Source organism: Camelina sativa, chromosome 4 (assembly GCF_030686135.1).
Source record: "Camelina sativa cultivar CO46 ecotype springtype chromosome 4, ASM3068613v1".
Lineage (NCBI taxonomy): Eukaryota > Viridiplantae > Streptophyta > Magnoliopsida > Brassicales > Brassicaceae > Camelina > Camelina sativa.
The window spans coordinates 19,211,877-19,478,196 of NC_141883.1; the positions used below are offsets into that span (position 1 = coordinate 19,211,877).

Consider the following 266,320-nt stretch of genomic DNA (forward strand, 5'->3'; position numbering starts at 1 on the left):
TGCATAGGTTTGGTCATTTATATATATGTACATTGTTGGCAGATGACACAATAAGATGCAGGGTTGTGAATTTCTACGAGGTTTTTTATAACCTGTTTGTTTGTGGATGATTTAATGGAAACCAATTTTTTTCATGCATTGGAGAGGGTAAAGATGATGTTAATTCCGGTGGTGGCTTGGGAACTTGCAGACAACTTTTGAAGATGTCTTTGTAAAGGTTGCCCAAACTTCTTAACTAACAACGTTTTCAATGTCTTCTCTTGATCAATCTCAATCTTTTCTACGTCTTATGTCAAGTTCAAAGTCATAAATTATATTTCATAGTCTCTAGGGCCTCTAGCCACTTATATGCTCTTAATACGAAGGAGGCATGCATATACACAACCGGACTAAGAAAATTTGTCAACTAGTTTTATTATGATTATGATTAAGAGAAAACAACTCTTTTTTAATCAAATTATTAAATTCATCTTGTCGTTTTTTTGGTATTTGACGTGACACTTCCAAGATTCTCAATTAATTTATATTACTCACCTGCGTTTTTGCTGTCTAAATGATTTCGTTATTAAAAATTACAGTAATACGACAAAATTTCATCACTTCAAAGATATGGCATATAAAAATAGTATATACGTATATATGTATATATATAGTGACTAATCCATAAATCAAGAAATGCATTATAAATTTTAAACAAAATTTGTGACTGATGCAATAATTTTATTTTAATATATGTGAATGTGGAATAGTTTACCAAATTTATTATCACTAGTTCGATTAGACAATTTTTGAGTTGATTGATTATCACTTTCTAAGATTTTCAACTCAAAAGTTGCCTGATAATAAATTTGTTAAACTATTCCACACTCACAATAGTTCTAAACTTCTAACAACAATATTTTATACCAAACTATTATTACTAAATTTGTTATTTCTAACAACAATAGTTCTTTTTCGAAAGAAAAAAAAAAACAAGAATAGTTATATCTTACGCATCAGCATCATTTATTTTCGTAAATAGTTAATACGAACTTCTAAAAAGGGGAACTCATCATGATCATGATAGTCTTCATTTTAGACGTAATATATTCCACGAATAATAACGAGTCTCTTCATCTTATCCCATTGTTATCGCTTTCTTAACTCTCATTTGTCCCTATTCCTATGCTTGGTCTATTCTTCCTTTATCGATCAAAATAAAATTTACTCTGTCAAATCTTTTTTTTTTTCTTTATGAAAAATAAGGAGACAAACGTTGAGAAAACCTATACGATTGCAGGAGTTAAGTTCAAAAACTTTTGGTATAAAATATACAAAACAAAACCTTCATCAACGATTTAGGGGCATAAGAGCATCTCTAATTGTTTTATATTTTTTCCTTTATAATAAAGATCTTTTATAATAAAGGTGAATTTTACTCCAATCCACCTCTATTTTTACCTTTAAAATAGAGATTACTATTTTTTTTTACAAAGAGTTCTTCTATTTTAGAGATGAGAATAGAGGTGGGTTGGAGTAAAACTCACCTCTATTATAAAGATCTCTATTATAGAGAAAAAAATATGAAAAATCATTAGAGATGGTCTAAGCATAAGCTGCATAACTCTCTTGTGAGTTATGTCTAAATGGTAATTTATAATTAAGTAAGTGGTTAAAATTTTCAAGAATGGTTTGGAAATTAAAACTTACTCTGGTCGCCAAAAACTACAAATTCATTTAGGATATACTTTTCAAACCAGAGAATTAGTACAAATCAAAATTCTAGAAATTTACCATTCATGCAAGTGGTCCGTGGTAGGCATTTATGAATACCGGACTTTGTTCGTGCCCACAACGAGCACGCACACGTACCAAAACTCAATAAAGAAACGTAAAAACGAAAGAAAAATTCAAAAAGAGAGAAAATTTGTATATACTAAAATAGAATAAATTTATTCGTGATAAAATAAAGAAATAAATAGAAGTATTCAAAGTCTATACAGTGAGACGAGCACGCACACATACATCTTAAAATTATTTTTCTACAAAATAATATAGAACAATTAAAAACACTAAAAATGGTTTAAATTTTTGTATATTTGTAAGAAACAAATATAAATATTATGGAACAATTGTTTTTTAAATGTCTAAATATAAAATAATTCAAGACTAATTTTTTTTTTTTGTCAACTAAAATATCTTCTAAACAAATCTAAATTACAAAGAAGATTAAAAAAAAAAATCAAAGTTTTGGGATAATAGTCTCATCTCTCTCATCCACACTAATATAAATAGGATACACACACATTACAAAAAGAAAAATCCAAAATTATCTCTCTTTCTTTTTTCCATTTCTCTCTCTCTCTCTCTCTCTCATCACTCAATAGTAGATCTTGATTGATCTGAAAAAATGGTGAAGAAGACATCGTCGTCATTACACGTTCCGAGTGTATCTGTTTTGATGGTGTTGTTATGTTGTTGTGTTGATTACAGTCTCTGTGAAAAGAAGATCAAAACCTATAAGCTCACCAGAGGAAACTTTAGTGTTACCTTCACTAACTATGGTGCTGTCATGACCTCTCTTCTCCTCCCTGACAGACATGGTCACTCTCTCTCTCTCTCTCTTTCTTCCTCTCTCCCTCTCTGTCTCTTCTGATTTTTTTCTCTGTTTTAAATCTGATACTTCTTATGATGATTCACAGGAAAGCAAGATGATGTTGTTCTTGGATTTGATAGTCTTGATAGTTACAAGGTAATTACTTTTTCCTGATCTTTTAGTTGTTATCGCAGTTTTAGTTGTTATCACATTTTTGGTCAAAACTTTGGGTTTTAGATAGAACCTAAATGTTCGGCTCAAAAAGCATTGTCACGTTATTCGATATCCTCCACTTATACAATTAATCCAAAACCAATGACTCGCAACCCACGTTGATATTTAGGCGTTACTGTTAGAAATAACAAATTTAGTAATAATAATTTCCTCGGTTTTGGATATTTTACTGTACAGAATGATACAACTTATTTTGGAGCAATAGTGGGAAGAGTGGCTAATAGAATAGGAGGTGCTCAGTTCAAGTTAAATGGTCAATTGTACAAAACCAGTCCCAACGACGGCTATAACACTCTCCATGGTATTTATTACTTTTATCTTAATTTGATCTCACTCACTACTCCTTTGTTGGAAATTTCATTTATATTTAAAAAATGCTATCACTAATCAACTTTTTACAAAAATCAGGTGGTACAAAGGGATTCAGTGATGTGATTTGGTCAGTCCAAAGCTACGTTCCCACTAGCCACATTACTTTCAAATACGACAGCTTCGACGGTGAAGAAGGTAAAAAAAAAACCAAAAACTAACATCATTGTCATCCTTATTCTAAAATCTAACCCATAAAATTACTCTCTCCAATTTACCAACTAACCCATATAACGAATTGAAATGTAATTTTAATTTTTGGTTATTTTTTAAAGGTTTCCCCGGAAACGTGACGGTGAAAGTGACGTACATGATCGGTAAAAACATACTCGGAGTTAAAATGGAAGCAAAACCACTAAACAAACCAACACCAATCAACTTAGCCCTCCACACATACTGGAACCTCCGTAGCCACAACTCCGGCGACATCCTCTCCCACAAAATCCAACTCCTCGCCGATAAAATCACTCCCGTCGACGACACACTCATCCCAACCGGAGAAATCACATCCATAGCCGGAACACCTTACGATTTCCTCGAGCCACGCGAGATCGGGAGCCGGATCCACGAGCTACCCGGCGGTTACGACATCAACTACATCATCGACGGACCGATCGGGAAACATCTGAGGAAAACGGCGGTTGTGACGGAGGATGTCACAGGGAGGAAGATGGAGCTGTGGACGAACCAGCCTGGCGTACAGTTCTACACGAGTAACATGTTGAAACGCGTCGTCGGAAAAGGTAAAGCGGTTTATGGGAAATACGGAGGTTTGTGTTTGGAGACTCAAGGCTTCCCAGATTCCGTCAATCACAAGAATTTTCCGACGCAGATTGTGAACCCCGGCGAGACTTATTTGCATGTTATGCTTTTCAGATTCACCGCTCATTAATCGGGTCGGGTCAGATCGATTTGGGTCGGGTTTTTAGGGTTCTAATTTTCACGATTAATAATAATAAATTTGGGGCTCGATTTTATTATGCTTCTTTAATCTCTTGTAGATGAAATAATTCGACAAGTTCGTGGTAATGAAATAATTCGACTTTTGCAGCCAATTATTTCATTTTTTTTTTCTTAAATGATTCAATTCCCAAATTGTTAAATTAAAAGATTATTTTTCACAAGAAAGTACCAAATTTTTTAGGAGTGAGTTCAGACAGAAACATAAAACGGTTTCAGGTTCTTTTTTTAAAATGGACTAAGGAGCAGAGTTGGAGGTGGGAGGTTTCTTGAACTCGATCTTGTCCACTTTAACCTCTCCATCGATTAGCTCATAGACGTAAACCACAGCTCGGAAACCATCGATGTCCATAAGGACAAAGCTTGGGTTAACGTCTTGGTTTATGCTGCTGTAAGCTCCGGTTGCAGATCCCGGGTTGATCACCACTCCTCCTTCGTGTTTGTAGGCTGTGAACTGGTGGGTATGACCTGTTACAAGTATGTCAACGCCGAGCTGTCTCTGAAGCATGGCGAGTGAGTCTAGATCACCCCATGGGATCACCTGTACGTACAGCAAAATAGAGAAGCTCTTTTCATACCACTGCAAATAAGGTTTAAAGTTCAACAAACCCATTGCTTCCTAAAAAACATGGAAGAACCAGAGAACCAAATTCTATGATGACAAGACGTTGGTAAATAGAAAAACGAACCTAAACGAGGCATCTCTTTCACAGTTTAACTTAAGTCTACAACATTGACATGATAAATCAACAGTGCTTAAACTGACTTTCCCATTTACTACTATCTAAAAACACATTCTTTATCATGAATTGAATAGGTAAGTGTAGATTAGAGGCATCTAGACAAAAGCAATGTATCACTGTTTGTCCATATGACAATGTAAAGACTAGAGAGAAAAACTATTTGATGTGACAGTCAGAGCCTGATTACATTATCATGCATGTAGCAATAGGCGAGCAAAAACTGAAACTCACTGGATAAGGACACAAACCAACAAAGCAATGAAGTAAAGGCAAGCAAAATTAAGTTTTAAAATCGATATTTTAATAAACAGATGGTGTATAATACAACTACGGATTATTCATATGCTGCGAAAATGCTAATATGTCTAACTCGTAATGCTCACAATGAAATGGGGAAGAGAAGAAAAACTGAACCTGGTGGCCATGGCACAGACCCAGCTTGAATTGCCCGATAGTCAAGGTTTTGTTCTCAGGGTATCGTGCATCTTCGTCAAACTCCCCTCGAACTATATGCAAATCAGGACAGATAGTCTTCAAGTAGTCATGGATTTCCTAAAACGGTCATAATATGTTAAGCCTCCTACCACAAACATGACCAAGAAAAGACTTCACAGCATACGAACAAATCAGGTCTGCAACTTCTCTAAGATGGGTTATCAACTAAACGCCTCACAAACTTCTTAACACATCTTCCAACTAAACGAACATAACTGGATTATCATAAACGACTAATCGATGCTGAGCTAATCAATTCACAATTCCATTGAACAAGCAAATCTAAAACTAACACTGATCCAACCAAAACTGTAAGCCTCAAACTACCATGTATGAATTAAAATCTCACACTACCTAGTAAGAATGTAGTTCGAAACAATACACAAACAAGATAGACTTGTAGGATTCAGAGCGGAAATAGACTCTAATCAAAATTTATAAGATCAAAATTAAACATGATAGAGATGTAAAGATTAAAAATTTGAGAAAACCCTACTTTGATGCAGAGATTGCCAGTGCAGATGATGTGTTGAATCTTCCCAGGGACAAGCATTGATTTGAACTTAGGAGGTAGATCAGCTGCTCTATGGGGTACATGGAGATCCCCCAATGCCAATACCAGCACCATTTCTAACTTCCACTAGAAATTATAAACCTTCAAACAAGTTTGCAGAAAAACAAAAATCAATATTTGTCACTTTTAACACTAACGCGTAAAGAATCTGGGTAGAGAAGCAGATCAAATACCAAAAGTCAATGAGATCAAACGATATAAAAAAAAAAAAAAAAAAGGTGGAATTTATCATGATTTTCAACAAACTGATTTTCAACAGTGCTTACAATATAATTACTAAACCAACGTTTCAGTTGACTACAACTGTTAATTCTTTTATTCCACTAAAATCGAACCTAAATTAGATTTAGTGCAAAGGAAAGCAAAGCCAAGCCAACAAAAAAAGGTATGGTTTTGACACAATTAAGACAAAACCCAGATGTGGTTTAACACATATACTTCACCACTAGCTGCGTTGAAGAGACTTAAAGGCTTGATGATTGATTCTTACCACAGAAGAAATACAAAGGTAGATGATTTGTCCCCCCCAAAGGCCCAAAGTTATAAGCGGCAACTAAAGAAGATCGAGCTTTTACCAGATCAGGGGCTCAAATATATATCGAATAAGATTCGTGATTGAAGACAATTTTTGTGTTATGTTCGTCAGGGGGATCTCAGCGATCGCCCATGGAAAAGAAGATCCTTTATTTCTTCTTTTCTCTCTGATGATCGCTCCTTATTAGAGTTTAGACTGCGTTTTTATTTTTTGTTTTTTTTTTCTCAGCAAAAGAAACATAAACTACACGACGCCGTATGATACCCGGTTTTATCACATCCGTAGGCGAATTTGTAGAACCAAACCAAACCCACATTTAAACCGGACATGGAAAGTGTTTAGAACAAATCCCAGTAAGTTAAAAGTTTTGTATAATGATCATGGTGGTTGATTCGGACATAAAATTTGACACCACCATGGAATTATACATGATCATATGAAAATAACAACAATTTATAAGGAAGAAAAGTTATACCAATAAAACGAGAAGTTGAAGGGCGGATGATGTTATTATGAAGTAACCTACAGTAGTTGTTTTGTTTGGTGAGAAATTAGTAACCTAGCTGTTTAATATATAGAGATGGAATATTTATAATCCTTTACTTTCTGGGATTATAGTAATTTATAACATTTCTATAAAAGGTAAATTATTAAAAACAGGTAATAATAATATTTGTTCTTTTAGTTTTTGTAATTTACTAGGTTGGACCGCGCTACGCCGCGGCATTGAATTTTTATTTATTTTTATTATATTGTTTTTTCTATTTTTTTGGATTTCACAATTTAATATATGTTATTTAAAATCAAGTTTCATAATTTTTTGATAATTTCAATGGTAATTTTTATTATCATATGATACTTGAATTTTTGATTTCATAAAATCAGTTTTGGATATATTTTAAAATTTAATTTCAAACACTTAGTTCTTGATTTGTTTCTCACTCACAAACCTTTTAGAATATTAACATAGATTACTGTTTGCTACATTGTAAATGTTTTTGATGGATCTTAGTCTTTTAAGCTTAGCACTTCAACCTTTGTCTCATCTCACATAATTTATCTCTTACAGTATATTATACTTGTTCTTGTCTTTTAGTCTATTTATTTTTTCTGTTAATATTAATTGTAGACTTAAATAAACAATTACACAAAATTATTCAAAAATTGTAGACTTAAATAAAGAATTACAATTATTTAAAAAAATTAATAAACATACTCATTTACATATATGGGCCTAAACTAAAATAGTAGCCCAATGGCTTTTCACCTTCATTGACCAAGTTACGTTTATTCTCCTTTGGGTCTTCGTGTTCGTCTTCTTCTTCCTCTACGACCACACCACCAATTCATCTGGTCATGCTTCCTCTTTGTTCTTCATCATCATAGCATCTTTCACTTCTAGTTTTCCTTTATCTTTTGCAATGAATCAACTTCCAACACTCCCTCTTGATTCATTTGCTTAATCCCCGAAATCCAATTCAGGAATTTGATCCCAAGGCTTCTTCTTCTCCTTTGTGATTCACCTCTTCAACGTATGAATATGTTTCATGACATTGTCACAGCTTAGTGGTGAGTAATTTTGCTCCCTCATGAATCGATTCTCCTTAAACTGTTCTTTTTTTTTTGGTTTGTGAACTGTCTCTCTCACGTTTTCTTCTTTAGTTGTCTGTGCAACCTCGTTCTGGTCCCTCTGTGGTGAACTTGAAACGAATATATTTCCATCTCTTGTTAGTTTCATATCATAATATCAAAATAATCCACATAAGAAAACTATGGAAGTATACAACAGAAACAGAGTAAACTACCAACCTTGCAATAGTTTCCTTCTTCAACAAAGTTAGTTACTTTTTATTAGATGATAATACAGGGCAATTTTCTACACAAACCTCTGAGTATACACTAAAGAAACAATCAGCGGAGAGAAAGGGAGGGATCATATTGCATCAAAACTAAATGTCACAAGACATAGACACAAAGAGAGGGAGGGAGAGAGATCGGCCAACCTGGAATTCAACAAACTGATATTTAACAAAACTTAATTTTCCAGCCCCCACATCTCCAAGTAATACCTGAAGCACTTAAACCAAGTTAATCACCTAAACAAAAACAAAAAATAACAAAACAGACTTGTCTTCCGCTATAGGTGTTAACAAAGAGATCTTAAGTATCCACAGTTAAATACCATAATCATTCCACGAGAGTGTTTTAATATCCAGATAGTTCATATTGCTTCAGATAATCAAATCATTATAAAAGTATCAAAACCACCTCTTTATTGTTTTCTTATCCAGAGCACAAGTTTACATCTTTGACACATAACAATCATAACACTAACAAATTTGTTTGGATATTACAATTTTCTGGATTTAGAACATACCTCAAGCTGATTGTCAAAGATTAAGGACAAGGACACCTTGAAACTTTTCAAATGCTTGAGTTTCAGTTTTCGATCAGACAAATCAACTCGGTCCAGTGAATGCTATGAAGCTTGATGCAATGTATTCACAACCTCCGCAGCTTCTTATTGTTTTATAATAAGATATGTGATAAGATATATGGTTTAAAGCTAAAGAATCAAATCAAAACTAAACAATATGTGACCCATCTCTAAGCTTATCACTGTGACGGGATCGCATTTCGCATGATGGAGACATCGAGATTTGAGGGAAACATTAAGATACGACCTATTGCTAATATTGTGAGTCACCAAATATTGTGCTTAGCTCTATTAATTGTTTTAATTTGATTGGATATTCATTTTAACTTATGTGTTAGTCTCTCCTTCAATATAAAAGCTGAGGTGTCATGCTCTAGTGAGAAACATCAAAGTTTTATTGTATTGATTGTATAGTTTTCTCTTAAAATAATTTGTTATTATATTTTTAAAGATTAGTAATTAATTATATAATTTTCTTATAGAAATATATATTTTAAAAATGAATATTAGAAAAATCCTATCAGATTAAATTTATCAGTTTTAAAAGAAGAGTAATAATAATACTTTTCCCCTTAGGGGTTAGTAAGTAATTGTATAGTTTCCTTCTTACAATATATATGTCTTTTTCACAAAAGAAAAATTATATGTTTTTCTTTCAGAATTAGTGATTAGTTGTATAATTTCCTTAGGGTTATCATACAATTCTTTTTAAGATTCGTAAATATATTTTTTTAAGTGTTTAACTCTTCTATGAATATACTATTACATAGAATGATAGAATTATGTTTAGGATTAGTAATTAACTGTGCAATTATCCTTCATTTCTTTAGAAGACATTAAGTTTTCTTTCATAGTATTTAATTTCCAACTGAAAAATAACCTACATGCAGTAGTAAACAGTTGCATACACTGTAGATCACTTTTCTCAAATCGTTCTAACGATAAAGTTGGGGAACAAAGAACACAAACAGTGATCTAATATGGGGGATTGACATGGTTACCACAATTTGTCTAGAAAAATCAGTCTTAAAATCGACTACAGAAGCAGAGTCGACAAGGCGCTGATATGCTAAGCCTCTAAAATGAACAGAGAGTGATGAAGTCTCCGTAAAGCGACCTTCCAATCATCCAGAGGCGGACCAGCTTCCTCATCTTTATACATATCAAATGAGATATCCGTATAAACACCAGATCCATTCCACGAATTTGTGACTCTAAACATAAATTATAGGAACTCTTTTTTGGTATAAACAATAATGTCTAAAGATTCAGTTGACAATTTCTATCCCCTATATAATAAAATGGAAGTACAAGACATTTTTTTATAGACTATATAATAGATATATTTATGATTTTTTGGTTATAAACTTGTGACATAGGTATATATCATAATATACGGATTAGTCTGATTTTTGGTAAGTAAGGATAGTATGGATTTAGTTAATTATAGTAACATATAAATCAATTATAGGTAACATTTAAAAGATAAGAAAATCTCTCAACCTCATTAAAACATAAATATGTGATTCTTCTTTCACATTTATTATATTTTATATTTTAATTATTTTAATTTTTTTATCTAATATATTTAGTTAATAAAATTTATGATTTTTTCTGTATATGATGTAATTTGAATTTTTTTAAACAGACATATATTGCTCAACTGATGAATAAAAAAAATATACAAAATGCCCTACATCACCTAAGAAAATTAGGCAAAGATTCAAAATCATATTAATAAAAAAGAGACCAAAATGATTCTGAATATGAATGAGCAGAAACCTTGATTTATCAGGCATTGAAACTAAAAATTTTATGCATTTTATTATGGTTCTTTAATTTAAAGAATTTCAACTTTTAATAACTTTAAAAATTCAAATCTATAACTTTTTAAAAATTTTAAAGATTATTAATATTTCAATTATTAAAACATTTATCTTTTTATAAAATGTTTAAGATATGAATAATATTTAAACTTTATAAGAAGTTCAAATATTATAATTATTTCAATTTCTAAAATAATAAAATTTATTCAAACATTTTAAATTTTAATAATATATACGAATTAAAATATCACATGACGGGTTATATGGCAGGACATGTTTGAGTTGATATTAATAGAAAATTAAAATATCATTAATTCAATGCTATACGGATAAAATATCATCTCATTATTTTGTGAACTTTTTATTAAAACATTTAATTTTTATAACTGTTTATGATTATTAAAAAAATATATTGTATTTTAAACTGCAGTGTACCGCAAGTCAAAATCTAGATCTATTAAAATACATCTTACAAAATAGATGTTATTTTCATAAGTTATATTCAACATATGATTTCATGGCATAGTGTTTGAACAAAAAAAAATTAAAACAAATAAAACAATCATATATATAACACTTTAAATAAAAATTACAAAATAAATAAAATAAATGTTAATCCGTACTCTAACACGGGTCCAATTCTAGTTATTATTATTATTTTTGCTACAAACTTGTTTTTAATTCTGCACGTGATTTTAAAAAAACATTATGTACACCACTTGCCTTAGATTCATTCTGTCAAAGACTTGCCATATTTGGCCTACAAAATAGCTATAATTAAGCCTATAAGGTTTTATTGTAACTTGCTTCTTATTTCGTTATATTAAAAATAAAGAGAAAACTCGATTTGTGGTGGCCATGATCGATCTTTCTAATTGTTAGATATGTTGTGTCAAATATACTAGCTCACACCAAAAACACTAATACAAAATTATCAGGAAAGTTTCAAGTTATAGATAATATTTTCCCACTATCGGCAAGAAAAAAAAAAATATATATATATATATGTATATATACAATTTCCCCCTAGCCCTAGGTTGTCAACATGAAACAAGACGATCAAAATATGGCATGAAACATGAAACAGATGAAACATTTCATTTGTAGCATATTTCTTTGGCCGTAATTTTACAGCAACATGCTATATTTTATTATAAGATTCTATTATGTAAGAAGTATTTTTTTTTTTAAAAAGTTGTATCTTCATTTTATATCATTTTCTTACTAAAATAGATTTTTGAGGTTTGAAGTTGTCTAACACCATTTCGGTGTTTGAGGTTTGAAGTTCACAATCCGCATAGAATCAAGGTCAATCTCTTACGTTACATATTGTAAATCCAAAATCTGGAACACTCAAAAGAATGGCAATCTGTCCAACATATATATCTTCGAAGAGTATGTCTTGTTGGCAATGGCAGCTATTTTGTCGGTCAAGTCTCTTGATTTGAACATGTTATTATTAACATATAGATGTGCCTTGTTTATTGCTCAAACTGATATGAGAGAGACAAATTATAATCAATCGTTATAGGCACAAAACCCAAGGCGCCGCTCCTTCAACGAAATGGTTTGTTTCTTCTGGCGATGCTTCTCCGTTAATCTCCTCTCCTAACTCGTGTTTGCTAAGGTATGTTCTCTCTTTGGTGGATCTCCTTTACCGTTTTCCGGCGAGGTTTTTCACAGGAGATAATTTCCTTGATTCTGTAGACTTCGAGCCATTCTCGTCACTTACGGATGTCTTCGGTCGCCTTCCTCGTCCTGAGGCCCCCTCGTGCACCACCGCTGACGCCACCGGAACCACCAGACCCACCGGACCCTCAGATCTATTTTTCCTTTGGTGAATCTCTTGTCCAGCCGCTGAATCTCACTTCCTTCAGAGCAAGTGACTCGCTCAACATCCTTCTCTCCTCCGCCATACCTAGCTTCTGCCGCCGGCGAAGCCCCTTCTCCTTCCTAACTAAAGAAGTTATGGTTTCAGCAAGGACTTCCTAACTAAAGAAGTTTGCTTTACTGGATGCTCTTGGTTTATTGCTTCTTTGGCTGAACTTCATCTTATCTTCCCGAAACTCCCCCTTGTTTGGATGCTCGTGACTCGTCGGTATTGCAAGGTTCCTCCTCCTGGCTGATGGTCCCCTCTACCTATGTCGTAGAGTTTGTAACCCTTAAGGTTATTATGGATGCGATCTATCAAGAAACTGTTGAGATTGTACTTGTTTGTTGGTCTCTTATGTTCTCTTCTTATGATTTGTATCTTGTCTATCCCTTGTTTTACTATCTTTTGATGGTGTTTTCTGGCATTTGTTGCCTTCATTTCCTTTGCTTTGGATGTACTTTCTCCTCTATTAGAGGTTGAGACTCTTTAATTTTAATGATAATGAAATGTTTGCCCAAAAAAAAAAAAAAAATCAATCGTTATATACCGTGTGGTCCGTGGAAAGGAGGTCCAAGATGGTCTCCACGTCCAAATCTCTATTTAATTTCTTTGCTTTGTGAATCGTGATTGCTTTCTTCTTCGGGTATTGGTTTCTCTATTCCCCCTTGTGTTTAAATGATTTCTCTCAGAGACGACGACAAACTAAAGCTTATACATCATTTTTTTTTCATTAATATTATAGTCAACACAATGGAACCATGAGAAGAAAAAAATCTCTAATTCAATACCTTTTCTTATCTAACGGGGTAGAGAACTTGTAAACACGCCTTGAACTGTCCATCACCTGATCATGATGCTGCGCATGAATCAATTCAATTTGTTTATATTCGTCAACGACAATTTACTTATATCTTACAATCATTCTGACTTACTAAACACAAATTGCACATAATCTATAGAGTTTTATATTTCCTCCCCCTCCGTAATCCTTATTTTGTTTTGTCCACTACAAGATTTATTCAATGGTCTACAATTTTATTGTGGAAACTAAAAACTGTCAATGTCATCTAGAAATGTAACGACACAGATGGTCATTATCCAATTTTCAAATTTGTTTAATCAAGCCACACAAAAAAAAAAAATACTGTTTAGATAGAATAGTTATGACATCAGTTATTGAAATTATTATCGAAAATCATAAAATAATTTTGATTTTGTAGATAATTAGTAGTAGTATTGTATAAAAGAAATCCGAATATCCTACAATTATTTTTGTACGACAAAAAATCCAATCATTATCAATTTATCGTAATCATTAAATTATGTTTTATTAGTAAGATAAAAAAAAACGAGTAATTAAGAGTCTGGTTAGTAGTATCAACGAGAGAATCTTTTGGACTCGATCAAAAACCTCAGAACGTTGAAGTCAAAAATCTCTTACATAACTTCTCAGATTTCGTTTAGTTTCGTTGTTTCTTTCGCTTCTTCAAGTTCTGTCTCTATCCCCAAAATGGGCGAGACCGGTAGACACAAATGGTTCTCTTTTCACCACCACCGTTCAGCCTCCGCCACGTCTATGCCTCAGCAAACCAACAACCCCGGCGAAACCCCAACGGAGTTCCTCTGTCCCATCACCGGGTTTTTAATGTCGGATCCCGTAGTCGTCGCTTCGGGTCAAACCTTCGAGCGTGTCTCCGTCCAAGTTTGCCGTAACCTCGGGTTTGCTCCGAAGCTTCACGACGGTACTCAACCCGATTTATCAACCGTAATCCCAAACCTCGCCATGAGATCAACGATTCTCAGCTACTGCGATAGAAACAAAATGGACCACCCTCGTCCTCCTGATTACGCTTACGTCGAAGGTGTTGTTCGTACCCGTATGGATACCGTTTCGGGTTCGGGTCCGGGTCATCGGATCTCTAAATCGGAAATTTTACCACCGCTGGCTGAGAATTCGAATTCCAATTCGGATTATGATTCTGTGATGGGAGCGATTCGATCTCGTTCAAGAAAAGCAATTCTCTTCCATTTCACCAAACCCGACCCATTAATCACTCGACGACCCGGAATCCTACCTCGTTCTCTTCATCGGATTACTCAACGTTTCCTCCGATGTCACCGGAAGAAGAAGAGATCTACAACAAACTAAGCAGTGTAGACACAATCGATCACGAGCAAGGTCTGATTCAGCTAAGGAAGACGACGAGATCAAACGAGAGCACGAGAATCTCGCTATGTACTGATCGGATCCTCTCGTTACTCCGATCTTTGATAGTTTCACGGTACAACGTCGTGCAGACGAACGCCGCCGCGTCGTTGGTCAACCTCTCGTTGGAGAAACCTAACAAATTGAAAATCGTACGGTCAGGATTCGTTCCTCTCCTGATCGATGTTTTGAAATCGGGATCGACTGAGGCGCAAGAGCATGTGATCGGAGCTTTGTTTAGTTTAGCTGTTGAGGAAGAGAACAAGATGGTGATCGGAGTTCTCGGTGCGGTTGAGCCGCTTCTTCACGCGCTTCGATCGTCGGAGAGTGAGAGAGCGCGTCAAGACGCGGCGCTCGCGCTTTATCATCTGTCGTTGATTCCTAATAACCGGAATAGGTTGGTTAAAGCCGGTGCGGTGCCGGTTATGTTGTCTATGATTAGAACCGGTGAATCTGCGAGTAGGATACTTTTGTTACTATGTAACGTAGCAGCTTGCCCGGAAGGGAAAGGAGCTATGCTTGACGGGAATGCGGTGGCGATATTGGTTGGGAAACTGCGAGAAAGTGGTGGTGGAGGAGCTGAGGCAGAGGTGGCGGCGGCGCGTGAGAATTGCGTGGGGGCTTTGTTGACGTTGAGTGTTGGGAATATGAGGTTTTTAGAGGATTGGCGAGTGAGGCGGGTTTGGAGGAGGTTTTGACGGAGATTGTGGAGAGCGAGAGCGGAAGCGGGAGGTTGAAGGAGAAGGCGGGGAAGATTCTGCAGACAATGAGAGGCGGAGATAGGGAGTTTGGTGAAGGTGCGGAGGCGCGTGAGTGGAACAAGATGTTGGAAGCGAGTGGGCTAAGCCGGTCTCAGTTTCAACAAGGAGGGCAAAAAGGGGGTTTTGCTTACTCCTCTCAATTTTAGCTCTATTCAATTATTTTATTTTATTTTCTTGTTGGTAAAAAAAGTAAAAACAATTTCTCAAAGTTTTTTTGTTTTTGTTTTTTTTAACTCTTTGTAATGTTTTTTTCTTTTCCTAGTGACCATAATTTTTGGGAGTGAATTTGTATTTTTAGTCTTCTTTGACTTGTCTTTTCTAATGAAACGACAAAAAAAGTTACAATGTTCGTTAAGGGTTTGTATTAGAGTTGCTCGTGTTTCATGTGTGACTTGTGTACGTGGTCCTTGACAAACAAAAAGTCGTCTCAAGAAGGGGTGTGTAATGTCAATTATGTGTATCATTATCATCTCGAATGTATATCTGTAACAAAAAGAAGTGACTCTCTCAAAAATAAGTAAATATTGATATATCAAAACTTCAGTTTTTTTTCCCGGTATGGAATAAAATATGTAGAATGTAAGATTTGGAACGAAGATTTAGTTGTTGGTCATATAATTTATATGGTCTAGTTGTCTACCGTCTACGTAGGTTACAAGTTAGACAAGTTAGAATATAATCTACAAGTCATTCTCCCTGAAGTCATGTGATCCAGTCACCAACATGCGCGATTCGTCATGCGAACACGTCATACCGACATAAACCATACATTCCCTATAATATTTATATGATTACGAGAATAGCTGAGCCTGTGATGCATTCTAATCTACGCCTAAATGCTAAATGGATAAAATTGGAAAGAAAAACAAATGTTATAAAAATTGGAAACCATGGTTCACGATGTACAAGTTTCTATCGAGTAATTTTGAATGATTAACTTAAACCATTCATGTATTAAAAAAAATCTTTGCATTCACATTGTGTAACACGTTATTGATCATCGCTATCATTGATATGGAGATGTGTATACATAATGTACTAAGAGCAAGAGCATTGGTGTGGAATAATTTTTGGTCTCTTAAATTTAATAATAATATTTTGAAAGTTTTTTATTTTTAGTATGAGCATTGGTGTCTATTTGTATTTGGTCCTCCGAATAAAATAATAATATTTTGAAATTTAAACATTAATTTAAAATTGAAAAACAAAAACATACAATTAGGAAATTAATAACAGAAAACATAAAAACATCAAAACAAAAACAAACATTTTATTCAACTCATAGAAATTTTAAAATCAATCTTCATTATCTGGAAGATGTCCAAAGTTAGTCCAAATATGCTCAATCAAATCTTGTTTTAGTTGGTCATGGGCTTGTTTATCATGAATTCTTGTTTGACGAGTAATCGTACTGCTGATATTTGAACCCACACCCAGCGGCACCAACGGTATATGTTTGATCCACATGTTCTCCGTGTTGAAATTCAGAAACAATGTTTCGGTAACTGTATGTATGTCGTTCATCTTCGAAAATCATATTATGGAGTATTATGCATGATCTTATTACATTTGCCATTCTGTTTTTATCCCATAAACGAGACAGATTTTTAATAATGGCGAATCTAGCTTGCAAAACTCCAAAGGCACACTCAACATCTTTCCGCACAGCTTCTTGTTTTTTACAAAAGAGAGATTTTTTCATACCTTGTGGAAGTCGGATAGATTGAATAAAAGTGGCCAATTTGGATAAATACCATCAGTGAGATAGTACGCCAAATTGTACTCCCTTCCGTTTACAACGAAGTTGACTTCCGGAGCTTGACCGGTTATTATGTCATCAAAAACATTAGATCGATCAAGAATATTAAGATCGTTCATAGTACCTGGAGCTCCAAAAAAGGCATGCCATATCCAGAGGTCATACGAAGCTACCGCTTCCAACACGATTGTAGGTTTTCCGGTTGATCGTGAATACATGCCTTCCCAAGCCGTGGGACAATTATTCCACCCCCAATGCATACAGTCAATGCTCCCAATCATCCCGGGAAATCCACGCTGTTCATTCTGATAGAGTAGTCTTTCTAGGTCCTCTGGTGTAGGACGTCTTAGGTATTCATCTCAAAACACTTGGATGATGCCGGCGGTAAACTCGTGCAAACATTTCCGAGCTGTTGAAGCACTAATTCTTACATACTCGTCAACACTGTCAGACGAACTACCATATGCCAATTGACGAATTGTTGCAGTACATTTTTGTATAGGTGATAGACTAGCCCGTCCGGTTGCATCCTGGGTTTGGCGGAAATACTCGATTTCGGTAGAGAGACGTTGAACAATACGCATGAACAAAGGCTTGTGCATGCGAAACCGTCGCCGGAATAGATTTTCTGGATATGTTGGAGTGTCACTGAAATAATCATTCCAAAGATTATTGTGACCTTCTTCCCGGTTTCTCTCGATAAAAATCCTTTCGTTTGGCTCATTTGGTTCCGGGATATTATGTGAGACATCATAAATATTTTGTAAATAAGCATCAAAATTATCACCATCATCTCCTTGGTAGTGATAATGATCATCATCTCCTTGGTAATGATAATGGTTTGAAGATGATCCCATTTCAAATAAAAAAAAAAAGACAAAGGAAGAGACAAGGAGATATTGAAGAGAAAGGAAGAAATAACTTGTGAATGTTTTGTTGCTTTGATATTGTTTGGTGTGAATGTTTTGTTGGTTTGATAGGGTCGCATATATATAATGGAAGACTAGTGATAACCCGTGATAACAAAACAACACTGATCCGTGATAGTAAAACAACAAGTATCCGTGACAGATAAACAACAAGTATCCGTGATAGTAAAACAACAAGTATCCGTGATAACAAAACAACAAGTATCATTACAAAACAGAAAATTAGATTACACCAAATAAACATCCGAGTCATTACATTACATGAGCACTTTAACTAAATGTCTCCAATCTGATTTAAGTATACATGAACAAGATACCTAGAACACTTGCGAAAATAACCATTACACCAACAATCAGCCAATTAGTTACATTTCTAAACCTATTTTCATTCTCTAACATAACCATCTTCTGTATGTCACCAGCATCTGTTCACCACCATTCCTAGCATGAGGAGTGTCACCATAGTACCGGCTAATCCTTGTCCAGAAGCTTCGTACCTTTTGTTGATTTGCAACAATGGCATCCTTTGAAGTGTTGAGCCATGTGGAGATCAAGACTTCATCATCAGCAGGAGCCCATTTCTTTCTCTCCTTTCGCTCCAATGGTGTTTCTTGAGAAAGAGTTGGCGCCTCAGAAGGTTGGGAGCTGTGCGGAGGCATTTGTGAGCTGCTCTGTCCAGAAGGTGGATAACTTTCCCAACGAAAGTTTTCAACATTAATCCCACCTTCTTCTTGACTGTTAAGCAGATTTAAGTAAGAAGAAGACTGATATAATGGATTCGTAGAATCCATATGAAGAGAAGGGATTATAGAATGAGTAGAGAAGAGAATGGATTAGATAAGAGAATGAGTAGAGAATGAGTAGAGAAGAGAATGGATAAGCGAGTAGAACTGAAAGAGATTTATAGTGGAAGAAGAAGGTTAAAAGGGGTTATGATAGAAAGAAGATGGTTGGGGTTTAGTAGGTTAAAAGGTAACTTGCAATAAGTAACAAAACATAATGACCTAACAACCAATGTCTAATCACAATTTATGACAAGTACACTTCACAAATGCATTCAATTTATGTGACTAAACAAGAAACTATGAACAAACCAGCTAGTTCGTATACATTACACAACAAGCATTAGCCGGAGAATCTGAGCTTTTATGACTTACTACCAAAGTAGTTTACAACTAAATCAAATATCACACAATAATCGATTGAAACAAGCTATACACAGAGACTAATCCGGTAGTTTACAACTACTTTTGTTGAGTTAAAACCAGAGAGTAGTTTACAACTAAATCAAATATCACACAATAATCGATTGAAACAAGCTATACACAGAGACTAATCCGATATTTTACAACTACTTTTGTTGAGTTAAAACCAGAGAGTAGTTTACAACTAAATCAAATGTCACACAATAATCGATTGAAACAAGCTATACACAGAGACTAATTCGATAACTACTTTTGTTGAGTTCAAAACAGACAATAAACTATAGCTAAATCAAATATCACACAATAATCGATTGAAACAAGCTAAACACAGAGACTAATTCGATAACCCTATACATCAGTGACCATAATAATCAGAGACTAATCGATAACCCTATATCGATAACTCTATTTCGATAATCGATAACCCTATTTCGATAACCCTATTTCGATAATAATCGATAACCCTATTTCGATAAACAGCGATAATCAGTGAACCTATAATCAGCGATATCTCAAATTGGATGAAAAAAAATACCTTATTTCGGACGATTGAACCGCCAGACAAGCTTCGGGAGAGACAGAAGATCGTCGCGGCTTGAAATCTATGATGGTCGTCTCGTCTCGGCTTCGGAAGACACAAAACTTCGGGAGTGAAGATCGGGCCAGCTTCCGGAGAGAAAATTGGCTACGGGAATTTGTCGAGAACTTCCGGTGAGAAGATCGGCTCGCTTTCGAAAGACACAGAAGATCGGCTCGCCGTCAAGATAGAAGAGAGAAGTCGCGAAGTTTCTCTCAAAAAATTGTTTTGTGTTTACCCTAGACAAATTCTTCTTCCAATCAGAAACAACCACGTGGCCAAGTCGACGGACGAAAAACGTCCCCTTTGAAGATATGTTTCTTCGTTAATGGACCATTTTTCATTTATTTTAAAACAAAACTCTTGGGGGACGGCCCATGGGACACCGATGCACATGGTCTAAGAGAACCAAAGATCACAACTAAACTGTACATGATATGGATAATTTATATTTGACTTGCACCGATGCACATGGTCTAAGAGAACCAAAGATCACAACTAAACTGTACAGGATATGGATAATTTATATTTGACTTGCGGTCTTCTTATTATGAGGAAACCTTTTGGTTCATGCTAAGAAATATTATTGTATTTTGTTTGTTTGCAAGTTGCAACCTTTCTATATATCTCTAGCTCTCTGTCTCCAGCCCAAAAAAAAAAAACACTTAAGATAATCGATTGCATTTGTTTATGTTGTTTCTAGTAGTCTTCGGAAATCAAACCAAAATATTCTCGATAACTATAGATCATAAACTCTAGAACGTTTGACAAAAAAAAAAACTCTAGAACTAAAAGACCGGAACCAAATGTAATCAAAACGAACTTGAGAAGAAACTAAATGTGTATAAAAGGTTTCTTTATTCATTCACGGGCACAGCCCTTATATACATACATGAGAATAAATCCTAAGTACTTTATATATATTTGCACAAGGACATCTACACAATATAGAAATAACACATTAGATCCCTCAATAATCCCCCTTAAGTTGGAGTATGATGGTCACAAATACCCAATTTTCCATTAAAACCATCAAACTCTTTTGCGACCAAGAGCTTTAGTAAATATATGAGCCAGTTGTTCTCGAGTCGAAACATACTACGGAACAATCACTCCACGAACAATTTCGTCGCGAATGAAATGACAATCAGTCTCAATATGCTTTGTTTCATGAAAAACTGGATTCTGACTAATATCGCAGACTGATTATCACAATGCAACGGAATCGGATATGCACAATCAACACCAAGCGCAGTAAGTAACTCACGTAACCAAAGAAGTTCACAAACCGTTTCAGCCATTGCCCGATATTCGGCCAGCCGATGAGCGAGAGACAACATCTTGTTTCCGTGTTTGCCAAGAAACAGGGGAACCACCAAGCTGAATGATCCAAGCCGTGAGCGATCGACGAGAAAGAGGATAGCCAGCATAATCCGAGTCACACCAAGCTGTAATACGCAAATCAGTACCAGCCCGAAAAAAGACACCTTGACCAGGATTGTTCTTGAGATAGCGAACCACTCGCAATGCAGCTTCCCAATGATCTTCCTTTTGAGCATGCATAAACTGAGAAAGTAGATGAATAGCATAAGAAAGATCTGGGCGAGTGACACTGAGATAAATAAGTCGTCCAACCAACCGACGGTAGCGAAACGGATCAAGAAGACACGCACCACCAGCCGAGGCCAAGTGATGATCTTGTTCAAGAGGATGAGAAACAGGTTTAGCACCAAGGAGACCGGAATCAGAATTAATGTCATAATTCTGTTGGCACAAATACATCCCCGTCGAGTTTCGAGCGACTTCAATACCCAAGAAGTACTTAGAAATACCAAGATCCTTCATCCGAAAACATGTACTCAAATAATGCTTGAACTCCTCAATTAGCTGCCGAGAGCTACCAGTGAAAATAAGATCATCAACATACACAAGAACATGTAAACGGATGTCCGTATCAGCAAAAGTAAACAAAGAGTAATCCTTCACACATTGTTGAAAACCATATTCTTTCAAAGTGCTAGAGAGTTTAGCAAACCAACACCGAGGAGCCTGACGGAGACCTTAAAGAGATTTATGTAAACGACACACCTTGTTATTATCATCAGTACGGAAACCCGGAGGGAACCGAATGTATACTTCATCGTCTAAATCCCCATGCAAGAAGGAATTATGGACGTCCATTTGATGAACCTCCCAACCCCGAGAGACATCCACCTCAAGAAATGAACGAACTGTGGTCATTTTGCACACATGTGCAAATGTCTCCGTGTAATCCAAACCCTCCGTTTGGTTATTCCCAAGGACAACCAAACGTGCTTTATATCGCTCAAGTGTCCCATCCGCCCGATACTTCAATGTAAACACCCACTTACAGCCCAAGTACCACTCTCTTCCAAGCATCAATCTCCACTAGAGCCGCGTTCCGCCAATTCTCATCAAGAAAAGCTTTCGTATACGTTTTTGGAATAACAACAACGGTAATGGCAGCGAGAAAAGCTCTATGATGCTCCAAAAACTGAGAACAATCAACATATGAATCAATCAGATACCAACTAGAATCAGTAAAATCACCATCGGAGTCAGCAGTAACTGTGTTGATCACGTAATCTTGGAGTTTAGCAGGAGCAAATTTTTGTCGACAACCTCTCTCCATGGGTATCTCTTCAGCAGACGAAGCCTGCTCCAAAGTCTCCGCGACCGGAGAAGATGGTAAAATAGAGGAGGTAAAGGAAGTTGGAGAAACAGCAGAAACCGGGGATCGTACGAGATCAGTCTCAGAGGGAGAGACATGTGGTTCCATTTCTGGAGTAGCCGGAGTAGATATAGCCGGAGAAGAAACGAGATCAGCCAGAGTAGGAACATGACAAATCGGAGGAGAGACATGTGGTTCCATTCCCGGTTCAGGACCAACAACATTCGAAGAAGAAGGATAGGATGATCGAACCGTTGGTAACAACGGGAAAAACTCATCAAACAATCTTCATCCGGAGGTTGCGAAGGAGTAGAAATGGGTGATGACAAACGCGGTGATGGTGACGAAGATGTAACTACGAATGGAAATTCAGTCTCCATAAAAATCACATCACGAGAAACAGAAATCACACCAGTGTCGAGATTATAGACTTTCCAACCCTTTTTCCTGAAAGGGTAACAAAGGAATATCGATTTATTGCCCCTTGAAGCAAGTTTATCGTCGTCCCAATGTTGATCATGAACGTAGCATAGACATCCAAAAACTCGTAAATGAGCCATCGGTGGCGGTCTGTCATATAAAATTTCGCATGGAGTCTTTCCATTAAGAACTGTCGTAGGTGTGCGGTTTATCAAGTATCCCGCAGTAAGAGCACAAAAACTCCAAAATTCCACCAGGAGATTAGCCTGAAACTGTAAAGCCCGCACAACATTGAATATATGTCGATGCTTACGCTCCACGCGTCCATTCTGTTGGGGTGTACCAACACAAGATATCTCATGAATGATTCCTTGTTCCCGAAAGAAACTAACGAGACTCAAAAATTCAGCCCCATTATCACTTATAATCTTCTTTCAAATTGACATTCAATAAGAGAAATAAAATCACGAAGTGTAGATGCAGTAGGAGATTTTGACGGTGACAAATAAATCCACACAGTGCGGGAGTAATCATCGACTATAGTGAGGAAAAATCTAGATCCGCAAATAGCTATAGTCCGATACGGACCCCATAAATCGCAATGAACCAATTCAAAAACCATAGTAGTTTTATTAATACTTAAAGGAAACGGGTCTCGTGTTTGTTTAGCACGAATACAAACGTCACAAGACTTGAAATCAGAATCACTCCTACTAGTATTATCAAAAAACTTTAACATCTCCATAGTTGTAGAAGAGGGGTGACCCAAACGACGATGCCACATATCCAAAGGCTGCGAGTCCAAAGTATGTGTCATAGCCGCAACCTCCACACCACGGAAAAAATAAAGACCATTGAATTGCTCACCGGCTCCAATATCTGGAAGATACAACCCCTATCTCTAGTTAATTGAGAAACGAAGATAAGGATACATTGCAACCCATTAAAAAAAACACTTTAGACAGCTGAAGATGTGATCCAAGAGATATTGTTCCATATTTGTTTGCCGTAGTAAAACGTCCATCAGGAAGTTTAATAAAAGCCGAAGCCATATCACAAATATCAACAAGAAAATCAATGCTCCATGTCATGTGGCTCGAAGCATCGGTATCAATAACCCATGATTCAATAAAAATCTTACCCGAGAGATGATCACACTTGCTAGAGTTCCGCTCATTCAACATCTTCTTCAATGCTTCCCAGAGGATCGGTTAAGCCACTAACGCCGATCCTATCAGCTTTGGTAATGGTGAAGTTAGCATAAAAACCGGTGGTTGTGTCACAACGTGGTTAGCATGTGCCGTTTCTTGGCGTTTAGAGGAACTAGAACCAAATGAAGCACCGCAAAGGTCGCCATTCGTCCCACTAGAGGAAATCGACGGCTGAGAGACAGGGACCTTTGAATGAGGCCTATCTCCCCACCACCATGGATATCCAATCTTACGAAAACAATTATCAGCAAGATGACCAGTCCTACCACAACTCGTACACACTGCAGTCAGATCACGCAAAGCCGTTTGAGGTCGAGGACGAGAGGATGTTTGGACCACAAAACTAACGCCTTCATTACGTTCTACCATACACCGACTCGCCTTCTTCAACTCCTCATCTTGAGTAACCACCTGATACGCCTCATCCAAGGATGGCAAAAGATCCCGAGAGAGCAACGATGACTTCACCGCACCAAAGATACTTTCATCAAGCCCCATTAAAAACTGATGAAGTTTTTTTTTTTTTTTTTTTTTTGGTCAAAACTGATGAATTTTATCTTCTTCCTTTTCTTTGGCAATTTCTTCCACCGTTTTTGCTTTCTGGTAATCGGCAAGACTTGTCCAAAGCTTCGTAAGTTTCCCATAGTAAGCTTCCACTGCTGTTCCCTTTTGGAGACAATTGGCAAGCTCCATCTTAAGTCGTTGAACCCGTTGCCCATTCTTCACCGAGAAACGCTTTTGTATATGCGTCCATAGGTCATATGCTACTTCATGGTGAGAAAGAGAACTGCTCAGATCTGGAGCCACCGTTAGTTTAATCCACGAGACGACCATAGCATTATTCGCCCACCAATCTTCAATATCATCAGAATCATCAGCCGGTTTAGGGATTGAACCATCCGCAAAACCAAACTTCTTTCTTGCCCGTAAAGCAAGTCGTATGTTCAGTGCCCACTCGTCATAGTTCGAACCTCGCAACTGTGGTTGAGAGATAACTGAGCCTGGATTATCTCCCGAAGAGAGACCATACGGATTTATCCGTCGTCGTGTGGGTTCAGCCCGTGTTGGTCGTTCCTTAGTAACAGAAGAAACCTCTTCTCTGCTAGACATGTTGTTGAGCTAGAAAGTATTTCGACAAGAATAGATCGATGATACTAATATCAAACAAAAGAGATGAGAAAACAAAACGCAAGAAAAGAGGTAGAGAAACCAAAGAGGATCGTATAACCTAAAAATTAGGTTTGCTCCATGAGAAGAAACTAAATATGTATAAAAGGTTTCTTGTTTTATTCATTCACGGGCACATCCCTTATATACATACATGAGAATAAACCCTAAGTACTTTACATATATTTGCACAAGGACATCTACACAATATAGAAATAACACATTAGATCCCTCAATAGAACCGACCCAAATATCGGAATGAACCGGAATCTAATAAATATGCATGATATTTTAGAAAACCGGAAGTAATTTTTAAAGTAAACCGATCCAGTTAGAGGAAACGCCTAAACCAATACGACGCTTGTGGGTTAAATTAAGCGCAGAAGAAAAGAACAGAGTAAACCGATACGAATTTTACACCGGCCGGTAAATTTTTTCTTCGAGATGAGCAAAGCCCAGAAGAGGAAACGCCTAAACCAAGACGACGGCGAATCAAAAACCCCGGCCAATAAATCCACCGTCGACGGCGACAATCCTTACCCCACACTTCTCAGACCTACCTCTAAAGAATGTCGAGACGTGAGAGATGCTTTGTTGTCTCTCCATGGGTTCCCCCCTGAGTTCGCCAGTTACCGCCGTAAGAGACTCCGATCACTCTCCGCCGTAGATGATCACGATACACAATGTACGGTGAAAACTGAGCCATCGGATGAAGCGGAGGAAGAGAGCGTGCTTGATGGTCTGGTAAAAATTCTTCTCTCCCAGAATACTACTGAGAGCAATTCCCAAAGAGCTTTCGCTTCTCTCAAAGCTGCGTTCCCGAAATGGGAAGATGTAAGTTCTCTTAACTGAAGGTTTTGGGAATTCAAAGTTATTGGTTAGTGAAGTTTTGTGATGTTGTGATGTTGATATAGTTATGAGTTTAGGCTAAGCTCTAATCTTGGATCAATGCATATACATAGACAGCATAGTTTAATCACTCTTCTTTTTATGTTTCCCTTGTTCATTTAAAGCATGTTACTGGGAAATTTGGGGAATCAGTGAGTTTAATTCTCCTTAAGATTTTGGTTAAAAGTTTTGAGAAAATGTATATTGACATTGTTGGTAAAGATATGTGTTGATCTTGATACTTCTTTTTGCCTCCATTGTAGGTTTTGGCTGCTGAGTCAAAATCAATTGAGAATGCTATACGCTGTGGGGGATTGGCCCCTAAAAAGGCTGTGTGTATCAAGAACATATTGAGCCGTTTGCAGAAAGAAAAAGGCGTATTGTGCTTGGAGTATCTTCGCAGTTTATCAGTAGATGAAGTGAAAACTGAGCTCTCTCAGTTTAAAGGAGTAGGACCTAAAACGGTGAAAGCTCCTCTCTCTTTTTTGACTTGATAGAAACAATTTTGAGAATCTTCTTATGCTGACACCTAACTCTTGGTGTCAAACTGTCAATGTAACAAATAACAATGAAGATGAATTTTCAAAATGAAGGTGTATTTTGATGATTGACAGGTCTCTTGTGTTCTGATGTTCAATCTCCAGCACAATGATTTCCCAGTAGACACCCATGTGAGTGTTTCTCGTAATTCTTGGTGTTTGGTATTGTGTTTTTTTTCTTTGTTTAAGCGGATAGATAATGAGATACAAAACCGACTGAAACCAGGTGTTTGAGATCGCAAAGGCGTTAGGTTGGGTCCCGAAAACAGCAGACAGGAACAAAACCTACGTTCATCTCAACCGCATGATCCCGGATGAGCTCAAGTTTGATCTGAACTGTCTGTTATATACACATGGTAAGCTCTGCAGCCATTGCAAGAAGAATGTTGCTAAGCCAAAAGCAAAAGCTAAAGCTAAAATGGCATCTCCTAGTCCTGATGATTGCCCTCTTGTGGGTTTCACTGATTTAGTCTAGATAACCAGACTTGAACTCGTTTGTTTCAGTTTGCTTCGGTGTTATGACTTTCTTAGTTTTGTGGTATATACGACACACTCGAGCGCATTAGTTTTGCATCAAATAGCAGATTCGTGACATTATAAGGAAAGAAGTCTACAAGAATTGTATATACAATATAACTTTGGGGTCAAAATGAAAATTATTCTTAAACATGGGGTAAAAGTAAAAAACGCAAAATTACAAATTTAAGTCTTATATTATTTATTTACTAGGAGCTTCTTCATCCGTCTTTGTTAATTTTGGTACCCAATCGTCTTCGTACTGCTGAAATCTTTGCTCCTCATCGGAAATGGCGTTTCTACTCAACAACACTTTGATTTCATCTCATCTCCGATCTTCTTCGCAGGTTTTGTTTTTTTTGAATCGAATCTGATTAACGGATATGGTGTTCAATTCTTTTGATTTACGACGGGATCTTTTTTTTTGCAGAAGACGGATGGTGCTTTGGCTCAATCCCGTCGCGGATTCCATGTGGAGCTAGGAGCTCGCGAGAAAGCTGTAAGTATCTTTACATTTATCTCTGTTCTGAGGTTAGGGATCACGGAATCGATTTTGGTCAGATTAAATTGTTTAGAAAAGGAGCAATGATTCATTTTGAAGTTTGGTTTTGGAAGGATCTTTGTATGTCAAATTGGTAACTGAAGAAGGTAGTGTAATTGTTCTGTAATAGTCTCGGTGTGCAAGCGTGAAATCTGAAATTAGTGAGTCAAAGAGGGATAGGGCTCCTGTAACATTTGTTTTCTTGATTGTTTCAGTGAGATTCCTGTTTTTGTTTCATGGTTGTATTTGTTCAGCTCTTGGCTGAGGATGCCTCTTTGAGGAGATTCAAGTCGCATAAGAAAGGAGTGCACAGATTGAAGAGGGTTGGAGATGTGCTCACAGTTGTCGTTATTGCCGGTATGGAATACTATTTTCATTATGAGATTTACTGTTTTTTTTTTCTGCTATATATGCAGTTGGAAATATCCTTGGTTTGCTGAGGATGCCCTTGTGCTTCCCATCATATTTTCATATCTAGTAGTGGACGGAATAGTATGTAATATAGTAGCTGGGATTTGCATGGTGTGGATGGGACAGTCAGCCAATGGAATCTCCTTTGAATTAATGTTATTGCATTCTCAAGTGTGTGTAGCTCATATAGTTAGGGGTTGATGTCGGTGACATAGTACTGTGTGTTGTTGAGTTGAATAGCGTTTTGATGTGTGCTTGTTTCAGGATGCTGCTATGAGATCTTTGCAAGAGCAGTGATGAGAAAGGAAGCTCAGGCTGCTGCTGGAGGAAGCTCATGAGTTTTTTTTATCTCCCTTTTTTAACAATCTCATAAATTTATCTTGTTACCCTTGTTTTGGCTCTTGAAATAAGTGAAGAAACGAAAAGGATTTCGTGATCGTCCTATGGAGAAACCTTGTATTTGTTTTCCAGAAACCCAAATCGCTTTACATGAATCATAAAAGTCGGACTTGAGTGTATCACGTGAGCTCATAGATTATTGCAATCCAAATTGAACTTCTCTTGATGCTGTAACAGTACTGAAGCATTCTCTCTGCTCTTCTCTTGTATTGTAGAGGCATGCATGATTGATGGTTCATTCTTCACAGTATTGTATTGTAGAGTTTAACCGATCGTTGCTTCTGAGACTCTAAAGTAGAATTTTTGACACAGGGTTGAAAGTTATAGTTTTGTTCAATCCTTCTTCCTCCAGGTTCATGTTCTGCTGTCATCAAGCCAGTTTCTGGATTCGCAGTTTCTATATTACCTTAACAATTTATCAGTAGTTTAGTGGAAATATTGTACGAAAAGTTGGTTCAATTTATGTTATGGAACTTTTGGAATCACATTACAAATTCAGCGATGGTATTAACCAAAAAAATCCATTTATTTAATTGCTCCTATAATCGAAACAAAGATATAGTAATTGTATGAAAAGAAACAACACGCACAGCAAAGGTTCAAGGAAGCATCTGCTGTTTGAAAGATAGATAGCAACTGACTTTGGATCATTCGGGTTGTTCTTCAGATTGCTCTAACTCCAGCTTCTGCAAGGAAAAGAAAGAAGAAAGTGTTAGTAAGATACACAAAATGGATTTAGCTTTGTACAAGACATTAACTGGGGTGAAAATTACAAGTCCAGAAGGGCAAACACAATGTCATAAAGTAAGTATACAGCGAGAAGGCGAGAAGAAAAGAAAGGTCTAAGGGGTAAAAATAATTGAATACACCACATCGCATCTACCAGTTGAGTTCTATTAAGATTTGACAGGAACATCGAATTTCTCATAAACAGTTCTAAAATCTTGAGAAAACAAAATAAACAACCATGAAATTTTTCATTTTGATACTATTGTAGGTAATTTACATTGCCCATGAAACTGAATAAGGTGAATGAATATTAGCCATGGCAACAATATTAGCAACCTAATAAAAAAACACATTATTGCTCTGGATCCAAGACACAGACAAGAGGATGTGAAGGCTTTGTTGATTGGCTGGAGTTTTCAGCCTTGACTTTCAGAGGCTTCACTCTCAGTCTCAGGTATAGGTCTACTGTGTACCGATCCTATGATTGAAGATGTCATGGTCGGTAAGAGAGCACTGAGTGACAACTAATAGGGTAATGGTTGAGAATCTCTCACTAATCAAGTCACTATGGGTTGTTTTATCATGAACCTACCTCAATCATCTTCATATCTCTTACAATTCCTCACATAAAAGGCCCTTTCTATCACCTAGAACACATATCTAATATCAAAAATGGGAACAGATCTTGCTACTAGAAAGATAAAGACATCATTAGCATTAGCACAGCTGATCCATTGAGTATCTAAACCAGTAATCTCGATATCATCATTTCCAGTCTGGAAATTCCAGAGAACCCAGAGCATGTAATTCACATAGTCTATGATTAGAAATTTCCTTATTTATATAACTAAGAAGTAAGAATCTGAAGAGAGATATCATCGTTGTTGTTCATCAAACAAAAACCCTAATAACTGGTTGGTTAGCTAGCTAGCAACAATATAGAATCTGTCTTAAACCCTAAATTTGGGACTCAGCTTCAACATCAATCCAGTATCGTTCAACAAGAATCTTTCTACAAATGTTCGAATCATATTCATACTGCCGAAAAATTCACAATCATTTAACAAAAGAAGCGAAAATACAGGAAACGCGGATCCCTTCAAATTGAACAAGTGAAGGGCGAGAGAAGAAAAACATACAGATTGAGCGTTGTGCCAAGAGAGACCACGATAGACATTAAAGGAGAAAGTTCCGGTGAGGTATATGGTGGCGAGCCCTAGCCCCGCCGTGAATGCCTTGAACGACCAATCTCCAGCTCTAGTCACTATCCCCATTTATCTCTCTCTCTACTCTTACTTTTCTTTTTTTTTCCAGCTCCACCGCAGTACCGTACCGGAGATTTATTATGGTTCGATACTTCGATGCATATAATAAATATGTGTACCGGTTCAATCCAAAATTATTGATTTCTTTATATTGGTTGGTTTGGATGCGGTTTATTTTGTTCCTAGTGTACTACTATTACCTACCTAACCGGTTTAAACAAAGTATAATGTCAATCCCGTAGCGGATCAATTCCAACGAGCCTTTTAAACCACTGTAGTACTTTTTGTAGTCGACTCTATAGCTCCTCTTCAATAAACGCTGGTCACTTTTTAAATCACCGACATAATGGTTCAAATTATACTACCAGTTTACCTTTAATTTAGAATACAAGTTTGTTGTATCAACATCATCTAATTCCTAATCAATGAAGAATGAATCAACCAACAAATACACATCGTTATGAATCTTATGATTGAGAAAGTGAGTAATATATTTAGAATTTTTTTTCCTTGTTTATATATTTAATAATTTCTTTTTTTTTTCTTGTTTAGAATGTCAAATCAGATCATGGTACGCCATAGACAACACACGATTACTAAAAAGCGTTTAAATATAAAAGATTGATCATAAATTTTAAAATTATGGTTAAATTTTTCATTATTAAATTCTTATAATTTTTTTGATTAAGTTAAATTCATATGAATTTCTTTGTTAATTAAAATTTTACATGAATTTTTCTAACGAGTTTTCTTTACATCAGCAAATTTTTTGCTATTGTAAAATTATCATATAAACATTTCTCTAGCCAATTTACATGAAGCTTTGCAGGATTCAAAAATACATCATTTATGAATATTGGATTGATGTGCTTTGAAAGATGTGAGAATCTTCAAAATATATCGTGGTGCATCTGCGATTGGCCTCTGTAAATTCATTGTATAAGACATATGTAGAATAATATTATAACAAAATACGAAATAATGGTTGTGTATAACATTAATAACGAGTGTGGTATATATCATGATGCTGCAAAAAAAATAAGTCTTAGATTTGTTTGCGTTTACTAGTCAATATATTTTGAACATCAAATCAAATATTTTTTAATTGTGTTTTATGACTTAATTATCACTGTAATTTTAAATTTTTAGCTGCGTAAAATAAAAAAGATCACGAAAATAAATAAAATCAAGATCAATAGACATAATTAAAATTGTCCAACTGAAAAATGTGATTTTCTATTTTTTGTTTCAAAACGTTGAGCGGTGTATTTAATCCAGTATTTTAAATGATTTGAGTTTTACTAAATTGTTATATGATTTATTGTAATCAAATCACACAAAAAACCATGAGTTTTAGATTTTTATATTTTTAACTAAGAAAATTCTCACAAATCGTATAAATCACTAATTTAATAACACTGGATGTCATTAGATTTTTTTGAAAAATTCATTATTGAATAACATATGGTTTATAAATTTTACATAAATTATTCAAAATTCTATAATCAATACAATATGTTGTTTTTGGCCTAGAGAGAAAATTGAAAGATTGGTACTATAAAATTTGATAACCAAGGGAGAAAGTCTTAGCAAAATATATTTCGAGTATTAATTAAGCTTTGTTATGTACACATTTTACACTTGAGAAAGGAACCCAACTCCGTTCTCACTCGATCAACCTACTAATATTTTGGGAAAATTCTAACAATAAGTGAATCTTGAGCTTAAATTTGATGAGGAATGTTAAAGTTGTTGATCAGAACGTATTATCCTCCCACTGATCTATGCTTGATAAAAAAACTTATCATACTATATTATTATCTTATCACTTTATAAAATCAAGAATCAGTTTTAGAAAATGAAAAGAAAAGAAACTCATTATCGTTCCAAGTTTTAAATATGAAGCTGCTCATTCTCAAAGACAAGTGAGAATAATAAAATAGTAGAAATGGGGAAGTGAGAATTAAAAGAAAGAAAGAGAAAGAGAGCTTACAGCTATGTTATCTCCTATGGAGAAAGAATGAGGGTAGTGAAGATATAAGCCGTTGATGAGGTCTTTGATAAAACCGGTTGCAATAAACGCTGTAGTCAAAATCCCTCCAACTCCGATGAATTTACCAAAATTTTCAACGCTAACAGTAACACCAAGAATCTCGGCATTGAGAACGGCAACTAGAGCAAAAGTTGTCAAGGATATGATCTTGTCCTGTGACACCTCATCATCAGATCTCATCACGTTGAGAAGCTTGATGTAGTACAATTTTGTAACACTCATCACATCACCCGAATTATGTTGTAAAGAGAGGGAACCAGTGTGAGTGATATGGAGGCCGTCACCATGTTGAGTAAGATTTGCAAGATCGGAGGAGATGTGGTGCGTTGATCCACCATAGTTAGCTTTGTCGTGTAAATGTGTTTTGTAACACCTCATCAACAAGATAGTCGGCTTAGAGAATGTTTAACCCAACAAAATTACAACCATCTTAAGAGGACAAAGCTAACTGATCTCGTGATTAAGTATGTGAGTGAAAGTGTGGTTAACGAATCCAACTTTTTGTTATGTAAGTTTGTCCGTAAAACAACACAAATTTCCACGTCGTCTACAAGATCAAAGCATATGCTACTCAATATGTAATGATGTAATATTCAAAACAATGGTTTGACGAGACCAAGGAGGTCAGCAATGAAGCATATTATTAGATATATATTATGGGCGTAGTATGTTGGGCCTTTAGGATGTTATTTACATCAATGATGGTTTGTGTAAACCCAAGATAAACATGTATAAATATGGTGGTCACCTAAATAAATATGATCAAGTCAGTTTAATACCTAATTCTACATGGTATCAGAGATAGAAAAGTTCTAAAATTTTTGTTTTGATCTATAGTTTTGATTGAGAAAGTGAGCTATATATTTAGAATTTTTTTTTCCTTGTTTATATATTTAATAATTTTTTTTTTCTTGTTTAGAATGTCAAATAAGATCATGGTACACCATAGACAACACACAATTACTAAAAAGCGTTTAAGTATAAAAGATTAATCATAAATTTTAAAATTATGGTTGAATTTTTCATTCTTAATTCTTATGATTTTTTTGGTTATTTAAATTCATATGAATTTCTTTGTTAATTATAATCTTACATGAATTTTTCAAAGGAGTTTTCTTTACATCCGAATTTTTTTTGTTATTGTAAAATTATCATATAAACATTTCTCTAGCCAATTTACATGACGCTTTGCTGGATTCAAAAACACATCATTTATGAATATTGGATTGATGTCCTTTGAAGGATGTGAGAATCCCAAAATATATCGTGGTGCATCTGCGATTGGCTTATGTAAATTCATTGTATAAGACATATGTAGAATACTGTTATTACGAAATATGAAATAATGGTTGTGTATAACATTAATAACGAGTGGGGTATATCATGATGCTGCAAGAAAAATAAGTCTTAGATGGCTTTGTTTGCGTTTACTAGTCAATATATTATGAACATCAAATCAAATATTTTTTAATTGTGTTCTTTTTATGACTTAATTATCACTGTAGTTTTTAATTTTTAGCTGCGTAAAATAGAAAAGATTACGAAAATAAATAAAATCAAGATCAATAGACATAATTAAAATTGTCCAACTGAAAAAATGTGATTTTCTGTTTTTTTTTTTAAATGTTGAGCGGTGTATTTAATCCAATATTTTAAATGATTTGAGTTTTACTAAATTATTATATGATTTTAGGAAAGTTGATATGATTTATTGTAATCAAATCACACAAAAATCTTTGAGTTTTAGATTTTTATATTTTTAACTAAGAAAATTCTCACAAATCCTATAAATCACTAATTTAATAACACTGGATGTCAATAGATTTTGTATCATACTAAGAAGATTTGGCGAACTATTTAGCAAGGTGTTTCCAACTACTACTTTTAAGAAGGTACTTCATCATATTGGATATGATCATCTCGAAGATTTTAAGTGATGTACTCGTGAAGGGGAGTAAAAGCGCACTGCACTCTTTTTCTCTAAACCATGGTTTTTCCTGGTGAGATTTTAACGAAGCTGCTACATCTCACATGCGCATTGAAAACTATACTTTTATAATGATCCTTATCTAAAGGGGAGTCTTATGAATGATTTAACGGATGTCTATTACTTTATACCAAGATATATAAAGTAATAGACATTACCCTAAACCTATTACTTTATACCAAGATGTATCTCTATATATACTCTATTACATTATCTATGGAATAAGACAAGTTTTCCCTACAAATCTATTACTTTAACAAGAAACTCATTATCTACGTCAACAACATTATTTGAGGTGTGAACTAAACAAGGTTTAAATAAGATAACCAAACTAAAAACGCAGCCGTCTTGGCTTCTCTTAAAACTACTAATCACTACGTTTGGTTCATAGGTATTGACTTTTAAAAATCCTTTTGTTGGGTGTGTGTTTTTAGGTGCAAAGGATAATAAAGACATTATCAAAGACATGATGAGTCTGTCACAGTGATTGAGTATTACAAAGGACAATAAAAAGTTGTTAATGATGAAACATATGCAGAGAGTATCTCTGGTGCATTAAACTAAATCTTTACTTCTGAGTTCTGATGATAACAGTCAGGCTTCGTCTCTATTTCCTAGTCGTACTATCTGCTAATTTATAGACACAAGACACAACCCTCAAGAAGATCAATCACGCAGTTCGTTCGAAGTTTCCATCAATCCTCATATCGAGCCAGTCCGGTTGAGACCCTAGGGCTTTGTCAGCTTCTTGTTGATCGAACAATGTTCGATGAACCTCAATCGGCAGAGTATTAAGCTGTAAAATACAACATCAATAGCTCATGCAAAAGTCAGTGGCGCTTTTTGATCCCAAAGATCAAGTAAGTTTGTAAGAGAACCAAACTACTATATATGGACCACGGAACTGTATTGACAACAGAGTATAAAGATTGATATTTTCCAGCAAATTTAGTATTGGTGATGAAACCTTATGATCAACTATTACTAAGTACTGTAATTTTAGTAGCATCGTCAGAATTTCTAAAGAAAGGAGTTTGGGGCTTACATCTCCAGAAGGGAACATTCCTACTTCCGGACCACTGCCCACATCTGAATTAACGATTTCTAGCTTCATCGATAGAAACTGCATCCAAATTCAATATTATAGCCTAATAATCATATTATAATAGGTGCAGCATTTAGAAGAAATATATAAAGTACACAGAAATGGCTGCCATACCTCAACTTGCCGTTGCAACGACTGAATATAATTGATAATCTCATCAAGCACAAGAGCTTTTCCTATGATCTGAATCATAGAAGCATTCTTATAAATATTTCAGAAGGTGTTATAAGCATTTTGTAACAGTGGCTTCAATGGTAAAACAGCGGGTGCAGTGAGTATGAAGCAATTGTATTTTCGTGTACAGGAGCAAGACAAAAGACTTATTAGCAAGGTACCTTATTACATCCTGGAATCAAATCCTGAAGAAACTTCATCCTCTCGCTGATCTTTTCTCTTCTAGCCTGTGGAATAAAAAACCATGCGGTAGATGAACAATTTACAGATGAAAGGTTGAACATAACACTGATATGAGTAACAAAAAGAACAAGCCAATCCGCGTAACTGTAACAAACCCCTTTCAAAACATACCCGCTCTGCCAGACTGTGCCGGTCAGTAGCTTGTCCTCGTCTTGCTCTCACGTGAATATAACCCTTTGGCGGACTCTTTTCTTCGGTTCCTTTGCTTCAACAACCTGAGCTTGTTTCACCTTCAGCTCTCAAACCATTCTCAGTTTCTTCTTCAGATCCACAAACTTTCATTTTCTTCTTCCTCGAATCTTTCTGCTCAAAGATACATACATATACAACAACCATTGAGTTCAAAATCATCATAACATCATAAACTAATCACTCGTAGTCACAGAGCAACAACAATTAAGATGAGCATATGGAATCAAGTAGTTATATTTATATACAGACCAATTAAAGTTATCAACTTTACTATAAACTAATCCTAGATCCCAAGCTAACACTGTGAAATTGAGAACCAGCTTAAGCCAAGAAATGAAAATGTAAACAAAAGCTCACCAATCGAGTAACGCTGGTCAAAGGTCGTCTCTTTCTTCGTCCTCCGGTTAGCTCCGTCACCGTAGACTCCTCAGCCGCCGATATGTAACTGTTACCGGAATACCCGAATAATTCGCTTCGACTAGTGAAGTCTTGACCCGGATTGAGCGGTAATTGGATACCATAGTTCACTGAAAATGGCCAAATCTCAGAGAAGGATGACTCGTTTACTACCGGAGGATCCATTAGGAGCTCCGGATCCGACATCGGAGTACTAGTACCTTGGGAATACGGAGAAGCTTAGCGTTACCGTTTGGGGTTTTGGATAAATCAATCAGTCACTTTATCCAAAAAAAATCTCACAGAGGACCTTCTAACAGGACAACGTGCCGTTTTGGTAATCCGTGACTCTCTTTGAGAAGGACGACGTGCCGTTTTTCGTTTAACTTTGACTGGACTCTTCTTCTTCTGTCTAGTGAATGTTTTGTTTTCTTCTTCAGGTGAAAAAAAACACACTAAAGACATGATTTTGAGTGTGCGAAATGGCGGCACGATCCAACGGTTTTGTACAGCTTCGATTTCATTACTGGAGAACCGTATCTCGAATCAGGTGGTGGTCACATTTGATTCCAAGTCTCACCTTCGAAGTCTCGTCAATGCCGGGAATTTACGAGATGCTCGCCAACTGTTTGATAAAATGCCACACAGAGATGTTGTGTCATGGACAGCCATCATTAAAGGATACGTGACTGCAAACGACTCTGACGAAGCACTGGTTTTGTTCTCCTCTATGCGTCGTGTTGTTGATCCTGCCGTCGTCTCACCTGATACCTCTGTGCTAAGTGTTGCACTCAAGGCTTGTGGTCAAAGTTCCAACATTGGGTATGGTGAATCTTTACATGCTTACGCGGTGAAGACTTGGCTTCTCAGCTCTGTATTCGTGGGAAGTTCTTTGGTTGAGATGTACAAGAGAATTGGGAAGATGGACAAGAGTTGCAGAGTTTTTAGTGAGATGCCTTTTAGAAACGCTGTTACGTGGACAACAATCATAACGGGTTTGGTTCTCGCTGGTCGTTACAAGGAAGGGCTGATGTACTTTTCGAATATGATGAGACTGAATGAACCATCTGATACTTTTACATTTGCTAGTGCCTTGAAGGCTTGTGCTGGTTTACGTCAAGTTAAATATGGTAAGGAGATTCATACTCATGTGGTAGTGAGAGGCTTTGATGATACTCTCTGTGTGGCTAACTCGCTTGCTACTATGTATACTAAATGTGGGGAAATGCAGGACGGACTTTGTTTGTTTGGAAATATGAGTGACAAGGATGTTTTTTCGTGGACAAGCCTTATTGTAGCTTACAATCAAATGGGTCAAGAAGAAAAAGCTGTGGAGACGTTTATAAATATGAGAAATTCTCGAGTACCTCCTAATGAACAAACTTTTGCGTCGATTTTTTCTGCGTGTGCGAGTCTTTCTAGACTTGTGTGGGGCGAGCAGCTCCACTGTAATGTATTCTCACTAGGTCTAGGTGATTCTTTGTCAGTGAGTAACTCGTTGATGAAGATGTATTCAACATGTGGGAAGTTAGATTCTGCTTCTGTTTTGTTTCAAGGAATGAGATGCAGGGACATTATTTCGTGGAGCACGATTATTGGAGGATACTCTCAAGCCGGTTTTGGAGAAGAATCTTTTAAGTATTTCTCATGGATGAGACAAGCGGGGACAAAACCAACGGATTTTGCTCTTGCTAGTTTGTTGAGTGTTTCAGGAAACATGACAGTTCTTGAGGGAGGCAGACAAGTTCACGTGCTTGCTCTTTATCTTGGTCTAGAACAGAACCCCACGGTTCGTAGTAGTCTGATTAATATGTACTCGAAATGCGGAAGTATCAAAGAAGCTTCAAAAATATTCGAAGAAACAGATAGAGATGATATTGTTTCTTTGACAGCTATGATCAATGGATATGCAGAACATGGAAAGAGCAAAGAAGCTATTGATCTGTTTGAGAAGAGCCTAAAGGTTGGTTTTAGACCTGACTCTGTAACTTTCATCAGCGTTCTCACCGCCTGCACTCATTCGGGACAGCTTGACCTTGGTTTTCACTATTTCAACTTGATGCAAGAGAAGTATAATATGGGACCAGCCAAGGAACATTATGGTTGTATGGTTGATCTGTTATGTAGAGCAGGAAGGCTAAGCGATGCAGAGAAGATGACCAATGACATGCCATGGAAGAAGGACGATGTAGTCTGGACCACACTTCTCATTGCGTGTAGGGCCAAAGGAGACACTGAACGTGGGAGAAGGGCGGCCGAGAGGATTCTAGAGCTGGATCCTACTTCTGCAACTGCACTTGTAACACTAGCCAATATATATTCAGGTACAGGGAACTTGGAAGAAGCTGCAAACGTAAGGAAAGATATGAAATCTAAAGGCGTGATCAAGGAGCCGGGATGGTCATCAATTAAGATTCAGGATCGCGATTCAGCGTTTGTATCTGGCGATCGGCTCCATCCTCAAAATGAAGCTATATACAATACCTTGGAATTAGTAGTATATGGTGCAATAAAAAGAGCTTTTGGGATTTATTCATATACGTGAAAAAACAACAATGACCCTTTGAGAAACGGTGATTCTTCCTGATTATATTAGTTTGCACTTTGCAGTAATAATATTATTAAGATATGGATGAGTCTGATTTATACATCAATCAATATGAACACGTTACAGCTATGAAAACCAAAAAAAGACAGAGGAGGAGCTGCTAATTCCATGGACTCTGAAGCCGTGATTCTCTGAAAACAGAAGTGCCACCAGAACCAGCTGGTGAAGGAGATGAAGCAATGTAGTTTGTTCCAGATGCAGAGACAGTGACTGCAGCACCATGTTGAGAAGGAGCCACTCGTGGACTCCATCGAGAAGTATGTGGAACCTGAGAAACAATAAGAACAGCCAATCATCATCATATACATATATGAATGCAAAACCAGAGATTGAGCAAGAAGAAAAGAGAGCCTAGGTTTTATTTTGGATCCAACGATTCTAAGTAATTTGTTTATATTGTTGTATAAGATGAAGGAGAATTGAATATATACCATATTGTGCTGTGAAAAGGCTGCTGCTCTTCTGAGAGGAGATTCAGATGACGAAGAAGCACCACAAAGTCGTTGCACAGTACGAATTTGAGCACTATTATGATTCGCTGCATCATCAGTTTCTCCACCTTCCATGTGAGTACCAGCATTACCTCCCGAGTCATTAGAGACATCCACATGGAGTGGAAGAGCAGGACGAGTCGCTGCTGTCGTTCCTTGCTGTTGCATGTAGCTGCGTCTTTTCAATTCTTCCTCAGCATTTAATATCTGCGTATCCGTTAAGTAATTTGACATGTATTATTACATCGATATTGGTACATAGAGCTGAAGCACTTTTATATAGAGAGAAGAGCAGACACTGGGACTGACCTGCTTAAGCACTTGGACTAGATTGTGTTTCTTTGCATTCAACACTTGTAACCTGTCCTCCACTTCTTTCCGTTTAATCTCTATTTCGGTTGGTACTTTTTCGATTGTTTCAATTGCCTGTTTCGCAAGGAGATAATGCAGTCACGAAACGCAAAACATTAAAGCTATTAGACTTTTTTTGATTGATGGCAATTTGAGATACAGGAAAACAAAACAACTTCACAGATTAATAACAACTACGACCCATATTGGTAACTCTCTTGCGGCTAATTGTTTCATCTATAAGACTTGTTACGTGACAACAACATCCATCAATGCAACTTAAGCTACTTGAGGACACACGTCAAAGCTTGTAACAATGGCGGCTTCGCTTCAACAGTGGCTACTCTACAATTCAACAAATCCGCCACTAATACTGATAAATTCACCTAAACTGATCTAGTTTTCCCAATATTCCTATCTACTTCACCTAGCTCTCCACAAATCTCTCAACGAAGATGATATGTTCAGCTTCAAATCACCTAAGTTATACTCAAATTCCATAGTAGGATCATAAAGAAGTTGAAAATATCAAAGAAACCTAAACATACCTCGACCTTCTCGTTGGCTGCATCTTCCTGTGGCACATTATCAGCTTCCTTCGATTCCTTCACTCCTGCGGGAAGACCTCCGCCGTCTGTTCTAGCTCCTTCAAAACCTCTGTCGTTTTCGTCTTCCCTAACCTGATTCCCACAAACCTCCTCTCTCTTCACCTCAACTAGCTTCTGCTTCCCAGAAGAACCGTTCTCTTCAGATGGAAGAATCGGATCCTCCTGATCGGTAACCAATTCAGTCTTGACGGTAAGGTTGGCGTTAGGGTTGGAATCAACGGGGAGACGAGAAAGGGCTCGTTTACGGCGATGAAGGAGAGATTTGAAATCCTTTCTCGAGAGATTATGGTCCGGCATCCTCCACTCGCGTTTTACGTCGGGAACTTTGTGAAGGTTGCCTCTGTACATTGAAATCGCCACCATCGTCTTCTTCGGGGTTTCCGTTCGTCGGATTCGCCGTTTCGTTCTGTTTCCATGGTCATATGACGATGGGGTTTCGGCTTGCATGACGTTTTGCTCTGAGAGGTGAGAAACGTGCGTCGTTTTTTTTAAAGTAAACTTTATTAAGTAAAACACAAACTACGAAATTAGACCGCTGAAAGCCCCAAACTAAGCCCATTACTATTCAAAAAACAAAAGAAAGCCTAGAGTCAAGAGGAGATGAAAACACTATTTTTCCTCAATTATTAAATAAAAAAAAAATATGGCTACCGTTTTCAAAATAATGCCGTTGAGAAAGAGAAATCCAACAATCTTTAAATTTTGAAAAAACATTAAAAATAAAAATACACTGAATAAACAAACTTGTTCATCATCATCTCTTCAAATCAGTTCACTGTGAAATTGATTTGAATCCGTTCTTAATTTATGATTTATGTGGATAATTCGAGAAAAAACAAGTAAGCAATGAGGAACTCGAAGCTATCAAAACCAAACAAGTCTGAAAATTTAGTAATGTTCGTTTCTCTCAGCAAGAAGAGATGGGTTCAGATACTAATGGTGGTTGGGCTACTACTGTACATACTTCTAGTCACCACGCTCGAAATCCCCGTCGTCTACAGAAACGGGTTCAATGCCTTATCACAGGATCGGTTAACCCGACCCGAGAAGCTCCGTAGCGAGTGGGATTTGCAAGAGAGGTCAGCTCCGGGTCGTCCCATCAGGAGATTAATCTACCGAGAAACAGAATCGGAAGCGCCTGCTCGAGCTCTGGTTAGCTCAGAACTGAGAAGAACGGTACGGATTACATCCGGGTTGAAGTTTGACCCGGAAACATTCGACCCGAGTAGTAAAGATGAGTCCTTTGAGCTCCATGAATCGGCCAAGGTAGCTTGGGAAGTTGGTGGGAAGCTGTGGGAAGAGCTTGAATCTGGGAAAACCTTAAACACTTTGAAAGAGGAGGAGAGGAAGAAGGTTAAGAACCATGGCTCGAGTTCTTGCCCGCTCTCGGTTTCGTTATCCGGGTCGGATCTTTTGGCTCGTGGGAACCTCATTGAGCTTCCTTGTGGGTTAGCATTGGGATCACACATCACAGTGGTGGCGAAGCCACGCGCTGCTCACTCAGAGATGGACCCGAAGATAACAATGTTGAACGGAGAAGATGAAGCTGTGAAGGTTTCACAGTTTATGTTGGAGCTGCAGGGGTTGAAGGCAGTGGAAGGGGAAGATCCACCTCGGATTCTTCACTTCAATCCTAGGCTTAAAGGTGATTGGAGTGGTAAGCCTGTGATTGAGCAGAACACTTGTTATAGGATGCAGTGGAGCTCGGCTCAAAGATGTGAAGGTTGGAGATCTAGTGATGATGAAGAAGCAGGTGAGTTCAATGTACTGTCTTACTTTATTAGTAGTTAGTGTTGCTTGAGTTTTAGACAAACGACCAAAGAATGACCTTTGTTTCACAGTTGATGGTCAGGTTAAGTGCGAGAAGTGGGTTCAAGAAGATTTTATTTCTTCTAAAGAAGAGACTAACACGGCAACATGGTGGTTGAGTCGTTTTATTCGCCGGAGTAAGAAAGTAACAATAGAATGGCCATTTCCATTCACTGAGGACAAGCTCTTCGTGCTTACACTAACTGCTGGATTGGAGGGTTATCACGTTAGTGTTGATGGGAGGCATGTCACATCCTTCCCTTACCGAACTGTAAGTGATGCTTCCTTCAGAACACTCTTTGAATTGCTTTTGGAACAGTAATAAAAGATCAGAAAATGATATTTGTTTGTGTGTGCTTTTGACTATATGAAGGTTTTTACACTTGCGGATGCTACTGGTCTAACTGTTACTGGGGATATAGATGTTGACTCTGTTTTTGCTGGCAATCTCCCAACCTCGCACCCTAATTTTGCTCCTCAGAGGTATCTTGAGCTCTCAAGCAACTGGCAGGCCCCATCAATACATGATGAAGAAGTTGAGTTGTTCATTGGTGTTCTTTCTGCGGGTAATCATTTTGCTGAGCGGATGGCCGTGAGAAAGTCTTGGATGCAGCATAAACTCATCAGATCTTCCAAAGTAGTGGCTCGGTTCTTTGTGGCATTGGTATGTTTAGCATAGTTGCAGTGAGGTTCTATGAGGCTAGTCGTTTTAGATCTTCTTGATCAGGATTGGAATCAATAAATTTTTCAAACAAATTGATGCTGAGTGTTTGGTATAAACGTAGCACTCGAGGAAGTCAGTCAATGTGGAGCTAAAGAAGGAAGCTGAATTCTTTGGGGACATAGTTATAGTACCTTACATGGACAGCTATGACCTGGTTGTTCAGAAAACTGTTGCAATCTGCGAGTACGGGGTGAGGTTTTTATTCTAAGAATCAACGAGTCAACAAATTTGGTGTCACTTCTTCAGTGATTCATGGATAAAACCACTTACTCAACATTTTGGTTTGCAGGCTTATCAGTTGGCTGCCAAACACATTATGAAGTGTGACGATGACACATTTGTCCGCATAGATGCGGTTCTCAGTGAAGCGAAGAAAACACCTACGGATAGAAGCTTGTACATTGGCAACATCAATTATTATCACAAGCCTCTTCGCCAAGGGAAATGGGCTGTTTCATATGAGGTAATATTTGAAGAACAAGAAAAGTGATAAATTTGGTATTTTGCTTCTTTGTTCCAGAGATGTAAAAATCTCAAACTCGTACTAAATTTATTCAACGAGTTCTACAGGAATGGCCAGAGGAAGATTATCCTCCTTATGCCAATGGTCCTGGCTACATACTGTCAAGAGATATCTCCCGCTTCATCGTAAAGGAGTTTGAGCACAAACTAAGAGTAACCAATCATCTTTGTTTTAAAAAGAGTATTAGAGACAATTTATAACTATGTGATGTGTAATATACATCATTTTCATTCTGCTTTAGTTATTCAAAATGGAAGACGTGAGCATGGGAATGTGGGTGGAACAGTTCAACAACAGCGTGAAGTCTGTGGATTATGTGCACAGCTTAAAATTCTGCCAGTTTGGTTGCATAGAGAATTACTTAACAGCGCATTACCAATCGCCTAGACAGATGATCTGTCTGTGGGAGAAATTGGTCTTGACGGGCAAACCTCATTGCTGCAACTTGAGATGACACAACAGTGCGTTGTTTTGTTCTGTTTATATCGTTTGGTCGTGAGAAAAAGAAATAATTTTTTAATGAGAAAAGTTTTTGTTGCATAAAAGATGAGCGCCCGCGGTATATGTGTAGTCTAAACCTTTTAGCAGCTCAATGAATCCTTGAATCATTCATTCACATTCATTTTTCCCCCTTGATCTTGATCATATGATGCTATTTTGATTACACTTTAACCAAATTCATACTGAAGGTACCTCTATATGGTCTCAAAATGTCAACCCAACCAAATATTCTCAAAATGTTTTAGCTTTTACTTCAAAACTATCTTTTAAGAGGCAAGCTGTTTAGAGTTGCTGTATATATCAGGAGAGGCAAACTCTTGAGAGTTGGTGAAATGAATACAAAAGGTCAAGAAGATAAACAATCTTCACTTCTCCTGTGGAATCTACAATCCTTGAGGTCGTCTAGTTTCATTTTTAACTACTGAAATGTTTTAATAATCTGATCCATAAAGAAATTGCTTCATCTCCTTATGCAGTCTTATAGTTTCTATTCTAGCTATCAAGTGCTCCTAGAGCTTTCATATCCTCCAAGAAAGCGGAATAAGACTGGTCGATGCTCTGTGGCTTTGACGGTGCTGATGTGTTGGTGGCCGACGCTGGCTTTACCGGGGCAGCATAAGTTGTAATAGTCCTTGGTGTAAATCCCAGGGTGCTCACTGTCGAAGTGTTTGGCTTTGGTTTGGTTGTAGCTACTGACTCTCTTTTGACCCGAACTGATGCAGGGACCTGAATATCAGAAAACAAATCAGAATCCAAATGAATGTACAGATAAATGGGCCATATAGTTAGTTATGCACTATTTATTATTGTAAATCATGTCCACTCACCATGGATGTAAGCTCAGGTGTGTGCTGAGCAAGTGGTCTCTTGACAACCGTAGGAGCAGCAGCTTTTACATAAGATGGTTTTTGTGGCACATATGGCCTACTCATTGCATGTCCATCTTGAAAATTAGGTGGTGGTCCTCGAGGAAGTGGCGGTCTCATCATAGGAGGTGGTCGAGCATAAGGCAGCCTTGGGACTCCTAGATGACCCAACATTCCATGAGGAGCGGGTCCAGGAAGGGGGCGCATATCTGGAGGCAGCGGTGGAAAGTGTAATATCCCTGGATGCAGAAGATCAGGCTGTAAATTAGAGAGTAAAGCTGGTTGGTGCTGTTGAGGTAAGAGTGGTGGTGTAACCATTGTTGAGAAGTTAGCATCTTGAAGATTGCTACTAGTAGTATCAGAATTTAATGGACCACCATCAGATCCATTGCTTACAGGTTTCGGGGGAAGCCCAGGCGGAGGAGGAGGGATAAAAGTCACAGTAGAGACCTGCACGATGGGAACACAAAATGAATCTCGGTTTAACCTTTCTCTGATATGTAACTTCCATTAGACATTTTTGATTATTGACAACCTAATGCAGAATTTTAACAATCCACAAACTTGCTTTGTCCTAACTTATAAAAAAAATCTTTCCTCAAAATTTATGAAAGCTATCAGTCACACATTAGGATTGGTATATACTCTAGAATGAGTTTCAGTGCAAAATTACCTTATGGTCGCTGAAGGTTTGATCTGATGAGGGAAGGATATTGCTATCAGTTTCACTTCCACTAAGGCCAGGTGGAGGTAGTTGGGAAGATTGAGGAAGGGGAGGAGGTGGCGGAAGAGGAGGACGAACCGAAACCCGCTCATTTGGTGGGGGACCAGGGGGCGGTGGTGGAAAAGCAAGTCCAGTAGTTGGGACAGGAGGGTTTGGAGGCAATGGAGGTGGAGGTGGAGGTGGAATAGGCAAAGTAGAGCCTGGGCTACTGCCATCTATTAGGAGAGGTGGAGGCGGGGGAGAAGTCATTACAGCATCTTCTAACTCAATATTTGAAAATGATGCAGCACCGATAGAGGAAACACCATCTATGGGGATTCCAGGTCCTGCAACATCAACAAATCTTTTTAAGAGAGAGAAGGTAGGAAACAATACTATTTTTTTGTATGGGTAAAGAGAGGCATTTAACAAAAGAAAAAGAGTACCTGTTGAGGATTTATACATGGGTGGCTTTCCAGGGGGAGGGGCACCAGTCGGGTTCAATGTAGGATGATAATAAACAGAATCCTGTCATCATACAATAGTAGTAAGGTAAGGGAAATCTAAAAGCAGGAAAGAGAAACAAAGACGAAGAGAAGCTAAGTAAGTACTTGTGGTGTTAGGTTCCTTGATCTTGCATCCTCCTCGCCAGTTCTTCGTTGTTGGGGTAGGTGGCTATATAGAAACACAAGAAACAAGATATAAATCATAGGAAGCCAAGGGCATCATCTCATAATAACTTTGAATATTGATAGAGAACTAAAGAACTCAAAAAGTTCACCTAAACATAACAGAAGTTGTAGGCTTCCCCTGCTCCTTCATTTTATCCTCATGTTCCTAGAGAAAAAAAAAACACAAAAAAAGAAAGAAGAATAAGACGACATTAAATTCCAACAATGTACTCATCCTAATAAGAAACCAAAAGGATTCTGTTTATACCTTCCTCTTCTTCACAACCATCTGCAATGTATCTTCAAGTTGTCTCTTTTTATGTTTTCTTGCTTTGTCCAACGCACCTTCAGCCTCTACACCAAATCAATTAGAACCTCTGTGTCAGTAACTTATAAGCTGATTGACATTGCAAAAACTATAGGATGATGATGATGATGATGATGACTTACTTGACATATCGAGTTTCCTGATCTGTTCCTTGATTTGTTCAGGATCCTTCTTCAAAATTCCCACCTCTCTTACTTTATATCTCACTAACTTGTTCTGCATTAGCAACAACAAAAGTATAATTAACCCACACAGCTAATAGGACATCCCTGCAATTTCTTTGTTCAAAAGACCAACAACTGCTATTGAATCTACCCAAAAAAACAAGAGCTCGAGAAGCTCATAACAACCTAAACTAAAACCATTCAGCAATTCGATTTTACAAATAAGCATCCCTAATAGAATTGTTCAAAAAATAAAAAAATCAAAAACCCTAATTACTTACACGGAATAGTTCTTTCTGTCGTTGCTCTTTGCGGAAGACATCGGTAGGGTTCATCGCCTTCCCTCCTTTCGTCTTCTTCTTCATCTTTGCTTTTTTTTTCCCATTTCCAATTCCAATCCCAAAAAGAATTTGTAACATTTACTTCCCTTGATCGCACAATTGATGAACTTGATTTGATTCCCTACTATATATGTGCTTTTAAGTGTTTTAATAACAGATACAAATGGGCTATAATTTAATGAAAAAAGCCCATACTTGGCCCATTAAGTCATTTGGACTAAGCACGTGCGGAATAACAACACTGTAAGCTATTTTCATAGGAGAAGTAAAACTGCCGGCGGCGGATGAGAGACGCGGAGATGCTACGCCGCCGCCGCCGATCTGCAACTCTCGTTTCGGTGGTTGAATGTATTGATTCGTGTTGAGATTCTTCAGTTAATGTGATATATAAGCTATTTTGCTGAATGTGTGAAGAGATTATTAGATTAGTGTGACCTGTAGAAGGTTTCACTTAGTTATAAAAGCTAACGACTGGTTTAAATGTGTGGTTTTGTGAGAATTAGAGAGATGGGTTTTGTCTTTGTTGACGGTGGTGCTGTTAATGATACGAGTTGAATAAGAAAGCTTAAAGAAAGGAACATTGTTTGCCTTGCTTGATAAGACCTCAAGTATATAATCAGAAGACTGTTCGATATAATCAGAACACTGCAACTCTCGTTTTGGTGGTTGAATGTATTGATTCGTGTTGAGATTCTCCAGTTAGTGTGTTAGGAGATTAGATTAGTGTGATCTGTAGATGAAGCAGAAGATTTCACTTACATATGGAGCTAACGACTTGTTTAAATGTGTGGTTTTTGTGAGAATTAGTGAGAGGGTTTTGTCTTTGTTGATGGTGGATCATGGTGGTGTTAATGATACAAGTCGAATGAGAAAACCCTTTTGGCTTACTAATACTTTTGGTTTCTCTGTTGAGTGCTCCCATCTTCTTTTTAGTTTGTAACTCTTGGTTTCATCAGCATTGTAAAACTCTTTGATGCCTATGTTCTACAGAGTATTTGCTTCCTACCAGCCACTGATGCACGCAATCAATTCTGAGACATTCGATGTAGTTACCAATTCAACGCAGCCACGGTGGGATCCTATATTCGCTCTGTGAAGTTGGTTGGTTACTTGTATCTATTTATGATAAGAAAGCTTCGAGAAAGGAACATTGTTTGCCTTGCTTTTGGTTGGTTGATAAGACCTCAAGTATATAATCAGAAGATTGTTTGATATTAGATGATGTATATACACTCAGTCAGGTGTATAACCATCTGCACGGTTATCACATTAGTGTTGATGGGATGGGAGGCATGTCACATCTTTCCCTTTCCGAACTGTAAGTGATACCTTCCTTCAGAACACTCTTTAAATTGCTTTTGGAGCAGTACTAAAGATCAGAAAGTGATATTTGTTTTTGTGTGCTTTTGGCCATTTGAAGGGTTAATGCACTTGGGGATGCTACTGGTATAACTGTTACTTGGGATGTAGATGTTGACTCTGTTTTTGCTGGCTCTCTCCCAACCTCGCACCCTAATTTTGCTCCTCAGAGATATCTTGAGCTCTCAAGCAATTGGCAGGCCCCATCAATACCTGATGAAGAAGTTGAGTTATTCACTGGTATTCTTTCTGCGAGTAATCATTTTGTTGAGCGGATGGCCGTGAGGAAGTCTTGGATGCAACACAAACTCTTCAAATCTTCCAAAGTAGTGGCTCGGTTCTTTGTGGCAGTGGTAAGTTTAGCATAGTTGCAGTGAGGTTGGTTCTTTAAGGCTAGTCGTTTTAGGTCTTCTTGATTAGGGTTGGAATCAGTAACAACATTTAAACAAATTGATGCTGAATGTTTGTATAGCACTTGAGGAAGTCAGTCAATGTGAACAAATTGGTCTTGACAGGCAAACCTCATTGCTGCAACTTGAGATGACACAACAGTGCCTTGTTTTGTTCTGTTTAAATATCGCTTAGTTGTGAGAAAAAGAAATAGATTTCCAATGACAACAGGTTTTGTTGCATAAAAAATGAGCGCCTTTAATGTATATGTGTAGTCTAAACCTTTTAGCAGCTCAATGGATCCTTGTTGAATATCCTTCATTCAAATTTCATGTTCTATTGTGATTCTGCTCACACTTTAACCAAAATTCAAAATCCTCTATATGGTCTCAAAAATGTTATACAACCAAACCAAATATTTTAAAGACATCAAAACAATTTAATTAACATTTTTTTTTCTATTATTATTTTTAATGTAAAGACATCTCCCTCTAAAGATGAGGGAGGGAGATGGTCTAAGTAACTTTCCCTATATATACACTCCCACAAAAGCTTTGTAGTTTTTTCTTAAAATCTTTCCTTTCGTTAATTTATATTTATTGGTGGCTAAAAATGGCAACCAGTAATCTCCTCGCCACGAGCAACGCCGTCAAATTGAATGGTGTCAGCTTCTTCTCCTATTTTACCGGCAAACCTAACCGCTACTTGGCTCGTTGTTGGTCGCAGATTACTAGTACCCCTAGAGTCCAAACTTCGTGTTGTTATCGTCAGACGTCTTTGAAAGCTGCGACGTCGTCAATGAAACCTAAGGTAGAATCAGGTCCTAACAGTGACGGAATTGGAATCGTCCGTTTCTTAAGAGGAAAAAGCTATCTCGTTACTGGTGCAACAGGGTTTCCTGCCAAAGGTAAGTAAAAACTCTAAATTAGAATTATCTTCTTATCCAACTAAACTTATTTTCAGGGTTATAAATTGTTTGTTGCAGTGTTGATTGAGAAATTGTTGAGGGAAAGTCCTGAGATTGGGAAGATCTTCCTTCTGATGAGATCCAAGGATCAAGATTCAGCAAACAAGAGACTCTAGGATGAGGTTTGTTTTAAACGTTTTCATTCCCAACCATTTTAATTTTGGTTCCTTATCACATTTTTGTACCCTTTTTTCATTTTTCAAACAGATCATAAGCTCGGATCTGTTCAAGCTTCTGAAGCAGATGCACGGGAGCTCTTATGAAGCTTTCATGAAGACCAAGTTAATTCCAGTAATTGGAGACATTGGAGAAGACAATCTAGGGATCGAACCTTTAATAGCAGACATGATTGATTAGTGGGGAGATTGATGTCATTATCAGTTGTGGTGGTCGTACAACATTCGACGACAGGTGTGTTCCTCTGCGGAAACAGATACGACTCTGCCCTAAATGTCAATGCTCTTGGACCTGATAGGCTCTTAAGCTTCGGAAAAGAATGCAAAAATTTGAAACTTTTCCTCCATTTTTCAACTGGTATGAGTTTTTAATTGTTTTGGCCGAGTGTAAGAGGTTTTTGTAGAGAACTTTGAAAAACTTTTTTTTTTGGGGATATGTAGCTTACGTGACTGGCAAGAAAGAGGGGACAGTACTAGAGACTCCTCTCTGTATCGGAGAAAACATAACTTCTGACTTGAACATCGAATCAGAGCTAAAACTAGCTTTCGAAGCTGTAAAAAAGTTCCATGGCTGCGAAGAAAACAAGAAACTGAAAGAACTCGGCTTTGAAAGGTGACAATGCACGTGAAATAATATGTCTGTTATGTTATGAGAAACAGAGCTCAACACTATGGGTGGGAAAACAGTTACACATTCACAAAAGCCATAGGGGAGACTATAATTAACAGCAATCGAGGAGATTTTCCTGTACTGATCATAAGGCCTAGTATTATCGAAAGCTCTTACAAGGAGCCTTCCCCTGGCTGGATCCAAGGATTAAGGTTTAAAAATTGTTTTTTTACAAGGAACTATAATAGATTAGCTTGTGTTTTTTTTAACTGAAAATTAATAAATATATATATAAAAAAAAAAACAGAATCCAATCATAGTGGCCTATGCCAAAGGCCAACTTGCTGACTTCTTGGGAGATTCTCAAGCTTTATTATACGTTATACCAGTTGACATGGTTGTGAACGCTGCAATAGCAGCCATGGCAAAGCATGGTTGTGGTGTCCCAGAGCTCAAAGTTTACAATGTCACTTCTTCATCTCATTCGAATCCCATGCGTTGGTGAATTGATGGACCTCTCTCATCAACATCTTTGTGACTCTCCACTGGAAGAAACAGTGATAGACTTAAAGCGTATGAGATTCCACAGTTCCTTAGAGAGTTTCACTTCCTCTTTATCAAACACAATAACAAAACAGGAAAGAGTGATTGACAACGAAGGAAGAGGATTGAGCATGAGAGGAAAGAGGAAGCTAAACTATTTTGTGTCATTGGCAAGAACATATGAGCCTTACACATTCTGTTGGTTTTGGTGATCCATTCAAAGCTCGACATGTTTCAAGTGATGATACTCATCAATTGTTGAGTATATTAAACCATCACCTTCCAATGACTGAATAACACCAAAAAAAAAAAAAAAAAAAAGCAAACTCATGAACTTTGCAGAGTAAAGAGAGATATATGTTTTAAGGAGAAAGAGGGTACTAGAGCTTGTTCTTTGAAATCTTCAATTGCTGAACCATTTCATCAATGTGTATCCCCTGTTCTCTTGCACTGCAGTGAACAAATAACAATAGTTAGGTGCTGCAACAGCCGCGAGCAAACTCAAACTCACGTGCCAGCAGGTTGCTTTAGAAACTCTAAACTCTAAGTTGTTATTTGGTAGATATAGTGAATTGTTTCTCCTCTCTGGTGATTTGAAGGTTGTTATAAAATCCAATTTTTTATATATATCATTAATCTCTACGTAAAAGTCCAAGTTTAAAAGATTTGTGTTGCATACCAAAATCAATCTTGTAATGAATTAATAGTGTGAAACCTCTAGATTAACTAAATTATCACTACTACAATTACACGTCTACAACCACAACAAAAAAAAATAATAACAAAATTTGAAACCCTAATTAGACTTTGGACACGCGGATTAACTAAATCCCTAATTACAACCATAACCAAAAAAAAATACATGTTTTGAAACCCTAACTAGACTCTGTTTCACTAATTTGTTACGTGTAAACAGGTTGGCGACAGAGAGGGCATGAGTTTTTTTGTCGATTCAACCACTGGATGACACATTCTTCATGAAAAAGATGGAAGCAATTAGGCATAGGGTAGATTCGATCAACCTCGCATCCCGACTCCAACAAATTCTCCAAACAAATCGCACAAGTCTTCGGTTCTTCTTCTTCTTCGCTCTCTTTGTCCACCAGATCTGTACTTGTAGATGGACCAGAGCTACAAGGCACGACGATGTATTCCTTGTGTGTCAATGTGATATAGACTGTAATGAATAAGGGTTGTTGTGGTGTCAAGTCAGAACATTGACTTCTGAGTTGTTGGGCTTTAACAAGAATCTGATCGGATATTTGTTTGGACATGAGACGATCGTGGAGTTCGCTGAGAACAAGTTGATAGATGTAGTTTGGTTCGAAGGTTTCGAACTTGAGATAGATGAGTGGGTCGGAAGGAGAAGAATCGTCTAGGTAAGATCTGAAACTCGTAACACTGTCATCGTTCTTGTCTATGATAAGTTCTTCGACTTTTCTGTCTCGTCTGATTATTACTTCGCTTAAGAACTTTAACAAGGGATGAGACCAACCCGATACATGAACATTGACGTCGACTGGTTTGGTTTCCATTATCATCGATCGGAGTGAATTTAGAGAAAGAGAGAGATGGATGAGACTTGAGAGTCGTAAAAGAGATTGGAATAAGAAAGAGAGAGAGTGAGAGAGATTGTTGTGAAAGATGAAATTGTGGAGAAGTGCGGTGTAATGTTATTATGTTTAAGGTTTAGCCCTATTTATATACTTAGCAATAAAGCAAAACTCTGATTATAATTTGTTTTAATGGGTCAATTTACATACAATTTCCTTTTTTTTTTTTCTTTCCCAATTTTCTTTTTTGCTTCTCCAAAATTGTTTTTTAACGCTCGTTTGTTGTGCTTGTATTTTTTTTTTATTTTTTTTTATTATTTTTTTTTAATATTGTGGAGAAGAGCGTTCGTTTCTTGTTTTTAATATTAATTAGGGATTTTTTTTTTAACATTATTATTTTTATTATTAATAACTCTCCAATATAGCAAAACGGGAAGCAATACACTGTGACTGGGAGATTCACACGGGCACAAAAGGGAAAAAGCAACAAGTAAAAAGAGATCTGAAGGGTATGGGTTGAACAACAACACGAGCCCACCTAGCTACTAGATCTGGCGTTTGCGAGGGAGACTTCTTTGAGGCTTCACCTCGGACTCGGAGCAAACGAATCCGCAACCCGTGTTAGAATCGATGACAAACCAAAGCCCGAAACTTCCTTCCCAGAATAGGAAGAGCTTTTAGACAGCTGCGCCCTGATTCCTCAAGTCTCCCTACCTAGCAACAAGAGAAAGCCACAACTAAAACCCTCGATTTCCGGCGACCACCGCCTCAGATCCGGTCCAGCGAAAGCTTTGTAACGGCGGTGCAGACGGATTGTGGCTCAATCAAACCGAAACCCCAAGACAAGCCTGCAAGATCTCAAGAGATCCGCCGCAACAAGCGGTGAAACCCACCGATCCACCTTCTGTCTTCCACAGCCGTCAAACCCAGAGAGCCAAGCCGAGAGAGAAGGAGGCTCTTCTCAACTCACCGGGAGAAGCCAAGATATGAGCACAAAGGGCAGATCTACCACGCCTCATCACCGCCGGAGAGAAAGGGATGTCGACCACCGTGCTTCACTCACTCAAGGATCACTTTCTGCAATTAAGCGCAGCACAATCATCTCATCTCCACCCTTAATTTGCTCGATTAGTTTCGATTCTCTCTGATCAAAAAAAAAAAAAAAGAATTAAACCGGATGTAAACCGATACCTTGAACCGGAGGATTTTAGTCAATAGTTGAGATTGAGAACGACGGCAAAATCTTTCTTCATCCCCACCCATCTCTACCAAATTCACTGAACCCTCAAAAAAAAGCTTTCAGATTATACCGACCCACATAAGTCAATATATATACCAGGCTTGACGACACCAATACAGTAAGTCTGATACATGAGATGTCAATGGAAGAGAGAAAGATGTTTGGGTTCGATATCAAAAGCATTGACTGGGAGCATTACATTGTCAACGTTCATCTTCCAGGTCTCAAAAAAGGAATTCCTTTCAGTGAAGACTTAAGTTGAAGAGAGTTATTTGATGATTATATATGAATTTAATTATACTGTATTCCGTTAATTTAATATTGTCAGTAGTCATGGGTTTAATAAGCTCTTGCAAGAGCAGTAATTAAGATATGGTTCGTTTTGGTTTTGAAATAATCGGGTGAGTGAAACCCAAGGACAAGAGTCTTGTTTAATTAATGTTTTTCTTCCAAGTTAGCTTTACTCTATGAGAATAATTAACTACTTAAAATAACTTTAGCATGCACCTTTTACCAAAAAAAAAAAAACCTTTGGCATGCATGCATGCTCTAAGTGCTTTGTTCACTCATCAGTGTATCAGCATTAACTATTATTAACTCTTTTAGTTTATGCACATTTTCTCCTATAATATCCATTGGATTATTTTATTATTAGTTATACATTTGCCCTTTTTCTCATATTACAAATTTCTTACCTAAACTATAGGTCCTATCACAATTGGGGACGTATATTTGAACAGTAAAGACCAATTTTTGGTGTGCTTATAAAGAAGAAACAAAGCGAACTACCAAACATAAGATTTTTTGTCCAAGAAGCTTTAACATATCCACCAAAAGGGCAAAGGTATAACAACAAAATCGATCATTCATTTCATTCCCCTCGAATGATATATTCTTTCACAAAATTAAAAGTCTATCGAGTATTAGTGGTTCGTTCACCTTAATTAAGCTTTGATTAGTCGTCTGATTGTGTCGAATATGTTCTGTTCATCACAGGAATTATCTGGTTACAATCCATCAACGTTACAAATCTGAACTTTAAAAGCGTAGAGGAGCACGCAGAAATAGTTAACATAATACTATACATAAATCTCTTGAGTGCCACACCGATAATGTTGGGTGCCCTAAACACAACCCCGGCTTACAGACTTTAGAGCAAATTCTTTTTTTTTTCCTCCTTATACTAAAGAAAAAATTATGGGACGGTTCATAGTATATTTATACTAAAAGTTTAAAAGATACTGAAATATGTTATGAAATAAGTGTAATTATCCATCACCACATGTGTCTTCCATGACACATATACTTTTGTTTGGTGTAACACTGGTTCACCACTTCACCACTTGTGCTTTACATTTGTACACTTGTCTTTGTTTTCTTGTGTAGTGCATAAGTGATCAGTCTTATCACTAGTATATATAGAAGTTATGTATATGAGAAGAATAAAAAGAAAAGAAGAGAAGTAATAATAAAAAGTGTTTTATACATAACAATACACATACGTAAATATTTATATACTATAGTATATATATGTATACATATATATATATATAATAATCTTATATACTTGCGATTATTTTTTATAACAAAATCTAATTTTTTGGACAAGGTTCTTTTTTCTTTTTTACAAAATTGAGCATTTTTTCATATACGTGTATCATTTACTCTTAGATAAAAATTTAAATGAATTTTAACTAAAAAAACCAAAAAAGCAAAAATTTGTGAGACCCCAAGCCGTCGCTTAGGTCACCTGCCCTCGGAACAATAGTACTAAATTGATTAAACAAGACATCTTTTATTTACAGTAAAACTTCTATAAATTAATACTTTTAAATTAATATTCGCTATAAATTAATAAAAAATTTCGGTTCCAAATTGGACTAGTGTAAAAAATAACACATTTCGATAAAATAATAAGATAATATTTTTTTTGATAATCTTATGTAAAAATATGGTCTCATCAATATCATAAATTAATAATCAAATAAATTATATATATATATATATATACATATATATCTAAGAAAATATAGTGAAATATGACTCTATTGTTGTTTGACTATTCTTGAATTTGCATTTTTGTTGGAACTCATCTCTAATCTTTTTCATTGTTGTATCTCAATCACATCCAAATATTGTAGAGAGTTTATATGCGATAATTGCTTATTTAGTAACTGGTTCTAAATGTACCACAATATCTTATTCGATTTTATCATTTCCATAAAAGATAGTAGTAGCAATTTCTTTAAAACTCTAAACTTTTAACATTTATCATTTTTACCTAGATAATTTAGTAAACAATTCAAATTCATCCAATTACGACAGCCAATATTTTAAATTAAGAAAATTCTCTAAAAATGTAAATGATAACAAAAGTATTTTATGTTGTAATATAAAATTTTCAAAATTATGAAAATGAGAAAATCTCTTCATAAATTAATAAAATATTAATTTATCGATAAATTAAAATCTCTATAAATTAATAAAATTGTATGATCACAACCTTATTAATTTATAGAGATTTTACTGTAAAAGTTTTTTTTTTTCAAATTTGCTCGAAACAATAAATTATAAAAAAAACCTACGTTTTCTATCCTTAAAACTGGTTATTCACAATTTAAAACATGCAGTTTCACCACTAGATCCGCTTGACCCCCCATCAACCTAACCCGTTAATTCCTAAGAGTATCCCCATTGCACAAAATAGAGTGGATGTGTTAAAAATTTAAAATAATTAAATTTTAACCTATAATATACGACGAGATAATTTATTTATAACTAAAAATAAATAAATTTGAAGTTGTAATTGTTTATTAATATTGTTTGCTTTCTTTAGTGTTTTTTTTTTGTCAACAAAGAATCAGCTCAAACGAACCAATTAGGAGGAAAATTGACTTTCTTTAGTGTTTAAGATTGTATAATTATATTTTGATTATTAATTATATGATTCAACTCGCGATAATTTTTTTTAAAATCTAATATTATTTTTTAAATCTAATATTAATTTAATCAACTTAATCAGATTTGTCTATTACTTTAATATTGACAATGTTAACAAAATAATGTAATGATGTTTTACCTGTATAGCATCGAGTTAATAATATTTTAACTTTTAAAAAATTTAAATTATTTAAAATAAAAAATCAAAGTAAACCAAATAAAAATTATGAATTTGAATGAGTTATAAATAAAGCTCCCTACTCATTAGTAATATATGTCCCTTGAAAAAATTGAATTATGATGCAGAAAAATCACAAATTTTATTAAGTAAATGCTTTCTATAATAATTTAAATTAACATAAATATAAGATCAAATAAAAGTGAAAGGAGAATTATATATTTATGTTTGAATTAGATACAAAGATTTATGAAAATTAGATAAATTTGGAAATGTTTTGGTTTCAATGATCTTCCATGTAATTAAGTATAACATAAATGTTATTTTGTCAAATGTATCTTAAAAATGTTAATATAGATTAATAGATAGTTAAAAGAAGTTGGGGAGTGTAAGTATGTGCTTTTAACAGATACAAATGGGCTATAATTTATAGAAAAGCCCATACCTGGCCCATTAAGTCAATGGACAAACAAAGCACGTGCGGAAACACTGTAAAACTATTTCCATCGGACAAGTAAAACTGCCGGCGGCGGATGAGAGATGCGGAGAAGCTACGCCGCCGCCGATCTGCGACTCTTGTTTTCGTGGTATTGATTCGTGTTGAGATTTGTCATTTAAGGTGATAAGCTATTTTGCCGAATGTGTGAACTGAAGAGATTATTAGATTAGTGTGACCTGTAGATAAATGAAGCAGAAGGTTTCACTTAGTTATGAAGCTAACGACTGGTTTAATTAAATGTATGGTATTGTGAGAATTAGAGAGTTGGTTTTGTCTTTGTTGAAGGTGGTTGTGTTAATGATACGAGTTGAATAAGAAAGCTTCAAGAAAGGAACATTGTTTTTTTTGCCTTACTTGTGGTTGGTTGATAAAGAACTCAAGTATATGATCAGAAGACTGTTAGAAGATTTATATACACTCAGTCAAGTGTATAACCATATACACAAGAATTTTAAAAGCTTCAACAGAAGTAGCTGGTCTACTTGAAATAGAGAGGGACAAGTTTCTTCAAGGTTTCAAACACACTTGTGAAGGGATCAAACTGGACTGACTTTCTTAATTCCAGATCTGGAAACTGGTTTGTCAGCGTTTTCTCCATACCTGGCATGGTCATCATGGCAGCTAGCTCACCATCAGACATCACTTCACAGTCCTGTGGTGTATCTTTGATTTTTTCCGGATCATAGCCAAACTGTGCCAAGTAGTTCTTGTTCTTGGCGATGAACTCAGGTCCTGGGTTAGGTGTCCTTGAGTATATCTAACATATCAAACACATTGAAGTTATTAATTATACAAGAGAATGCAAGAGATATCTCAAATCCTTTTAAGTTCTTTGTCTTTTGAATCACCTGAACAAAGCCCTTGTCTTTGGCGCCAGAAACTAGAGCGTAGTTGTCGTAGTCAGTGGCTATGACATCATAAGGCAACTTGGGGATGAAAGGAATAGTTGGAAATCGAAGGAAACACTTCTCTTTAATCATCTCTTGCTTTTCTAAGTCAGTCTCGCTTTTCTCCAGGTCTTCTGCTCCAATGCATTGAACTTTTCCTCTGATTCCTGTTATATACCCATCAGGGCTGCCGTGTACACAAAACGTATCTACCCGGATGGCTGGTTCCTTCATATCAAACGAGTATACCCCCTTGCAACAATTTTGGAAATTTAGAGTTTGTCAAGATTGCATTAGTTCACTATGGAGAGTGGTAATGTCTAGTTGAAGAAACAAACTACCTGGGTGCAGTGGCAGTCTTCTTGGCCTTGACCTGCAAAGCCACGCTTAAGAGAAGCTACTTCGAACCATCTTCCAGAGTATCTAACTGGGTCAAAGTTCTTAGCAGTCATGCCTCTCATCATCATCATCATCATTGTTTCCGGGTCACCACCATCAGATGGACTTTCAAGTGGAAGAGTCAGCTTGTTGTTTTCTTCCACAGCAGCACTGCCTAGTTGGCAAATGTTCTGATGACCAGACGAGAGATCCAACGCAACACCCTGCCAGAAGAAACTCAGAAGGTTAAAACAACTTGTTGGCTCTCCAATCAGACATGCTTAATTGCAATGTCGGCTCCAGCATACCTGGCCTGCCTGAGATAAAAGCAAAATAGCTGCCAACCCTGAAACTAGATGCTTTCTCAAAGCCAGGTTTCCAATTGGCTTCTCCAATGAACATTTTAAATCAAGAAACCCTGTGGAAGAAGTACAGTAGCACTTGACTGTGACAGAGCAATGAGATCTCCTGTCTATCCTGATCAGAGAACATCTTCTGTTTCATAAAAGAAACAACAAGGGATAACAGAAACCTGAGGTCAGTTAACCTTGAATTAATCTATCCATAACCGGAGACAGTTTCATTCCAGGATCTGATTCTGTAACTTTGTCCTAAAACTAACTAAAATGAAGCTCTATGCATTGATGATTACTTGAGGTTGATTGGAGAGTTAGTTGTTAGGGTTCAATATATAAAAATCCTACCTTGATGTCGTAGTAGCAGCAGGTGGAGAGAAGCCATGAGAAAAAACTGGTCTCGAGATGCTTATGCTACTATTTACCATTCTCTCTCTCTCAACTTGTTTCGGTCGCCACAGATTTTTGTGTCTTTTTTTTTTTGTTTTTTTTTTAATTTTATTTAAAATGTTGACAGGTTGGGAGCTTGATATTTTATGGGTGAATTAGGTGAGTGACAAAAAAAAAACTAACAAATAATATAACCATTAATTTGAAAAAATTAGATATTTAGGAGTAAGGGTAAAGTAAATTACTTTTTTGGGTTTTATAGTTTAGGAGTAATGGTGGATGGGTGACCGGCGGTGATGGTGTACGGTGGTCCGGCGGTAGTCCAGTGGTGGTCCGGTGGTGATCCAACGGTGATCCAGCGTGGTTCGGCAGTGTTCTGGTGGTGGTCCGATGAGGGTGGTCGGAGGTGGTGGTCGCCGGAAATAGTAGTCGTTGGAAGTGGTGGTGGTGGCCGCCGGAAGTGGTTGTAGGAGGTAAGGAGTGTGGTCTTAGGGGGTGGGGTTGGTGGTGGTAGGGGGTGAGAATGATGGTGGTAGGGGTTGGGGATGATGGTGGTGGTAAAGATAATATAGTATATATTACTCTTTCCGTTTCAAAATATAAGATGTTTTGGAGAAGTTTTTTGTTTCATAATATAGGATGTTTTCAAGTTTATATTATGCAGTATTGTTTCTGATTGGTTGAACTTGTTAAAAGTAAAGAATTCTTAAGCTTTAGTTAAAACATCGTATATTTTGAAACGGAGAAAATATATTTTATATAATGTATATTAGCTTTTTATCGTTAGAATAGTTAGTTGTTGAATTATAGTTTTTTTTTTGTTGGTTATAGAGTGCAATTATCATATTTTATTCCCGTGTCGTTTTCAACTTGCTGTAATGGGCCCTAACATAAATCAAGAACCCAATAGTAGTAACCAGTAATTATATAAATTTTATTTTTTTCCCGAAATGTTACAACATTTTATATATAAATTAAATCAAAACATTTTTGATAAATGTCAAAAAGAATATATATTTTTAAAAATAAGGGCTTTAGCCTTTTTAAACTTTTTCTTTTATGATTTTAAGGACTTAGAATGAATTTCATATGTGATTTTTTATTTTTATTCCAAAAAATTTGATCTAAATGATATTATAAGTTTTACATTTTTTAATATTTAACAAAATTCATTTCATAACGAAAATTAAAAGGAAAAATTGTGGGTAAAATTTTTTGCTAATATTTTAAGAAAAGAATAATTTAATACTTTTCAAACAAAAATTCAAAGGAAAATTAGATTTAATATATTTTTATAAATCATCAGTTAACATATCCTGAGATTTTAAGAGAAATTTAGGAATATTACAATTAGTAAAACCATATTTTAAATTTTGAACAAGATATTTTATTTTTATTATGATTATTATTATTATATGACAAATAAACTATTATTATTATTATTATATGACAAATAAATTATTATATTGTATGTGTATATAATGTAAAGAGAACAAATCTATGTACTAACTAACATGTATAGTGAATTATTTTACAAAATACAAACGAATTGTAATACCTGAAACCAAATTATCACTAACTCCACGCTAGAATTCTATAGAACCTCACCTACATAATTTTCTTAGGCTCATTAGAGAAAACTTCAGCGTATCATTTTTAATTTTATCATTAAAATGATTCTATCTATTAAATTTTTTTTTATCTATTTTATATTTGTTTTTTTGTAACAAACACATAATAATTGTTGGTAAATATGGTGTTACTACGGTAAAGAAAAAACCATTAAAAAAAAAATTTAATATATTTCCAATCTAAAAGTTTAGTCTTTCAGCCTCGACAGAAGAACGTATGTGATAAGCTCCTTCTCTTTGAAGGAGCCGCACTTATAATGTCTTCATTAGAAAGAAGATAATTATTATATTATTAAAAATTGATTAAAAAATTAAGAAAAAAATAGAGTAAAAAAAGGTTAAGTTGTAGTAAAATATTAAAATTAAATGAATAACTATATTAAAAGAGATCCAAAACAGATAGTTTATTATATGAAAAAAAATATAAATAGTAAAAAAAAAAAAAAGTATACGTCTCTGTCTAATAAAATAAGAAGAAAAGAAAATGTCACCAAAAGAATAACAAAACTTCGGAGACGACGTGGAAAAAAAAAACGTAAATAAAGATCATGAATTGATAAATCAATTCAATTCACACTGGTTAGACTGAAGCAAGTAGCTGCACTTCTCAATTCATTCTCTCCAATTTCATCAATCTGTTCCTTCAACGTTTCACCAGAGCTGCAACCACCACCAAACAATACTCATATTCAATCATTATATTTCTTATTAAATTTTCACACTTTTAAAATAAGAAAATGGAGAAGAAGAAACAATCACATACCTTGAGGCATACGCTTCTTTAGAATCCGCAAATGATTGCCTATCGTCGATGATTTCAAGAAACTGATGGATTTCGTCGTATTCATGAGCATCATCTTCTTCTTCTTGTTGCTGATGATTTGATGCCATTTGCAGATTAACGAGCTGTGATTGTATTCCCATTACACCGCTATCGCTCTTCATCTCGTGACAGCTCTCGTTTTGATTGTTGAACCCTCCTCCGTTGTTGTCGTTATACATAAATCGATTATGAACACCCCAAACATTATTATTGTTTGTCATAATCTCCTTGCCCGAATCCGTATTATAAGCAGGAGGACTATAGCCATTGTTATTGACCTCACTACAACTATAAGTGTAAGACATTTGGGGCTGTTGTGTTTCAGATACGGGCAACGGACTAAAGAATGGGGCTACCACATTGCTTTGGTTATTGTTAACGTTAAGTCCCATTCCTAAATCTAGCTGCGATGTTACATCATCCTGTTGCTGCTTATTATCAACACCAACACCAAGGTCATTAATCATAATCTGATTATGGTTTTGCTGGTTTTGACCATCGTTTTGAGAGCGATAGAGTTGTAGCTGTGAATTGACAGCTTTGAGTTCTTCTTCAGCGAGCCAAATCATGTATTGAAGCTGTTGCGTGACGCCGAGGCAACCGTGGACAGGGGAACGGTCACGGACATAAGACTGGAAGATGATAGATTTCATAGCTTCGGGTCTTTGAATTTCGTCGAGTCTTTCGAGGATTTTGACGATGCTTCTAACGCCGAATAGCCTGTGAACGTTTTGGAACAGTTTTGGCTGTTCAGCGGGGAAGTAAGGCGCGAGGGGGCAGTCCGCGGCGCAGCGTCTACGTTGGTATTTGCATGCGGCACAGGCCCCACTCGTGCCGCCTTTAAGAGTCATCAAAACAACGAGAGCGATCAAGAGGAGATCCAAAAACCTCTCCAGTGACCCTTTGTGGATGTGTTTACGTGGCTCATTCGATGGGAACAGAACAAGAAACTAGACAAAAAAGAAAGAGATGGAAGGATTTTGAAAGAGACGTGTGTGAGTTAGTGTTTGTGTGTCAATGGTTTTTGGTAATTGAGAAGGGAAGAAGGAGATGCAGTCTGGTATATAAGCCGGATTTTGCTGAAAGTAGAGACGACTCAGTAAAATACAGATTAATATTAAAATTAAAAACGTTTAACGATATTTTAGGGGGAGATTTTTTTATGATTTGTTTTTTTTTTCTAAGAATAGTTAATTTTGTTTTTACTTAATAGAAAAGCATAAAATCTTACTTGTTTTATTTCTTTTTTTAAGTTTTGGATTGGATCATTTTTTTGAATTTTGTCGTGATCATCTCACTATTACACAAATTTTTGGGTCAATTTATGTAGGTTTTAAATTGAATTAATTGTTTTCAGTCTTATCACATAGTTGAACCAGACAAAAATTTAAGTTATATTTGATCGAATTTTCATAAATTATTTCTTTCTTATATACATTTGTTTTTTTATCCGAATACTTCTATTTGAGTTGTTATGATGAAGTTAAATTCTCAATTATTCTTAATTCCTTTTATAAAATATAAACGTGTACGTTGAACAATGTAAAGAAACGTATGAATTTGTTTTTTTAACTTCGGACATAAAATGATAAAACACATTGTTGGAAAAAGAAGGAATTATCATTTTTTATTTTCTCGAAGGTCGTATAGATTTATATGAACATATAATGCTTTAATTTGACGATGATTTTGCCAAAGATTATACTATAAATGACATCTTCTAAAACCTCTTCCACTGAAAACACTATTGCTTAATCTTAAAGACAAAATCTTCTTCCCCATCCATCCTCTCTTAGAACGACTGGGATGAGTAAATCACACATTCCATTCCTCTCCAGTTTCCCATTATCAAAAAATAGTACTTACTTTCTTTGCAGTTTGTACTTGGGCGATCTCCAAAATTGTACCAACGTAACTCTCTACTTGCTGTTTTTTTTTCCTTTTTCTTTTTCTCAACGTTTCTTTTCGTAGAGAAGAACCTGTGGTTGCAAGTGTCCTCTCTCACACATAGAAAGTACATCACTCCAGCTACCGATAACCTGAAGATATTACATCAAATGAGGTGACATAATGTTTGACAAATGTATCTGCCTGCAAAGTCCGGTGTAAATGATAGTATTACCTTGACAGTTTGGTCATCGTACATGATCCACCGATCGTGCTCATGACTATATGTAAAGCAATGATAATGCTGTCCATAATAACAAACCTGGAGTTGCAGAAATAGCAACAACAACAAAAAAAGGCCGTGAGGGTAGGTTCAAAGCAATGAAAACACAAAGTACAGCCGGTTTCAAGTTTGGGACCATTTTCCTGGTAATATCACTGGGAAAAGGAAGAAATTCGTACCACGGAAACTAAGCTATATGTGCTCTTAGGGTCCAAACCACGGTACATGATGCTGATATCTATCTCTGTATTCAAGGCTGCAAGAGTAGCTGCTATGTCTTCTACAGTCTCACATGTGTTTTGCCACCCTAAAACTGCCAGTCCCAGAATAATTGGTATCAAGACACAAATATCAGTGATCTGAAAAGTTTACATCCATCAAAACACTAAATCCAAGTTTTACCTGTAGTAAAAACATGTGGTGGAGTGGTGAGAATATGGTGGATATGGTTCGGTTTCCCACACCCGCCAGCTTCGGGATCACAGGCTAGTTGATGGTTCATCTCGACAAGATTTAGAAGTTCCTCAAAAGATTTTTCAGCGCATGTAACCTATTAGACGTAAAGTGGGACAAAACCAGAGTGAATTATCTACTAATATGCATGAAAACGCAAGTCTAATGAACACTCATATGCTACCTTCATGGTGCGTAGGGCACTAGCATTGATGTTATGGAAAAAGGAAGTGTATTTCATGTGTCTGGACTCCAGACCACAGCTGTAGCAATTCAGTTGCTCAAAAATATCCATTCCAAACAGAGAATGGGCAATACATGTGCGATTGACACAGTCCCATGAACCCGTACTGTTGCTCTCAGCAGATTCTGTGTCAGACACGCTTGAGGTTTGTGCAAATGAGCGATGAAGGCAGTCGAAGATTACAGCCAATACTTCTGAAGCATCGTTCATCTGAGCCTGTACACCATATCACATTCAAGTTTAAGAACCTTATGAAAACAGAAAGTTTAGTCGTGTAAAACCAGAGATCAATTGCTCTTTACCTCTTGAAAAAAACTGCTATCTGGATACAAGTTACTCAAAGCAATCCTTAGAGATGAAGGAGCCACAGGTTCTTTTCTTGTTTGACTCGAAGCAGCGCTTAAAGCAGTAAAAATTTCATACAAAGAGCAAACAACACAGGGATCTCCCACGTGATGGTGCTCTAGTGTTGAACTCTGCAAGAACTCAGCGCGAAACATCCCCAAATTCCATAGAGACTAAGATCATAACCAAAAAAAAAAAAGAAAATCAACATATGGAAAACTTTTAAGCTGGAAAGTATAGACACTAATACCCAAGAAATCAAACAGTTTATGAGAAATCAAGTATCGAAGGTTACCTGTATGATAACATTTAAAAAGCAATTGTATTCGCCAACTTCATTCTGAAGACCAGTGCCAAATATGGCAACTCCGGTCGAACTCGGAGATTTCATTGTCACATCAGATAGAACCCCATCATTATTTACTTCCATAGGTGTCCTCAAATATGAAGTCGTATTTCTACCTCCTTGGTACACGTCTGGGTTTAAACAAAATTTTATGGTGTCAGATGCTTCATATCGAGGGGATTTATCACCCCAAAATTATCACAGAACAAATATGTTGAAAATTTTGAGAGAAAGGTAGAAGAAGGTGTCCATAATAAAATAAAATAAAAACAATTGTTTAAGACATCTATACAAATATGCCTACAAGTATCATATAAAAAAAGTGTCCTGAGATGGAGATAAGTGGTATATACTATAACCATTCTCCATACATATGACATAGTCAGCCAGACATAATATATAAACAAGGATGGTTGAAAACCTACCAAGGCTTTGACGTACTGCCCTTTTAAGGTCAGCTTGAAACCTTTCTTCTTCATCGTCTTCAGCTTGTAATTGTCTTAATGTCTTTGTTCCCGCATCTACATCACCAGGATAACATATTAAATGAAAGGTAAATGAAACTAGAGAAAAAGTGCTAGAAATTAGTGCAAATACTGTCATTCTTTGTTGACAGAAACGAAAAGTCAAGACACTTGTTACACATGCATATTTAAATTATTTCATTAGTTTCTACAGATAAAAGCAGTTTCATTAGTGCCTTAATGGTCTTCCCAGGAACATCTAATAAAAGTTTGAATTATCAGTAAGCTGATGAAAACAAAGCTAGATCCATATCAGATCATCTATCTACACGTCACGATTATTTATGCTTTAAAAACAATGACACAGAGAAGAATCAAAAAAAGTCTAACCACCATTGCTACGTAGAGTTTCAGATTGTCCCTCACTTTCGGTGCCTGACCTCTCAGATTTACAATTCTCGCTCCCAGAAGGTGTGACCTGATATTTTCCATCAACTAACTTGTTTGAAGCTTTTTGGCGTCTACCTCTCCGCCCGGTGCGTTGATCAGATTGCAGAACACCAGCGGGAATAGCTACGCCAACACAAAAAAAAAAAAAAAAAAAAACACAATGTAAGTGCTACAGAAAGGCAGTAGACACATAATTTCATAGTTGAAGATCAGAGCTAACCTTCTTGGGAATTTACATCCTGCATAGCAGAATCAGATATCAAACAATGATTTGTCGCTGTGATAACACCATTTATATTCACTTTGGCTAATTCCAAGTCGTTATGTATTCCATTCCTTTTCTCCTGGTAAAGCAAAGAAACCCAGAAATTAATTTCAAGTGATGATAAACAGAACCACAACTCCACAACCTTGTCACTCTATTGTTACCTGATTTATGGATATTCCGTGTTCTTGTAAATCTAAATCATCAACGAAATTTTCTATGCGATCATTATACACTTCCTCTGTCACATTTATCGACACAAAAGAGCTGTATTTCTTTTTCTGTTCTGCGATGTGCTTCTCCTTAGCTTCATTCTCAATTCTTCGTTGATACTCAAGAGTTTTTTCAAGCTTCCTCTCCTCTTCCTCTAGTTCTATACGGCGTCTATATTCCTCTTCCTCTTCATTTAAAGCTTCAACGGCTTCAGAAAAAACATCAGCCTCTGAATGATCACCAAAAGATGCAACAGAAGGGTGGCTGGAACAAGAAATCAGCAGGAACATCAACGGCAGATTATTCACCACCAACATTTATAAAACAAAGATTTTCCAAGTTACACCATCTTAACTAAAAACTATTTATAAAGCAGATCATCACCTGTGTTTAATTGAATCATCGTTGAAGCGTTGGTCGTTCCCAGTAGTAGCCTATAACAAAACATTAGAACTAGTTACAAATAGAGACAAGAAATAACTAAAAGGCAGACTACAGATAAGTTCAAACCTTTAAATCCTTTAGTTTTCTCGTGTCTTTAATCTTTTTCTTGTCCTTGGACTTTTCGAGCATGTGTTTTGAATTATCATTTCTTCCTCGAGTCTCCTTCGTAGAATCAAGAGCGAGCTCAACAAGTAAAGCTTCTCTTGCAGCATCAGACTTCTCAGTGGCATCTTTCTCTGCCAACGCCTCCAAATGTGCCTGGCAGAGAAAGTACCAAGGTCTAAAGAATTAGAACCTGAAAGAACACAGCATCCAAATGGAAGAAAAAGGAACAAGGTTTAAAGAGTTATCCTTACCCGCATGTAGGACTTCATTAAAGGTAACAATACTATCTGATAATCGTTGGAGGAAACTGGTCCAAGTCTTAGCTCTGATTGCTGCATCTCAGTGACAATTCGCATCATTTGCGCGTCGATCTTGCTAAGCTGCGATAGCACACGTGCAGGGTATTTTTAAAGCAGAAAGGCATTTATTAATTATCCCAGTAGTGTTGCGTAAAGATAGAAAAGGTTACCTCTGCAGACAACTGCTCTTTTTGTTTCTGGATCGCAATCTCTATAAAACTGTCAGCCTCATGTAAGGAATCCTTCATCCCCCATTCATAAGCTTCACCAGATTCCAGATCACGTAGCTGAGAACTCATGCTTCCATATGATTCTTCATATCCAAATTGATTGTAGTTAAGAGATTCTGCATCTTTCAATACGTTTGTTATGGCATCTAACTCAAACCTACTACTCATAAACACCAACCCATGGTCACTCTTATTTAGCTCTTCTCTTCGTTTCCTAAGCACAGTTTCATAGCTTTCATGCGTAAAGTCTGCTGAAGTCTCCCTCTTCCGGCTTTCTTCAAGACAAATGTCCACAACAGTTTGCAGTGCTCCCTCATAGCTTACGTGTTCGCATTTTCTCTCGCAAAGGTTCTGCAAGCGACTCAACTCCTTTTCAAGAATCTCCATGATCTCCAGCCCTTTGTTTGTTTTTTCTTCCATTGTGTGCATCCATGACACAATTTGCTCCCCGCTAGAGGGTCCTGTGAAGATCCATGAAAGAAATCCATCCGCACCAGAAGACACATTATCCCCATTAGCAATATCTCTGGAACTTGCTACAACTACATTATGCAATGCTGAGCCCATAAATTTCTCTTGTATGCACTCAGTGCCAAGCAATTTTTCATCCAGAAGAAGACATGAACCTTCAGCATCAAAAAGAATCTTCTCTGTAACTTCACGACCAAGGTCGCCAAAATTAATTTTATCATTGGGGTTACTTTGTTCAGAATATCGACTCAATCCACAGGCCTGAGATAAGTCATGCAGAAATCTCAGAATTTTCCCGAGTTGGGAAGCTTCCAGAAAACAGATGCATATGGGTGACTGGTTCAAGCTTCGATTTACGAATTGCGAAGCAGAGGGTATATTCTGGAGTTCATCCACGGTAAATTGTATCACCTTATCATGATGGCTGGCAGCTAAATATTTGTGTCTGATAAGTAGCTCAAAGGCTGCACGGATTTTCATAAGGAGCTTTGCGCGTTCAGGATCATCAGATATAGGCCATCCATCAGGAGGAGGAAATGCGATCGACAGCTTACACTCTTCAGACTCATTCTCATTACAACCGTTGCAAGCATCTCCAAGGCTTTCCTTCTCTGGTGAAGTATCATTCCATGCATCCTCGAAGCAGTCGTCACCATCTTCCATATTATCGCCAGGGTGAAAGTCATTAAACTCAGATTTTTGGATTCTCTGCTGACTGCGAAGCAATTCCACTGCAGCAGAGAGATCCAATGGTTTCCATGGGAAACTAAGAAGTATATCAATCCTATCAGTGGCGAGAATCTGAGGCAGAACCATTTGCATCTTAGGTACGACATTATCCATGTGCACCTGCACAATGTGCTGCATATGAGCTTCAGAATCCATGAACTTTTCACTACACCTGCAGCAAACCAAGAAACTCCAAGTCTTGTTGGCCTCACAAAAAGACAGTGCTTCACTTATAATCTCATTTGCTTGCCCATCCTTTGAAGCACTAAAGTGACTCTTAAGATCACTAACCTTAACTCTAAGCAATTCTTTCTTCATTTCTTCGCTCATAGAATCCCAGTACGACCTAACCCGATCCCTTCTGTCCGCTGTGGAGCCGTTTTTCCTAGCATTTCCATGCTTTCTCCTCTCCCCACTTCTCTGCCCTAATGTTTGATCTGATCCCTTTTTGTCAACATTCTCCGACGGGGAAGATTCTGAGTTCTGCTGTATCAACCTAGCTGCAGCTACCCTAACTTCAACCTCCTTCCTTAACTCTTCACGACTCTTGGTAGCTTTTTTAATCTCGTTAGGCCTCCTGGTCTGAACCAAGTTACTCTCAATAGGATCCTCAGCCATTCTCCTGATGGGAATCAACCGAAACTTGTCTTCACCTTTGCCCAGGTTACTCATCCAAGTGGACAACGAACCAATGTTAGACTTCTGTATGAGAGACCTGAGCTCATCCTGAACATGTGCAATACGAGCCTCAGGTGTCAATATCTTAAGCTGAGTCTCATCCTGAAGACTCTCTTTAGCAGGATCAATAGGATTCTCGATGGAGAGAGCACGTTGGCACTCTTGCACAACTTCGTCGTACTCTCTCTTGCCATCGTTGGCAGCGTCGTAAAGCAAGTTGGCATAGAAATGCCCAAACTCAATCGAATCGGGAGAGAGCTCAACAGCTTTCCTAGCAGATTCGATTGCGTTGCGGAGATGCTTGTGTTTGGTAGCAAGATCCTCGTATACGGAAGCAACCTTGACGTAGATAGTACCTTGAACACGGTGGGCTAGGGCAGAGTCGGGATGGCGAGAGCAGGAATCCTTGATGAGACGAATCGCCTTGTTGTAGCTCCCACGACCGAATGACTTGAGTGCCTTCTCGCATTCTAGCTTGATCACAGACGAATCCAACGGCGCCGGGCTTTTCTTCTTCTGACCCATCCACGATTCAGCTTAAAACCCCTAATTTAATCGGCATGAAGAATATATATACTCAGATATATATATATATATATATATATATATATATTGTATGTATACGCCCTCCCCACCAAATGCGCAAAGATGTTCAAATCGGAAATTAATTTACAGACGGCGTCGCCTCGGAGATTCCGGCAACGCAATACGGCGGAGAGAGTTGGTGAAGGGGAAAGAGATAGAGAGAGTAGAACAGGAGTCGTTGTTTGCTCTCTCTCTCTCTCGCTCGCTATGGAGCAGAAAAATCACTAAACCGAAGAAGGATTACACGACCGGTTCACTCATTTTAGTGTTAACCCATCCGTATTTATGGTTTAACCAGAGTGAGCGGAATCATCGGTTTGCGAACTGAACCGCTCTGTTCAATTGGATTTGGATCAAACAAAAAAATGATGTCTATGAAACTTAAGAAAACAAAATGTGTCCTTTAACCAATTGAGATTAATATAACAGTTATATTATAACTAGGACTCAGACCCGAGGAGGAAGAATTTCAAAAAAAAAGAATTTAATTTAATTTAATTTAAGCTTATATATTATAAATTTATTTGAAAGTAATAGAATAGTTTAAGAGTATGTGATCCTAAAAAAAGAGAAAATAATAAGTAGTACTAAAACTACACAAATGTTAAACATAAAGTATTAGTAAAAACACAACCATCAAAATGAAAACAAAAAATATTGTTCATAATATAAAATTATTTTGGCAAAAAGACATAACCCAAAAAAAATTATGTAGTGAAAAGTCATACTGAATCGAGGCAATCTTACCGAAGTATTGTTTAATGTATTATAAATATAATATATTTTGTAAATAATTATGATAAAGATTTGTAATTATTATAACAGTTATTAATATTTATATTATTAGTAAAAAACTATAATAAAAAATTGATTTTGAGAATATCGAATGAATGGTTGTAATGAGTAAATGTAACTTTCTAACAAAATAATTATAAAAATAAAATATATTTAATCTTTAGTGAAAATGTATCAAAGACAATTATAGTAAAATACATATTTGTGTTAAGATAAATAGACGCAACTCTAAATTATATTTTAAAACTGAAATTTTATATTGTTGTAATCATTTCTAAAATCTCTAGTTATATTACAGAATAACATTGGACGATTCTCGAACATCCCTTGAATTTCGACAAGATATGAAACTCATTGTAGAGAGACTTGGTGTGTTCATCATCGGAGGTTTTCACGGCGACGTGGAGAGTTTTGTCGTGTATTTTCTACTTGAAGAGGCTCACCAAACCGAATGAACCTTTTCCTAGAAACATTTCGAACTCCAAATCTAACACTACGATCGCAAATAAAAAGTTAATTTGGCTCTAAGCAAAACCTTGAGTGAAAGTGAAATCCGAGAGTTTGTAAATTGTAAGTAGCTTGGGGAGGAACTTATAACGATTCAATCCAAAATTTCTTTTTTATTTTCTGTTTTTTTTTTTGATAAAAAGTATTTTCCTTTTTTCACAGAATAGAAAAGTTGAGCTGCGGAAAAGAGGAAATAACAAATAAATACCGTTATGATTTTTTCTATGCCACCGGATTTCTCATAAAAAAATAAGTATATGTTTCTATTAAAGGTTTTTAATTTATTTATGATAAAGGATATATTCTACTAATCATCAAATTTTATCAAACAAAAATATAATAATAATAATAAATTTTATTAAAGGTTTTTTATACTATTCAACAAGATTTATCATTTTTTATATTTGTTTTGTTAAATGTTTTAAATTTATTGTTGATAAAAGATATATTCCACTGATCATCAAACTTTATATAAAAAAAACAAAGACTAACCACAATTAATTGAGCTTTTCCATTACTCTCTTGATAATTTGGGTATCTATTATCCTCATAAAGATAAAATCTGAATAGTCAAAATCTGGACAAAATCTGAATCAAAGTTGGGGATCTTAGTTTAGATACAAATAATGGTGGACCAAAAAACATATATATATATATATATATAGATAAAAATAAAAAAATCTATTATGCAAATAAAGAAATATTTAGTAGAATATTTTACTCTGTAATTTGTAATATGAAGAATTATTAATCTGAGATTTCTAAGTAACTTCAATCCCAATTTCCTTTTTTTATTTTCTGTTTTTTAATTTATTTACAAAGAAAAAAAGTAAATTTTGATAAAAGTATATTCTTTTTTTTTCACGGAATGGAAAAGTTAAACATGAGCACTGTAGAATCCGTTGAACATCCAGCCAAGTATCCTGCGCCAGCTGAATTTTGCACACCTTCTTGGTATAAGAGCGGAAACTGCATAACCAAGAAAAAGAAAGAAGTTAGGTACAAACTGTTTGACGGTGAGAAAGATTAAACTTGTTGTAATAATGCAATGAATAAGTTTACCTTTAGACAATACCGTGCAGAGACATCCTGGTCGAAGACACCAAGAGCAATAACATGAAGGGATGAGAAAAAGACAATATAAAGAGATAGAAACCAGTCGTTGTAGGCAGGTGTCCATGAGAATGTTGTGTATGTTTCATATAAGAAGAGAGTGAAATCGAATGTAATGTTCTTGTAGAAGAAGTAGCAAATCTGTGAATAAGAGAATACTAGTTAGAACCAAAAGTAATGATTATATTAAAGACTCATGCCACAAAAGGCTGGTCTCAATCTGAAGATGTAGGGATGATATTTACCATTGTCGAGATCCGCCTGTAACACCAGTGTCCATGGACTAGTAACAAACGCTCCAGATATCTGAACTGAGCAATCGCTATGTCGCTGGACATTACAGCCTGAACAAGGACCAGGATAGCCCACAAAAAGAATTAACACACAACGAAAAGACACAAATAAGTTATACAAATCTATATTGAACCTGCATTCCTTCCACACCGCTAATCCCAACACTATATCTGCTTCTTGAAGCATTCCAACATCATTAGCGCCATCACCAATTGCTAATGTCGTTTTACCATTTCCAGATTTTACTAGTCTTGTCACCTGCATTGCCATTTCATTCTTGAAAAAATCTTGATAGAGGAAAAAGTATACAAAACAATAAGTAAAACAAAATCTAACCAGAGCTCTCTGTTTTGGTGATGAATGACAACAGATGACAGACGCACAACCAACAGCTAGCTCAAGAGTGCTTTACATCATCATCCAACGCGTAAGCAAGTGATTTTCCATCAATGATTAAAGCAAAATCATCAGAGCTCCCACCAGAGTACTTTAACTGAGTCTTTCCATTGATTATCTGAGACAAGGCATTTTCTTTTGATGCCTGCATGATAGAATTAGACACATTGATTCATTCATCTAATGCTAATACTATTCAGCTACCTTTGTAATGGCATCTTTTTCTCCAGTTTTTTCCAGTGATAGGATTTCAGGGGTCTCTAAGTTGATTATGATCTGCTTCATGTCTTGTCTGAGCAAACTACAAGTCAAAGACGAATACACAAAAGGGTTCATAGAGTGGAAAGACAGTAGTAAAAATAAGTATGCAGAAACTCAAAGAGTATATAATATATATTAAGGTGATACTAAGAAATTGATACTCAATATTGATAGCAGTCTCCATTTTGTCAAAACCCAAATTTTTATTCCTGCTTGAGCAATCTTGTCTATGCAATCAGGGACCTGAAAGAAATCAAAGGATCAAAAGGGAAAAGATTTGAGTATTTCAATTCATCAATCATATAATTAGTCATGTAAAAATATCCTCAGTGGTTTTGTTTACTTCATTTTGAAGTTTATCTTCAACAGCAGTTGCTCCAAGGAGAATCAAGTCTTTCTCAACCTTATCTATGACTTTCTCTATCAGCTAGTTCTTGGCTTCACTGATTTTCTCATTGAAAACTTTGTATTCTTTCTCATCAAAGACTGAGAACTTTGATACTTGCATATGGCTCCTGAATATGCATGAAGTGGAAAATTAACAGAGAAATCAGATGTATACTCCTTTGGAGTTGTTCTGCTTGAGTTAATCACTGGACGTAAACCTGTGGATACATCCCAACCACTGGGAGAGGAGAGCCTTGTTGAATGGGTAGGTAGGACTGCTATCTAAACTTACATTAACATGTATACCTCTACTTCAATATCCTCAAGTCGTTTGAATTTTGCATTATTTGCTTTTCAGGCCCGGCCTCTGATAAGTCATGCCATTGAAACCGAGGAATATGATTCTTTAGCAGACCCCAAGCTTGGAGAAAACTATGTGGATTCTGAAATGTTTAGAATGATAGAAGCAGCGGGAGCTTGCATGCGTGCGCCATTCAGCTGCCAAGAGACCTCGGATGGGACAAGTACAAAACATTTTCTTTTCTTCTTTCCTCGAAATTGAGTTTATTTGGCTTAAAACTTAATCTTGATACACTATTTTGCAGATTGTGAGAGCTTTTGAAAGTTTAGCTGGGGATAACCTTACCAACGGAATGAGACTAGGCGAAAGCGAAGTCTTCAACTCAGCTCAACAGTCAGCAGAGATCAGATTATTTAGAAGATGGCATTTGGTAGCCAAAATTACAGTACAGATTTTCTCACACATAGTAGTTACAATAGCAGAGACGAAAACGTGTAAATATCATACACACAGATTTGTTTTTTCTTTCTTTAGCTATTAGAGGCAACAAACAACCCATCAATAACATCCCAGTTTTGTCTCAAAAACACTTCCCATCTTTAGCGCCTCAAACCTGCACTTCTTGTTCCTGTTAAGAGTGCTTAAAACAGTAAGAGTCTCTCTTTCCGGTTTTTGTTTTCTTCTTGATTTGTGTTCATCTTACTGTTTCCATGTGGTGAAACTAAAGAGACTACCAAAACAGAGGATTGCAGAGGAGCATGTGGTTGAAGAGAGCTGAGAAAAAGGGATATATAGATGGGTAATATATACTTATGTTCTGGGTAATTTCTGGCACAAGAATGCATCGTTGTCTTACATGGAACTACTACTTTTGTATCTATATTTTGCGACGTTACTACTTGTCATATCATCATCTCAATCTTATATACTTATGACATCTATATCTTTAATGTTAGTAAATACCTTATCACAAGAAGCAATTGCAGAGATTTCATTCATGCACTTAATAACAAAACAAGAGAAAATACAATACAAGCTAACAAAATTGACAAACATGGATTTGCGTTGGAGCAAAACGTACAAGTTAAGATACTAATAATAATGATCAACACTGTGAATACAATACATATACTATAGGTGAATTATAACCTAGTTAATAGTGAATTAGTGATCATGCCGTCAGAATCGTAATCTTAGCAGAAGGATCCTAAATTATATTGTGACCAATGTTTGGTACTCATCAGTGGCTCCCACAAGTGGATCGTAGCCTGCAGGAAACAATGTTGAAGAAAATTTCAAATCCATCCAAGAATGATCCCAAGCACCATCGTTGGCACAAACCCCAAAATCATTATCTGTCGGAAAATAATCCCTGCCGGACGTGAAAGGATCGAGCAGAGAAGAATCCGAAACACCAACATCCCTATAAACCTCGGAAGCAGCACAAGATCCCATAGCTGTTTCGTGGTAGCCACCGAAGTCGACGTGACCAAACCCTAATCGATCTGAAACCCTATCTTCTTCCGTCTCCGTCTCCTTCGGCTTCGAGTTTCCTCTTCTTAATATACTTAGCTTTCGTTGCTTGATTCCAACTAGGTGAGAATCAAGGTTATCGACATGTCTCCTCAAATCCTCACCCGACAAACCCTTGATATCAGGGAAGTCGTAGCGATCGCAAGCATTATTCTTTCTTTTGTGATCACTCAACGCATTGAATTTGGCCAACAGTTGCGTTAGCGCTTGTGGTTTCTCTTGCGGCTCTGGCCAGATATGGAGATTGTTGTCGTCAGGAGTGTAACACACGAAACCAACAGAGTTGCCGCAGAGGACAGAGAGCTCTATGGCTTTCTTCTTAAAGCCTGGAAATCTCTGCTTGAAAACCTTTCTCTTCATCTTCAAATCATTATCATCATCAACATAGGACTTGGATCGAGGAGCCATCGGTCGTATACGAGAGAGAAACAGAGTAGTCGTAATGAGTTTATTCGATCGTAAGTGAAAACCACCAAAACCTATAAGTGATCGTAATGAGTTTTATTCAGGATTTAGGATATAAGTGAATTTATATGAGTAAGTTAAAAAAAAAGGATTTGGCCTAGACCCCTAATATTAAGAATTTTTGGCCTTTTGGCCCCCAAATTTAAATAATTATTTGCTATATTAGTAAATTATATATTTTCAATGTTCCTTTTCTTAAGTTTCAAAAATTTATTTAAGTATTGCTATTTATTAGTATTTTACAATATATACTTTTAAAAATTATAGTATTTTCGTAGATATAAAGTGTTAATTAAAAAAATAGATTAAAAATTGTATAATATTATATATTTATTATAGTATATAACATAAAGTTTTATTTTCATAAATCAAAGAAAAGTAATAATTATCTATAATTTATTATTAAAATATATATTTAATTGTAGTTATAAGTTATAAACACTTTTGACAACGAAAATGTATTTTTTTTTTTTGTTGTCTTAGGCCTCAGAGAATCTAGGCATGAGTAATAATGTGACAAGTGAAAACCTAGATACTTTGTTTTGAAATATGATGAAATATTTAATTTTTCTATTATCTAAATTATCTTTGTTTACGAGGAGAGAAAGACAATGACGGAACGTGTCTACTCCAGCGAGAAAAAGTGTCAATGAGGAGAGAAAGCAGTCACCTGAATTTCTAGCCATCGTCGCGGCAGCTTATTCCAACAGGAATGACTTTTTCACAACATCAACGACTTTCCCTTCACAACAGTAGCGACTATTCTTGTTCATTTTTTTTTGTCGCAGCTAGATCAACGACTTGAAAAGGAACAGAGCCTATGTTACTACAATAGCATTTTTAAGAATTAAGCTTTCAATAATTATATAATACTACGTAACTAAATATTTATATTAAACTGATTGAATTCCTTTTTTAACATAGACTTTCATCTAATATATATGATTTTATGTGGTGTGTAACATTAGTTATTTTTGAACAAAAATATAGCAAATATTACTTACTTAAATTCCATGTTTACTTGAAATATTACTATTACAAGTCTTACAATATTACTATTAAAAAGCTTTTTCATTTGCCCAGTCTTACAATTTTTTGGCACACTAGACCCTAAATTCTACACAAGATCACAGAAAAGATCCATACAAAGAGAAATTAATTAGACAGAACAAAGCCTACACAAGCTTCATCGGAAATCAAAACAAGATAAAATTTTTTTAACCCTAACAAATTACAAACCGATGCATCTGCGTTAAAGTCACACCAACCATTGATCGTTTGTGAAAAAATAATAATTGAGAACATCAAACAGAGCTCCGTAAAAATCATCGGTTTTATACACCAACAACCCTTCAGTTTAAGCCAGAAAAATCAATCGATTCACCTCGAATCCTTTGATTTTTTTCGGTTTTCAGATGAATCGGCGATTGATTTGCCTTTTGGATCAAGAGAGAAGAGAGAGGATCGGGAAAGAAAGAAAGAAGAAAATGAAAAAAAAAATTCCATTTATGTTTACGCATCAACGAATTATAATACGCCATGTAGCGTTGCTACTGCATTGCTAAGAGGAGGATATTGAACCTAACATTTAAAGGATTTTAAATTATTCTTAAAATCCTCTGTTATTCAATTGAGAATTTTAAAAAATCTTATTAAATCCTTTGTTATTCAACTAAGATTTATATAAAATCCTTTAAAATAATTCAGAATCTCTTGTTATTCAATCAATAGTTTATAAAACCAAGTTAAATCTATTGTTATTCAAAATATCACAACTTTCTTTTACAATGCTATTTTGAATGATTCTAAGAGACTTTTTTGGCTTTTTAGTTAAGAAATACTCCTCTCCCAATCATACCTTTTGAGATAGAATTTTAAAGGATTTCATTGAAAAACAAAACAAAAAAAGACAGTCATAAAACCACCACCATCATACCTTTTGAGATAGAATTTTAAAGGATTTCATGGAGTCTATTTTGGAGGCAAGAGTGGATTGTCAAGCTTTTGAGACAGATTGTGCAGAGCTTATCGCGATGGTGCAGAAGCCCGACGATTGGCCAGCCTTTACGATTTTACTGGAGGATTTCTCTATTCTCAGATCTTCTTTCCCTTTCTTCACTCTGGACAGGATCCCTCGTGAGTCTAACACAAGAGCAGATTGTTTAGCCCGGTCTTCAAGGACCTTAGTTTCTGAAATTTCTTTTGTAAACTTTTTCCCTCCGGTTTGGGCGACCAATCTCGGAGTTCTCTTTTAATTTTAAATGTGTGGTTGGAAAAAAAAAAAACCACCACCATCTCAGGTTCGGTAAGCTTTCTCCGCAGATCTAACTCCGACAACTCTGGAAACTCTCTCTCTCTCTCTCTCTCTCTCTCTCTCCCCTTGTTCTTTCTTCTCCTCAAGTGTCCTTCACCTTCTTCTTCTTGCTTTTGCTCATCTTCTTCACTTAGTCTCTTCCTCTGTTCTTCATCTCACTAAAAGCTTCTTTTTTCTTTCTTGCATGATTTAGGCTATGTGGTGGTGTGATGGTGTCTCGACAAATTTACGTCTTCATCTCCTACAACTTCACAAAATAAGCGACATATATTCTTTCTTTCGTTTGTATTGTAAAATATTTTAAAATCACACAAAGTTTACTAAATAAAATCTCATATAATCTCATAGAATCACATTTCATTTTCTAAAAAGAAAAATAAAAAAAAATCCAAAATACAATCAAATCTCTTAAAAATCTCTGAAATCTTTCAAAATTCTAAAATATTAAAATCTTACCAAATCCTTTTAAATGTCATAATACCTCCCTCTAAGTTCCTTCCCACATAATTGATTCTTCTCTTAACTGACCGAAAAATGAGTTTTTAATTAGGTTTTTGGGTCCCAGTTACAAGAGAAACCATGAGAGCAACTCCCACTGAAGATGCTCTTACAAGCTCAACATCTGTAAATAATATGATTACCAAGACAACAAGAGATAGACGAAAGTGCATTCTAGCAGCCAAGAAAAAACGAACCGGGACCTACAAGGATCTCAAAAATTACCACTCCATTTTGTAATCACAAATTTCACGATAAATGTATTGCATCCTAGTTACATCACAAAACAATATGTCTTAATTATAGAATAGAAATAGTACAAATTATAATATAATTTAAATTTCAATAAAACAAACGTCAATCATAACATAATATTTAAGCTATTGCAAGGGTTTTAAAATTGTTCATAATTTGGAAAAGGATAAGCTGATCAATTAAAATAAATAATATAGTTAATGAATAGAAATAAAACAAAACCAAAAAAAGACATCAAAATAAAAAAAACAGTAAATACATTAAAAAATCTTTATGACTTTTAACCCAAAATATATATCCCTCCTATTAATTGAAAAGTTTTTAACAAACTAACATTAGTTTTGTAAACAATTACATCACAATTCCATTGGAGATTAGGCAAATTAATTCATTAACGAGAGGGATAAATACGTCATTTAAGCATTTATAATTCGGATATAATTCGGATTTATCTTAGCTTCACCTATTTTTTTTTTAAGTGGTAACATATTTTACTATTCCCATTCCAGTTAATTTTAAAAATATATTATTCTTGGTTTGATTTGTTATTTTATTATAGTCAAATTGACAGGATAGTGTTGCAAAAAATATAAAAAAAATGAAAAGGATTCTAAAATCAAAGCTATATATAAAATATATATAGATGTAAAATCAAATTAAATAAATGAGAATCTTTATATAGCGAAAAAATGTCATGGATACGGGGCAAAACTGGATGTGTTGGGCTCAAATTATTGAATTCCGTCTACATTTACATACGCGTTATTTATGTATGACCAAAACCGGAAAATAAAATCCATATAAACTAAATAACTCAAAACATAGAGCAATAATAGAAAAATTAAATAATAAATAAATATAATAAAATAAACAGATTTTAATTTATATGTAAACAATTTTGCCGGTGTTGTAGCACGATTACTACCTAGTATATAATACAGATAGATCCATTTGGATAACATCTTTGACTCTCGAGCCGCTCACTGAGTCACTATTCATCTATAGCATGCATGGAAGTTTGAAGTTTGAACTATGTCATATCCATTGTGATACAATATGGACGATTACTAATATACCTCTTTTTTATCTATTTTCTTATTTTTCAACAAGTTATATAATCAATTAATCATCTTTACTTGAAAGTTTCCATTCGCCCTCCTAAATACTATCATGACTATATTATTAGCACAACTTGCGACTTGTGACAGATACTCCCCAAGATCGGCAAGTAGCATGAGGTTTTCATACATCCCACCAATATCCCTAGTGAACGCCTCTTGGATTGCCTCCACGAATCACAAACCAAAAGCCAATTCCTAACCAACATAAGTCCTAGTATTGTTTGCTTTCTCACCCGCGAGTTCACCTACATCCCTCAAATTTCGTCATTCTCCAAGGAACATTCCCAAAATCCCAAAAATCATCTTTTAAGAGGCGTTCCATCTTTAGTCTCGGTTTGCAACCCATCTTCCAAGTACTACAATCCTATTTTAAGAATACCGTTTACGGTTTAATCTTAAGAGTTGGATTGGTGTTTACTTAAAAATCAAAAAGATCAAGAGAAACAGAAGAAGGATACATAGATTTAAAAGTTCTACTAATGTATTAACAATTTTAGTAAATGTTAAGAGATGATACATATAGGCATTACACTGGTTTAGCGTTTCTCCAAGTTCTATCCTAACTTTTAACTTCAATTAAATTAGTTGTTAAGATAAGATAAGATAGTATATGATGATAGAGATGACCGACGAAATAGAAGGCTATGTAATAATAATATGAACATATAATCCTTAATGTGACAAGGATTTAACCAAGAAAACTACATAAGGTCTTCTAAGACCCTTTCCGCTTAAAATACTTTTGCTTAATCTTAAGACAAAATCTTCTTCCCCATCCTCTCTTAGAACGACTGAGATGAGTAAATTACATCCTTTCCTCTCGAGTTTTCGTTCTGATTGTCAAAAAAACGTACTTACTTCTTTGGTAGTATGTACTTGCGAGATCTCCTAAACTGTAGCAACAGAACTCTACTTGGCTGTTTTTCTTTTGGTTCTTTTTGATTTAGCGTTTCTCGTAGAAGAGAACCTGTGGTTGCAAGTGTCCTCTTTCAGACATTGTAAGAACATCACTCCAGCTACCGATCACCTGAAGATATAACATTAAATGGGTGACAATGTAGATGAGTGTATCTGCCTGCAAAGCCCATTGTATTGATGGTCTTACCTTAACGTTTTTGTCATCGTACATGATCCACTGATCGTGCTCATGACTATATGCAAAACAATGATAATGTTGTCCATAATAACAAACCTGCAGTTACAGAAATAGCAAAAGAACAGCGTTACCTTTAAGTTTTTAGGGTAAAAGCATAGGAGGAAAATACAAAACACAGTTGGTTTTACGTTCAAAACCACTCTTCTGCTAATGTCATAGGGAAGAAGAAGAATTCGTACCACGGAAACTAAGCTATATGTGCTCTTAGGGTCCAGACCACGATACATGATGCTGATGTCTATCTCTGTATTCAAGGCTGCAAGAGTATCTGCTATGTCTTCCACAGTCTCACACGTGTTTTGCCACCCTAAAACTGCCAGCCCCAAAATAATTAGTGTCAAGACAAAAAAATCAGTGATCTGAAAAAAGTTTGTATTCCTCAAAATTTTAACACAACAAGTTTTACCTGTTGTAAAAACATTTGGTGGGGTGGTTAGAATATGGTGGATATGGTTGGGTTTCCCACACCCACCAGTTTCGGGATCACAGGCTAGTTGATGGTTCACCTCGACAAGATTTAGAAGTTCGTCAAATGAATTCTCAGGGTATGTAACCTACAAGGCATAAAGTGGGGAATACAACAGGGAGTTATCTAAAAATATGTGAAAACTCAAGTCTAATGAATAATTTATATAATTAGCATTTCTTTTTACCTTCATGGTGCGTAGGGCACTAGCGTTGATGTTATGGAAAAAGGAAGTGTACTTCATATGCCTGGACTCCAGCCCACAGCTGTAGCAATTCAGTTGCTCAAAAATATCCATTCCAAACAGAGAATGGGCAATACATGTGCGATTGGCACAGTCCCATGAACCCGTACTGTTGCTCTCAGCAGATTCTGTGTCAGACAGGCTTGAGCTTTGAGCAAACGAGCGATGAAGGCAGTCGAAGATTACAGCTAATACTTCTGACGCATCGTTCATCTGAGCCTGTACACCATATGACTTCCAATTTGGGATCCTTATGAAAACAAAAAGCTTACTCTGTAAAACCAGAGATCAATTCCTTTACCTCTTGGAAAAAACTGCTATCTGGATACAAGTTACTCAAAGCAATCCTAAGAGATGAAGGAGTCACAGGTTCTTTTCGTGATTCACTCGAAGCAACGCTTAAAGCAGTAAAAACTTCATACAAAGAGCAGACAACACAAGGATCTCCCACGTGATGGTGCTCTAGTGTTGAACGCCGTAAGAACTCAGCTCGAAACAACTCCAGATTCCATAGAGACTAAGTTCAAAACAAAACAAAATAGTTTTCAGCAAAGAGAAATCTATTGTGCTGGACACTATAGATACTGAATACCCGAGAAATCAAACATTTTTGAAAAGTAAAGGTTACCTGTATGATAACATTCAAAAAGCAATTGTATTCGCCAACTTCATTCTGAAGACCTGTGCCAAATATCGGAACTCCGGTTGGGCTCCAAGACTCCGTTGTAACATAAGATAAACCCCCATCATTGTTTACTTCCAGAAGTGTCGACATATTTCTACCTCCTTGGTACGCATCTGGGTAAACACAATGTTCTGGTGTCAGATGCTTCATAATAAGGGCTTTTGTCACCACAAAATGATCACAGAACAATATGATGAAAATATAGAGAAGGTAGTAGCTTTTGCATAATTAAAAATGAAAAATAATTTAAGACATCTAAAATAATCAGATACTAAAAATGTGTCCTGAGATGAAGAAAAGGGGTATACACAATAACCCATTCTTCATACAAATGACATAACAGTCAGAGAATAGTCATGAAATGGGCACTTAACAAGATATCGCAAAATGTTAAACTGTCAGGCATGATATGTAAATAGAGATGTTTGAATAACTACCAAGGCTTTGACGCACTGCCTTTTGAAGGTCAGCTTGAAACCTTTCTTCTTCATCGTCTTCAGCTTGTAATTGTCTTAATGTCTTTGTTCCCAAATCTGGAATGCAAAGATGGATGATGTTAAAAAACAGTTGCAAGAAATCAGTGTTGATACAGTCATTCCTCGTTGACATAAATGCTAAAACAAATTACACTAGTTACAGAAGTATCAGTTTTAACAAATCTAACTGTTTCATTAGTTCCAACAGATGAAAGCAGTTTCATTTGTCTAGTTCAGAAAAACATTAAGCTCAAGAAAAAAAAATCTCTATATCGGATCATTATACATCACAACTATCAATGCTTTGAAAACACGAGCTAACGACAATGATCATAGAAGGAAAATGAGAAAAAAAAAAAAAAAAAGGAAGGACTTACCACCATTGCTACGCAGAGTTTCAGATTGTCTCTCACCGTTGGTACCTGACCACTGAGATTTACTATTCTCTGTCTCAGAAGGTGTGACCTGATATTTTCCATCAACTAACTTATTTGAAGCTTTGTGGCGTCTACCTCTCCTCCCAGTGCGTCGATCACCAGCTTGCATAGCTGTGCCATTAGACACTACTGCAACACAAAGAAAACAATGAGTGCCACAGAAAGGTCAGTAAACACATATATTCATATTCGAAGACCAACACCAACCTTTTTGGGATTTTATATCCTGCACCTTTGCAGTATCAGATTTCACACAAGGATTTGTTGACGAGAAAACACCATTTGTATTCACTCTGGCTCCTTCCAAGTCATCAACTCGTCCATTCCTTTTCTCCTGGTAAAGCAAAAAACCCAGAAATTAATTTCAAGTGTTGATTTAAAAAACCACAACTCCACAACCTTGTAACTCTATTGTTACCTGATTTATGGATTTTGCATGTTCTTGTAAATCTAAATCATCAACTAGATAATCTGTGGCTGTGCAAACATTATACACTGCCTTTGCAACATTCATGGGAACTGAAGAGCTATAATTCTTTTGTTGTTCTGCCATGTGCTTCTCCTTGGCTTCATCCTCAATTCTTCTCTGATACTCCAAAGATTTTTCAAGTTTTCGTTCCTCCTCCTCTAGCTCTATTTGGCGTCTATATTCTTCGTCCTGTTCTTTTAAAGCTTCAACAGCTTCAGAAACAACGTCAGCCTCTGAATGATCACCAGATGATGCACCCTGAAGGAGGCTGGAACAAGAAATTATCAAGTGAATTAACATTCACCACCAATATTTTCAGAAACAAATATTTTTCAGGTTACACCATCTCAACAAAAAATTTACAAAGCAGATCTTCACCTGTGTTCAATTGAATCAACATTGGAGCGATGGTCATTTCCAATGGTAGCCTATAACACATTAAAAATAGTTACAAATATATACAAGAAATACCTACAAAGTAGACAACAGATTAGATTAGTTCAAACCTTCAAATCTTTCAGTTTCCTAGTGTCTTTAATCTTTTTCTTGTCCTTGGACTTTTCCAGCGTGTGTTTTGAATTGTCATTTCTTCCTCGAGCGTCCTTCTTAGAATCAAGAGCAAGCTCAACAAGTAATGCTTCTCTTGCAGCATCAGACTTCTCAGTGGCATCTTTCTCTGCTAACACCTCCAAATGTGCCTGGGGGGAAGAGAGAGAGAGGGAGAAATTAAGATGGAATGCCACTTAGAACCTGAAAGAACACTGCAACCAATGGAAGAAAACGTAACAAGGGCTTAAGGGTTAGATTCTTACCCGCATGTAGGACTTCACCAACGGTAACAATACTATCTGATAATCGTTGGAGGAAACTGGTCCAAGTCTTAGCTCTAATTGCTGCATCCCCGTGACAATTCGCATCATTTGCGCGTCGATTCTGCTAAGCTGAGATAGCAAACGTACACAGTATTTTCAAAGCAGAAAGGCAGTTATTAGTTATCGGAGCCGTGTGGCATAAAGATAGAAAAGGTTACCTCTGCGGACAAATGTTCTTTTTGTTTCTGGATCGCAGTCTCTATGAAACTATCAGCCTCATGTAAGGAATCCTTCATCCCCCATTCATCAGTTTCACCAGATTCTAGATCACGTAGCTGAGAACTCACGCAGCCATATGATTCTTCATATCCAAATTGATTGTGGTTAAGAGATTCTGCATCTTTCAAAACGTTTGTTATAGCATCTAATTCAAACCTACTACTGATAAACACCAACTCATGGTCACTCTCATTTAGCTCTTCTCTTCGTTTCCTCAGAACAGTTTCAAAGCTTTCATGGGTAAACTCTGCTGAAATCTCCCTCTTCCGGCCTTCTTCAAGACAAAGGTCCTCAACAGTTTGCAGTGCTCCCTCGTAGTTTAAGTGTTCGCATTTTCTCTCGCAAAGGTTCTCCAAGTGACTGAAATCTTTTTCAAGGATCTGCATGATCTCCTGCCCTTGGTTTGTTTTGTCTTCCTTTGTGCGTATCCATGACACAATTTGTTCCTCGCTAGAGGGTCCGGTGAAGATCCATGAAAGAAATCCATCCACACTAGAAGACACATTATTGCCATTAGCAATATCTACAGAACTTGCTATTACTACATTATGCAATGCTGAGCCCATAAATTTCTCTTGGATGCTCTCAGTGCCAAGCAATTTTTCATCCAGAAGAAGACATGAATCTTCAGCATCAAAAAGAATCTCCTCTGTAACTTCACGACCAAGGTCGCCAAAATTAATGGGATTACTTTGTTCAGAATATCGACTCAATCCACAAGGCTGAGACAAGTCCTGCAGGAATTTCAGAATGTTCCTGAGTTGGGAAGCTCCCAAAAAGCAGATGCATATGGGTGACTGATTCAAGCTACGATTTACGAATTGCGAAACTGCGGGTATATTCTGGAGTTTATCCAACGTAAACTGTATCACCTTATCAAGATGGCTAGAAGCCAAATAGTTTTGTCTGATAAGTTGCTCAAAGGCTGCACGTATTTTCCCAAGGAGCTTTGCACGTTCAGGATCATCAGATAATGGCCATCCATCAGGAGGAGGAAATGCAATTGACAGCTTAACCTCTTCAGATTCCTTCTCATCACAACCGTTGCAAGCATCTCCAAGGCTTTCCTTCTCTGGTGAAGTATCATTCCATGCATCCTCGAAGCAGTCGTCACCATCTTCGATATTATCGCCAGAGTGAAAGTTATTAAACTCAGAGTTTTGGATTTTCTGCTGACTGCGAAGCAATTTCATTGCAGCAGAGAGATCCAATGGTTTCCATGGGGAACTAAGAAGTACATCAATCCTATCAGTGTCGACACTCTGAGGCAGAACCATTTGCATCTTAGGCCTGACATTACACATGTGCACCTGCACAATATGCTGCATATGAGCTTCAGAACTCATGAACATCTCACTGCACTGGCAGCAAGGCCAGAACCTCCAAGTCTTATTGCCCCCACAAAAGGACAGTGCCTCACTTATAATCTCATTTGCTTGCCCATCCTTTGAAGCACTAAAGTGACTCTTAAGATCACTAACCTTAACTCTAAGCAACTCTTTCTTCATTTCTTTGCTCATAGAATCCCAGTACGACCTAACCCGATCCCTTCTGTCCACTGTGGAGCTGTTTTTCCTCGCATTTCCATGCTTTCTCCTCTCCCCGTGTCTCTGCCCCGCGCCTAATGTTGAATCTGATCCCTTGTTGTCAACATTTTCAACATTCTCCGACAGGGAAGACTCTGAGTTCTGCTGTATCAACCTAGCTGCAGCTACCCTCACTTCAACCTCCTTCCTTAACTCTTCACGACTCTTGGTAGCTTTTTTAATCTCGTTAGGCCTCCTGGTCTGAACCAAGTTACTCTCAATAGGATCCTCAGCCATTCTCCTGATGGGAATCAACCGAAACTTGTCTTCACCGTTGCCCAGGTTACTCATCCAAGTGGACAACGAGCCAATGTTAGACTTCTGTATCAGAGACCTGAGCTCATCCTGGACATGTGCAATACGAGCCTCAGGTGTCAATATCTTCAGCTGAGTCTCATCCTGAAGACTCCCTTTCGCAGGATCAATAGGATATTCAATGGAGAGAGCACGGTGGCACTCTTGGACGACCTCATCATACTCTCTCCCATCGTTGGCAGCCTCATAAAGCAAGTTGGCATAAAAATGCCCATACTCAATCGAGCTGGGAGAGAGCTCCACAGCCTTTCTAGCAGATTCAATAGCATTCCGAAGATACTTCTTTTTGGTAGCTAGGTCTTCGTAGACGGCAGCAACCTTGACGCACAAAGTACCCTGAACACGGTGGGCTAGGGCAGAGTCTTGATGGCGGGAGCAGGAATCCTTAATAAGACGAATCGCCTTGTTGTAGCTCCCACGCCCGAACGACTTGAGTGCCTTCTCGCATTCCAGCTTGACGACAGGTGAATCCAACGGCTCCACATTAGCATCCGGTCCGGGAAAACCCCTCTCATAAAAGCTACAAGCGGAAATCTCAGACGGCTCAACCTCTGCGACAGTCACCGTCGCCGCCGCAGACGACAGAGATTGTTTGGTGCGAGACGCGTGGGTTTTCTTCTTCTGACCCATCTAACGATTCAGCTCAAAACCCCTAATTTTATCTTCATGTATCTCCGCGCGCGCGTGTGTGTGTGTGTGTTATAAAAGCCCCAGCAAATGCGTAAAGATAGTTAAACCAAACCGGAAATTAAATTACAGTCAACATGAGGCGTTTCGTCGGAGATTACGGCAGCGAAGTACGGTGGATGATCGGCGGAGAAAACTGGTGTAGGGCACAAGATAGAGAGAGTAGAAGAAGAACCAAAAGAGTCGTCTTTGTGTTCTCTGTATGTGGGGGAAGTATGAGAAAGCCAAAGCCAGGGGAAAAAAATATAATCATTAAATCGAAAAGGTAAAATGGGAGATAAAAGGGCATTTTTTATTTACACTGCGGTTTACAAACCGGTTCGCCTTTTGGTTTGTCTGTGCAGCGGTGCGGTCGAACCGTCTGAATCTTTAACCATCTAAAATCGAGCGATTGAAGATCGGTTTTTGAGTAGATTAGTAGATAGTGTGTATCCATCATAGTTGTTGTTTCAATCACTTCCACCAAATAAAAACTATACAAAATCAACAATTTTAATTTATGAAAAACCAAAAAAAAAAAATCGATGATTGCGGTTAAATTGTCTATTTTTTTGGCTAACCATATATGAATTTCAAAATACCAAAAACTTACATTGTTCAATAGTATGATTGAATCATCTACAAAAAAATATTTACGAATTATATTTGAATTCATATTAACTATCCAAAATAAAGCGATTTAAATGCACAATACGATTCCAACTTAAGGTAAGCTTGTTTTCATGTACATCATATTAATTGAATGTTTAGTTGATTCTTTGTACATACATCAATTTTATCGTAACTAGGGGATTTTAGTACCGCGCTACGCGCTGTTTATATTTTATTAGATATGAGCAATATTTTGATAAGTTTTACAAATTGATTTTGGAATGCATTAGTTACCTTACTAAACAAAAATTTTAGTTAAAAATAATGAACTTAAACTATCGCATATTTCCATGGCTTTGTGGTCCATATACTTTGGCTCTCAGCCTCTTTCACATATCGTCTCCGCTAATTGTGCAGTTTGATGATGAGCAAATAATTGTCATTGAATCTTAAGCATTTTCAAAATCTCTAAACACATTTCTTCAGTTAAGTGGTACTGGTATCATATCTATGTTTCCAACAATCTATGGAACATAAGGAGTTCATAGAAATTATTAGATGTAACTATAAACCAAACTCTAAGCTTAAAAAAAAATTTGAGGAAAACATAGTTATCTTTTTAAAGTAGAATAATATTTTTCTTTCCTACGTTCCAAAATCGGTTCAATGTTTTCAATTTTGGGTTTGCTACCTTTTTAAGTTGTTTCCAAGATAAAAAAATTATAAAGTATCGGTAAAGATATACCTGAGACTAATGACCATTATACTTAAACCAAGTTGTTAAAATGAACTTTGATTCAAGAAATTGGAGTAGATTCTATTTTACTCTTTAAAACTGTACTTGAAGAAGAACATAAAAGATTTATTAAAAACTGAGTAAAGGGCCACTTACATCTCATGATCAACTTGTGTAGATATTTCGTATGCAGACCACTTAAGTTGTATTGTATGAGCTGGTTACTGGTTATGATCCGAACTACTCTTGCCACTGCCACTGCCATCTGCTGCACGTACGTCAATTGAAGTTAGAAGACGTTTGAGATTTAAACATACAATGAAGACAGTGGAAACATATAACATATATATTCTAATTAGAGCTGAAAAATAGAACCATATATTGGAGTGGACACAAGTTTTGCTGCATATTAACATCCATCCTCATAGTCCTTTCCACGTTCAGTTAAGCAACGGTCAAATACATATTCAAATTAGAGATCTATACATATAATAAAAAAAGACTTTGTGGAAAGGAGTTTTAGAGAAATGAACGTATTAGAGTTTATCAAATATGATTTTAAAACAACAGTAATTAGAGATCTTTTTGCCTAAAAAACAGTTTAATCAACGGGTACATATTGGTCCTACATGTAGCTTGTCAAATAAGAGCTAAGTTTAAGCGTTGCAAAACTTGTTATTGTTTATGGTTTTCAAATAATATACATCTGGAGCTTCACACTATGAAGCTGGTGCAACTTAAACACAGGAACGAAAGTCCCTCTATCTAGCTTATGGCGACATGATGATATTCAGCCACAACAAACAAAAGTGTAATCAAAAGAACTTAAATAGGTTAGATAGAGGGACTTTTTCGTTAACTCCAATTTTTTTTTTGTCTAGAAAATTCTCTTGCAACATCCTATACAAACCCTGAATAGTAATGTGTGATCAAATTCAAAAGCATAAAAATAGCAGCCAAATGAGTACATGAGAAAGCCTAATCTCAAAATATAGTTCATCACCTTTCCTTTTAATTTCTGAGTCCTTACCGTCATCAAACCTGGAGCTTCTTTGAGGTGTCAGAGCTGATTTGAGTATGCTTATTGAACCATGTTCTAGATATAAGTCGGACCATTTTAACTTTGAAGTGGAACATAGTTTCATACTTGAAAAAAAAAAAAAAAATCCTATGAACGTGTTCTTGAATCTAACCATCTGTAAATATATGTCTTTCCATCATCACTACTCAAGATCTGAAATTTGAGATTTGTAGAGAAGTTACTTCAAACATATGATTTTCTTAGGATACAAACTCCAAAAGTTCTTTAAAATCTGTCAATGTAGATCAATAGTAAAACATCAAGGTTTTTTACTTTATTTTCTCTGACTTCGTTCGGAGTCATCCCCTGCTCTCGCTCTTTACGTAAGAAAGTTTTGTAAACCAGAAATTGAAAACAAACATAGTGAGACAATCTTATTATATCCTTGCCTTACAATAAAATTGAGTAATATTTGGGTTAGAATCAGAAGCTAATGCAACTGTATTCTCAGTAAAAAACAAAAGCAACATTAAGCTATCAAATCCCACACAGTTACAAAACCAACAAATACATTATTTTGAAAAGTGACATTGTTACCATCTGCAGGAGAACAGAGAAGATGCTTCTTTTGAACAGAGAAGATGCTTCTTTTGATCTAGTTTTTGTCCATGTTGAGTTCATAATCCGCAACGTTTCACAGAAGCCGAACCGTTAAGAACACACTTCTGTTCCAAAATCTTGCTTCACAATGTATTGCATGCAGCATCAAATTATTCAGAGTACCAAAAGACGACGACATGTACGCAATCTTATCTGGAGAGTTTGCTTCCGAAATTTATTTGGTGAATCCAAGAGATTGTGGGATTGTGGGATTTGATAGCCTGTAAACAGAGTTGGATTTGAGACGTTCTTCGTAGCGGAATAGGCGGTTTGCTGGAATGTAGCCTTGAACTCCATTAGACTGTAGGTTTTAGGGTTAGGTTTGGTTTTTTGATGAGTGTTTATTCGATACATATATGATAGACATACCGTAGAGTCCATGAGAAGCACTTCTACGCCCATAATTTCTTGAAGTTTTGGGCTTCCCAAAAATGGATCAGCGGACAAAAACGTCTTCCTTGCAAAAATCTCATCAATGGTATCAAAAATCTGAAAAGTGAATGGATGGGTAGAGGGTTGTAGTTGTGATCTTGACATCTTCAGACTTCGGTGGTTTTGTGTATTTGTGGGGATGTATGTGAGGTCGGCGAGGGTAGCTGGTTTTATAGATTTGATTTCTGAAACTGTTAATGACTTTTGAGGTAGTGGCCATTAAATTGGACTGCGAAGAAGAGGAAGTGGGGAAGCTATGAGGTTTGATAACTGGAGTTTTTTTTTAAAAAATTTGTGAGTAAGTTGAATCGATTGAGGTTTCTGGGTTTGTGGAAGCTGAGTCGATGAAGGTGGGTGGAGGAGAAGCGAAGAGATGGCTAATCTTGTGGTCACTCCGGAGGTGACAAACTAAAACTGAAATAGAGTATCTGGTTTCGTTCATATGGATGGAATCAGGACCATCTGATACCAAATCAGAACCATCTAAATGAGTATTTTGAGGGCTAATCTTGTCAAATTGATTATAACGGGTCAAATTATGAAAATAGAAATAATATCAGGGCATAAGTGGAAACTTTCCTAAATCACTAAACCCGATCCTTTCTGCTGTACAAAGAACCTTTCGCTCAGGTTCAGATCGCCTGAAGTAAAACAAAAAATGCTCCGGTCACTTCTTCTCCGACGCTCCGTCGGCCGTTCTCTCGGAACTCTAACTCCGTCTTCATCCACCATCCGTCCTCCATTTTCGCCTCACCGTACTCTATGCACTTCCGGTCAAACATTGACTCCACCACCGCCGCCGCCGCCACCGCCACGTCCTACGCCTCCGGTTTCGTCCACGGCCTCAGAAGCCGAATTCCGTAAATACGCCGGATACGCAGCACTCGCTGTATTCAGCGGAGTCGCTACCTATTTCTCGTTTCCGTTCCCTGAAAATGCAAAGCACAAGAAGGCTCAAATCTTCCGTTACGCTCCATTGCCTGAAGATCTTCACACTGTCTCTAATTGGAGTGGTACTCATGAGGTACAGACTAGGAACTTTAATCAACCGGAGAATATTGCTGATCTCGAAGCGGTGGTCAAGGAATCTCATGAGAAGAAGTTAAGGATTCGACCCGTTGGATCGGGTCTCTCGCCCAATGGGATTGGCTTGTCTCGCTCTGGGATGGTGAACTTGGCGCTCATGGATAAAGTGCTCGAGGTGGATAAAGAGAAGAAGAGAGTTACGGTGCAGGCTGGGATTAGAGTCCAGCAATTGGTTGACGCCATTAAGGACTATGGTTTGACTCTTCAGAACTTTGCCTCCATTAGAGAGCAGCAGATTGGTGGCATTATTCAGGTTTGCATACTCTTCTCTCCCTTGTGTGGAGTCTTGGGTTGTGAAACTAATGGAGAGTCTTAAACAGCTTCGTTTGTTCTTTAGCGGTTTAGGCTTTAAATTCTTGTTTATGTTCAGGTTGGGGCACATGGGACGGGTGCTAGATTGCCTCCTATTGATGAGCAGGTGATCAGCATGAAGCTGGTCACTCCAGCAAAGGGAACAATTGAACTTTCAAAGGACAAAGATCCAGAGCTCTTTCATCTAGCTCGATGTGGCCTTGGTGGACTTGGAGTTGTTGCTGAGGTCACCCTCCAATGTGTTGATAGACATGAACTTGTGGAGCACACATACGTCTCAAACTTGCAAGAAATCAAGAAAAATCACAAGTTAGTGTTGCTAACTTTCGCTATTTTAGTCTCGATATTATGCCTCCAGCCAAGAATATCATGCTTAGTATACAAATTTGCTTCTGGTCATATTTTTAGAGAAGTATTAGGTTGATGCAAGAGCTTTAAGTTTTGTTCACTTTCTAGTTGCTACCTCATTCATTTGGCATAGTGCATTTCTAGCATTTGCGAAAGCACTCCCTCTACTATGAAGCAAATTGATCCCATAAATTGGCTCAGGGCGTAATATTTGTTTTTGTTTCTGGCTGTTCAGAAAATTGCTCTCTGCAAACAAGCATGTTAAGTACCTATATATTCCTTATACCGATACAGTCGTGGTTGTAACATGCAACCCCGTATCAAAATGGAGTGGGCCACCTAAGGACAAACCAAAGTACACTACAGATGAGGCTGTAAAGCATGTCCGTGATCTCTATAGAGAGAGCATTGTGAAGTATAGGTATCATTATGCTTTAAGTCTTATGTCTAACTTGCTTTCTCTAATGTGGAGGACTGAATGAAATACAATATAATTTCTCACCATTGTGTATAGGGTCCAGGACTCTAGTAAGAAGTCTCCTGACAGCAGTGAGCCAAACATAAATGAACTTTCATTTACAGAGTTGAGAGACAAGCTACTTGCCCTCGATCCTCTCAATGATGTTCATGTTGCAAAAGTAAATCAAGCTGAGGCAGAGTTTTGGAAAAAATCAGAAGGATATAGAGTAGGATGGAGTGATGAAATTCTGGGCTTTGACTGTGGTGGTCAACAGTGGGTATCAGAATCTTGTTTTCCAGCTGGAACCCTCGCCAACCCTAGCATGAAAGACCTCGAATACATAGAAGAGCTGAAAAAACTAATAGAAAAGGAAGCAATACCAGCACCTGCTCCAATAGAGCAGCGATGGACAGCTCGAAGTAAGAGTCCCATAAGCCCTGCATTCAGCACTGCAGAGGATGACATTTTCTCATGGGTAACTCATGCTTTCTGTTGTTCTTTATTCTTTCATTTACTTCTCTTTCACTTTCATGAAAGTATGAAGAGATCTTGGTGTCAATCTCTGGAGACCCTCTGCCTTTGTAGTGGAGGAAAACATTTGAAATATTGATGTTAAAATATGTTCATAGACAAAGAAGAAGCCAGTAGAAATGATGCTACATAGTGTACTCTTAGGGGGAAGAGCTAGATTATTGTTTCACTTGGTAGATTCTTGCTGTTTACCAAACTTGTTCCAGCACTGCCTGTTAGCCACTTTTTCTCTCTCTTAATTGCTATTCATCGACACTTATAATGTGCTACACTACATTTTGTCTCAGGTTGGTATAATTATGTATCTCCCAACAGCAGATCCTCGCCAGAGGAAGGACATTACAGACGAATTTTTCCACTATAGACATTTAACACAAAAACAATTGTGGGATCAATATTCTGCGTATGAACATTGGGCTAAAATTGAGGTAACTTTTTATTTTCCATCTAAATACGAGATTCTTGTATCCTAACACACATATACCATCATTTGATTCATTTCCACTTAACTCATATCCTTCTGAGTTCTGATTCACTCACCTTCCTAAAAATTAGTATTTTAGCTAGATCGGTTACTGTAACTAAACGGACCAAAAGTCTCTGTATAAGGAGATGAGCATCTGTTGAGTTTACTATATAGACAATTTCTTAAGTTTTTCGGGTTGATCTTTATTTAATCAGATACCAAAGGATAAAGAGGAACTTGAAGCCCTACAAGCAAGACTCAGAAAACATTTCCCAGTGGATGCATACAACAAAGCACGCAGGGAGCTGGACCCAAATAGAATCCTCTCCAACAACATGGTGGAAAAGCTCTTCCCAGTCTCCAGCACTGCTGCTTAAAACATTTTCATCAATAGGTTATTTCTTCTTTTTGGGATCCTATACATCTTTTTATTGCATCGATAAGTGTTGTTAAGAAGAGGGTAAGGAATGAGTGATGCCAATATATTTGTGACCAAAACTGTACATTGAGTTTTACTACTCTCTTCACAGTTCCTATGAATAAAATTTGTTCCTCACTTTCTCATTCTTGTTGAGTTTATCCCGACTCTTAAATCTCAGTTTCCCAAGTTGGTGTGGCTGTTACAGCCACCAAAGGTGTAATTTATAGGGATGACCAATCCGATCCTAGTTTAGGCTGCATGTCTTGGTTTAAGACCTCTTCCACTGAAAACATCAGGCTTAGTTCTTAAAGCTTTCCATGGCCTTGATGATCTCAATGCAAAAAGCAAATAGAAGGAAATTCATAACTCCCATTACTCAGCTCTCCACTCTAAGCTTATCATACCTAGTTATGACAAGCAACAATGGTGGGTATATATTTATCAAATAAGATTAAAAGGTAACAAAGCATACCTTCATGTTTAAAGTAACACTGTCTAACATTATAAGGCAACGAAATCAAATCAAATCAAATCAATGAAATAATCAAACAAAGAAGAGAAAGTCTAATTTCAAACAAGACAAGTAAAAAAGGACAGACGCAAAGCTTGTGTTTGTTCTTCGGCTTTCAAATCCAAGCCTCCTTAGAAGAAACCCTCCTATCATTCACAATCTATCATTTCCTCTACTTTTGCTATCTACATTCATCATTGACTTCTTCATGAAACCCCACCAAGAACTCTCTTCAGGTCTGATTTCTGTTCCGTTGTGAGCCTTGTCGGGTATCTCACACTAAGCTTCAATCTCAAGTTACCTTTCTTTCCAGGTTCTTTGGAAATTGGCATTCCTTCGTTTGGAACAACAATCTCGTGATCAGGTTTGATGATATCCGTTAGCGGGATCATCAGAGTCCTTCCATCAAGCGTGATCAGGTTGACGGTCTTACCAGTTAAGGCTTCAAGTAGAGTTATCTCCTGATTGACCAAAAGATCGTTTCCATCTCTCTTGTAAACAGGATGTGGCTTCTCTTCAACCACGAAAATAATATCCGCCGGTATGATTCCAGGCTCTTCGTTGCCTCTCTTAGGGAATGTGAGCTTTGTGCCTTTCTTCCACCCGGGTTTTATATCTATAGGCAATATCTCCTCAACGACCCTCATTCTTCTACAAGATCAAACAGCAACACAAATCATTAACAGTATTTTAAAATCCTGTAAATCAAACATATTCTTACGGTTCAACCAACACTAAGTACGAGTATCCCCATATGTCAATCCAAGGAAATGTCTCATTCAAAGGCTAATCAGTACCTAGATTCAAAACCTAAACATGCCATTATTGTCATAAAGCTTCATTCCTAAATTCCAACAAACAAAGTAACCTTTTTTTCTTTCCAACAACTTCGATGTGATCACGCGGAACAATAACATCCAGAGACTCAAAATATAAGCTTCCCTCAGCCAAACCAATCACCAAAACTATCCAATTAGCCGTTTACAATTGCAATGCCTAAAGGAGAAAGAAGTAAAACATACCCAGCAGCATCGTAGACATTTCTAGATAAACGCATCTTCTTCTTCACACCATTATACAGATCCTCCAAATTCACAGGCAATGGATTCTCCACAGCTGGAGTTCTCCTCATCTCACCGCTATAACCATTGGCACCGTAATTACCACCGCCGGTGTTGAAATGACCGTTCCTAAACGTTCTGTTTCCTCTCCCACCAGCACTGCTTCCTCCTCCTCCGCCTTCAGATCCAAAGAACTCAGCGTAGATATCCTCCGCATCTCTCGGGTTAAAACGAAACGACGCAGCGTTAGGCGGATGCTGCTGCCTATTCTGATGAAAGTGCGAATACCTCGAGGAAGAAGAAGACGAAGAAGCCTCAGATGAAGAAGTCGCCGCCGCCGCAGATGAATTAGGGATTTTGCCAGATTTGAGACCTTCCTCGCCGTAATGATCGTAGATCTGACGTTTCTGAGGATCGGAGAGAACGTCGTAGGCCTCGGAGATCCGTTTGAATTTCGCCTCGGCTTCGTCTCGACGAGTCGAAGGGTTCTTGTCGGGGTGCCAAATCATAGCGAGACGCTTGTAAGCTTTCTTGAGATCATCCTCCGTCGCGTTGTGATTCACCTTCAGTATATTGTAGTAATCCACACCCATCTCTCTGTAAATCTCGCAATGACTGAATCAAATTTTTAACGAATCTAGTCTTCGCCGGCGATTTAAAAATGATTTGGCCGTCGCCGGGGAAGAAGGAGGAGATGCGAAACAGATGCGTGTGGAGACTAGGGGAAGCCAAGGGAAGAGGGAAGGGTCTTTACAAGTTACGTTAAAAACTTAAAACAATTAAAAAAAAAATCTTACTATCTTTATTTAATGGGTCAGTTACAATGATAATACATAAAAGCTTCTTTATTACCGGATGAGAAAAAAAATGTAGGTAATTACTAGAATAAAATTTGTATCATTGGTACTCCTTAAACTAACGTAAACAAAAAACTCAATTACGAAAAATGTCATTAATAAAAAAAAAAACATTGGAAAGTGTAACAAAGTCTATCAGTTGTTTGATGGTATACAAATCGAATACAATAAAATGGTAGGAAAAGTTGGTAGATTATAGTGTACGGTAGATTTAAATGGTATATTGAGTTGTAGTAATGGTACACTTATGTGAATGGTAGATTAATAATATATATATATATATATATATATATATATATATATATATATGATGATGTTAGATTAACTTGGTAGAGCAATTTGTCTTTGATGATAGACTTAGTTCTTGAGCAGGTAGATTGATAGACTTAATAGGTAGGGAAGATATTTATGGTAGAGTAATTACCTGTTGCAGCAGATATAAATGAAAGACTTAGTGCCTAACAGATATTTTTGTTATACTAACATAGCTATCTGACAGATTTATATTAGTGTACCGTAAGAATTATAATTTGTAACAGAGAAAGTGATAGTTATGGTAGATTAAGTAGCGGTCATGTAGTTACGATATACTTATGTGTAGTTACGGTAGATTTATCAAAACTATTTATAGTTATGGTAGACAATTTCGAAAGACGTAAGTCTTATCAGAATAGTACGAATTTTGTTAGAGATATTAAAAAGACAGTATAGAGTTGCGATAGACTTATGCGGGAACCTTTATGACATTTTAAACTTTATCATCTCAAACTGGTTCCACAAAAATCGTGTTTATAGTTGTTGTTCATCGGAATCAATGGTGTTCATGTAAGACAAGTTTGCTGCAGAGTTTGTTTTTTTCTTGATCGTCTTCGTGATCAATCATTTTCTACTTCTGTAGCTAAACACTTTAGCTTCTCAGTTTCCTATATCCTTCTTTTGGTGACAGAAATGCAAGATATCGTTTTGGTATGTGGGAGCTGGAGGGTTGACAAAAAGCGATGATTGTTTGATGTTGATAATAACAAAGGTTGCAGGATCATCAATGCTGATAAGGAAACAAAGTTTGTAGATTTTGCTGCTATGGTGTTGGGCGACTTTGGTTTTTGTTAAGCAACTACTAGAATACAGCTGAGCTATGTTAGAGAGATCTAAAAAAAGTGGAAGTGATATGCCACCGATTTTTGTTAATAATGATCGACAATTTCAAAATTACCTCAGACAGTGCAGAGGTGAACCCGTCCGGCTATGTGTTCAGAGTGAAGAAAAATCTTGTGAAACCTTGTTCGAGGAAGTTAAACCGAACACCACGAATGGTAAGGCCAAAACCCCAGAAGTCGTTGTAGATGATTTCGTTGCAGAGGCAGAGCAATTTGGAAAGAAAGATGCAGAGTATAAGAGCCGGAAGGGAGACAGTGAAGATAACAGAGGAAAGGATGTAGTAGACGAAGTAGAAGATGACGAGGAGAACAGTAGATTTGGTTTCTGTGACGACAGCGATGGCGCAAGTTCAGGAGATGAAGACTATTGTTTGTACTCCAATTTCGCACCCGATGGAGGAGAGGAATCATTGGACGATGGAGTTGATGGGGTTGTTGTACAGAGGAAAATGTGTGTAAAACAGAATCAAAGTCCAGTACCCGCAACACTAAGTCTGCTATTGAGAAGGAGGTTCGGAAAATAGAAATGGGAGTTAGTGATTTAGCGGTAGGGCAAAAGTTTGAAAGCAAAGCTTCGTTGGTGGCAAGATTGAAGGTTCTATCTGTATTAGAGAAATTTGATTATAATACTCGTGCATCAAGACCCCGTTTGCTAATCGTTGAGTGTTGGGTAGGAGGTTGTAAATGGAGACTACGAGCTTCAACAATTGGGAATTCTCTGGTGATGCATATTCGCAAATATTGTCGTCAACATACATGCTCTGTTATGGAACGATCAGCCCTTACCCGTAATGCTACACCACCAATCCTAGGTCATTTATACAAGGATTCTATTGGTGGTATTGGAGGTTATGTTGTGCCAAATCTTGTGGGGGAAGGGCTGAACCTACGCTATGGTATACAGGTGGGAGACAAAAATATTTCTAACATAATGCAGTCTTTTTAATTTCTATGGGGTACACATAATTTCATGATTTGGATTGTATAGGATCAACTAATATTAAAAGGTTTACGTTTTGTTGTCATTGGGGTACATTTAATAAAATATTATAATATAATGGGTACAGGCGGTGTAGATATAATTGTCTATAGATGTTAGAGGACATTTTCCCTAAGAATAATAGGGTTTATGACTTAGTGACGACATAGTTGAAATAATAACAACTCGTGAATGGTAGAACTGGATGCTTAGTTTTGTTTTTTCAGAAAAGTTGTTGATTTTTATGGGGCGCACTACACATATATAGAATTCTTGTCCACTGGATGTTGTTTATTACTGAACACTTTCATATAATAGCTTGGCTACTGGAAAGTACATCGTACACTTATAAAGGCGCGGGAATATGTGAGGGGTACACCTGAAAGTGCATACGCTGAATTACCTTCATATTTATACAGGCTGAGGTGCTCTAATCCGGGGACCTTTACGAGATTGGACGTTGATGCAGAAGATAGATTCAAGTATGTTTTCATTGCGATTGCTGGTTGCATTCAAGGATTCAAGTATATGCGGAAAGTTGTTGTTGTTGATGGAACATTTCTGAATGGTGAATACAAAGGGACTCTACTCATAGCAACAACACAAGATGGGAATTTCAATATATTTCCTTTGGCCTATGCACTTATTGATACAGAGAACGACGAGTCTTGGGAATGGTTCTTCACGCAATTGAGTTGTGTAATTCCTGATGATGAAGGTCTTGCAATGATATCTAACCGTCATACATCTATAGGTAAAGCTATCGGTAAAATATACCCCCGGGCCAGTCTTGGAATCTGCACTTATAATCTTCACAAGAATATTATTCAGAGATTTAGCGGAAGTGATACATTCCGGCATGTTAAAAAAGCAGCTGCAGCCTACCATGTAGTTGATTTCAATGAATACTTCCAGGAAATTCAAGAATCGAATCCGCAACTGCATGCTTACTTGGTGCGTACAGATGTATGCAAGTGGAGCACGGCTCACTTTCCTGGTGATAGGTACAACTTCACTAGGAGCAACATTGCAGAATCGATAAATAAAGTACTGAGTCCTGCGAGAGTGTATCCCGTTGTAGAGTTACTAGAAGCGGTTCGGAATATGTTGACACGTTGGTTTGCCAGTAGGAGAAAACAAGCTGCCGTAATGCCAATTGTACTCACGAAAGGAGTGGAGAATCTGTTAGAGGTATCAGATTCATTAACATATCCATAGAGATATATGTTCACGTTGGCTATTGTATATACATTTTTTAAAGGGTACACTTAGTTAGGTGATATTGTGTTTGTTCAACTATAAAATGTAAGTGGAAATAATGTGCTTCTCTGGGTTATTAACATTTACGCATTCATTTTCTTACAGGAACGTATTGAAGAGGCAAGGCGTCTAATTGTCCAAGAAATAGAAGAACATCAATTTCAAGTAAGTGGAGGTACCTCTATGCATGTCGTCAATCTGAGATATAATAGGTGTTCATGTAGGCGTTTTGATCTGGAGAGGATTCCATGCGTACATGCTATCGCAGCTGCCGAGAAGGCTAACAAATCTCGTATACACCAGTGTCATCCATGCTTTCGCAGAGACTACCTCTGCAGTGGTTATGATAAGTCGATAATGCCGAGTGATGAGTCCTGCATCGTTCCTACTAAAGATAGAGAGTACAAATGTAAACCGCCTTTCGTAAAGAATCCTCCAGGAAGGCCAAAGATGTCCAAAATGAAGTCTTTCCATGAGGTGGCGTTTGAGACGAAACGGCCCCGTAAACAGCATGCTTGTTCTCAATGTCTACTGGTTGGCCACAACCGTACAACATGTCCAGCTAATATGCAAGGCAGGGGCGTCCGGTTTTTATGATTAGAACCTATTATGTACGTTTCACTATGGGTCAGCGACAACTCATAAGTTATCTTTTTGTATGTGGGGAGCAGCTCCTCTTATCATCTTGTACTAAATGAAACGTACTAAGTTATAGTGGTGTCATGATACTACTTGTCATTCCTAAGTATCACCATTTATGTTGGAAGCTTATTTGTAACCTGTTTAATTGGAAACAAACAAAATATTTAGGTATGTTTGCTATTGCTGTTTGTAACTATGTGAGTATGTGAGATGTGAGAGAGGTCAGATCTAACGGGTAGTTAAACGAAAGCATAACAAGTCTGTAGGTCGTAGCTGGATCTCCAATACTCTGTGTTATTAACGACCTTTTTTAATTCTCAATTTCTAAAGCCACGATCTTCATACTATCTAGGCCGACGAAACAGCGTTTTGCCATATTAGATGGCTACTGGATAACAAGTGGCTTTCCTTATTTATAACAGCCCAATTAGTAGCCCATTAGACATCTCCTGTGGACCACAATAATTATTGTCCTTCCGGATCTAACTTAACCCGTAGTAGATGTCTCATACTTCGTTTTCCAAAATCCGTTACTTTGGATCCAAACTGGGCTTACATATACCCACTTTTCCAACAATCCAATACTTAGGCGACGCATCGAACAATATTGAGTAGTAGATCATCTCCTATTTCAGGCATTGCCATAGTAGTAGGTGTTAAATAAATGAGTACTATGGCGGGTATATGCTAACAAAATAGGTCTACTGTATTTTGACCCACTTAATTAGGTGTAGTGATAGTAATATATATGTAAGGAACAATTTTTAACCAATCAATTAGTATAGTAAGCCATTAACTGTAGATGACAAACATATTTCAGCCTCAACTTATATGACTTTAGAGTTGACATAAAGGCGCACCACTTATCCTCTTGTGTCAGTAATCATATCAGGACCTCCCACTGTCTCCCTATTTCCTACAAAGTAGATATGTTTTCCCATTTTAAGTCCACACTCGAAAAGTGTGACACTTTACAATCACTAATCTCGCCCCCATCTATATCCCCACTCAATAAGTATCCCTTTTCTCCCTTTGTTATCATTCGAAAATAAAACAAAACGAAACTTCCACAAATTTCGTCATGCACCGCAACCCTAGCTTTAGTTCAGTGTCCCTCCCGCCGTTAGGTTCTCCCCTGTGCGATTGTGGCGATATTCCGGCAGTAATGACTTCGTGGACTGACGCTAACCCGGGGCGTCGGTTTTACAAGTGTGCCCTGATCAATAGCAGATTCAACAGGGGGGTGTGATTTCTTCGCCTGGGTAGACAGCGAGACACCTCATGGGTGGCAAAAAGTGTCTTCGATTAACGCAAGAGACCAGATCCGCAAAAAGAAGACTGAAGTGCAGTTCTATAAGCAGCTTAAATCTACCAGCGACGATCAATTGGAGACAAATAATGGTGTCCACACTTCAATTGCAGCAATCCCCAATAAAAACCCGTTCTATTATGGTCTCCTATCCGCCTGCGCATTTACGTTTTCAGTTCTTTCAATCATCATCGCCATATCAATGTCGTAAGGGATTATACGGTATATATATGTGTGTCTTTTATTCATCTTCGCGACAGCATCTATGGTCCGACAGAGCGTTCCATCGTTGATGTGTGTATCCAGCTAGACTCTCTCTCTTATCGTCTCGTAGTTGTTGTGTTTAACCACTTCACATTTCCGAGTAAATGTGTAATAATATTACCTCGTTTTAGTATTTATAAACTTGTGGATTTCCTTTTAATATCATGAATCCATGTTCTCGAGTACAGAACAAGGATTATCTAGATTACATGGTACTATGAGTACGAGCGAATTGTCTGACAATATCTTATTGTTTAATATCAACCCTACACCTCACAAATACAAGATGGAGTCCTGGAACATACTTTAACTTTGCGTACTCCCCCTTGACATATAAAACCAGTTACAAACAGAGTTATATTGAAAGGTTGTCGGATTTTAAGTACATTATCATCACGGATCGTATTCGATTATTATTGTAAATTATTTGGGACTCTCAGTCTTGGACACATAATTTACGTTTCCCGTTTCTGTCCCTATAAATCGTATGGGCCTTTACTTTATTGTAGGCCTGGACTGAATAATAGAAAAGAAATTTTCATTGAACACTCCAAGTCAACGTTTTCTCTCACGGGAAGGCAAACTCAAAAAAGCTTTCCAGGTTTTAGCCACCTAGTAAAAATAAGACAACTATACCCTGTAACCGACCAATTAGATTTTAGTTTTGTTACTCAACTTCAGTTTGATTAAAATTAATTATATGGGCACAAACCAACTGTTGCACTTTTTCAATTAATAGATAAAAAAATATCTACTACAGTAAAAAGTAAATCGGCGTTGTCGATAGAAACGATAAATGGACGAAGTGAACTGATGGCGATTTTGTTGTCTGATTTGGTTGTCGAACACCAATTCGAAGAACCCGCAGATTTGAATAAGTTGTGTAGAACTGCAAGAAGTAGAAGAAGAAGTCGTAGAAGACGGAGACCGACAAGAATCTGACCGAGAAGAAGAAGAAGAAGAAGAGGAGGAAGAGATTGAAGGTTCGCGGCAAAGTAGCTTCACTAGGTATTTAATTACCGGAGTAGATTAAGAAGGTAAGTGATTGGACTGATTTACCCATTTGATTGAAAGGAGATTGCCCGCGAAATCCTACATTTGCGAGAATCATAAATACAATTTGGGGGAATTGGTTTGATTTAGAACTTTTTGAATTCTCTTAATAATTATGTATTTGGGGCAGGGTTAGATAGTAGAACCGTAATTGTGTATAAATTGGAAATATGGTAGACATTGAAATTTGGGTTCATAGTTCTTGTGTACGCATAGACTAATATGTACCAAATTTTTCTTTGTAGGATGGATCCGGAAGAACAAGAGAATGTTCCTCCAAGGAGTTTGGATTTACCGAGGAGGTTATTTGCTCTTGACCATTACCCTCTCGAAACCAAGATCAATGTGTATTCTAGACCAGAGTATCTTGCTACAATAGCAAAGGTGCTGAATGGAACAACAGAATTGGAAAACTTGTTAAAGTCTCCATTTGGGCAGCTTTTTCGTATCCCTGCCAACAAGGCCTCATTCTCAGGGAAGCTTATCCATGGATTAGTTTGCCGTCAATTGGTGACCAAAAAATGACATGAGATGTGGATTATTTTTTGTGGTCATCCAATAAAGTTTGGATTACAAGAATTTGCTAAGTTGACAGGTCTCGAATATGGTAAATATCCAAAAAAGAGAGATGTGAACGCAGTTGTTAAAAAGGAAGAAGGATGTAAGACAGTTTGGAAGACTATATTCGGGAAAAAAAAGGAACTAACAATCGCCGACTTGGTTCAGATGTTGGAGACTGAAGAGATGGAAATGTGGAAGAAAGTTGCTTTGTCGCTGATAATAATAGTTGATGGTGTACTCACATGCGTTACTCAGCCAGTCAAACCTACATCCAAAACAGTGGAGATGACCAAGAATATTGAATTTTTCTTCAAATACCCATGGGGAAGGTTGTCATTTGAACGGACGTTGGAGTCTATTATAGGATTTAATTGTCCTGCAGATGTTGACAGTTTAGTGAAAAGTTGCAAGCGACGGTCAATAGCTATTCATGGATTTCCTCTTGCACTCCAACTGCTGGCTTTTGAAACTATCCCATCACTTGCAAAATTAATACCGTTTGACGAAGACGATCAGGCGTTTACTCAAAGATCGATCCGTAATCTGGCTAAACTGCGCCCAATCCGGACAGCAAGCATCTTCGCATGTGAGGCTGCTAAAGAGGTATGTACGTGGTTGTGATTGATATAGTACGTACACATGTGATAGAAAAGTTTAAGTTATCTAATTGGTGCATATTTTCTTATACATGTATCATTTTATAGGTGGTTGTTAGGCGGATGGTCGAATCAGTGGAGCATTGTTCTCATGGATCATTCTCCTGGCGTGATGAGGAGGAAGACCATCAAGTTGAGAACATTGAAAATCTCATTAATGCTGGCCACAATTGGGATGAGGCAATATGGGTGGGAGGTGATGATGATTGCCCAAAACAGATACGACCGGAAGAGAAAGGTAAGTTGACAATTGTGTTATTGTTTGAAAGTGATATTAAAATCTTATGCCAAGCATATTTATGAACTGATTTCCGGTTATTGGTGTTATAGTTCCTGGTGGATGTAAAAAGAGGAAACGAGGAGAAACAAGAACTGAAAATAAGAAACTGAAGACATCAACGACAGCTAATGTGGCAGTGGGGGATACGCCCAATGGTGATCAAGCTTTGGACGATGAGCGATTTGAAAGGTATGCGGTTGAACTCAGTCGGTTCTTCAGGAAGCGAGAAGCAATGCTAAAGGAAATGCATGCAAACTTGAAGAGCTTCATCCGTACAGAGATAAGAACTGCACTATTGGAGGTTAAAGGAAACGACTATGGGGAACCTTCTGCTGGTACTAACATGGGTTCAGAGAAGAAGTCAAAGTAACTATCAAACAGGAAAAGTTGGAAAAGGAATAAGTATTGAAGAATGAGTTCATTAATGGTTAGAAAAAAAAGAAGATATGTAATTCCTACTATGGGAGTTGGTGACAATGCTAAGGTTGCGTATGCCCACTAACATCAGTGTTGTATGATTTTCACATCTTAAATATATTAAATTTTGTTGTTCTCGTGGTTTGCACAGGATGTTGGAAATGTTGATGGTAAGAAGGATGATAAACACATTTGATATATTTTAACTATTTGTGTTACGAACATGTACTGTGTACTTAGTAAGTTTATTTGCCTATATATATGTATAATTCTATGTACGTACATGGTATTAGGACGAAGGGGATGTACTACATATGGAAGGCGAATCAATGGAGGGTTGTGAAGAAACTACCGATCCACCAGAGAACAGTTCACGAATGGAAGTTATTCCAAGTGCATCACATAAACTGGTGACTCGGAGTTATTATTGTCGATGAGTCAGCCCGGGAAGAATCGATGATCATCAACCCACCTGAGAATCTCCCATCCCTTCCCATAGTGATAAAAGTTGGATTTGTTTCATACGATCGGATGGAAGATGTTGATCATGGTAAATACGCCAAATTCACCAAGTTGATTCAACGGGATGATGTGTAAGCGTTATATATTTTATTCGGATTGGGCAGTTTTTGACTGTCTACTCATATTAATTTTGTAATTGATTACCATATTGTGCAGGATACACAACCTCTTCGGATTCCGCAAGGCAGATAACCTCTTCTTCTCCAATCTTATTTTGCCTAAAGAATGGGTCCAAACACTGGTAATTGTTTTATTTTCACGTACACGATTCATGAAATTTAAACTATACGTATATTATTTCTGGTGTGATTTAAAACTGAGTTCGGTTTAACAACATGTGCAACACATGGAAATGATGGACGTAATGCTCTTGCAAAAGAACAGACAAGAATTGATAAAACGAAGGAGTGTCATTATTGACTTTGTTCTGTTTTACGAGTTGACGAGAAGGTTCCATGTTTTCTCCAACAACACCTTGAAGAAAGAGAATTTCGTATGGGACAAAGTCTTCATTAACATTGTCAATGGAGAATGGATGCATCACGAACCAAGGTTGAAGTGGCTTGAAGATGTTGTCGTTGTATATGCTCCAATGAACTAGAAACTAAAGCATTGGGTCGGAGTGGTCATAAACCTTAAAACGAGGAATGTATCCATTTATGATCCTTTGCTTAGTTTCACCAGAGATGCTGTTGTGAAGACCCGGATGCATCTAGTGATTGAGATGATACCGTTACTACTTCACTCGGTAATTGACATCAATTACCTCTCGCTCCATTTTCCTTATCCAGGGTTAAGCCTTTAGGTCAAAACGATAGGGCGGGAGATTATGGACCTTTTGCTATGAAGTTTTTAGAATTGTTAAGCATGGGTTATCCGGATACTGACTGCTTGAGAATCAGCAACAATGATGTTGACAATTTATGTAAGAAGTACGCGATGGACGTCTATGAACATGGGATTGGGCCGATAATTTGAATATCCAATAACTCTTGCTTGTTGTAATAGAAAACGATACTGATGTCGAGTGTACGTACACATAATACAAACAGAATAGAAGTTGTGGTGAAAATAAACCAAAGTGTTATGTGTTGATGGCAAATGTAATGCCCATTCCAACAACTATATATATGTACGTACACATCGTTAGTGATTTCGAGTGTACGTACACAGATGTAGGGCATCGTACATAACAACAGAGAGAAACATAACATAAAATAAACCAAAGTGTTATATTCGAAGGCTAAATATTATGAGTTTACGATAAGTACGTATATGTACGTACACAAACTTGGAAAACGTACATCTGAAAACTTAATAAGCCAAGACATTGGAAATCGAAAAGACGCGAATAACAAAAGGTAGGATGAAGAGGCACATGTAAGACGCAACATTTCGTGTTGACTCTTCGTTTTATTTGAAATTCTCTCCCCTTGCGCGTTTTCGAACATGATTGAAAGAAGAGAAAGCGTTACCTCAGAAAAGCATGAGTTTCATAGTCGATTCTATTGCTGATCTTCAACCAGGGAGAACAAATTGGTGTATCATCGCGAAGGTGTTGAATTCTTGGAGTCTTCGCACTTTCTTACAAAAACGGGTTCTGCTACTAGTGGATGAATAGGCTAGAGATAAACAATTTTTCCTTTTCTCGGTATGCCTAGTACTTATATATAACAAATGTAATTGGTATAGGGTAGAACAATCGAAGTGGCGGTTATAGAGGGTACCCTGAAAAACCTCCGGCGGGATATTGAAAATGGTGAGTGGTACGCGATTCGGGACTTCAAAATAATCAATCCAACACTCGTTGAGAGGAATACTCATCATCCATACCAAATCAAATTTATGGATGAGTCAACGATGAGGTTGCTCCAACCATTAAATCAGAAAAATTACTTCCGTTTCGAGGATTTGAAAGATATATATCGTGGCAGAGTTACTCATCCCATATCTTTCGGTAAGTTTTATCTTTACTTACATTAATATTTTTAGGAAAAATATATCTGACAATTTAGTAATTGAATTATCCGTGAATTGTGTCAACTTACTAATATTTGTACGGGTAAATTATCTCTTTTCCCTGAATATAGATGTTTGTGGGTGCATCGTTCGTGTGGAAGTGAAAAGAAGAGATGAGAGTGGCAGTTGTAGTGAAGTTGTCTTCACTCTAGTGAATGGTAGGTAAACCACATTTCTTATATATATATATATATATATATATATTTTTATCAGTAGGATTTATATTAACTGGGCAAAACTGTAGGAATGAAACTACAAAATGTCGTGCCATAGATAACTATGCCTCTTCCTTCATCACTTGTTTGGAAGCAAACAAGTGTCATCTTCTATACAAAACCGAACCAATCTTTAGTGTCTTGCGGTTTTGGAAGGTTGGGAGTTATGAAGGTATGTACGATTAAATAGATATGATAGACTCAAAAACATCAAAAACATGTACTTTGGTTTGATACATAATATGGCAATTGTCTGTAGGTGTACCATGTCTTTTACACACAGTATCATCTTCGAGAGTCTTCATAAAACCAGAGTTCGACGGACTGGAACATCACCAGTCAATGTAAGTAGTTATTATATATAATAGCTTCCAAATTGTATATGTTCATAGTGTTAAAAAGTTGAAATCCACTATCTATAATTACAGATCTGAGTTTGTTGCACGTCACTACAACCATGTGATGGAGCACGATGTGGAGAGCTTAGGGACCCAAAATGAAAGAAATGAGTAGGCAGGTGAGAGCTCAGGGACTCAACAAGATACAATGGAGGATGATGGGGAGTGTTCAGGAACTGAACAATAAAGTAGAGAGGATTAAGTGTTATGTTTTTTATCTTATTTATCGTAATGTATGAATAATCTTTATGCTAGTACTATTTTTGAATAATTAGGATGTTATATGTTGACCCCAAAAAAAAAATTAGGATGTTATATATTATATTTTCAGCTTTAATTTCTGAGTACGTACAGAGTCTAAAGTAACGTAGATCAAAAATATTATAACATTTCCAAAAAACTTGTATATGTACATACAACGCCAAAGGTTTGTCATGTGTACGTACACATGTTTAAATAACCGTACAACCAAACAAGTGAATAGCAATACAACCCTACATTATGCGGTTTACAGGAAAGTCGGGTCTTTAAATCGGATTTTTGGAAATATTCTTGTTATGGCCCGAGCTTCTACACCTGGTACACTTATTTGGACGAGGGCATTTCTTTCTTTGGTGTTTGTGATTACCAACACTGCCAGATGAATTATTTTTTCTCCTTCGACTTGGGGTGTCATCATCATCAGAACTATTCATCTGGCAGTGTTGGCAATCACAAACATCAAAAAATTTGTGGCCCTTTTCATCTTGAAAAGAGTAAATGGGATCTCCCAGCGAATCAAAAGATGAGATTGGAACACCATCTAAACGTGGATTGTTTTCCACAGTTTGAGCTTCTTCAAAAGGAGTAATTATATTGATTTCTGTGCAGAAAGCCGTTGGTCTTGACTTTTCTTCTTATTGCTTAAAAGCAATCTCTACAGCTCCATCTTTTCTCCTATGAATAGAAGAGTCCACTGATTGTATTGGGGTGCTACGGTCATGGAGCTTTTCGTAATTGGTAACCCATGATTTTGGAAGCAACTTGAGAAGCTCATCTCTAGGAATCTGTATAGGAATATGGATGCACGACGGGCTATGCTGGGATTCCAATTGTATGAGTAGCGCATCTTCAGTGTCACTAGGGAGACTTAAGTCTATTGCATGATTTTGGACTCTATACGCCATTTGATGGTGAAGCATTGCTGCATACGTGTTTCCAATTTGTGGAGCTCCTGTGATTTGCAGCTGGATTTGCATGTTCTGATATATTTGAGGGTCTTCCAATGCCACGTTGAAATTTGGGAAGAGGGTGACGAAAACAGTGCCAGCGTTTAGTGTTGTCTGGATAGTTGCAATACAATCATGTTGGTATTCTTTGTATCGGGTGTCGAGGAGAGCTACCCGTGCTACAACTGGTAAGCCTTTTCTGCCATGGAGTGTTAGCGCCAAACGTATCGCTCCATAGTGAAGATGGGTATATCCTTGAGTTCGCCAATGATGTATCATGCCTTCATTGATTCTGAGAGGAATCATTTGTTCTGTTTCTGTCGCTGGAATGAGATGTTGTTCTAACGAAGATGCTAGAACGAGCTCCTTTGCATTATGTTTGTGAGGGACAAACACTTGACGGATGACTTTTGGAAAAGTGAAATTTGGTTTAGTGAAAGCTTTGTAAGGATTAAGTAATGGGAGTTGGGTAATAGGAACTTTGCTATCATCACTTACATACTCTACTTCATATAAGTAATCAATCTTTTTAGAATTTGATCGTCGAAAAGAGGGAGTTTTAGACAAAGAAGATGAACTTTCCATAATATATGATAGAACCAGAAACCAAGACAACATACTATAACTCTCTTCTAGCCATTGAGGTAATAACAATCCATAAGTTGTCTCCCTGTTTTCTTTTACGTACCACGAATTTAGAGTAATAAATCAAGAGGTGCTTAGCTACGCAAACCGAGGCAACATATTTGCAATATAAAAAGCCTCAAGGTACTTCGAGCATTACAACCTCATAGAAATTTTTCTCCATACCGTTTTTTCTTAGCATAGTTAGATTTCTGATGTGGAGGATCCATTAATATGGCAACCACAGAGCATACTTTCATACTAGCATGGTAGAAGACAACGTCATGGCGTATTACCTTTCTGGAAGAGAAGAGCTAGAGTTTATACTGCCATGGCTCTGATACCACAATTACACACACATAGTGGTACAACCACTTAGGAGGTTTTTAGGATCAATGCTAAGTGTTTAGGAAGTATTTGGAAAAAGATTATGTAAGTATATAAGAAAGATCTTTATACAAGGGGATAAACTTTATTATTGAAATACTCAAAAGATTACAAGAACTCTTAAGACTCTTACTCAAACTCACTCACTTAAGCTTGAATGAAACTCTTCACCAAGCCTTAGTATTTATATTACAAGTCTTAGAGGATATTACATAGAATATTCCTTAACATATTTTTATGTTTTATTTTACAACCCTCCATTTATTCAACTCTCTCATAACCATATACTTCACTATCATGTATATATATATATATATGTTTTATTTCGAATAACGGTACTCCGTAAATGTAACAAAAGGGAAAGAATTGGTAAATGGGCTTGGATCGACTATGGGTTTGGATCGGATTATTTGCTCGGGTATGTCTTTCTTAATTTTATGGGTATTCATGGTTTTTTACACTTATCAATATTGGATTATTTGCACCTGGCTTTGGACTTGATAGAGGACGAGCCGAGGGCCCAAATTTAGGCTTCACTGTGGGCCGAGGAAGGGCTTCTGCAGTTGGGAGGGGTTCGTCAACCTCCTCAATTGGTGCTGGTGCATGTACTTTTTTAGGTAGCCCTGGGACAAAAAACCGAACCGAACCGAACCGAAATAACCGAACTGAGCCGAACCGAAATTTTAGGTGTTCGGTTTAGGTTCGGTTCTTAGGGATAAACCGATCGGCAGCTTTATAAAATTAAAATTGGTTCTTGGTTATTTCGGTTGGGTTTGATAGAACCGAACAGTTAACCGAAATTATACAGAAAACCCTAATTTTTGTTATTTTCTTCTACTTAGGGGGAGGTATTGGTTTAAGATTTTGAAAGAATTTTAATGACTTTAAAAGTTAGGTAAAATATGTTGTTATTCAATCAAGACTTTTAAAAACTCTTAAAAAATTTGGTGTTATTGGTTGTGGATTTGTAAAAAGTTATCTAAAATCTTGATAAATCTAGTGTTATTGGATTAAGAGTTTTATAAAGTCATTAAAAGTTTTATGTTATTCAAGTAAAACAAAAGAATCTTGGATTGTTAATGAATTCAAATTTTATGTTATTGGTTTAGGATTTTATATCATTTCCTTCATAACAAAAGTCATGAAAACTCTTTCATCAAATCGAAAGATTTTACAAGATTAGAAAAAACAAATCATCAAGATTTTAAAAAACTTCCTAAACAATCTCTTAGAATCCTTCATTTTTAACTTTCAATTTTCTATGATTCTAACAATCAGCAAGAACATAAAGTCATTAAAATTCTTTCTAAATCCTAAACCAATACCTCCCCCTTAGCCGATTCATCAACATTCTAATTTTGTTTTTTACTTTTACCTAGCCGATTCATCAACTTCTTCTTCTTCTTCTATTGTTTCTTTCTCCTCGATTACTCAACTTATTCTTCTTCTTCTTCTTATTTTTCTTCTTCTTCGAGTACTCTCGTCTCTTCTTCTTCTTTGATTACTCTCGCCTTCTTCTTCAACTTCTTCTTCATATCCCTTTTCTCTTTTCTTAGGTTTAGTCGTTTAGATTAGGTTTAATTTAGTTGTTTAGTTATTAAGTTTAATATTTTAACGGCCTGCCAATGAAATTGTTTAATTTGTTGGCCCATTTTAATAAAACAGATATTATTGGATCTATTATTTTTAGCCCATTAAAAATTCGGTTATTAATATTAAAAACCGAAATAACCGGAAACCGAACAGAACCGAACCGATTTGATTTTCGGTTTAGTTTGGTAACATTTTAAAATAACAAAAAAAACCGAAAACCGATATAAACGAACCGAACCGACCGAAATAACCGAACTCCCAGGGCTATTTTTAGGAAATGAAAGTATTCCTGGTAAACAAAGCGCTTCAGCCTCTATGTTTCGGTATCCAATGGGTAAGTTGCTTGACATGTATAGAAAACAGAAGCCTGATTCTTCCCTAGGTAGGATACCGACTGAGATGGAGGAAGTTGCCTCCATTACTCAACTTAATCCTCTTGCTTTTATTGCACCTGATGCCGACGAAGAGGTATGGTAACCACTGAGAACTGGCTTCCATTGCCCTTTTTCATGATTGTGTCATTAATTTTTTTATTTTTTATTCGCAACTGAGTTTGTTGACGGGTATCTTATCTATCAGGCAAGCCTTAACGGCATATGGAAGGGAAGGATCATTAGTAGCGAGGTTTACACTCCATCTGAGGAAGAATCCTCAGGTGGTGAAAACAGCATGGGTATGTTATCTTGTCTTTAGCTGCTTGGCCTCTATCTTTCCACCTAGCATAATTTGATGAATGCTTCTCTGACCGTGGTCTTTTGGATGTTACTGCAGTAAAATGCCGCATACCTGACTCAGGTGAAACAAGAGCGGATAGTTCTTTGGTAGGGTTTGTGAATGGTGACGATGTTTCCATGCAAAATAGTGATTCTGGTACATCTGTGATAAGAACAACAATTGTCAGTTTACCGTTGCCGTTGCAATTTTCTCACATTCCTTTGGTCTCGTTGTCATTGGCTGCCTTGGCTTTCAGCTCCCCGGAAGCTTTCTTGACGCTATCTTTTATGGATTGGATGGTGATGTTGAAGCCAAGCTTAATGAGTTCAAGAGGCTGAGTGGAGTCAGGAGAAGCTTTCATGAGACTGTTGACAGAAGTCTCTTTGTAATCAGTTGGTGCGCAAACTGTTGCCTTGGTGGTTGCTTTAATATGCACAGTGGTGATTTTGTCTGGATTGCTGGTATTTTGTGTTTTTATGATGGCGACAACGATAACCATGACAACGAGTAAGGCCGTGAGAATCCCAGCAATGATGCTTTTCTTCTTTATCAATTCACCTTCCAGCCCCATTTTTTTTGTTTGGTGGATTCAATTTCAAGAGAACGTAAAGAAAAGAATTTAGTTGGAGGGGCTTCTAACTGTTGCTTAGAGCCCTGTTGTGACTCTGTTTTGGTTAGAAGGAAGGAGAAGAGAAGAGTGGAGTTAATAATATAATGCAGATGCAAAGTGCTATTATTGGGGTAGAGCATGAGGTTATGAATTAAGGGGTTTGTTTTTATGAATTAATGGGTTTAATTTGTTACCCAACCATCTCATGCTCAATCCTCATCTGTTGCCAGCGGGATTGAATTGGCCTGCAAACCAAAAGGGACTAAAGTGATTCTTCCTTAAAACAAAGATTCAGAAGAAGAGAAGCTTTTTGGTTTAAAGAACAATGGTATCAACCAAGGCTTCTGTAATCTTCCTCTCCAGTTCCTTTGGGTCGATCCACAATGAACTCTGCTCACGTAGTAGCTTCTTTCTCTCTTTGATCTTCTCTTCCCTTTTTATACCCATCATTTTCCAGATCTCTAGCTTTTCCGCCCTTTCTTTCATCTACAATTTATTATACACAAAAGACAGGTCTATATAAATCATCATGTTTTGAATCGGTTTGACAACTAGAAAGAAAAACACTATGAACCATTACTGCTCCAAGGCTGTGACCAAGAGAAATGAGGAAGTCAAACTACATTTAACCAGGGAAAGTAATCTTCTCAATCAATTTGCAGACATAAGTACGTGGAATCAATTTATGAATCAGAGAATACTACTTTGGTACGTGTGTGCGTGTACAATGTTTCATCTACCTACAGCTAGAACACATGAAGCTACTAACTACAATAAGTTTCACTTTCCTCAAAAGAATTCCCACTGAAAGCATCAAGAGCAAGCATCGAAACCTATCTTATGTTTGATAAAGGCAAGATTCCAAAGCTGTAACCAGAACAACAATAGCTATTTTAGAGAGACTATTATGATTACATGATTCATACAAAAATCTCCACTTCTAAGCAACGATTATCCAAAGTTTTCTCTTCAAATCACAACCACCCTTTTATATATTACTACACCTTGAACCATAACTATGCAAAGTTCCCAAATTTGCAAGAGGAAACAACACTTTGTTTCGCCAGATGCCAGATGCCAGACGAATCTTATCCAGACAAACCCTTTTCCCCATTTCTCCAAGAATCATCTCACACTAAACTAACTTGATTGATTCAACATCTATCATAGCTCCTATACAAGGAAGAAAAGAATTGAGAACAGAGAAAGTGAGAACTTACCAGGGTTTGCCTGAACTCTTCATCAGCAATCTTACGTTCCTCAGCCCTAACCTTAGCAGCCTCAGCCTTCAACCGTCTCCTCTCCTCATTCGCAGCTCGTTCAGCCAACAACCTAGCCTCATCCTTAGCCTGCTTCTCAACACGAAGTATCTCAATCTCATGAATATACTCTTTACGATACACTGTAACTTTCTTTGCATAATCTCTCCTAAGCTGTGCAAGCTTCCTCTCTGCATCTTTCGGATCCTTTGGAGCTTCCCAGCTACCAATATAGCTTTCTGGCTCAAGAAAGTTGTGAGTCTCCTGGTGGTATCTATGGTGAGTGGCCTCAGCAGAGAAAGACCTGATAGACCCAATCATGGAAGCGTTCTCACTCTGCCTCACGAGACGGCTTAGCTTATTGCAAAAAGCCATTTTTTTTTTTCACTGAATCTGAAGAGAGAAAATGAAAAACACAAATACAGATTAAGATTCAAGGACACATACAGAGATTAGTTTTACTCATATCTAAATCCTACTTCTGTTCTTACAAAGATCACACTTAAAAAAGTAATTAACAATTTCCTACAAAAATCTCAAGCAAAATCATGTTCCAAGGAAAAAAATGATTCAGAAAAGTTCATCTAGCATTGAACATCAATCCCACTATTTCTTAAGACAAAGGGATACAAACCCACAAATCCAAACACAAACCCACAAATCCAAACACAAAGAGACACAAATCCACATATCCAATCACAAATCCAAACGATTTAGGGTTTTAGCCCTAATCAGAGAGGATTCGAAATTAGGGTTTCTACTTGATGCGAGGATTTAAAAAAAAAAAAAAAACTGGGTTTCGCTACCTAAAACATCACAATAAGATTTGATTCGTAAATTCTAAAACTTTGAGATTGTATCCAGAGAAATCGAAACTAGGTTTTACCGATCTAGTTACTCAATTCCAAGATCTACACGAAACTTTGTAAAAGAAAGTGGAGAAAACTTACAATTTGTTTTGAAACGAGAGACCACCAAGAGGATGCTTGAAGGATGATGGTGCTTTGTTAAGTTTGGGAGGGGGGGGGGTATTAATGGAGAAGATTGAGCCAATCTGAGAGAAACAGAGAGAGTGAGAAGGCGGCGTAGAGCGAAGAGGAAGAAGAAATATAGAGAGAGACAAAACAAAAGACAAAAAGTATTCGCAACTCTTTTTTCAAATTATTTTCAAAGAGAGACATTATTTACCAAATTACCCTCTTTGAAAAATGATTTTTTACTTCTTGTAGTATCTTTTAGTTGAAACTGTGGATTTTTACCTCGGTCTTTTACGCTTCTCTTGCTCAATTTCTCTACAGTCTTCATCATCTTCGTCATCCTCATAATCAACCAAACCTCCAGACCTCTTGCTATTATGATTAATAGACAACATAAAGCAAATCCATTAACTATTAGTTGTTTTGCTTATGATGCACCTCATCATATCCTTCCATGAATTTCTATCAAGAGAGAATAGAAAGAAGTACCTCTGAGAAGAAGAACTTGCACCTATGACATTGGAACTATGAGGCTCAGCTTCTTTCATCTGTGTACTAGAAGCACCAGAACTTGCAGCTATGACATTGGAACTATGACGCTCAGCTTCTTTCATCGCAGACCTTGGAGCACTGACATTGGAATTTTGTGGCTCAGCTGACTTTTCTTCATCCAGAGCACTCCCATGTTGTATCATATCTGATTGATCATTATTGGTGCTCTTTGGTCTCCTACTTTCTATGAGCTGAACACACAATGACACATTGTTAAATATAGAATATTGTAGGAAAAAATTTCAAGGTAAGAGTTTAGATCGAGGAATGATACCCCCCCCCCCCCCCCCCCCTCATATTCCGTTTTGAAATCCTGGATGGAAGGCAGTGATACGATTGGTGTATCAACACAATCGGTTTTAAAGAAGATTAGTTGAATGAGCTGACTTGGCTAAGGAGGACAGAGACTCTTTCTCATTTAGAAGTGTTGCCGTTGAAGTTCTTCTCTTTAAATACAAGCTATGTGTGCGTGGGGAGGGTGATGCCTATTGTTGTTGAATGTTAGCGATGTGCTAAGTGAGAGAGTGATGTGCTCTCTGATGGTTAGTGGTGAGAGTGATGTGCTCTCGTCTCTGATATTCGTTAGGTGAAGAGCTTGTGATGTGCTTGCCTTCGTCTATGGTGTGTTAGTGTTTGGGTTAGCAATAAAGAGTTAGTTACAGAGGTTACGATATCTTAAATCTATCAGGCAGGTGCTCAAATGGAGCTAACTGGTCCCAAAATGTGCCAATTACATATTTGGCCAACACTGCATTATTCTGCACACAAAACAGTAGTAATATGTACAGAGGAACACCCCTAAAAACTGAAAGAGAAAAGGATGAAAAATTAGGAACCTTGCATATGTGCACAAGAAGCGCTAAGACAGCAGAACTCAGCAGATTGTCTCAGGTGACCATCGGCAGCAAAAACATCTATAATCGGTTTCAGCGTGTTCGTTCTCGACAATGTAATTCTGAACATTATCATTCTGAAATAGAACAATATTTTGGAAATTGCATAACTTATTGTCTTCATAGAACTTTTTGTAGCCATTATAGAATCTATTATCATGTTCGTGCAAGTGGAAAAAAAAAATCTCAGTTTTAATATGACATGCGACACTGAAATTGAACCTTACCAGAGTAATTTTATGTGATGACTTTGAGCACATGTTCACAACTCACAAGAATCATGAACTACCGTTAAAATTATTATTATTTTAAATTACAATGACCTCTGAGCCATAATTTTCAGCTAATTCAGATAAATTACTTTTATGTGTTGTTTTAGTATGATGGAATATCTATATTAACATTTTTTAAGTACATTTTGGTTTATGCCCTTGAAGTTTATTTTATTTAATTTGTTTATTTGCAACATTAACCCCTACAGATTTTCCTACCAACATCTCCCTACTAACTAGATTTAGAAATTCTAGCGCAAGTGGCTGCAAAGACTAGAAAGCCAATGAAGAAAATAGTTCAAATGAAATCCTATCCCGTAATGGTTGTCAACGAGAGAAGGCTTCAGGGTAGCTTCTGGAGTTCTTAGAGAAGGCTTACTTCAAGAGGTTCTTAAGAAGGAGTTTCAAACTGACTTTTAGGCAAATATTTCTACTTAATTAACTTCTACAGATTTTTCTAAAATAAACAGTTCTACTTAACTCAATTAATGGAACTATATTAGAAGTTAAAATTAATTTACGCTTATTGTCATACACAGCATGACACCATCATTTAAGAGATCGAGATTAAATGCTTAAAACTTATTTTAAGAGATTTAAATGTAAATCGGCCGACTTTGAGAGACAAAAGATTACAACCTCAATGATTATTATGACGTAGATAACGTTTATTAATACGAGAAACCAAATTAAGAAACTCAAATTTTAGTAAATATTTAACTTCGTCAGCAATATTTGCACAAAATAACAATAATCAATATATGGGAAATAGTTTAAACAAAAAATTTCCTAGAATCGACATTATTAAAACACTTCCTAGAATCTCTCTATCAGCTTCCTTAAAAAAACAAATTGTATATTCTAACCAAAAACTCTCTACCATCTATTTACAAAATTAATGTTGTTCCTAAAATCAACAAATTGTATATATATTTAAAAAGATTTCTAGTTTAAACCATTTCCATAAAATAATCAAACAATTGTATGCAATCAATGAGAATCCGATCCTAAAATCTCTCTCAAAAAGCTCAACCAAATTAAAATAATACTACAGTTTACTAATTTTGGCTCATACTGGTAACCATTAGAAGAACAAAAAGAAAAGGAATAAAAAGAACAATGCAGAATGGAATAAACAGTTTTTGAGGAATGAAAGAAAAATCTGCAGAGAATGAACAAAATAGTAAATGGTAACCAAACAATAAAAATGTTTTTAAAATATATTAAATATTAAATAAATTTAATTTCAATTGTAATACTAATATTATTCTAATGTATATATAATAAATTTTTCAAATAGAGCCTTTAGATTACTATCAAAAATATTTTTTTTGTCAATACATTGTGAAAATATGAAAGTTTTTATATTACAAAATTGAAATTTTATTAATAAACATATTTTTTATTTATTTTAAAATAAAAAACGAATTTGAATATTTGTTCTTTTTTTTGTTCCATTTGTTCATCATCAATTTTGGAGAGGAACATTTTTGTTCTATTGTTCTTTATTTTTTGAATAATGTAGATGAAAGTAGGGGAAAAAATATTACTTTCAAATGGTAAAAAAATTGTGGAATAGAGAGGAATGTGATATTTATCCTTGTTCTTTTCCTAAATTTTGGTCACCAATTGAATTGAAGCTTTGAGTCTTTCACGTCAAGAATGCAAGTAATATCCTCAAAATATTGTATCATAATTAAAAAAAAGAAATACATTAAATTCTAGATCTCTTCTTTGCTAAAATAATATTGTATGGATTGTAATCTTCTTGCTCATCACGTTGGCTCATATATAAATAGTCCATTCACCCAGAAATGTGAATACACAAATCAAAACACAAAAATTGCATATCTGCAAAGCAATTGATAGAAATGGCTGGTTCATTTGAATTCTTGAGAGATATATATCCGCCCTACAAGACCTCATCGAGAGTTAATCTTGGTCGATGAAACTGTAAGAATGTTGGTAACCTAATGATAATTTTCCTTACTCTCTATTGTTTATATGAATCTCAAGTTATATTGACTCAACTCGCCGTTTACATACTTTGTGTGAAAGTCATGGACTTTTTTTTTTTTTTTAACAAACTGAAAGTCATGGACAATACAAGTGAGACAAAGTTTTTTTTGTACGATAACATCGCTTCTGAAATCATTGGAGAGTCTGCAACTTCTATGTTTGGTGGATCATTTGATGAGGTAATCTCTCTATTATTTAACTATTTCACTATATCAACCGATTATTATAGGACAAGAAATAGTTATTGCAATATTATCCACAGACTACATATCCTGAAAACTTGCAAGAACCTCTCAAAAACCTGATCGAAAGACATTTGTCTTCTTGGTATGTGTGGGAACAATATAACATTTGGGATGGAAAGAATTCCTATAGGGTGAGCAAATTACTCTCTAAGGATGGACTACTAGCAGAACAAGTGCATTGAAGATTCAAATGACATGGTGAACCCAGCTTCCACCATCTCTGGTGATCAGGTATTCATTGTAGAATTATATGAATTATTGAAATGGATTTATACTTTGCAGATGATTAATTTATTGACGTTTCTTTCTGTTGATTTTTATAGGTTCTACTTCTTGACTTATAGTCAAGAAACTAATGACTCAAGTACTCTCTCATCAAAGCGTGTTTATGCATGTCATGTTGACACAAGTTAACAATCATCCTCTTCCAAAAAGGTATGCAGTGGCGGATCTACGTTAAAAGTAGGTTGGGCACGTGCCCCACATTGTTTACGAATTTTTTGTTAGTAGTTGTTGATATAACTATCTGTTGGATCATCTGGTTATGTTTTCTTCTGCATATTTTTGCTGGTGGGGTATTCGATCCCTCCATTTGTTGCTTTTTTACTCTTTTTGTCACATATATATTACAATTTTTGGCCATATATTTATTAATTATTAAATATGTGCCCCATACTAATAATTCTCCTGGATCTGCCCGTGAAGGTCTGTGTTACAAAAGTGGATAATCTGCTGAACAATTTGGTTTACAGGCTTCTACACTTAACATTGAAGACAACAAAGTGAAATAGGATGCTAATCCAGAAGAGAGTAAGGAGAGTGACGATGTGAAGATCAATGACACAAAGGCAGGATTGAAAAAAAAAGGGATTTAAGATCAAAGTTGAGAAAAAGGTGATTATAAGATGTGTTACGATGGTGGATTGTGCTTTTTTTGTTTCTATCTTTGTTTTTTAGTTTTAGTTTTGTACTTTCACGTGTTAAGCTAATAAGAGGATGGTTTATATGCCATTCATTGAAGTATTCTTCAATAAAATTTCACCATTATTAAAGTTTCGAAATAGAAGCAAAAGATAGTAATAACTTACTATAGATGGTTTGAAGTGCAGACAAAAATTGCCCCCAATTCCACTTGGTTTGTTATACGCATAAAGTATGGAAAAAAAACATGCGAAGAGATCTACCATTAATCAGTTTTACGAAAAGAAAAAAACAAATGTAAGAGAGTGAGCTGGAACTTTGGGACTTATCTTCCTCTATAATGTTCTAAATTAACAATAATCAGTTTTACCAAGGCCTCAAAATTAAAATAATCTACATATTAATCAAATTTATATTCAATATTTATATTATACGCTCATAAAAGTTAATGAGTTTTATCTAAAAATATAATGTAGTAAAAATCTACAACATACAATAGAAATTATAAATTTTTTTTATAAAAAAATATCAGTATGCGGTGTACCGCGGATTAAAATCTAGTTATTCTAATAATCACTTAACCACCCTCATGTCCTAAATCAGAGCAGGTTATATAATCTTGTCTCAAGCGTCATTCCAACAATATGAGCTATTGGCTCTTGGTTTGAACCAGAAGACCGGAATGGCGGCTCCCAACTGTATACGAGGATGATCAGTTTGGTTATTAGAATGAGACTCCAATTGTTATGGATAATAAAGTGGTGATGATGTGGCGTGGAGGAGGAGGGGGAAGCACTGCTGGTGGTGAGGTGTTGCTCTTTCTTCAGATTTCGTCCATAATCCAAGGTAAGTGATTGATGTTAGGCTTATCTAGGGAATGATTGTAGTGAATTGGTGATGGGTAAGATGGATTGAGAAAAATCCATGAGTTGTTTTTATGGTTGTTATCCTTGTGAATGCGTTGGGTATGTGCTTAATCGTGGGGAAAAGAGCATTGGTCATCGAGTTAGGATTTGGTGGCCGAGAGGCGCTTGAAATCGACTTCGGGTCGTGTTTCAGGCACCTGCGGATGAACATCGCAAACTAGTTTGAGATGGCTACTTCGGAGCAACGTTTGGAGGATGAAACGGAGTCCGATTTGGCTGAAATTTTGTAGGTAGCTTCTTGGTGCTACAAGCTTCATATCCAACGGTGGGTTTGTGAAATGAACGGTTAGTTTGTGTTTTAGTTAAGTGTTTGTATTGTGGTCTGGCATAGACGGTTTTGTGGTAAGGTTGGAGTGTCGAGCGACACCAAGGTGGTGTCGAGCGACACCAAGGTGGTGTCGAGCGACACCAAGGTGGTGTCGAGCGATACCAAGGTGGTGTCGGTCGACACCAGCATGTTGTTGTGTGTTTGGGTCCTAGGAGGACAGCTGGAGTCAGGTTTGGATGAGGAGAGATTGACGGAACTGATTCCGTGAGCGTCGGTGTGTGTGTTGGTTTGCAAGTGGTGCGATGGGTGACGTTCGACACCAGGTGGAGGTGCCGTTCGATACTAGAGGAGTTGATAGTGAGTTGGAATAATTGTGGGGAAGTGTTGTCCGTGGCTGGATGAAATCAAATATTCCAGCCCACTTCTCTTGTTACTCGGTCGCTAGGGATGGTTGGTTGTCTGACTCAATAACTAGATGAGGTGGTGTTTGGTGTATTTGTGGAAGTTTTTGTAAGAAGTGATTTCTACGCCGGTTGTCTCGTCGGAATTATGGGGTTCCGGTGAGATAGTTTCCCGTGGATCCTATGTGAGGATTGGGAATCCGGGTGTGGTCGTTTTATATTTAGACAGTAAAACTAAAGTAATATTCTTAATTTTTAGACATTATGATTAGTGACATATAATAATCAAAGAACTGGAAGAATTAGACGATCTTTATTACCAAAAAAATCATTTGACGATCAAAACAGAGCTAAATTGGTAATCTGCATAACAAAATATTGGTTTACCAAATCACATAAATATGTGGCTTGGACTACATAATTACATAATGGTTTTCCCAAAATTGCCGTTACAAGTTGGAATATCAACATTTGACAACGGTGCAAGACAATCTTCATGACCCTGCAAAGTACTTCAATATACTCCAATTTAGATAAACTAATAGAAATAATAAATCAATAATAGCACTCCCTCCATTTCAAAATATAGGTTGTTTTAGTTAAAACACGCATATTAAAAAATGGAATCTCCACTCTAACACACTTTTTAAAAAATATTTCACATTTGACACATTTTCTACTATTTGGACACTTTCTCTATGTCTATTAACTATCATATCTTCTTACTATAACTCTATTTACAACAATGCCATCAAACTATAAATCTCTCTCTAGTTACCCAATTCACATGTTTCTTTTTCATTCTCTTCTGTCTCTTTCATTGTTTAAATAAATATATAATTTTTGTTAGTTGGAAAGTGTAGGCACAAAATATATAATTTTTGTTAGAGAAAAGCAGAAATTTTTTCTAGATGAAATAAGCAAAATGGTGCATTATGTCATACAAATCATGAACATGTAGACATGTTTAAATGGATAATTCTAATTAACACTTGGTTTTAGAGAGTTTTTTCAATGAAATCTTTCTCTTATGCTCAAAGGATTGAGGCGCCAGATTCCAAGTGTTTCTAGCACAAAAACAAATAATATAATTTCCAAATCTTTCTTTACCAGTTAAGAACAACATCAATAAATTTGGAAATTTATAAAGAATCTAATACAAGAAGTCAAAATTTTGGTCTAATTTAAGGTTCAAGGTTTACATGTAGGGGTAGGTCAGTTTCATGTTTTCTAGTAAAAAATCTTCAGACTTGGATACATTTGTTAAAATTGCTATGAAATTAAATTTTTGATTATAGTTTATGATCTAAAGTTTAGGATTTAGGGTTTAGGATTTAGGGTTCAGGGCTTAGAGGTTTAGGGATTAGGGTTTAGTATAAGATATAATGAACGGTTCCATGCTTAGGTTTTTAGGGGATATGATGAGGTTAAAATTGTTTGATAGTTAATAATGACTACTTCACCAAAACAAAAGTAGTTTTTAGTGGATGTGTATAACTTATCGTCCATGTGGATTTGACATGAAAGATTAAAATCGTCTGATAGTTAACCATAACTACTTTATCAAACCACAAATTTTTTAACTAATTAGGTATTCATATGTTTTTTTCTCTGATCATCCAAAAATAATTATCCATCTATGCATGTTAACCATCCACAAAATAGATGTTTAAAGAATGTAATGCAAGAAGTCAAAAATTTGGCCTAATTTAAGGTTTAGGATTTACTGGTTGGGGTAGGTCAATTTCATGTTTTCTAGATTTGGCTACATTTATTAAAATTGCTATGAAATTAAATTTATGATTATGGTTTATGATCTAAGGTTAAGGTCTAAAGTTTATGATTTAGGATTTAGGGCTTAGACTTTAGGGTTTAGGATTTAAGGTTTAGGATCTAGGGTTTAGGGTTTAGGGTTTAGGGTTTAAGGTTTAGGGTTCAGGGTTTAGGGTTTAGAGGTTTAGGGTTTAGGGTTTGAGGTTTAGTATAGGATATAATGAACGACTTCATGCTTAGATTTTTAGGGGACATGATGAGGTTAAAATTGTTTGATAGTTAACAATGACTACTTCACCAAAACACAAGTAGTTTTTAGTGGACGTGTATAACTCATCCATGTGGACTTGATTTTATGGACATGAAATATTAAAATCGATTAATAGTAACAATAACTACTTTACCAAACCACAAGTTGTTTGATTAATTAGGTATTCATATTGTTTTTTTATCTGGTCATCCAAAAATAAGTATCCATCTATGCATGTTAACCATCCACATAATCGCGAACATCATCAATAAATTTTGAAATTTATAAAGAATGTAATGCAAGTAGTCAAAAATTTGGTCTAATTTAAGGTTCAGGGTTTACAGGTTGGGGTAGGTCAATTTCTTGTTTTCTAGTAAAAGATCTTCAAATTTGGCTACATTTGTTAAAATTGCTATGAAATTAAATTTATGATTAAGTTTATGATCTAAGGTTAAGGTTTATAGTTTAGGATTTAGGATTTAGGGTTTAGGGTTAGGGTATAGGGCTTAGAGGTTTCTTGTTTAGGGTTTAGGATATGATATGTTGAATGGTTTCATGCTTAGGTTTTTTGGGGATATGATGAGGTTAACATTGTTTGATAGTTAACAATGACTACTTCACCAAAACATAAGTAGTTTAAATTTTAGTGGAGGTGTATAACTCATCGTCCATGTGGACTTGATTTTAGAATAAGTATAGTATCCACATAATAAGACATTTTTAGCATCCACATAACCATCAACAAATATTCAACTATAATTGCATAATATGTATTATAATTATTCATCTTAAATATAGAAAAATGGATCTCAAAATATAGAAAAAATAAAATTATAATGAATCATAAAAACAAAATAAAAAATATATGTCATAATAATTAAATAAAGTGATTGCAAAGAGAGTAGGAGAAAAAAAGTGAAGAATAGAAAAAAAAAATAAGTATTATCCAAAAATAAGTATGGTTTTCACTTCTTGGATTACATTGTTAACCATCCACATATTTATTAGGTATTCACATATTTAATTTTCTGATCATCCAAAAATAAGTATTCACATAAAAGCGAACAACATCAATGAATTTGGAAATTTATAAAGAATATAATGCAAGAAGTGAAAATTTTGGCCTAATTTAAGGTTTATGGTTTACTGGTTGGGGTATGTCAATTTCATGTTTTCTAGTAAAAGATCTTCAGATTTGGCTACACTTGTTAAAATTGCTATGAAATTAAATTTATGAATATGGTTTATGATCTAAAGTTAAGGTCTAAAGTTTAGAATTTAGGCTTTAGGGTTTAGAGTTTAAAGTTTAGGGTTTAAGGTTCAGGGTTTAAGGGTTTAGGGTTTAGGGTTTAGGTTTTAGGGTTTAGTATAAGATATAATGAATGGTTTCATGCTTAGGTTTTTAGAAGATAAAATGAGGTTAAAATTGTTTGATAGTTAACAATGACTACTTCACCAAAACACAAATAGTTTTTAGTAGAATTGTATAACTCATCTTCCATGTGGACTTGATTTTATGGATATGAAAGATTTTATGGATTTGTCACAAATAATAAGAACCATTCAATTGAAACTATTAGTATCTACAAATAAGTATCCACATAATAAGACATTTTTTTTGCATCTACATCACAATTAACAAATATTCAACTACAATTGGATAATATGTATAATAATTATTCACATTAAATATAGTAAAATAGATCTTAAAATGTAGAAAAAATAAAATTATAATGAATCATTAAAACAAAATCGAAAATATATGTCATAATAATTAAATAAAATGATTACAAAGCAAAAGAGGAAAAAAAGTGAAGAATGAAGAAGAAAAAAAGACGAAGAAGAGAGAGATGCAAATTTCTTCATTCTTTTTTTTTTGCAACCATTCTAAGTCATTAGATATATAATTAGTAATTGAAATTGAATGGTCTAGGATGCAACCAATTATCTACTTTTACTTTTTGTTTCTTTTTCTTTTTTATTCACACAAAACCCTCATTTAATTATACGCGCTCATCTGTAGCCGTCGGATCAAATCCTTAGTTAGAATCGGACGGACCTTAGTACAACTGCTTTTTTCTCTCTCTAGTTACACCTATGTTTACACGATCAGGGCTAAAATAGTCTAAAAGTCATGAGCACAGTAGAAAAGTTAGCCAAAAAATGTCTCTTGGTCACAAAGTGTGTCAATTGCTTAAGTTTCTTACAAAAGTGTGCTATAGTGTCAATCTCCCTTCAAAAATTTAACCAATCATACACAAGACTGTATAATATAAAAATTTAATCTAAAAGTTGCATAGAAAGTTGGAAACATGTGTGAAACAAAAATATTTTTCTAAACATTCTATATTATGAAACGGAGGGAGTATATAATATAATATATCTATCAATAATAGTATATAATCCTTAAGTATTTTAAGAAAATAATAGTTTTCACTATTTCGATGTCCGAACACAATTATTAAACAACTTTATTCGTCATTTTATTTCATGTCACATATGACGTTGAGGAAATGTAAACAAAATGTACTGTTTATAATGCCTGAAACAAATATTAAATAACTCTATTCATCATTTCATTTCATGTCACATATCATGTTGGAGAAGTGTAAACTAAATTCACTATATCTAATGCCTCAAAAATATTATTAAACAACCCTATTCATCAATTCATTTCCTGTCAAACCAAATTTAATATTCCTAATGTCTGAAAAAAAATATTAAACAAATCTATTCATCATTTTATTTCCTATTACATATGATGTTGAGAAGTGTAAACCAAATTCATTATTCTCAATACCTCAAAAAGATCATTAAACAACCTTATTCATTATTTTATTTCATGTCACATATGATGTTGGAGAAGTGTAAACATATTCACTATTAATGCTTGAAAAAAATTATTTTACAACTCTATTCATCATTTCATTTCCTGTCACATATGATGTTGGAGAACTGTAAACCAAATTAACTATTCTTAATTCTTAAAAAAGATTATTAAACATTATTTCATTATCTTGATTTGTGGCCAAGGATGATGAGGATTGACCAAGTCTTTGGCCATAAAGCTAGTTATCGTGATGTGTCTTTTCGATTACAAGTTATGAAAACAGAGGTTTTGAATATTTTGCCAAAACCTATCATTAAACATTTTTTCAATCTGTTCTTACACATTTTCACATTTGTGTATCCATTATTCAAAGACTTTAATTAGTAACCATAATTTTGAAAAATAATGAGGAGGAATGTGATATTCTTCTTCATATATTCCTCAAAAAAATTTCATTTAAAAGTAATATCCTTTTCACACCATTCTTCTACATTCCTCACAAAATGAGGAACAATATAGAATAAAAAATTTCCTCCTCAAAATTGATGAGGAACAAATAATGTTAGAAAAAGAATGAGGAGGAATGTGATATCCCTTAATTGGAGCATAAAAAAAATTACATTTGCTCGACGTAGTTTAGTTCTACAGTTTTAGAAAAGAAGCGATGTTATGAAAAAAATGGTTTTTGGTGGAATAGATGAGTTGTAAATGGCAAGACTGAGATAAGAAATATCATTGTTTTCTTTGAATGAGTAGAATGAATGAAGAAGAGAATGTGTAGAAAGATTGAAGAAGAGTTTGTGTAAAAGGATTGAAGAAGAGAATGTGTATATGTGATGAATCCATGGGTAGTTAAAGAAAATCCTACCTGATCTATTCAGTTGATATAAGATTTGTGGAGTGCCTTTTAAACATCATCTTGAACTCATGTCTATTGAATCCTAGGCCCTAGAAATGTTTCAATGGAGTTTAATATATTCTTTTCCAAGAGAATCCTTGGAAATTTCTTGAAACTAGAAAATACATCACTAAAAAACATTTCATTTAGTGAGCATAGAGAATGAAAATGTGAATTTTCCTTCCAAGTTATATATTAATCTCAAAATGGGAAAAAAAATTGTAGAAAAGATGATGATATAAATTTCCTTTTTTTAGTTTTCACATTTGCAATATTTACCTAAAAGGATAATATAAACCTCTCCTTCTTAGTTTTAGAATTTTGTTGTAATATTATTATATAAAGTTTAGTTTCCAAAGTTAGTCATTAATAGGATCATAACATATGTCAATTATATCGATAAGAAAATCAATACATTAAAAAAACAATGTTTGTATGTTTAACAAGCATTAAAAATACACATGTCAATTGTATCGATAAGATATTGACGTGTGTTAATTCTAAATTCACTAAAATATTTAAAATAAAAGAATATAAAAGTGATAAACATATATAAAATGGAAATCTATAAATATGTAAAAAAAATAAATATTGTATATAGATATATTAAAAACATTAAAATAAATTATTAATTATTAACTTAATTCTATTGGAGATTTTTTTGATTTTTGATATATATCTTAATTAAAAAAATGAGTGAAAGTTCTTTTTTTTGACAAAAACAAAATCATAAGTTTTTTTAATCTATTTATAAATTTTGAACATTCTCACCAAATCTCGAAACATGTCAAAACTGTTATTAATGACATATCAACATGTTCAGGGTGTAATTTGGTTGTAATTCAAGTGTTTTCTATTCAGGGTATTTTTCACCATCTGATTGACATTCAAATCAGTTGTATAAAGATTATTATCATTCATTAATATAATTCATTTTTGCTGAAAAAAAAAAACATATCAACATGTTCAATTAATTGATAGATTTTAACACATATTTTAATATTTTCAGTTTTCTTAACTTACAATGTGTATATCAAACGAAAAAAAAGAAGAGTAAATTACATATCTACATAATATCAACATACATATCTATATGACTATATGAGAAGGAATACTGAAAATATATTTTATTAGCTTACAAGAAGTATAACTAATGTTAAATATAATTCATAATACAACGGTATTTTATATAGGAACCTTTTAAATTGATTAATTTTTATATGTTGTTCAATATTTTTTTTTCCTTTATTTTTTTTTTCTTTTGTTAAGATAATTCTAGATTTATAGATATTGATTTTTTTTAACGTAATATTTTTTTTATCATTCTACATATTTTACAGTACACAATGCAGAACCTCAAATGTTATGAGCTTTGGGTATAAAATGATTCTTTTTGGTTCCAAAAACAGGTGGCTACTCTAATTGCAGTCTATGCAAATTGGAGCTTTGCTGCGATCGAAGGAATTGGTTGAGGATCGGTCGGGGTCATTTGGCTTTATAACATCATATTCTATATCCCACTTTATTTCATTAAGTTCTTCATCCACTTTATTTCATTTGCAGAGCCTCTGAGCCTGGGATCTTGTTATCGATTTGATACAGAGTTTGAATTAGTAACAAAAATCTTATTCTACAATACAGATGAAGCGATTTTTTCTTCATTTTAATCTATATAAAGTACAACAAGATTGACTTCGGAGTAAAGAAAAAAGTACAACGAGAAAGAAGAAACTGAGGTCGTTTGACCAAAGATAAAACAAGTTTGCAGATCAGACAGAGTCCTTCTCTTGTAGCTGCTGTTTTTTGGTCACTTCTTCATTGGTCTCAATCTCAGTGATGTCTTCATCATTACTGCCTTTGTATCTATACCATTTAGCCATCAACAAGAAGTAACCCAAGTTAACGACCATGATTCCTGTGAGCATGAAGTAGAAGTAATCCAATTTGGCTTTGTTCAGATCCTCAGCTAACCAATTCCCTGTAGGTGAATGCTCAGTTGTTCGATGAACAGTTGAGATCAAGAAGCTAGCGAGGTAGCTCGAAATCCCACCACCTATATAGAAGATAGAACCGGCGAAGCTCCTCATATTTTCAGGAAACTGCTTGTAGTAAAACTCCATTTGTCCAATGGCAGCAAAAGCTTCTGCTATGCCTGCAAGTGTGAGCTGCGGAATCAGCCACATAGCTGACATGGAAGAGATTTCTCCTGTCCGAGGCGCCATACCGAGTGTCGGTTTTGTCAGCGCAAAGGTTCTTCTCCGTTCCTCTATAAATCCAGACACTAATAAACTCAATATCGCAAACACAATCCCTGCTCCGATTCTTTGTAAGAGTGTTATGCCAGTTTCTAACCCGGTCACTCTCCTGAGCGACGGGACAAGAACACGGTCATAGAATACGATGAAAATTGTCATCCCCGTCATTAAGAACACTACATAGGTTGCTCCGGGGATCCTGAAGTCACCAGAACCCAAACGCCGGTCGCTCTGGAGTGCTTGGAAGACAGGGTAAGTCATTTGCATACTTATTGCAAGATAGTATATCGAAGAAGCAAGCCAGATTGGGATCACTCTAACAATGCACTTCACTTCTTCCACTTGCTGCAACGTGCATAGCTTCCATGGATCTGAAGCCGCTCCATCTGAGTTCAACTTGTCCTCGGGGGACTTAATCGCTGCTTTGTCTAGAAACCTGACAACACAACAAACTTCAGCAAAAAAAAACAAAAGCCAGAAACATAAATCAAGAGAACAAATAAGTATTAAGAGATTTACCTGAACTGGTCGGTGTATTTGAGACTAGTGTTTACATAGTTGCGTGGGATGTGGTTGTAAAGATCGACCCAAGGCTGCTTAACAGGCTTCAATCCTCGTTTCTTGATAGCGGCTGCTATAACATGAGCAATACCAGCCAAAGGACTACCAGAGGCTTTAACTTTTACATACAGTCTATCTCCAGCAAAGAAGATGACGCAGGCCAAGAACATAAGAACCACAGGGATAGTCAAACCGATGGTCCAACTCACATTTGACTGGATGTACACAATTAGCGTGAGTGAGATGATCTGAGCGAACGTGAAAGTGAAGAAATACCAGTTGAAGAAACTGTTGATTCCTTTCTTTCCTGATTCGGATTTGGGGTTGAACTGATCAGCACCAAACGCTAAATTACACGGTCTGATACCACCAGCGCCTATCACAAGAAACCCTAAACCCATGAGCAGGAACATTATCTGTCCCACACTTGGACCTTCGCATGTGCTTTTGTTTCCGCAAGCAACGGGGTGCAATGAAGGAATTGCAGCAGTTAGTAGTATCACAAACGATCCCTACAAAGATAGAAAATGGTTTAGACAATATTGGCGCCGGCTTAACTAATCAAAAGATTATATAAATATAAGTACCATGAAACAAGCGATGACAGCGACACAGAGAGTCTTGTAGCGACCAAAGTAAGTGTCACAGAGGAAAGCAGCGATGAAAGTCCCGAAATTGATAGTGCCACTAAAGGCATTGATGATAGTTGCAGCTGTATAACTCTTAAGGTTGAATACAGAAGTTAGGTAGACAAGAAGGTTCGATAATGTCCCTATGATCCCAAGCTTCTCAAATGTCTCATTACCTGTCAATATCACCACATAAATCAATGATAAAGAATACCTTCTCATGAAGTTAGAAAGTATTTATTGCATTTAATGTTACAGCTTCGAAACCGAAACACACAACAAGTCAAAAGATTGGACTTTCGATGATGTTCTGACTTTTTTCTTTTTTTTTTTGGTTCTAAGTGCTCTGTAACTCCCAGAAGTTAATCATTTTTTGTCTTATCCAGAAAAATCTCAAAATTCTTATCTACTATACTTTTTTTCAGAAACTTAACTGCTTGATTCAAAGTCTATTTTTTCCACGGAAAATTAATTTAAAAAAAAAAATTAAAATATCTTTTTTTCATAAAGATCTTTTTATAATCTAGAAAAAATGTACGAAATCTCCTTCGATCTGGGTTTCAATCAAATCTTAATTTTGTTTTAACCATTTTTTTCGCTCAAAATCTCCAAAGTCGAGATTTTTGGATACAAGTCAAGTCTAAGACAAGTTAAAAAAAAAATAGAAAATTTAATAATATCACGGACAAAATGTTTTATAGTATATTTCATTTTTTTTTCTAAAATTCCGACAAAACACAACAAAAGAATATATACTTATGTCCGAAAGAGAAAAACAAAAGGGTGAGTTTACCAATGATGAAGGGCATGACTTTCCATCCTCTATAAACAAGTTTTTTCTGATCTTCCTCGAATGAATCGACCATCGTAGATGTCACATCATCGACGGCGGAGTGGTGGTTCGTTGTCGTAGTCTCAACCTCAAGGGGCTTTCTCTCCATAGTCTCAATCTGTGTGTAATTACAGAAGAGGTCGCTGTTGTTGTTGTTGTTATAATTCTTATCTCTTTTGTCTCTATGGTTAAGGATGATGACTCTGCTCTTCATCTCTATGCTTCGGTCTTCCTTATATAGTGGTGTGGATCTAGCGAGAGTGGATTTTGTCGGAATCTTAAACAAAAGGGGGAAATGAGAAATTAAAAGATTGGTGAATTTTTTGGCTGTGAATGATTGAGACATCTGTGTGAGTGCCTCATTAATTAAAATTTTTAATTAATTTCCCTAATCTAAATAAAACGTTTCATTTTTAATTATTGGTCAAGTGTGGGCTGAGTTAGTGCTCGATGTAGGCCCATTTTCACACTCCTTCCCTCTATTTTGACTTTTTTTTTTTACGCAAAGTCCCTCTATTTTGACTAAGTTAGTCAATTATCACCTTATATTTGTGTCCAAACTTTAAGTTAATTAGTATTTTTTACACACATGTATATATATATATATATTTATAAAATAATAGTGTGTAAAACACCTGTGTAATAAATTTTTATTGAACCAATTTTATGATTTTTAGATCAATATAGTCAACCGTTTTTATTGATTTATCAAATTGGTCAATTCTATGTTATAAAAATAAAGGTTTTAGTATTTCTTTTTTTTCCTAGGATGTACTATTAATAGTTATAATATTAATAAATATTACTAATCTTAAGATGATCTAATTATAATTTTTTGTGTGTTTAAACTATCCGCTATTAAATAATAAGTACTTGCTTTATGACTAACTACACGGTTTGAATAAGCTAATCGATTAAAACCTTCAAAGACTAAAAAACAAAGTTTTTTCCAAAGTTCAAGATTTATATTTGCTAAAAGCTATTTTGTCGAAAAGTCATACACTCTAAAAATTGTTAGTCAATAAAATTTAGAGCATTTTGTTAGTCAATAAAATTTGAATCAGAGACTCTAAAAATTGTAAAATCAAAACCATACAATTTAGAAGATTAACCATCACATATATATATATATGTATGACATATTTATTAAATTAGATTCTATAATTTATTTACATTTGGTTTTAATACTAACGAAATTTAGACATTTTTTTAATAAATATCAAGTCTTAAAAAATAATTAATAAGCTGATGTAAATTATGTAGTAATTTTCTTTGAACTTATATGATCCATGGGCATATAAGAGTTGAGTTGGAAGAAGTCAGTAGGTATCTTTTCATGTCCATTAAACATTTAATTCTATGTATGGTCTAACATATCCTTTCTTCAGTTACATTGTAGTACTTTCACATTTGAGTTATCCAATATGTAAGTACTATACTTATTGTTTAGCACGGAATACAAGGTATAGGGTGGATCCTTTTATGAACGGAATCTAACGAAGTTGTAAAAGAGAGACAAAGGGTCCACTTTATTTACTTCACATTTATTAGATTACTGATGTGATTGCTTAGTTTAGCAAACAGGATGAGTATTGTTCTCCACAGAATTTGCTAGTTTATATCAAAAACCTAAACACACACACACATGCATATATAGTGGAAAATAGCCAAAAAAACACACCTAAAAATTTTAGTTTTGGTCAAAAACAATGTCAAACTATATATCTCATTAGAGAGTTAAACACCAAAGTTACTACATATTTGCCGGATTAATCTTATGTTAACAGCTAACACGGTTACCGTTCTGTTTTATTTCATTTAAAAAATCATCACATCAAAACCCTCAAAATTGAAACGAAATCCACTTCTCTTTTAGCTCTTTTTCTTCCATCAATCTCTCTCACTTCTCTCGCCACTCTTAAGGAACAAGGGCTAAGAGACGTTTTGATGCACTCATGTGGTAAATCATTTGGCTATACTTTGCTTCATTTTCTTTGTTTTCCATGCATCATAAATATATAGAAGTAACTTCCTATATATATATATATATATATATATATATATATTCTTAATATTTTGTAGTTTTTTCTCTTTTATTGTTGTGTTTTTGTTTCTTAAAGCTTCTCGTCAAGACTTTTATCTTTTTGAGTTTCTATATTTGTTCGAGCTCAACTATCATTTTTTTTTGGTTATATATATGATCTGATAGGTGATTTAACCTTAGAACTATTAGAGATTGATAAGAGTTTAGGAATGGAAGAATTGTATATTGACTCTCATGATGATTACAATGAATTACATATGCTTATATAGGGAATAGAATGAGAAGCTAATTAACCTAGTTTCTATATATAAAGATATAGTAATTATTAACAAATATACTTTAGAATATTCTAGACATTCTTATATTTCTACACGTCCCTTCAATCTCAAGGCGGTGATGAAGAGACGGTGGAATCAGCGGTTTGAGATTGATCAATGATGTGGAAACGTTTGACGAATGTGCGAAAGAGATTGTGAGACGACGAATGAACACAATGTCGTTGGTGGTGGCAGCCAGATCTGGAAACATCTTTATGAGAGAGATCCGATGGGGTTTTTTTTTTTTTTTTTAAACTGAATTTAAATGTAACAAATAAAATTTTGAAGAAGCATCAATGGTTTGAAACTGGAAAATAAGATGGCTTAATTTTTTTTTTTAAATAATTTAGAGAAGCATTATGGCTTGATTCAGAGGCTCATAAGAAGCTTGAATGATAAAAACATTTCATTTTCTTTGAAAACAAAATAAAGAAAAATGAAAAGATGAAGCACTTGGCTTAGAGTGAGAGATCTATGATGATAAAATAAAAGAAGAAGTTATTCACTTAGATTTAGAGGTCTAAGATTGTAGACTTGAATTAGAAGAAGCTCGATGGCTTAGATTCAGAGGTTCATGATGAACTTGAATGTGGAAGTACTTGGCTAAAAAAAAAAAAAAAAAAAAAAAACGAGTTTGATCGTTAGATCTAAACTCGGAAGCAAACCTGCTCTGATACCATATTAGAGATTGATGAGAGTTTAGGAATGGAAGAATTGTATATTGACTCTCATGATGATTACAATGAATTACATATGCTTATATAGGGAGTAGAATGAGAAGCTAATTAACCTAGTTTCTATAGAAAAAGATATAGTAATTATTAACAAATATACTTTAGAATATTCTAGACATTCTTATACTTATACAAGAACGTCGTCCAGCTAAACATATATTGTTCTCTTCTGCATTCTGAAAAGATTCCTTCAATAAATGATAGGTGTAAAGATTTGGATGAAAAACATGACAAGATATTAACGGGTACATGTTGCTTTAACATATGAATTATTCAATAGTATTCTCTCATAATCTTCTATAACTTGCTAGGCATGGACGATGATGACAAGCCATTGTTGTTGACAAAGACCGGGGGCCCAAAATCTTATCTGTACACAACATTTGTTGCATTAAAAACTGATTATCATATTTCTTAATAGAGTTCAAGATAAACAGATAAGCATTTAGATTGTATAATTCGTATTCTGAAAATTCTAGTTTTGATACATGTAGAATGTGCCAGCTGATGAATCGTATAAATTATAAAGTCCTAAACTCCGTTTTAAGCCGACCCAAAAAAGTCATAGATATTACCAATATTTCTTCCTTTTCCAATTTAGGTCTTGGCTTAAAAGATTTCCAAGTCCAATTTAATTTGTATTGCAGTGTTCACACAATAATGAAATTTAATACTAATATTATGTTAAACCAAAGAAAGAAGTTCAAAAAAGATTTCAGAAGATTAAAAAAAAAAAAAATGGCTGCACAGTGCACACATTTATGAAACTTAATATGGACTTCAATCCAAGTAACCGATTATTATTAAAAATAAGAAGATAGTTTTGGGGCATTAATGGGATTATTTAATTTTTCATTTATTTTTGCTTCCAGTTCATATCTGGTTTATATTTCAATGTATATCAATCATTTCATTTCTTTGTGAATTAACTGCAGTACACACATTTTTGCTTCCAGTTCTTATGAGTGGAGTTTACATATATAATTAGAAATATAAGCAATACCCAAATCCATTTTATAATTCAAACAAAATGGTCTGAACAAGAAATTTCTTGGTAAGAGAAAATAATATGTTTACGATGGGAAACATTGCAAAAAGTTTCTAATTTAGCAGGCTTTTCTAAATAGGTTAAATAATACAATCCTGAGTAGGATAAAAAACGTGTGCAGATTATATGTATGTTATACGTAGGATATACGTGGACTACACTACACAAACACGATGTATGGTACGTCAACAGTATAACGCACATGTTTCTAATTGTGAAAAAATGTTGTTGCAGTAAAATAGTTTACGTACCTACATGGTTTATGTGATGACTAAATAGTATATATGGTTCGGTTCGGTTCGGTTTGGTTAAATGAATCAAATGTGAACTGGTAGTAATTTGGATTGGTTCGTTCTTGGTTTCGTATAAAAAAGTCCCATTAGCTTTAAACACTACAAGAAAAGCACACGAAGATAGCTTATTTTCTTCATCTGCTATTAAAGATCAGTTTTTAATTCTGGTTACTATATCATAGCGTTTGAAAACTGCTATACCAAAAATTTACTAAAGCGGGAAATTTTAGAACCTATTCTTTTCATCGGTGTCAGGCACTTAAAGCAAAAAAAACACAACTAGGTCATTGTGACTTTTCACTGGGTGGAGTGGAAAAGAAAAAAAAAAAAAAAACTCTCTCGACTATATCCTCGTCGTTTCCGTTCTTCTTTCGATCCTTGCTCTCCCACTCTCTCGTCCTCTTCTCATTATCTTTCTCTTAGTCCTTTCTGTCATCTCATAATCGCAAGTAATCTTTGATAGTGGGAATCACAATTTTTTCCCCCAAATCAAAAAGCTAGGTCTTCGATTCCGCCATAGTCTCCATCGCAAAAATCGTCGCTGGCCACAAGTAAGTAAGCCCAGATCTGGTTTCATTTCTCTAGTCCAAATCAATTCTGGTTTAACTAATTTGCTCTAGTCAAATTAGATCTGGTTTCAGCTGCTCTAGTAACAAATCGTCGACTAATTGATTTGGCTTGGAATAAGAGATATGGTCAATGACCTTTGGAGAAATAAGATAGGCTTTTAATTTCTTCTGTTACTCACTAATAATGATTTACAAATCTTTGTTTTGGTAATTAAAAATCTGAAGGATCTCGATTTCACCTCCTTATCGTTTTTGAAACCTCAAGACCACGTTCACCATGGTTGATAAGGAGAAAGCCGTGAGTCTGTACCGGAGAGCTGCGGAGCTTGGTGATGTTGTTGGTCAATGTAATGTGGGGATTTCTTATCTTCAAGGTAATAAACCTAAGTTCTTTCTTATGGCTTTGATTTTTATAAAACCCTCATTGCAGTTTGAGTTGTTTATGATTGATATTGATGTTTTCTGTATTGTGGTATCTAGAATTTGGATTTGACGAGCTTATTACTGACCAATTGGTAATGGATTGGTGGAGCATTTTCTGAGACATTGGTTGCTTGTATCTGCAGTTCAACCCTCGAATCCCAAGGAAGCGATCAAGTGGTTGAAGCAATCTGCTGAGAATGATTACGTTCGAGCACACTATCACTGTATCAGTTAGCTTTTTGTTTACACCAAGGTCGGGTTGTGCAACTGCAAACCAATATGCTAATAGCATCTGAGATTGAAGTGTTGGTATTAGATAGTTGTGTTGTTGATTGTATTCATATGATCCAGGGAGATTTTTTGAAGAATAAGGACTAAGGTTCATGTTTTATTTATTCATGTTTCAGGGAGTTGTATACTTACTAGCTCAAGAAAAGCAGCAATGTGGTGGACAGATTACTTCTAAGATGAATGGGATGGTTAGTTTCCTTGTGTTCTTATCTTAAAGTGGTGCTTACTGCTTGCTCTAATGATTTATGCTCTCTATATCATCTTTATGATGATGATGATAAAGATGATGATGTATGTTGCTGTGTATTGTCCGTATCCTCCATACTTTTTGGGTTTGACGCGGTTTATTTGGTAACTAGTGATTTGATCAAACTGTAGAAAGCAACATTACAAAGAGTCAACCTTCTGATGCCATATATGCACGCAGTGGCGGATCCAGGGTCAAAAACTATGCGGGGCATTAAAGGAGGAATTTTTTCTTCAGCAATAGAAAATGTTGGGAAGGAAATAAAAAAACGTTGAGAAGAAAGAATAAAATGGAAAATAAATGCAGATGAGTGGGTTTAAACCCAGCTCCTCACACACAATGTAAGACACCTTTCTCCAAATGAGCTAGCAGATACTATATTGCAAGGACTAGTTCAAAGATCATTAAAAAGGAGTGTGGGGGCACGTGCCCCACCCCCTTTAGCTGTAGATCCCCCTGTATGCACGTCACGGCCTCACGGGTGGGTTTGTGTGAACCTTTTTGTCTAATTCACGCGGTCAATCATTGGGGATAGTGGATCAATGGAGATAGTGGATACGCAAATAAACCGAATCTAGCAATCAAATCGGATGGCCAATACCGGTTTTACTTGGACAAGTTTTCTTATGAACTTACCAAACTACATAACCTTTTTAAAAACTGAACACAATTACAACATACTTTTATTACAAAAGCTTTATACAACCAATATGACGAATGGATTTCTTTCGCTTTGGACACGATTTCTTATAAATGAAAAACCTGGTCGAACCAATACTAAACCGAACCCAAACCAAACTAAATGGCCAATCCTTGTCAGTTGTCACGTAGACCAATTTTTATATTTTATTAGCTTGAAGAAACTAGTGGAAATGAGGAGAATTATTATATTAATTACTATTTTCTTATAAACTTGGATTTTCCAATTCTTACTGGAATGGAACTGTATGATTTATGTCAAATCTTTTATCATATAAAGTCTTAACCACGTGTCTTTTCGTTATACTGGATGATTGTATTCCTTTGGCGGTTTAGTTTTCATTATTGATGGACAGACTACGACACTAAATTCGGTTTCAACACTTGGACTAGTTGTTTACAAATAGATGACAATACGAGTTCACATTATGGAATATGACCCATCCGATTTTAGTATGACTTGTGTATGTATGTGTGTATATATATGTGTATGTATGTATAAGTATATACTATTACCCTTATGGCATCTGCAGTGGGATAACTCATTTGAGTGTTCTTAGAGTAAAAATATTATTAACATAATATAAGATTATTAGTTTAGATCTTTTGTTTAAGGAGTTGGTTATTGGGAGAACATGTTTAAGATAATAAGATTTAATAATATAATAATTTAAAATATATTACAATTTTAAAAACTTTAAAAAATAACATTTAAATTGCAAACTTAAAAAACTTATACTAAAATTCAAAATACAATACCAAATTTTTATGAAACAAAAAAAACATTAAAGATATAAATAAAAACAAACAAACAAAACTTCCTCCGAACAAATAAATGTTTTCTCTTTTCCAAAAAATTGTATCCATTCACGAGTTGCCACGTCACCCAAGAACTGGCCCAAAATCAGTTCTACATTAAAACTCAACAACATGTTCTTCACACATTATTCTCTATATTTTTGATTTTAAAAAAGCTTAGAACACCCAACGTGTTGGCCCAATTCAGATGGCCTTATATAAATGTAGTATACAATAACTAAATTAACTTTATACCTACGAGATCATGGAGCAAAAGACAAGTTGCCTTTCTTCATAACATGCACTAGTGAACGAACATAGATCTTCATTATTTTTTTCAATAGGTAATTAAAATTACCTCTAAACTATATGATCAAATATATTACAATATAATTGTCATTTTTACAGTCCATACATTTGCAATGTTTATTTAATCCATTAAAATAAAAAAGCAAATAAAGATGTTTCTCCTTACCAAACAGAAAAAATTCAAACAAATTTGGACGAAAACACACTTTAATCTCCATCTTTTTTTTTTCTTTTTCTAAATGTCTTTTTCTGTTCCATTTCTTTGTAATATAATGATCATCCAAACCAAATTTTTCTATGTCATTGGTAACTTAACCAATTTTTACAATGTTATTGATGACTTACGTTACCTTTCTGATCAGTGCCACAACCATTTACGTATATCTTTAGTATCTACCCTAATTCTCCCTCTACCGTCAGTCTCATCTGATCTCAATTTTTTGCGGCAACAATTATTATCATCCACTTGATTTTCATAAGAGATTTGTATGAAAATGGGTGCATCAGAACTATTCTTGCTATTTTATCTCGCGATATATATAAAATATAACTGAATCATACAAATTTCAAATAATATCCATTATTTGCGACATGGACATATATCGCATCTTTTGCGCTCATGTTGGTGAATTCGACCAAAAAATGTAACTTGCAAGAGTATTTCTATGGATTGTCTGTCCCATTATGTTTTTAATTATGTCAGTCAAATCATACAACAACCACATTTTAGCATACAAACCGAGAATCACATTTTTCTATTCAATCAGTAAATTTTAATCACCAGTCTTGCTAAAAGCCAAGAGTTTTTCTTAAAGTTTCTTCAAAAAGTACACATGCACTTATATCATCTACACAAGGGGTAAGGAAAAAAGACTATTCACTACCTACAAATGTACGCACGCACTAAAAGTATACATTGAATACAAAATTAAACACGATCATTAAAATCTATATAGCTTCACGTGAAACATGTTTAAATTGTGTAACCAAAACAACGTTATTTATCGGAAGTTTCGACGTTGATGCCCTTAACTGGAACTTCTTCAAATTAAAAAGTGCAATATTTTGTCGAAGAAGACCTAAGTAAAGATAAGTTTATACATAAAAGCTCTGATTGGTAAGTCTCAACTACTACGTGTAAAGTTTATAAGTTTTTCTTTGACAAAGAAAAGAAGATTTATTCGGTTTGACCCAAAAGAAAAGTTTATAAGTTTTTAGGACAGCCAATGATATCATTTAAACGTTTTGGGCGAGGAGGTGGTTGAGCCATATTTTTAATTGTTCCCACCCCGTCTAGTGGAGGATTCGAGCACTCGACAAGTCAACGTTTTGATTTTTTATTTCGTGGTATATACGTGTCTAATTTTCATACAACAATTTTTTAATGTATTATATGATTGAAACATATTGTAGTTGCAACTTTGTTCTTTTTTTTCTAGTTGACACCGATTGTGATGGAAGATACCGATACGATATTACGTAGATTTTCTTTTGCGCAGTTTTTTTTTCCTAACTTGGTCGGGTTTTATATTGCTTGTTAATCCGGGCATTTCAATATCTGTTTATTCGCAGTTTTCAAATTATATTGTTCTTGAGTTTAGCTAGGGAATTTGATTATTTTTTACTTTGTCTATTTATAGAAAAACATGAATCCTATGAAGTTGTTGCCAAAACAATGTTATAGAGTATCTTTTCTTTAATGATAGCTTATGAGATTTTCTTCATCAATCATTACAAATTACAAATTTTTATGTGTTTGAAAGAATAGTTACATATGAGGTATCTTATTATATAAATCTTGGTTCTCAAAGTTAGTAACTCACCAGATCGTCACACATGTTAATTTTAACGATCAGAGATCAAAGTTAAAAACTCACCAGATCGTGACACGTGTCAATTTTAACGATGAGAGATCAAAGTTAGTAACTCATCGTATCGTGACACGTGTCAATTTTAACGATCAGAAATCACAGTTTTCAAACTTGGTAAAACAAAGCATAATATAATTGTAATCTTATTATATTAAAAAATAACTAAAATAAATATATTATGTGTCATCCCTATCAAAGTTTCACGGTTACAAAGATTCTCAACCATTACATGGTAAAATAAATATACTATGTGCCATCCATATTTGGTCGTATAATTATATTATTTAACTTTTATACTATATAACCTAACACATTAAATTTTATGTCTTTGTTAGCGCAAAAAAAAAAAAAAAATTATGTCTCTATGGTTAGCCTATTTTAGACACTGAGTACTACAACAAGACTTGTGAAGGCACATACGAAGAAAAAGAAGATTATGAAGAACCGATTGGCAGTCTTAGGAAAAAAAACTTGAACTGAAGTCTGAACTAATATTTTTATTATATTAAAAATCTTATTCTATAAAGTTGAGTTTTCAAATTAGCCACATGTCAAGTATACTGATGAGATGTTGATACGTGTCAAAAATTATTATTATTCAAAACAGCTAATTAAGAAAATAACATTAAATCTAAATAAAATTTACATGTTTATATCTAAAAAATTCTAAAAACAAAACTAATATATTTTCCATTGTACGCTACTTATATTATACATGTTTTTTCAATAAGATTTTGACATATATAAACAAAAAAGTAATTCACTAAGCATGGATCTTTGATTCGGGCGGGTTTATTGTGTGGGTCTTTGCTTCGTGGGGGTTTTTCAATGGAAGCTATCAGATGCAATGAAATGAAATCAAAGTATATAATGGCCGCTAATTTAATCGAGGATGGAGACACTGATGGAGGTTCTAAAAGTTATTCTACGGTTAGTAGCATTATAAGTTTGGAAGATAAGTCGGTGGTTGATGTTTCTGGTCAAAATTTAGAGTTTTCTTTTCTCAATAATGTTGATGATTTCGGTAATGAAACAAGAGCTGTTTGATCAAGTTATTGAGAAGCGGTTTCAAATTTGGGAAGTTGGAATGGTATACCATTTTAAAATTGGTTTCTAACCGGATTTATGTGGTTTTCTATCGGATTAGGTTCGTAAACCGTTTAAACCAAGTATATGGAGAAACATATGAGAACTTTTCATTGGGTAAAAATAAGTTGAAAATTTATTATTCGAGAATATTTGAGACGAGGTCATAACTTTAAGTTGTTTTGGTACAATTGGATACTTCTCAAGAGTAAATAAGTCATTGATCCTTAACTTGATTATGGCATATGTTATGTTTTGGATTGTATATAAAGTTTCTATTTTGTATATATGAATTATCTAAGACTTCTACCATCATGATTATAATTTTCAATTTTTTTATTATATTATATTCAATTTCTTTCAATTTCTCAACTTTTATTGGGTTAGTCATAAAATCATTGTAATCGAGTAAATAATTTTCACCAGTTGTTCATCCAATATTTTTGGAGTAAAAAAAACTCATTGTTAAAGAAATTATGTCACAAAACAATTTTAGTAATTATAAGAACTATAATTATGCCAAAATGAAAGTAAAGCAACATAAAATTTGTTTAATTTGTTTAGAAGACATTTTATAGGTGGTGATAAAGAGCGTACTTTAACAATAAAATAATTTTGGGTGTAAGAACATATTTTTAATGGTAAAACATAGACTAAAATTGTATTTGGTTACTTATTAGATGTTGTTTTGATGAATTTGTTGCATGTAAAATATTTTGTGAATAAGTTGTGAAACGTTTTTGAGATTTGATAATAATAATATTTGTAATGATGAATATTTGGCAAAAGTTTTAATGGCATATAATTTAGCTTTAAATTATTATAATAATTGTTATAATATATTAAAAGTATAGAAATATAAATAAATGTACGAAGGTAAATACAAATATTCTCTAACTTAAATTATTTACATATTTACTTTAGGAAACAAAATTTATTTATATATTTTTATAAAATTGTTTAAAGTTTAAAATTTATTTTTTTTCAACAATTTTTAAACCGCACATCGTGCGGGCCCTTATCTAGTATATATATAACGGGTTGCTTTTAAAAGAGATATATACTTTTATCCAAAAAAATGTATAATACAGAATATATACGAATAAAGAAGGCAGAACATTAGCTACAAATTATAAACGAATAGATAGAATTATTACAAAAAAAAACTGTATGATATTTGCATAATGTATATGCTTTAGAAGTTGGCTAAAAAAAACTTAAAGATGTACATGGACGAGAAACTTCTAGCAAGTTTATTTACTATGTTGTAGATTGTAGTTTTGGCCCAATATACGGGAAGACAACATTATGGTGCCGCCCATTTTCCCACAAAGTGATAATGATTGGTCTCTTAAAACTAACATTATTAGCCGAATAATAATAATTACTACGGTCTAAACAATAGTGCATATTAGTTTATATAGGTTTAAAATAAATCCAACTTCAAGTCCAAATGCGAATTGTGGAGTATACAACAACCTAAAAGGGACAGCCCACTCAATGATTTACCACAAATTCTCGATGTCAACTTGGTCGATGTAGGCTTGTCCACATATTCGTCATAATTAAGAACTTGGAATATGAAACAATACAAACTTATGAACAAGAGAGAAACAATTATAATATTACTATTATATTGTCGAAGTGGCAACACAGATCAACTGTTTATTATGGTATTTCTATTAGTGTTTTATGATAATATTATTATATATTGCCAAAGTGGCAACACAGATCAACTATTTATAATGGTAGTTCTGTTACGTTAGTGTGTTTGTGGAGAGTCACCATGACAAGGAATATTTTGTGAATAGTCTGTAATAGAACTTGAAGTGCTTGGACCCTTAACTTGAATCAATTGCAAAACTAATTATTTTTTTTTTTCTTCAATATTTGCCATTTTTTCTTAATTAAAACCTTTTGTGTTCATTGTATTCACAAAAATGTTATTATTCTGATTTATTTGAATTTCTTGCGAAAATGTTTATTACATCTATATCCTCATCTTCTTCTTTTATTTACGGTTGTGCCACCGCCATCAATTTTCCAACAACCATGAACAACCAAATTTGAAGCTCTTAAAGTTTCAATAACCTGAATTTGTAAGCTTAAATAACACTCAATGCTATGAGAACTTCATTTTCTTCCATCTTCTCTCCATTTTAATCCAAGAAAATTTGCAAGTGCATTCATCTTGTTATATGTCATGATTCTTGGATAGTGATTAAATTGGTGCTGAGTTTCTTCCGTGGTGACTAAAGACGACGTCTTCGGTGCTTGACATTGCGAAACAACCACCGATAAGATTATTTTCCGGTAGATTTCCTGATTTTCCTTGATTTTTTGCGAAATTAGACTTCATTTGTTAATCTAACCATCATAATATCATGTAAAGTCAACTATGTGGTCAATTTTGCAATTAAAAATTTATCGAGTTTCGAGCCCGTACACTGAAATTTCAGTCTCCTTTTTCATTTGAAAACAAAAAAATATGGTTCAGACTGCATTATAATCTTTCCGTCGGATACTTCGTTTGCAGTCTAGTAAGGTGTATTTTTGCAATTGACCAAATTCTTGACTTTTTAGTTATGACTGCCGGACGAAGTCTTCTTAGGATAATAAAATAGTAGACTTCTATAGTGGCTATTTTTGAGATTGACCAAAATATAAAAGCATTGACCGTAATATTATTGATATAAAATTAATTAGTTGACTGCAAAAGAAGTCTACTAGTTAAAAAATTAAAATGTTGGTCAACCCCAAAAATGACCGCGGCAGACTGCAAACGAAGTCAACATTCTTGGAGACTTCGTACGTAGTCTAATTGGCGAAAGTCAAACTTGGTCAATTGCAAAACTAACCACAACGAAGTTTACTTTTTCTAGTTGACGGATAGATGAAGTCTACTTGTTAGCTAGAAGTCTACTACCAAGTCAATGGTTTGGTCAATTGCAAAAATAACCAGAGTAGACTGTAATCGAAGTTAACTTTTTGAAACTTTCCAAGAAGTCTACTCTGTTATATGTTTTTAATTGCAAAACTGACCAAAAAATTAACAAAGGAAGACAACAAAAGAAGTCAACTATCCTAGTAGACTTCATACGGTGTCTGCTTTATTAAATTGTAATTGCAAAAATAGATCACAGAAAATAGACTTCAAGGGAAGTATCTTCATAGAGGCTAGTTTATGTCTACAATGTTGACATCAACATGAAGTCGTCATAATTTGAAAACCAATTTATTGCAAATTGGTGAATAATTTTTAAGATTTTATTGTTGTATTCTTTGATATATGTTATGTACTTGTTTCTATATGTTTTTGACATGATTATATATTATACATATGGAGAAATCAAGTTTTTGGTTTTCTTAGGCAGTTAAGTCATTAACTTAGACTTATTTTGGAAGCCAACGTGTTGCAGTTCTGTGTGAAGTCTGTATAATTGAAAAAGTCTTTAATCACCTTTTTTTTCTTTTTTTTATGCGTTCTTATCTCTTTTTCAACTCTACAAGAAGCGATTATTGGTTGGTTTGTTTGGTTTTGTTTGTATTTGGAAAAGTGAAAAAGAAAGAAACTTTTTAACACATTTTGTGGGAAGAAGGTGAAGATAGGGTAAGACACTGTTGACCGACCTGAACAATAATAGTCAATATACTTTCATTAAATATGTTTAGCAAGTGGCTAAGCACTACTTTTACATAGCATTAAGTACAAGGAACTAAAAACTAAAAACTGTAATTAAGTACAAAGAAATTAACAGACTGAAGAATAAAAACTAAAAACTGTAATTAAGTTGTGTCTGCTCTGACTCCCAAAACCTGTTTTTTCTATGTACTCTCTGGCTATTATCAAAGAGAAACTGTCACCTCAGAATCCATTCTCCACCTGTTTTGACATAATAGGAACTGTTAAACTAACATCTTCCATGTACAATGGTAGACACTAAAAAAGGATACTTAAGTATGTTTTTAATTATAATATTTAGAAATAATGAAGTTAAAAACTTTTTTAAAAACTGTAAAATGGTATGCTCCAATGGTAGATACTAATTTTGGGTTCTTAAAATTTAAATTTTTTTTTCAATATTATAATATGTTAAGTACAATTTGGTTTGTTTAAATTTTTTAACATTTTTCAAAACATAAAATTATTGCATTTCATAAAATTTAAAGTTACATGATATAAAAGCATATTGAAAAAAAGATTACAAAAACGATAAATTATTATCCTGGCTGCAATAACGTGAAGAATCCGGACTCAGTAATTGCAATAGCGATCTGCAATAGAGAGGTTGATCTTCGGTTGTCACCTTTAACCTCTTGTAACAGCAAGATCTTCGGTTGTCACCCTTTACCTGAAATAACAGAGACAAGTAGGATTAATAGATGTAGCATCAGAAATACAAAAACAGAGAAGAGAGAGGAAAGAGATAAACACCGATCGTGTGTCTTTACTAAGGAGAATGATCCACTTGAACAGCAGCAATATCTGTATCATAACCACACACACTAGTTTACATCCAAACACAATCACTTCCGCATTTTCAGAATGTGCCATACACATGAGGCACAACAATATGCGAACTAAACCATATACACACCAAAGAAGTATTCGTAGAGTCCATCATCAACTAGAGGCAACTATCTAATACCCCCAAGTTGTTGTTAACCATCGAACTATTGGACATAAGCCTAAGCCAAAAGCAGTATGCCATCGAAACCATACGCCAAAGAAGAGTATTCATAGAGTTCATAATCAACTAAAAGGCAAAATATCCAGAATCCCCCACTTCTTAACCATCAAATTAAACTATGTTTTATCCTATGCTCAGCCAAATAAGAAGAGTATAAAACATGAAGCAACACTAAAATACCTGAGAAACTGCAACTGGTATATGAATGGGTTGAGAGCAAAAAGAGGGATTTGGTTTGAAGAAGATACCTTCATCAGTAGGTTTGAGCCTGAAGATATAAGGCTCACAAAAGGTTGGTCCGCAGAGGCGAACATTAGTCTGATAAAGTCTAGGCTCAGGATTGGATGATGCCAAATCCTTAGCCCAATACGTAACCCAATAAAGGATACCTACGCAACACCTGTAACTCGCCGAAACATGATCCACGAACTCAATCCGACTCCCATGCACAAACCATTTGTGAGCAAACAGAGTAAGAAGAAGAAAAAAGAAAATAGGAACACAAGCATACAATTGTACATCAACAAGCCAAAGACGACACTACTGACCGTATCAGCATTGTGTTGAGTAATAAGCACAGCAAGCGACTTCATGTTATACTTCATCATTGGTACTGTAAGCATCAATACGAAATGGGTCCATGATAGGCCTAGTCTTGAACTCATAGTCCAAGTTCTCCCAGTCAATCACGAAACCCTAAACCCATACACACCACAACAAACAGAGCAATTTAAAAAAAAAATCTTTTATAAATCAATTAACCAGATCGAGGTTTCAAATCGAGATCAAGATAATCATATTAACAAACAGAGGGAGCAAGAGTCTCACTCTTGAGTATCTCAATGAAATCCTTCTTGCCTGTCTCTTGTTCCTCACCTTTGGTCGCCCACACCTTCCTCTGAGCATCGTACATCTGATAGTAAGTAAACACAAACTAAGTCAGAACTCAGACCCAAACAAAGCTCAAAAGATGAGTCCAACAAAAAAAAAACCTAAACTTTGGATTCCAACTACAACAAACTCAAATCAAGATTCAGTATTTCAAAATCCTCAAATCATCAAAATTCTATAAAAATTCTAACAATCAACAAAGCCTCTGACAATCATTAATAACACTAAGGAGCAAAAGCTTACAAGTTACAATCTTGCAGATCTGAAAATTTCAATTAGGGATCGGAGTACCAATAGCTTATTGTAAGTCAATATCTCAAAAAGAGAGACATAGGAAAAGACAAAGAAAAGAAGAAGACATTACCCGTCTAAAACTCGAGATTAGGGTTTGGACATCTAGAAGGTCGATCTCTACACCATGTTTGATAGAGAGAAGAGCTGTAGATGACGAAGATGAAGAAGAAAGGTGATTATGATGATGATTTGATGAGAGACAGAGAATTTTTCGATTTTAGAATCGCTTATCACCAGAGAGAGGCAGAAGGTGGAAGAGGAAGAAATGAAAGTGATTAGGATTAGGGTTAGTGAAAATTAGGTATATATAACTTGGTTAATTAAAACTGATCGGTTATGTCCCGCCGAACCGAACCGAACCGGTAACCGAATTACCAAATTAATTTTGTTGATCCTCTCACAGATGTTGCCGAAAACCGAACATCTCGGTTTAATCGGTTCGGTTCTCTAGGTTCTAACCGAACACGCAGGAATTAATAGTTGAAAGCATAACAAAGTCAACCACCAATAGTCTATAGAGAAGTCTACTTAATAAAACCCTAAATCAAATAATTTTAACATAATCAGCCTTTCCTCCATTAATTTGACTCGTTTATATGTAAATTTATTTTTTTTCAATGCAAGAAGTTTATGTGGTTATTATTTGGTCAATAGGTTTATTAAATTATTTTTTATAATTTTTTTAATTAAAAATTAAACTATAATTAAGGAGTAGACATATTGTTATGTCTTCTAATTGACATTAATTTGCAATCGACCTTAAAGAAATCTATTGCAGACTTCCTCCAGGTTATATCTGTCATTTCGGCTTTTGTTTTTTTTTGTCGTAAGGGAGTCAACTGTAATTTCAGTACTCTTAATGGTTATGTTTCTCAAATATCGAATATAGGATCTAGTATTGCATTCAAGGTCAAATAAAGGTATACAAAATCCAATTGTGCCACATGTAAGCACTACTTTCAAGTTTCAAAGGTGCAATCATTAATTAGATAGAATGTGTAGTAGTCACCTTTTTTGTTCAACGCCTAATTTAGTTTAATTATTCCCTTTTGTACTGTGAAACCTCCTCGATTTAGGAATATTTTGCTACGCATTGTTTTGATTATATATTGTTTTACCTTTTTTTAGTGTTGTTATGCTCCGCTTTCAATCCACTTAATTTTCTCTTTAACCTATCCTGGTGACTGAATTTTTTTCTTTTTAAAAAACAAATAGCTAAAAACAAAAACAACAACAAAAAAAATTGTCTTGTGACTTGTCGTCCTGAATTGAATTGTCATGCATCTCTCTTCTTCTTGTGACAGGTGATGAAGTAGGGAAGAATCCAAGCAATCAAGCAAAATGCTTCTTAATTAAAGCTAACATCATTGCTCTCTCTCAGATACTTTGTGCAAACGCATCAACACTACTCCACTCCCTGACCCGTATCCGCCAGCGGAACCACAAAATTAAAACAATGTTTTGATGATTTCTCAGCTACTTAATAGCTAACTAACCAACGACATGCATGTGAATACCTTTTCAAAAAAAAAAAGGAGACACGGATCATAGAGAGGGTGGTAATTAAACCATCAATCCTCCAAAAACATATATAGTCTCTTGCTTCTAATCGCTTCTAGCATATACATGGCATCCACATGCGACCAAGTCGAGTACCATTTAAACATCAAATAAGACTCATGGAGAGACACGTGCGTCTATCTGTCATGACATGCACATCCTCTTCCGACATGTGTGATACACCGCATACCACTGTTTGTCCCCTAACGCTCGCTCTACAATTTGCTGCGGTCAAACCCAAGTCGACCACCCGAATTTCGAGAGAATGATAAGTAAATGGAAAATGCTTTAGGGGACATCATTTCTTGCTTTCATCTCTCTTTCTTCTGTTCAGCCTATTTAATGGATTTAAAATCTTATTGGAGAAGGGACATCCCATATTTCTTTGAGTGCATATGTTATTGAAACTTAAAACATAATCTCTACCAACCCAAGTTGCTACAAGCATAAGCCCAAACCGTATATAACTAAATCAGCCTTTAAAAGGAAAACAAACGGGCCTAACAAACAAATTTGAAATTGAATCGATTATGTAATTAAATGAGCCTTGTCACAAAGTTTTACATTCATAGCCACGCAAGTCTTGCGCATCAGATAAAAAAAAAATTGTACTCCAAGCTTTATCGTTATTTTTTGTCCAAAATCTTTCAAGTTCAAGCAATCTAAAAAAGATATCCATGATGCTTCAAAAAGGGGTGTCTAGACTAACTAAAGATGCATCTTTTTCTAAAAGGAGAAGCTCGTTTTCATCAGTCGGAGAACAACTAATTAATGATATTGTCAAGAATCTTGTCTGACTTCATTCAGGTACCTTGTTGTCTGTTTTTTTGTTGTTATACAATAAGTTATACCCAAAGAGTTGGCCTTGTTGCTGGCAAAAAAAACAAAAGACTTGGCCTTGTGACCTTGTCTGCCGTTGTCCAAATAAGTATAGTAAGCTAATCTTAACATTAATTTTTGGTTTTATTTCTCATGTCTACAAAAGTTACTTTATTAAGACGTCGTAATGAGTGATAACCAATCAATTAATTGACATTTTTAACCGGTAATCGAAGATTCGTTCCTCTTTAACAGAGGACACAAATTTTGGGTTAATTATAAAAAAACATATTTAATCATATTTGCATATTGTTTAGTTATTATGATTGGTGTTCACGATTAGAAACATGGAACATGAGTCTGCATGTGAAGGCGACAACTTCTATATATATAACACATACAAGTACAAATCTCTGTTTGTGGCATATTAAACGAATAAAATAACAATGAATGTAAATTAATTTAAGTATTATATGAAGCCACCCTTGCTATCCAATGACCTTTCGACTGATCAAACAGACTCACCTTTGAACCCCATGCCCCTCTTATATAGCCACTGCTTCTTCTTTTTTTTTTGGCATATCCACTTGCATCTATCATTTTATTATATAAAGTCATTCCTCTATTAACTATTACTATAACACATGTAGGTCCTTTGTTCCTAATTTATCAGTTAATAAATAATATCATCTGAACAATTTATAGTTTATTTGTCTTTCTTGATGAATAATAGTTTGGTCCCAGAAAGAAAAAACCTAGTCGGCATTTTAGTGTTGAAGTTAGTGGCGAAATTGGTGGCAGAATAGCTTAACAATAATAGACCACAAAAATAACTAGTCGGTAGTTTTAGAAAATTAATCTAATTAAAACGAAAAAAAAATACTTAGCTAGATAATTATATATGTTTATTTAGGTCAAACCCAATATCATGTACTGAATTTTTTTCACATAAAAAAAAATAAAAACATACAATTTGCAACTTGGTATATATGACTTGTATGATTCATTAACTCAAAAATATTACAATATATTACAAACAAATCTGAGTATTTGTATATATATTATCATTGTCCACTTCTCTCTCTCATACTTTTGGTATAAGTAGAAAGAGGGAAACATATTTTGAGTCTTTATTTGGGATATTTACATTAAAAAAAAACCCTCCCAACAACCATGGCCTCGCTTCCGGTGAAGCCTCTACCTTCCGGCCACTTACAGCTTCTTCACCGGAATCTCGTTACTCCCCCGTCGATGATATCCGCCGGTTTCAAAAGGCAGCATATCTTAGGAGTCCCTTCTTATCTACGTATTGATGAATCTGTGAGGCATATGAGAAGCCTTAGGTCGTTGAACAACCGTCGGCCGGTAAGTAAAAGCGCCGGCGTGTCTATGTCGGTTGTTTCGGCTGAGGATTTGCCTGCGGTGTCTTGGGAATCTTGGAAGCCTGACAAGAACACCTTAGCTCCGTCGCTAAGTGACGTCATTTGGCCTGCAGCAGGTAACTAAATTAGTTATTATATCTGTGTACCGGAGAAATAATTTTATGCTCACTTTGTTATTAAGAGTTGATATTAATTTGATATATTCTTCTATTACGTCTACTTGATATTAATCTGGCTTCTAAATATATGCATCTCATTTCATATTAGGCAAACTATGAGTCCACGAGTCCTATTTTGGGGTTTAGAAAAAAAAAATCATATTAATATAGAAATGATAAAAAATAACATATATTAGACAGCAAGTTTCTTTGTCCGAAGACAAGGGAAGAGAGAGAGACAGATTGGTTGTGTCTCTTCCAACGACCAAATAGCTAGCTATTGAGATAATAGGATATGAATCTAACTGTTTGAGGTTGACCGATTCTCAAGTTTAGTAAAAATCATAATTACTGATATATACATACTTTTAACCAATTTGTATAATCCTTTGAGAAATGTAAGGAAATGATTTATGAACTTTATAAGGGTTATAAATATTAATTAGAAAATAGTCATAGTCTATAAAATCATTATTATACTGTGGTATTATCATTTTAAGCCATGTTATTATAATTTTCGGAACATGCATGCAAAATAAATTGACTTGTTTGGTTTATTATAGGTCATTTTACCTTGAATCTACAACCGTTTTGATCAGATTAGTTATATATGTATATGTTCAAAAGATTTGAAATGTTTGTTACTTTTTTTTGTATGAGAAAATCAAAGGAGCGTTTGCGGCAATGGCGATAATGGGAAGATTAGATCAAATGTTAAACCCTAAAGGGATCTCCATGTCGGTTGCACCACTTGGTGCCGTCTCTGCCATACTCTTCACCACCCCTTCTGCTCCTTCTGCTCGAGTAATTTCCTAAACGCATTTTTTTTCTTACTTCGATTGAAATGTTAAAACACAGCTAGCTGCCTAGCTTTAAACACTAAGTTGTGTTGATTAATCAGCATGGTGATGGGTGCATGTGTATTTATTTCAGAAATACAATATGTTCATGGCTCAAATAGGTTGTGCAGCCATTGGGGTGTTGGCGTTCTCCGTCTTTGGGCCAGGCTGGCTTGCCCGCAGCACCGCTCTAGCAGCTTCCATCGCGTTCATGGTCATCGCTCGTGCCAATCATCCTCCAGGTAATTGAATCCTACTCTTCTTTTCTGGAAGCTTTATACTATAAAAAAAACAAAAATCTTGAACTACCTAGCCAAAATAAAGAATCAGATTTCTTATATTCGTTTGTAAGGGATATGAGAACCATGGGACCTTCATATATGATAGAAATAAGTTGGAAGCTACGGGAGCTATATTCGGAAATGAAATAAGATGTGTTCATATATCATATTTGATATATATATTTGGGAAGGATAATTTAGAAAATAGTACTTGAAGTACACTTTAAACAATGATAATATAATTCAGGTTTTCATGTATTATATAGGATTTGAAATAGCTGAATGATACAAATTTGCATATGATTTTGAAAAAAAAAAAAAATTATACAGCGGCGAGTTTACCACTATTGTTCATAGATGGAGCAAAGTTACATAAGTTGAACTTTTGGTACGCATTATTCCCAGGTGCAGCCGCTTGTATCCTCCTCTGCTTCCTCGTAAGTTACCTTTCTGCTTTCAAAGTACATGATATTTGCTTACCTCTTTTGCTTTCAAACCTATTGCTTAGATATTTTGTGTTTGTTTTTTGTTCTTGCAGCAAGAGATAGTGTGTTACTTGAAGGAAAACTTAAAATTTTGAGAAATCGACACATGTTTATAAATATATATATACAACACGTATTGGTGGAGGAGAGATCCTGCATGTGAAGATTTTTGGTTCATGTTTAGACGTTAGTAGATGGTCGACCTATTTTCATACCCGTATATAAATGAATACATATACAAAAATTTATATATATATGTTTCCACGAAACTTGTAGTGATCTACTTTTCTTTTCCGTTTTTGATCTTTTATGTTTCCACAAAATAATGTGTATCAATGTATCATCGTACATATATATATACGCATGGCAGAATGTAGAATATTTTGCTTCACTTGGAAGAAAATTATTATTTGTGGCACCGTAGAAAACTTTCGATATTCAAAGCAGATACTAATAAACGATAAGTGTTTCTGTGTTTGTATTTTTTTTATAAGTGTTTCTGTGTTTGTATTTTTTTGATAAATACACGGATTATCGTTTGACCACTTAGTTAATACACGGATTACACTTATCAAAATAATCCACGGATTATCGTTTGACCACTTAGTTAATTATTTTGATAAGTGTTTCTGTGTTTGTATTTTAAAAAAAAAAGGTTTTTGTTCAGTTACTGTGAAATCTTTAGTATTTAAAATTTTAAACAAGTATATCAAAGACCCTTCAACAAAGTTTAAAGCTAAACCATGCAGAAAAAGTTGTTATAAAGCAGAAAGCAAAAAAAACACCACCCGTTTGTTTCTTTTCATAGCAGTATCTCAAAAACCCCATCGTCACGAAAGTCGTTAGTGCAGAAAAAAGTTGGTCTAAGTACTTCACTTAGGCTTTGGCAATTTCAGTGGTTCTGGTTCTCTATGGCTTTAGGGTTTATAACTTTGAAAATTTGGTCTTCACCTGAACCATAACCAAGTATAAGGTATCTGAACAATGTCTTTCATTACAGAGTTTGGACATGAACAATTCTTCTTCCCTCTTACCAAATGTAAACCCCCGATTTATTTACATTTTAAGGAATGGGTAGGGCAAATCAGTCAAGAGTTAGTGTTTTGGGTAGAACTTTCCACAGGCTCATTTCTTTCTCTCATCTCCGAGATGGATATATATCAGTCGGGACGGGTGGAAACCCCACCGTTCTCTGCAGTCTCCAGAGCGGTGTCTGTGTGGACTGGGTGGATTAGGGATTGAAGTCTCAAAAAGTAGCTCTCGCTTTGAAGTTGGCTTCTTATGTACCGAGCTTCTGTTGTTTCTGTGTTCACTTGTGAGGGTTGTTCTGTTCCTGAGCTCTGGAGGTTGGATAATGCGCTGAGATCTAGGTCTGGGAAAACCGAGCACCGGCACCGGGGACATTTCACGTTTAAACGCAGCCATTGGTCTATGCACTCCACATGGAAATTATGGGCGCATGGTAAACCTCTAACCTGTAAAATTCAGACAAATTCCGCTTATCAAGGAACGTATTGAGACGAGAAAAGCACGCAAGCACATTATGGAAGCAAAAATACGAATAATAAGTTGGCTAATCCCTAGCAATGGAGAAAATTTAGGAAAGTGATGTTTAGTACCTCATGGCCAATATGGAACTCCTCTAAGCAAATTAAGCATTCACCGCAGTCATCTGGGACAGCTTTTAATCTGAACTTTGGAAGTTCTTGAATGAGTGCTTCAACAGCTTCTGTCTGTTTACCAACCAAAGCATCAACAAGCATTAGATGTTTGGAATCTTGAGACAGAAATATAGTAAAAGTAAATTTGGACATCAATAGCAAAGAAGATTTTTTGCTTCTCTACAAAAATATGTCCATAGGTACTGGAAACATAATTGTTGAGTAAGGGATTACTCGTATAGGAGAGAGTAAAACCACGGATAGAGTAGCTATGAGTCATATTTATGTGATGGACAAGTTACTAAACGCTTAAGGTATTGACAGTAAAGGACCAGACTTGCCTGAGCTGGAGTCAAGTAAAGTCCAGGATGGTATGTAGCAGCATCTTGACTTATGCCTCTCATCTCTTGGCCTGCGGCTTCAAATGCCCAGTCAGGTACCCTAATCATGTCAACTAAAATCTGGGTACAAGAAAACAGAAATTGAAAAATTACTCAGAAGTGTCAGAGACTAAATGCAACTTAAAGCACTTAGAAACAAAAATCATAATGACAAACTCCGCAAATGTGTAAAGGAAGTGAAGTTGAATAATTGGATCCTGAAACTTACCCCGAACTCTGAAATCGGAATTCCCTGCTGAGCACGTAATAAGTGTACCTGTCTTCGTGTCAACCACTATCAAGTAAACTCATATTAAGTTGGGTCCCATCTTCAAACCAACAAAAAAAAAAAAAAAGCTTGATAAAAATCTACCTTTCCAACACAGATGCAAGCAATGCAGAGGAGGCCACAGTAGCTGAACATCAGCCAAATGAGAAAACCCCATTTTTGGCCTTCTTCAGGTAACTATCGCAAGAGAATACATACTAACTCAGCAACAGATTTCCAACAAGAATAATCATATGCCATGATTGTAAATAATGCTTACACATCTTTTCGCCTTTGTAAACCATAGTGTACCGATTACAGTCCAAGCCCACAAAAATGGATACAGCATCAGAGATAGGACAGACAGGACAACCACTCTTCCACAAAACATGGCGTTCCGCTGTTGACTTCCAAAATCCCTAACAGATGTATGATACCATAAATTATTGTGACACAAATAATTAGAAATTCATAAAACTTTGCTACCTAGGGAGATAGAGAAACGTTGCAACTAGCTACTGATGAGATCAAGCTTGCAACTCAAAGAGCCTATTCTACAAAGAAGTTATGTGCTTCCCAATTAGCATATATTTATCATAACCGAATCCTTCTCAATGAATTACATGCCTATCTAAGGAATAAGGATAGCAAAGAAAAGATCACAGAAACGTTTCTTCTTGAGATAACAACAACTCCGGGAAACCGGGGGAGGAAGATTCCAAAAAAGGTAAGAACCTTAAAATTAACTGTAACTCTAGGAACTAGGAGATTTAGATGGAACTTACAAGCCAAGTCCAGCAGCAAGACCATTGTCAACAAACATGAAGACCCGGAAGAGAAACACAGTGGTGTAATCGACCTGAAGTCATAAAGACAAAACTTAAAGATTTCAAGGGAAGGAACACAAAATAACCGAAACTGATAATAAGCAAGAGCAACAAAAAAGGTTGAACTGAGGTGCACCACCTACCACAATCCATATATGCAGAGGGTACTCGCAAGAACGATATCTATTCCAATTGACAGCTACAATGATTCTACAACGCAAAAACCATTAAGGGAAACGGAACCGAGAGGTTTATCTATAGAACAAAAGAAACCAAAAACTAAAATCAAATCTTCAAGAGAAGAAAAGAAGAAGATGTACAAATTACTCTCTACTTTTCCTTCTGATTAACCCTAAACCAATACCTAAATCGAAAAAAACTGGAGAAATCATCTCCGGAACTGAGAATTCTTAGCTCGACCCAAAGCAAGAACAGAAATTTATACCGGAATTTAAGAAAAGTAAAATTCGCGGAATCAAAAACTAGCATAGAGATTAAATAAGGATACACACTAGTGGCAAGCATCGACAAGAAGAACCCATCATACCTGCACAATTTCATAAAACGTTATTAACCAACAAAAACAAAGAATCAGAAACCCCTCAAAAAACTCGAAATTGAATGATCCAAAAAAATCGAAATCTGTTTCCTTTAAATCGACCCAAAGTGAAGAGAAACTCACCACTTGAAATCGACACCTCTCATCGCCATGAAAGATGATGTTGTTGGGAAAGAAAAAGAAAAAAAAAAAGAAGGAGTGAGAAACCCTAAGAAAGGTTTGAAGATTTTTTTTTATAAAAAATGGTGGAATCGATTCTCGAAATCGTGAGCTGATGATGCAGTATCTATCTAAAAGCGGATTACGGGATTAGGATCGAGCGAGAGTGAGAGAGAAAAAGGAGGGATTTGGAGAGGATCCAACAAGACAACAAGTTGCAAAATTTGTGAGAGAGATGAAGAAAAAAAATAAAAATAAAAAGAGAAACGGAAACTTCTAGCTGAAGAAGAAGTATTTCACGATTTGGTCTTTTTTTTTTTTTTTTTTTTTTTAGTGCATTCAACATCTTTCGTCATTTTTGGTAGTTACATACTTACATTACACCTTTATCAAAAATTGAGTCAAGAATTACTTAATCGTATTAAATTAAGTAGATTATGTACTAATTAGGTTCATGTATTTTACAGCAAATAATAATAATTATCATAATTTTAGATTTATACATCTCAAGTCTCAACTAACATTACTGTTTCACCAAAACTATGATACGTTTCCCACGAACTACAAATTTAAGTATATTTATAGTACTATTTACGAATATATATATATATATATATATATATACTTTTCCAATTAATAAATTAAAATACAAAACATAGGAAAGTTTTTAAGAAAATAGTACAAAACATAGGAAAGTTTTTAAAAATACAAAACATAGGAGAGTTTAGTGTATCTAGTTTGAAAATACTAAACTATACTTATAAAGAAAACATAGGAAAGTTTTTGTATACAGTAATTAGAAATTAATTTTAATATCTTTTTGTATCTTTATAATTTTTCAATTGATTTCTCATTTAAATATACTTAGAAATATATGTGTCTTCTAGTGTTGATAAAGTTATTGTTACATTTTCAGTTTCGATGGAAACAATGCGAAGAAACCATATGAACGCCATGTCTAAGAGAAACAGCTATAGCTGATATGAAGAAAAAAAATATAACAGTAAAGAACTTTGAATACACATTTATTAAAGTATCACAATCCTTTTACTCAAGTTACAAAATACAAAACCCATGCCTTAATTTTACTACTGTTAACTTTATAAGAGTCTCTCTATCTTTTGGTTTGAGCATTTATGATGAGACATACAAACTGCAGAGATCAGATCCAGGCAGGCTTATTCAAAGCAGTAACGACTGCCTTGATCTGCAAGTAATTGTTGAGACTGTATATGCCTTTCTCTCTGCCATTCCCACTCATCTTGTAACCACCAAATGGTATGGCTGCATCGAAGACGTCGAAGCAGTTTACCCAAACGGTTCCAGCTTTCAAACCCCTCGAAACTCTGTTTGCGGTGTCAAGACTCTTTGTGAAAACCCCTGCAGCTAGCCCGTACCGAGTATCATTTGCCCTCTTTATCACCTCATCCACATCCCTGAACCAAACATTACATTTTTGGTATCAGGTCTTTGAAAATATAGTAAAATAGCAACCAACGTTAAGTCAAATATCAGAATTTTGTTCAGTCTATCAGATATCTTATAACTATTATGAGCATATTGTGACTTATTTGCTTACTGGATCGGATTTTTGGATTCAGATTAGATTGGTTTACCCCGGTTAACATCTCTAATATTTTACTAATCACATATCCCATCATGACTCATGAGTACGTACCTGAACTTCAAGATTGATTGGACTGGACCGAAAATCTCGTCTTGAGCGATAAGCATGTTGTCCTGTATTTGTTCAAGATTAATGCCATGAAGGATTGAAACAGATCAGAACATTAAAGACGTCTTGGAAGAGTTTTATTTTTTACCTTAACATTAGAAAAGACTGTAGGTTGGATGAAGTAACCTTTGTCTCCAATCTGATCACCACCACATTCAAGAGTAGCATTGCTTTCGACACCTGACCTTATGTAGTTCATCACTTTCTCGAATTGCTTCGAATCAATCTATACAGAGTTTAAAATATAATTAAAAAATCACAAAAGCATCAGGAAAATATAAAGGCTAAACTCTTTTTTTTTTTTTTTGGTAGAAAAGGCTAAACTCTTTTTAATGTACGGAATGTGTAAATGTGTTACCTGAGGACCCTGTTCAATGCCTTTCTTGAAAGGATCACCGACCACACGTTTCAATGCGCGTGCCTTTGATTTCTCAACAAATTCATCATACACTTTCTCATGAACATACGTCCGAGATCCCGCACAGCAACATTGCCCCTACAAAAACATTACTCAAGATGTATATTATACTATTGAAAAAACTGCAAGCTCAAGAGCTATAATGAAGAAAGATTAGTTCAAGGTATGTCTTATAGTATAGACAAACCTGGTTGAAGAAGAGGGCAAAGTGTGCTTGCTCTACAGCTTTATCGATATCAGCATCTTCGAATACAATGAACGGTGATTTCCCTCCAAGTTCCAGAGTTACCGGCTTGAGATTGCTGTTAGCAGCCAAACCAAGTATAACTTTGCCCGTATCAGTGGATCCTGTAAAAGCAAGCTGCAGGAAAAAGAGAACAATATATACTTAACATAAATTTAGTTACTTAAAGAAGCTAAGAAGAATGAGATAGATATCTCTACCTTGTCTACATCCATGTGACTCGCAAGGGAAGCACCAGCTGTTGGACCAAATCCAGAAACTATATTGAGAACACCAGGAGGAAGACCGGCCTATCATAAATTTCAAGAAACACTGTTACTTCGTAGCAAGAATGGAAAGCAGAAGATGGATTAAGAGAATCTAGCTCATGTGAATCTTACTTCAAGAAAAAGCTTGCCAGCATAGAAAGCGGTAAGAGGCGTTTGTTCAGCGGTTTTGAGGACAATGGAGTTACCACAAGCAAGAGCAGGACCAACTTTCCAAGCAAACATCAAAAGCGGAAAATTCCATGGAATGATCTGTCCAGCTACACCTATTGGTTCATGCAATGTTTGGACATGATAGTTTCCATCAGCTGGAACTGTTAGTCCATGAATCTTATCCGCCCAACCTACACACCAAAGCAAAACCAAGAATGTGCTCATTCACAGAAATTAACACCAAAAGCAAGAAACTTTCACTGGGTGTTATCAAGATACCAGCATAATAACGGAACAATCTGGCGAACATTGGAATCTCGACGTTCTTGGATTGTTGGTAAGGCTTGCCATTGTCCCATGTCTCTAGAGACGCCAACTCTTCGCTGTGTTTCTCAACCAAATCAGCGAACCTCAGCATTACTCTTGACCTTTCCTGAAACCCAAATCATAAACCAAATGAGAACATATCACATTAAAGCTCATAAATTTTAAAGACTCCATAAGAGTACTTACATAAGCACTCATTTTAGGCCAAGGTCCTTCATCAAAAGCCTTCCTTGCAGCTTTAACCGCCCGATTGATATCTTCAGCATCGCCTTCAGCTACATGCGCAATGACTTCCCCTGTCCGTGGATCAAGAGTCGGAAACGTCTTACCTAAAATCAACAATTCCAACGATCAACTATTACTGCTCATGGAACTGGAACCTCTAGACTCAAAATTTGCTTTTTTTAACAAATAAAAATGAAAACTTTAATCACCAGAAGCAGAGTCAACAAAGTTCCCATCGATAAGGAGCTGAGTGTGTGAAACTTGAACCGAGGGACTAATGAGTTCCTCAGCAGCAGAAGAGGTTCCAAATCTCCTTAAGATCTCTCCATTATAACAATTTCTCCCTGAAACAAAAATCGTCATCATTTTCATACATCACACCCTAGATTCACCACAGACCCACTAATCAAGGAATCTAATTTTCATTGGAAACAACGTTAACATAAGTTGAGTGATATACTCGAATCAGAACATCATACTGAATCTAATAAGTTAGTTGAAACACGAAGATAGATACTTTGAGAGATTCATCAGAAACATCGAATAGTGATTTGTTAGCATGCGTGTGGGGAGTACCTTGAGAACGAAACAATAAGGGAGAGGAAGCAGATAAAGATCGAGATAAGAGAGAAGAGACTCTACGAGCCGCCATGGATGGATATGCAAAAGCTCACAACCAGCTTCACAACAAGCTTTCAAAAACCGTCAAAGTTCTTATCTTTTTTTTTTCTTTCTTGGGATTTTCTTCTTCTCTAGTCTCTCTCTCTCTCTTTAATGGGTTATTGTGATTTGAAGGGGAAAGAATCCAACGGTCTAGATCTAACGCAATCCCTCACACATGTCGCTTAACGTGAACTCTCTTTGGTTCGTGTTGCCGTACTTTGAATGGCTTATTTTTGACTATTTAACGTTTTGTTTTGTCCGTTTTCGAATCAGAAGAATTCAAATATGAAAGACAAAATAAGCCATTATAATATAAGCTATGAGTTGCCTTGCCGTGATTTCTGATTTTTTTTTTTTGCATATGTGTGTTCATATCAAAAAAAAAAAAAATATATATATATAATTCTTTCTTCCATTTTTTTCCAACTACAAAAATAAATAAAAAACAATTAAATTAAAAACAGATATAAGTGGAAATTATATTTGTGTGGGGAATATGTAAAGGATAATGAAATGAAGATAAAAGATAAATGAAATAATTGCAAGTATGGTGTGATGTCATTTTCTAAGGGGTGGGTTGTGTCATCTATTTGGTATGTTTTTTCATCTTTTCTTGTAAACATAGGTTTACTTTGTGGATTGTGATGTTGTGGTCCTTTGAAAGTGTTTTCCACATATAAGAAAATTAATGTGATACTTTTTCTACTATAAATAAGGAGATTTTAATTGGTGGTACTTACTCTTGCAAAATTATAGTGCTCAAATAGGTAAGTAATCAAAAAAATGATTAAAGTTGAGAAAAACTTATATGATTTCATGTTCTTTTTTTTGGAATACTTTTTTTTTTTTCAAATTTCATTCTATGTTATCAATTAAAATCACATACATTTATGATTTATCTTTTAAAAGTTAAATTGGCATATATGAAAAAACAAAATCTATGGTTGTAAATACTTTTGTGACATTTAATGAATTTATAAAATTGAGCAATAAAATGAGAAGGATTACACATTTTTGGTTTGCACAAAACATATGGAAGAATAAAATTAAAATATACTGACTATATCCTTTATATATTTTGCCCTTCATTATTTTTGACCAAAATATGGTCATTGCCCAAATTTCACCTAAAATGTATCAAGACACTACTTAATTAGTCTGGTACTAAAACATACTACTATCACGAGAGATGTCCATACCAATAAAGGCTGTAGGAGCCAGAAATGAGTTGGATAGAAATAGGACATCTGTATCATTGTCCGACACAATTGCTGTTAATCTGTACGTAGTCATGTCTCTTTATATACCTAACTAATATTCTTGGTTACAACAAAATCAAGTCAGTGTTTGAAAATCCTTAATGCATTTGTCACGACAACAAAAATCAGAAGAATCCTGGATCCTCTGGTTTAAACATTTTAGGCATCTTCAAAGATGGATCATCAGGATCAATTCTTGAAGACCCTCTTTGGTTCCCTAAAACACCTCTCTTCGTATTAGCCGCGAACTTAGACGCTAATATCGTCGCACTCAAATTCTGATTATTGCTGCCGTTCTCGTCACCGTTGTTACTACTCTCGGGCATGATCTCTTCGTATTCATAATCTCCATCATCGCCATAATAGTAATCGTCTCCTTCCTCTTGCCTTGCTAACTCCATTGCTAACTTCCTCTTCACGTATCGTCTCCACGCAGCTTGTATAAAACAAGTTCCCCATGCTATCCACTGATGTGAGTAGTATCTGATCAGAGTCAAAAGATAGAGATAAAGATAGAGTCAGGAACGTATCAAGCATGAAACCTCCATTGCTTTTGAGACAATAAAAAACGAGTATTACCTGAAAGCATGTTGGAGTTTCTTGCTGTGGAGACGTCTGAATTGGTTAGCTACGAACTTCAAGTCCTCTGCTCGGAGAGCGAAAGCTTCTACTTCTGAGAGAGTCTTCACGGTTCTTGTGGACAATGGGAGATTAACAGTAATGACTGGCATTAAAGCCCAGGTTAAGAGCTCTTCACCGCAGAAATCTCCTGGTCTAAGCGTGATGGAGTTAAAGAATCCTGACCGTCCACCATCTGTAGTGAAACTCTCCATCTGACCTCTAATGATGAAAAGCATCTCGTTTACAGGATCGCCTTCGCGGGTCACATACGTGTCTTTTGTGTTCAAGGATGGAACTAGACGCTCACATATCGCATCTAAGAGCTGGTCATCCATCTGCGCGAAGAACGGCACCTGAAAAATCAAATGAACGTAAAATTTAGGGTTTGTTACTTGAACTGAAAATAATTAAAATGTAGTGTTTTCCTGGTGTGGCATACACGGCGAACAAGGGCAAGACAGAGATGTCGTTGGATCTGGCGACGAAGATCTAACGGTAGAGCCCGTAGAATGGCTTCTTCGTCGACTCCACGAGTTGTTAGCCATTTGTATTGGACGAATCGCCTTACACGCTCTTGTAACTCTTCTGGCAATTGCCTATGTCGCATCCATTCCTCTGTGTCTCTTCTTCTGACTCTCCATTCGTCTAACCTAGCCGTCGTCGATTGCAGATAGTTCTTCAAGAATTGGAGAAATCACTTAGACTCCATTAAAACCTATGGAAGGAGTGAAAATATTATATAAAATTTGATAAATTACCTGAACGTTTCCAATGAGATGAGAGAAGAAAACGAGACCCGCAACACAGATGAAACAACTGAATATAGTCTCACTACTCAGTGTACTCGCTGCAAGACTCTGTCCATAAGAACTACACAAACCAAATCAAAGATCAATAAGCAAATTGTGGAAAAAAAACTGCTGTTTTATTTGATTCAAGACTGATGAATTTTAACCTAACCTGAGGTTACGGAGACCCCACCAAAGACAGTAGAAGTACTTATCAAAGAAAGGAGAAGAAGTGACGTCATTAGTGAACGCATCACCGAACATACCAAACTGGAAATGCTGGTCATCGTCATTGCGTGCATCACAGTTTGACAGAACCCCAGTGATCCGCATCCAAGCTTGTCTCCCTGGATCTTGCAACGATCCACAGTCTAGAAACAAGAGAGTACAAGATGGTGAATGCGTTGCGTTCATCTCTTTAGTGCATTCTCTTCTCCAACATTCATGCTGTCTCTGGATCGATAAAACGTACCAAACCGATCCAAGAACCTAAAAGGGAAACCAAGTTGTAAAACAGAGACATTTTTAAGTCATGTAGGGAAAGAGAAAATGGTTACTTACGTGGCTCACAAGCAGATTGTAGGCTGCACCAGACCAGGCCGTTTTGGCTGCCACTCCGGTTGCTTTAATGATCCGACGATTGAGAGGAAGCATGACGACGAATCGAGGCACGTACTGTATCAGGACGATCAAGGAAAGCGTGTGGTTCTGATGTGCTGCGTATTTGAATTCTCCAGCATTTGGTATCACAAACCAAATCATCATCTGAGAAAAAATAGAAAGATTTCAATTTAAAGAACAGAACGGATCAGTGTGTTTTCATTTTCATATACGTTTTACGATTACACCATTGTCACCTATCGGAACCCTAGAAAACAAAATTGAATTGAACCTGAGGAAGAGGAAGCGAGGCTGCGAGGTCGATGAAGAACTCAGATTTGAGGTAACGGACAGCGATTTCACGGCGATCCATGACGAGCTCCCCGCGACCAAAGACTCTAGATGATTTAGAGACAAAGGCGGTTTTGAATTTGAGGAGAATGTGAATGAGGAAAGAGAGATCGGCTAGGGTTCGGCAAAAGGTGACAAGGATGCCGAAACGGATGTCGATGGACATACATGCGGTTCCGGCTTGGACAATGGGGAGATAGAAGTAAAGAGGGTCGAGGAAGAGAGCGAGAAGGCAGGTGATGAGGAAGATGTGGTTCCATCTCGTGATTAGGTCACCGCCCGGGTCAAGGGTTTTGTTACGGAGCTCGGAGAAGATGGATCGGCGGCGTTGGTTGTTAGGGTCGTTGTGGTGATGACGGAGGGAAAATGCCGTCGGGAAATTGCGGAACCGTGCGGAGGTGTAGAGGTGGAGGTTGCTCATTTGGGGTTTGCGTGTGTTTCAAGTTATGGAAGGGAGAGATTTGTGGGAGTGAAAGAATGAGATGATGTTAGAGACAATTAAGGAGAGGAGAAGGAGAGAAGATTGTGTCTCCTTGAAAATGTATTTTAGTTATATAAAAAAAAAAGTAATTTGTCGAGTAAAAAATTTAACAATTAACTTTAGTTTCGTAATAAAAGTACTCCATAATGCTCTTCCAGTAGCTGAAAATATGGCTAAGAGGCATATTAATATTGTGAAGGATTGCAGTTTCTGTGGTGAAGCACAAGAATCAATTGATCATCTTCTTTTTCGCTGCAGAATAGCAAGAGAAATATGGGAATTGTCACTTATCCGCTTCCAACCAGGTCAGTTTGATCAAGAGCAATCCCTTGTTAAAATCTTCGAAATCTTGTTGTCTGATAAAAATACAGACTCTTCAAAAGAGTATTTATTTCCATACATTGGTTGGCGGCTTTGGAAAGCACGTAATGATCTTGTTTTTAATAACAAGAGATGGGCAATCCCAACCATTATAAGTCAAGCTATGATGGATCATATGATATGGAAAGAGGCTAATAATACCAAAATGCCTTGGCATGTAGCCCATCTGGATAAAAGGTGTCTAGAAAAATCTGCAACATAAACAATCCACAGTCAGCCTCATTCGTTTTATTGTTGCACAGATGGATCCTGGGTTGATGATGCAAGTAAATCTGGAATTGGATGGTCTCTTCATAATGCACAGGGCAAATGCATCCTCAAAGGTTCTTCAGCCATAGAACCTAAAGGCTCACCGCTTGAAACGGAGGCTATTGCGTTTAAGGGAGGCTCTCATTCAAGTTAAACGCTTAAACTATCAACCAGGAACTTTCTGTAGGGATTCAAGAGTACTTTACAAATATCTTGAGCAATATAAAAGTGAAAATCAGAAGCCAGCAGACATTGCCGAGATTCAAACATACTTGGAGGATATATTGGCTTTCACTAATGACTGTCATCGTTTTCTTTTTATTAATAGGAAAGATAATGATATAGCTGATAGATTAGCTAAGACTGCTAGAATAGTTAGTTCTCCTCTCACTATCTTTTGGGAATGTTAACGTTTGCCAAAAACTCTTCTACAAAGTTTTTTTTTTACTTAATGTTATGGCCGACAAAAAAAAAATCATGATTGAGATGTTTAAAAGTTAAAACTAAGTTTGCATTTGAATATTATATATGATGGGAATTCAATTTTTTCGAGTTATTATATATTGCCTAAAATATATAAAATGTAGCCAATGATTTGATTACAGCTGAAAGCAGTTTCGTGTTGGCTTGTATTACACCAAAACCCTTCAACTTTGTTTCGATTCTTTTGTAATGGAAATTGGACAACCAGATCTTGAGCCGGCGACCACCTCCAATCCACTTGTCGGTAAGTCGTCTTGCGGTTCCTGCCTCCCCGGCTACGGAGCCACCACCGTTAAATCCTCCTGGTGGCAGCGAGTTCACAGCAACCACCTTCACGAGCCACGGTGGTGGGTACGGGCGTTTCTAAAGATCCGAGAGTGGTCGGAGATCGTAGCTGGACCACGGTGGAAGACTTTCATCCGTAAATTTAACCGCGATCGACCTCGCGGTACCGCCAACTTCCGATATGATCCTTTGAGTTATACCTTGAGTTTCGAAGATGAATACAAAGATGATGACGACAACGAAGCTGGATTTGGTGGAGTCCGAAGCTTTTCGATGCGTTACGCGTCTGTCCCCGTTGATTCTAGTAAAGCTACCGACGGTACCAGCGTTGTCGACGCCGTGAAATGATTGTTGGGGTGGACGAGTTCTACGATAGGCGTTTGAAAAGTCTCTCGCGTGAGTTGTGCGCTTCCTTATTTATTTTGTTTACGTGATCCTATTTCTATATGTCATGTAATTAAATGTATCACGACGGTCTTATATTTTGATTCTATAATTTTTCTGTCTCTACTAAGGACGGTATACTATAATTTTTCATTGTTACATAATTTAAGTATTGTTGTACAAAAGATTATGGTAAGTGACCGTTAGTTGTGTTTAATTGTATATTAAGTTAAGCTTGGTTTGATTTTTGGAACCAAAAAAGGATGTTTGGTTTGATTTATATCCATGTAGAAGGTCTTTGTTGATGGTCTATACTTACTAATAACTAGGAAGACAAAGTACTCAAGTATTGTCTCCTTCATGCAATCAAAAAAAAAAAAAAACCACCTATATTGTTTATTAAACCGAACCATATTACTCTCTTTCCTTCTCCGACCAAAACCAGATCTTTGACATAGACACATACTCTCTTTTCTACTACAATACGTTAGAACCTAGCCAAACCATCAGAGTCCTGTTTTACCGATTTACCCGCGTGAACGGAGCAGTTATTACTGGTATTTCCCTCACGAGGAGACGAAGATAGAGCCACCACAAAATCTTGATTGCATTCAAGATACTGATGCGTGCCCATCGAGTAACACCTTCTTGGCACTCCGACCCCAATTTCACCTCTGACTTCATGCCGTTGGCTTTGACTTTCGTTCGTGCTTTTGAATCTTCCGAGAGGAACAGAGAAGACTCTTTTCGCAAGCGAGCCTTTGCCTTCGTCGACCTCCTGATGCCCTGACAAGGGGACCACAATAGTCTCCGCATGGTTGAAGCAGACGTTTGAGGTTAAGAGTGATCGTCTACAGAGAGGGCAAGTAGAGTTGGAGAGAAGCCACATATCGATACAGTGAAGATGGAACGCGTGGCCACAGACTGGGAGTAGCCTGAGCTTGTTCGCATCAAAAAACTCACTGAGACAGACGGCACAATCGAATGACTCTTTCAGACTCATAGTTACATCACCGTAAAGGAACACGGGAAGTGCATCTATAGCTGTCTGGTCTAGACCAGAGTCGTGGAGGAAGAAGAGGTGTTGGAGCTGAGGAGAGGAGGAAGAAGAGAGATCTGAGTTGGGGTTGAAATTGGGAAATGGAAATAACGTTGAGGACTTGCGGAGAAATTTGAAAATTAAGTGGAGGACACCGAGAAAGATGATGATAAGAGCAAGAACAGAGATAACCAAACATAAGTCAGAGATTATAGAGCTTGAAGATGAATCTTTCTGGTTCAGAAGAGCCATAGCCGCTTCAGATGAAGTTTTAGGTGAAAGAGCTTCTGTTTCATGGATTTCAGACGAAAGCATCCTACACATTTTTGTTGTTTGAAGAGAAGAAACTGTTTTGAGTTTGGCTCAGTGATCACTCTCTGTAAAAATATATAGTAATGAAATAAAAATGCTGATTGAGATTTCACACATGTTCTGTCTAGTTGATCAAGACACGCTTTAAAAGGCTTCTCTTTGTCCCCTCTTTTTTTATGTTGGTGATTGATTTAACATGATTTTAAGCTAAACCATAATCATTATTGGCTAAAAAGACCACAAAATGTGATTAGGATTTCACATTTAGAAGGTCAAGAACCACAATAAGCTGAGAAAGACAAAATTATGATTAAGCAAAATGTTATCAGGCCCACCATTGTCTTCCACTTAGATGTTCTTAAATCATTAAACATAGCTTGCCTTCTAATACATAATCTATTCACTCCCACTCATTTGTTATTATATATCTTGAAAACAGAGTCTTATGTATAATACTTTTGTGATGATGACTCATTGTCCCATGTTTCACAAAGGATCTTTCAAGAAGTCAAAACTCAATCATAACTGTAAGCAAATAAATAACACAGAGACTGTCGGCTGAAAGATGGTGTTTCAGAGAATTTCTCCAAATCAATATAATCAATTGATCAAGGATACCTTTTTTTAGTTCTTTAAATTATTCAAATCATGAAATGTGCCCCCTTACAAGTTATGAATCCTAGCAAGACCACAGAATTCTACACTCAAAGCGAGAGAGCAGTGCACACACACCTTTGCCCGCAAATATACTGAAGAGTGTCATCCCTCTCAATTATGTGAAAACGTTTTTTAAAACGAACAAGTAGTTGTATAGCTCATCATTTCTTCCAGGGATTATCACCGTAGTAATAAGCGGTACCAACCATTAAAGCGACAGTAGCACCCTGGACGACCACCCTAGCTCTCATCAAAACCTGACCCAACTGAGAATTGCCTCTTCTGAAACTAATCAGCCCAGCCGTAAGCACTCCCGCAGTCATAAGTGCACCTACAACAGGTTTAATTCACAAGAAAATTATCAATTCTGAATGTCTTAAGTCTTAACAGTATGGACCAAGAAGACAGTATTGAATTATAATAATGGCTTTGCTACCAGCTAAGGTCCAAGTTACAAATTTGTCATACAATTTGTGACAAAGGAACAACCTTCAAAGATAACAATAAGCAAGTGAACATTAAAGACTAGTTCGAGAAACCCATATCATAAAACAAATTTTGTTCTTATTGATTTTTATATAAATATGTTTTGCAGCTCCACAACAATCACTTAAATAGAGTTTATACAATCTTTTCTACCATCTACCATGATACTTGAGAGTCTCTAAAAAGACCACAAAATCATACATACCGACACACAACATTGTAATCTCAATTACATAACTTGTTAATCATTTCAGAACCTATTGTTTGGGGATCTAAAAAATTCTGAATTTCACATTGATTCTGATTTTGAATCAGATTGTGTCACAAAAACTAAAATCAGCAGCAATCTTAAAAAAAAAAAAAAAAAAAAAAAAGAAAAAACATTTTGAAATCCCAAAATAAATTCAAAATTCGATTTTTGGTGAAAACGAGATGAAAATGACACAAACCGAGAGGAACGAGAGGATTCCTAACACGCTTCTTCTCCTGGAACAGATCTTCCATGTCTGGTTCTACAGCACTCATCTTCTCCACAACCATCTAATGCAAACCCAACTCCCCAAAGAAGAGAAACGAAACTAAGAGAGAGAGAGAGAGAGAGAGAGAGAAGTAAATTAAAAAGCAGTCAGGCGTGGCCTTGTTCGTCACCAGAGACCGTGTGCGACGACGAGCCGGGTCGGGTCTACGGTTCTGTGTAACGGGTCGGATTCGAGAGTGTTTGAAAAGGTAAAAACCCAAAATGGTATATAAAGAAGCCCACTGGGCTCGCTTTTGCGTCCGCAAGAGCGATTTATAATTAGAGAATTTTGTTTCGGCTAATCTTGTAATTAGCGTTATAAACGTCTCTCTTTTTATCAACAGAGAACAGATTCGAAGTATTTAGAAACAACGCCAAGTTTATACTTTCCATTGTATCTCAATATTTCGAACATGTTCTCTGTTTAATAAATTCTTTTAGTGGAGATCTTAATATACAAGAGAAGAACGGAGATCTTAATATATTCTTCTCTTCTATATTAAGATCTCCACTAAAAGCTTCATATATATATAAAGCTTCTTGATAAGGAGCTTAAACTTTCATTTATAGTTAAACTACAGTAAAACCTCTATAAATTAATAAGGTCGGGACCACGAAATTTTATTAATTTACAGAAGTTTTAATTTATCGATAAATTAATATTTTATTAATTTATGAAGATATTTTCTTATTTTCATATTGAAAAATTTTCTACTACAAAATAAGATACTTTTGTTATCATTCACATTTTTAAAGAATTTTCTTAATTTATAATTTTGGTTATCATAATAGGTTGAATGTCAATTGTTTAATAGATTATCTAGGTAAAAATGAGAAATGTTAGAAGTTTAGAGTTTAGAAAAAATTGTTACTACTATCCTTCATGGTAATGATAAAGTCGAAGAAGATATTGCGGTACTTTTAAAACCAATTACTAAAAAAGCAATTATCGCATCTATGACTTTTCATAATTTATGGATGCGATTTGAAAATACAACAATGAAAAAAATTAGAGATGAGCTCCAAAAAGAATGCTCAAGAATAGGCAAACAACAATAGAATCATATTTCACTAGATTTTCTTAGATATATATATATATATATATCATTTTATATGATTATTAATTTATGATATTGATGGGACCATATTTTTACATAGGATTTCCAAAAAAATTATCATCTTATTATTTTATCGAAATGTGTCATTTTGTACATCGACTCAACTCGGGACCGGAAAATTTTATTAATTTATAGCGAGTATTAATTTAAAGAGTATTAATTTAAAGAGTATTAATTTATAGGTTAATCACAATTATTACAATATCACTAGAATATATCCCATGTTATAAAACACGGATCAACATTTTTTCCAAAAATTAGAATATAATAATAAAAGTTATTGTTATAGTTATTTTAAAATGTTAAATTGTTTGAGACACTATTTACTTTAATATTACAATTGTTTGGTAAATCTACATGTGAGATCTAAGGGTGAACTTCTCTCCCTTGAGTGATTTTACGGGCGGAGGAGTTTACCACCGTATAAGTTGCGAACTGACTTTTATGATTCTTTTGTTAGGAAGTGAAAGTAGTATATTATCGCTAGAAAAAAATTCTGGGTCCCTTACAATATTCTTTTTCCCCTTATTTATAATACAACGGGTGTAATCAATGCGAAATCAATTTACTCCGTGAATCACGCTCTCCATTTATTGTTGACCGTACGACAAAATCTTTGATCATATACTAGAGCTGCGGACTCGCTTTCCGAACCCGATGTGATACCAGTTCACTCTTCCTTTCTGGACCCCTTCGATTCAATGGGTCGGGCCGTCTTTCCGCTCCGAGCCCGGCTGATTAACTTCGGACATATCCCTTGAAGCGAGGTGATTAACCGCGGTACCAACACTACATATCTCTTTTTAAATACTAATTATTTTAAAATATTATAGTATTTTAATTTGTATGATGTATGTTACTCCCTCTGTCCCACAAAGATTGATGTTTTGGGATATTTTTTTGTTCCACAAAGATTGATGTTTTGTAAACTTCAAAAAGTAATCATTGAAAATATTTAAAATTTTGAATTGTTATTGGTTAAAAATTAAATAATATCTCTTTAGTCAAAAAAAAAAATATATATATATATATATATATATATATATATATATTTAAACTCAGTAATCATTGTTTTCTTAAAATGTGTAAAAGATTCTAAACATCAATCTATTAAGGACAGAGGGAGTATAATTTTATATTGTTTATCGGTTGTATTTACATCATTATTTTGTGAATTAATTTTAATATTAATTATCATATTTTAATTGTGAGCAAATAAAATTTATTATTTTATTAATCACAGAATTTTAGTTTTACCATGTGGAACATTAAAAACACATATTTTTCATCATAGATTGAGTAATATGTCTTTGTTTAAAAAAATCAAATAACAACATATGTAGAAAAAAATTACATATTTCTTTATCACATGTATTTTATGATAATCCAAAACAATTTGTCAATGAAATATAGTTATTAAAATAAGAATTTGGATAATTAGATAGAAATTCTAACTTTTTAAAATTCTGATTGGCTTGTAATTTTTATAATAATTAATAATTTTCATCCATAATTAATTGGAGAAAGAAAATAATTTTTTTTTGGAAACTAATAATTATTTAAAATATTTTGTTAGTCTTATATTTAAATTACATTTTTATCCTTACTAAAAAAATTTAACATCTGCATTTAAAAGCAATGGCATGACAATATAATTTTTTACACTTTATAAGGTTAATTTTATTTTGTACTTCCCAATTAATATAATAGGATGATCTAACTAATGGTTAAATATTAAGTTCATCATGCATATTATGTGTATGTAACCACTAACCACTACTCTTAACCGAAATATACAGGGAACAAAATAACATACCTACTGTAGTTAACGTATATTTCTAATATAGTTAAATACACATACACGTTCGTTCTAAAAATGTAGAACATATTGCTGTTTAAACAGAAAATCCTATGACAAAACCTAATTTGGGCTTCAAAAGTAATTAAGGTTAACCTGATGTTAGACGGAAATAAAAAAAACAAAATTGACTGGTTAATAATTCATTAGAAAAAGAAAAAAAATCCATATCAGAAGTTTATTCTAGTTACGTTGGGAAAAATAAAGAGAAATATATTGGAAAATACAATAAAGTCTTTCTAACAAAATCTATTGAAAATATATCACGAACATATATTTAATTGGTGTTTCAATCCCATATCGAGTCAACAAACAACGAATACTAGTCTATGATGATGGTCAAAGAGATGGAATGAATTAACGCAAAGAAAGAAGTGAGACTTGTATTATTACCAAATTTTGATTAAAAAAAAAACATGTTACCATTTCTATGATATTCTTGTATATTATGTATTATACATCATCTTGATACACAAGGCAAACAAGATAGTTTAAAATTGTGAATTATTGGTTTAAATCTCTGTGAGTTCTTGAAATATATGTTTAGGCAAGAAAAATATGAGCAAAACATAAGAAAAATATGAGCAAAAGAAATTACTTATGTGTAACCACTAATCACTACTCTTAAGCGAAATATACAGGGAACAAAATAATATGCCTACTGTAGTTAACTTATGTTTTTAATATAATAAAATACACATATACGTTCCTTCTAAAAATGTAGAACATATAGCAATTTAAACCAGAAAATCCTGTGACAAAACCTAATGTGGGCTTCAAAAGTAATTAAGGTTAACCTGATGTTAGACGGAAAAAAAAACAAATTTGACTGGTTAATAATTCATTTGAAAAACAAAAAAAATCCATATCAGGAATTTATTCTAGTTAAGTTAGAAGAAATAAAGAGAAATATATTGGAAAAATACAATAAAATCTTTTCTTACAAAATCTATTGAAAATATATCACGAACATATATTTAATTGGATTTTCGATCCCATATCGAGTCAACAAACTACGAATGATCACTAGTCTATGACGATGGTCAAAGAGATGAAACGAATTAACGCAGAGAAAGAAGTGAGACTTGTCAATATCAAATGATAAAATTTTATTATTAATGCTCTATTATTATAGATTCAACTTTATATTGGAGAGTTATCGATACATTTTAAGCTGTATCGTTTCGACATATTAGACTTGTCCATACACCACGTCAACACTATAAGTAATGGTATAAGTAGGTCTGTTACATGCTTCCTAATCACTTTCTATCAACTCTTTCAAACTAGAATCATCGTTTGTCAAAGGTTCATTACACGAACCATCGTCATCTTTGTCTGCAAATAGAGGTGTTCTTCCTGAATGATTATTTTCGGTTAGATGTCCCTCTCCACCACAGCACTGTGTAGCTACAATTATGAACCAAATCACCAGACCTGCATATGCAATTATACGATACATGTAACTGATCTCAAGTTTGTTTTAATAGAGAAAACAAACCAATGCTCAAATCCAATAAGGAACTGGCTTTTGAAACAATGAAAACTAATAGCATAAAAGTTATTTACTTCGAAATTAAAATGTCTTTTTTTTGTTACGGCAAACGGAAAAATATCTCTTTGCAGGAAACTGTATTTTTATTACCAAAATAGCAAGAGCGAAAAAACACATTAACCAAAAAAAACTTATGATGTATTAAACCAAATTTTGATAAAAAAAAAAAACATGTTACCATTTCTATGATATTCTTGTATATTATGTATTATACATCATCTTGATAGACAAGGCAAACAAGATGGTTTAAAATTGTGAATTATTGGTTTAAATCTCTCTTCAGTTCTTGAAATATGTTTATAAATACTAAGAAAAATATGAGCAGAACATAAGAAAAAGCTGAAAAAAACAGAAGAAAAATATGAGCAAAAGAAATTACTTATACGTAACCACTAACCACTACTCTTAATCGAAATATACAGGGAACAAAATAATATACCTACTGTAGTTAACCTATATTTCTAATATAGTTAAATACACATACACGTTCGTTCTAAAAATGTAGAACATATTGCTGTTTAAACAGAAAATCCTGTGACAAAACCTAAGTTGGGCTTCAAAAGTAATTAAGGTTAACCTGATGTTAGACGGAAATAAAAAAAAAAACAAAATTGACTGGTTAATAATTCATTAGAAAAAGAAAAAAAATCCATATCAGAAGTTTATTCTAGTTATGTTGGACGAAATAAAGAGAAATATATTGGAAAATACAATAAAATCTTTCTTACAAAACCTATTGAAAATATATCACGAACATATATTGAATTGGTGTTTCGATCCCATATCGAGTCAACAAACAACGAACGATCATTAGTCTATGACGATGGTCATAGAGATGAAACGAATTAACGAAAAGAAAAAAGTGAGACTTGTCAATATCAAATGATACATTTTATTATTAATGCTCTATTATTATAGATTCAGTTTTATATTGGAGAGTTATCGATACATTTTAAGCTGTATCGTTTCCACATATTAGACTTGTCCATACACCACGCCAACACTATAAGTAATGGTATAAGTAGGTCTGTTACATGCTTCTTAATCACTTTCTATCAACTCTTTCAAATTAGAATCATCGTTTGTCAAAGGTTCATTACACGAACCATTGTCATCTTTGTCTGCAAATAGAGGTGTTCTTCCAGAATCATTATTTTCGGTTAGATGTCCCTTTCCACCACAGCACTGTGTAGCTACAAGCATGAACCAAATCACCAGACCTGCATATGCCATTATATGATACATGTATCTGATCTCAAATTTGTTTTAATAGAGAAAACTAACCAATGCTCAAATCCAATAATGAACTGACTTTTGAAACAATAAAAATTAATAGCATAAAAGTTATTTATTTTAATTTATTTTGAAATTAAAATGTCTTTTTTTTTTGTTAAGGCAACTATAAAAGGGTTTCTTTCATGGAAACTGTATTTTTTTACCAAAATAGCAAGAGCGAAAAAAACACATTAACCAAAAAAAACTTATGATGTATTATTACCAAATTTTGATTTAAAAAAAACATGTTACCATTTATATGATATTCTTTTATATTATGTATTATACATCATCTTGATAGACAAGGCAAACAAGATAGTTTAAAATTGTGAATTATAGGTTTAAATCTCTTTCAGTTTTTGAAATATATGTTTAGGCATACTAAGAAAAATATGAGCAAAACATAAGAGAAAGATGAAACAAACATAAGAAAAATATGAGCAAAAGAAATTACTTATGTGTAACCACTAACCACTACTCTTAAGCGAAATATACAGGGAACAAAATAATATGCCTATTGTAGTTAACCTATGTTTCCAATATAATAAAATACACATATACATTCGTTCTAAAAATGTAGAACACTAGGTTTTCACCCGCGGTACACCGCGAGACTAAATTATAAATTATTATATTTTAAATAATAATTTTTAATTTATTTAGTTTTCAAATTCCCAATTAATTAACTTTTATCTAATTAATTTATAATTTTGTTTAGAATATTTTTTCTTCTTCTTACGTTTTATACAGTTTAGAACCTAATTACATCAAATTTGTTATTAGATAGAATATAAAATTTTAAAACACTTAGTTTTGTTTTCTATAATTAAACAGAGGTATATGCCTATATGGTATGTTAGTGTATATTTTATGTGTATACATTTTTTTTTTTTTTGGAATATTAAGAATGTGTTGTAGTATGTGTAATATTTTGTAGTTCATATACTAAATAATTTATAAGTTAATTTTCCAAACAATGACTACAAATCTATAATATATGAAATAAACTAATAGCTTTAGTGTTGGTTCTATAGTCCAGACCCGCCATGCTACGTGGATCACACAACATGTTCAAAAACTCATTATACGAAACCTGTGAAAGTAAAATATAGTATGTGAGGCCAGAGGCTAAAAGTCACTTTTTATCAAATCAATTTTTCAAATTTTTATCAAGTAAAGACAAATATTTGGGTTCACCTTTAGAAGTGATACTCTTCATTCACCTCTTTATAAAATAAGGAAATAAAATATGTATACATTTGTAATTATGTTTTTTACATTTTAAAATACTTAGTTTCTATAAAAAAAATTGAATATAAGTATAGTTAATCTGTTTATTAAATTAATTATTTAATATCAATGACATGCTTGTAAATAGGTTACAACTTCATGATTTATTTGCTAAATGTCTCAAAAATGTATATATAGATATACCAATTTAAACCAGAAAATCCTGTGACAAAACCTAATGTGGGCTTCAAAAGTAATTAAGGTTAACCTGATGTTAGACGAAAAAAAAAACAAAATTGACTGGTTAATAATTCATTTGAAAAACAAAAAAAAATTCATATCAGGAATTTATTCTAGTTACGTTGGAAGAAATAAAGAGAAATATATTAGAAAATACAATAAAATCTTTCTTACAAAATCTATTGAAAATATATCATGAACATATATTTAATTGGATTTTCGATCCCATATCGAGTCAACAAACAATGAATGATCACTAGTCTATGACGATGGTCAAAAAGATGAAACGAATTAACGCAAAGAAAGAAGTGAGACTTGTCAATATCAAAAGATAAAATTTTATTATTAATGCTCTATTATTATAGATTCAACTTTATATTGGAGAATTATCGATACATCTTAAGTTGTATCATTTCGACATATTAGACTTGTCCATACACCACTCCAACACTATAAGTAATGGTATAAGTAGGTTTGTTACATGCTTCTTAATCACTTTCTATCAACTCTTTCAAACTAGAATGATCGTTTGTCAAAGGTTCATTACACGAACCATCGTCATCTTTGTCTGCAAATAGAGGTGTTCTTCCTGAATCATTATTTTCGGTTAGATGTCCCTCTCCACCACAGCACTGTGTAGCTACAAGCATGAACCAAATCACTAGACCTGCATATGCCATTATACGATACATGTAACTGATCTCAAATTTGTTTTAATAGAGAAAACTAACCAATGCTCAAATCCAATAATGAACTGACTTTTGAAACAACAAAAATTAATAGCATAAAAGTTATTTATTTTAATTTATTTTGAAATTAAAATGTCTTTTTTTTGTTAAGGCAAATATAAAAGGGTATCTTTCATGGAAACTGTATTTTTTTTACCAAAATAGCAAGAGCGAAAAAAACACATTAACCAAAAAAACTTATGATGTATTATTACCAAATTTTGATTTTTTTAAAAAACACGTTACCATTTATATGTTATTCTTTTATATTATGTATTATACATCATCTTGATAGACAAGGCAAACAAGATAGTTTAAAATTGTGAATTATAGGTTTAAATCCCTTTCAGTTTTTGAAATATATGTTTAGGCATACTAAGAAAAATATGAGCAAAACATAAGAGAAAGATGAAAAAAAAACATAAGAAAAATATGAGCAAAAGAAATTACTTATGTGTAACCACTAACCACTACTCTTAATCGAAATATACAGGGAAGAAAATGATATGCCTACTGTAGTAACCTACATTTCTAATATAATAAAATACACATATACGTTTGTTATAAAATTGTAGAACATATTGCAATTAAAACTGAAAATCCTGTGACAAAACCTAATTTGGGCTTCAAAAGTAATTAAGGTTAACCTGATGTTAGACGGAAATAAAAAACAAAATTGATTGGTTAATAATTCATTTGAAAAAAAACAAAAAAATCCATATCAGAAGTTTATTCTAGTTACGTTGGACGAAATAAAGAAAAATATATTGGAAAATACAATAAAATCTTTCTTACAAAACCTATTGAAAATATATCACGAACATATATTGAATTGGTGTTTCGATCCCATATCGAGTCAACAAACAACGAACGATCATTAGTCTATGACGATGGTCATAGAGATGAAACGAATTAACGAATAGAAAAAAGTGAGACTTGTCAATATCAAATGATAAATTTTATTATTAATGCTCTATTATTATAGATTCAACTTTATATTGGAGAGTTATCGATACATCTTAAGTTATATCAGTTCGACATATTAAACTTGTCAATACACCACGTCAACACTATAAGTAATGGTATAGGTAGGTCTGTTACATTCTTTCTCATCACTTTCCATTGACTCTTTCAAATTAGAATCATCGTTTGTCAAAAGTTCATTACACGAACCATCGTCATCTTTGTCTGCAAGTAGAGGTGTTCTTGCTGAATCATTATTTTTGGTTAGATGTCCCTCTCCACCACAGCACTGTGTAGCTACAAGCATGAACCAAATCACCAGACTTGCATATGCAATTACTTGATACATTTAACTGATCTCAAGTTTGTTTAATAGAGAAAACTAACCAATGCTCAAATCCAATAAGGAACTGACTTTTGAAACTATAAAAACTAATAGCATTAAAATTATTTATTTTCATTTATTTTGAAATTAAAATGTCTTTTTTTTGTTACGGCAAATAGAATTCGTTAATTATATTAAAATATAGGTTACGGTACTACTATTTTGGTTTGGGTCCAATATCAAATTCGTTAGTTATAAATTCGATAAAATCTAAAAAAAAAACTAACATAACTTGTATTGACCCGTGATATGGTATTACAAATTGATTAATGGGGATTAAAACATACTTTTAGAGGTAGTGATTTTGTTTCTTTTTTCGTAAGAGCTATATAAAATCCAAGAGAAAAAATATATCTAATAAATATAAAAATTTCTCAACGGTCAATCTTTTTGTTTTCACAAATGGTTAGATTATGTATATAAAAATTATAGTTAGATTATGTATATGTATATTGTCAACATTATACACTTAGTATTGTTTATATAATGAATATTGTGTATAAAAAAATAAGTTTTAGCCAGTTAAATAGTTTGTTATTGTATCCTAAGATTTATGAAACAATAAATAGAATTTGTTAAATAATTTTGAAAATATTGTTTTATTATTTTGTAAACCAATATAAACTTTTTTTTGTTAGTTATTAGATTAATTAAAATGCAATAACATTTTTTGTAATATGTCATATCAAAGCTGGTTAAAATTCTAATAATATTGCTTAAATAAGTATATAAATATTTTTAAAATTAAGCAATGTTGTATCTTACTTTTAAATTAAATCTATCATTGTTAAACAATTTAGATATGTAAATATTTAATTTTAGTTTTATGATTGTTTAAAATAGTTTGTTATTGTTTCTTAAGATTTCTGAAACAATAGATAGAATCTGTTAAATAATTTTATTAAGTAATTTCAAAAATATGGTTTTATTATTCTATAAACCAGTATAAGTTTTTCTTTGGTTAGTTATTAAATTAATTCAAATATAATGGCATTTTTTGTAATATGACACGTAAAGTTAAATTTTAACAACATTGCTTAAATAAGTATATAAGAATATATTGAAAAAAATACAATAAAATCTCTATTACAAAATCTATTGAAAATATATCAGGAACATTTAATTTTGGTTTGTAGTAGATATGCTTATTCGATTTATCAATAATTGTACTAAAAATATTTAATTATTTCCGATGGTGATCCTATATCTTTTGTTGTAACCGCCCGATCTTTTTGGATCGTCGCCAACACCTGACAAACCCTTGACGATTAATAACATAGACAATCCGATCGAGAGAAAGCCAAACAAACAAACAGACAAAAAGAAAAAAAAGAAGAAGAACATGCATAGGGAAATAGATGATCATGAGAATAGAGTCAGAGAGGAGATGATGAAGGAGCGGGAGAAAGGTACTCTTTGTGGTGGTTGGTTTCCCATCAAAGACATTAATTAAGGACCCTCGCTTTGATGTCATCGCCGGTATTAATTTCCGGTTAGTTCTGGATGTCAGTGACGGAGACCTACGAGGCGCAGGTCTGTGAACAGGCATGGCTCCATTCCAAGTTTCTTACTTATTTTAAATCCATTGATTAATTACATCTTTGTAAAAAAAAGAACGAAAGAAGATTCTAACTATGATTTTGATTGGTGGAAGGTATCTCTTTATCCTTCTTTAAACTAATTTTGTGTTTAACCAAAGTAAAATGTTAATTTAAATGGTAATGGGAGAGAATTAATTTAACCAAGAAACTAAAGGGGAAAATGTAACAAATATTGATGAAAATAGTGCTAGATAAAACAAGAAGGACCAAGGAAAAGCAACTTAGAGGTATCTAAAGGAATGTGATTAGTATCTTTTTAAAAAGTCATGTGGGACTGGATGATCGATGCAATAGATAGATCATGTGAGCAGCCGCCGTTCTTGTTTCCCTCTCTTCATCTTCAAAGTTCAAACCAAAAACGAGTGAGACAAAGAACTTTTGAAAATATTGAGGTTTCTCTTTTTTTTTTTTTTTTTTTTTTTTTTTTTTTTTTTAATAGAGAAAGGGTTGGTTAATAATTACTACACTTGGGCTCAAAGTTAATAATAATCACTTCATTTATCTCTAGAGAGAGAGAGACTCTTCTAAGGGGTTACGTTTCTCGCTCTCATTCTCTCTAGAATGGCTTCGAGTGCTTCAAAATTCATCAAATGTGTGACTGTTGGAGATGGTGCCGTTGGGAAAACATGTATGCTCATCTGCTACACTAGCAACAAATTCCCTACTGTAAGCCCTTAGCCCCTCCCTCTCTTCCCCTCCTATCCTTTGTAATCGATTAGCAAAATTTCATCTCGCTTTCTGATTAGTGTCCTCGATTTCCATCAAAATTGTTCTTCTGGGTATCTCCAATTTTGTTACTTTTTTTGTTTAAAAATCCTTCTGGGTCTTATCAAATATCATCAGCTCGTTTGCCGAGAATTCTATCAGGGTTTTTGCAAAGTTCGCTCCTTTTTTAGGGATTGTGTATAAAAAGATCCTTTTTTTTTTTTTTAATATATAGATTTTGAAACTCTTACATTGTAAAGTTAGCATTTGTTTGGCTTTTTTTTTGTAACCAGTGTTTCCTCATAGTGCTCTTACTCTACTGCTATATAGCCTTATACTGTATGTATCTATTGAAGTTAAAGATGTAGCTGAGTTGTTGAAATGTGTGTCAGGACTATATACCAACAGTTTTTGACAACTTTAGTGCCAATGTTGTGGTTGAAGGCATCACTGTCAACTTAGGCCTTTGGGACACTGCCGGTAAGCATCATTTTTTTGTATCCCTCTCTGCAATAACTAGGTCACTAATATTTATGTAGTAGTTCTAATCATCGTCGCCATTTCTATCAACTAGCAAGTTAGCTCTCGATTTGAGGTCCTTGGATAGAGGTATTTGTAGTGCGGTAAAGATTGGTGACTGTTTAGAGTTTTGGATTTATGAGTTATCCTTTCATGTTTGCAGGTCAAGAAGACTATAACAGACTAAGGCCTTTGAGTTACAGAGGAGCAGATGTTTTTGTGTTGGCTTTCTCATTGATCAGCCGAGCTAGCTACGAGAATGTTTTCAAAAAGGTTTGTGGAAATTGTATTCCTTCTTTCTCTTATTATTCGGTAAACAAATAATGAAAATGTGATTTTCTGATGTTTTTCAAGTATTTATTTTGGTCAGTGGATCCCTGAACTCCAGCACTTTGCACCAGGAGTCCCCATTGTACTTGTTGGTACTAAAATGGGTAAGATAGCTATAAGAGTGGAACCAACATATTTCCTTGAAAATCATTTTTAGTATATGTAATGTTTCTTACAGTGTTCCGATATATAGATCTTCGTGAAGATAAACATTATTTGTCTGATCATCCTGGACTGTCCCCGGTAACTACATCACAGGTGTGGTTTTTCAACCTGTAGAAATCGTAACCAATGTTGACCCTCTCTTCCTCTTGGTTTTTAAATGATATTAGCATTCATGTGTGACAGGGAGAGGAACTCCGCAAGCATATTGGAGCAACGTATTACATTGAATGCAGCTCAAAAACTCAACAGGTACAGCTGCATGTATGTTAGGAATCATTCATGTTAGTTTACACTTTTACTTGCACCAATACGACAAATATACTTTTCTTTGGTATATGGTTTTTGTAGAATGTGAAAGCCGTATTTGATGCTGCTATCAAAGTGGTAATCAAACCAGTGGTGAAACAAAAGGAAAAGAAGAAGAAGCAAAAGCAGCACAATAGATGTCTCTCGTAAGTTGGAATAATCTTCACTTTAGAATCTACTTAGATATATGATGTAGAAAGTGTAGAATTTAGTTATGCAAAAACTCACCTTTAGCTTCGTACAGTTTTTCTTATGTTTTATGTGAAGTCTCATAGTCATTAACGATTGTAGATTGGCTTTCTTTCTTTGGCAGCCACATTCTCTGCGGGAAACACTGATGAATGATGATGACTCAACTCCTGATGGATTGTTCACTTCTTTTTTCTATCTTTCTAATTATCCATTATTGTTGTTCTGAGAAGTCAGAATATACATAGAGTTGGCAGAGAAGAAGCCTCTTCTTCAGTTTTTGTTTGTATATGTGACCGTGATGTTTTGTTTGTTTCGAGTTTGGTTATAGAATTTGTTTTAGCCATTATGTAGCCAAAGATCCCATTAAGAATATAAAGAAGAAGAGCTTGGTTAAAACCAAATCCTTTTAGTTCACAGCTTATTACTTGCTTCTTTCGACGAAGGTTAAATCCTTGTTTTATTATGAATTCGAGACCAATAGACAAAAGCGTGACAAAGAAGAAGCATGTAAATTTCAAACAGAACTAGCACAAGTAATAAATCTACAAACTGAAAAGAAACAAAAAAAGAAGTAACTAATCTTGTTGTGTCTATAATACAATCCCACCACCTAACGCAGAACATATATGTAAAGCCACAATGCCAAAGACTTGTATTATCACAAGTTAAAACACACTCAAAGCCACCAACATTTGTTTTATCTCTCTACTCTTTTGTGCCGGTGTATAGAGATACACACATGCATGTTAAAAAGAATGACCAAAAAGTGTGTTTCACCTATTAAAACTCTTTGTGGGCAGGAGGTAATGCGGGTCTCTCGCTGAGAACCTTGTTGATGACTCTTTCTGAAAGAGAATGGCCACGCAAGTGAATTTGGGAATATTTTCGGAAGATCTACATGATGATGAAACCAAGAGGTCAGGTTTTGTGTTCTTAAAAAGGTTGAGACCACTGCGAAGTCGCAAATTGACTCACCCATTCCTCATCTTAAACAGAGCAAGCCAGCCAATGAAGCCTTGTGGCATCACAATCAGTCCATCCCGTAGTAACTACAGTAAAAAAAAAAAAAAAAAGTAATTGGAACATTAGGAAGAGCGAAATAAAAAGTGCGGTCATGAAACAGTAAGATTTGTGGATTTCGTGGGCTTACAAGCTCATGTGGCCTACTGAGATTCTGCGCTATTGTTATTGCCAAGAGGACTGCCTATATCCATCCCATCCTCCTTCCGGTTCTTTCCTCTTCAGAACACCACCCGACATTTGATACATTCTTGCTTGATCCTCCTTCAATGGTAAGGAAGCAGATGAGGATAATTGCCTTGCCACAAGTGATGATTCATCTCTTCCCTCCGTTTCATGACCTCCAGGACCAGAATTTAAGTCAAGTCCTGAGCTAAACCATTTCGCGCTATTGTCCAAAACTCCGCCATTGCTACCACCATTTGGGAGGCCAACGATATAAGGTCTTGGGTAATTAGACGGAACTGGAACTCCAGGACCCAATATTTGAGAATTGACACCAGGGAAGCAAGCTCTCCCACTTGAAGAAGAATCCATCTGTGCTGTAGAGGCACCAGAGAAATTTGTTGAGGTAATGGGGAAGCTGTTTCCAAAAGGAAAGACAGGATACTGGAACGTTGTGGACGGAAAGGGCATGGCTGGAGATGACGACAAAACCGGACCCCTGTACCCTTCAGGGTTAAATGAGGAAACACTAGTAGTAGGACCCAACATTCTCTGTGGTCCACGATTGGCAATCATTGGAAAAGGCTGATCACCTCTCTCAGGCATGATCGGAGGAATGCTCACTGCTGAATAAGCATTAGCAGCAGGAAACCAAGATGAGAAATTAGCCATATTTTCACCATTCACTCGTATTCCAGAGAGAGATGGATGTGATGGCAAGCCACTTCGTGAATGTTGATTTAGAACCATAGATGACTCAACAGCCGAATCATCACCTGCAGGTCCATCATTTAAATCGAAATCTCTACGACCACCAGTCGATGATAATTTAACCTGCTGAAAAGATGACTCTGGCCGATGACTACTGCTCATTGTGTAGTTGTTCATATCAGTTGAATCATCAACTTTGTTTAGATCAAGATCAAGGCCCCCAGAAGAATGATCAAGCGCTGAACCCATGACCCCAGAACGTACTCGGTCAAAACTATTGGTGATACCAGATGTACAATTTGTGGCATTTCCAGATCTTTGAGAAGCCAAATCTTCAAGGACTCTCTCATCAGGTACATTCAAGTCAAAATCCAAAAACGTTCTTGTCTGTTTGCCAGCAGATGTAGAAGCATCAGATGTAGAGGTGTTGTTAATGCTCAGTGACACATCCTGAGCTTTTCTTGGCTCAGCTGGGCGGAAGGCACTAGTGGCAGCAGATCCTCTCCAACCAACAGCCCCTTTATTTCTCAACAGATCGTCAGGTGGAACAAACGGACCTTTTGCAGCAGCAGCAACAGTAATGGATGCAGGAAATCCACTAGATATAGGAGCCACCGGCAACCGTAAGGTATTAACTGGTTGTAGAGGAGTTGGCGTCAAAAATACAGATCCAGAGAAGTTATTTGAATCCCCCTGTTTTGCATCGTCTCCATCAAAACCTTCATTTAGATCAAACTCAACTCTGGCATCCATCTCTGATCCAGCTGAAGCTGCGGCTGAAACGGAAGAAGCATCTCCGGCAGCAGACGTACACTCCTCTGCTTCATCTCCATCAGCATCACTGGTTTTAGGCCCGTTCGGTCTCTTAAGATCCTCTGCATCTTTCGGTGATACTCCTGGAGTAGCTCTTAACCCTGAGCACCGTTCCTTTACTTCAATATTTTCTTGATTCCCCTCCACGGGCTCAACTTTACCTTTAGTTACAGATGAGTCCAAACCAGCTGCGGCATCCTTTATAGCAGCCCCAGAAGCATCACAATCCTGCTTAATCTTCTTTATATCTTTTTGGTCTATCTGATTAACTGCCATATTATTGACCGTTTCAGTTCCAGGTCTATCAGTGCTTACTGCATCCATACCCCTTGAAATCCCAGGAGAGACTGGTACATCTTCCACTTTTTTAACTAGCTCAGAACTCAACACCGTTGGGGGTTTCTCTACTTTCTTATCATCATCAACACCGACAAAGGGAGCGTGTTCAACAGCCACAGAATCTACCTTTTGACTAATATCTCTACATTCAGTTATCATTGAGCTTGCTACTCTTTTCGTTGAGCCTGATGAGTTATCTGCCTCTGATTTAACATCAGCCTTCCTATCCTTTACTTCCACAGAGTCACTATCATCCAAAATCTTTTCCTTGATGGCGTTTGTGGGTAAAGCAGGGGAAGCAACGACATCATCTGAATTGTCATTGCTCTCTAGGCGCTGATCCACCAACCTTTGTAGATCTTCGGTCTCTGAATTTGAGCTCTTATCAAGATCTCCAGTCGTAGATTCATTTTTTATCTCTGACTCCACCAACGGTGTGCCACTACTGCTAACATGTTGCTCACCTTGATGTTGCTCGTGCGGAAAACCATCCGAAGTAATTAGCTTCGCATCATTCCCTACAGTAGAATTTTCATTCATAAAGGAATTTGATGGCTGAGATACTGGGGGTGATGCGACAGGCGATTTAGACATCTCATCAGCAGCTACACTAGCAAGAAGATTCATTCCAACATCATCTGAACCAGCCAAAGAGGCATTTGTCTCGGAGTATCTTACACAACTTTCAATCAAAGCATTCATTGAACTGAGTGTTCCGCCATGCCTTTCTCCAGATTTGAACTCATTTCCTAAGGAAGATGTGCCTTTAACATTTCCAGCTGCTTTATCAGAATCTTTAGGAGCCCTGCCGCGGTCATCACCAGCAACAAGTGGTGAACCAGCTGCCTCTTGCGAGATATCTTTTAATTCATTGCTTTGCCAAGACTCCGCATTCAAGACAGAGCTCACATTAGGTCGACAAGAATGATTTTTTTCTCTCACATTATTTTCACACAGTTCCTGCTTCCCCGCATGCAAAGGAGAAGAAGCTCGGCTATTGACCGGAGCAGGGTCCTCTAAAGAGCCTCCACTCACACTTTGAGCAGGGCTGCGACCCCGATTTGGCAGCTTAACAATCAATTTATTACTGCAACCCTCAGTCAGAGGAACCTCAAGAATCTTTTCAGATGTCAAACTTGATTGAGAAATTTTCTCAGAAGGGACATTCCTTTGTGATGAGAAGGTTCGATTTAAACCAACTTCCCTAGGGGAAGCTGACGAAGATGATACTTGAAACACATTGTTTGATTTCCGATGCCTTGAAGAGCCACTGGAGCACTTCTTCACAGTTGAACCAGCAGTTGAGCTCCTTGCATCCTCTTTTCCAGATAAATTGCCTGTTTTAGCATGCTCGCTCGAGCAAGACTGGCTATTATTGTGGGACTGACTGGAGCTGCTACTTTTCTCATCCTTTACTGCAGCTAGGACTTCAGATACACCACCAGCACCAGCATTTCGATGCTGTCCATCTTTAGAAACAGTACCACCTGATCCCGGAGATGGGGCTGATCTCGTAGAGCCTGGCGACGTGGCTACACACTTCAGGTTGCTTTCCACCTGTTGTTTGACCGAGACTGACTTAGAAGCATGTAGATGTGATGAAGATGTCTTGTTTCCCTCCCCGGAACCACCTGAATGCCTTCCCCCATGAGTCAGTCTTCCACTTCCAGGCCAAGATACACCTTGGTTGGATCCAGACTTAGCATCCATTTCTGCCTCAACTCGTTTCTTCCATGTGTCGACCAAGCTCCTTGCTTTTTTCCCAATCTCCGAATTTTTATGTGACCGTAGATGATTAACGGACTTTCCAATGTTACAAGTCTGAAGTGCATTGAGATTCACAGGTAGCTTGTCAAGAGCGCGAAGTAAGACTAGGAGGAAATCGTCTACTAACCTATCACCGTCTTTGGGACTCCCCCCATCCCCAACTTTCCCTTTATGAACTTCCTGCAGCCACTCATCAAACACGGGTAATCCCCTGAGCTGGACAAAACGACTAAGGCAATCAAACTTGTCTGTTGCCGCTACAACCCCTGCAAGAATCGCACGGCCAACTAAGTCTATTTTCTTCTCATTCCTCTCAGGCAGCATAAGCTGCACCAATTTTTCAACTCCTTCAGAATCCACCAGACCACCTTTCTCCGTAAATTTTGAAATCTCAGACTTTAAACCGCTTTCTGTTCTGAGAGGACCGGAACCACTGTCATCTACCCGGGAAGAACGTTCACGTTTAACAGACTCGGAACCATGATCCATACGCTCTCTTTTCCTTCCCTTACCCTGAGAGAGAAAAGAGTTATTATTCTGGATGCCATCTTTCGCTTGTGATGTTGTTGGACTATTCATGGACTTGGGAGAACGACCACCCTGTTGTAATGTTGTATGCATTTCTGAACGAGTCTTACACAATAACTTGTCTACTTCTAGTTGTCGATCCTGCAAAGTGAAAAAAAAAAAAAATGCCTTAGTTACCAGAGAAGATCAAAAATCCAAACAGAAGAAGGCAGTTTTGTGGATGAATTATAATCTCACATCAATATAGTCTTGATCAGTCAGCCACCATAAGCGCTCGTTTGTAACGTCGTAAACTCGCCGACAGACAAACGAGCAGATACCAGAAGGCAGTTCAACACCTCTTGGAAGGAAGGAAACTTTACAAGGATGTAGTAAGGAAGCAGCAGGTATATTATCCTCGTGAAAGGAATAAAAGAGTTCGTTGGGCTCAGCCTCAAGAAGGATGCCTTTGCCAAGTTTTAATTCCGTTGGTCGATAAAGCCAATTAACACCCAACTTCAACTTATCTTCTTTCTCAGCAATGATCAAGCGAATTATCCCAATGAACGGTGGACAATCCTGTGGTGGCTTAAAAAGAGCACAGTCACCAACGCTAATTTTGCGCCCGTCCTGCTAGTGACAGCAAAACACACAAAACAAAACTATAAGTCGAAGAGCCAACCAAAAAAAAAGCATCCAAGAAGCCCTAAATCAAGAGACTGATGTGATCAATTCGTAATTCAATTAGGCTAGAAACTGGTAAAGAATAAAAAAAAAACACTCATTTCCTCGAATCCATCACTAGAATCCCAAACTACAATCAAAATTTCAACACTCAGGGCGAAAACCCATCCACCAAAAACACGAAAAACTGAGCGGCTGGGAAAGAATCGAAATCGAATTGGAATTTACCTTAGAAAACGAGGTAGATGAAGATAAGGACAAACAAGAAGAAGAACCACCACCTTCCACACACGCAATTACACGCGAGGAAGATATCAACATGTGCCGACGACGACTTTTGTGCCTCCGCTCACAAACCCTCCCATGCATAGCCTTCTATCATCTTCTCCTTCGAACAACAACATCAATACACAACTCTCCTTCCTCAGCGGAACAAAATCCCCCAAAATTTCCCTTATCCCCAGACCAAAATATTCGATACCTTTAGATCCACAGGAAAAAAAACCCCAACGGCGACACAGAGAAATTAAAAACAAAACCCTAATTTCGCGACGAAATGGATCAAATCTCTAGGGTTTTTTTTTTCTTCAATTCCCGATCCGAACACAACAACACAGATCCAAAAACAGACAGTAGCAACCAAGCGAGTAATCGAATCAGCCCCTTGTTACGATCCAGCTATACGGATTTTTTTTCCTTTTCGCGAAATCGCGTAAGCGAACAAAAAACACCAGCAAAATAAATCGAAGAGAGAGAGAGAGAGGGGAAAGGTGACTTGGGAGAGTTCGGGCGGATCGGGTCGGGTTAGAGAGAGGGGGGAGGAGTTGTGGAAAGGGGCAAAGATAACGTGACAGTGCCGTGACTTAAATGATAAAACAATATGTGCGTGACGTCATCTCCAATCTTTTTCAGGTGACATAGGGACTGGAGCGATTAAGAGGTGGGTGAGTGACGGACGGTTTGACCACGTTTCCTTAGCCCTTTGACTTTATTTCTCTGTTTTAAAATAAAAAATAAAAAATTGATCCTAGGCAAGTCGGTTTGCAGAACCGGAATAAACCAAGAAAAAATGTATCATAGAAATTTTTCTGTTCGATTTAATTTCTTCTCAATCCGGTTTAAGGCATTGTTTATTATGGATGGATAATGTATAGTCAGTCACTGTTTTGTGTGTATCATACTGTGGTGATGACTAATTTATCGGTACAACTTGGTTAGTTAATGTCTCAACCACTCATAATCATTTCTCAACTACACATAAATTAGACAAATAACTATATAGATAGATTTTGATTTGTGTGTTTGTAATCTTAGTGCTAAAAGATGTAGTTTGTTCGAAGTATAATCATGTATGAATAGGTATCAGCCAAATATTAGTAGAAATTATTTTTACTCATTTTTTGTATCGTTATTATAAATCAGTAATTAACTAATTATTACATATGCCTTAATTTTAAAGTCAGCAATTGAATCCACAAAAACGAATAACATATTTGTAATTCATGATCTAATAAGTACACTAATCCACAAACCATCCCAATCACCCTAAGAGGTTAAGACTAATTTGGTTTAATATGATTGATATGTTAAGACCAACAGATGGAATATATAATTTGTATGTTTTCCCTTAATTGAAGTCTCGTTTAAACATCACTTTCATTAGACAAACAAAACACAGAGTTGCAATAACAAAGAAATATTACCGAGGACACCAACCTTTATTTTGCTCTATATCATTACTTTATAAGTGTCACAATCAAAGATTATGCATGTCGCTCTATATATAGATAGGAAACTACTCATATGTACATTTCGGGTTATTCCAACCGTTAGGTGGATTTTGAAAACGAACCATACTTTCTAACATTGCACATTACTCATTATGAGTTGTTAGTATATGGAATATGTATCTATAAGCATGTGTTGTGTTTTTAACCACAACCGGTTTGATTAATTTGATCATGATTTGGACATTTTCGTACCATTGTAGGCATTTTAGTAGCAAAGTGTGTGACATGTCAACGATTGATCTATGATATTTGACCCAATCGAGAGATAAACCGATTAACAAAAAAAAAAACATCATTAGAATGGTAAGAATATTAATTTGACGATTTTGAGTTACAAAAATACATTAGTTACATATGCATTTTATATTGATTATCAATTAATTAAGTTAAATATATAAGCAAACTGCTTAGTTGAGACTTATGACAATGTAAAATTATTTGAACAAATTGACCATTCATTGACTAAGAAAAAGATATGTACAAACTCTTGCTTAAGAAATCGTTGGACAGTAGTCGGGCAGTTGAGAGCATGGGCATTGGTCCGTCCTTCGTCCGTCCTACATAATTAAAAGGATTAATTTAAATCAAAGTCATAGAAAAATGAAAGATACGTTCCTATAAACGGGACATTTTTTATGCGTCCCTCATAACACGTGTTTTTCTGTAATAGGTTGTTGTTTTATGGGTAGGGTGAGAGAAAAAAACTCGATGTATCGTTTCATTTTTTCTCTCGAACTCTCTCTCTTCACTCTTTCTGTATCGCGACGGCGATTTTTTTTGCAAAGGGCGATCGCCTCCATCAAAGTGAAGATTTTGTAACGCGAAGGCATATCTGTTGTATCATCTTCCAAAATATCCGCCGTTTCCAATTGTAAGAGGTTTGTGTTGTAAATTCGAATCCGATTTTGATGTATTCTAGATTTAGGGTTTTTATGATGTATTCTCGATTTAGGGTTAAGAGAAATTGTTTGGGGGATTCGATAGATTAGGGAAATTGTTTGTGGGATTCGATAGATTAGGGAAATTCTTTGTGGGATTCGATTTAGGGTTTATGATGTATTCGCGATTTAGAGTTTTGGGAAATTGTTTGGATAGTTTACTATGTGTTTTTAGATATATGTTCTCTCTGATTTTTGTTTCGATTTAGGGTATTGGATTATGTTTTGGGTATCGATGGTCGAGTGTGTCATTTTTTGTTATAATTAGGTTTTTGGTTTATGTTTATGGGTTTAGCTAGTTGACTGTCCGAGTTTATGGCTTTGTCTGTTAAGATTGTTGTCAGTTTGTATTGATTATGTGGATTCTTTTATGCTAAACCGAGTATAACCTTGCAATTGTTTGTTTTTCATGAGTTTCCTCAGCGTCACCTGAAGAAAGCCACACATAACGGGAAGCAGTAGCAACAATCATCGAGTAAGAGGTAAATAATCGATTCCTTTAGCTACAGATATGTCCATATATTGTTGTTTGGTGGACTCGGTTTTGTAATTGCTGTGGTTGTCTTTGTAGTGGTCGTTGTGGTTGTCTTTGTAGTGGTTTTTTTAGTGGTTTTCGTAGTGGTGTTTGTAGTGGTCTTTGTTGTGGTCTTTGTTGTGGTATCATAAATTGATTTGATAAACAAGTTAATATGATTGGTAAACAGCTTGCTAGTATAAAGGATAGTGTAGTTGATGATTGAAGTCTGATAAAAGGGAGCGAATATTAGTGGTGATGATCTATGTTAAAACTCAAAGATTAATGCAAAACTAACATATATAAAACCGGAAGTTTTTTATAACTTAGTTTTAAAAATGTAAAACTCTTTAGAAAAACTCTATTCTTACTAAAAAAACAGAGTTAAAGGCTATAATGTTTGGCTTAAACCATCTCCTCTATGAATTTAATGGGATAGTATAATGCTTTGGTTTTTTATAAGTTGTCATAAATTATGATTAGACTTAGGTAGTTGGTGGATAGATCATTATGATTGTTAAGTTATTACTTGAGAACGGTTTCACCTTTTAAACACCAACCAGCCTTCAATTTTTCTCCATCATCTTCTATCTCTCTTCTGTCTCCATCATCTTCTATCTCTTTTCTTTGAGAACGATTTATGTTCCTCATCTTAAACTTCTATCTCTCTTTGGTACACTCTTTTCCTCATCTTCTTAAACTCTTTTCCTCTTTGGTACACTCTTTTCCTCTTTCGTACACTCTTTTTCTCATCATCTTAAACTCGTCTTCCTATGACTTCTTACAATACATTCTGTCAGTCGTCTTCTAGTTATTTAGAGCTTCTCAACAGTCAAGGAGAAGCTCTTAACCAAGACGGTGCTTATGAAATACCTACTTGGAGCTCTCAACAATCCCAGGATGAACCTCTTTCTCAAGAGACACCTGTCAAGAAGGATAGGAAGAAATGGAATCCGGTTGACGATGAAATACTAATAAGTGCGTGGCTGAACACTTCAAAGGACCCGATCATTGCAAATCAACAAAAGGGAGGAAGCTTTTGGCAAAGGGTTCAAAAATACTATGCAGAGTCTCCTCATGCGATAGCCAATGGTGAACAGGGTGTGAACATCAACTGTAAGCAGAGGTGGTTCAAGATCAATGAGTCCACAAACAAGTTCTGCGGGGCTTATGCAGCTGCAGAGAGACAAAACAGTAGTGGACACTCTGAGAACGATGTGCTGAAGGTGGCTCACGACATCTACTTCTCTGACTATAAGACGAAGTTTACAATGGAGCATTGCTGGTGTTTGTTAAGGTATGAGCAGAAATTCCTTAACCAAAACGCGATTAACACACCTTCACCGTCAGTCAGAACAAAGAGGAAACCAGTTGATGCAGTTTCACAATCCGAGGGAACCCACACTGAACAAGACTCCAAGATAAGGCCTCAAGGTGTCAAGGCTGCTAAGGCTGACAGGAAGAAAGCTCAGGGAAAGGCTCTTGCTGAGTACACGAGCATGTGGGAAGTAAAGAGGGTGGATATGGCTGAAAAAGAGAAGCTACAGAAGCTTGCCATACTAGACACACTCCTTACTAAACCAGAAGCTTGTTTGTTTTGTTTTTTTTTCAAGTTTTTGTAATTTTGTAATTTTCTTATGTTTTTAATGTCATTGTTATATGTTTTATTTTAATTAAAACTTTAATATGTTTTTACTTATTAATTTAAATAATTACTTTTTAAAATTAAAAATATTATTATTTTTTCTAGGAGAGCAACTGTGAGGAACACCAATGCTCATACCAAACTTAAGAAACTCTCAAAATAAGATTAATATATTTGAGGGACCAAAATTTTGTTCCAACCAATGCACATGGTCTGAGATGGGTCTAGCGCCTAGCAAGAAAATCAGAGATTAAACGGAGTTAATCGAGGATTAGTTTTAGAATTATTTTATTAAATTTATGAAAAATATAACATTAAATATATGTATAGTATTGTTTTTTAAGTTACGGTAAACAAATAAAACTAAAATTTCAAAACAAAATTTTATGATTTTCATTAAAAGATTATAGTTTAGTTATTGTACAATATCACGAAGTCTTAATCTAATTGTCTAAATAACAAAAAAGATGATTTATATTTGACATTAAAAATAATTGATATACACAAAATTAAATGGAGAGTAATCGGATTAGACAGAAACTAATCGGATGATTGATTTTTCAAAGGAATTAGTCATGAACCTAGTGATATTACGGAATATAATTGGTACGAGAATTTTTAAACAGTTATCCAACAACAAAAAAAAAAAGGTACAACTACAAAAATACTTCCTCAATCCCTAAAAGATTGAAGTTAGAATTTTTTACACATTTTAAAAAAACAATGATTACTGAGTTTAAATATATTTTTTTCTTTAACTAAAAAAATATTATTTAATTTTAAACCAATAACAATTTAAAATTTTAAATATTTTCAATAATTACTTTTTGAAGTTTACAAAATATTAATTATTGTGGCACAGATATAGTAGCTTGTACGTTTGCTTTTTGTATTAACCTCGAGTTTTGCAGTAAAACAAACATACTTTTTTATTCGATTTAATGAGAAAAACTCTCTCTCATCTGGAGAGAGTGTGGCTTTACCTTTTGCACACGAGAACTGCATTTGATGTGAAATAACGTATCACAACTCTGTTTTATCTCTCTGATCCATAATAAAAGTCTTTTTCACTGATTCGTGTCTTTGCTCTCTTTATCAGTTATAGATTCCCGAATATTTTTCTGTGGGTATTTGTTTGTTTGTGTTAAGACTGAAGTCAGAGATTCTACACAACTTCACTTTTTTTTTGTTTGTTGAACCATTGTGTTGGTTTGTTTATTTCGAGACTTATTCTTTAAATTCAGTTTTTATTTTCCTGATTTCATATTGAACAGTGTTGTTAGCTTTATAAAGTCATAAAAGCTTAGTTCTTTTTGGACAATTTTGGAAATAAAAGAAACATTCCACATGTTTCAGCTCTTCATCATGCTGATAATCTGTCTTTGTGACTTTGGAATTGTTGCACTTGCTTGAAGGAGTAAATTTATATCCTTGTATTATATGTAAATCTTAAACAGTACTAGCTTATAATACTCTTTTTTTTTTCTTTTTTTTTGCCAATTAGGTCCATTGACATCTCTTAATGCACATGATATATCATTATCTTGAATGGTTCATTGATTGAAGTTATCTAGCTCTAAAGTGTATTTATAATTTATTGATTCACCATTACAAGTTACATAATATTGACCACCACTACAAGTTACGTACATGTTATTTTGGAAAATCGATTGTCATCATCCTGCGCATTTGCGATGATAACTTCAAACTATATAGATGTATAATAATACTCCGTTAATTTATTGGTGCTACGGATAAAACTTTTTCTTATTCTGTTAATCATAATTTTTGTTGCAAGTTAATTTAATTTGTTAATTTGCTTGATGAGTTTTCCTATACTTTTAACTAGGATATATCCCGTGCTTTAAGCACAGACCAACATTTTTAAAAAAAATTATAATATAATAATAAAAATTAGTGTTTTATTTAAATATATATATATATATTTTGTATACAAAATCAAAATGATTATTCCAAACAGTTTGTAAATAAAATAAAATAAAGATGATAGGAGAATCTTCGAATTTAGTTATTAAAAATAATTGTATTATAAATTTGGATATAAAATCTTAGTTTTTAAAATTCTGATTGGTTTATATATTTTTAAAAAAATAATTAGTAATTTCGTCCATAATTTATTAGCGAGAGAAAATATATTTTTAGATATTTTTAGATTTTTTAATATTTGATCTGTAAGTATTTTTATTTTTAATTAATTGTATTTATTTAAATTAGTTAATTAAGCTTAATTAATTTTTTCTAATGGTAATTGAATGTAATTTTTTACATATTTTAAGGTTGATTTCATATTTGTACTTCTTAATTAATATAGTAGGATTAATTCTGACTTGGTTAAAAAACTTACTATTAATTGTTCAAAATGCTATAAGTTAAAATTATGACTTGTTTAAAAACTTTACTTAAATGGAGTTCAACTCTAGCTCCTAAAATCAGTTTTTAATCAACTATTTTTACATGGCTAATTTCATGTTTTGATGTTCTTGAGATGCTTCACGTCATCAAAGATTAGGAAAAAGATATTTGATTGATCATCCAAAAAAGAAAACACAACTTGGACTTTGTGGTTTTGATTTTATATAATGTTTATGTTGTGTAAAATTGTAAGTTTTGTAACCAGAAGAAACCTAACTGATTGATCTAGAAGCTTTTTGATATGTACTGTACTTAATGTGTGAATCATATGAACTTTACTCACGTGTAGTCCACCGTACGCCACCGTTTTTTAAAATGAACAGAAGCAACTCACACGTGTGTAACTAACACAATGACAAAAACACCCTTACGTTAACGCGTGTACAAAAGTCAAAATAAAGGGTACTTTAGTCACGAGGAAAGTTCTGAGCGGAGAAGAGGAGTTTCCGTTATCCCCTTATATTTTATCTCTATCTCTCTCTCTTTTTCTTTCTCTTCTTACAGACACAACCAACAAAGAAATAAAAAAATCGCACGTTTCTTCTCTCTCTCGCGAACAAATCTGAATTTAGGGTTTTTGAGAAATCTTCATTTTGTGATTTTTCGTAAATTCTTGTTTATTGGATTTTGTTGTGGTTTCGGAAATCCAAATCATCTGTGAAAATCACCATGATTTCTGATTCGATCACCAACGCTTCTGCTACTGCAGCTCCTAGCGCCAGGGATTTCGGAAAAAAGAAAAGGGTATGTTTCTTTAAATGTAAATCTCTTTGAATCTTTTCTCAAATCTCATTTCTATCTTCAAATTTGAATCTTTGTACTTTGGGGTTTGCATTTTTGGGGGGGGTTGCAGACGAACAGGTCGGCGAAATTGAAACAGAGCAAGCTAGGTCTTCGTCGTGAGCAATGGCTTTCTCAAGGTAAATTATCTTTAATTCAAAAAAGATCTAATCTTTTTACATGGTTTGCTTTAGTTTCTTCGAATTTGATTTGGGTTTTTTTTTTTTTTTTATTAGTTGCGATGATTAATAACAAAGGGGATAAGGAGGAAACAGATTCCAATCGAAGAATTAGGAGTGAGAAGCCTGTTCAGAGAGATCGACCGGTTGAGAATTTTGATGTGCAGGGTAGAGATAGAGAAGAAGAGAATCATAACAGTGGAACACAGCATCGTCATGAGAGCTTTATTGAGTCGCTTTCTAATAGCCCTAACAGTATCCTGAGTGGCATGAATTCGATTCCTAATTTTAGCAGCAGTAGCAGCAGTGGAAGTGGTGGCTCTTGCTCTGGTAATATAACAGAAGAAGAGGATGATGCTGATGATTGTTTGGATGATTGGGAGGCTATTGCTGACGCTTTAGCAGCTGATGATGAGAAGAAGCATGAGAAAGAGAATCATCTTGAGTCTTGTGAAGAGGGTGAGAGTATCATCAAGAAATCAGCTTTGCCGAGGGATGGATCTGATGTGGCTGTAAGGGATGCAAAAGAGAACCCGGATTGTTCGAGAACAATGTCGAGGAAGCAAAAGAGTAACCAGGCGTGGAGGCCAGACGATAAGCTACGTCCTCAGGGTCTGCCTAATCTGGAAAAGCAGCGTAGTTTTCCTGTTATGAATTTGCATTTTAGTTCTGTGACAGTGCCATCTTCTTGTCCCATTTGTTACGAAGATCTGGACTTGACAGATTCAAACTTCTTACCATGTCCTTGTGGGTTCCGGCTTTGCCTTTTCTGCCACAAGACGATTTGCGATGGAGATGGGCGTTGTCCTGGTTGCAGAAAGCCATATGAAAGGAACACTATCAAGGTTGAGGCTAGTGTTCAAGGTGGTGGTCTGACTATTCGGCTTGCTCGTTCGTCTAGCATGTTTTGCAGGTCATGAAGAAAAGGATGTGGCGTTTTCTCGGCACGTGTCTGTTTGTTTTTCTCTCTTCTTCTTATTTTCCTCGCATGTTACTACGTTTTTCACCTGTCTTAAAAACTCTTTAGATATGGGTATAGGATTTGTCTTTTGGCAACTGAGAACTATGTTCTATGTTCTTCTATGTCAATGACTCTTCTTCGTCTAAAACATGTGGTGGTGGTTATGTAGAGTTGTGTGTGAGTACATAAGGTGGGACACGGATTTTAAATACATAAAGTTGCAATAAGTCTCTTTCTCATTGCCTCCGAGAAACCTTGCTTATCTGTAATATTCTAAAGGTATCATTTTATACCTTCTGTTATTTTATAGTGGACCATAAATGTTATATCTTCCTACTTGATTCTTTGTTGAGCGACTGAAGACAGCTGCCTGAAAGTCAAGTTTGGTTATATAAAAATTGACATCCGGCTCTACTAAAAAGAGAAAGAGATGAAGATTATTTATATGGTCTGATTCTGTTTTTGATTACTTTACTTCCTTCTTAGCTATATGGTATGCATCCTTGAGTTGATTATATCAATGCTGAATTCTGGTGGTACGCAAATCTTACAGGAATCTATTTGGTTATGTTGTAGCTAGAACTTGGAGCGTTTGCACAGCCAATTGTTTAGAGGTTAGCAACGATTTAACTAATTTGAGTAACCTCAGGCTCCATTCTGATGACATTCTGGTCCTCTTTCACTGTATATCTCCCTACTGTCAACGCTAAAAAATATTGTTTTTGTTGCTGGTTCATGCTATTTGAGATGGCTTTAGTTTAGGCTTTAGAGTAATGTATTTATTTTTAAGATCATTGTAAAGTGGAAACCAAATTTGGCATTAGAATAGAGAACTATTACAGTACTTCACAATGATCATAAAACATGTTTCTTATCCTAAGATCATCCTTAAGAGGAAACCAGATTGATAAACAATATAACAGAGAGCTATTACAATTCTTATTGCACAAATTAAGAAGCCAGACTAGCCAGTGCTCCAATAGCTTAAATAATCGACCACTCAAGGTTCAGGTAGCTCTTGTTTCATCCATCATATGCCTTTGCAGCGGTGATTGGAATTTGTGACTCTCGGGAAGTGTAGTCCACCACTTTCTAAATGTCGAACCCTCCAGAAATATATCCTTATCATCTACTTCTCCTTCTGTGATCCATCCGTCAAGCAACCCTTCTCATGTCTTAACTCTTGCCTTAACTTCCTCATATGGCTTTCCCTTGAGTTCTTCGACCTCAGCCCAAAAGCATGATCCGCACTCTGATCCTGATATCTTTAGCATCTCTTGTATTTCTTCGGGTTGTAACCCTAAGTTAAGATCATTTACCTTGCTCCAAAGCACATCTTTTGCTAACTTGCCTGTTGCCTTCGATTTATAATGTTCGTACCCTCTCTGAGCGTATATGTAACGGCTTGGTCTTCCTCTTACCATGTACGGCCCTGTGTCTTCGTTCTTGAGATGTCTATGGTAGTTTGAAATATCAAGAGGTTCAGTTAATCTGCGGTATTGAGTAGCTAAACTGATCCAGTCTTCCCTCCCCTCGAATCCATCTGGAAGATGATCTTTCTTCACCAAACCAAGCCCTTCGTCAAAAATACCGGCTAACTCCGCTCTCTTGACGTTTGCTTTGAAGTCATTCTCTTCATTTGAAACTTTGAAGGAATCGTAATACCCGTTTTTATGAGCTTGACACTTCGGCTTGTACTCACCCGTTATCCAAGTTAGTCTATCAAGAATTTTATCTCTTTTGGCATCTATCTTCTTCTGATTTTCTTCCCGTTGCTTCTCAGCCTCTAATGCAGCATGAATGCATTGTTTGGCTCTTGTGCTCTGCAAAAAAAAGGAAATATGAATGGTGTAAATGATAGCAAAAACATGCAAGGACAGAGTTATGAAGCTGCACAAATTGAAAAGAGAGTAAGATTTTACCACTCCAAGGTCATTGAGCGCAGAGCCTATAGAGTTTTCTCCATCCAGAAGCAGGTTATGTAGATCCAAGTGATTAAGCAACTTAATCCCAATTGATTGTACCAGTCCCTCATAGCCATGGTGATCTGTAATGCTTCGAAATGGAATCAGAGACCATTCTTGTTCGTCGCTACACTGAGAAGTGTAAAACAACATTTGAAGATTGGCGTCTGAGTTGTTCACTACAACCAATCTTTTCTCTGTAGAGAAGACAAAAGTGCCTACTGGTCTATAAGGACTTAGCTCAAGAAAACTAGAAAGAGTTTCTAAAAACGCTTGACCGTTTCCAATCAACTGATTCACAGCTTGGTACGCAACAGTTGATGTGTCTCGCATCACCGTTTTGTAAAACTCTGTTATTTCCTCGTCGTCCTCTTGAGTTGAAGAAACTCTTGTAGGATCCAATTGGCCAAGAACACAAGGCAGTGTTTTCTCTATGGATGCCTTCCGAGCAAGCATGATCCGAGGGACGATATCGAATCTTGTGACAAAGTTCACGAAGAACCGGCTCCAGTTCTCTCTCCCAAGTGCGTGCTTGAAGATATAGTCACCAACCAAAGGAGCTCCAAATGTCACACAACGAGGCTCACGGACAACACTCGGATTGCGTATTAAGTATTTCTCCAAATACCAAACAGTTGCTAATATCGCAGTTGCTCCTCCTGAAGAATGTCCTGTGAACACAATCTCTTGTCCTCTATCAACCGCTCTTTGCACCTGAAGAAAGCAAGTTTCAGACACAGTCGTTTCGATTAAAACACATTTTAAGAAGGTTTCTGTTTTTTTTTTTTACTTACAGAAGCATGAAATGAGGTTCTTGGACCAATGATGACTTCAAGATTCTTGAGGAAAGCTTCGTTAACAGTAGCGTCAACGTTGTTGCCGATGCTTCTCATACAAGGAAACTCAACACGCTTCATCTTGATTTCTCCAAAGGGAGATTTATTACCCGTAGCTAACAAATCTTTCACCGTGAAAGATGGTCGGAAGGCGAAAAAAACGATTCCTCCGGCTTCTTCTTTGATATAGTGCTCGGTTTGGTAAGCTCCCTTCGACACCATCCATGATTTGGTGATTATATCACCATTGATTCCCATAAGAGCTACAAAGGCCATTTTGATCTAATCTCTCTTTTCTTTGTGGACTTTTTCTTCTCTCTTTCTCTTTTGAGTCGTCGTCTTTGCTTCTTTAGTCCTCCTCCTCTGTTAATTTATTACAGAGATAGAGACGGGAGTAATTACCCAAAATACCCATCGGAATATATCAAAACAAATGTTTTACTCTGTACTATTTGTTAAAGTTAACTCTTATCACTATTGGAGACCCATGACGAAAAGCAAGGAATTTTAGCCGTCCACGTGTCGGGTTTTATGGATCTGTACATCCGACATGTCTGGAGAGTTTCGCAGAAACTTTCATTAAGAGACATAAACATTTCACATTTTGTCGGAAAGTTTTACTCTGTTTGGTTTCTTGCTTGGAAACTTTTGTAGCTTGACTTTGGAGTCTTCGTCTCTTGACTTCGGATTCTTGTTTCAGACGTCAGTCTCGGTTGAGATTTCGCAGTAACTCAGTAATATTCACTTTTGTCGGAAAACGATTTGTTGTTTTATTGCTTTTTTGGTTGAGGAATCTATTCGCTTGGAGTTTAGTTTTTGTAGCTTCAGTTCTAAAATAATCTTATCCGGAAGTAAACCGGATATCGAACCAGTTCGATTTCTCTCAGCTGAAGATTAAACCGAATTACACTACACCTTCTTGCCTTATCTGTTTTGCGTTTCAGCAAGACGTGTCCCATTCGACTAGTTTTGAACTTTTGATTATAAGAGTTACATGAACCGGACTGTAATCAAATTTCATTCGGTTCGATTTTGAGTTAGGATTTATATAGCAAAACAAATCCGATTCGTTTTATATTTCTATATAACTGAATCAGTTAAATTTAAAATTATCGAAGAGAAAATTATGAACTAATATTACAATCGATATTTTTATTTTTTAGCGATCATTTGTAGTAAAAATTTAGTTTGGTTTGTTTAAACCGAATTTGCATAACCATCTATGCTTTCGGATAGAATGGATCAATGGAAAGTCTAGGAGACTAGGATTTTCTTCTTGGTCTTTTATTTAAAACTAGGTTTTGAACGCTATTTGATATATTTTGATAAAAATTATATATGATTGATTACGGTAGTAAAATATTATCTCATAAAAAAAATTAAAATTAGTACTAAGGAAAAAAATTAAATTTCAGATACACAATTTTTTAAAATATAAAAATCAGTTGTGTTATAAAATCAAATCTGATAAGAAAAATCATAAATTTAACTTGACGTCAAGGCAAGACAAATCAAACTGATAACCTCACATATCCTAAACTATTTTCTTTGACCACCAGAAAAAACGAAACAATTTTATAATCATGAATTTAACTCGTTTTCATATTTAATTGATTGTTACCACCTATGTTTTCGTGTTTTTTATTCAATGTTTCCTTATTCTTCATATTCTTTTTTGTCATTTTCATTGTCAAATTTTGTGTTAATTGTCATCGTAACTTTTACCGTTTGATTCTTCGTTATACTCTTTTTCTTCTTCTTCCTCGTCAACTTCTTCACATTCTTCCACTGAAAAACCTTTTTTTAGATTACCACACAACTTGTTAACCCATCAAACTTCAAGAAAAAAATCATTTTTTTTCTCATCAAATTTGTGAAATTCATAATTACCAGCATAGTCAACACATGCACCCAATTATTGACAATTTTATCCATATACTTATTTGGTTTTAGATCCACGCGTTTAGAAACTTCTCAAACCAAAATCCTTACTTGGTTTATAATATTTTTAAAACATAATAAAATATACTAATAATTATTTATTTAATATGAATCATATGATATATAGAAATATAAGTACACTATAAGAACATATTAATTATACATAAATAATAGTATCAATTATATTATATCATCAAATAATATCAACCATATCATATTATCAAATAACTGTAACTGTATATAATAGTAACCGCTTGAACCGTAACCGTTTGTTAAACGGTTCTGGTTAAGGTTACAAAAATTTCTAACCATAACCGATGGTTAATAAACATTAACCGTGACAACCGTAACCATGGTCATGTCTATGTATAGCTAATAAAACATGTGTGTTTGTCGTCCATCTTTCTTCTTTAAACCTCAAAATTTGACTCAAACATCAAATTAAGGTCTTGCGATGTCAATTCTTCTTCCTTAGACCCAAAAATAAAAAATTAATGAAAGAATATCAACTCATCTATAAAATCATACACAAAAATATGTTTTACAGCTCATAAGAAATAAAAATCACAAATATAGATAAATAAGATAATTTATGTTTTGCATCAATATTTATAATATTTTAAACTTTTAAAAGGTTTCGAAATATAAAATTTGAACCTTTAAAAAAATTTCAATATTTATAATATTTTAAACTTTTAAAATTTAATACTTATAATATTTAAAAACTTTTTAAAAGCTAAGAACTTTTAAAAGTTTCAATATTTATAATATTTAAACTTTTAAAATTTTAAAATATTATAATATTTTTTTGAAACTGTTTAAAGTTTTAATTTGATTAAATAAAAAACCAGAAAACCAAATAAAACTTTTAAACTTGGACGCCTGATAAATCAAGCTTTCCTGCTCATTCGTTGTTGGAAGCATATTAATCTTATTTATACTGGTTCTGAACCATTGTCTAAAAGATTTCTAGCCGATATGGAATATTGTGCTTAGTTCTTTGATTTCCATAAATTTAAAATTTTTCTTTTTCTAAAAAATTCTGTAAATCTAAAAAATGTCAATGAATGACATGTCAAATCATGATAGGTTGTTTAAAATAATTCTTAATATAGAAAATTCTGGAAATTGTATAAAATGTTAATAAGTGATATGTCAAATTTCTGTTGATTGTTTAAAATTATATGTGGACGGCATTATAGCTCCTACTTTTTATTAGTATAGATTAAAACCCAACTTGAAATTTTCTAAGAAAAGCCATCCAAAGTGGTCCAACGTTTATAATAACTTTAACTTATCTTGCTGGACTCGATTCACGTTGACAGCTTTATTTTAAATTAGCCAAAAGATTAGTTTATTTTCGTGTACTAATCCATTCCTAATAGTATCACTAGGTACTGTCTAGGGGAAAATCGCAGGCCAAAATTTTTTTGATGAAAATTTATAATAATTTATTTTGTGATTATATTATTTATAATGGTTTGTGATTAAAAATTTGTTGCTTATATTATAATTTTGTATTTTAAAAATATTAATTGAAAACCTGTTAATAAAATATTTGCATGTAATGAATAATATTATTTAAATTTTTGTCAGTTAAACGAAATCTTTGATATAATTGTGAAGTAAGTTAAAAGATATAACTGACATGTAAAAAAGAAATCTTATATGTTAATTTTTATAAAGTACAAATTAGTTTTGATTCTAATAGATTTTTTTATTTTTCTACAATTTATTTTATTTGATCTGTCCCCTATTTTCGTTTTTTAATTTAAAATATTTATTTAATTAATATTTAATTTTAATTAAGTTTTTTGAACGTAACATTTACACATTTTAAAATTAGTTTTATATTTGTACTTTTTAATTAATATAGTAGGATTTGTTTAAGTTCTTTTGACATTAAAAAAAATTTGGGAGTGTTCATATATGTAAACAACGCAATTTCCACGAAGTGAAGACGAAAAAAGGAAGAGTCGTTCCTATTAAACTTCCAAAAATAACAACACCATTTTACATATCTCATATGTAAAGAAAAAACAAATGTATTTCTTCCTCTCTAATGAATCCCCCCCCCCCCCCCCCCCCCCCCCCCCACCAGTCTACAATTTACATTTCTATTTTGTGAAAACCCCATCTTTGTCACTCTTCTTCATCAGTCCTCCTCATTCTATCAGCTAAAGAAGCTGTGATGTCTCAAAAATTGTAAGCCAACAGAATCAGGGACAAGCTTAAGTGTGTGAGGTCTTGAGCTTATAAAGATGATATCATGATAAATCCATTTTACATATCTCAGATCTTTGCTCGTTTAAGCTGCGAGTAGATATCATTAGCTTCTAGCTCTCTCTTGTGCATCAGATTCTTAAAAGCTCTTTCCTCAGCTTTCATTAAAGAATCTCTTAATCTCTTCACATCAGCCAATTTCACAGGTTTCAATAAGAAATCTTCAGCCCCTTCTTCAAGACATCTGAAAATAATTTTTAAAAATCAAATATTAGTGATCCAATTCCATATTGTTTGTTCATAGCTTTTAGATGTAGAAGATGGCCAGCTCATATTTGATAATTATTATACTTAATTAATTTTGGTAAAAGAGGGTTGGTTCCTTTATTAGCAAAAGCATGTGAGGTGTCTATCACGAGGATGAGATTTATAATGACCCTACCTAAGATAATGCAAAACGATTAAACATATCATTATGGGGGACCTAACATGTCACCGCCTATAGAATCAAATCTCTATAGAAGATCTTGCTTAACTTATGAAGGGATTATTCTTTTCTAAAAAATTATGGCCACAAGAAACAATTTTATATTGGTATTATTCCTAAGATCCATTAGAAAATTTACAACAAAATAAGGACCCACTAAAAATAAACACCAAAATCTCAGCTTGATCCAATCAATATACAACCACCACCATAGTTACCCCATGATGGTTAAAGTAATCCTATAATACTAACTTTTTCTATCATAACAAATCTGATGATTATACAACAATTTAATTAAGTCAAATACCATATCGCCTAACGGTATCCTTTTTCACAAATCCTAGATAAGGTGCGATTACTTAAAAGTTTCCTAAACAATACCTTCTATAAATCTAATCACCCGAATCTCCTGAAGTAATAAATGCCCAAAATCTATCAAGTTTACTATATTTGGTAAATTTTACTCTTACATGATCATAATAATTAAGATAATATATGAAAATATACCTATCGATCCGAGGCAAGATGTTCTCTGACGACATAATCACCACTGGTATTTCTCTGAATATTGATGATTCCTATACAAATTCAAAATTCATAAACAAGATTAGATCAAACTTCACTATATATATTTGCTATAGTGTCAGATTTTTTTTTATAAGAAAACTTACTTTGATCTTCTTGAGTAGTTCATATCCAGTCATCCCGGGCATCGAATAATCCGTCATTATCAAATTAATCTTCAGATCCTAAGAAAGTAAACAAAATCTTCAATACCAAATTTTGAATCCATTCTGAAAACCAAAAAAAAAAAAACACTAAGATGATCAGATCTATTACCTCAAATCCAACTGAACCATTCTCTCCATCTAAGCCAAGATACTGTAAAGCTCTTGTCGCACTATCAACCACAGTAACTGATGAGACAAAAATAAAACGTTAGTTTCTTGAAGTCTAAAAAAAAAACAGAGTCCACAAAACAATCCAAAGTCCAAACAACACCTCATTATACCTTTACAAGAAGAGACTCTAAGCAAACGCTCGATGAATTTACGATCAACCATGCTATCATCAACGGCAAGAACATGAAGAAGCTCCTGTGAAGAAGCTAATGAAGAAGTGTCGTTGGAGATATCCAACATCTCTGGACGTAAAACCTCAGCCATATCAACGAGAGAGAATAAACTTTGAGGATTTGAGGAAAAGGTAGAGGAGATTTGATATTGCATAGAGAGACGATGAAGGATTTGAGAGAATGAGATAAAAATGGGATATATAAGGAAGAAAGAGAGGGAAAATAAAAAAAAAGGATATGATATGGAAAGGATTCTTAGAGATCTTTGCACATCTGTGGGATTTTGTCTGTCTGATAGCGCGTGGCAAATTATTAGTTTATTTCTGTTTTCCAAGAAAGTCATATTATTCAAATTTGGCAAAATAAAATAAAATCAAAGTCATAAAGCTTTTTAATTTATTAATTGTTTTGTTGAGAATAGTCAAGTAATGGTGAGTGGTGAAATCATATGATATGATAATATTTGGGAAGGGAAATAAAATCATTTTTGGATGGGAAAAATCGTATCATGACGATCTCTCTCGATTATTGTTTCAGATCATGTGGCAACTTTTGATTTTTTTTTTCTTCTTTTTTTTGGGGTGAATATTTTCGATACTTTCTTATTTTCTTGATTTTTTCAAGAAATGTACCCACAGAGAAGATTTGTATTTCAATCTAAAAATCTTTTGGAGATGTTAAATTAATGAACATTGTTGGAAAAGTTAGCTGACATGTGAAGGCCAGACCGCCAGAGTCGAGTTTCATTTTCTAGCTAGCTTTTTAATTTCTAGTATAATATTGTAGATATGCTTTTGGGCGAATTTTTCAATGTTGATACAATCTGCTGTAATTGTGCTATCAGATCAAAAACCAAAATCCGTGCGTATTTGTATTTTTAGAAAGAAAAATAAATCATTATTTCTCTACTTAGCTTGCTGTTTTTTTGGTCCATTATCAGATATTATTCTCGTAAAAAATATACCATTGCCTCTCTTACATGATCCTTGAAAGCATGAAACTGATGAGCTTAATAGTAAGGTTTCATGACAATATCATTTTAAATTCACTGTTACTTATCCCCCCCCCCCCCCCCAAAAAAAAAAATCTAGTATTTGTTTTCATATTACTTGAATTTTTAATTCGTTTTTTTCCATGCGTTCGAACGTTCTTCTTCTCAAATTTTTAGCAATGCATTGAGCATTTCTCCACCTAATTAAGGCAGCTTTAGTTTGACTGAGATAGTCGTACCGATCCAGTTTTTTATATATTTGTTCGTGGCATGGGGATTTCAAGACTTGTATAATTTATCTTGCAAGTATTTTAATACGAGTTGTTGGCTGCGCGTCCAAAGCTTAGTGTCCCTAATAGTGAGGATTGCGAAAACTACTATTGTTTGATCGAAGAAAGTTGCCACTCCATATAGGTGACTTTGTTTAGCACCAAAGTTCAAACCATTTCGAGATGAAGAGTTACCTAATGTTCTCTTTTGTTAGCCCTCAAATAAAATAGCTTATAAGTTAGGGCTGAAGAAAAATAAGCTTTTTATTGGTTTAGAAACACTTATTAAATTTGTGTTGACTCTCTTTGGAATGGATCTGGTGCGTGCATGTTGTTGCACATATTAATAAAATACGAACAATACAGTTCCTAACTTCCTAAACACAAGTGTGGAAGACTTCACCAAAAAAAGAAAAAAAAAAACCCCCAAGTGTAGAAGAGAATGTTATAGAAGGAGAATCAAGAAGCTATAGCATTATTCCAAAATCATGTAAGGTAATTAATGTTAGAGATGGAGAATAAAGAAGCTAATATCCCATTATTCCAAAATTACCTAAGATAATTATATTTCGAGTCTGAATTTGATATTGGCCCATATATATTTTGATACCGTAATTTTAAAATATGAAATACTTGGTTATATCATGCGCATGCGCAGATTGTTATATATATATATATATAATAAATTATGTTAATTAATTTAATTTTATTTAATAATCATAAAAAGTATAAAAAATCTAAATCTAAATGTCTTTAGGAAATTTACATTTTTTAAAAAATCATACAAATTCATAATATATAACTAATTTAAATATAATCACAAATACATATCTCTTGATTTTCTTTGTTTTTTCTATTATTTAACTTTGATAATAATTTTCATTAGTTTCTCTGAAGATTTGAGGTAAAAAAAATGATATAATGAAAATTAACTATGATATTCAAATATTAATTTAAGTGGTTCATATAAGCTAACACATAACCTAAAGTATTAAATGAGAGAAATGAAATTATTCTCTATAAAATCATATGAAGTGCAAGCAAAACTTTAAAGTACAATTCTCAAAGATTAATTTTACTTTTAAGTCTCCTTTTATATTGCCCTCATTTTAATTTATATTGCTAGATTTAGTTATAATTGTTTCATCTTTGTAGTAAAAGCTAGATAGAAAATAGAATATTATATTGTTTTTTATATAAAGAAATCCTTTTGAAGTACATATTTGAATTATATAGCTTAATGATCTTTATGTAATTATATGTTTAATCAGAAATTAAATATAATGATGAGTATTCTTAAAAAAATGTATTACTATTTTGTTAGAGGTAAGAGAGAGCTAAGAAAAATTGATTTGATATTTTATAATTAAATTACAAATTTTTCTTTCCTTAGAAGTTAGAACATTACATATTTTTAAGAATCAAATAAATAAATATATGAATGTGTAAGAAATAATCTAACATCTAAAGTAAAGAAAAAAGTACATAAAAGCAAGATGAAATAAAATGGAGAACAATGTAAAATATATTATTAAACTTTTACAATATTATTTTCACTGAGTTTTCAACCAATGCAAGAACATTAAAAAACAAAAAAAAAAACAAAGAAAATATTTAAGATTTGAGATATGATGGAGGAGGATGTGAGAATAATTATTTATAGGATAAGAAGTGATGAAAGTTACATTTCTCAAAAATTAAATTAGAGGAGTTATAATTATAATTGCTAGGATATTTAAATGAAAGTGAATGGAGAAAACAAATAGTTAATTCACAGTTTATGTAATTTCAGTTGCAATTTAGTACTAAAGTGTATATTTAATACATGAATTAATGTGTATGATTAAATATGTTCTATTTTAGGTTTAATTAAAAATAAATATTATATGTTTAAGAAAATAAATACCAAATAGACCAGTAAGGAGAGAGTAACTGAAATTAGAAAATATTATATAATATAAAAATATAATCTCATTGAGTTTTCAACCAATGCAAGAACATTTAAAACAAAAATATATATATTTATGATTTGAGATATTTTAATGTCCCGACCGCCACATATAAGTAGACCCCATGTCCAATCCCAGTCTATGGACCCACCTTCCTTAATGGGCCTAACGTTCTCTGACTAGGCCCGTAAGCCCATCAATATCCGACGGCCGGTTTGCTACGTCCGGGAGACATTAAAGACTTGTTACCGTCCATACAAATCACCACATGATCTTTCCCTGTGTTTTTGTCATCACTCGCACAGTTCCGACAGTCACTTCCCGGAAGGTCACCCATCTTGAGACTACTCCAGCATAAGCACGCTTAATTGTGGAGTTCTCTCAGGACCTTTGACCGAAAAGATAAGTGCACTTTGGTGACATAGGTGGCCCAATCAATTCTTTTAAACCTCTCTGCAAGTCTCTGAAACCGGGGTGTCACAATTCACCCCCACTAACAGATCGCAACGTCCTCGTTGCGCACCAAGACCGTCACCCCCTGACGGTATGAGCCAACTTGACTCCACACTCGTCTGGGTTCGGCTCTGATACCACTTGTAACGATATTTTTAAATTAGAAAGATGAAACAAAAAAGGAAAAAATGCCAAAAAAATACGTGACTTATTTAATATTTGCAAGAAAAAACACGAACTTTTTTCGTTGGCAGAAAAATACTTAAACTATTTTATAGGTGACAAAAAAAAACAAACTATCACGATTTTCAAATTTCCCAATTTCCCACATATCATTGTTACGATTTTTAACGATGTTAACATAATATTTTTACAAACAAAATATTGATTTAATATCTCCATTATTGGTCAACAAAACACCATGAAAAAGGAGGTGAGATTAATTAGAGTTTCTAACGGTAATTGAACAGATAAGAGGGATAGGGTGGGGAAGAGAGAGAGGCGAGAAAGAGGAGAAGACGGAACTGTGAGATTCCATCGGTTTTGCTTTGAGAAGTTGAGATATTTCTGTGGCCCATTAACCATTTACAACCTATTAATAATTAGCTAAACAAAAAAAAACAAAAGATTCAGAAGTGCCACGTGACAGATAAATAGAGCTTCCTTAGAGGGTGTAAGCTTACTTTATTATATTATAGGGGGGGTATTGAACTTGTGTTTTAAAAGACTTTAGAGTATTTTTGAAATCTCTTGTTATTCAATTGGGATTTATAAAAATCTTTTAAATCATATGTTATTCAACTTGAAATTTTTGTAAAATCATTTAAAATAACATACAATCTCTTGTTATTCAATTAGTCATGTATAAAACTTGCTTGAAATCTATTGTTATTCAATATATCACAACTTTTAAAAAAATTATACTTTGAATGATTCTAGGAGACTTTTTCTTTGTTTTTTAGTTGAAAAATATGACTAGTAAAATCATACCTATAGAGGTAGAATTTTGAAAGATTTCAAGAGAAAAAAAAAATGTGGGATACAACCACAAAAGATGAACTGCAACTTTTTTTGTTTTGTTTATAAAGTCCAACTTTCTTCAATCAACATATATTTTCCTGGGAAATTACAATTGGGAGAGAAGGGTCGATTGCTGCAACTTTCCTACAGGTGATAAATGTGTCTTCCACATGTCTCACCGTGGTTGAAGCTCTCAAACGCAAGACGTGATCTCAAGATGATTTGAAAAGAAAAACTAGTTGATTAGATACAGAGATAAGGGAAAGCTTTGGCAATGAAACAGTTTCAGGATGATGACGAACAAATCGATCGGTTCATCTGCTTGCAACACTCTCAACAAATTCAAAGAAAAGGTTTTAATTACAAAGGGCTTGTACTTCTTATGTGAAGCTTATAGTGGTGTCAACGTAGAAAAAAAAAGCACTACCATCTTCACGCTTATTCCCTTGGGCATCAAAAGGAGCTGATTCCATAATGTTCATGGAACTGTTTGCAATGAGGTCATCCATATGGGATATGTGCAGCATACGCATGTTACTGTTCTTATCCTCTACCCAAGGGACATATAGCTTTTTCTTAGCCATAGTATTTAGAAAACGAAACACATGAGTGAAAAAAAATGCAGAGTGGGACATTTTATCCTATATGTGACAATTAGGTTCTTTCTTTAGTTTGGTCTGTTACTGATATATCTCAGTTCTTATCAGATGCATTGGGTATAAAGAGAAAGGTGATCTCATTTATCTAAATGATGAGGGTTATGCTATTAAGCCAAGTAATTAGTGATTACAATGTAGAGGGCATCCATTTTCAATTCCGATCACCAACCACCTTCTCCACCAGTGAAGTCTCTGATGCCGATTTCAACCACAGAAATTTGTTGGTGATCTCATCCTCCTTCTCGAGCGAGAGTATAACGGTGTCCTTGCAAAAGAGTACTTCATGACAATTTTGTGATTAAATTGACACTGGTTCATTCATGTTGTACACGTCATAGTATGAGTATGCGTTAGTTGATCTAAAACTACTTCTTTTGCTAAAATGGTTTCAACTAACAAGGTGGACGAATTTTTAGAATGTCATGTGGAGGGTGCTTTGTCTGTTGGTTGAATTTGGTGACTGCAATGGTTACTAACTTGTCAAGAATCTTCCCGTTAGTATAAAAAAATGATTCACATATACAGAGGACATGCTCGATTTCCGGTTAACAAACCGAAGGCATAGCTCCAGACTCTTGAACTGATTTTGCTTATGCTACATCAAAATATATAGATGTTATGTTCTTAAGAAGAAGCAAACGTTGTTATATTTTTAAGAACACAAAAATATATATTTGTGTTGTAAAATATTCTAAAATCACCTAAAGTATACTAAAGAATCTCAAAGAATCACACATTTGTTTTTATAAAAAAATAGAAAAACTCTAAAAGATAACCAAATCTCCTAAAAACTCACTCAATTCTTTCAAAAGTCTAAAATATTAAAATCTTATCAAATCCTTTAAAATACCAAGTTTAATACCCCCTCGTTAGATTTTATTGTTCCATGTATTCGATATCTGAATTATTCTACTCTTACTTTTAATATACTCTATTTTATAGTATACTAGATAAGGACCCGCCCGATGTATGAGTTTAAATTTTTGGGTCCGAATGGTAACGGCGGATTTGGTAGTGCGGGACTAACGATTTGATAGTGCGGTACGGTTCAACTGCGGTACGTGCATGATAAAAGTATTTGCAGGACAAGTGCGGTTTATACGGAATAAGCGGTTCACAATGATGTATGATTGGTGAAAAAACTATTAGCGGTATTGTTAATATTTTTTTTTCAGTTGTTAATCAGAATTTTTTTAAACATATGTGTTTCTTTAAAATAAAATTTCTGTTTTAAACATAAGTAAACTGGATTACAAATTTTTTATTTATGTTTTCTATTTATTTTATTTACAAATTATTTACATGTGCATTTTTGCATTTTTATTCTTATAAAATTTTCCTTCAAAATTAAAACTGATTTTTTTATCATATATGAAGAAATAATGACATAGATTATTTTTTAAAAAATGAAAAAGTAAATGATTTATAAAGTCATTTAACAATTTTTAAATTAAAAACAAGTTTAACACAGAGAAATTTGTTAATATATAGAATGTTGATTAGTTCTTTCAAATAATAAATTAAAATAAACATAAAGAAATATTTTATTTTATTCAGGTGCGTTTTTTAAAACAACCCGCTACATAATTGAGGGTTCAAAAAATGAATGCGGTCCATGAGCAATTATCCTGTTTGGAAAAACGCAAATAAACTTTTTTTCACTTTATGAAAAACCGCAAACAACTCACAATATTTGTGATTGGTAACATCAACACTTTTTTTTTTAACTCTACAGATACGCACTTCGAGTGCTTCCAATCAAGGCCTTTGTATATAAAATTAAATTTAATAAAACTATATTAAAATTTATTGTACATTATTTATATATTTGTTTTTGCTATAATACACAGATTTATATTCATATACAAATTTTTCATGTATGTTACCATTAAAAGTGTATTTTTTACACTTAGATATATTGTATGTTACAAATAGATTATTTACCACTACCTAAAAAATGTCTAGAAAATAGTGGTAAATAATATATTTGTAACATACAGTATACCTAAATGTAAAAAATACATTTTTAATGGTAACATACCTAAAAGATTTGTATATAGATATAAATTAGTATATTATAACAAAAAATTATAAATAATATACAATATATTTTAATATATTTTTATTAAATTTAACTTTATTTACAAAACTTTAAACCCGTACATCGGCTGTCCTTACATAGTTTATATATTCAAATGTTTTCTTAAACATTTTTATCATATAATCGCAAAAAAACACTTTTCTGTTATCAAATTTAAATTTTTATAAGTATCTCAATCCATTTTTTTTTTTAATTTTTTTTATACCGTAGTTAAAAAATGTAGTTTTAGGTCCAACCGCGAATTTGAGGAAGAAAAAAAAAAAAAAAAGATAACACAAAACCTCTCTCTCTCTGTCTCGGTCTTCCAAAATCCACAACAACATTGACTTCTCTTCCACAAGGGGTCTCTCTCTCTCTCTCTGGTCACTCATGGCCATCCTCACTCTTTCTCTTCCTCTTATCGTCTCTTTCCTTCGTCCTCACGCTTCTCCTCGCTTCTTTCTCCTCCCTCGCTCTCTCTCCCATACCCCTTTTCTCTCCCGCCGCCGATTTCACCGCACCTCCGCCGTTTCCTCCGCCTCTATTCACCATCAGTCTTATCGTAAGCCCGACGATGATCCCACCACCCGCGCCGCTTCTGTTCCTACATTCCAACAGGCGATTCAGCGCCTCCAGGTTCGTTTCCCCCCCCCCCCCCCTTTCCCTCCTTCCAAATTTCGGCGAATTGACTGAATTTTATCTAACTGAGAACATTTTAGGAATATTGGGCTTCCGTTGGATGCGCCGTTATGCAACCTAGTAACACTGAGGTAGGAGCTGGAACCATGAATCCTTGTACCTTTTTGAGGGTTCTTGGTCCTGAACCTTGGAATGTTGCATATGTTGAGCCAAGCATACGTCCTGATGATTCTCGCTATGGAGAGAACCCCAATAGGCTTCAAAGACATACTCAGTTTCAGGTCATTTTGAAACCTGACCCTGGAAACTCTCAACAGCTCTTTATCAACAGTCTCTCTGCTTTAGGTACTCATCAAAACTTACTCTTTCGTCTTTATTCTAAAAAATGCTTCCTCTTTATGTTTCCACTTATATGTTTGAGACTCAAGTGCAATAGATTGATTGAATCTTTCTCCTTGTGATGGTTTCCGTTGGTATATTTTGCTGAAAGATTTGATTATGTCAAGTTGATCTTTATGGTACATAAAACTGCTTCTGAGGAAAACTCTTTCATCCCTTACTGTCCGCCGTATGTGTTCTTTATAGGTATTGATGTGACTGCACACGATATTCGGTTTGTAGAAGACAACTGGGAGAGTCCGGTAATGTGTGAAACCTTGTTTTTATGGAGGTTTCCATATCTTTTAGTTTCTCACTATATTCTCAGCTTGGAGGTGTCTGTTTTCAGGTGCTTGGTGCGTGGGGTTTGGGCTGGGAGATTTGGATGGATGGTATGGAGATCACACAATTTACTTACTTCCAGCAGGTAATTCATTTTATCTAAACATTACTAAAAATGAACTATAGATTACAGTTTGCATTTTTGGTTTTCTTAGGGTAAATTTTATCTTTGATTCTGTAATCTGTAGTATATATTCTTCAGTTGCTAGAAAACAATATAATTGTGAAGTTTACTTCTCTCTAGGCTGGAAGTCTTCCGTTGTCTCCAGTATCTGTTGAAATAACTTATGGGCTTGAGCGCATCATCATGTTGCTTCAGGTTAGTAGTATACTCCCATTGTTGATGTACACATGTTCGTTATAGGTCCTTTTTGTCTGGCTTAAGTTAACCTTTTCGTTTCAACTGACAGGAAGTTGATCATTTCAAAAAGATCTTATATGCTGATGGTATCACCTATGGGGAGCTTTTCTTGGAAAACGAGTAAAAGACTGATATTCTTTTATGGGTTTTCATCATACATTATCAAAATGATTCTGTGTTAGTCATGCTTTTAGATACGGGTGAATTTTTCAGGAAGGAAATGAGCTCATATTATTTAGAGCATGCTAGCGTGGATCGCCTTCAAAAGCATTTCGATTATTTTGACGAAGAAGCACGTTCCTTGCTTGCCTTAGGATTTCCAATCCCTGCGTATGTTTATCACATGCTAATGATCATCCATTTTCTTCTCCATATTTAACAACTGCCTCTTGAATTTAACAAATTGCTGCTTGGGGGCATGCTAGGTATGACCAGCTTCTGAAGACGTCTCACGCTTTTAACATTTTAGACGCCAGAGGTTTCATTGGCGTAACTGAACGTGCTCGTTATTTCGGTCGAATGCGCAGGTATGATCTGTTCCAGTTTTTTTCTTCCTAAAGTGTATTATTGAGCAACCCAACAAGCTTGATTAACCGGAGAGGAAGTGCTTTTAGACAAGTTGTTACTTGTAAATATATTTATGATGTGCATTTTTTGCGTCTGTGCATTCTCTTTGAAAGAATAGCTTGGCTCGCCAATGTGCCCAACTGTGGTTAAAGACACGCGAGTCTCTTGGACATCCTCTTGGTGTTGCCTCCGAATCAGTTCTTCCCGTTTGTCACAGAGAGGCTTTGGAAAAAATGGCTGAAAAGGTTGGGTTGTTTTCTGATTAGAGATTTTACAATTGGAGCTTTGTTGCTGATTATTTCCTTTTGATGAGTTGTGAAGATGGCTTTTTTGATGGAGGAAAACATTTCTGAAAGTGTCAAATAAGATAGTTTCCTAATTTGTTGCTTATGTGGTGTTCAATTGTCACAGGTTCCTGAGGATCCAAGATCGTTTATTATGGAGATAGGGACTGAAGAGATGCCACCTCAAGATGTTATCAACGCTAGTGAACAAGTAAAATTACATTTCATATGGAGAAACTTGATATTTCTCTCTCTATCACTCACTCATGGACACTTGAAGGCCGTTCGCTCATGCTACAATACTCCCTAGATTTTTTTTCATGTGTTTCTTGTTTTTCCTTTTCTGCTATGTTCTTTTGATATATTGCACATCAAGTAATAGTCCTTGTTAATATTGCAGCTCAGGGTCTTAGTGCTAGAATTACTAGAGAATCAAAGATTGCGGCATGGTGCTGTGAAAGCATTTGGCACACCCCGCAGGCTAGTGGTAATTACATAACTGATGTCAACTCTATAAAAGCATGAATCTTCCTTTTTGTTCTTCAGCATTTTTGTACGTTTTTAAAAATTTCGCTTATGAGGCTTATTTAAAGCTGGCTTTTGATGTGAGGATGTAAAAATTAATTTTGACGGATTTGAAGGTTTTGGGTTTTTGAAGTACCGTTGAAGCTTTTTGGAATACTTCTTCTTTTTCTTCTTCTTTTAAGTAGTTTTAAGTGAAGGCCCCTTTTTCAGGTTTTAGTTGATGCTATGTCCTCGAGGCAGCTGGAAGAGGAGGTTGAAGTTCGAGGACCCCCTGCTTCCAAAGCTTTTGATGATCAAGGAAATCCTACGAAGGTTATTTTGTTTTCCTTTGGTCCTTTTGGTCAAGGATATTAAAATTAACAACGTATTCAAAGTATTTTGGTAGGCATGGGTGGAATTTATCGAAATAGTATCTGGTTCATTTATGTATTTCCCCTTAGGTTTTGTGCGTGCATTGACTGCCTATAGATATGTAGGTATAAATTTTCTCGTTGTTCCTTCCTGCCAGGCTGCAGATGGTTTTAGCCGTAGACATGGCGTTCCTTTGGAAAAATTGTACAGAAAAGTTTCTGGTACGTGCATCCATTTTAGCAAATTCTGTTTGCAGGATCCTATTTTAACTTATGACATTCCTTGCTCTTTGTCTCCTAGGCTGCAATTCTGCTTTTTTCTTCATTTTTAACCTCTTTTTTTTTTTTGTATTTCTTTCAGGGAAGACAGAATATGTCCATGCACTAGTTACAGAGCCAGCTCGACTTGCTTTGGAGGTTCTTTTTCCTTTACTCTTTTTGTTATGCTAAGGCAATGTTATTTTCATCTTTTATGACAGAAATTCATGAAAGACATAGTATATCCATTAAATTAGCATATTATAAATGCTCACATTTTTCCTCTTGCTTTTCATATGGTATACCTCGTATGTTTAGCGTCCTAAGTCCTCTATTTGTTAAGCATACATTCTCGCTCTGGGATCTTGTCTATTATAGGTTCTATCAGAAGATTTACCTGCTATGCTGGCTAAAATATCGTTCCCAAAGTCAATGCGCTGGAACTCTTCAGTATGTAACTTATATCTGTATACTCATACTACTGCTTATATTGCCTAGATTCAGTTGTAAAACAAGGTGTTTTAATTACTGCTATTTATCTGGTGCTGTGATAAGCAGGTAATGTTTAGCAGGCCAATTCGCTGGGTTGTGGCCTTACATGGGGATCTGGTTGTGCCATTCTCCTTTGCTGGCATCTCAAGGTACGTTTACTTGGCTACTCTTGCTTTTCCATGCTTTCTATGGCTTAAATTGGCACGAATTTCCCTCTTGTATTTGGCAGGTATGTTAGAAAGATATTGAAAATATTTGTAAATAATATAACTATCTGTTTCATCTTTGAAATGTAGTGGAAATGTATCTTGTGGACTTCGCAATACTGCTTCAGCATCACTATTGGTAAGAATGTACCTGGCATTGTCGTCTGTAGACATATTTGGATGTCATGCTTCAGATGTGTGCTTTATCGTTTTCTAAATATTGGCAGGTACAGAATGCAGAATCCTATGAAGATACTATGAGGAATTCTGGAATCAATATTGAAATTGAGGCATGTCCTTCATATATTCTTCTCTATCCATTATATATTTATAAAAATCTTTTTAACTTTCAGCAGGGTGTCAGATTTCTTTCATTTTTGATTTTTAGTTATGGATTTATGTAGTCATTTCATTAGTTACCATAATTTATAGGAAAGGAAGAAAATCATTCTTGAGAAGTCAAATGCACTAGCAAAGAGTGTGAATGGACGCCTTGTTGTCCCACAGAACTTACTTAACGAGGTAATTTTGGGATGTTTTTTCATTGGTATGCTCTACAAAGGGCTATCTTTACCTCAAGATACCAAGAAGCCAGTTAATTTGTGGTTTTTGCTAGGTTGCAAATCTCGTCGAAGCTCCTGTGCCCTTAATCGGAAAGTTCAAGGAATCATTCTTAGAACTTCCAGAGGAGCTATTAACTATTGTAAGCTCCTCAGAAACGAAGAATGGTTTTTATACCGTGTAACCTGTTCATAATATCTATTTACTTTCTTATGATTTATCAGCAAGTATGCTTATCTAATTCAAGCCTTGTTATACCCTATAGGTTATGCAGAAGCACCAGAAGTATTTTTCCATTATTGATGATAGTGGACATCTATTGCCTTACTTTATTGCTGTATGACACTCTAGCCTTGCACTGTCTTCTGTTGCATATATATATATATATATATATATATATATATATATTTTTCATTTTTAATGGCATAAAACTTTTTTAAATAGCTGATGAAACAGAGTGCGAATTTTTTTAGGTTGCCAATGGTGCAATAAATGAGGACGTGGTGAAAAAAGGAAATGAAGCAGTTCTCAGGTTGAGATGTGTTATAAGTAGCTAAAATTTATACTCAATTGATAGATAAGAGTAGATCCCTCTTGGCACGTCTTTATTGTTCTATCTGTTTGCATTGCCCTACTTATATGCTGTCAAGTCTTGATAATGCTCCATGTTAATAGCTCTCAAAGGTCATGTTTTACATTTGCAGGGCACGTTATGAAGATGCAAAGTTCTTTTATGAGGTGGACACAAGGAAAAGGTTTTCTGATTTCCGAGGTCAGCTACAGGGAATTCTCTTCCATGTAAGTTTTCTTTTGATACATATTTTATACTAGAAGCTGGATACAACAAATTGTCGTACTTTTTTTTTTTTCGCCAGTAGTTTCATTGTGGTTTCAGTTACAAGTAAAAAATGCAAATCATTTTATATTGACTTCAGTAGCACATACAGCACAAGCTTCTAATCCATGTTTATGTGAACTAATAGGAAAAGCTGGGGACGATGCTGGATAAGATGAACCGTCTACAAAAGATGGTAACTAAGCTTTGTTTGGCCCTCGAAATTGATGAAGATGTGCTTCCTGTCGTGCAGGAGGCTGCCTCTCTTGCTATGTCAGACCTTGCAACTGCTGTAGTTACAGAATTTACTGCGCTGTCAGGAATAATGGCTCGCCATTATGCTCTCAGAGATGGCTATTCAGAGCAGGTAGTGGATTCTTCAAGTGTATCTGTGTATGTTTATGGGCTTAAGTTTCCCTTGTGGCAGCTTCTTTTTTGCTTCATAGATTAAGCTACTAGCTTACTATGGTATATATTCATTAGCATGTGCTTTATTATTATATGAAATCATGTTCCTGGGATGCAGATAGCAGAAGCTTTGCTGGAGATTACACTTCCTAAATTTTCTGGAGATGTCATCCCAAAAACAGATGCAGGAATGGTTTTGGCAATAGCTGATAGGTAAATCGAAAGCCTAGAATTTTGGTGTCTCTTATTTCTTTCTATGCCAAACGGTTTGTCTTGTGAACACAAAACCATGTTTCTGAGTTTGCGCAGAACCAAATTGCATAATACTTCTGATATGATGATTTTGTTTGAATTTTTGTGATCCTATATACTTACACGGTTACACCTATGCTTATTTCTATGACTTTGTAGATTAGATAGCCTTGTTGGTCTATTTGCTGCTGGTTGCCAGCCAAGTTCATCAAATGACCCATTTGGCCTTAGAAGAATATCATATGGCTTAGTAAGTGTATATATATATGCTGATCTAAAAAACGAGCAATTATGATTTGCCATTTATGGTTGCATGAAGGTATGGAGGCAAAGTTATACTTACTTTGTATGTATAACACAGGTTCAGATTTTGGTCGAAAAGGAGAAAAATGTCAACTTCAAAAGTGCTCTAGAACTTGCGGCCAGTGTACAACCAACGAAGGTTGAGGCAAACATTTTAGAAGATGTGAGAATCAAGCCTACTCCCATAGCTTCGGTGGCGTCATATACTATTTCTCATTTTTACAGGTTGTAAACTGTCATCTGAATTGTTTCATGATATAATTAACTGGTCTATTGTTTCTAGGTGTATCAATTTGTTACTCGAAGACTGGAACAGCTACTGGTTCGTGCACTTTTGTGATGCTTCTTTGTTGCTTTCTAATTTTTTAGACACAGTTCCCGGCTCTTTAAACTGAAAGACCTTAGGGTCCGGTTCTTGAAACAACGTTCTTTCCTATTTACAGGTTGACAACGGAGTAAGCCCTGAAGTAGTTAGGTCTGTCCTAGCAGAGCGTGGAACCTATCCTTGTCTGGCAGCGCGTACTGCACACAAGGTAAGTGACTTGTGATATAATCCAATAGCAATTAGATATGGAATCAGGTAATAGTTGAGGAGCCTGTGGGCATCATTCTCCTACAAGTCAGATCTTTTGGTGATTGGATTAAGCCTAGCATAGAAGGATACATCCCAATTTAATTGGTTGAATCTCCCTTGGCTATCTAGTATTAGAGATTAGAAACTGGACTAAGACTTGATTATCTTGTGGTTTTGAATGTTGCTGTGTCATAGTTATTTTGCTCCAAAAAAAACGCTAACATCGCTGGTGCATTGGCTGATACCTTGCAGATGGAAAAGCTAAGCAGAGGTGAGATGTTTCCGAAGATAGTGGAAGCATATTCTCGTCCCACACGCATTGTCCGTGGGAAAGACGTTGGTGTTGGAGTTGAGGTACTTGAGGTTTCTATCTGATCAAAGAGCATGTGTGCAAACTTGCAGCTGCTAACATTAAATGATGCAATCAGGTGGATGAGAAGGCATTTGAGACTACCCAAGAGAGAGCGTTGTGGAGCACTTACACCTCTATCAAAGATCAAATTCACACTGGTAACTCCACTTTCTTCTTTACAGCTGGTTTCTCTCAAACAAACAAACAAAACAAATTTCCTCACTTGCTTCCAAATTTCAGGTATAGAAATCGAAGAGTTCACTGAGATATCGATGCAATTGGTGGAACCACTAGAGGATTTCTTCAACAATGTGTTTGTGATGGTGGTAAGTTGAAAAGCTTTGTCCACACACTGTACTCGAGCTTTATTGTAGACCGAGAGTGAAGTTTTGAATTTGATGATTTGCAGGAAGATGAAAGAGTGAGGAAGAACAGACTCGCTCTGCTCAATAACATTGCCAATCTTCCCACAGGAGTCATTGACCTCTCATTTTTGCCCGGATTTTGAGTTCTTGATTGTTTCATAATCTCCACAGGAATCATTTTTTTCTTTGTTTCATAACCTTATTATAGTTTTGTGTTCTTCCTGAGGAAAATTTCAATGTAAAACTTATGCAATTGAAACTCTTTAGAATAAATTTTAATAGTCTCTATAAAGCAAAAATTCAATAAAAAAATATGTGTATCATTTCAAAAAATTCAAATGAAAAACATGTGCCAAAAAAATTGGATAATGAGATAACAGCAAGGAGGAGGCCGGCGAAGAAGAGTTAATAAAAAAAAAAAAAAAACCACCGAGAGAAACGGCGGTTAGTTATGGAAGAGGAAAAAGCGGCAGCTTACTACGACGAGCTCACGCGTAAAGGAGAAGGAGCTGCTCGTTCCAAGCAAGGCCTCGGCTTCTCCTCCGGTGCCAACGCCGTTCCTGAGAGAGGATCGGCGATCGCATCGTCCTCTTCGTTTCTCAACCAGTTCGTCAAGGCTTCTTCCAACCCAACTAAATCCACTGACAACAAAGACTCCGAGATCCGAACCATCAGAGATAAATTGAAGAAGGATCAGCAACACCCTAGGGTTCCGGAGAGGAGCTCCAGAGAATCGAGTGAACGGCGCCGTAATCGGAGTAGAGAGAGGGATGAGAGAGATAAAAGCCATACAAGGAGAAGAAGCAGGAGCAGGAGTTCAGAGAGACGTAGTAGGTATGCGGATAGAGAGAGACGGAGAAGCAGGAGCAGGAGTTCAGAGAGGCGTGATAGGTATAGAGATAGAGATAGTCGGAGGAGGAGGAGGAGCCGGAGCAGGAGTTCGTCGCCGCCGAGGAGAGAAAGTAGGAGGAGGGAAGATGTTAAGGAGAAGAAGATTGATTACTCGCGGCTAATCAAAGGCTACGATGAGATGGTATACTCCTTCTCTCAGCCTTCATGGTTACCATACTTAGATGAACTTTTGTTAATTTGCTTCGTAATGTTAGAATCCCTCTAGAGTTTGGGAGTTAGGGTAATAAGAACATAGCAATTAGCTTAACATCCTGAAGCTTCTGTTGGTATTGCAACTAGGAATTGCCTTCATGTACCCACCAATTTACTTGGTAAGCAGGAATAACTAGATGTTTTAAGATAGTAAACCCTTGAGCTCTAATTTGGTTCAACCATTCTTTGTTTATGGATATAGATTTTGTATTTTTGTGATCGGTGTTTTTTGTGTGTGGTTTTTCATTTCCATTGGTATCATAAGGGTTGGGTTCTTTTGTTGCTTTCTTGAACAGTCAGCTGCTGGAAAAGTGAAGGCCAAGATGAAGCTCCAGCTTGATGAAACTGGTATGTTAGTCGGTCCCATTTGAGAGATTACTTTGAGTTTCTGTTGTCCATGCGTCTAGCAGCTCGTGATCTGATTCTCCCAGCAACATCTTTTGAGTGGGATCCATCTTTGGAGTGTCACTGTAAAACGGTGGGATGTGTTTTAGTCTTGTTGATATGAATAAGGATTTCTTATTAGTCTAATGCAAGACTATTGTTGCTATTCTAGAAGTTTTGTAGTGAATCATAGCCTTAAGTTGGTTAGTTAAGGGGATAAAGGTGTAAAGCTGAGCTAGGAGAATGTGTTACGGTGTTGGTTGGGAATTAGGTCAGATGACTGAGAATGCTCTCATAAATCAAAGTCTTTATGGTATAGTTCTGTGGAGGGCAGTGTTTTAACTCTTCATCTCTTGGCATTGAGGTTGCAATGTGCATTACTGCTGGGAGTAGACTTTCCCTAGCTTTTCCGTATCAGCATAGCAAAGCAAAACCTAAGTGTTTAGTGACCTCGTAGATCTTCATAGCAACTCTGCATATAAGGAGGATTAGTACAAACCCTTTCCTGGAGATCGTAAATATGTAAATGTATTTACTGGTATAAAGATAAATTACCTGGTGTTTGAGAAAGAAGAAAAGAACAAGAAAGATCATAACTGTCCTTAAAATGAGATCCTTCGCATTGCATACCTTGTGAAAACGTTAATATCAAGCTCATGTTTATCTCTTCTCTTGAAACTGATGTTGTGGTAAAATTGCAGCTGAGAAAGATACCAGTAAGGGTGCAGGATGGGAAAGATTTGAATTCGACAAAGATGCTCCAGTTGATGATGAGGAAGTAGAAGAAGGTCAGTTTACCATGAATTTCTACATTTACTCCTTATGTTTTCGATGTACGATGGAGCTAAAAGCAGAAAATCATCCTTAGTTACTATGTATATACTCTTGATGCTAAAAACTTCATATGCTTGCAGGTACTGATGACGACGCTGCCTTAGTAAAGCGAATGGGACAGAGTTTTAGGTTTTCGGCCATCGAGGTATACTGAGTCATTACCTTACAATTTCGATCTCTAAACAAGTCACAGTTTTTCTTTAAATCAGAGCCTCAAACAAATTATATGGTTAAATAAAAACTTGTAGGCGAAACGGGAAGAGCAACTCAAAACCGCACACGATGAGGCCATGTTTGGAGCACCCACATTCCAAACCCATACCGACGCCGAATGTAATGTTACAGAGAATATTGATGTTAAGGACGATGAAGGAGACAGCAACAGTGGCACGATAAGTCTTCTAAGTGAAAAGGTAAAAATCTATTCACTTCTTTTGCTCTCAAACCAATCTCGATTCTTGGAGCTCCATTCCAGGGTCCGTACGTAAGCTTATTAATCCCATCGTTTGTGTTTTACTGTTTTAGGTGCTTGCAAAACAGCAAGGATCTTGGCGAGACAGAGCTCGCAAGTCATGAAATTCCTATAAATAATGGAACTATGGAAGTCATGAAGATCAATGTAGTTTATAGTTGTTGGTCCTTACTATGTATCGATCGTTTTGTTTCTAGTAGAATTTTTGTTCTTGTTTGATAGTGATTTTACTCATAACTCTGATTTTTGGTACGTAACATTTAAAAAAAAATATAGATTGCCCTTCGATGTCGTACGTTTTATTTTTAACTTCTGGCATTATTATGGATTCTCATTAGACTATTGGGGGAAATCAGAATTGCTAGGTCGAATGCGATAAGGAATTAAGGATGATGATTAATTAATCATCGATAGGGTTAGAAGCGGTCCAGAGTCTAGCTTATTAGATATTTTTTTTTTCCATAAATCCAAGTATCAGCAAACTCAATCAATAATGTAAGGCTAAGTAAGAAAGGAGATGGTCGTATCCATAAAGACTGAATCAGATAAATAAAAAAGAAAAATCCAAGATGAAGAAAAAGTCAGATCAGATACATAAAATCAATTCTAAACGATGATAAAAATCATAGAAGTTTCTTCTACATTGAGAAGAATAGACTTGTCAATTCTTCTCTTCATTCTAAGCTTTTGAAGCTCTCTTGGCTCTAGCACCGGCATGTCTCTTCGTTGTACGTGCTAGACGAATCGTGTTGTAAGCTTCAAACAATTTCATGTCTGAAGTGAGCTCTACAAGCTCAATTGTTGGCTTCTCACTGACAATAGGCATGTAATGCTTCATTTTTTCACCTAAAAACATTAGGAAAGATAAATCGTAAACATGTCAATACTATGTATCTAACATTCAACAAGCGAAACAATAAAAATAATTAAATAATGACTAGTATTATCAACAGATCCAAATTAAACACGGCTTAATTCTATTTAATAATATAGACAAGGTGATTTACAGGTTTTCTACATAATCAAAACTTGGATAATCGCTAAAGCAAAACAAACAACGAATCAACGAACTCAGAAAAGCTAGGAATCAACAAAACAATGAACTTAGAAAATTTACAAGAGCTAGCCAGAACAGAAAAGAATGAATTAAGAGAAGAAAAAAACACAAAAGAAAAAGAGCAGTTACAAGCCTTCATCAATATGTGTTAACAACAACTAAGAAAAGAACAATTACAGCCTTCATCATCGATGCGTCTTAACAAAAGCTAAACCTAATAATATTACTCACTCTCGAGATAGGCGACAAGAAGTATAGAGAAGAGATCTTCACAGGTAATTTGCGTCAGGAAACAGAAAAGTAGGTTTGGAAGTTGGAACCTTTCCTCTATATATATATCCTTGCATAGTAAGGCATTAATAATTTACCTGGGCCGAGTCCAAAACAAACCCATTAAAGATGAGAATTATATTTACATAATATATATTTGTTATCTTATTTCCTTTAAAAAGATAAATTTACTTTTAAATATGATATTAGAAATTTAAAAGTAAAATTTATCTTTTTAAATTTACATATTAGAAATTTAATATATTTATCATTTAATTTTAAGGTGTCAAAACCAAATTTTGTACATATGTTGAGAACAAAAAAAATTGTAAATTGTGTTAAAATAAAAAATATCATGCAATATATATTTGGATAGTAAGTCCTAGATTTCGTAGGACTAAATCCTGGACAGCGATCACAAACCTTCTTATGGACTTTAATCAAATACTAGGTTTTATCGTTCGCTAAAATATATATATATATATATATATATATTTTAACATATAAAAGATTGTATGCACATAATTGCTAAAAATAACTCACATAGTATCTTATCGCCAACAACTTGCCCATTTGGTAGAGAGATATGACGAATATAAACGAAATTAAAATAATTTGGGAGAAAAAAAAGAAGATAAGAATCGTAGTCTTTTTTTTTTACAACAACTTGCCCATTTGCTAGTATATATCGCTTCATAAACACAGCTAAACAAAGGTAGAAAAAGCAAAAAAAACAAAAAGAAATGGTGTCTCGAAACTCTAAACGAACAGCTGTCAAACTGCCATTGGTTACAAGCTGGACGCCTCGCTGCCAATGAGAAATCAGTATTCCAAATTTTTTTATTTTTATTTTAATTTATATTTTGGGGTTACAACTTACAATTGTCGTCCCGAAAAAATCGTAAAACCTAAAAAGTCAAAATAAAAAAAAGGGGAAAGTGGTCTCATCACAATCTTACGTCTCTTCTTCTAACATTCTCCAGAGAGAAGCCGTCTTCTTCTTCTTCAATCCTTCGTTTCATCTTCTCTGCGAATCCAAAAAATGTCGAGCCGTTGGTTGAGACCTGAGGTACTCCTTCCTTACTACTTCTCATCGATCTTTGATCTTTTCCCCTGAATCGTAACGGATCGAATCCATCCGTTGATTCTCCTTTGACTACCGTTTAAATTTCTATTGTTTTTGATCTGGATTCGTTTCTTCCTAAGATTTAGCTCGTGTGTGAATCACAAATAATTTTGTTTTGTTTGGGGTTAGGTGTATCCTTTGTTCGCTGCCACCGGAGTTGCCGTTGGGATCTGTGCGTTTTCGTTGATCAGAAACATCACCGGAAACCCTGAAGTCAGGTTTGTTCTAACCTCCCTCCCTATCTCCTCTGATTTTGTTTTGATTCCTGCTACCTACTTGAGACTCCTTTCAACTATCTTCTTTTGGCCGTGATGTGATATTGGTGTAATACTTAAACGAAGTCGTTTTGTCCAGATTAATGCATTTGTGAAATGGAAACTTATCCCTTAGTTCTTGGCGGATCATTCACACTAGACTTTTTATGATTTTGGATACAACTAATGCAATTCTGATTTATATTACATTTATGTGATCATATATCCTTGTGATGGCACAAAGCAACCTTCAGTATAAGTGTTTGGGGACCCTCATGTTTCTTGCTATTAGTTAAAGAGGTCGTTTTATCAAAGATAATATATAGTCGAAATGCTTACTTGGCCCTCAGTTCTATGAATAGGAAGAATCATTACTTTGGCAGATCATTCATAGACTTTAAATATTCATTAAAGGATTCGTTAAGACTTACGATGATTGGATCCATTTCGGATTTTTTTTTATGTTACTGCCATCGATCATCTTCTTTGTTATGGCACAAAAACAACCTTCAAGCTATTTTCAAGTTACTTGTACGTTGGGGTTTGTTTGTTTTTCTTGATAGAGTGTTCTAATAAAGTGTTTTGTTTGTTGAATCGTCGTCTCCAGATGCACCAAGGAGAACAGGGCTGCTGGAATTTTGGATAACTTTGCAGAGGGAGAGAGGTATAAGGAAAATTTCCTCAGGAAGTTTGTTCGCAACAAGCATCCTGAAATCATGCCTGGAATCAACAAGTTCTTCACTGATCCTAAATACTGAAAACAAGCATCATTATCTTCCAAGACCTTTGCTTGCATTCCCCAGCTTCGTCGTATTGTTTTATGGAATTGAATCTCCTGTGATATAAACCTCATTTGTCAGTTTCATATTGTTGATGTATCCTCCAGCTGAAGACTTATTAATGCTGGGCTTATGTTGTCACTTTTTAAGCTGAAAATAACTATTGCTCTTTTGGCAGCTTTAACTTCAATCTCATCTAAGAGTAATAAGCACTTGCTTTCTTCAATATGTCATAACGTTTTCACAATTCAGTGGACAAAGACGAATTCTGAACCAACAATTTGATAAGGGACTTTGAAAGTACAAAAACAATGTTCCATAAGAAAGTTCAAATTCTAAATGTGTCAGTGAAACAAAATAGAAAAGGAACTTTGAATGAACCAATGGTCACAAGAGTCATGTTGATGAAATTTGTAATCTAGAATTAGGTTGCAAACTTACAAAACAGCCAGAATCTGCTGTGACATAACTGATGCATAGATAATTTATGGTGTACAGAGAGGTTTCTAGTGTACATGATGGGAGCCATTCTCTCTCAAAGAGCTTTAGAGTATTGGGTACAATACTGCTAAATAGGAAAATGCTCCAGATCCATCGAAGGAAAACCGGTTTGCGCCATTCTTATCCCTCTTAGTAAGCTCTTTGCCTTTTCTTTTTCCTGAAAACATTAATGCATTCTCGTCAGACTAAAGTATATCAGGATACAACTCAGATCCTTGTAAACTAAGTGGTTTACACATGGAGAAAACTGGAGCAGAAAACTTACAGGGCCACTATAATCAAGAAGACGGGTGCAATAGACTTCTGCTTCTTCAAATTTCTTGTGATTTTTGAAATGTGTAGCAAGAAATACCAAAGCCTCAAACATGTTTGGTCCTTCTAACCCTTCAGCATCCATTCTCTCTAAATCCTTCTCAAAGTAAAACGCAGCTTCTTCATTTCGTCCAAGCTTCTGGTGAAGCTTTGCCAGCTGATTAAGAGCTATTCCTTCCGTGTCGGTACAGTTCACAGCTCTTTTGTAACACTTGATGGCCTCTTCAAGCATGTAAAGCTGTTCGGTTTGATAACATTTAGCCATAGCTATCCACAACCGAGAATCGTTTGGAAGAAAGAATATAGATTTGCGAAAATAATGAAGTGCATAGAAAGGCATCCCCATCATCTCATATGCTTGTCCTAACCCATACCAAGCTCGGTAATCAGAAGGGTTTATATCAACAGCTCGTCGATATGCATCAATGGCAGCAGGAGTGTTCTTCATCTCGACATATTCATGGCCCATAAGAGTCCACGCAGATAAATACTTCTTGCTCAGTTTCAAAGCTCTCCGGAAGTACATAACTGCTTTCTCATGCTGCCCTTTTAAACTGTAGTAGTTGCCAATAATGCAGCAAGACTCAGGTCTGTATTTATCAGTCAAAAACACCTTGTGTGCAAGGTAACTCAGCGCAGCACATGCTTCTTTTGCATACAGAACATTAGAATACAAATCCATATCTTCCACCCGATAGGGATCGTTTCTCAGAAGTTCTTCAAACATGATTTCAACCTGGTCAAATTCCCTAAGACTATACTGAGCTTTTGCAGTTTGAGCTTGGATGTAATTGCTAAAGCTGAAAATACCTTGCAGATAATCGTACTTCGCCAAAGACTCAGTGTGCATTCTGAGTTCTTGATAAGCATAGCCAAGAAAAAAATCTTTCATCCAGTGGTTGTTTAGATTAAGCCTATCCAAGGTTTCGATCGAAGTACACAGAGACTGCAGCTCTGACCAGGCACTCCAGTTCCATGGATAGCTGTTCACAGATTCCACGAGGCTTGCAATAGCAAGAGTTTCATTTCCTTTTTCTTTAAGAACCACACCATACAAGTATAATCCAAAAGAGTCAATTGCTCCTGTCCTCCTCAGAGCTGATAAGTCCCTCTCCAAAGATACCAGTTCACGGTTTATTGCATCACTCTTACCCAAAGGACCTTCAAGTTCTATCATTTCTTCCTCTTTCCGTTTTTCTCCAGCCTTCATTGAAACGATAACAAAGTGAATGACTTATCATAGAGTACTATCTGTTTTGGTGTAAATAGGCTGGGATAAAACAACCTCTCAATAAGTAATTGCCACAAACGTTTACACATTATAGTCTTCAAACAGGACGAAAACTAAGTTTCACTCATTTAAGTATTTTTATTATAATCAGTTGCATACCCTAATATCTCTTGTATCCAATAAAACAGAACAGCGACTATCAACAGAATTGTGAGTCAGAGGCTCAATCCTGTAAGTATGTACTAACGTCAAATATTGCATATATTAGGAAGGCCAAAAAAACCCTCAAAAAGCCATTGTTACCACCTTCTAACAAGTCATCATTCTATTTTAGATATAGAAGCTCTAGCTAAACCAGAAGAAAGTGACAGAGACACAGAACATACCAGATAAAGGGCATAGAAATGCAAGAACACCGATTTTTTGCTCGTTTGATCACGAAGCACATGGGAAGCCCGTCTGTACTCTCGACAATCGAAGTAGGACTTTGCTAAAAGGTAAAGGTCACCATCAATGGTTTCATCTTCTTCCGGGAGAGGAGTAGCTGCTTGAGAGAAGCCAACGGAAGGTTGGGGTGTTGAAATAGATTCATTGGTGCTGAACCTTCTACGGATACTTGAGCTTCCTCGCTGGAACCTCGTATTCGAAGGTGTAAAATTAGAAGGGTCTTGCTCTATCCCCACAAGCTGCTCTCCTGCCCTGCAATTTTGAAACCCAAGGAGGTGTCAGATATAGAACTGGCTAAATAGTTCACCACCATTTGCATTACTATGCCAGTACTAAAAACCAAAACTTTAAACTCATAATTCACAAACGAGAATGAACCGAAATCAGAATTTCACATTATAAAGAACACATTTTTCAATCAGGGTTGACCTCAAACATACCAGAACACAAAACCCACAAACCCGTAGGTCAAAATTAATCCGAATTGGAATGTATCCAATACCAAATTCGCAACAACAGTGAAATTCGAATCAACGATTCTGCTTAACCAAAAATTGGCAACCGTTCACTTAAAATTTTCCCAGGGTTAATAAAAAACAGAGCAAAACCACAAAGATACCGAAAAAATCAATTTTAAAATCGAGCAAGTGGAGTAGCGAGTTCGAGATTGCATAAGATTAGGGTTTTTAAGGAAACGAACCACTTTGCGGCGGAGTATAAACAGCAGTCGCTAAGTTGTCGGATAGCCGCACGGATCTCGTTGCGGCAACTCTCTTTAGAGACCATAGCAGAAGGAGAGAGACAGTGTTAAGTAGTCCTCAAAAGAATCGAAGAATCTCTTCTTCGTCGTGAAGGAGAGATTTCAGAAACAATCGCTCCCTCCAATCTTAATTATTTTGAAATTTACAGTGAGAGAGAACTTGTCTATTGGGCTCATTTATTAACTTAGGGCTTTAAATAGGCCCATTAAACAAACAAACACACACACACAATATTCAAAATTTGCTTTTCTTTAGATAAAACTAATTTTAATATCATATCTATTTTATATCCACAAATTTTGTCACATTGCATTTTAGTTTAGGTATCATATCACTGGATTATTGAAAAAGTGTAGAATATTAAAATAAAATAAGTATCCAAAAACCTATATCAATAAATAAATAAATAAATAATCTTTTAGTTAACTAATGGAGGAGGACAAAACAACTTTTTATTATTGGTCAATCTAAATTTTTGAATTAATGGTAATATAATTAGTCAAACATAGACCCTGATTTTGCTTATGCAAGTAAGCTACTTGAATTTAACCGACTGGATTTGACTACAAAAGTACAAATTAAAAGGTTTAAACTTTCCAAAAACCAGATCAAACCAAAACCGAAATTTAGACCAAATTGTACAATAACCAAAACCCCTTACAAGTACTTTACTTTCGAATTCAAAAGAGAAAAAATTCATCCAAAAAGAGATAGTTTATATATTGTTACCATATAATATTGGATTCAAAATGTGTTATTTCAATGCATCTAATCTAATTATGGGATATAGAAATGAGAAAAGTTGGAACAGAATCCGAAACATATGGTAAGAAATTTTCATAACCGACCAAACAAATCGAAAAGATTCAGAACTGAACCGAGAAGAAAACCGTAAAGGTTTCAGCTTTACCAAAAATTTTGGGAGGAGTGAGAGTAAAAATGTACGAAGGAAGGAGAGGAGCCAAAGAAATTCAAATTGGCGCTCAAGCTTTTTTAACGTACCTTCCCAAATTCTTCCCCCCATTCTTTCTTTTGCGTTTTTAAAATCCCTCCAAAATTTTCCAACAAATTTCTCAAATTCTCAATCCCATCCATTGGTTCCGCCAATCATGTCAGATCTACCGCCGGAAAGATCCATTGTGCCGATTACTTCTTCTTCACCTGTTTACATGCCGGAATCTTCTTCTTATTTACAGTTACACCATTCTTATAGTCGGAAACAGAAGTCTTTGGGTCTTCTTTGTACCAAGTTTGTTCCTTTTTTTTTTTTTACAAAACCCATCAAGTTTTTTTTTTTTTTTTTTTTTGAGTTTGGTCTGATTTTTTAATTTGTTTCTCTCAGTTTCTTAGCTTTGTATAATCGAGATGGGATTGACACGATTGGGCTTGACGACGCTGCCTTCAAATTAGGTATTGCCCCACTTTGTGTGTGTGTTTTTGAATTTTTGAATTACATCTTTTAATTTGTTGTTGATTTTGGGGTTTGTTTCAGGAGTCGAGAGACGACGAATCTATGATATTGTTAATGTTCTCGAGAGTGTTGGGGTGAGATTTTAATTTTCTTAAATCTCTGTGTTGTTATGTTTTTGCTTAGAAAAGAGTTTGGTCTAATTTAGGTTTTAACAAGAAGAGCAAAGAATCAGTATACGTGGAAAGGGTTTGCCGCAATTCCAGCAGCTTTGAAGGAGCTTCAAGTGAGTTCTTATCTTCGTTTGTTTGTATTTGGATTCAATCTCAATTTTGTGTAAGTTGTGGCAATTTGATTTGCATATATACTCATAGGAAGTGTTCCTGATGCAGGAGGAGGCGGTTAAGGACACTTTTCACCGTTTCTATGTCAATGAGAATGTTAAAGTAAGTGACTTTGGATTTAGGTTTCTTTTGATCTACTTTTTGTCTTTCAGAGATTCTAATGCTTAAAGTTCCGTACTTTCAGGGATCTGATGATGAGGATGATGACGAAGAGTCTTCTCAGCCTCATTCTAGTAGCCAGACCGATAGTTCAAAACCTGGCTCTCTTCCCCAATCTTCAGATTCGCCAAAATTAGGTACTGCTTTTTATGTGTTGTACTTATCGTGTGTTTGGGGTTTAGTTCAATTGCAATTACGTTTACTGATGTGCCAAGTTCTAGGTTAGAATCATCAGCCTTCTTGTCATATATATAATAAAGTGGAACTGGACTTTTATGTCAAACGAACAGATATGAGTTGTGAGAAATAATAATGTGGATTCCTTGACATTTTTGTTGGTTGGTTATGTGTGATAGATAACCGACGAGAGAAATCTTTAGGACTGCTTACGCAGAACTTTATCAAGCTCTTTATTTGCTCTGAAGTAAGTGAGAAAGTTCAATGATTTCAATTTATCAACTAAAAGTGTTTTGCACCAATGTTACTAAATATTTTGTTTTAAATGTGTTCAACTGTTTAGGCTAGGATCATCTCCCTTGACGAGGCTGCAAAATTACTGCTTGGTGATGCCCACAATACATCAATAATGCGAAGTAATTATCTTCATCTTGTGACTTTTGGACTACTCTTTTTTTGTTATGTTGCATACTCGCTTGAAACAAATTGATCTGTGTTTGATGACACATTAATTGCTTTTATGCAGCAAAAGTGAGGCGACTTTATGATATTGCGAATGTCTTGTCATCTATGAATCTCATCGAGAAGGTAAACCAAGAACTTTCATAGCTGCAGCGTTTACAAACCATCTATGTTATGTAGCTGTTAATTAGTCTAACTGCTATCTTCTATGGGGACAGACTCACACCTTAGATTCTCGAAAACCAGCTTTTAAGTGGTTGGGATACAATGGTGAACCTACTTTCACACTGAGCAGCGATTTGCTGCAAATGGAGTCGAGAAAAAGAGCTTTTGGAACTGATCTGACAAATGTCAATGTCAAAAGAAGTAAATCATCATCTTCGTCCCAAGATAATGCTACAGAGAGAAGGCTAAAGATGAAAAAACACTCAACAGCAGAGAGTTCTTATAATAAAAGCTTTGATGTTTATGAATCAAGACATGGATCAACAGGTTACCAGTTTGGTCCTTTTGCTCCAGGCACTGGTACATATCCAACAGCTGTTTTGGAGGACAACTCTAGGAGAGCTTTTGATGTTGAGAATCTGGTTTCGGATCACCATCCCTCTTACCAAAACCAAGGTGCATGTTTATTCACACATCCATTTGATAGTTTTCTATAAAACGAACACAATGAAATTAACTCTGTTCTTAACCAATTTCAGTTTTGAAAGACTTATTTTCCCATTACATGGATGCTTGGAACACATGGTACAGCGAAGTCATCCAGAAGAATCCATTGCCTAATGCATCACAGCACCGTTAGATCTTTATCTTCTTCTTCTTCTTCTCTTACCTTTGAACATCATCATTCGTATAGAGCTTCAAGAGTCGTTTCTTTTGATCACTGTGGTTTAGTTTCTCCACACAATTGTAACTGCAAGAATCCGATATTAATTCACAGATTGCATACCCTCTTTGCCTTCTGAAGTTACTGCTCATCTCTTGCTTGATTATGATGCCAGTTTTTCAAAGATGTATGGTATATCGTTTTAAAAGAAACAAAAATAAATATCACATCTCATCTTATTTTCCATTTTTGTAGAATTTATTAAAGTAGCAATTCCATTTCTCAAGGGTCTCTTGCTTTTATTGGTATAATACACTCATTAGTACATGTTCTAAGGAAATAATAGGAAGTAGTGTTTGTCTCAGAGCTTGGAAGGAGGTTTGTACCATCCCCATGGTTCATCAGAGATATACTGAGTCACCTGCTTCACACTCAAGTAGTTCTCAAGTCCCCTGCAATGAAGCAAATATGTTTCAATTTCAACACCAAGTCAAAAATATAACCAAATTTTGTAACTAACAAGGTTTAAGTGACTATGGATACAATTCCATCTAATTGCAGAGGGAGCTATTGTTTTGAATGTTCTGGTAATCTTTTCACATTTATAGCAAAAGAAAGAGACTTACCATTCTCCTAATTCACGGCCAAATCCACTGCGTTTGGTTCCACCCCACGGAGCTTGGCAGAAGCATGGCTGAGAGCAGTTGACCCATACTATTCCCGCCTGGAAAGCCTGAAAACGCAATGATTACGATTTAACTTAAGAGATGAAGTTTAATCATGAGATCCGTGCAGTTACTGATTCTTATTTTTGATAGTAAATACACACCTTACTAACACGATCACACCGCTCCAGATCATTTGATAATACTGCACCGGCTAATCCATATCTGCAAAATACAAATAAAGTCAGGCATAAGATTTAATACATCATCAGTGAAGTTCTACTTCAAGATAAGTAGAAAAATCTAAACTCACTGAGAGTCATTTGCCAGCTGGATTGCCTCATCCTCGGTGGAGAATGTTTTGACACACAGAGCAGGACCAAAGACTTCCTCTCTCCAGATTTCCATTGAAGTAGTCACATTTGAAATAATTGCAGGTTTAACAAAGTATCCTTTCTTCAAATGCTTCAGAACATAAACAAAAAAAACATTGTAAATGCTACGGGCTCTAGATAGTACTTGGACATACATTGAAGGTTAGTCTATATCTGTAATGTACCTCGGGACGAACTCCTCCACAAAGGACAGTTGCACCTTCATTCCTAGCGTTTGAGACAAACTTCAGAACTCTCTCGTACTGCATAGGATTAAGATGTAAGGCTCGCCTAGAGTCTAAATTGTTTTCGTGATTAACCCAAATTGACAGATAAGAGGGTTTTTGGAGGATTAAGGTGTTGATTCTTGAGAATTTCAATTTTGTTCAGCAATATTACCTGTCCTTTGCTGACAACAGGACCAAGCCTACAGCCTTCTTCGAAAGGATCTGAAATCTTAATGTTCTTTGTCCACTTTACCAGCTTGTCCAAAAATTCATCAGCAATCCTTTCCTGACATTTCCCCAGATTTTGTTTAATGAAAATAACAGTACACAAAACGTATAGTAAAGCTTCTCTGTCCTACTTATATCAGGGGTTTCCAAGGTCCTATGATCACTGATACTAATCCGCAATTTATCATTTCTGATGACCAGTCTTACAATTAAACATAGACTGAAACTGTTTACCTTTGCATTGGTGGTTTCATGTAAAGGAGACGTTAAACTTTTTACTTTGTTTTATGACTAGAGTAGACTACATAATTATAATTTAATTTCCAAAGCAAAACTTCAATTATATAATATATAGCTTCTCTAGAGAGCAGTTTTGGCTGTGATAAAGGATAACATGTATCATGTTCAGTTCGGTGGAGAAATTAAGATCCGAGACTATTGCAGATTATTGCTCACTTACATGCACGAGAAGTCGAGATGTGGCACTGCAAATCTGCCCATTCGTCCAGAAACAGCCAAACATAGTCCATTCCACAGCTGTTTAGAACAGAAGTGTAGTCACTAATCAAACCAATAGTTTAGAATACATATAGCTATGATTTACTTCTCATTTTTTAAACTCTCTGACTTCAAAAAGTGTTGCACTAGTTGTAAAACAGTTATTTTTCTTTTTAATATAATTTAACATTTATTCAAAAAAAAAAAAAAGAATACATATAGCATGGTTTTCTTAAGGTTCCAAAAGTACCCACCTTTATCAATATCAACATCATCAAAGACAACGATAGGGCTTTTCCCCCCAAGCTCCAAGGAAACAGGCTGTGGAATGAAAAATACAAGAATCATGCACATACCCCGAAAATTCATAGGTCAAGATAAACAAATCCCAGATAGATACTAGTTCCAAAGGAAAGCAACAAGGACACTTGGACTTACCTTAACCAATTTGGCAGCGGAAGTCATAATGCTGCTTCCGGTTGTTGTGCTTCCAGTGAATACAATCTGGTAAAGGTTAAAATATCAATACTTCAACTAACCTAGAAAAAGCAAGAATAACTGCTCTATCTACAATTGTTTGACTTCCAGGATACTGGTAAGGATAAAACTGACTATAATCAGACCTTGTCAACATGTGGATGCGATGCCAGTGGAGCACCTGCTTCAGTTCCTAAACCAGTCAGAACATTAAGAACACCAGGTGGCAGACCCACCTCGCGGCAAATATCAGCGAGCTCCAAACATGTCCTTAAGTAAAACCGGATCAGATTGGCGAGTTCATGAACTAAGAGTTGAACTGGTTAGATATGATGTCAACAAATATCAAATACGTACAGGGAGGCCAACTCTGAAGGTTTTAGTATTGCCGTGCACCCAGCAGCAAGTGAAGGAGCTACCTTCCAGACAGCCATCAGTAACGGATAATTCCTTCAACACAAATATAAATTATTAGCTGCCTGATACGTGGTAGTGTTTCTAACATACGGTCTGTCTAAAAGGGAAGAAAGAATACTTGACAATTCAATGTGATCTAAATATGTAAAGCTAACTCCGCTAACTCGACAAAGAAAAATTATATACAATGATTTGAGGGACTCGGTTAGATTCAAAAATGTCACCATAAATGTAGTTTTAGGAACATGGTCAACGAAAAATACCATGGAGTAATCAGCCCAACCACACCAATAGGTTCCTTGAGAACATAACCCTTAAAAGTATCCATCGGAAGAGAAAGAGGGGCCTTCTGCTTTGCATCCAAGCCTTCAGCAAGGTCAGCATAATAGTCAAAACATCCAGCAACATCATCCTGCAAAGGGTTACAAGCAACCACCGTATGACATTTGAATCACAAAAAAATTCCCAAATGTACACAACAGCAAAGTGTGAGAGAATACCATGTCCCATGCCGCTTCATCTAAAGGTTTACCGCAATCAATAGCCTCAAGATTAGCTAGTTCAGACTTTCTCTCAATTACCTGGATATGGATATTTGCATATGACAACAAAAACAGCTAAGAGAGAATTGAAACACAGATATTCATTAAGTCATTGTTAACCTTGGCAGCAATAGCACGCAAGTATTTGGCACGAACAGCCCCAGTTGCTCTAGCCCAATCCTTTCCGTTGTTACTAGTAAATGCTTTCCTAGCAGCTTCCACAGCGAGCTCCACATCTTCAGAAGTTGCAGCTGGAATATAACCTAGAAACAACCACCAATCTCAGTTTAAGAAACTTAACCTACATATAAAATTCCATAGATCTAACGCAATAAACAAGTTCCGATCTAGTTCATAAACAAGAAAAACACGAAGCGAGCTGTCACAGAAGAAATCATGATCATTTCACGTTATGAATTAGCGAACCTAAAGTAAAATCGGGAAATGCATAGTTCCGATATCGATGGATTGAATCGAAAACTCGGATTGATCCAGTTCAAAAAAGTGAGCAAAACAAACCAAAAAAAAAAGTACCGATGATGTCTTCGGTAGCGGGATTGACAACAGGGAGAGTATTACGGCGAACGGGCTCAGTCCATTGACCGCCGATGAAGAGTTGGCGTCTCGGCACCGTGATCGCCATTATTGTTACTCTGCTGCTACTAGAGAGGTCGTGAAAGAAAGAAGAAAAGTAATGATGGATCGTTGGACTGAATTGCCTTTTTTTTTTCAGTTTTTGTTCTATATAAGATGATTTTATCTGACACATGTCTTTTTTTTTTTTTTTTTTTTTCAGATTTTATCTGACACATGTTCTCTTATAATAATTATAAAATTGTTTTATTTAATAAAATTGATGAAAGAATTGTATTGTTAAGACTTAAGATTGTAAATTAATTTTAGGCTTTGAATAGTTATTGTGGTCAGGCGGCCAAATCCGTCTGCGGTCTGGATCGTTCTATTTTTGGGATGGAGTACAGACCGCTGCGGACCAACTCTATTTGTATGTAAAAGCGGTCCGCAGTTGGTCCGCAGCGGTCTTGTCTTTGCTTTATTTGGACCGTACCACTGCGAACTACATTTGCTGAATGGTAAATAAAAAGCGGTCCAGTCGGCAGATGCATTTGTCCGTCCCAACCGCTGCAACCATTCACACCCTTAAAGTTTTCAAAGTTTTAACTATTTCCTTCAGTAATTTTTGTTAAATTGCAGTTAACATTTTCGTATTTATATAAATGTTTATTAATGTAATAATAAAAGTTTATCTCAATTCGAGGTTGCTTAAAAGTCTTTTTAGCGTTGCTAAAAAAAAATTAATATTGTAATAATCATGCTTTGTTTCTTTGTCCACCGGCGCGTCAGATTTGGGCATTATCTCAGGTACTAGTCGGACCACACTCCTTTCCAATGGAGTCCGTGTATACCAATGTGGATTATTTTTTGGGTACTAGGAGTCTGACCACCCATGTGTCAGTTTTCCCTTGAATTTTATGGTATATATGGAAAGCGCGAAACGCACGGGTTTTTGAGAATGTGGATGAACAGCCAGAGAATGTGGATGAACGGCCAGAGCAAGTGATTCGGGCAACAGAAGGCGAGGCGTTAGCATGGCAGAAGGCTCAGGAAGAAGGGGAGGATGATATTTCCACATGCCACCCTTTGGACCCCACCGCTCGGATGAGAGTGGCTGCCGTCTCACTTCCAACTTGTTTCTTAGGCTATTGGTGCTTCATTGATGGATCTTGGAAAGCGGGTGATTCGTTTACCGGCGTAGGATGGTTCTGTTCCTAGCTTCAGGATCCGACGCCAAATATGGGTGCTATTAATTTCCGACAGAGTCTTTCCCCCTTGCATGCCGAGGTCGAAGCTTTCATGTGGGTTATGCGGTGTATGATCGGGCATGACTACCGTGACGTGGCTTTCTACTCAGACTGTTCAAACTTGGTGAAGATGGTGTCTTCGCCACATGACTAGCCGGCGTTCTCGACATACCTCGACGATATCAAGATAGACAGGGAAGAATTTTTTTCTTTTTCCTTATCTTTTGTTTCTAGAAATGCAAATGTAAAAGCGGATCGTTTGGCACGCCATGCGCGTACATCTCCGCATAGTATTATGTATGTAAATAATATTCTCTCCTATTGGCTCATTTGAGCTAATCTATTGTTGACAAAAAAAAAATCTATTGAGAAACTGACAAGTGTAGAAATAAACTGAGCAACAATTCTTTCTAAACACTTTAAGCATCCTTCTCTTCCATTCTCTCTTCTTTTTATATTATTTTATTAATTTTTAATAAAAAATATTTGGGAAAGTAACTACCAATGAAGATGATCTTATATCCATTTAGCTATTAAGTATGTTCTAATAAATAATTTATTTAAATGATGAAATAAGTATATAGATTGTGAGATAAATTTATAGAGCAGTTATATAAGCTATGATTAATATATACGAATCCAATAATTCAAGAGGTTGTGCTACAAGTAGTTTGCGTCCCTAAATAATACGTCTGAGAGGTGACAGTGGCACTCTTAATTATGGGAGCCTTTTGGCTCGTATTGTCCACAATCCGGCACCACACCTCCACCGACCACCACCATAGTGCTTTGACCGTCCAAAATCCAATATTGGTGCCTAGCAAGTGGCAAGTAGCAAGTAGCAAACACCATAGTGTTTTTGGCCTTCCTATCCCAAGCAAAAAATGATCGTAATGAAAATACATACAGTATTTATCAATTTTCTTTCGAACTTGATATGCTTATATCTATTTTTCACCGCTTAAAAAAAAAATTCCGATATTTCATTATTGATTTCAAGTTTTGGGCTTTTAAGTTTTTAAAAAAATTATTTTACTTATGCAAATTGTTGTAATAACCAAAAAAACACATAACCTTGTTAACTGTTATTTTTTATTCTGGTAGTTTAAATTCATTTTATGGATTGTAAACAATGTGTATGATACTTTCTGATTTAAGGTTTACAAAGATTTTGGGTTTGCTCATTATGAGCAAATTTTATCTGGTCTAGTTTCTACCTTTCCAAGGTAATCTATTTTGACAATTAAAAAAATTGATATTGAAAACCAACACAAAACCACTTTTAAGTGGAATTAAATCTCTAGTCTTCATAAAGTTTAAGTTTATTAAAAGTCTTGCCAATATAATCAAACTATACAGATTTTTCTCTCTTCCTTCTTTTGTTAATCGAATTAAAATAAAAGGTATGTTCTACCCAAGAAAAAAAAGGTATATAAAATTCTCCAATCTTCACAAATCAAACAATTGATCACCTCATTTCCACGGAACCATAAAATATATAACACACCAATCCAAATCAATTTTTTCATAAGTCTTTAAATACCTCCGATCATTAAGAAGAAAATAAGAATCAAGACATATTATTTTATTGTTACAAAAAAAAAAAAGATACGAATCAATTCTTAGTGGTGGTTTTGGTATACTTGTCTTTAACCCAATTAAAACCCAAAGACGTTCCTATCTTAACCTTCTTCAACCCCGAACTCGCAACCGCTTTAGTCTTCTCTAATCCAGCCCCCACTTTCTCTTTGTATTTCCCCGACGGACCTCCGCCGCCGTCCGTTGTTTTTCCCGACGATTGATTGTTGTTGTCCCACTGATCGGCCCAAGAATTTTTCTCCATATTGTATGAAAGAGAGAGAGAGAGAGAGGAAAAAAGATTTGATTAGGTGAGAGTGAGACAATGTATTTGTTTAATTAAATCGTGATTAGTAACAAAGCCACACGTTTTATAGGGTTTGGTTTGATAGAGAAGTAATTTTAATGTTTATAAATTAGTTAACAAATTAAAAGCTAATCTTTGACCAAAAATAAAGATAATAGCTAATCTTAATTATTGGTGACGTTGGTGTACATTAAATTAAAAGTACCATAGAAGAAGTAAATCTTCTCTATTTAGATTTCGTGTATATGTAATTATCTTTTCCTAAGTAATTTATTTAATTAATGCAATTCTTGTGTTGGTATCTTTTGATTGTTTGACTTTCTAGAGTCTATTCCTCTTTAGAATTTAGTTTTGACTTCTTCTGTAAATGCAGTAAATCCCTTTTTCTACAAATTTGTTTCCTGATTAGCAAAAACCCAACTTTATCTACACGTCACTAATTAGGGGGCTGGTTAAGTAAAAACTGTGGGCCTCTCATCAAACATCCCCATTATGGGTTTCCATTCACATATTTGCTAGTTGCTACTACAGTATATGGGTTTCAATTTGATAGTTTTACATGGATAGTTATGGTTAATCAGGCAAACCAGGCCTGGTCTAGTTCGGTGCAAAATCTGCAAGGTCGACGAATTTTTTGTCCGGTCCCCATATCAATCAATATGTTATAACAAAGCTATTCAAATGCAAAGATTAATACCGAATAAATTTTACATCTAAGTAAAGAAGTGTAACAATTACATCAACCAAAACATTAGAAGATAGCTTGAACACTTCAAAATTAGATAGTGATAACATATTGAATTAAAAGAAGATAAAAAAAGTTTCAATATTTTTAGTAGACTTATATGTAGATAACAATATAAAGAAAAAACCATTAGGTTAATGTGAGTTGCAAAAGTATGGCTATTAATTAGTAAGGGTGTAATTATATTCGAGGATCTGAGAACTGACCTGAAATCCATTCCAATCCGTTTCGTAAACTTGGATATTCACATGACTGAATCCAGATTTAGATACTCTAATCTAGGATTTGTATTCTCATTTAAGTTCTTGATATCAAAATCCGAAAACTTTAATTATATTATATAAATAAATTTTAACATAAAATGAGATTAAAATATATTTTCATTATTTGTATGATATCATATTTTACATTTTTAATTTTTCATCATTTTAATATTTTAATAAAAAATTTATTTTCATTATTTTTACAGATCTGAATATTTACTGTATTCCGAAAGACATAGATATGAATAGTTAAAAATCAGATCTAGATATTTTCCAAAAGTATATATATTTCCTAAACGTACTAAAATCCATTTTGTTCAATGAATAAAATGGATAATTTTGTCATTATTGATGTTTATTAGACAAAACTTATGATGTTATATTTTTTTTTCAGCCTTGATGATGTTATATTTCTCTTGTATCTTACCCGTTGTTAGTATATAAGACATTACATGCCTTTAGTTAGTTTTAAAATTATCATTTTTTGATAAGTTGTGCATTGTGTTTGACTGCTTGTGCAATATGAAATGATTCACTGTTGAAGTTTTAGTTTTCTGTTAAATAAAACATTTGGCAAGACAGGTCAAATTAACTGGTATAGACACTAAACAACTTTTAGTCACTCTTTTAAAGGTATTGTCTACAATAACTTTTCTAGTCTCACTCTTCTAAGGTACTATTATATAAATATAAATATATAATTGATAACTAGTCATTATATAAATATAAATATAAATATAAATGTTTTTGGAGTTTTTGGAAGTGTGTAAGTTGCCTTATCTTGTTTGGGCTTAATCTTAGGTGATTTCGTTGTCTTCACTTTTTTGTATTCAAGAGATGTAATCTGTTAAGTTGTAATATAAATTCAGATGACAAAAAAAAAACTAGTCATTTTCACGTCATTATTTTTTTTTGTTTTTTTAACTTTTCTCTCTTCAAATTTTGATTCTCTTAAACCGGAACCCAAAATGAAACCTGATGGCCTATATTAATATTATACAAGAAGGACAAATTATAAACCAAAAAGTGCCTATATTATCAATTGATTTTACCGGAAGCAAGCTGATTCTTTAAGCAAAACGACAAGGGAGCACACACGATAAACGGAATAATAGGCCATACAAGGTTTAAAGCAAAAAATATATAAGTTATGTTTAATTATGCAAAAGTTTGTGTTTAATTTTAATTATGGTGATTCAAAATATCAATTCGAGCATCACATTAGTTGTACCGTGTGGATATACAATCGTATAATTTAAGTATGTTGTGTAAAAGTTAAACTGAGAAATCAATGACAAAAACATTTATTTGATCTTCGATGCTTGAGTGCAGAGACAAAACCGACAAAAACAAACAAGAGCAATAAAATGCTGAAAAAATATACTGTGCATTATTTTCAAATATTAGATAGACGAGAAAACTATGAGAAATGCATTTATGTTCGTACACATTTCATCGTCACCTTAGCCATCATAACTTTTTGGACTGTACAGTACACCAAGAGACACAATCATTTGTATGCAAGGAATGATCTACTATATTGATAAGATATATTATATATGCATATGACATGAACATGCTTCATCTTCTTAGTTTTTTTAAGAAACATGTGCTCGTGTATAATTGTGTTTACACGCATCATTAACGACAACTCCACGAATTCATTCACACACATACTTATATATTCTTAATGAATCGCTTTTGTTCTAATAGTATGTATGTAAATATCGTGTTAATTTTATTGATCCAATCATCCAAGCAATTACTACATGGTAACACATCTTCTAAAATAATAACCATTATATATGGAATATAATTTCTTGAGTAGAATTATTCGGAAAAAGAACATAGGGATATATAGTGATACATGTAGATTCAGAAATCTAAATTAGTTAAACAAAAACAGCAATCGAAAAAGAGATTCGGAAGACAAAAGAAGAAGTAAATAGAAATACAAAAGGTAGTCAAAAGAAAAGGAAACACAAAAAAAAAGACAAGAAAGAGATAATTAAAAAACACACTTGATTTGGTGATTTTCAAGATGAAGATCGCTTTGAAGCAGCGAAGGATCGGACCGAGACGCTTGATTCCCCTTTTGGTTCTCGTACGCACACGTGGATGAAGATACAAACATAAGATGATGATCAAGAACGGATCTAAATGAAAAAGTAGAGAGAGATAAGGTGAACCCTAATCTTAAAATCTTGATGATGATAAGAATCAACTACTTCATCTTCTTTTTCTTGGGATTCTTGATCTTTGGTTTGTGTGTTGATGTCTTCTTCTTGGGTATTGGGACTTGGGAGGTGAAGAGAAAGAAGAAGAAGAAGAAGACGACGAAGATGAACATGAATTACCATCATCACTATCATCATGATAAAGTGAAGGTAGAGAGAGAGAGAGAGAGAAGTGAGGTTGTAATGATGATGAGGGATGAAGGGAAGTCAGAGGTAGGGGAGGAAAATTATCATTACTACTTTGAACAAAATGTTTTCTAGCTTCTCTTTTTTTTTTTGGTGGGCTTCGAAATATCGTAACCCTATCTTATGCCCTTGAGCCTTTCTCTCTCTAGATTTATGAGCAGAGGGATAGAGAGACAGAAATGCCTTTGCGACATAGGGGTACAACTTTTTTCAATTGCCTATTTAATGTTCCATGAGGAAAAAGTAAAAGTATTAATATCTAGTTTTATTTTATTTTTACATATTCTCTAACATTTACCTTTTCTTTTAGGGTCTATCCATAGTTGTACATATACTTTTATTTATCACATATTTGGATTAATTTCATGCAAAAAAATGATTTCAGTTTGATGTCCAAAAAAAAAAAAAAATCATAGTTAGCATATTTTTAATAAACGAGGTTTATACTTTATCTATCATTTCAAAACTTTAATTTCGATTTTGCAACCAATTACGTTTAAGTAATAACTTATATACATTATTATTATTTTTTTATAATAATTTTATACTTGCGTCGTCTATTTATTTTGTTGTTGTTGTGGTTCTTGCATTCCTTAAATAAGCGAACTTGATCGAATTGAGCTTAATAATCTATGTAAACATATAATATATTCCATATGTGGAAATATAGGTTCAAATTCCACTATATTCATAACTAACATGTTGGCTCTAAGAAATCTTCGTGACAGTGCAAATCTCTTTGACCTGCCACTGTCTGCGCGTAGTATGTCTTAAGTAACAAAATAGTCCCTGGCTTTAGACACCTTCATGGATTAGTGTAGAATTTAGTCTAAGATCTATGATGCATGGTTATAGAAGAAAAAAAATAATCAAGACATCTAACCAACAAAATCGTGTTACGTACCATAAATATAAATCTTAAAAAGAATATATTTATATTTTTTCTTGATGTTATGGAATCTTGGAAACTTTCTACTCTGAAGTGTGGAGTAACACAAATCCTCCAGTCTCCAATATTTACGAGCCAGAGCTTGTGCTAAATGTTTGGTTTCAAAATGAAGCAGATAGTTTGGTCTTTTTACAAAATTTACACTCAACGCAACGTATTTTGTTTTTTTTTTCTTTTCCAAATCGATGTTTCCTTTTATTTTTTTCAATGTACGTACAATTGATGTTTGCTCATATTAGTCCAAGGGATCACCAATGTGTGTTATTTACTTATTTGTAAGTTACATATAAATTAAAAAGTAACGAAAGAAAAAGTTAAAGGATGGATCAAACTTTTTGATCGATCGGGCTTATTCTAAAAGCACATGGATATTCTTTCCATATGCAAAAACATTATGTCGAATGTCCATTAACTAACTTTTTCAGTTCAATCTCACTGCTTTATTTTCCTACTTTTAATTGATTAATATCGATAATATTCTATGTTAAAGGTTTCTTTCCACCAAACTTGACATGTCGTCGTAGAATTTCTAAGTTGTAATTACAACAAATATGCTAAATTGCCACTGCGTCAAATCGTATTAAGATCTATAGCTAAATTTATTGTTTTGTTCGAGTTTTACAATTTACAGTAAGAGTAGGCTGTAGACTGATGTAGTCCTCAGTCTAGTGCACGCCAGTTTCAATTGGCTATTATTCTCTAGGTGGTTATAATTTTTACTATATTTTTTTTACTAAAATTTGTAAGCTACTAACATAATCTTTGTTAGTTTTACTGTTGTATCAGTATTAATCTCAAACAACAATTACTATGTTACAATAAAATGTACATTTAAACTCTGAACAAGTTATTTTAATTGGCTCAAACTCCGTAACTCACTCAAACTAGTTAATAGTTGATGAGTCTATGTTAACAGTCAATTAGTTTAAATGTTTCAGTTTATTGAGCTACTAGAATGATTTGGTCCAACTAGAAATGTACTCTTAGCCATGTCAACATCAATTAGGTGTGCAAACCAGATTTAGCAAGGTGTACACTCTAATCGAAAAACTAAAACTATATCATTCCGGGTATAGAAAAAAGGAATGAATCTTTTTTTTACTCAATACCGTACTCGTTCTGTTCCAAAAAAATTGATGTTTAGAATCTTTTACATATTTTAATAAAACAATAATTATTGAGTTTAAATATATTTTTCTTTGACTAAAGAGATATTATTTAATTTTAAACTAATAACAATTCAAAATTTTAAATATTTTCAATGATTACTTCTTAAAGTTTACAAAACATCAAATTTTGTGTAATAAAAAAATATCCCAAAACAGGACAGAAGGAGTATTTCACTATTTTACTGATCCTACCCAAACTCTCACGGTATATATATTTATTATTTAAGTTTATTAAATTTCGGAAGGAATATGTTTTTGTCTTTCTAGTTCTAGTCAACTAAATTTACTGACTGAAAGAAAAGGCTGTTTGTGACTGTATTTGGGGAATAAATAGATTACTAAATTGCTACTTAAAAAACATAAGCTTTATTGGGTTAAGTTAAAGAGGGGAATTTTGGCAGTCCATGCCTTGTATATGCCATAAGTTATCCTTTTTAAATATCAAATTATAAAGTGATGAGAGTCAGAGAGACAATAAAAAAAGGTAATGACAGAGGAATCAAAATCATGAAATCAGGAAAGGCAGTGCCTTGAAACCAGAGAGGGAGAGAATGAGGTATTTTCCTGTAAAAGTAACCTCAAATGCAATTATCTTTCTGCCAATTTGTTTTGAACATATATATATACCAACGAAGAAAAACAATTGAGAAGGATAAAAGGAAAGAAATGAGGTTTAACGAAGAAAAACAATTGAGAAGGATAAAAGGAAAGAAATGAGGTTTCTTGAAGTTGGGAATTTCCCTTCAAAAGTGCTAAAATATCAGCCTTCTTCGTAATATTAAACAATGTTTAAGATTATTTATGTTTGAATATTTAATTATGAGCATGATAAAACTTTATTTAGGTCTTATTGGCAACCATTTGAGAATAAAAAAGGTTAAAAACAAATCAACTAAGTACTCCAAATTCACTATATTTAAAATATTTTTTTTGCAACATATGACATACTCTGTCCATTTAATTGTTTACTAATCAGAATTTTATTATAATAAACATTTTCTTGATTGGTGTGTGACACTTAAAAAAAGAATTATGATACAGTTTATCTATTCTATAGATACTTAGGTCATCTCCATTGAAGTATTTTAGTGAGTTGCTTATAAGTTGCTTAGTAATAAAACAAATTAAATATAATCTAAATAGTTTAATTTTTTTAAGCATCGATTGTTATATTAGATGTTTTAAAATCACACGTACTACAATATATATTACAGCTAATATATATAAGCGTTAATTAATCAAATAAAAAAGGGTAAGTGAATCAACTGAGACGGTTCATGGCAATCTTTCGCTCTGAATGCGATCTCTGGGGCGATCCCCGTTTTCTTCATTGCCCCCTTCCTTCTCCGATCTGGAGTTTCTTTCCGACATCTAATTACAGATTCTGTTATTGTTTTGGCGGTTTATCTCTGTTACGGTTATCCGTTAACAGTTTTTCTTTTCTGTTTTCCTCGTTTGGTAACCGTCGGGAAAAACCGCCATGACCAAAATCCTATATAAGCACCTTCAATTTCTGTTGGATTCTTCCAAATCACATTACTATCTTTCATACTCGAGAAATGAGTGACTACATCCGTAAAAACCTTCAAAATCTCGACTTGGGGATTAACGATGAACCCATTCCCAAACCACCGGAGTTATGTGGTCATGCGGCAAACACTAACCACTTCTCTCTGATTGTGTTGGTTCTCAACCCGAAGAAACAGAATCTACGAGCAATTGTCAACCAAATGCCCAAGATTTGGGGCTTCGCCGATTCATGCCGTGGAAGGGTTCTTGGCGATGGGAAAGTTCTGTTTTTCTTTCAATCGGAGGAGACCCTTAATTTGGTTTGACGTTGAGGACCGTGGGCTTTCAATGACTGGATGGTGACGGTTCATCGCTGGTATCCAAATATCACTGAGGAGATAATGAAGTTCATCTCCTTTTGGATTTAGGTTCGTGGTATTCCAGTCCAATATCTAACATCCACTATGGTAAACTACATTGGAACAAGACTTGGCTCGGTTGAAGATGTTGATTTTAATGAGAATACTAACATGGTGGAATTTGTGAGAATCTGCATCAACTGGAACAACGATCTCTCTCTTCGTTTCCAGAGGAACTTTCAATTTGCAGGCGGGAAAAACACAATCCTCAAATTTCGCTATGAGCGTCTAAAAAATTTCTGTCAAAAATATGGTGCTTTGACACATGATGCGAAGGAATGTCCTCTCTCCTTTGATGATCCTCCAAATGACAATCCTCCGGTTGATGATCTGCCAAATGATGAGGATGGAGATGGCAATGATGATGATGAATACTTCCCCCACCCGGACCAGTTCCCTGAGAGCATGGACAATGCAACAACCCCTCTAAACGCCATTGCTCCTGAAGGGTACATTCCAGGAGTTCAAACGGTACAACAAGATAAGGAATTCCTCATCACTGAATCGAATGATTCCTACACTCCAAGTGTTTTCGAAGACACCGAACTTACTGCTGAGCGTCTCCGCTACCTCTTGGAGAAATTTAAGAAAGGGAAATTCCAACAAAACATCTCATTTGCAGACATGGTGCCTACTCAGGTTTCTCCACACTCCAAGAGTAACAAGAGGAAGAATGGTGATCTGGAACACTACTACCGCAACTGTGAGGCGAATGATGATCTGATGGTCCTGAGTCAGATCAAGAAGAGAACAAAAGCAGAGTCTGCAGCTTCATGCAACAGTATCAGCAGTTTCAACGGAGCCGCGGGGGGGGGGGGGGGGGGGGGGGTTCGTCTGGAACTGTCAGGGCATCTGTTTGCCGCTGACTCAAAGCAGACATAAGCATTTATGTCGTATTTTAAAACCACATGTACTTTTCTTATGTGAAACTTTAAACTCTAGTGATATTGTATGTAACTTTGCTTCTGTTTTAGGATATAATAACTTAATAACCAAAGCCCCTCAAGGTAGGAGTGGAGGTTTAGCTTTGATGTGGTCCAATGATGTATCTATATCTCCCCTGTATCAAGATGAACGCATCATTGATGTACACATCAGTCTTAATAATAATGCTTTCTATTTTTCTGGTGTCTATGGTAATCCTATGCAATGTAAACGTCATTTCTTTTGGGATTACTTAGAACAACTGGGATCTTCTCGGTCTGGTCCATGGATGTTAGCAGGAGACTTCAATGAGATAACTAACAACTTGGACAAGATTGGCGGACCACCAAGAGAGGCTTGGACATTTCGGCGTTTTAACCATATGATTGCTACCTGTGATTTAGTTGATTTAAGATCAAAAGGTGATAGATTCTCTTGGGTTGGTGAAAGAAGAGATTACACTGTCAAATGCTGCTTAGACAGAGTAATGATAAATTCTGAATGGGCTTCTCTATATCCAACTGCTGAAGCTGAGTTTTTAGAATTCAATGGTTCAGATCATAAACCAATCCTCACAACAATTCACCCTCTGCAATAAGCCACAGCCAAACCATTCCGTTTTGACAAACGACTCATTGAGATCGAAAACTTTGATCAAACAGTTGATCGAGGATGGAACCATTGTAAAGAAAACAATTATTATTCCATCTGTGATCAAATTAACTTGTGTCGACGTTTTATAGCAAAAAGAAAACATTCTACAAACATAAACTCAGCTAGAAGAATTGACTACTATCAAAAAGAGCTGAACAGAGCCGTGGAGAGCACAAATCAAATGCTAAGACGTCACATACCCAGATTACATGATGAACTCACCAAGGTATATAGAGATGAAGAGTACTATTGGCACACAAAAAGTAGAAATCGATGGCTACATTGTGGTGATCGTAATACAAGCTTTTTCCATGCCACTACAAAAATAGATATGCTAGGAATCTTATATCCACCATCATGGATGAGGACCAAACACTTCATACAAATGAAAAAATCATTGGAGATCAAGCACAAAAATATTTCAAAAAGATTTACACTTCCAGCAGAATTCCTGTTTCTCCAATCGACTTTGGAGATTTTCCTGCAACGGTAACTTCGGCCATCAATGAGGATCTAACAAAGGAGTTTTCAGACACAGAGATTTTTGATGCAATTTTTCATATTGGTGATGACAGAGCCCCTAGACCAGATGGTCTCACTGCTAGATTTTATAAACACTATTGGAATATCATAGGGACTGATGTAATTAAAGAAGTTTGTGATTTCTTTGAAACGTCGTACATGAAGTCGGGCATCAACCATACTAATATATGTCTTATTCCAAAAACAATAGAGCCTACAACCTGTTCAGAATATTGACCTATAGCTCTGTGCAATGTGTTATATAAGATTATATCCAAGTGCCTGGTTAATCGACTAAATAAACATTTAGATAACATTGTCTCTGATACTCAAGCTGCTTTCATACCAGGAAGATTGGTAACAAACAATGTCATGATTGCTCATGAGGTCATGCATTCTCTAAAATCAAGAAAGAGGGTATCCAAAAATTATATGGCCATCAAGACAGATGTAACAAAAGCATATGACAGGGTTGAATGAGATTTCTTAGAGGTCACAATGCAACTATTTGGGTTCTCAAAACAATGGATCCAGTGGATCATGGCTTCTGTCCGATCTGTAAGTTACTCTATTCTCATTAATGGCTCACCTCATGGTATGGTTACTCCTGAACGTGGAATAAGACAAGGTGACCCTTTATCACCGTACCTATTTATCCTTTGTGCAGACATAATGAGCCATTTAATCAAAACAAGAGTTTCTGATGGTGATATTAGAGGTGTAAGGATAGGCAATGGTGTTCCTCCAATAACACACTTATAATTTGTGGATGACTCTTTATACTTTTGCCAAGAAAACAATCGAAATTGCAGAGCAATCAAGGAAGGTTTAGAAGTGTATGAGTATTACTCTGGTCAGAAGATAAACACTGACAAATCCTTCATAACTTTTGGATCAAGAGTTCCGGTTCATTTACAAAATCGTCTAAAAAACATCTTGCAAATACCTAATCATGGAGGCGGAGGCAAATATCTCGGTTTACCGGAACAATTTGGCAAAAAGAAGAGTGAGATGTTCCATTACATCATTGAAAGGGTCAAAAACAGAACATCTTCTTGGCGTGGACGACACTTATCATCGGCTGGTAAGGAGATACTTATAAAGTCTGTGGCTCTTGCAATGCCTGTTTACTCCATGTCCTGTTTTAAACTGCCAATGGGTGTCTTATCCGACATAGAAAGCATATTACAAAAGTTCTGGTGAAAAAAGAGCAATCAAGATCGTGGAATTCCTTGGATTGCTTGGAAATGTCTACAACACACAAAATCAGAAGGGGGCTTAGGATTCAAAGATTTGGCAAATTTTAATGACGCCTTACTTGCCAAACAAGCGTGGCGTCTTATACAACATCCAAACTCATTAGTTGATAAGGTTTTTAAAGCCAGATACTATAGAGATGATTGTATTTTAGATGCAAAACAGAGAGCAAATCAGTCATACGGGTGGGCATCAATACTTGAAGTCCTCAAAATTATAAAAATAGGATACATATATAATGTTGGCGATGTCAAAAGTATTCATGTAAACCAGGACAACTTCCTACCAGATCATCCACCGAAGCCGATTCGCAGCACCAATCCAAACGACAGTCTGCATGTCTCTGACCTTATCGTCACACAGGGAGAAAACCGGTTTTGGGATACAGAGAAGATTAGGGAAGTCATATCTGATGTAGATCAAGAATATCTTACAAATACATATCTTCCCCAATCCACTATCCATGACAAAATAATATGGAATTACAACAAAAATGGTGATTACACAGTCCGATCAGGATACTGGCTATCAATGCATAACCCGAACCAACCAAATAACCTTCCGCCTGTTCCCCATGGATCCCCTGAACTAAAAAAGAAGATTTGGAAGCTGAATATTATTCCTAAACTCAAAAATTTACTTTGGCGCATTCTCTCTAAACCTTTACCTACCCTTACACGACTAAGCACTCGTGGAATGAACCTGGACCCAATTTGTCCCAGATGTTTTCAAGCTGACGAAACTATAGAACATATTCTTTTCCTGTGTCCTTATGCTGAATCAGTTTGGCAAATATCTAATGTTCCAGTTTCATTACTATACACCTCATATACGAATGCTGAATCATTCATTGCAGCCTTGGTTCATTATCATAATTCTACCACAACTACAACTAATATGAAACTGTTACCATTTTGGCTACTATGGCATCTTTGGAAAAATAGGAACTCTTTTGTTTTTGAAGGGATACAAGATAAACCGAATACCATCCTTCTTCGTGCTCAATCAAACAATCGAGAATGGAATTCGATTCACAATAACAACCATCACAAAAGCGTTCAGGACGGGATGCAGACAAAACCAACATGGACCAAACCTCTGGCGCCTTATATTAAATGTAACTACGATGCCAGTTTCAACTACAATACTAATCAAGCTAAATGTGGATGGATACTCAGAGATCAAGATGGTGTTTCCCAAGGATGGGGGGGGGCTGCGATATTAGGTTATCTATCATCACCTTTACAAGCTGAAGCAAAGGCATTATTAGCGGCGTCACAACAAAGCTGGATTAGAGGTTTAACAAATGTTATATTTGAAGGAGACAATGAGACCCTCACTGCTCAATGACAAACAGGTTGATGTATTAGTGTATAACATCACTCGAGATATTAAGGCATGGTCATCTAAATTCAAAAAGGCTAAATTTGTTTTTGCTCCTAGAGAATGTAATAATTCTGCTCACTATTTAGCTAAATTTGGTTGTATCTCGAATATTTTCTACTCAGAGTGTTTTGTCTGGCTCTCAAACCAGTTGTATAACGATTATTCTCATTCGTTAATATAAATCATTTTTGCTGAAAAAAAAAGATGTTTTAGAATCACTAAGGATCTCGGGCGTGTCAATTGGTGATTGGCTAGAAGAAAAAAGAACTTTTTTTTTCTGCAACTCTCTCTCCCTCACGACTATCTCTCTCGTTCTCTTCTCTCGGCGAAATCGGAAGAAATCTACAACACTTCGACTTCATCTCACCTCCGATCATCTTCTCAGGTTTTTTTATTGAATCTAATAAAATCGAGTTGACGGATATGGTGTTCAATTCGTTTAATATAATGATGACATCGAATCTTCTTCAGGATCCAACGCGATGACAAACCCAAACCCAACCGTGGATTGCAGCTTCGCCGGTCGTCGCCAGTAAAAAAACTAACAATTTTTTTTTAAGAACTTCAAATTTAGTAACTCTCAATAGACCCATAAAAATTTACAATTTCTTAAGAAGTTCTAAACCTAACTTTTTCAAAATTAATGTGTTAAGCAACTTTGTTTAAGATGCATCAATGAAGATGCCCTTATATTCTGAACTGACTTATTAAATATCTGTCTAGCAAGTCAAGTTCGACACATTGTGAAAAAGGCGACTAGGGACTGCTGACGTGTCAAGGGCGAAAAAGGCGACTAGGGTTTTTGCGTTCCCGTCACGGATGTTACCATCGGGGGCTTCTCCTAGCCGCCCTACGAAGGTTCTGCTATTGGAAGGGAGTACGGGGAAGGGTGGGCAGGAGGGTAGTGGTAGGGGGAGTCAGAGGATCTGGTTTTGGTTTCGACGGAGATAAGGGTAGGAAAATCATTGAAGGATGTTGCGCCGGTTAAGCTGGTGACGAGGGTTCAAAGTGGGAAGCATTTCTTCCTGTAGGTTGCTCAAAAACGTTTTTTCACTCAGCAAAAGTTTGCAGTCTCGGAGGTAGATGGTAAGGAGAAGGTCGTTGTACCTAGAGAATTGTTTATAGATGCCAAACCATTATGGGAGGACTTTGTGATCGGGAAGTTTTTGAACTCAAAGGCTCCTCATGTTGGTAAGATTCACATGATTTTGAACAAAATCTGGCGTATGGGGGATCGGACATCGCTGATTGATGTTTTTGCGGTGAATGACTCAACGGTGAAGTTTCAAATTCGGAATGAAGGAATGAGGCATAGGGTGTTATCTCGAGGTATCGGAACATCACTGACCTCCCTATGATCGTATCTAAGTGGAAACCATTTGCGGAGGATGCTCAACCAGCTATGAAGTCCGTACCACTTTGGCTCACTCTTAAGAATGTCCCACCATCGATGTTTACAGATAAAGGTTTGGAGTTCCTAGCCATGTGGAAGTTTTGATGAGGCTCAGATTCGGGTTGAAGCTAACCTAACACATGATTTTCCGCGAGAATATGTTTTCACTGGTGAAGAGGAGGGGAAAGTTGACTATGTTGTTCAATATAGTTATCCTTGGCTCCCACCAAGGTGTTCCTGTTGTAAAAAATAGGGTCACCTTGTTTCAACTTGTTTATCTACTGGTGTGAATCCTGCTCTTGCAGAGCAAAGTCAGTCACTGTTTGAGGAAGTGAGGGAAAAGCCTAGTTCTGCTTCAGCTCCAGCGAGTGAGTCTGCAAATTTGGTCGTTCATGTGATTCAAGGTCCTTTGAATCAGGACTCTGGCTTGCCAGTCTCTATTGAGAAGGAGTCATATGAATGGATAACACCAAAATCGGGTCGAGGTAGTCCGGGGAGGAATCATGGGGTGCGTGGGGCTCCTGAGGAGTCTCTACTCAAGAACTCGTACTCTGTTTTGGGGGAGAAAGAGGGGGATGGTAATCCGGTAAATCCGGTGAACTATACGGACGGAATAGCGGATGTTAAATCTGCTACGGAGGATATTCATACAGTTTCTTTCAAGGATCAACATGTCACAACCCGTCCAACTAGGACTAATATGCGAGGTTCACAGTAGGAGGTGCAGTTGCGGACTTATCTGTTAGAATTAGCGGAAGATGTTTAGAATAGAGAGTAGAATTGAGAGAGAGAGTTTCGGTAGAACAAAGAGAATGAGAAGAAGATTAGGTTCCACAAGAATAGAATACAACTAATGTAGTCTTACAACCTTTAAATAGGCAATAGAAATAGGGCAACCTTACTAAAACAAGAATAGAAACAAGTGATAGTGACATTAGGAGAGAGGTGTATGCGACCGAGGTGATAGTGACCTATTCGTTGGCTTTAGGGGACATGTGACTTCTTCCTCTTCTCACTCCAACGGCTAGAATAGATTATTCTAGACCTCTTGGATGGGACGAGCACACACACACTCCTCTTGTCTCATCATTCGGCCCGTGTGATGTTGAGTTCAGTCCGGTGTTCGTATGGTACATGTGGTACGGTCACCTTGATCAATACTCCCCCTCAAGCTTAGCCGAATGCAATGGCTAAGCTTGGAACCCGTGAAACAGCATCTCATTAAAAATCTTGACTTAGAAAACCTCATGGGACAAAACTAAGTCAAGGGAAAAAGAGTGTGCTGTCCACGGATTAGAGAAGTCGATCAAGGTCTTGTGATGTCTACAAGCCCAAGTTTGTTATGAATATAGTCACAAACCTTAGGACTTGCAGACTTGATGAATATATCAGCCAACTGATCTTGACTCCGAGTATGACACGGTAATACCACACCTTCTTCAATCTTCTCCCGAACCTTGTGGCAATCGCTTTTAATGTGCTTGGTTCTCTCATGGAAAACAGAATTGGTGGCTATGTGAATTGCAGCCTCATTGTCGCAATGCATAGTGATCGGTTGCTTTGAGTCAATACCAAGATCCTTGAGCAGCCCCTTTAACCAAGTCAACTCGTTTGTTAACTTCCTCATCGCTCGATACTCGGCCTCAACGCTTGAACAAGATACCACCTTTTTCTTCTTTGACTTCCATGTAACTAGATTTCCACCAATGAAAGTACAATATCCAGTGGTTGACCTCCTATCCAAGGTATCTCCATTGTAGTCTGCATCACAATAGCCCACTATCTCGGTGTTATCGTTCTTGCCCATCCAAATGCCTTGACCCGGACTGCCCTTGAGATAGCTGAGAATCCTCTCGACCATGCTCCATTGATACTTGGTTGGAGCCTTCATGTGTTGACTAACCTGATTCACAGCATAACATATGTCAGGTCGTGTGATGGTAAGATATATCAGCTTACCTACAAGCCGGCGATAACGCGTGACGTCCGGGAACGGCTCGTCCATGGGTTCCCTTGGTTGGCCTTCTTTTGCCCGAATGATCTCCCCCTTTCGCTTGAGCTGGTAGTCCTCATCAAGTGGTGTAGGAGACGGAGACACGCCAAGCTTTCCCGTTTCAGCCAATAAATCAAGAGTATACTTGCGTTGAGAAAGGAAGAGCCCCTCCGGAGATCGATATATTTCAGTGCCGAGAAAGTATCTGAGTTCCCCTAGGTCCTTAATATCAAAGGCAGATTTGAGAGACTGTTTGGTGTCTTGAATACCAGCGTTATCATCTCCAGTCACAATGATGTCATCGACATAGATAAGCACCACCACAAGGTCAAGAGAGGTTTTAAGGGTAAAAAGAGTGTGATCGGCCTCCGATCGTCGAAAACCTTGAGTCTTGAGGGTGGAGATTAGTTTGTGATACCAGGCACGCGGGGACTGTTTGAGTCCATAGATAGCCTTACGAAGCCGCAAGACTTTCCCGGGAGCGACCAAGTCTTCAAGGCCCGGAGGAGGCATCATATAAACTTCTTCGTCTAATACGCCTTGAAGAAACGCGTTCTTGACATCCATCTGCCATAAATCCCATGAGAGATTGACCGCAAGAGAGAGCACGAACCAAACCGTATGGAGTTTGGCCACCGGTGCAAAAGTCTCCGTGTAGTCAGCACCATACGTTTGGGTGAAGACACGTGCGACCAGCCGAGCTTTATGTCGTTCAATGGCGCCGGTGCTTAGGAACTTGATGGTGAAAACCCATTTGGAGCTAACAGCCTTATTGCCTTTGGGAAGGTCGGCTTCGTCCCACGTGTGGTTCCGGATCATGGCACCAGTTTCGTCTTCGACAGCGTCTAACCATTCCTTGTGATTCTTAGCCTCGTCATAGGTTTGAGGGACCCAGTGAGCATCAAATTGGCCAAAGAAAGCTTGGTGATCACTCGGGAGCAGCTCAAGTGAACATACGGCCTGGATAGGGTGGGCGACGGCTTGGCTGTTGTAGTAGACGCGCTTATTTTTCCAGGTGGAGGGGTGAGATTTAACACGGTCACTCCTTCGTAGGGCAGGTTGCATAGGCAGCACGACTCCAGGTGACCCAATACTGCCTCCGTCTGTAGTGGCCCCATCCGAGTGATCCTCGGTACCGTCCAAGGGTTCTACGGTAGGCGGCATAGGAGCACCATGGCCGCCGGCTACGGGTGGGCTCGGCTCAGAAATAACGTGGTATGGAAGTAAGACATCCTCTGGTACAGTAGCATGATCTGGCCTACCTTCAGTAGGTGTCGGATGGGGCTCGGACCGGATAGGACCTGTCGGTGGAAATGGTTGACCAAGATGATCTAGAAGAAACTTTAAGCTGGAGGCCCGGTCATTTGGTGAATGTGAGAGGTCCTTTAGGCTGTTCCAGTCCTTGTTATCGAAGTAGCCAACATTCTCCATGAACTGAACATCTCGAGAGACATATAACCGACTTGTGGCTGGGTCATAACACTTGTACCCCTTTTGAGTTGTGGAATAACCAATGAACATACACTTTGTGCTTTTAGCATCCAGTTTATTTCGCTGCTCTCCAGGCACTAACACAAAACAAACACAACCAAAAACGCGTAAGTGATCGAGAGATGGTTTAAATTTGTTTAATACCTCGAACGGTGACAAGTCATTGAGAACTTTGGTTGGTATCTGGTTGATCAAGTAACATGCAGTCATCACAGCATCACCCAATATCTCTTTGTAACATGTGAATGGAACATCACTGATCGTGCAACTTCCATGAGGTGTCTGTTCTTTGTCTCGGCCACACCGTTTTGTTGGGGCGTATAGGGATAACTAGTTTGTTGGAGAATGCCATGCCTAGATAAATGTTCTTTGAACTTGTGACTTGTGTATTCCCCACCATTATCCGACCTTAGTACCTTAATTTTATCATTGAAGTGATTAGTAACATAATTTTGAAAATTAACAAAGGCATCAAACACCCTATCTTTAGATGGTAACAATGTGACCCAAGTATATTTCGATTTTTCATCAATAAAAGTCACAAAATACTTGTTATTGTCCCTAGATAGGCATGGTGATGTCCATACATCCGAATGAACTAAATCAAAGCAATGCTCATAAATAGTAGTTGACTTTGGAAAAATAGACTTGCAATGTTTTCCAAGGATACAAGACTCACAACTTGAGTTATCAAAAGAAACACTAGGAAACATTAAACCAAGAGCACGAGAATGTGGATACCCTAGCCTAGCATGCCACACCATATTCGAATTAACAACAAAACAAGATTTAATAGATGTAGATAAGTTTGGTGAAGTTTTCTCTAGGACATAGAGATCTCCACTCGCTTGTCCTTCTCCAAGAACTTTCCCAGTCTCAATATCCTGAAAATGAACACTATTAGGACCAAAGATAGCATAACAATTCAAATCATTAGTAGCCCTCTTAACCGATAAAAGGTTAGAAGTAAAGGTAGGCATAAAGAAAGCTTTTGAGTTTTTATCAAACAGTTTCAAGTCCCCTATTCCTTTCACAGGTATTTGTTCTCCATTAGCAATAATAACACTCCCTAAAGCTGGTTTTATGTTGTTAATTAGACTAGGGTTACTAATCATGTGGTGAGAAGCACCCGAGTCAACAACAAGAGACCTACTTGGTTTAGAAGCAAGAAAAGAGGTACCGGATTCTTTGAGTGAGACAATGGAACGAATAAGGGCCTCTATATCAGACTTCCTCACCACCTCCCCATAGGACGCAGTCATGGCCGTCTCTTCTCCTTGCCTCGATGGCTCGGCCCCTTTTTCACCTACCACTTCCTTGGAGAGATTTGCTTTGAACTTTGCTGGTTTAAGGTGAGGGTGAAGAATCCAGCATTTGTCCTTCATGTGACCCTTCTTCTTGCAGTGGTCACACACTCAAACCTTCCTATCTTCCTGCTTGTACACTCCCTTATTGCCTGTGACTAGCTCCCCCTTACCGCTAAATAGATCGAGTGAGCCTTGTTCCTTTTGAACTTGGGAACACACTTCTTCAAAGCTGGGAAGCTTGTCTCCTCTTAGAATGTGCTTCATGAGATCGTTAAAGGCTGGGTTGAGCGTGAGTAGGAGACCAAAGATCTTATCTTGCTCTTTCCTCTCATTAAGAACCGTCGGATCTAGGGAACTTGGCCGTAAGGCCTCAAGTTCCGACCAAAGGGCCCTGAACTTACCAAGGTGCTTGGTGAACTCCAAGTCATCTTGGCTCAAGCTGTTGATGGCTCTCTTGACTTCAAATACTCGGGTCAAGTTTGAGACATTACCATAAACGCTTTTGAGCGTTTCCTAAAGTTCCTTGGCCGTCTCGCAATAAGAGTAGGCTTCAAGGATTGGCGTATCAAGAGAGTTATGGAGAACCGATAGGACAACTTGGTCTTCTTGAAACTACTTGGCCTTTCTCTCTATCTCTTCTTCTACTTCCACCTCGGAAGCGCCTTCATCTTCTCCTTTTAGGTTTTGCTTCGGAACATAGTCGGTTTCGACATGACTCCAAAGGCCTCGACCTCCAAGGGCAGTTCTTATGGTTCTCGTCCACAACAAGTAGTTTGTCCCCTTAAGAACAATCGGTGTAACAATCGGCTTAGCATTTTCCATGGTTTGAATGCTATGGACCGTTGGATAAAACGTTTACCCGGAGAATAAAGAAAACAAGAGTAGCAAGGATGAAGAATCGAGTGAGAGAGATTGAAGATTTGAAGAATAGAGGAGTTAGATTGTCAAGAACAACAACCTAGCTCTGATACCATGTTAGAATTAGCGGAAGATGTTTAGAATAGAGAGTAGAATTGAGAGAGAGAGAGTTTTGGTAGAGCAAAGAGAATGAGAAGAAGATTAGGTTCCACAAGAATAGAATACAACTAATGTAGTCTTACAACCTTTAAATAGGCAATAGAAGTAGGGCAACCTTACTAAGACAAGAATAGAAAAAAGTGATAGTGACATTAGGAGAGAGGTGTATGCGACCGAGGTGATAGTGACCTATCCGGTGGCTTTAGGGGACATGTGACTTCTTCCTCTTCTCACTCCAACGACTAGAATAGATTATTCTAGACCTCTTGGATGGGCCGAGCACACACACACTCCTCTTGTCTCATCATTCGGCCCGTGTGATGTTGAGTTCAGTCCGGTGTTCGTACGGAACGGTCAGGTGTCCGTATGGTATGGTCCGTTATCCGTACGGTACATGTGGTACGGTCACCTTGATCAATATTATCTCCCTCGAGGAACGAAAGAGGCAAATAAAAAAGGTTCAACCTTCCTACTCATTCCGATAGAGATTCCTCTAGAGCTCCGAGTAAGAAGAACTCCCAAAAGCCTTAATGTCAGGTTTTTGCTGGAATGTTCGTGGTTTAAATAGATGTTCTAAGCATTCCGCAATAAAACAGTGGGTAGAGGGGAATAAATTTCAGTTTGGTTGTCTACTGGAGACAAGGGTAAAGGAAACAAAGTCTTAGCAGTTGGGGAGGCGTTTGTTTCTGGGCTGGTCTGTTCTAACGAATTATGAGCATAGTAGTCGTGGTCGCATTTGGGTTTTGTGGAAGGATAGTGTGAGGTTGGATTTGTTTTATAAGAGTGAGCAGTTGATTACCAACTCAGTGAAGTTGGATGATGATTCGGAAGAGTTCTTTTGCTCTTTTGTCTACGCGTTACATACTGCAAAGGCCCGTAAGGTTCTGTGGCAGGAGATCAAATATCACTAAGACTTGCCACTTATACGCCAAAAGCCTTGGATGTTGTGTGGTGATTTTAATGAGACACTGGATATGGAGGAGCATTCTCGGGTAGATGATCATCCCATAATCTCTAGCGGGATGCGGGATTTTCAATCAGTTGTTAATTACTGTTCTCTCTCGAATTTAGCCATTTTTCACCTGGTGCAACAAGAGGGAAAATGACTTGATTCTTAAAAAGCTTGATAGGTTGTTGGTGAACTCTGCTTGGGAAAGATCACATCCTCAGGCTTACTGTGTTTTCTCTGCTGGAGGCTGCTCTGATAATCTAAATTGTCGGATTATGATTAAGGGGGACATTGATGATCCGGGTCAATGGCGTAAACCATTTAAGTTTGTTAATTTGTTAACAGACATGGAGGAGTTTCTACCGTTAGTTGACTCTTACTAGAAGGACACTCAACCTCTGTTTCTATCCACATCCTCTCTGTTTCGTTTTTCTAAGAAGCTGAAAGGATTAAAACCAGGTCTACGCTCTTTAGCGAAGACTCATATGGGGAATCTAGTTAAGAGGACGAAGGCAGATTATGAAA

General features: G+C 35.6%; 42 protein-coding genes, 5 long non-coding RNA genes and 6 pseudogenes across 80 annotated transcripts; 21 read left to right on the forward strand and 32 right to left on the reverse strand.

Moving 5' to 3' along the window:
• The first annotated feature begins 2,219 nt into the window (after positions 1–2,219).
• LOC104780585 (uncharacterized) lies at positions 2,220–4,233 on the forward strand. The gene is made up of 5 exons (XM_010505087.3): positions 2,220–2,582; positions 2,682–2,731; positions 2,987–3,110; positions 3,218–3,316; positions 3,454–4,233. Exons 1-5 carry the CDS (start codon positions 2,390–2,392, stop codon positions 4,068–4,070), a joined length of 1,083 nt encoding a protein of 360 aa, XP_010503389.1. The 5' UTR covers positions 2,220–2,389; the 3' UTR covers positions 4,071–4,233.
• Positions 4,151–6,911, reverse strand: LOC104780587 (vacuolar protein sorting-associated protein 29). Its single transcript, XM_010505088.3, has 4 exons — positions 6,441–6,911; positions 5,873–6,031; positions 5,296–5,433; positions 4,151–4,679 (listed from the first exon to the last, which is right to left on the reverse strand). The coding sequence occupies exons 2-4, from the start codon at positions 6,002–6,004 to the stop codon at positions 4,377–4,379; spliced, it is 573 nt and encodes a 190-aa protein (XP_010503390.1). The 5' UTR covers positions 6,005–6,031; positions 6,441–6,911; the 3' UTR covers positions 4,151–4,376.
• Positions 6,912–13,981: 7,070 nt separating this feature from the next.
• On the forward strand, positions 13,982–15,943 carry LOC104780588 (U-box domain-containing protein 39). Its single transcript, XM_019244662.2, is given in 3 exon segments — positions 13,982–14,639; positions 14,642–15,480; positions 15,483–15,943. Coding segments are annotated over 3 exon segments (1,599 nt in total). The 5' UTR covers positions 13,982–14,131; the 3' UTR covers positions 15,735–15,943.
• A 952-nt stretch (positions 15,944–16,895) lies between these two features.
• LOC147945971 (uncharacterized) lies at positions 16,896–18,204 on the reverse strand (annotated as a pseudogene).
• Positions 18,205–24,381: 6,177 nt separating this feature from the next.
• LOC147945972 (uncharacterized) lies at positions 24,382–25,491 on the reverse strand (annotated as a pseudogene).
• A 438-nt stretch (positions 25,492–25,929) lies between these two features.
• Positions 25,930–27,830, forward strand: LOC104780590 (putative DNA glycosylase At3g47830). Of its 2 annotated transcripts, XM_087511375.1 has the most exons (5): positions 25,930–26,382; positions 26,700–26,900; positions 27,051–27,107; positions 27,202–27,331; positions 27,705–27,830. In XM_087511375.1, the coding sequence occupies exons 1-5, from the start codon at positions 25,993–25,995 to the stop codon at positions 27,758–27,760; spliced, it is 834 nt and encodes a 277-aa protein (XP_087367501.1). In that variant the 5' UTR covers positions 25,930–25,992; the 3' UTR covers positions 27,761–27,830. The 2 variants fall into 2 exon arrangements, with proteins under 2 accessions (XP_087367501.1, XP_010503393.1); XM_010505091.3 differs by lacking the exon at positions 27,705–27,830 and having other exon boundaries at positions 27,202–27,580.
• On the forward strand, positions 27,707–28,961 carry LOC104780589 (succinate dehydrogenase subunit 7A, mitochondrial). The gene is made up of 4 exons (XM_010505089.3): positions 27,707–27,838; positions 27,922–27,990; positions 28,287–28,389; positions 28,708–28,961. Exons 1-4 carry the CDS (start codon positions 27,782–27,784, stop codon positions 28,779–28,781), a joined length of 303 nt encoding a protein of 100 aa, XP_010503391.1. The 5' UTR covers positions 27,707–27,781; the 3' UTR covers positions 28,782–28,961.
• Positions 28,962–29,280: 319 nt separating this feature from the next.
• On the reverse strand, positions 29,281–30,748 carry LOC104780591 (uncharacterized). Its single transcript, XM_019244663.2, is given in 3 exon segments — positions 29,281–29,415; positions 29,417–29,528; positions 30,711–30,748. Coding segments are annotated over 3 exon segments (198 nt in total). The 3' UTR covers positions 29,281–29,367.
• Positions 30,749–35,303: 4,555 nt separating this feature from the next.
• On the reverse strand, positions 35,304–37,193 carry LOC104783882 (transcription factor bHLH79). The gene is made up of 7 exons (XM_087509434.1): positions 36,948–37,193; positions 36,644–36,701; positions 36,510–36,598; positions 36,317–36,382; positions 36,096–36,164; positions 35,922–35,999; positions 35,304–35,672 (listed from the first exon to the last, which is right to left on the reverse strand). Exons 1-7 carry the CDS (start codon positions 37,191–37,193, stop codon positions 35,547–35,549), a joined length of 732 nt encoding a protein of 243 aa, XP_087365560.1. The 3' UTR covers positions 35,304–35,546.
• Positions 37,194–37,376: 183 nt separating this feature from the next.
• Positions 37,377–39,615, forward strand: LOC104780593 (putative pentatricopeptide repeat-containing protein At3g47840). Of its 2 annotated transcripts, XM_087510343.1 has the most exons (2): positions 37,377–38,116; positions 38,218–39,615. In XM_087510343.1, the coding sequence occupies exons 1-2, from the start codon at positions 38,114–38,116 to the stop codon at positions 39,529–39,531; spliced, it is 1,317 nt and encodes a 438-aa protein (XP_087366469.1). In that variant the 5' UTR covers positions 37,377–38,113; the 3' UTR covers positions 39,532–39,615. The 2 variants fall into 2 exon arrangements, with proteins under 2 accessions (XP_087366469.1, XP_010503396.2); XM_010505094.3 differs by having other exon boundaries at positions 37,385–39,615.
• On the reverse strand, positions 39,549–41,516 carry LOC104780592 (uncharacterized). The gene is made up of 4 exons (XM_010505093.3): positions 40,985–41,516; positions 40,395–40,511; positions 40,026–40,292; positions 39,549–39,862 (listed from the first exon to the last, which is right to left on the reverse strand). The coding sequence occupies exons 1-4, from the start codon at positions 41,489–41,491 to the stop codon at positions 39,695–39,697; spliced, it is 1,059 nt and encodes a 352-aa protein (XP_010503395.1). The 5' UTR covers positions 41,492–41,516; the 3' UTR covers positions 39,549–39,694.
• Positions 41,517–41,687: 171 nt separating this feature from the next.
• LOC104780595 (hydroxyproline O-galactosyltransferase GALT6-like) lies at positions 41,688–44,717 on the forward strand. Its single transcript, XM_010505096.3, has 7 exons — positions 41,688–42,797; positions 42,886–43,124; positions 43,227–43,517; positions 43,639–43,767; positions 43,867–44,040; positions 44,148–44,252; positions 44,342–44,717. The coding sequence occupies exons 1-7, from the start codon at positions 41,891–41,893 to the stop codon at positions 44,552–44,554; spliced, it is 2,058 nt and encodes a 685-aa protein (XP_010503398.1). The 5' UTR covers positions 41,688–41,890; the 3' UTR covers positions 44,555–44,717.
• Positions 44,718–44,829: 112 nt separating this feature from the next.
• LOC104780594 (protein EARLY FLOWERING 5) lies at positions 44,830–47,842 on the reverse strand. 3 transcript variants are annotated; one of them, XR_015596834.1, is made up of 10 exons: positions 47,615–47,802; positions 47,292–47,385; positions 47,110–47,195; positions 46,952–47,007; positions 46,782–46,845; positions 46,617–46,698; positions 46,141–46,517; positions 45,783–45,917; positions 45,429–45,706; positions 44,830–45,327 (listed from the first exon to the last, which is right to left on the reverse strand). XR_015596834.1 is itself a non-coding variant. In XM_010505095.3 (9 exons), exons 1-9 carry the CDS (start codon positions 47,750–47,752, stop codon positions 45,094–45,096), a joined length of 1,620 nt encoding a protein of 539 aa, XP_010503397.2. In that variant the 5' UTR covers positions 47,753–47,842; the 3' UTR covers positions 44,830–45,093. The 3 variants fall into 3 exon arrangements, 1 of the variants encoding a protein (XP_010503397.2); XR_015596835.1 differs by having other exon boundaries at positions 45,864–45,917; positions 47,615–47,796; XM_010505095.3 differs by having other exon boundaries at positions 45,429–45,917; positions 47,615–47,842.
• Positions 47,843–47,945: 103 nt separating this feature from the next.
• On the forward strand, positions 47,946–51,681 carry LOC104780598 (fatty acyl-CoA reductase 6, chloroplastic-like; annotated as a pseudogene). The gene is made up of 8 exons (XR_015596306.1): positions 47,946–48,992; positions 49,095–49,386; positions 50,150–50,330; positions 50,409–50,512; positions 50,598–50,924; positions 51,008–51,179; positions 51,227–51,434; positions 51,484–51,681. The product of XR_015596306.1 is annotated as a fatty acyl-CoA reductase 6, chloroplastic-like (transcript).
• Positions 51,682–52,610: 929 nt separating this feature from the next.
• LOC147945973 (uncharacterized) lies at positions 52,611–53,254 on the reverse strand. The gene has a single exon (XM_087509614.1). The coding sequence runs from the start codon at positions 53,252–53,254 to the stop codon at positions 52,622–52,624; it is 633 nt and encodes a 210-aa protein (XP_087365740.1). The 3' UTR covers positions 52,611–52,621.
• A 394-nt stretch (positions 53,255–53,648) lies between these two features.
• LOC147945974 (uncharacterized) lies at positions 53,649–54,889 on the reverse strand. Its single transcript, XR_015596852.1, has 2 exons — positions 54,464–54,889; positions 53,649–54,349 (listed from the first exon to the last, which is right to left on the reverse strand). It is a non-coding gene; the product is annotated as an uncharacterized LOC147945974 (long non-coding RNA).
• A 3,600-nt stretch (positions 54,890–58,489) lies between these two features.
• LOC104780599 (chloroplastic lipocalin) lies at positions 58,490–60,265 on the reverse strand. Of its 2 annotated transcripts, none has more exons than XM_010505101.3 (5): positions 60,099–60,265; positions 59,703–59,889; positions 59,358–59,618; positions 58,978–59,268; positions 58,490–58,886 (listed from the first exon to the last, which is right to left on the reverse strand). In XM_010505101.3, exons 1-5 carry the CDS (start codon positions 60,176–60,178, stop codon positions 58,608–58,610), a joined length of 1,098 nt encoding a protein of 365 aa, XP_010503403.1. In that variant the 5' UTR covers positions 60,179–60,265; the 3' UTR covers positions 58,490–58,607. The 2 variants fall into 2 exon arrangements, with proteins under 2 accessions (XP_010503403.1, XP_010503404.1); XM_010505102.3 differs by having other exon boundaries at positions 59,703–59,886; positions 60,099–60,260.
• Positions 60,266–62,127: 1,862 nt separating this feature from the next.
• LOC104783883 (LOB domain-containing protein 27-like) lies at positions 62,128–63,627 on the reverse strand. Its single transcript, XM_010508985.2, has 2 exons — positions 62,535–63,627; positions 62,128–62,431 (listed from the first exon to the last, which is right to left on the reverse strand). Exons 1-2 carry the CDS (start codon positions 63,443–63,445, stop codon positions 62,338–62,340), a joined length of 1,005 nt encoding a protein of 334 aa, XP_010507287.2. The 5' UTR covers positions 63,446–63,627; the 3' UTR covers positions 62,128–62,337.
• Positions 63,628–64,195: 568 nt separating this feature from the next.
• Positions 64,196–71,459, reverse strand: LOC104780601 (uncharacterized). Of its 3 annotated transcripts, none has more exons than XM_087510346.1 (15): positions 68,563–71,459; positions 68,345–68,473; positions 68,055–68,246; positions 67,929–67,978; positions 67,496–67,808; positions 67,287–67,410; positions 67,043–67,189; positions 66,578–66,673; positions 66,102–66,283; positions 65,764–65,979; positions 65,402–65,677; positions 65,167–65,314; positions 64,944–65,077; positions 64,717–64,803; positions 64,196–64,633 (listed from the first exon to the last, which is right to left on the reverse strand). In XM_087510346.1, the coding sequence occupies exons 1-15, from the start codon at positions 71,023–71,025 to the stop codon at positions 64,547–64,549; spliced, it is 4,644 nt and encodes a 1,547-aa protein (XP_087366472.1). In that variant the 5' UTR covers positions 71,026–71,459; the 3' UTR covers positions 64,196–64,546. The 3 variants fall into 3 exon arrangements, with proteins under 3 accessions (XP_087366472.1, XP_087366471.1, XP_087366470.1); XM_087510345.1 differs by having other exon boundaries at positions 67,010–67,189; XM_087510344.1 differs by having other exon boundaries at positions 67,007–67,189.
• A 3,500-nt stretch (positions 71,460–74,959) lies between these two features.
• On the forward strand, positions 74,960–75,637 carry LOC147945975 (proline-rich receptor-like protein kinase PERK9; annotated as a pseudogene). Its single transcript, XR_015596307.1, has 3 exons — positions 74,960–75,103; positions 75,197–75,362; positions 75,444–75,637. The product of XR_015596307.1 is annotated as a proline-rich receptor-like protein kinase PERK9 (transcript).
• Positions 75,638–76,351: 714 nt separating this feature from the next.
• On the reverse strand, positions 76,352–77,080 carry LOC147945976 (agamous-like MADS-box protein AGL49). Its single transcript, XM_087509435.1, has one exon. The coding sequence runs from the start codon at positions 77,078–77,080 to the stop codon at positions 76,352–76,354; it is 729 nt and encodes a 242-aa protein (XP_087365561.1).
• A 4,868-nt stretch (positions 77,081–81,948) lies between these two features.
• LOC104780600 (uncharacterized) lies at positions 81,949–89,204 on the reverse strand. Its single transcript, XM_010505103.3, has 15 exons — positions 86,289–89,204; positions 86,071–86,199; positions 85,765–85,956; positions 85,637–85,686; positions 85,208–85,526; positions 84,997–85,123; positions 84,730–84,918; positions 84,314–84,409; positions 83,820–83,989; positions 83,493–83,708; positions 83,135–83,410; positions 82,888–83,035; positions 82,661–82,794; positions 82,431–82,517; positions 81,949–82,352 (listed from the first exon to the last, which is right to left on the reverse strand). Exons 1-15 carry the CDS (start codon positions 88,878–88,880, stop codon positions 82,269–82,271), a joined length of 4,809 nt encoding a protein of 1,602 aa, XP_010503405.2. The 5' UTR covers positions 88,881–89,204; the 3' UTR covers positions 81,949–82,268.
• A 2,489-nt stretch (positions 89,205–91,693) lies between these two features.
• Positions 91,694–92,831, reverse strand: LOC147945977 (uncharacterized). The gene is made up of 2 exons (XR_015596853.1): positions 92,315–92,831; positions 91,694–92,246 (listed from the first exon to the last, which is right to left on the reverse strand). It is a non-coding gene; the product is annotated as an uncharacterized LOC147945977 (long non-coding RNA).
• Positions 92,423–96,144, forward strand: LOC104780602 (L-galactono-1,4-lactone dehydrogenase, mitochondrial). Its single transcript, XM_010505107.3, has 6 exons — positions 92,423–93,716; positions 93,834–94,084; positions 94,359–94,544; positions 94,638–95,058; positions 95,402–95,542; positions 95,796–96,144. Exons 1-6 carry the CDS (start codon positions 93,036–93,038, stop codon positions 95,955–95,957), a joined length of 1,842 nt encoding a protein of 613 aa, XP_010503409.1. The 5' UTR covers positions 92,423–93,035; the 3' UTR covers positions 95,958–96,144.
• A 268-nt stretch (positions 96,145–96,412) lies between these two features.
• LOC104780603 (uncharacterized) lies at positions 96,413–98,393 on the reverse strand. The gene is made up of 2 exons (XM_087510347.1): positions 97,535–98,393; positions 96,413–97,163 (listed from the first exon to the last, which is right to left on the reverse strand). Exons 1-2 carry the CDS (start codon positions 98,164–98,166, stop codon positions 96,719–96,721), a joined length of 1,077 nt encoding a protein of 358 aa, XP_087366473.1. The 5' UTR covers positions 98,167–98,393; the 3' UTR covers positions 96,413–96,718.
• Positions 98,394–109,016: 10,623 nt separating this feature from the next.
• Positions 109,017–110,277, forward strand: LOC147945978 (uncharacterized). The gene is made up of 6 exons (XM_087509436.1): positions 109,017–109,085; positions 109,223–109,487; positions 109,621–109,711; positions 109,794–109,936; positions 110,024–110,108; positions 110,193–110,277. The coding sequence occupies exons 1-6, from the start codon at positions 109,017–109,019 to the stop codon at positions 110,275–110,277; spliced, it is 738 nt and encodes a 245-aa protein (XP_087365562.1).
• A 4,027-nt stretch (positions 110,278–114,304) lies between these two features.
• On the forward strand, positions 114,305–115,199 carry LOC104780605 (uncharacterized). Its single transcript, XM_087509437.1, has 4 exons — positions 114,305–114,442; positions 114,554–114,647; positions 114,746–114,870; positions 114,945–115,199. The coding sequence occupies exons 1-4, from the start codon at positions 114,305–114,307 to the stop codon at positions 115,197–115,199; spliced, it is 612 nt and encodes a 203-aa protein (XP_087365563.1).
• Positions 115,200–115,442: 243 nt separating this feature from the next.
• On the reverse strand, positions 115,443–117,754 carry LOC104780606 (uncharacterized). The gene is made up of 3 exons (XM_019244665.2): positions 117,508–117,754; positions 116,519–116,950; positions 115,443–115,784 (listed from the first exon to the last, which is right to left on the reverse strand). The coding sequence occupies exons 2-3, from the start codon at positions 116,930–116,932 to the stop codon at positions 115,614–115,616; spliced, it is 585 nt and encodes a 194-aa protein (XP_019100210.1). The 5' UTR covers positions 116,933–116,950; positions 117,508–117,754; the 3' UTR covers positions 115,443–115,613.
• A 13,638-nt stretch (positions 117,755–131,392) lies between these two features.
• On the reverse strand, positions 131,393–134,436 carry LOC104780607 (protein NRT1/ PTR FAMILY 2.10-like). The gene is made up of 4 exons (XM_010505115.3): positions 134,021–134,436; positions 133,186–133,403; positions 132,557–133,110; positions 131,393–132,473 (listed from the first exon to the last, which is right to left on the reverse strand). Exons 1-4 carry the CDS (start codon positions 134,403–134,405, stop codon positions 131,552–131,554), a joined length of 2,079 nt encoding a protein of 692 aa, XP_010503417.2. The 5' UTR covers positions 134,406–134,436; the 3' UTR covers positions 131,393–131,551.
• A 4,205-nt stretch (positions 134,437–138,641) lies between these two features.
• Positions 138,642–140,417, forward strand: LOC104774484 (uncharacterized). Of its 14 annotated transcripts, none has more exons than XR_015596845.1 (5): positions 138,642–139,046; positions 139,290–139,438; positions 139,545–139,740; positions 139,895–139,966; positions 140,206–140,417. It is a non-coding gene; the product is annotated as an uncharacterized LOC104774484 (long non-coding RNA). The 14 variants fall into 14 exon arrangements; XR_015596840.1 differs by having other exon boundaries at positions 138,757–139,046; positions 139,631–139,792; positions 140,157–140,417; XR_015596836.1 differs by having other exon boundaries at positions 138,773–139,046; positions 139,545–139,796; positions 140,157–140,417.
• An 8,499-nt stretch (positions 140,418–148,916) lies between these two features.
• LOC104780609 (uncharacterized) lies at positions 148,917–151,026 on the reverse strand. 2 transcript variants are annotated; one of them, XR_766787.3, is made up of 5 exons: positions 150,735–151,026; positions 150,308–150,392; positions 149,728–150,175; positions 149,224–149,274; positions 148,917–149,140 (listed from the first exon to the last, which is right to left on the reverse strand). It is a non-coding gene; the product is annotated as an uncharacterized LOC104780609 (long non-coding RNA). The 2 variants fall into 2 exon arrangements; XR_015596850.1 differs by having other exon boundaries at positions 149,660–150,175.
• A 2,663-nt stretch (positions 151,027–153,689) lies between these two features.
• On the forward strand, positions 153,690–156,579 carry LOC104780610 (uncharacterized). 2 transcript variants are annotated; one of them, XM_010505116.3, is made up of 5 exons: positions 153,690–154,541; positions 155,254–155,387; positions 155,517–155,664; positions 156,034–156,140; positions 156,242–156,579. In XM_010505116.3, exons 1-5 carry the CDS (start codon positions 154,217–154,219, stop codon positions 156,281–156,283), a joined length of 756 nt encoding a protein of 251 aa, XP_010503418.1. In that variant the 5' UTR covers positions 153,690–154,216; the 3' UTR covers positions 156,284–156,579. The 2 variants fall into 2 exon arrangements, with proteins under 2 accessions (XP_010503418.1, XP_087366474.1); XM_087510348.1 differs by having other exon boundaries at positions 156,109–156,140.
• A 540-nt stretch (positions 156,580–157,119) lies between these two features.
• LOC104780611 (E3 ubiquitin-protein ligase SIS3) lies at positions 157,120–160,401 on the reverse strand. The gene is given in 11 exon segments (XM_010505118.3): positions 157,120–157,365; positions 157,367–157,663; positions 157,808–157,921; positions 158,191–158,310; positions 158,459–158,524; positions 158,603–158,695; positions 158,778–158,916; positions 159,283–159,356; positions 159,468–159,534; positions 159,833–159,871; positions 160,007–160,401. Coding segments are annotated over 11 exon segments (1,077 nt in total). The 5' UTR covers positions 160,036–160,401; the 3' UTR covers positions 157,120–157,326.
• Positions 160,402–161,040: 639 nt separating this feature from the next.
• Positions 161,041–164,487, reverse strand: LOC104780612 (aldehyde dehydrogenase family 2 member B4, mitochondrial). The gene is made up of 11 exons (XM_010505119.3): positions 163,987–164,487; positions 163,620–163,754; positions 163,372–163,514; positions 163,138–163,291; positions 162,820–163,049; positions 162,640–162,729; positions 162,383–162,556; positions 162,136–162,273; positions 161,866–162,003; positions 161,721–161,782; positions 161,041–161,478 (listed from the first exon to the last, which is right to left on the reverse strand). The coding sequence occupies exons 1-11, from the start codon at positions 164,060–164,062 to the stop codon at positions 161,205–161,207; spliced, it is 1,614 nt and encodes a 537-aa protein (XP_010503421.1). The 5' UTR covers positions 164,063–164,487; the 3' UTR covers positions 161,041–161,204.
• Positions 164,488–165,271: 784 nt separating this feature from the next.
• On the reverse strand, positions 165,272–168,168 carry LOC104780613 (putative cyclic nucleotide-gated ion channel 16). The gene is made up of 7 exons (XM_087509085.1): positions 167,634–168,168; positions 167,303–167,506; positions 166,914–167,230; positions 166,712–166,823; positions 166,393–166,629; positions 165,912–166,306; positions 165,272–165,815 (listed from the first exon to the last, which is right to left on the reverse strand). Exons 1-7 carry the CDS (start codon positions 168,111–168,113, stop codon positions 165,458–165,460), a joined length of 2,103 nt encoding a protein of 700 aa, XP_087365211.1. The 5' UTR covers positions 168,114–168,168; the 3' UTR covers positions 165,272–165,457.
• Positions 168,169–169,410: 1,242 nt separating this feature from the next.
• LOC147945979 (RING-H2 finger protein ATL48 pseudogene) lies at positions 169,411–171,411 on the reverse strand (annotated as a pseudogene). Its single transcript, XR_015596851.1, has one exon. The product of XR_015596851.1 is annotated as an RING-H2 finger protein ATL48 pseudogene (transcript).
• On the forward strand, positions 169,476–169,919 carry LOC104780615 (uncharacterized). Its single transcript, XM_010505123.3, has one exon. It carries the CDS (start codon positions 169,476–169,478, stop codon positions 169,917–169,919), a length of 444 nt encoding a protein of 147 aa, XP_010503425.1.
• A 466-nt stretch (positions 171,412–171,877) lies between the features above and the next one.
• LOC104780614 (RING-H2 finger protein ATL48) lies at positions 171,878–173,096 on the reverse strand. Its single transcript, XM_010505122.3, has 2 exons — positions 172,899–173,096; positions 171,878–172,294 (listed from the first exon to the last, which is right to left on the reverse strand). Exons 1-2 carry the CDS (start codon positions 172,987–172,989, stop codon positions 172,125–172,127), a joined length of 261 nt encoding a protein of 86 aa, XP_010503424.2. The 5' UTR covers positions 172,990–173,096; the 3' UTR covers positions 171,878–172,124.
• A 10,461-nt stretch (positions 173,097–183,557) lies between these two features.
• On the forward strand, positions 183,558–186,537 carry LOC104780616 (rac-like GTP-binding protein ARAC8). Of its 3 annotated transcripts, XM_087510351.1 has the most exons (10): positions 183,621–183,972; positions 184,105–184,222; positions 184,359–184,585; positions 185,017–185,104; positions 185,307–185,416; positions 185,514–185,577; positions 185,667–185,731; positions 185,822–185,887; positions 185,987–186,090; positions 186,258–186,537. In XM_087510351.1, exons 3-10 carry the CDS (start codon positions 184,481–184,483, stop codon positions 186,280–186,282), a joined length of 627 nt encoding a protein of 208 aa, XP_087366477.1. In that variant the 5' UTR covers positions 183,621–183,972; positions 184,105–184,222; positions 184,359–184,480; the 3' UTR covers positions 186,283–186,537. The 3 variants fall into 3 exon arrangements, with proteins under 3 accessions (XP_010503427.1, XP_087366477.1, XP_010503426.1); XM_010505125.2 differs by lacking the exon at positions 184,105–184,222 and having other exon boundaries at positions 183,558–183,863; XM_010505124.3 differs by lacking the exons at positions 183,621–183,972; positions 184,105–184,222 and having other exon boundaries at positions 184,364–184,585; positions 185,652–185,731.
• An 89-nt stretch (positions 186,538–186,626) lies between these two features.
• On the reverse strand, positions 186,627–193,118 carry LOC104780617 (uncharacterized). 4 transcript variants are annotated; one of them, XR_015596855.1, is made up of 5 exons: positions 192,371–193,118; positions 191,717–192,088; positions 187,287–191,620; positions 187,112–187,185; positions 186,627–187,030 (listed from the first exon to the last, which is right to left on the reverse strand). XR_015596855.1 is itself a non-coding variant. In XM_087510350.1 (4 exons), the coding sequence occupies exons 1-3, from the start codon at positions 192,509–192,511 to the stop codon at positions 187,322–187,324; spliced, it is 4,812 nt and encodes a 1,603-aa protein (XP_087366476.1). In that variant the 5' UTR covers positions 192,512–192,986; the 3' UTR covers positions 186,627–187,185; positions 187,287–187,321. The 4 variants fall into 4 exon arrangements, 2 of the variants coding, with proteins under 2 accessions (XP_087366476.1, XP_087366475.1); XR_015596854.1 differs by having other exon boundaries at positions 191,717–192,091; positions 192,371–192,980; XM_087510350.1 differs by having other exon boundaries at positions 186,627–187,185; positions 192,371–192,986.
• Positions 193,119–196,157: 3,039 nt separating this feature from the next.
• Positions 196,158–198,320, forward strand: LOC104783886 (glutathione S-transferase T2-like). The gene is made up of 2 exons (XM_010508988.2): positions 196,158–196,974; positions 198,304–198,320. The coding sequence occupies exons 1-2, from the start codon at positions 196,158–196,160 to the stop codon at positions 198,318–198,320; spliced, it is 834 nt and encodes a 277-aa protein (XP_010507290.2).
• Positions 198,321–199,855: 1,535 nt separating this feature from the next.
• Positions 199,856–201,621, forward strand: LOC104780619 (uncharacterized). Its single transcript, XM_010505129.3, has 3 exons — positions 199,856–200,206; positions 200,316–200,382; positions 200,479–201,621. Exons 1-3 carry the CDS (start codon positions 200,132–200,134, stop codon positions 201,339–201,341), a joined length of 1,005 nt encoding a protein of 334 aa, XP_010503431.1. The 5' UTR covers positions 199,856–200,131; the 3' UTR covers positions 201,342–201,621.
• A 560-nt stretch (positions 201,622–202,181) lies between these two features.
• Positions 202,182–204,969, reverse strand: LOC104780620 (protein EDS1B-like). Its single transcript, XM_087510354.1, has 3 exons — positions 204,141–204,969; positions 203,305–204,060; positions 202,182–203,205 (listed from the first exon to the last, which is right to left on the reverse strand). The coding sequence occupies exons 1-3, from the start codon at positions 204,456–204,458 to the stop codon at positions 202,552–202,554; spliced, it is 1,728 nt and encodes a 575-aa protein (XP_087366480.1). The 5' UTR covers positions 204,459–204,969; the 3' UTR covers positions 202,182–202,551.
• Positions 204,970–208,078: 3,109 nt separating this feature from the next.
• RR5 (response regulator 5) lies at positions 208,079–210,238 on the reverse strand. Its single transcript, XM_010505131.3, has 5 exons — positions 209,846–210,238; positions 209,674–209,750; positions 209,505–209,582; positions 209,341–209,411; positions 208,079–208,590 (listed from the first exon to the last, which is right to left on the reverse strand). The coding sequence occupies exons 1-5, from the start codon at positions 210,060–210,062 to the stop codon at positions 208,416–208,418; spliced, it is 618 nt and encodes a 205-aa protein (XP_010503433.1). The 5' UTR covers positions 210,063–210,238; the 3' UTR covers positions 208,079–208,415.
• Positions 210,239–217,577: 7,339 nt separating this feature from the next.
• Positions 217,578–225,693, forward strand: LOC104791020 (glycine--tRNA ligase, chloroplastic/mitochondrial 2). Of its 4 annotated transcripts, none has more exons than XM_087510353.1 (33): positions 217,578–217,965; positions 218,049–218,313; positions 218,554–218,609; positions 218,696–218,773; positions 218,933–219,007; positions 219,099–219,169; positions 219,263–219,379; positions 219,475–219,576; positions 219,730–219,861; positions 220,028–220,111; positions 220,301–220,387; positions 220,636–220,737; positions 220,934–220,997; positions 221,137–221,192; positions 221,412–221,483; positions 221,592–221,674; positions 221,822–221,870; positions 221,959–222,021; positions 222,164–222,253; positions 222,348–222,434; positions 222,558–222,629; positions 222,766–222,824; positions 222,997–223,090; positions 223,276–223,494; positions 223,654–223,748; positions 223,947–224,037; positions 224,149–224,253; positions 224,374–224,412; positions 224,534–224,623; positions 224,917–225,018; positions 225,093–225,174; positions 225,257–225,342; positions 225,426–225,682. In XM_087510353.1, exons 9-33 carry the CDS (start codon positions 219,850–219,852, stop codon positions 225,522–225,524), a joined length of 2,082 nt encoding a protein of 693 aa, XP_087366479.1. In that variant the 5' UTR covers positions 217,578–217,965; positions 218,049–218,313; positions 218,554–218,609; positions 218,696–218,773; positions 218,933–219,007; positions 219,099–219,169; positions 219,263–219,379; positions 219,475–219,576; positions 219,730–219,849; the 3' UTR covers positions 225,525–225,682. The 4 variants fall into 4 exon arrangements, with proteins under 4 accessions (XP_087366479.1, XP_010503435.2, XP_087366478.1 ...); XM_010505133.3 differs by having other exon boundaries at positions 217,579–217,965; positions 219,735–219,861; positions 225,426–225,693; XM_087510352.1 differs by having other exon boundaries at positions 217,596–217,965; positions 224,149–224,283.
• A 5-nt stretch (positions 225,694–225,698) lies between these two features.
• Positions 225,699–228,467, forward strand: LOC104780623 (uncharacterized). Its single transcript, XM_010505134.3, has 6 exons — positions 225,699–226,414; positions 226,782–226,833; positions 227,571–227,657; positions 227,784–227,848; positions 227,952–228,116; positions 228,229–228,467. Exons 1-6 carry the CDS (start codon positions 225,833–225,835, stop codon positions 228,277–228,279), a joined length of 1,002 nt encoding a protein of 333 aa, XP_010503436.1. The 5' UTR covers positions 225,699–225,832; the 3' UTR covers positions 228,280–228,467.
• Positions 228,468–228,612: 145 nt separating this feature from the next.
• On the reverse strand, positions 228,613–229,600 carry LOC104780624 (uncharacterized). The gene is made up of 2 exons (XR_766789.2): positions 229,464–229,600; positions 228,613–229,021 (listed from the first exon to the last, which is right to left on the reverse strand). It is a non-coding gene; the product is annotated as an uncharacterized LOC104780624 (long non-coding RNA).
• Positions 229,601–230,224: 624 nt separating this feature from the next.
• Positions 230,225–231,851, forward strand: LOC147945980 (uncharacterized). The gene is made up of 3 exons (XM_087510355.1): positions 230,225–230,571; positions 230,758–230,846; positions 231,490–231,851. Exons 1-3 carry the CDS (start codon positions 230,545–230,547, stop codon positions 231,638–231,640), a joined length of 267 nt encoding a protein of 88 aa, XP_087366481.1. The 5' UTR covers positions 230,225–230,544; the 3' UTR covers positions 231,641–231,851.
• A 158-nt stretch (positions 231,852–232,009) lies between these two features.
• Positions 232,010–235,081, reverse strand: LOC104780625 (anaphase-promoting complex subunit 8-like). Its single transcript, XM_010505135.3, has 4 exons — positions 234,853–235,081; positions 234,092–234,404; positions 232,428–233,678; positions 232,010–232,319 (listed from the first exon to the last, which is right to left on the reverse strand). Exons 1-4 carry the CDS (start codon positions 234,936–234,938, stop codon positions 232,230–232,232), a joined length of 1,740 nt encoding a protein of 579 aa, XP_010503437.2. The 5' UTR covers positions 234,939–235,081; the 3' UTR covers positions 232,010–232,229.
• A 534-nt stretch (positions 235,082–235,615) lies between these two features.
• On the forward strand, positions 235,616–238,538 carry LOC104780628 (E2F transcription factor-like E2FE). Its single transcript, XM_010505137.3, has 11 exons — positions 235,616–236,162; positions 236,256–236,323; positions 236,406–236,458; positions 236,530–236,607; positions 236,714–236,767; positions 236,850–236,961; positions 237,181–237,248; positions 237,345–237,417; positions 237,528–237,589; positions 237,682–238,084; positions 238,168–238,538. Exons 1-11 carry the CDS (start codon positions 236,023–236,025, stop codon positions 238,266–238,268), a joined length of 1,212 nt encoding a protein of 403 aa, XP_010503439.1. The 5' UTR covers positions 235,616–236,022; the 3' UTR covers positions 238,269–238,538.
• On the reverse strand, positions 238,511–242,507 carry LOC104780626 (aminoaldehyde dehydrogenase ALDH10A9, peroxisomal). The gene is made up of 15 exons (XM_010505136.3): positions 242,255–242,507; positions 241,841–241,983; positions 241,679–241,759; positions 241,442–241,590; positions 241,119–241,211; positions 240,908–241,031; positions 240,723–240,788; positions 240,539–240,605; positions 240,247–240,323; positions 239,731–239,844; positions 239,517–239,594; positions 239,271–239,422; positions 239,122–239,182; positions 238,919–239,025; positions 238,511–238,744 (listed from the first exon to the last, which is right to left on the reverse strand). Exons 1-15 carry the CDS (start codon positions 242,487–242,489, stop codon positions 238,654–238,656), a joined length of 1,638 nt encoding a protein of 545 aa, XP_010503438.2. The 5' UTR covers positions 242,490–242,507; the 3' UTR covers positions 238,511–238,653.
• A 2,444-nt stretch (positions 242,508–244,951) lies between these two features.
• Positions 244,952–245,469, reverse strand: LOC109132681 (uncharacterized). Its single transcript, XM_019244689.2, has one exon. The coding sequence runs from the start codon at positions 245,381–245,383 to the stop codon at positions 245,156–245,158; it is 228 nt and encodes a 75-aa protein (XP_019100234.1). The 5' UTR covers positions 245,384–245,469; the 3' UTR covers positions 244,952–245,155.
• A 2,768-nt stretch (positions 245,470–248,237) lies between these two features.
• LOC109132677 (uncharacterized) lies at positions 248,238–249,025 on the reverse strand (annotated as a pseudogene).
• Between the last annotated feature and the right edge of the window lie 17,295 nt (positions 249,026–266,320).

Bases quoted from the DNA above. Each gene is read 5' to 3' on its own strand.
- LOC104780610 (XM_010505116.3), top strand. From the start codon at position 154,217: ATGGCCTCGCTTCCGGTGAAGCCTCTACCTTCCGGCCACTTACAGCTT. The intron at 154,542-155,253 runs GTAACTAAATTA...AGAAAATCAAAG, and splicing joins CGTCATTTGGCCTGCAGCAG to GAGCGTTTGCGGCAATGGCG. The intron at 155,388-155,516 runs GTAATTTCCTAA...TATTTATTTCAG, and splicing joins CTTCTGCTCCTTCTGCTCGA to AAATACAATATGTTCATGGC.
- LOC104780599 (XM_010505101.3), bottom strand. From the start codon at position 60,178: ATGGTAAATAGTAGCATAAGCATCTCGAGACCAGTTTTTTCTCATGGC. The intron at 59,619-59,702 runs GTATGCTGGAGC...TTCTTCTGGCAG, and splicing joins TTTTATCTCAGGCAGGCCAG to GGTGTTGCGTTGGATCTCTC. The intron at 59,269-59,357 runs GTAGTTTGTTTC...AATTGTTGCAAG, and splicing joins AAGACTGCCACTGCACCCAG to GGGGTATACTCGTTTGATAT.
- LOC104780612 (XM_010505119.3), bottom strand. From the start codon at position 164,062: ATGGCGGCTCGTAGAGTCTCTTCTCTCTTATCTCGATCTTTATCTGCT. The intron at 162,730-162,819 runs GTAAGATTCACA...AATTTATGATAG, and splicing joins CTGGCAAGCTTTTTCTTGAA to GCCGGTCTTCCTCCTGGTGT. The intron at 161,783-161,865 runs GTAAAAAATAAA...GAACAAATACAG, and splicing joins CAGTCTTTTCTAATGTTAAG to GACAACATGCTTATCGCTCA.
- LOC104780620 (XM_087510354.1), bottom strand. From the start codon at position 204,458: ATGGCCTTTGTAGCTCTTATGGGAATCAATGGTGATATAATCACCAAA. The intron at 204,061-204,140 runs GTAAGTAAAAAA...TGCTTTCTTCAG, and splicing joins GAACCTCATTTCATGCTTCT to GTGCAAAGAGCGGTTGATAG. The intron at 203,206-203,304 runs GTAAAATCTTAC...TTTTTTTTGCAG, and splicing joins CGCTCAATGACCTTGGAGTG to AGCACAAGAGCCAAACAATG.
- LOC104783886 (XM_010508988.2), top strand. From the start codon at position 196,158: ATGACTTCTTACAATACATTCTGTCAGTCGTCTTCTAGTTATTTAGAG.
- LOC104780616 (XM_010505124.3), top strand. From the start codon at position 184,481: ATGGCTTCGAGTGCTTCAAAATTCATCAAATGTGTGACTGTTGGAGAT. The intron at 185,732-185,821 runs GTGTGGTTTTTC...CATGTGTGACAG, and splicing joins CCCCGGTAACTACATCACAG to GGAGAGGAACTCCGCAAGCA. The intron at 186,091-186,257 runs GTAAGTTGGAAT...TTTCTTTGGCAG, and splicing joins CAGCACAATAGATGTCTCTC to CCACATTCTCTGCGGGAAAC.
- LOC109132681 (XM_019244689.2), bottom strand. From the start codon at position 245,383: ATGGAGAAAAATTCTTGGGCCGATCAGTGGGACAACAACAATCAATCG.
- LOC147945980 (XM_087510355.1), top strand. From the start codon at position 230,545: ATGTCGAGCCGTTGGTTGAGACCTGAG. The intron at 230,572-230,757 runs GTACTCCTTCCT...GTTTGGGGTTAG, and splicing joins GCCGTTGGTTGAGACCTGAG to GTGTATCCTTTGTTCGCTGC. The intron at 230,847-231,489 runs GTTTGTTCTAAC...CGTCGTCTCCAG, and splicing joins ACCGGAAACCCTGAAGTCAG to ATGCACCAAGGAGAACAGGG.
- LOC104780587 (XM_010505088.3), bottom strand. From the start codon at position 6,004: ATGGTGCTGGTATTGGCATTGGGGGATCTCCATGTACCCCATAGAGCA. The intron at 5,434-5,872 runs GTAGGGTTTTCT...TGACCGTTTTAG, and splicing joins CTGGCAATCTCTGCATCAAA to GAAATCCATGACTACTTGAA. The intron at 4,680-5,295 runs GTTCAGTTTTTC...CTGTACGTACAG, and splicing joins GTCTGTGCCATGGCCACCAG to GTGATCCCATGGGGTGATCT.
- LOC104783883 (XM_010508985.2), bottom strand. From the start codon at position 63,445: ATGACTCTTAAAGGCGGCACGAGTGGGGCCTGTGCCGCATGCAAATAC. The intron at 62,432-62,534 runs GTATGTGATTGT...TGGTGGTTGCAG, and splicing joins AAAGAAGCGTATGCCTCAAG to CTCTGGTGAAACGTTGAAGG.
- LOC104780623 (XM_010505134.3), top strand. From the start codon at position 225,833: ATGGAAGAGGAAAAAGCGGCAGCTTACTACGACGAGCTCACGCGTAAA. The intron at 226,415-226,781 runs GTATACTCCTTC...TTTCTTGAACAG, and splicing joins TCAAAGGCTACGATGAGATG to TCAGCTGCTGGAAAAGTGAA. The intron at 227,658-227,783 runs GTCAGTTTACCA...ATATGCTTGCAG, and splicing joins TGATGAGGAAGTAGAAGAAG to GTACTGATGACGACGCTGCC.
- LOC104780628 (XM_010505137.3), top strand. From the start codon at position 236,023: ATGTCAGATCTACCGCCGGAAAGATCCATTGTGCCGATTACTTCTTCT. The intron at 236,163-236,255 runs GTTTGTTCCTTT...TGTTTCTCTCAG, and splicing joins TTGGGTCTTCTTTGTACCAA to TTTCTTAGCTTTGTATAATC. The intron at 237,590-237,681 runs GTAAACCAAGAA...CTATGGGGACAG, and splicing joins CTATGAATCTCATCGAGAAG to ACTCACACCTTAGATTCTCG.
- LOC147945973 (XM_087509614.1), bottom strand. From the start codon at position 53,254: ATGGAAACCAAACCAGTCGACGTCAATGTTCATGTATCGGGTTGGTCT.
- LOC104780606 (XM_019244665.2), bottom strand. From the start codon at position 116,932: ATGGCTTTTTGCAATAAGCTAAGCCGTCTCGTGAGGCAGAGTGAGAAC. The intron at 115,785-116,518 runs GTAAGTTCTCAC...AATAAATTGTAG, and splicing joins AAGAGTTCAGGCAAACCCTG to ATGAAAGAAAGGGCGGAAAA.
- LOC104780601 (XM_087510344.1), bottom strand. From the start codon at position 71,025: ATGGGTCAGAAGAAGAAAAGCCCGGCGCCGTTGGATTCGTCTGTGATC. The intron at 68,247-68,344 runs GTAAGGATAACT...TTTCTCTGCCAG, and splicing joins TAATGAAGTCCTACATGCGG to GCACATTTGGAGGCGTTGGC. The intron at 65,980-66,101 runs GTAACCTTCGAT...TTATGATCTTAG, and splicing joins TTTTAAATGTTATCATACAG to TCTCTATGGAATTTGGGGAT.
- LOC104780590 (XM_010505091.3), top strand. From the start codon at position 25,993: ATGAGCAAAGCCCAGAAGAGGAAACGCCTAAACCAAGACGACGGCGAA. The intron at 26,383-26,699 runs GTAAGTTCTCTT...CCTCCATTGTAG, and splicing joins CGTTCCCGAAATGGGAAGAT to GTTTTGGCTGCTGAGTCAAA. The intron at 27,108-27,201 runs GTGAGTGTTTCT...GACTGAAACCAG, and splicing joins ATTTCCCAGTAGACACCCAT to GTGTTTGAGATCGCAAAGGC.
- LOC104780585 (XM_010505087.3), top strand. From the start codon at position 2,390: ATGGTGAAGAAGACATCGTCGTCATTACACGTTCCGAGTGTATCTGTT. The intron at 3,111-3,217 runs GTATTTATTACT...TACAAAAATCAG, and splicing joins CGGCTATAACACTCTCCATG to GTGGTACAAAGGGATTCAGT. The intron at 3,317-3,453 runs GTAAAAAAAAAA...TATTTTTTAAAG, and splicing joins CAGCTTCGACGGTGAAGAAG to GTTTCCCCGGAAACGTGACG.
- LOC104780594 (XM_010505095.3), bottom strand. From the start codon at position 47,752: ATGTTACAAATTCTTTTTGGGATTGGAATTGGAAATGGGAAAAAAAAA. The intron at 46,846-46,951 runs GTGAACTTTTTG...GTTTCTATATAG, and splicing joins ACAACTTCTGTTATGTTTAG to CCACCTACCCCAACAACGAA. The intron at 46,699-46,781 runs GTACTTACTTAG...GTATGATGACAG, and splicing joins CAAGGAACCTAACACCACAA to GATTCTGTTTATTATCATCC.
- LOC104780625 (XM_010505135.3), bottom strand. From the start codon at position 234,938: ATGGTCTCTAAAGAGAGTTGCCGCAACGAGATCCGTGCGGCTATCCGA. The intron at 234,405-234,852 runs GTTCGTTTCCTT...TCAAAATTGCAG, and splicing joins TTATACTCCGCCGCAAAGTG to GGCAGGAGAGCAGCTTGTGG. The intron at 233,679-234,091 runs GTATGTTCTGTG...GTTTCAATGAAG, and splicing joins ATTTCTATGCCCTTTATCTG to GCTGGAGAAAAACGGAAAGA.
- LOC104780603 (XM_087510347.1), bottom strand. From the start codon at position 98,166: ATGGGTGTGGATTACTACAATATACTGAAGGTGAATCACAACGCGACG. The intron at 97,164-97,534 runs GTATGTTTTACT...TTGATCTTGTAG, and splicing joins AATGTCTACGATGCTGCTGG to AAGAATGAGGGTCGTTGAGG.
- LOC104780595 (XM_010505096.3), top strand. From the start codon at position 41,891: ATGAGGAACTCGAAGCTATCAAAACCAAACAAGTCTGAAAATTTAGTA. The intron at 42,798-42,885 runs GTGAGTTCAATG...TTTGTTTCACAG, and splicing joins TAGTGATGATGAAGAAGCAG to TTGATGGTCAGGTTAAGTGC. The intron at 44,041-44,147 runs GTAATATTTGAA...CGAGTTCTACAG, and splicing joins AATGGGCTGTTTCATATGAG to GAATGGCCAGAGGAAGATTA.
- LOC104780626 (XM_010505136.3), bottom strand. From the start codon at position 242,489: ATGTGTCAGATAAAATCATCTTATATAGAACAAAAACTGAAAAAAAAA. The intron at 241,760-241,840 runs GTTAACAATGAC...ATCCATATCCAG, and splicing joins TGCGTGCTATTGCTGCCAAG to GTAATTGAGAGAAAGTCTGA. The intron at 239,423-239,516 runs GTACATTACAGA...TATGTTCTGAAG, and splicing joins GTGGAGGAGTTCGTCCCGAG to CATTTGAAGAAAGGATACTT.
- LOC104780619 (XM_010505129.3), top strand. From the start codon at position 200,132: ATGATTTCTGATTCGATCACCAACGCTTCTGCTACTGCAGCTCCTAGC. The intron at 200,207-200,315 runs GTATGTTTCTTT...GGGGGGTTGCAG, and splicing joins ATTTCGGAAAAAAGAAAAGG to ACGAACAGGTCGGCGAAATT. The intron at 200,383-200,478 runs GTAAATTATCTT...TTTTTTTATTAG, and splicing joins TGAGCAATGGCTTTCTCAAG to TTGCGATGATTAATAACAAA.
- LOC104780617 (XM_087510349.1), bottom strand. From the start codon at position 192,511: ATGCATGGGAGGGTTTGTGAGCGGAGGCACAAAAGTCGTCGTCGGCAC. The intron at 192,092-192,370 runs GTAAATTCCAAT...TGCTGTCACTAG, and splicing joins CATCTACCTCGTTTTCTAAG to CAGGACGGGCGCAAAATTAG. The intron at 191,621-191,716 runs GTGAGATTATAA...TTCACTTTGCAG, and splicing joins CTGATCAAGACTATATTGAT to GATCGACAACTAGAAGTAGA.
- RR5 (XM_010505131.3), bottom strand. From the start codon at position 210,062: ATGCAATATCAAATCTCCTCTACCTTTTCCTCAAATCCTCAAAGTTTA. The intron at 209,583-209,673 runs GTAATAGATCTG...TTACTTTCTTAG, and splicing joins ATGGTTCAGTTGGATTTGAG to GATCTGAAGATTAATTTGAT. The intron at 209,412-209,504 runs GTAAGTTTTCTT...GAATTTGTATAG, and splicing joins AACTACTCAAGAAGATCAAA to GAATCATCAATATTCAGAGA.
- LOC147945978 (XM_087509436.1), top strand. From the start codon at position 109,017: ATGAGTTTCATAGTCGATTCTATTGCTGATCTTCAACCAGGGAGAACA. The intron at 109,712-109,793 runs GTAAACCACATT...GCAAAACTGTAG, and splicing joins TTCACTCTAGTGAATGGTAG to GAATGAAACTACAAAATGTC. The intron at 109,937-110,023 runs GTATGTACGATT...AATTGTCTGTAG, and splicing joins GAAGGTTGGGAGTTATGAAG to GTGTACCATGTCTTTTACAC.
- LOC104783882 (XM_087509434.1), bottom strand. From the start codon at position 37,193: ATGTCGGATCCGGAGCTCCTAATGGATCCTCCGGTAGTAAACGAGTCA. The intron at 36,165-36,316 runs GTACCTTGCTAA...TCTATGATTCAG, and splicing joins TGATTCCAGGATGTAATAAG to ATCATAGGAAAAGCTCTTGT. The intron at 35,673-35,921 runs GTAAGCCCCAAA...TGTATTTTACAG, and splicing joins GAATGTTCCCTTCTGGAGAT to CTTAATACTCTGCCGATTGA.
- LOC104780615 (XM_010505123.3), top strand. From the start codon at position 169,476: ATGGAAATTGGACAACCAGATCTTGAGCCGGCGACCACCTCCAATCCA.
- LOC104780602 (XM_010505107.3), top strand. From the start codon at position 93,036: ATGCTCCGGTCACTTCTTCTCCGACGCTCCGTCGGCCGTTCTCTCGGA. The intron at 93,717-93,833 runs GTTTGCATACTC...GTTTATGTTCAG, and splicing joins AGATTGGTGGCATTATTCAG to GTTGGGGCACATGGGACGGG. The intron at 94,545-94,637 runs GTATCATTATGC...CATTGTGTATAG, and splicing joins GAGAGCATTGTGAAGTATAG to GGTCCAGGACTCTAGTAAGA.
- LOC104780607 (XM_010505115.3), bottom strand. From the start codon at position 134,405: ATGTCTCAATCATTCACAGCCAAAAAATTCACCAATCTTTTAATTTCT. The intron at 133,404-134,020 runs GTAAACTCACCC...TGATATTGACAG, and splicing joins AGTCATGCCCTTCATCATTG to GTAATGAGACATTTGAGAAG. The intron at 133,111-133,185 runs GTACTTATATTT...CTATCTTTGTAG, and splicing joins CTGTCATCGCTTGTTTCATG to GGATCGTTTGTGATACTACT.
- LOC104780614 (XM_010505122.3), bottom strand. From the start codon at position 172,989: ATGGTTGTGGAGAAGATGAGTGCTGTAGAACCAGACATGGAAGATCTG. The intron at 172,295-172,898 runs GTTTGTGTCATT...AACCTGTTGTAG, and splicing joins GAATCCTCTCGTTCCTCTCG to GTGCACTTATGACTGCGGGA.
- LOC104780589 (XM_010505089.3), top strand. From the start codon at position 27,782: ATGGCGTTTCTACTCAACAACACTTTGATTTCATCTCATCTCCGATCT. The intron at 27,991-28,286 runs GTAAGTATCTTT...GTATTTGTTCAG, and splicing joins TAGGAGCTCGCGAGAAAGCT to CTCTTGGCTGAGGATGCCTC. The intron at 28,390-28,707 runs GTATGGAATACT...TGCTTGTTTCAG, and splicing joins CACAGTTGTCGTTATTGCCG to GATGCTGCTATGAGATCTTT.
- LOC104780592 (XM_010505093.3), bottom strand. From the start codon at position 41,491: ATGCAAGCCGAAACCCCATCGTCATATGACCATGGAAACAGAACGAAA. The intron at 40,293-40,394 runs GTCAGTCCCAGT...ACGGATACGCAG, and splicing joins TAGTCCAAGTGCTTAAGCAG to ATATTAAATGCTGAGGAAGA. The intron at 39,863-40,025 runs GTATATATTCAA...ATTGTTTCTCAG, and splicing joins CCTTTTCACAGCACAATATG to GTTCCACATACTTCTCGATG.
- LOC147945976 (XM_087509435.1), bottom strand. From the start codon at position 77,080: ATGGCTCCTCGATCCAAGTCCTATGTTGATGATGATAATGATTTGAAG.
- LOC104780613 (XM_087509085.1), bottom strand. From the start codon at position 168,113: ATGAGCAACCTCCACCTCTACACCTCCGCACGGTTCCGCAATTTCCCG. The intron at 166,630-166,711 runs GTAATTTATCAA...CAATTCTTGAAG, and splicing joins ATCTCATTGGAAACGTTCAG to AACTATCTGCAATCGACGAC. The intron at 165,816-165,911 runs GTAATACTCGTT...GACTCTGATCAG, and splicing joins AAACTCCAACATGCTTTCAG to ATACTACTCACATCAGTGGA.
- LOC104780600 (XM_010505103.3), bottom strand. From the start codon at position 88,880: ATGGGTCAGAAGAAGAAAACCCACGCGTCTCGCACCAAACAATCTCTG. The intron at 85,957-86,070 runs GTAAGAATCTAA...TCTTCCCCCCAG, and splicing joins TGGTGAAGTCCTACATGCGG to GCACATTTGGAGGTGTTAGC. The intron at 82,353-82,430 runs GTAAGACCATCA...TTATATCTTCAG, and splicing joins ACGATGACAAAAACGTTAAG to GTGATCGGTAGCTGGAGTGA.
- LOC104780605 (XM_087509437.1), top strand. From the start codon at position 114,305: ATGGGTAAGTTGCTTGACATGTATAGAAAACAGAAGCCTGATTCTTCC. The intron at 114,648-114,745 runs GTATGTTATCTT...ATGTTACTGCAG, and splicing joins AGGTGGTGAAAACAGCATGG to TAAAATGCCGCATACCTGAC. The intron at 114,871-114,944 runs GTCAGTTTACCG...CTTGGCTTTCAG, and splicing joins CTGTGATAAGAACAACAATT to CTCCCCGGAAGCTTTCTTGA.
- LOC104791020 (XM_010505132.3), top strand. From the start codon at position 217,720: ATGGCCATCCTCACTCTTTCTCTTCCTCTTATCGTCTCTTTCCTTCGT. The intron at 219,380-219,474 runs GTATGTTTATCA...GGGGCATGCTAG, and splicing joins TTAGGATTTCCAATCCCTGC to GTATGACCAGCTTCTGAAGA. The intron at 222,435-222,557 runs GTAAGCTCCTCA...TATACCCTATAG, and splicing joins CAGAGGAGCTATTAACTATT to GTTATGCAGAAGCACCAGAA.
- LOC104780593 (XM_010505094.3), top strand. From the start codon at position 37,450: ATGATTTTGAGTGTGCGAAATGGCGGCACGATCCAACGGTTTTGTACA.